The 258,187-nt window shown below is 39.7% G+C and overlaps 2 protein-coding genes and 1 long non-coding RNA gene across 5 annotated transcripts; 1 reads left to right on the forward strand and 2 right to left on the reverse strand.

Moving 5' to 3' along the window:
• The first annotated feature begins 48,298 nt into the window (after positions 1–48,298).
• On the forward strand, positions 48,299–219,093 carry WWC2 (WW and C2 domain containing 2). 3 transcript variants are annotated; one of them, XM_020803006.3, is made up of 23 exons: positions 48,299–48,657; positions 114,798–114,907; positions 132,338–132,541; positions 133,903–133,979; positions 139,434–139,513; positions 145,691–145,820; positions 146,384–146,530; positions 147,799–147,872; positions 151,760–151,999; positions 166,892–166,981; positions 168,732–169,348; positions 175,223–175,346; positions 177,480–177,560; positions 177,654–177,740; positions 181,250–181,442; positions 183,234–183,401; positions 185,424–185,548; positions 188,465–188,669; positions 192,880–193,041; positions 203,558–203,650; positions 205,612–205,854; positions 211,489–211,616; positions 215,582–219,093. In XM_020803006.3, exons 1-23 carry the CDS (start codon positions 48,527–48,529, stop codon positions 215,646–215,648), a joined length of 3,576 nt encoding a protein of 1,191 aa, XP_020658665.2. In that variant the 5' UTR covers positions 48,299–48,526; the 3' UTR covers positions 215,649–219,093. The 3 variants fall into 3 exon arrangements, with proteins under 3 accessions (XP_020658665.2, XP_072857520.2, XP_072857519.2); XM_073001419.2 differs by having other exon boundaries at positions 168,732–168,865; XM_073001418.2 differs by lacking the exon at positions 48,299–48,657 and adding an exon at positions 83,407–84,535.
• LOC110083552 (claudin-24-like) lies at positions 218,552–223,892 on the reverse strand. Its single transcript, XM_078393892.1, has one exon. The coding sequence runs from the start codon at positions 222,237–222,239 to the stop codon at positions 221,547–221,549; it is 693 nt and encodes a 230-aa protein (XP_078250018.1). The 5' UTR covers positions 222,240–223,892; the 3' UTR covers positions 218,552–221,546.
• Positions 223,893–239,799: 15,907 nt separating this feature from the next.
• Positions 239,800–249,708, reverse strand: LOC140707768 (uncharacterized). Its single transcript, XR_012087942.2, has 2 exons — positions 249,579–249,708; positions 239,800–240,485 (listed from the first exon to the last, which is right to left on the reverse strand). It is a non-coding gene; the product is annotated as an uncharacterized LOC140707768 (long non-coding RNA).
• Between the last annotated feature and the right edge of the window lie 8,479 nt (positions 249,709–258,187).

Genomic DNA, 258,187 nt, shown 5'->3' on the forward strand with positions numbered 1-258,187 from the left:
AACTCCCAACTTCTGGCTCTGCAGTCAAACCTAAACCACTTATCTATCCAGCCAACTGTCAATTGTGAAAACAAGGACTATTCTTTGGTGGGAAGAAGATTAAATTGATTTTAAGCCTTAATTCTAACTGCTCTACATTTATGTTTAAAGCTTGGGACCTCTGGAAGGCATCTTCACTATCTTAAATGCTGTTTTAGCTGAACAATACTATGAAAACCTGAAATTATCTAGTGCACTGGAATCAATATCAAGCAATATTTCTCTCTAAGAAAAATTTAGTCTGACAGAAAGGAGTAAGAGCAGTGTAAAGGAACTGGGACCCTAGCTAAAGAGCTGGATATAGAAATTCCCTGTAAAGCAGTACAAATTAGTTGATGTCACTAGAGCAGCAAAACCATAGTGACAGAATAAAATGGTATCTAGGTTCCAGAATACTTTATTATCTCCACTTGTGAAGTTTAGTAGGTTACTAAACTTCACAAGCTATATCCATCAAGTTTGATAGCAATTTATAACCTAACAATAGGAGCTGGAAACTGAGGTGTTCTAATGTACCAGCCATTTCCTGAGACACCTGGGTTCAAACATGGTTTAGGACATAAATGAAATAGGATTGCTAATCTCAGCCTGCTCTCTAGTGGACAGTGAAAACATAAAGCTACTGAAGAAATAAAAATATACAGGCAGAAGAATGCCAAGACTGTGAAACTAGTTTTGGAGGGACAGCACCTGTGATATAAAACCTTTCTTAGACGCTGTAAGAATTTTACTTCATGTTTCCATGTTATACTGCTTCAAAAGGAATGCTTGTGGAATTTGATTTGGGGGCTTATCTGGTGAAATAATGGATGACATAGGAGGCTTAACTCATGGGTTCTGGTATTCAAGGAGAGATTCCTCTGTGGTGGCACCATTCCTAATCATCCCTCACAGAAAATGGCAGATTGGACTGAAAGCTTCCTCTCTCGCTGTATAAAAAGTAGACAGAGTCTAAATTTAGAGAGTGACAGAAATGAAAACCTAAACAGGGCTTGTAACAAGGTTAATTACCCCCTATAAAATATTTATGTATTTGTTTGAAATATTTTTATCCCTCCTTTCTCCTTAGAAAAGGACCCAATGTGACTTATATAATCAAAAAGACAATATTTAAAAGCTAAAATAGTAAGTATAAAAATATTTAAAGATTTAAGTAAGAATTCAACAAGCATTATGTTTGAAACAGTAAGTAAAATCAGTACTAAAACACATTTAAAACAGACCCAAACAGTTTGTTCAAAAACCTCAGACCACCAGTCATGAAGGAAATACCTGCTTGGAGAGAAAGGTCTTTGCCTGCTTGCGGAAGGACAACAAAGATGGGGCCGGACTGGCTTCCCGTGGGAGGGAGTTCCAGAGTCCGGGAGCAGCAACAGAGAAGGCCCTCTCTCATGTCCCCACCAAGCACAACTGTGAGGATGGTGGGACAAAGACCTCTCCTGATAATATTAAAGTCTGGGCAGGGTCATAGAGAGATATATGGTCTTTTGGATAGCTTGGACCCAAACTGTTTAGGGTTTCATAGGTGAAAAACAGCACTTTGAATTGTGTCCGGAAACAGATCGGCAGCCAGTGGAGCTGCTGTAACAGGGGAGTTATATGTACCCTATGATCAGCCTCAGTTAGCAATCTGGCTGAGGCATTTTGGACCCTATGGCGTTTCCAAACACTTTCCAAAGGCAGCCCCCTTGTGGAGCACGTTACATTAATCCAGCCGAGATGTAACTAGGGCATGTGCCGATGTGGCCAAATCAGATCTCTCAAGAAACAGGCCCAGCTGGCGCACTAGTTTTAACTGTGCAAAGGCACTCCTGGCCACTGCTGAAACCTGGGCATCCAGGCTCAGAGATGATTCCAGGAGAACCACCAAGCTGCACATTTATAGAACCTAAAATCACATTTTGAAGTCAGGACATCTTGAACACATTTGCTCCTTTGAAGCCCGTGAAAATAAATGAGTCTTGCTACTGGAAATCTGTAAATTTACCTCACTTGTATTGCTTGTCTTTGTTTTCACTGTGCTATTCCCTTGCACCTGTTAACTACCTTAAAATCAGTATTGCAAGCTATATGAGTCATCTTTGTGCATAATTAAGATAAGTTGCTGAGAAGAAAGCTGGTATGAATCTGGGCTGGAGGGACACCCCCACTCTGTGTTTCACTGGTATAAGTGGCTCAGCTGCACAATCTAAGTAGAGGATATCACCAGCTGAATATTTTTATATTTTTCCTCTGCTCTTTCTGTTTTCTTTAAGCAAACCAGGGGAATACATATTATGAAGGCAGATAATGGTTTGTGTTACTTAGGTAAACCCAGGGGAATGATAAGAGCCCTTTTCACACGTCATGGTTATAGAAAGATTGAAGTATATTGGTTTAATACGAGAGTGATCCCAGTAAGACATAGATGCCAAGCTAGCTCTAATTTCTGTCTTTGATCATTCTAATAAGAATTTGCTTTGTAAAGATCAGATTACAGTAAGTCCCCATATCCACAGGATGAGTATCCGCTGATTCCATGGTGTGAAAATATTAAAAATAGAGAAAAACCTTAGAAATATATATTTCTAAATATGAAGTTACCAGAGCTGTCCACTAGAGGGAGCTAGAGACCATGCTATGCATAGTTTTCTCTAAGAAAAATATATTTCTATGATGCCAGAATTGGCCACTAGAGGAAGACAGAGACCATGCTAAGTATAATGTTTGCTATTACAATAGTATTCACTATAATCCACGTTTTTTCAGCGTCACTGGGAGGCTTGGAACCAATGCCCTGAAGATAGTTGGTCCTAGTGTACATTTTTTTTACCGAAACACAGCAAAACAGTGGAACACAACTATTGATGTATGGCATGAGCAACCTTAGGATATTGCATTTTCAAAGAAAAGGAGGTCCTTTTGTCTACAGCAGTGGTCCCAACTTTGGGTAAGTTTGGGTAACTGCAATTCTCAGAAGCCTTCAGTACCATGTGTGCTGACTGAGATTTCTGGGAGTTGCAATCCAAGCACACCTGGGTTACCTGAAGCTGGAAACCACTGATCTACAGGAAAAGCAGAGGCACCTGGTAGTGTTTTACTTAATTTCCTTTCCTGACCAGAAGAGGACTTGTCTGAGGCTACGACTCTCTGATGGCCTACCACGGGAAGAAACTTTAATTTAATATGAATGGACTGGAACCCTTTGGAGAAATTATTTATAAGCTTATGTTGTCAGTTACAGTGATGAACTATGTCCTGCTTCAATAAATGTTGTATTATTTGTTTATTTTATTCATAAAATATGGGTGGGTTAACCTTTTTCAAAAAAGAAATGGTCCATTGAAAGAGTAGAAGTGACAAAACAAATGTTGAGGGGAAAAAGAGAGGGCATAATTATATCTGTGAATCTAATGCTTCAATGATGCAATTCTGTTTCTAGATAATTGAAGCTTGGGCTGCCCCCAGCAACACATATATTTACAAATAGACCCTAAAGAACCACAGCCACGTGTATGTGTCACTCTGTTCTACCCAGTGTTGCTAAACTTGTACAATGCTTTGGTGTAGCTTAAACCACTGGTGTAAGGTAGACATGGGAAAAAGTACTACCACTACCAGTCCAATATAGTGATTTCCCCCATCTCTGGTGTGGCAATTAACTACAGTATTCTCTGGTATGGCAGTAATCTCCCATCCAAACCACAAAAGAATATGAAACATGCTTTTAAATTTCAACCTGTGATATTGACTGAGGCAATTTACCAAGAAAGTATCCGTTTTTGCAGCTTGTCAGTTTCTGACCTGACGATGAAAGATTATATATCTGGAAATGAGATACAGATTATATGAGAACAACTATGGCTCATGTGAGCTCATACTTTTAGCCTTGAAGCCTGAAGCTGAAAAGAATATTAATAAAGCCATATGTCTTTTCGCTAATTGTCCAATAAAAAAAGATCTGCTAATGTAAGACAATTTTTGATGGATGTCACGTTCTATTGCCAGCTGGCACCAACCGTAATCCTTTAAAAATATTTTCTTCCTCTTTTCTTTTGAAACTTCCCCAGCAATAATGATCTACAACAAGAGAGAAAAAAGATGGATGTGCTGCTACATAAGGAAATGAATGAGAGAAGAGGAAAGTATTTGATTTGTGTAAAATAAGTTCTTCGGATCAGAATTTTAAAGATGCCTTATAAAGTAGAAAGTTGCAGCATAATATTTTTTAAAAGTACAATTCATACTAAATATAAGCACTTGACAAAATCTGGTATATGAGAAGAAACTTTAAAAAAGTAAAACTTTATAATAACAAGTACTCTGGACACTTTAAATATGATTGTAAGAAATCTTTTTCTCCAACACAGGTAGAATGTAGCAGAGCTAATTGTTACAAGTCCACAAAACTGTCTGTTCTCTTCAACAAACCAACCTTAATCTCAAAGGTTAGAGACAAATGATAAATGGATACAAACTGAGTTAGTGAGCTTCAACCAATAATACTGCCAAGAGCTGCTAATATCAACTGCAACCAGTAGAGAATGTGGAAAAGAAAAGAAAGATATGAGCTACCTGCAAAGTATCCTGGGGTTCTTCTGACATACATTTGGTGGATCTACATTAATCACTGGGATTAGAGTTCAAGATTGTGGGAGTTCTGTGAAACCATGTAATCTATTTTCATCACTGTAGCTAATAGGCAGGCTATACAGCCAGGTGAACAGGTTGCTGGATGTTATAAAGCTAAAACATCTGGTCGGCATGAAGAAAGATTAAGGAAACTGAAGACCTAGAATCTGGAAACTGGATTTGAAGAGATTGCATGACTTTTTTAAAAGAGGAAAGGAAATAATGTACAGTATTTGTACATTTTGCAATAGTAGAAGCAAAATTCAGAATTTTGACTTGTCTGTGTAACACAGCCATTCTCAGCTTGGATTGTCAATGACAGATAGCCTGCTATAATGTTCTCCCCACATTAAACTGACTGCCTAAAGAAAGCTGATATGTCAAGAGTTTCAACAACCAGAATCATAATTGAAAAGAATGACTCACACAAACATACTGAGAAATGCTGTGTGTAGTACAAGCTAGATATTTCTGACAGTGTTGGCCTTCTTGAGCCTGGCAAAGTAGACTCATCCAGACCTACAGCAGATATCTATAGCATGTGGCTCTCCGGATGCTGGACTGCAATATCTATCAGCCATTATAGCCACTGGTGAGGGATGATGGAAGTAACAGTTCAAAAACATTGGAAAGATACAATTTACATGTCCCTCATTACTTAACCTGATTGTTGATTATAGGTTGAGTGCCATGATTATATTATTTAATGCAGACGGTTAAGACTGTTATGGATAGTTCAGTGGTTTTGGAATCTGGCTTCAGATCCAGAGATTGGGAGTTCCTCACTGTGCCTCCTGTGAGTAGAGCCAGCCTGTGTGGCTTTGGGCAAGCTGCACAATCGCATGATGTCCTTAGAAGAAAGGAATGGTAAATAACTTCTGAGTATTTTCTACTTGGAAGACCCTGAAAAGGATTGCCATGTATGGTAACTGTTAAAGCACTACCCACTTTATGAGGCAACTTAGTCAAGGCTACCATATGGATTTTAAGGGGCAAATGTAGATTTAAGACCAATTGTCCTATGTATTAGGCAGTGGTCCCCAACCTTGGGCCTCCAGATGTTCTTGGACTTCAACTCCCAGAAATCCTGGCCAGCAAAGATGGTAGTGAAGGTTTCTGGGGGTTTTAGTCCAAGAACATCTGGAGGCCCAAGGTTGGGGACCCCTGTATTAGAGGATGAACTGCTTTGCTAAATGACATAATTTAAAACCATAAAAGTCTCATGACACATTGGCTGTCATGGACTGGAATTTAGGAGATTGTGGTTTCCAACCCCCATGATCGTGAGGCTTGCTGAGTGAGCTTGGGCCAGTCATATTCTCTCAGTATGCCTACCTCAAAGGGTTGTGATGAAGATGGTGGGGAAAAGGAGAGCCAATTAGGACATCACAAACTATGCAGCATATGCCTCAACTACCGTGAATCCAAAATCTGGTGCATGAGAAAACCAATATCATGGAAATTACAAGGGGGCCACATGCTAATCTTACCTATGTAGCAGGAAAAAAATTTAAGGTCAGTGTGAGGAATGGCCTGTTAGAATATTAGACTGTACATATCTAATAACTTGTCTTTAAAAGTGGAAGGTGGTTTTGGAGATTTGAATATAGCTTTTCATTTTGTTAATTCTACAGATAATCTGTTTCATGCCCTAAAACCATACTGGGTTAAAAAAAAAACGCTTCAGCTGTGATGTCTGCAATAAAAATGAATACAATTTAAAATAACATCTGACAATATTTTTGTTTTTCTGAATGGGGAAAAAATAAAAAAATCTTGAGAGGCAATCAACCATTAAAAAACAAATTGTGTATAAACATACATGCTGTTTCAGTGGGTTATAATGCTACATTGTAAAAGATGAGAATTTGGTGTAGCAGCCTTAGGCGTCCGTTGTAGAAACATAGGGCAAAAACGCAGATCAAATTGTGCTATTATGGTGACAGAATGAAAATGTTTAACATGTCATATCTTCCTGCTGTTCTTGTTACATCAAACTTTGAGACAATGGCTGCTGGTTCAGTCTCTCAAGTGATGCAGTGGTGTAGTTCAACTTTGTCCCTGCGCTTGTATATTCCATGAACTCCTTGCTAGTAACACCTTTTACTGAAAGAGAAACTCTATTCTGTTCTGTTTCCAGTAGTCAGCAGGGCTCAACTAGGTTATCACTGTGGAAGAAGTGGAAATCTTTAAGCAAGGAATTCAAATGACAAGCTGAATGCCCTTCCATGTAAAGCATCAATGGTCCATTTGGCCTTTCGAGTGATATATCTCAAAATTACAGAGCCACCACTACAAAATAGATCTTTGGTGTAGGTAGATAGTGTAAGTGTATATTATTAAGGACCAAGCTAGACATTACATCAATTGTATAAATGCACTTCATATGCATTTTCAGTTCTACTAACAACAGCTGTAGGAAGCCTGACCAGATTCAGGATCATGATTGTGGGAAAATGCAAAGAATATGTCTTTTCCTCCCCAGCCAAGGTCAAATAAAACCATAAATTCTTGGCAAACTGCTGCATTGACAAGAGATGCATAGAGATTCCAAACTCTAGGATCTCCAAAATGCATTTCTCAAACTACAATGCCCATAAAATATGGTTAAAGAACCAATTAACTTGGCACAAAGAATGTATCCAGAAACAACCTAGTGCAAGACAGACTCAGAAGAGAAAACTATTGAACACCAGTCCTCTTTATTTTCAGGCCACAATCGAGACCACTCACATGCACCATAAGTGATCTCCAACCCATCCTTGACAGGAATACTTCACTCTCCCAAGGTCTGTACTTACAAACAACCCTACATTCTCAAGCAACTATTGACACACAATGAGTTACACAACACTGCTACAACAATGGGGACTATACCCTGCTACAAACCTTGACGCCAGCTCTGCCGCCACATTTACTCTGGCAATAGATCATAGGAGCCAACAATGTCACACAGAACTTCAAGGCCACCTTTATGTGTGTCCTCAGCTAATGTGAAATATGCCATGTTTTTGCCAACAGTGCCCTCTACGTAGGGCAAACAAGACAATATTAATGCAAAAGAATTAATGAATATAAATCAGACATCAGAAATCACAATACACAGAAGCCTGTCTAAAAGTGTCAGTCTACCAGGACGCTCTTCACAAGATATGAACATTGCTATTCTGGGGAAGAAAAACTACAGAATAAGAAGCCAGTGGAAGCAGCTGAGATAAAATATATACATATGCTAGAACCCATATCAATGGATTAAATATAAGTACAGTAAAGGTTTCTTAAATCTGTACCAAATTATGCTGTTATCCACTGTTATTTTCCTTCACAACTACCAGATCCATCTTTTCATAACAAGTCTTAAAAGTAAAGTCTGTATTCTCTATATTACCACATGTTGTTCCTCTGTTGTTTCCTTAATTCATATTACTGGTTACAGTTAGTCTTTAAAGTGCCACAGTGTCTTTTTTTGCTTTTGTGTTTCTTGTTGAAATGCTTGTACAGATTAATAAGGCTGCAACTCTGAAAACATATTACCCTGTTTCCCTAAAAATAAGGCCTAACCTGAAAATAAACCCTAGCGTGATTTTTCAGGATGCTCCTAATATAAGCCCTACCCCCAAAATAAGCCCCAGTTAAGTGAAACCCCACCTTCCACCACTGTGCAGCAACCAGAAGAAGATGACATGACCGTATTTAAATAAATGTAGATGGTTGTAGATGAAAAAAAAATAAAGCATCCCCTGAAAAGAAGCCCTAATGAGTTTTTTTGGAGCAAAAATTAATATAAGACCCTGTCTTATTTTCGGAGAAATATTTATTTATTTATTTATTTATTTATTTATTTATTTATTTATTTATTTATTTATTTATTTATTTATTTGATTTATACCCCGCCTATCTGGTCCAAAAGGGTATATATGTGAGTGTTAAAAGACATGCTTAATCCTGAATGGAATGATGTGGGGATCTGAGAATGCTAGCTAAAACATGCAAAGAAACCTGTGGAAATGGACTCCAGGTGATAAGTCAATGGAATGATTCTAACTGACAACTTTACAATTTCCAGAGGGAAAACAAAAACAAGGAGGAGTTTTTGGCACCTTAAAGATTAAGATGCTCTATAGGGCATAAGCTTTTGTGCATTGCAAGTTACATCTGGTGCATGAACTGTAGCCCCAATAGACAAATGTTTATATAAACATGAGGAGGAAGGAAATGTGAAATACAATAGGAATGCAAATTGTCTGTGTTGATTACCTTATCAGGCTTTGCTAAGGGTCACTAACAGACCTTGGGGTTACAGATAAAGATCTTAATGGCAACCATTAAAAGTAATTCAAGCTCAAGCATAAATAAACAGCTAAATATATAAAGCATCATTGTTACTATCTACACTTGGTCCAGGGTTAAAATCACAGAAGATTAAAGGTATATACTGTATTAAAAAGTTGTTCCTATTTTCTGTCAAATCGCTTACCATGTATAGTGACTCCTATGGATTAGTGATGTCCAAAAGCAGGTGGTTGTATAGAAAGGCAGCAGCAGAGGAAGTAAGAAATCTATATCTGGTAATAGCTGCAGTGCTCATTCCATGAAATCGGTGTTTAAGGGATTTAGGCCCTGACAGAGGCAGTAAGTAAGCTGCAGTGCTAAGAGGAGGTTGGAGAAACTGTGTGTGTGCGTGGGAGGGAGGGAGATTCTAATTTCATGTGACTATGCATTATGTGTTGTCCAGTCACTTTAGAATTAAATCAACCCTATTAACTAATGAGCTCCAAAAAGCCATAGCATCAATAGCCCTACTCTGGTCTTGTGTATTAAAGAGCATGATTTTATTCATTGAGTTAATCCATGTTATATTTGCTCTTCCCCTTTTCCTCCTGTCTTCAATTTTATCCAGCATTATCCTTTTTTTCCAGTGAGTCTTGTCTTCTCAAGTAGTACCGAAAGTACAGCCTCAGGTCAGCCATTTTATTTACAGAGAGAGATCAGGTCTGGTTTGCTCTAGTACCCACTTAGCCTATTTATCTTTCTCATGGTCCTGTAAAGCTCTCCTCCAACAACATATTTCAAATGAATTACTCCCCTCCCCCTCAAATCAGGCTTTTTTACTGTCCAGCTTTCACATCTCTAACATATTAATTGGGAGTACTATAATATGGATGATTTTGGCTTTGTTCTCCTACGACACATCCTTACACCGGGGGGAACCTTCCTACCAAGAAAAAGGAGACTTTACCAAGTCTCAGTCTTCGTCTTCTTTCTTGGCTGCAGTCTCCATTTTGATTGATGATTGTCCCAAAGTATTAAAAAAAATAACATTTTCAGTTTCTTACCTGCCAGTATTAAAATTATATAATTCCTCTGTTTTCATGATTTTTCTCCTCTTTATGTTCAGCCACCTGGTAAAATTACAAGTAGATAAAACTGTCATGAAACATGCAACAGTTGGGTGGTAAAACTTGCAGAATGAGCTGATTAACATATGGAATGAGTGAAATCCTCTTTCGCCATTCAAAAGTAGGAGAAGTAGATTTGAACCTCTTGATGCATTCTTGCTCAGCTGTTTCCCTATTGAAGTTTTTTTGTTCAAGGATGGCCAAGTAAAGTGGTGTCCCACTGTTTTTTCAATATGACTTTATAATGTCAAATTTGTATAGATTTATTCTTTTGCATAGTATTGGCCTGTTTATCTGATGCAAAATCCAGTGACTTAAGGTTGCCAAAAAAAAAAAGATATTGTAGGTTACATTATTAGGTCCTTTCATCATGTTTCCCACGTAGACATGAAGACAGAGTCACAGCTGGATCGGCAGCAAGGTGTGGTTCCTCTGTTTTTATTTCTGTTATGAGATCACCAATGATCGTTAGTGGTAGGAAACTATTCTTTTTGAGCACACTCCTATTACTCAAAGCCCTTAAAAGACAAGTCGCAGTACAAAGGTAATAGGTTGTGTATGATACATTTGAGTGCTTTTCATTGATATAGCATTAGAATTGAATACTCTAGGATTGAGAAACACCAGTTAAAAGGAATTGTTAGGAATGCACCCATGTCAGGCAGTCACATATCCTCAAAATGTTGCATAGGCAGGTGTAAAGGATCTTGTCCTGAGGCAATACTTCATTCCTATTCTGGATTAAATCATATTAGGTCAAGATATCTGTCTTGATTAGAACTATCTTCTGCCTTGGTGGTGTGCTATGCCCTGTTTTGTATGCTTTGTTTAAAGACGTCAGCCAGTTCATATTTCTTTTCATGCTCAGTGATTCCCCCTGCCTCTCGACAGCTATTTTCCCTGTCCCTTGAGCTGTTGATTGTGCCCATCATACCATAAAAACACTATGAAACACCATTAAAAAAGACCAGGCTTCGGTTGCCCAGTTCTGTTGTTTTTGTTCTGCCCAAGGTCCTAACATGCCGTCAGATCAATAATTGGATTAAACACTCCTGCTGTCATTGCTAGTTTTTAGTTCCAATAACATTATGATGATTAACACAAATTACTTTACTGTATGACCTGGAGCTTTATCAGAGAACTTGTTAGCCAGCTCCCCCTGAGTTCTGCTTTTCCAAAGTCTTCTTTTTCTGGAGTGCTCTAAACATAATCTTTTTCAAGACTTCTTTCTTCACAACAGCCTGAAGAATATCCTCAAACTCCAGTATTTTTTTAAAATCCAGCTATAAAAAAGCAAAAAAGCAAAATGTGCTGCTTATATACTGTCCCATAGCACTTCAAGCACACTCTGGGCGGTTTACAAGTTAATTATGCTAGCTACACATTGTAGCCACCCCCGCGAGCTGGGTACTCATTTTACCTACCTCGGAAGTATAGACGGCTAAGTCAACCTTCAGCCGGCTACCTGGGATTGAATCCCCAGTCATGAGCACAGTTTTGGCTGCAGTACAGCAGTTTAACCACTGCACCACGAGGCTCTTGTGGTCATTTTTAAACAATACAAAATTGTAGAAGAATGTGACACATTTATTAGACCACTAAAATCAAACAATTAACACAGGCGTTCATGAAATAAAAATCCCAGTTCTTCAGGCGTACATCAGTGACTTGTGAGTAGTACAGAAAAATTATAATGTTCCAAAATGTTTGCCAAGCAAATCTTCTTAAGGTGTCCCAGGAAAAGTGTATTTCAGAATCCTGTTGTATGTCCTTTCCTGTTGCACTAGCAAAATGAATTGTGACCCAGCTCCTTTCTCAAAAGGCATATTTTCCTATCAGGCAAACTATGCTCTCTGTTCCCCATATCTTGCCAAATAAGCTGGAAGAGCTTGTTAAGAGAACAAAATGTACTTTGAGTAGCATAGCGTTGCTGTGGCTATGGAAACCAAGATTACCTTGATAGGTTTGCACACCTTCGAGCCCTGACTCTGTTTGGTTAATCCCACATACTAACATACCTGTTCCTCTGACCACCCATTTTTAATCCAGCATCCCTACTAAGCAAGCAGCTACCAACAGTCTAGTTGTTTTGGCTTCTATAGCAAACACCCTCAAAACCAACTTTCACATGCACAATAAAGCCCACATTTAAGGATTTCTTTTTAATTCATTTAATTCTTAACTTTATTTGCATAGCATGTTTAGGATTTTTTTTTGTCATCCATGAGCTAACTAATTCCTTATCAGACTTCATATAGTTATGTTTCAGGGGAATATTTCTTTGTTGTTAATTTGTTTGCAATATTTTTATGCCCCTTACTCCTTAAAAAGAACCCAAGGAGGCTTACAACATTGAAAGACAATATTTAAAACTGAAAACAATGAATATACAGCGGTGATTTACATCATTAAAATACAATATTTAAAGCTAAGAACAATGAGTATAAAGAGGCATCTTAAATCATTAAAAGGCAATATTAAAGCTAAGTACAATAAGTATACAAATATTAAAAAGGGGGGAGGAAAGCAAATGCAAGAAAACACAAAAATTTAAGTAGTATAAAAATCCAGTCAAAGCATCTAGTGTTAAAGTATCTAGCCCTGGCCATATGCATTAATCAAGATTAGAGATGGGGGTATTCATATTTGTATATGGATAGTAATACCCCCGCACAGGTGGTGTTAATGAGGGTCCAGCCCCATGGGGGCGGAATGGTCCACTCACCAATCTGACGCAGATGTGGACGGTGTGATTCTATGAATGGCTTCACAGCACTCAATCCTTTCGCCACTCTTCGACCTTGCAGCGAGGCCCATTCTCCTGCCTCCTGCCAGAAGTGGCGGGCAGATCGTGTGTTGCAGAGCCATTCATAGAATTGCGCCGTCTGCATCCGCAGTGGATCCGTGAGTGGACAGTCTAGCCCCATGGGGTTGGACCCTTGTTAATGCCACCTGTGTGTGCATATTCAAATTCATAAATAAATACAAATACCCCCATCTCTAATCAAGATCCCAGCGCATATGGAAACACCCCATGGAAGTACCCCCTCCCACTTCTCCAGGATTCTTTTGCTGATGTGGAGAATCTTCATGTAAGCAGGACCCTTCCCTCTTTAGACTTCTTGCGGAAAGAAATGGGGTCAGGGCAGGCCTAGACATTCCTCTGTAAGTCTAATGACAAAGCATAGCTCTCTAATGCCTGGGTGGGGCTTGGGTCCTGGATAAATCTGCTTAGATTTTCTACTGGCAAGGTTTAAAGTTCCCTTGCATACGTTTACCTCAGAACATATGAGATTTCATAATATGTCTGGAAAGAATTAGAGGTGCCATTTAGAAGCGTAGGTGCTCACCATGAAAGTCCTCCTATCCAGCCTCCCATAAGAATTGTCCAAAAATACAGGCAGCTGTATTGGACCATATCAACAAATGAGGATTAAGTCTTTTGTATAGGCTCTTAATTGCCCATTCTCTGATCAAACCACCCTGAAATACTTTGCATTGCAGAACAGAACAGGGAGGCTTAAGTGTGATGGCAGATGAAGTCATAATCCCTATTAATTAGAAAGTCATGTGGTATTGACATTGTAAATGCACACACACAGATTAGCTGCAATTAACTGTGAAGTTTTTATGTCTCCCTTCTACTGTCTCCACACAATAAATGCCTTTCTGTTACCTGTTTGTCTATCTGTATGTATGTTAATTTCTTTGCTGCAGTAGTTGAGTACTGCAACAATGTTACTTGGCTGTTCATGAGATGCACTTACATATACAGTAGTACCATCAGAACAAAATACCCCTAGGAAGAGACAGTGGAATTTGAACTGTTACACCAGTTTGTATGGCCGGTTTCCAAAGGATAAAAGTGGGAAGCCCTCTTTCCATAATTATACAAGACACTCTTTCTCCCTTATATTGTCCACCTTATTGAAGTCTTTGTTTCAAGCAAAATATACAAAAGTTGTTTGAGCAAAACATATGGAAGATCAATAATATGGCAAATATTGCTTTTGTATGCAAACTTTTGAAAAAGGAATAATAAATCTGATGTTGGTATCTTCAAGAGTAGAGCCAGCTGGGCATGTGCCAAGTTCCGGAGGAAATATGTATAAACCGATTTACCTGCAGAAGAACTTCTGCAGAACTGAGAAGGGGTTAATAGAATTATGGAGAATGAGGAAGCAAGAAATAGAGGAAAGAACATTAACAAAGTAGGAAGAATCAAATATATTTTCCACACTTGTGATTTCTTCCCTTCTCCATCATTGCTTGACAGAAATACAGCCGTCTTCTTTTTAGTTACTAGTTGGTTGGTTGGTTATCTCTGCTCAACCCTTTGTTCCTGTATAGGTCAGACTAAAACAATTTTTAGAAGAGGTGCTTCCTCAAGAGGTGAAATATGTGTTTGTCATAACACATACTTTTTCTTACTTATGTGGGGCTAACTCTCTCACTAAACCCAGCGAGTCTGTTGCCACACTTGGCACGGTGCAGAGGGTGAAAAAGTTTGTCACTCCTTCATTGCCCCCACATCAGTTGTCCTCTGCCATCTAGTCCAGGAAATGCTACACTCCTTGCCATCTTCAGATCAAAAAGAGGACTGAGATGAAAAATTGCCAGTTCTACGTTGTTGTAGACTCCACTCCCTTTGTACCTTTGCTTTGAGCAATGGTCAAAGCATTATCAAATACAGAGCGCAGGAAGACATTGTGGGCCCTCCTCATCCTGTTCACACTTAACTAATTTACTATGTATATATCCTGTTTTTCAGTGAAAAACTGTACTGGAAGATACATTCAAAACCAGACTTCTCTGCTTTCAGGCTTTCCTGCTTTTCCTCAATTCAGTGTCTCTGCTTTAGGGCTCAGTTAAAAGTAAACATTATGGAGATTTGCAGGAAAAGAGAAGTGGGCATTGTAAAAGGGTTTGCAGAAATAACATAAAAACCCAACACTTGTGACTATCCCTGGCCAAGGGATCTTTGTTTCAGATTCTCCCTCTTCCCTAACAGATGAAAAATGTAACTAGCATTTGTGTTAGGTCACCTAGGTACTGTTGTTACACATTATTGAAGACTTAAATTAATCATATATAGTACGATTTACTCCTAGGTATAGTTTTTTGTACAAGGTACCAAAGGACTCCATTCACAGGTTTGGGACTCATAATTGTAATAACATGGTGTCATTGCCAGTGCTCCTGGCAGGTCATCTACCTTTGCCTCACACTGCCTCAAGAGCATGGGCCAAACCTCCACTCTGGGCTCATGGGATAGCAGGAATGAAGATAGCCCAGATGTGCAGTGGGATAAGAGGGAACAGCTGGTCAAAGGGGAGGAGGATGCAGTTTTAAAGGAGCACGGGGTGAAACACCTGGGTCTTCCAGGTCTATGACTCCAGGTGATGAGTTGGTTAAGGACGAGACCTGGGGGTCCAAACCTAGAGACTGTCCTCTGTGTGTTCAGAGAGTTGGCCTAGAAGAAGGATAATGGCCCTTGGTAGGAGCATCTGAACTGCTTCCCAATGGGTAGGAGCAGAAGCCAGGAAAAAGCCCCCCCCCCACTACCTCATTCCCAGAAGAGGCATTAGTCCCACCAACCTATGGTAACTCAGATGGCCAATGGATCCTGCCCCCACTTATTTGAGGTGCAGGCAGTGCAAGCAGTGTAAATGCTAGTGCAAGAGAAGGAGGTGGCTTGCCGAAGAACAGGAGGACAGTCAACATCTACCAGCCTCCTCTACCAGCCCCTCACTGAAAGTCCAAGCCCAACCTGAAGAGGGTTTGTTCATTGCAAGATCTGCCCCAGTGATGGGAACTGAGGCCAGTACAGAACGTACTGTTTCCAGGGACTAGTGTGGAAAACTCAGTCCCCTGGGGTGTGGGAGGGTGGTGATGGGGAACTGCTGTGCAAAGCACCCTGTTCAATAAAGAGCAGCCTGGAGCTGATGGAATTATTGACAGGAAACCCCAAGGCTGCCAGCTTTGCCGAGGGTGAGGGCAACAGCGCTCATATATGGGAATAGTATGATACATCCCTCCCACACCCATCTTGAGATACAAGCTCTACATCACCTCGATGGAGCTTGATTAGATAATAATATTTGGTATTTATGCAAAACACAAGAGAGGGCAAAATAACTGGGCTGACATGTCTGTCTGTCTATGACTTCCTGCCAACCCACATGCCTTAGTGCTTTGACTTTCAACAGGATGCTTCTAACGCTATATCATTATTAGATCTGGAGTGTACTGGGATCTCTCTTCTGGGATCTCTGTTGACTAGCTCAGTTGAAATTTGTCAGACCATCTCTTTTTATACTGCTAGTAGCATTATGCCACCACAAAGTGTCCACTATCGCATTGTAACGTCCTTCTCCATGCAGTACAATTTGGGGTTGAGCAGGGAGAGGTCTGTTCGGCAGGTTAACAGTTTTGCTGACATCACATTTCTCTCCTCTCCCCACCCTTTTCAATTTTAATTGGTAGGACATTTACATGAAACCAGGATCCTATTTCTTAGGAGCAAATCTGCTGCTGAACTTGTCACAAGCAGAATGTTATATTTTCAGGTGAACAATAAGAAGGAACAGATGTGCTCTTAAGAAATGAAGATCTTTTTGAATGCAAATCTCCTAATAAAAGCAGGTAAAGATAAAGACAAAAAATGTATGCTACAGAAAGTAATGACATTTTTAAAAGGAGAGAGTGAGAGGAAGGGAGAGAAAGAAAGCAGCGTCTCACTAGAGCAATCACAATTCAAAGTGTTAAAATTTAAAACAGAAAAATAAAACAGAGAACCACAATATCAAGATGAAAGACACACGAGACTCTGGAGAGAGATGAAATAGGTAAGATGATGGCTTTTATTGGACCAATTCCCACTGGTGAGAATACTTTTTTTGATTTTTAAAAAAACCACCACAAAGGTAGAACCGAAAGAAGAATTCTGTGAAGTTTCAAAAACTGTACAGATGTTAGCTCAATAAAGTCATTCTCTATAGAGGATTAGATTAAAAGACATGGGAGAAATATATTGAAGCATATTACGGGTAGCCAGAATTTTCTAATCGTTGAGATACGCTCCTCTAATGACAATAAGGTAGACTCTGGTGGTAGTCATTCACAAGCAGAGTGAGAGATTGTATGTTACACATAGCTTATCATTGGAATTCCTTCAAGCAGAATGCTTATGTTGCTGCATTTAAGCACAGCTTTGTAAATCTTATAGCTCAGACATGAAAGTCTGCCTGTCTGGAGTATTAATCTGACTGTTTGCAATGTATAATTGTGTCCACAAACTGTTGGACGAGGAGTCAAAGTTGAGACTACTAGTGATCTATGCAGCTCGCTGATTAGCCGGAGCTACTCTTTCTTTCTGTCTATCTAGTTCTCCCACCAAGAGGATAAAATGGTAAAGGGTATAAACACATACATATCACCAAGGACTTCTTGGAGAGGTATGTATGCTCTGTGCCGTCAAGTTGAAACTGACTTATAGCGACTCTGATATGGCTTTCAAGGTAAATATTTAAAGAGTGGTTTTACTAGTCCCACTCTCCCAGTGTGTTTCCATGGCCAAGTGCGGATTTGAACCTGTTCTCCAGAGTCCTAGCCTGTCACTCTATTCACTACACCATACTGAGAATCACCTTCTCTTGGAGGAGGAGTGGGATGGAAATGTATAATCTTGTTTTAACTCTGGCTGCGGAGCCAGAGGTTGGGAGTTCGATTCCCCACTGTGCCTCATTGACAGGGGCTGGACTCAATGATCAATAGCAGAGGTGTCAAATTCAATTTCATATTGGGCCGCATCGACATTATGGTTGCCCTCAAAGGGCCGGTTGTATCTGTAAGACTATATAAATGTATCTACTCTTTATCATATTAAATAGTGAAGACTACATTTCCCAAGGTGCTGTACATCGCCCAAGCAGCTGCACTTTCTGACTCTTCGTGGCTTGGAATGCTGGGATTAGAAGTCCCTTTGGGCAGATTGCAAGCATCCTTGCAGAGCAATATGGGCGACCCAGTAAACGACTGTGTATTGCATGTTGCACAGTAGCAGGCAACACTGAGAGGGCCACATGAAACGGCCCGGCGGGCCAGATTCAGCTCACAGGCCTTGAGTTTGATACATGTGAGCCATAGGATCCCTTCCAGCTGCGCAAATTTTAAGATTATTATAGATTATTACCATATAAACCTCACTCCAGGCAAACAGAAATTGAATTTATTAAGTATACACTTAAAAAATGGGGATTTGGTGTATATTCATTCAGTAGGCCTACTCTAGACATGACTTGCTATTGGACTCCAGGCATCATGTGAGGTAGATACAAAGGTTGGTAAGATGATGCTCTGAGACCCACAGCATCATTGTCCTATTATCTTAATGATGGCTTCAGAAAGGCATTTGTTTCATTCTTTTCAAAAGCTCTGCCATTAATAGCAGCAATAATCCATGAAATAAATCCTTGGATTTCCATGTAAGAAATTCTTACATGGATTATAGCTGCTATTCAGGGCAGAGGTTGAAAAAGAATGAAATAAATGACATTCTGAAGTCATCCATAAGAGAGCAATAGAAGAATGATGCTGTGGGTCCCAGAGCATTATCCTACCAAGCTCTGCATCTACTTCACATGACGGATGAAATCCAGCAGTAGGTCACATCTAGCGTTGGCATGTTGAATCAATATACATCAAATCCCCATCATACTCAATGGACTTACTCTGATTGAGATTTTCTACTCGATTTCAGTATCTTAAGAACCCTTTTAGGGTTGCTGTAAGTTAGATACAACTTGACACAGCATATAACAACAAAAACAATTCTTCCTCAGCTAACTTGTAACACAAGTTCCCAGAGCTACTACCTGCTGATAGAGTAGGTCCAGATAACCAGTCAGGCTGCAAATAAGCCTCATAGTCTGAAGGTAGACTTTATTAATACTGGGTCCAGCTGTATCCATATACCTGGATGTGAATCAAAAGTGTACTGCCTGGAGGTCCATGGGAAGTAGGAAATATAATAAATAAAGTAATAAACAGAAAATAAGTGGTGTAGGTCAGACATATCCTCCCAGCTCTACAGTTATGGGTTCTACATAGTGGGGCTGGTTCCTAGTTTGTGGGGACCTATTGCTTGAGGGACTTAACTGCCAGCATTGGGCTATTGTAGAATTATTTTAAGAACCGGACGATGGCAAGAGATAATTCATCACTCCGTTTGCTTTCACAGGTGAAAATGCATTTCAGGACTTTTTGTGAGAACTTTACATGAATGTGACCAAAAAATCTTGCATTTACACAAAATAGATTTCTTATGTAAACTAAACTATTTTTTTTTTTACAAAATACAAGTTATTTTTGCTAATGCAGAGGAAAAATAAGTCTCTTCACTCTTGGGCAAGAGCAAAAAATGTCCTAATAGTTAACAATTTCTTGAGACACCCTGTCTTCATTCCTTCATTCCTTCATTCACTCATTTCTTCATTCATTCATTTTGTATACGACCCTTCTGGCCAATGGCCACTTATTTTTGTTAAGGATGCAAACATTTGTGAGTTTTTATTACATTACTGGGCAGTAGGTATGTGGGAGCTACTATTTTAATTTGTAGCACTACTCCAGGGCATGACAGTATATTAAAATGTCAACTGTTAGATCCAGCTGCCCAGAACTCATTAAAACATGCTCTCTCTCTCTCTCTCTTTCTCTCTGTGTGTGTAAAGAGGGCATTTTTTAAAAAAGCCAGGCACTAGTGAATTCTATTTGTATGCTGGACTCCATTAGCTACATGCCTCATGTTGATACTGTGCTTACTATGAGGCATCCTCATACAGAATGGAATGGTTCAAATATGATTCCATAAATATCCTTTGGATCCCACAGACACACCACCTCCCCCTCAATATCAGAAGCAATAGCACCCAGCTGCACTTACTTCTACCTGGCAAAGATCCATGGGAAAGTGCCACAAGAGCACATTGTGGCCACATGAAGAGCAGGGCTCATCCTAGACACTTCACTGCCCAAAGCAAAGGACAAAATAGAGCCCTCCATTGCATATCGTACCAAAATGGGCCAGAGTAGATCCAGATGAATCTTATTACTGACACAGGTGATGAAACAATGTCCTTCTCAGGACATCTGGTTAGCTCAGCTGCCTGAGGTGGCTACCTCATCCCACTTAATGATAGCACTGTCCATGGTTGAAACCAACACTAGAAGTTTTGTAGGACCAGAATAATCCTGGGGTTTAGAGACAGATCTGACTGAAATATGTGAATTAGCCTACCTTCTACTACATACATTATTGTATTCACAACTTTCAAATGGATCTTTTTTCTGGGCTTAATTACCAATTCATTCACACCTATGATATCAACACTAATAAAAGCAGAAACCGGTGTCCCATTTGGCATGGCTTTGTTCTGTGGAAAAGGCAAACATTTGCACATGGCAAGCCACAAATGGATAAAAGCCCCAGTGAGAACTTCGTAAGCCATCTGCTAGTTGCCTAATGAGGCCAGTAACTATCATTGTTTACAGTCGAACACTGGGGGTCATGGATTTTTCCTGTAATGAAAGAGTAAATGCATCATTGCAAAAGCGAAAAGAGTTCTCAGTCTTACAGAAGGCTAATTGTAAATACAATAAAAGAATAAATTACTCCAAAAATCTGTTTAGGTCTACAGAGAAATTGAATTTGGAAGGCAAGATGCAAAATCATAAAGCATTGATGGTTGTTGTGGGTTTTTCGAGCTCTTTGGCTATGTTCTGAAGATTGTTCTTCCTAATGTTTCGCCAGTCTCTGTGGCCAGCATTTTCAGAGGACAGGAGTCAGAACTCTGTCTGTGCTCTGGTGCAGTTTGTTTGGATAGTTGAGTATTATAGGTGTGGGAACAGCTTTTGCCCTTTTCAGGAGAGGGGTGATTGGGGTGATCAGTGTGTTTTTTGTTGTGGGTATTTTTCTGATAAGAGGGAGAGATTATCTGTCACTGTGATTGATGGGTGTCATTAGTTGGTTTTTTGTGTTCAGTGATCACCGGTCCTTGTAGCTGCGTAGAGTTCGTTGACCTTATGCAGGCTGTATTTTTCAGTGCTAGGAGCCAGGCTTTGTTGAGTTTTAAACTTTCATCTTTTTTGTTGAAGCTCTGCTGGTGTTTGTGGATTTCAATGGCTTCCCTGTGCAGTCTAACATAATGATTGCTGGTGTCGTCCAGTACTTTTGTGTTTTGAAATAGAATTTCATGTCCAACTTGTTTTAGGGCATGTTCAGCTACTGCCGATTTTTCAGGTTGTTTTAGTCTGCAGTGTCTCTCATGTTCTTTGATTCTGGTGTGGATGATGCGTTTTGTGGTTCCAATATATACCTGTCCACAACTGCAAGGTATCCGATATACTCCTGCAGTGGTGAGGGGGTCCATTTTCTCCTTTGCTGACTGTAACATTTGTTGTATTTTTGTGGTGGGCTTGAATACTGTTTGTAGGTTGGGGTTTTTTTCCAAAGGTTTCTGCATGCGGTCCGTGACCCCTTTCATGTATGGCAGAAATACTTTATTTGTGGCTGGCTGTTTTTCCTCTTCAGTTTGGTGTTGTTTTCTTGGTTTGATGGCTCTTGTGATTTCATTTTTGGAGTAGCCATTTGCCTGTAGGGCCCAATTCAGATGGTTAAGTTCAGTGCTGAGAAATTGAGCTTCACAGTTCCGATTTGCACAGTCTACCAATGTTTTTATTATACCTCTTTTTTCCTGTGGGTGGTGATGGGAGTTGGCCCTCTATTTCTTTTTCTATGGTGAATTGTATATTTGGATGGATGCTGTCATACTTCACTGTGGTTCCAAATTGAAAAGGTGTCGTCCACATATCAGAACCAAACTGTGGGTGCGAAGGGTGCAGAAGCCAGGGCCTGTTTCTTGAAATATTCAATGTAGAAGTTTGCTATAACTGGGCTGAGGGGGCTCCCCATGAAGCATGAAGCATTGTTTTGTTTTCCATTGGTCTCCAGTCTAGTTCTGGTGACACAAAGGAAACTGCATTGTTTTGCCCTGATTACAAAATAGCCAGGATTATTGACTCTAAATCTCTTAACTTCTTATGTCATTTGAATACATTGTGTTTCAAATCTAGATCCTTCTTATACATACTAGAGCTCTAAGCAGTATATATGGTTTCTGTTTAAAGGACAGGCATCACCTGTGAGTTCTATTTGAATGCGCAAAGCTGTCCTACTTCATTGCAGTGACAAGGATAACTCCATTTATGTGAACTGGTATTGACAGGGTAGTGAATGATGCTTTGTACTTTCCAGAAGCGCCACGTGAACATTAGAATGTACACAGAACTCTGGACCTAGGCACAGATTTGTTATCTTTCCACTCCATTTCTTGTGTCTTGATTGTTCTACAGACACAAGCAGCTGTGGATAAGTGAAAAATATATGATATACGAATAATGTTTCTTTTTAAAAATAAAGATGATTGGTAGGTGCTAGATAAAAATAAAAAGCATAATGTAAAGACTGATAAAAGAGGTGGAATGCTGAAGGAAATAACACTCCATCTGACTAATTGCAGATTATCTACAGTTACTTATTACAGTATGGAATATAATTACAACAAAGCACTGTTGTGGGATTGGTGGTTGGGCAAAATGATCTTTTCAATACTTTCCCAAAAATAGTAATTTGTGACTCTACAGTTTATGCAAATAGATTTTTATCAATGTACTGCATATTGCCTGAGCCCATATTTGGCCAGTGCCTTACATCTATGAAGAATTCAAACAGAGATGCTAATTGGCTTCCTGTGTTACTGATTTTGCCTGTGGCATTCGATAGCTAGATTCAACAACTCAAGAGAGAGATTGTTCTGAGCAGGGACAACCATTGTGGAGAAGGGGCATGACTTCTTTGTACCCAACTTTTTCCTTCTTTAATTTGATTATTTGTAAATAAATGCAAATATTACAAAATACTATCAGCCTCATAGGATGCATTGTACATGACACTAAACTTGGAGAATCATTGAACTCCTGAACCTTCTAACTGGATATTTGCAGCATGTGACTTAGAGATAAATAAATATTGCTCAGATGACATATGGGAAGGAGTAATCATTCTATAGCAATGGTCCCCAACCTTTTTTTGGACCGTGGACAGGCTGAGCCTCCGAGGAAAGCAGGGCCCCCCTGAAGGTGCTTGCGGGTGCGTGCGTGCTCTCAGGCGCATGCGTGAAGCGATGGGGGAGTGCCCACCTGCCCGTGCACCCGCCCACCTCTTCGCATGGGCACTCAGGCACATGCGTGAAGGGGTGGGGGAGCGCTCACGCCGGCGCTGGCACATGTGCATGTGTGCAAAGTAGCTGTGGGGAGGGGAGTGCATGCGGGGTGGTGGTGGTAGGTCTGTCTTTGTGGCCCGGCCCGGCTGAGGCCACGGACTGGTACTGGACTGCGGACCGGGGGTTCACTACCTCTGTTCTATGGGCCATAATTTCAAAATAGTTCTTTTCTTGCCATAGCAAGCTTTGCTAAATAGCTGGTCCTGTTAGCTGGGGGATTATGGGAATTGTTGTCTGAAAAAGTAAATGTTTCAGGCTGTATTACACACTGGATTCTGGATATCAGAGCATTCAGGCCAATGGGATTCTAACAGATGGTAAGATTTTATCTCATTTGCACAACTTGTATTGATTTGCATTGATGAAGAACCATGCATTGTGTCTGAATTAAGCATACTACAAACTCTAGTTTTGCAAGAATAAGTAACAAAAGCATTAACACATTCCTGACCAGGAAAGATGACATATAGGCCAAGGGAAATCTGGCTTTTTTAAAATTTAAAAATCCCCCCCCCCGAAAACCTAGCACCATCTATTATTGTTTAACCCAAATTTTCATAATTCAATAGCTGCTATTCTGCATTGAATAACATTGTCTACATTACACTGTACAAATTCAGAAACCTGAAGCTCACAACTAGTTAGTAACATGGAGTAACAGTCTTAGTTCTTCAGCCAGAAAGTTCTCCTTCCTGAACTTACTTTCTTATTTATTTTTCCTTGAATAACTAGCCATAAAATTCTAAATTTGTTGTTTCTCCCTATATTATCTAAGTATTCTAGGTTTCTGCATTTTATATGCTTTATATTTGTTGTTCTTGATTCATTCACCTTAGTGCTTCTTGGGTTTTTTTTAAATTTAGGACATTGCTAGCATCCTGCAATAAATCCACATTTCACATATTTCTGTCTTTTCTATAATAATTTATATTAAAGTCCATTTTCCATGCCATACTGTGGAACTGAGAAAACACAAACCATTCAGTGTTTATTTTGAGATCCAGTTTTATTTTTTTGTTTTTGTTTTCTATGACATTCTACATCTTAATGAAGCTGATTCATGTATTTGTATTCTGACTTTTATAGCATCACTATGCCCACTGTGCCTCCTAGGAGAAAAGCCAACCTCTATAGCCATGGGTAAACTGCACAGTCCTAGAGTGCCATTGTGGCATTTGCCCTTGTGGACCCTTGCTTGTCTTTCCCTCACAAAGGCTGACATCATGTTTTCTCTTCGCTGCCACCAGTGGATTACCTCAATCCACAATATAAATGATGTTTGGCCAAACACTTGACTTGTGAACAGATACAGAACTTATTTATTGAAGTGAAGCAGACTGAATAATAACAGAGGTTTCTCAGATACACATTATGCATGAGCAAATAATCAACAGTCCTCTCAGTACATACTTCTTTTTTCTTGCTATATCATTACCACCTTCTCTACCTATTTTCCTAACCAGTTCTATGTCTCTCAGTATCTGCTCCCTCTCTCTCTGACTAACCAGCCCTATCTGACTCCTCCTTCTCCTGCCAAGCCTCATGTAGCTGCTGACTCCATCTCTCCAACCCTCTCATAAGGTAAGGTAAATGTTCCCCTTGACATTTAGTCAGTCGTGTCCGACTCTAGGGGGCAGTGCTCATTCCTTTTTCCAAGCCGTAGAGCCAGTGTTCATCCAAAGACAGTTTCTGTTGTCACGTGGCCAGCACGACATAGACCCAAAACGCCCTCTCATAGGTTCATGCAAATCAGCTCATGAATATGAATGGCAGGAGTGATGTGGGTGATCGTCAGAGGCATCAGAAGAGAGGGAGTAGTAAACCACTTAGTAGTACTTCATATGCAGGAAACCCTGACATAAGTCAAAATCAACTTGTCAGCACATAATTATAATTTTTAGGATGGTGCTATTTTTCAGCATGCTCCACCTTTTCATGTTGGGTCTTTGCATTCCTTTGGCTGCTTGCTTTTGATTCATTACTGCGGACATGATATTTTACACTCATTTTAGGCCATGTCCATTACTGAGTTCATAAACTTCATTGTATAACATTTTCAGAGTCTTTAAATTAGCTGATCGTAGAATAATAGAATAATGGAGGTAGAAGGGGTCTATAAGGCCATCAAGTCCAACCCCCAGCTTAAAGCAGGAATCCAAATCAAAGTATATCTGACAGATGGTTGTCTAATTTTCTCATTGCATCTATAGCATTCCCACTGTCTACCAGGGAGGTTATGACATAAAAAAATTCGATAAGATTAGTGTGACATAATTTGTTTTTGACAAATCCATGTTTGCTTCTAGTTATTACTACATTATTTTCAAGGTGATTGCAGAGTTATACTTTATCATCTGCATAATATCTTTTATTTTAAAGACAGTCTTAAGGAACTGGCTCATTAAGCTTTGACATTTTCCTTATCAGTAATCTCAAAAAGACCAAAACTGTTCCCGAAAATCAAAAAAAGTCAGGTGTTAATACGGGGATGTAATCAAGATAAATAGCATGGATTGGTGTACCTTCTAATCTGACAATCATTGGTTTATATAGTTAAATTAATTTATATAGCATCAGAAGAACTAGGCTACATAGTTAATGTGTAGAAAGACACAATGCCCCTGTTTTGATTACCAAAGTAGAAGCGAATCCACAATCATACTCCCATTTTTGCTACATATACTGTGTTAGTTGGTTAGTTGTCTGTTTCTGTTTCTCTCACACACTCCTACTCCCTTCTTCCCACTCTCGCCTTCTTTGTGCCTATTCTTTTCTCTATAAAATGCAAGAGAAAATGCTTATTTACCTAAATTACAAAGAAATGTGTGAGCCTGTGCTTACTTACCTAAATTATAGGAGTCATTCAAGGATTAATTAGTTAATTAATGTTTGCAAACCGCTCTAAATAGGGGAAATGTAGTCAGTAAGTGGCAGTTATTAAATCACAGGTTTATCTCACTTTACAAATGAACCCCTAATAAAGTAAGTTACATAATAGTTACAGGTTTGAAAAGCTACTCTTACTGTCTACAAGATGTAGAGGTTTTAATTAGCAACAGTCTAGAAACTGTTTTTGCAGAAGGAAAAATACCACTAAATATTATTAAAGGTTTTCTCTAATGAAAACAATAAGAAAATATAAACTCCTGTATACAACAATTACTTCGAGTTCTATTACCTAGGGGATTATCCAGTGGGAATATTAACTGTAGTTGACAAGCTTTTTCTGAAAATAATTATATTTGTCAGATAAATGGGGAAAACAAAAAGCTATATGCAGCATAAATGCTATAATTTTAGGCAACATGCAGTAGCAACCGCAGATTAAAGAGCCATTCTTATTCAAGAAAAATTAAATCTACCGTACCTTAAGACATTCAGCATAATATTATGAAAAGAAAATTTCAGCATATATTTTTAAGGCACTTAAATGTCTGGCAATGGCTGCATATTTAAGCCTACAGTGGGGGCTTGATCCAGTCCCTTAGGGGCACGACCAATTCATGGAAGTCTCCTATAGGCTCAACAAAACCTCTTTATGCTAATCCTTATAGAGATCAGAATAAAGACATTTTTAATGACAGTTCCCAGAATCTGCTAGCCTGCATCACTATAAACAGCTAAAGATTCTGCGAGTCTAAACCTTAAAAAAAACCAATACCAAACTTTTTACAGTTCTTCTCATATTTATGGCCAAAATCTTGTCACTTATCAGGTAAACCACACTTATGTAGTCCCATTGAATCAATGAGGATTTAGTGAATGAACTGCTCCATAAATTCCATTGATTCAAATGGGCCTACTTTAACAGCTAAAGTAAGTTGCAGTTAGAGTAGACCTATCTGACTCAATGGAACTAATGGAAGAGATCCCTATTGATTTAGTGGGACTACTCTAGTGCAATGTACTCCTCTGAGCAACAGGGTTTTGGCCATTGTTTGCACGCAGGTGCATTTGCGGGGAGACTTGTGGAGTTTGACTGTGAATGAGTGGTCCTGCGTGCCTCTCCAGTCTTTTTTCTCACTCTCAGCAGGAGTAACTTGTGGTGAGAATAGGAGGAGGTGTAGATTTTCATATGGGAAGCCTACACAGATCTCTATTATCTCTAAAGTTCCTTGGTTTAGTATTTTAATTATGTGAGGTGGTAGAGATGGGAACTGGTCCACTTACCCTTTCTCAGAGACTCTTCCTTATACATTTTAGAAAGTTACAAAGGGAGGGACATTAATAGGTTATATTTGGGGAGCTAGGACATATGATTTGTGGATTTCATTAAGATCACTCTCTTTCCCTAATAACTTATAGAAAGTCCTACATGCTGAAGCTCATGTGTGCATGTGCACATGATGTGAAGGAGAAAAAGAATCCTTAATATGTGGTTTGTGTATTCCAAGTGCTTAGATGGGAGGGGTTGGGGAAGGATACTGTCACGCCGAATCTAGACCTTTATTTTATGTGGATTATGTCAGGAAACTACAAGGATTGTAACAGAAGAAATTGACATCTTAAACAGAATATATAAAGGAAGTTGTTAATCAGCCATATTGTGCAGCTGTGCATAAAGCTCAGTCATGCTGACTAGGCAGAAGGCTGATGTAATTCTTATGAGATCACCTAAGAGGAGGTAATGTTACCTGATTGGTTATATGTACTATATATTGTACAGAGGTACACACATGTGGTGCGGAGATTTGCTAGAGGATATGCTGTTGAAGTATCTTGTGAAGGCTGTACATATGTAATATAAGCTTTAAGGAAAAAGCTGTTGTCTCATGTTTTTACTTCTCTGTAAAGACCTTGGAGGCTGGTTGTAACCTACTTTGCTCAGTTCACCCCAACTTAATACTTGACAAAGGTTATGAGCCCAGTACTCTCTAGTTAGAACAGATTTATTCAATTTTACCAGAGGAGTTGTGTTATCTTGTCAAGAACAAGGATCCTAAAAATGTGCAAAAGGCGTCTGAATATGCTGATTCTATTAGTGGGACCAAAGATCCTCGATTCTCCGAGGTAAAAATTGATAGAAAAGTTCGGGATGACAGTAAAAGAGCATCCCAATCCAGTAAAAAAATACCTCAGTCATACAGTGGTGCCCCGCATAGCGAAGATAATCCGTTCCGAAAAAATCATTGCTATGTGAATTCGTCACTATGCGGGGCAAAAAAGCCCATAGGAATGCATTAAAACACGTTTAATGCATTCCTATGGGCAAAAATCTCACCTTAATGCGAAGATCCTCCATGTAGCCGCCATTTTCGCTGCCTGGTAAGCGAGGAAAGGGCGCGAAAACACAGCAGGTGGCCATTTCCTTTACCTGGTGGCCATTTTGGAACCACTGATCAGCTGTAAAAAAACATCGCTATGCGAAAATCGGTAAGCGAAGCGCTTACCGATCATCGCAAAGTGATTTTTTGCCATTAGAAACATCGCAATGTGATTGCTTTTGCGATCGCTTAAAACACATCGCTATGTGGATTCATTGTTAACCGCGCTCGTTATGCAAGGCACCACTGTCCTTAAGTTAAGGAATGCCACTTTAAAGCAAGACCTTCATTCTCAGAACAAAGTCTACTGAGATCAAATATCCTTAGGGAAAAACTACTAAATCCCTTTACTCTGCACATACGGCAAATAAGCAATGTTATGCTTGTGATAAAGAAGGACATTTTTGATCCGAATGTGAAACTCAGAAAAATACAGCTTAAAAAAGTATTTTGCCTTCAGCCATCGGCAGTTGAAGCCTTTAACAGCTGCACTATTGCTAGGGGAATGGACTTGGCAGAGAGCCCAGAGCTTCCCGAGGGCAGAGTGAAACAATGATATTTAATCAAGTGTGATCAAAACTTACTGCAAAGCTCTGGAGAAATGATTTTTATCAATGGTAAAAAGTATCTAGGTATTAGGGACTCATGTTCCTAGTAACTATCTGTCACCTGGACATAATTCCTAAAGAAAACATGATGGAACAGCAGAGAATTACCATCAAAGGGATAGGTTCTGATTCTGTAGTATTGTCAATAGCTAGAGTAGCATTGAATTACCATGGATGGTCTGGTATATGGAAAGTAGCTGTGTCAGATCAAATCCCAGCTTGTTGTCTGATTGGTTTGGATCTCTCAAAGCATGTGCAGAGTATTTGCATGGTAACCTGCTCTCAGGGGAGGCAGATTGTAGCCGCTGAGGAAAGCATGGGAATTCCAACCACTGAAACTCTTGTGTAAAGACCCGGTCTAGAAGAACATCCTGAAATATGGGAGACTGCTGATTTGGTGCTGATGAAAAATCCTAATAGTTCTTCCTTTATAAGGAACAAAAGGAAGATAGCACCTTAAATAATTGCTTTGAAGAAGTTAAGGAGAATCCCATTCCACTGTCCTCTGAATATCCTGAGTGATATTGTCTAGACCAAGACCTATTGTATAGGGAGGTTTTAATGGCACCTTGTAGGGGGGGAAGAAGGGCCCCACAAACAGCTAATTGTCCCTGTTAAATAACAAGAAAGGATTCTGGAAAGAGCACATAATGATTTATTTGGAACACACATGGGCATCTCTCGCACATACAGAATTTTTATTGGCCAGAGATGGGGCAGCAAATTAAGCAATATTGCCAAACCTCTGATACTTGCCAAAAGCGAAGAACTGGAAATGACAAAACTAGAGCTAAGCTATGCCCATTGCCTGTTATCTTGACCCCTTTCCAATGGTTAGGTCTGGACCTGATGGGACCCCTACCCAGGGTGACTAGATGAGGAAATAAGTCTATTCAATCCATTATTGATTTTGCCACCAGATACCCAGAAGCAGTCCCCCTAAGAAACATAGAGATGGAAACTGTGGTAGATGCATTAATTAGTTATATGTGCCGAATGGGTTTGTGTCAGAAATAATAACAGATTTAGGAACTTCCTTTGCTTACAAACTAATGAAGAGACTATGGCAGGTCTGTGGAATTTCCCATGTGATGTCTCCTTACCACCCCCAAATGAATGGGTTAGTGGAAAAATTTAACAGAACATTAATGAGAATGATACGTGCATATGTGGCAGAGATCCCAAATGATTGGGGTAATAAATTACAGTCACTGCTATATGCTTATCGAGATATTCTCAAAGAAAGCACAGATTTTAGTCCTTTTGATCTTTCGTTTGGTTGTAAAGTAAGAGGGTCTTTAGATTTGTTACGATGGAACGGGGAAGATTATAAAGAAAGGGACCCTAAGTTGATTGTAGAATACATGGATAATTTAATGAACACCTTACAAAGATCCCTAGAGATAGCTGAGGAAAACTTAAAGGGGGCCCAAGGTAGACAGAAAAGTTGGTATGAGCCACCTAGAGTGGTCTTATAGGCCAGATGGGTGGGGTATCAATCAATCAATCAATCAATCAATCAATCAATCAATCAAACAAACAAACAAACAAACAAACAAACAAACAAATAAATAAATAAATAAATAAATAAATAAATAAATAAATAAATAAATAAATAAGTATGACAAAAAAGCCCAAGAAAGAACAATCAGTCCTGGAGAAGTATTAATGTTGAGACCCACAAAAGGAAATAAGTTGCAGTTAGCGTGGATCAGACTGTACACAGTGGTCTCCAAAATGAATGATGTCAATTATATTCTCCAAAGGGAGGATGAAAGCTGTAAAGTAGTCCATGTCAACATGTTAAAACCCTATTATAGAAAAGAAAACTAGGTTCTACATACTATCAAGGAAAACCCAGAAGAGAAGCAAAACTTGCTATGCTGGGAAGGCAGGGGGGAACTTTAAAATAACCCTGAAGACATGGTCCTTAGCCCAGCTCTATCATTAAGACAGAAAGAAAAGGTGTGTACTCTCCTCCAGAAATATGGGTTGGGGTTTTTGCACAAACCCAGAATTGCAAAAGGAGTAGTGCATAGAATAGACACTGGGGATGCCTAGCCCATAGCAATCACTCCTTTCAGAGTAACAGGTCCCTATATAGAAAAGATTCACACAGAGCTGAGTGAGATGCTAAAAGCTAATATTATTATACCTTCCATGAGTCCTTGGGCTGCTCCTATAGTCTTAATGGATAAACCACATGGGAGCATCAGGTTCTGTGTGGATTATTGAAAACTAAATCATATGACCAAGGCAGATGCCTACACAATGCCTTGCCTGGACGACCTTATTGAAACCATAGGGAAATGTCCATACATCTCTAGTTTGGATCTGACTAAAGGGTTTTGGCACGTGCCCATGAATCCTAAAGACCAAGAGAAAACAGCCTTTTGTAGTCCTTTGGGATTATACAAATTTTGAGTTATGGCCTAAAAAATGCACCAGCTACATTTCAAAGGCTGGTAGATTAAACCCTATATGGCCTGAGAGAGAGTGAGTTCATTATGGCATACATGGATGACATTGGTATTTTTAGCCAGACCTGGTAGGAACATAAATCCCATCTAGAGGTCATGTTGCAAAAGTTACGTGATGCCGGTTTGACAGTGAAAGTGGCTAAATGTCAAATTCAGAACTTTGAAATAAAGTGCCTAGGGCATCTAGTTGGAGAGGAGGATGATCAAACCCCCAGATGCAAAGATAGAAGCTATTGATACTTGGCCCACCCCAACTTCTAAAAAGAAAATCCAAGCGTTCCTTGGGTTAGCCGGATATTATAGATATTTTGTCCCAAAGTTTAATGAGATAGCTGCTCCGTTAACAAACTTAACCTGAAAGAAGCAAGCTGAAAACATCCAGGGGACGTCAGAGTATCAGGTAGCCTTCGATCATCTGAAGAGGGCACTGACTTCAAAACCTGTCCTTATTGCACCGGACTTCAACCATGAGTTCATAATTTACATGGATGCATCAAACATGGGACTTGGAGCATTTTGTGCCAAACAAATGACAGTGGGAGTCTACAACCAGTGACTTACATAAGCAAGAAACTCTAACCTGGTGAGAGACATTTATCCACTATCAAAAAAAAGAGTGTCTAGCAATTGTATGGATACTGCAAAAGCTGAAGCCCTACATTTGGGGAAGGAAATTCATCCTCTGCACCGACTATTCCCCTTTGGTATGGCTAAGAACTATGAAGTCTAATAGCAAACTTACGAGATGGGCCCTGATTTTGCAAGACTTTGATTTTGAAATCCACAGTGTAAAAGGATCTCAGAATGTGGTCGCAGACACTTTGTCTAGAAGACCAGATGACTAGAGAAATTTCTTTTTCTTTTTAACTGTTCTGTTTGTGTAATAGTTATGGGACATACTTAAAGTGCAAAATTTGCTTGGATGTTAATAAACTAAGAGGTATGTACAGTGATATTAAAATAATAGTATGTATCCTTAGTAATGTAAGAGGGTAATATTTGCATTCTTCCATTAACCTTCATTTGTTTATGAGGGCAAACCGTTATGTTTTCCCTCCTAAAACAAAAAAACAAAAACAAAGGGGGGAAGGATGTAGTGTTCGCCCTGCTCATAAATACTTATGTTGAGATTTGCGTGCACCAACAGGAGTTGGTGGGGGTGGAGTTAAGTGAGATAAAAAAGGAAAGGAGAGAGAGAGAAAAAGGGAGGGAGATTAGAAGAAAGGAAGGTTTTGGGAGTTAACGACATTGACTGGAATTTTATCACTTGCAGCAATAAACAATTTCTAATTGGTTTTTAAATGATACATTGCCTGGACCTCTGTCAATAATAGTGAACAAAGTTGATGTAATCAACTGGTGGTAGCTGAACAACATGTAGCGTGCACCTTTGCTTGGTGAAATAACCAAGGGCCATGTGGGAATGTGACAATGGCTGTAAGAAAAGGAAGAGAAGGTGACTAGTTGACTCCATGGGGGTCCAACCTCACGAGGAAGCACAGCCTCAGCAGAGCCCCCACTGAGGAGAAAAAGGGAAAGGGGTGTGTGACGTTCTCACTATGGCCCTGCTTGTTTCACCAGACACAGAGCTCACACAAGTATCCCAACACGTTGAAGACTCACAGTACCACACTGCCACCAGTTGATCTCTTTACTAAGTATAAGATGGAAGTCCATTCAATACTTAACTCTGAAATAAAAACAGGTTTATTGGTTACAAGTTGTTTCATGAATAATTCTTAAGCACATACTTAAAAGTTACATAAAGCATTCAGTATTTCTCTTTAATTTCTTCTATCTTAACTAATACTGATAACGCTCTCACTATTCACTCTTTAAACTTTCTTTTTGCCTCAAACCTTCTCTTCAAACCTCTCTCTTCTGTATCTCTTCTTTATCTGCCTCCTATCTGGTACCACCCCCCTTCTGGCTCCAACAACTCCCATTGGTGCAGGCTAATACCATTACATATATGGGAAGGCAAGGTGTCGCTACAGGGGATTATCTCCTTTCCCTCTCCCCAACCTTCACCATACATTTTCCTTTATGCAGCAGTAACACTGGGGAGGAAGAGGTGCGTCTGCAAACTTGCCCCATCTCTTCCTACTCCTTACTTGTGAGTAAACCAGGTAAACTTAATTGTGAGTAAAGCAGGTAAACCTTACTCATTATTAAAATGAGTACAATTCCACATGAGTAAGCCAGCAATTCAAAGACTTGTGTGTATAAACATCTCCAGTGTGAATGGAAGGATCGCTCAAGTGATAGATAAAATAGATTATACTGAAGATAAGAACCTTTCAAGTGCTCCAAATTCCCCTGTCTGGAAAGGCCCTCAATTACCCTGCTCTTTATCTCCCTGTCTGGTGACCCAGAGGACTCTAGCAGCCTCCTGAGACTTCAGCAAGCACCGTGGCAACACTAAGCCATGCAGTCCATTTTCACCAACATTCAAGATATGGGTTGCATAATCTGCCAAAATACTTTTGGAATTTCCATAGCTGCTCCTTCCATTCTTCCTTTGGCAAACATTAACTTCCCTATTCTCCCTCTCACTATAACCTTGTGTACTCTTAAAACACACACACACACACACACACACACACACACACACACACACACACACACACACACACACACACACACACACACACACAAATCCATCCTGGTATGCTAAACAAGATGGCTGTTTTTGTTTTGTTTTGCAATATGTATATCTGTTAAAATAAAAACCTTTAATTTTAATAGCTGCATGTGCTACTCCTACCCCCATGTGAGAATAACTAATATCCACTTTGCTGAAACACAATGCACACCACACAACGTACGTACGTTTGAGGTAACCTGAAGGCACATAATGGCGACAACAACATATGAAGCAGGAGATTACTTGATCTGCATATGTAAGTTACGTATGCCCAGATGATCCTATTTACCAGGAACTGTCCTTATATATAGGGACTGTTCCTGATAAATAGGAAAAGCTATCTATCTAGATAGATATCAGGGGGAACAGATATCACAGATCACAGATGGAAAAGCACTGTACTGGTGTTAGATTTAATGTGTTTCTCCCAATAACAACAAAAAGCCCTTGGAGTTAAGTTATTATTTGCTTCCCCGTGACATGGAGCATGTTTCCCAGAGCTGCTCCATGCCCACAATTCCATCTTCTAGTTCCTAGATTCTGTAGATGTTCTTCTAAATGATTCTGGCTTGATTATTGGCTAATTGTAATATACTCCTTTGGCCTGTTGACCTGTATGGATTGAGTCCTCTGGCACAGTTTTCTCTCTCCTTCAACTTTGATTACGCTGACTAACACTAAAACTTAATTCTGCAATAGTATCCTGCGGCCAGCAACAGATGAATGAGCATAATGTTGACTGCAGCTAATAAATCAATACAGATATTTCAATTTCTTATATTTCTTATAGCATTTAAACCAATTTTCTTTCAAGTGAATATGAAAAAAAAGCCTATCAGCAAAGTAGAGACCTCATACATGTGCTGCACGATCATTTATTTAATGATGCATATTATCGATACAACGGTGGTTTTGTGACAGAAACTATACATCTAGCTTGAATTTACTAATAATGTAAGTCTGCTAAAGGAATTAACTTTCCTTGAGTTCTTATATGCTATATTTTACATTAACCTCTAGATAGCCAGATTCCTCAGATTCATGTCAGTCTTTAGACAAAGTCAGTGTTAAGTTTCAACAAGCTCTGGGTGAGAGGATAACTGAAATCCTCCTCTGCTACTCCTGTATTTATACTTAACATTCTCAGCTCATTCCAAGACTGGTCTTGTACTGTATTTGTTGTTTACATTTTATTGGTGATGTATTTTTGTTTGCAAATAGTTAAGGAAAGGGGAAATGCCTCCAGCCTAGAGCATTTGTTGAAGGTCTACTTTACTTCCCATGAAGCTAGCAGTGGTCATACATGGCTTTGGGTTTCATCATATCCAGCTTTATCTCTACTTTTCAACAGATGCCAAGAAGGCTGTGAAAGTCCTGATCCACTGTCCTAATACAATGAGGTAGATATAGGCAAAAAAGTGGCATTCAGTCCAGACATAGCTGAGCTTCTATGAGTCAGTAGACAAGTCAAGTGAATCATAGAATTGTAGAGCTGGAAAGAATCCTAAGAATCTTCGGGTTCAATCCTTTGTCAAGGCAGGAAATCCACAAATGAAGCATGAATGAATAAAGACTGAGAATGCAAACAGTTCTGAATAAGTAACATACCAATTAAAACAATGTGTATAGAACTTGGAGATGCTTTTGCATCCAGCTCAGCTCTTGGACAGTCTGGTGGTAGTGGTGGTCAGGAATACTTTTATGCAGCTTTGGCAGGTACACTATTAGATCACTTCCTGGGAAATGTAGTTTTGGCCACAATAACCAATGCCTTGATTATCTTAGATTACTGTAACTTTGTTTTCTGTGGAGCTGCCTTTGAAGACTGTGCAAGTGCAAAACATGGTGGCCGGACAGTTTTGTGGCCTGTGTTTTACAGAACAGTTGAATAAGTTGGGTAAGTTTAGCATGGAGAAAGGAAGATGATAAAGCAATATGACAGCCGTCTTCTAATGTTTGAAGGCTGTCATGTAAATGATATAAAATAAGTTTTGATTAAGCACGTTGCAGGAGGTGAGAAGGAAAGAAAACAAAGTGAAATGCAAGGTATATAAAAAAGGGAAATGTTAAGCTCATAAATTCTCAAACAGATGATACTCTACATGATCTTCATTAAAAGTGCACATTTCTGTCAGACAACAGCAGTAACAATGTAAGACTATGAGTACAAAACATAGTAACTATGTTCTTAGTGTTGATCTTCACTTATCCATCTTCACGGAAACAATACAACAATCAACTGTATTTTTATGCTACTAAATGAACCTCTAGAATAAAAACATAAGATTTTGAGCTGTTTTCCTTTCTTTACATTTGGATTCAGTGATATCACACAAACTATGTATGAAACCTTCAATGGAGTATAAAACATACCAGACAATATGCTAGACAATAACATTCTCTATAGTATATAATATGAAAACTATCACTATCTACTCTTCATTAATACACTTTCTTAGAACTGTGTGGGCCTCTCCAGCTTCAGAAGCCTCGACCAGGTTCCCACCTTCCATTCCTGGATTCATACAGCTAATAAACAATGGATAAAACTCAATGGGGTTTATTGGAACTTGGGTCAGGGAGAAGGATAATAAAAAATTATATGTAGATTCAGTACTCCCAGTTTCTTGCACTACTCCTACATTCTCTTCATGGATCCAGAGAATGTAGATCCATTCTCTGGATCTATTTTATTTACCTGGATGTGAAAAATCTCTGGGGGTAACTCAGGTCCTTTCACTGAGCCCCCAATTCATCAACTAGTTAAATCTGTCCTCCAATGTTTCTTCCTTTCAGGGGTATTCCCCAGAGCGAGGGGCAGTATGCCCACACTGAGGACAGATATGTTGGGACTCATGTGTTGCAGGTTTCCTTGTCTCTTGGTGTTGTTGGTCACTTTTCTACCGGTATCTATTTGTAGAAGGGATGGAACCACCTTTTCCCCTTTACTCCTCTCTTCTTTCCTCTCCCTTTCTCCCCAATATGAGGGCCTAGGAGTGGCTTATACTTGGAGACCTCTCTCCTGGGCACCCAAAACTGGTTCTGGACTCCTTACCAGGAATCCTCTTTATACATGTGGCCACACTCACTAGGAACTTCTCAGGGGACTCCTTGGCCCAATAGTTACCCAATCACTCCTCCTAAGTGTCCCCCCAGATTTTGTCTCCTGCAGAACTTTCTTCTCCCTCTGGTCCTCCTGCTGCCTGAGCTCCTGGCTTTCCCCCTCCTCAGCAGGAAAGTCAGTTACTCCCTTTGTAACTTCATGCAGTGAACGAAAAGGGTCTTTACCCCTTTCTGGTGCAAGAAAATGTCTCCCTTTGACATAGGGGAACCTTTCTTCTAGCCATAAGGACTGCTTTCTCTCCCTTTCAGATGTCTGTCTCTCTTTCCTTGGGAGGTAGCTCCTCCACTCCTTTGACAGCCTTCTTTCTTTTGCTCAGTCTCTCCTTGTATTTCTGCCTCCTTTGGTGCCAAAGCCATTTTCATATCCCTCATCCTCCAGGTAAATATCTGTGTTTTAAGTCTTCAAGCAAACTCAATACAGGTATCGGCCATCAATGTTTAGACTTTTATCTATATTTTTGTTTCTGCTCTACCAATGAAGTGGTGGTACTTAGCCTGTTGCAGTGGAATCTTCTCCACAAAGCTTGCAATTTGTTTGATTTTTTTAAAGTGGTCCAATAAAAGGTATCACTCACTTTTACATTTGTGTTCTTTGCATTGTTGCAAAGTACTAAATGAAGTGTGATAAAATCAATAATTCATTTTAATAAAGGAGTTTTACCCTCAGGAGAAAAATGTTTATTGAGTTTCATATCTTTCACTTCAAAAGAATTTCAGTTTCTTGCTAAAATATGCCATTTCAAACAGGCCTGAGGAGGCTGCTGACTTAGCACCTTAAGTCTAAGATAGTGATCTCTGAAAATGTGTGATGGGGAGAGAAGGAGGAGGATAGCTCAAAGGTACAATATATGTTTTGTATGCTGATGGTCCCTATTTCAATCCCTGGCATTTCTAGTTGAAAAAATCTAGAATGTAGATGACTTACATTGTCCTCTTCTTCTCTTATGACTGTATGATTCTAATTAGAGATGGGGCTATTCGTATTTGTATATGAATACTGTAGCGAAATGCCAACAAGTGACATCATTCCTGCCTGTCCATCACAGAAACTCAAAAAGGGAGGAGCCAAGGATAGGGCAGGAGGGGCGGAGTCAGGGAGACAGTTGGGGATGTGGAATGGCAGTTAGGATTTAGGAGAGAGAAAGAGAGAATTGAGCTGAGAGTGTTAGGAGAGGGAAATGAGAAGGTAAAAAACAATATTGAACAAGCAGGAATGAAATTATAAGCACTATAAGAGAGATAATGATTATAAGTATATAGTAGTTTGGAATAAAAGTGATTGCATACATGACTCAATGCTTGTTAATACCTGATACAGTTCATAGTGATTTACCTTTATGATTTACTTGACAATAAAAGAATATTTGTTAATTAAATCTCTGATTCCTGGTACAGTATAACTTAATTTGTATTAGGAGAATACCTGGTGGCAGCTAGAAGAGAAAAAGGGTGTGGTCCTTTGTGAGGACCAAATAAACAGGGGCCACAAGGTTGATCGCCACAAATACGAATACCCCCGCACAGGTGGATATAACGAGGGCCCGACCCCCTGGGATCAGAATCTCCACTCACCTTTCCACTGCTGCCGCAGGCTGGTGCTCCCTTCCTATTGCTCCGGAGCTAGCGTTCGACTAGCCACTCCTGGCAGGAGGCTGGACAATGAGCCTCCCTGCCAGGTCAAAGAGTGGCTAGTCGACCACAAGCTCTGGAGCAATAGGGTGTACGGAACCCATGGCAGCAGCAGAAGGGTGAATGCATTATCTTCACCTGTGTGGGAGTATTCATATTCGTATTCAAATACCCCATCTGTAATTCCATTTAATCTAGACTCAGGGAGCAACCATACTGGTGAGCTGAATTGGACCAATTCAGCTTTGCTGCAGGTTGATTTGCAGTTCTGTTTATGGTTGTATTCAGTTTAAGTGATCATGTGAAGGTCTCAGATTGGCCCTGAAACAATATCCATATTGTCCCTCAACCTGGTGTGACTGGATATGAACCCATAGGCCATGCCCCCTTCTTTCAACAATGCCCACCTGGTGATCCCTCACTGTCCTTTCTTATTTTTTTTCTGTGCAGAAGTGATTGAGTGCCAAATTTAGTAGCTTTTTAAAAAAAACACCTTCAAGTCGATTAAAGAGAAAGTTTGTGGGGGGTGAGGTGATCCCACTGTCCCAAAACATCATGCCCTAGCTTAACACATCACCATAACACTACCTAGAGTCACGCTCCCCCCATCCTTTTGTAGAGCAAAACAAATTACCACTCAGGGAAAACACTATTTGAATCATTCCAGCTTAAAAAAGGTAGAAGCCCCCAGTGGCAGGAGAAAAAACTCCAAGTCGGAAGCAAAAAGGGCCGGGTTGATTCATGTTGGCCTTTGTGTCATGTGATTGTGAAAAAATACCTTGAATTCACCCATGCTAATTGTGAAACAAATACCAAAGTATTTGTCTATGTAGTCACAGCCTCAACTTCAACTTTAATATATACTAATACTGATAAAACTGACTGGTATTGAAATATACAGTTTTGGCTGAGATTTATATTTGTATGTGGGTGGATTTCTGAACCATAAAGCCACATATCCATAAACACATAGAAGAAATCAGGAAAAGGCTGCATGATCATGGAAGCAATACAAATACAGGAACAGGTGATACCTGATACTCCTGGGCATTCTTTCCTCCCCTAGCCAAAAGTAAATTCTTTGAGTTTCAAAAAGGCAGAGAAGGGGGAGTGGGGGGGGGACAGATTGCCTGCCTGTCATCTGTTTTAAAAGATAGGCCATAAATTTCAAACTGCTAGCTGGGGAGAAGCTTGAAAACAACTTGCATACCACACTAGCTCCATCTAAAAAGCAAACCTGGCTTCAACATCATCAGCCATGTGAATCTGGGACATTAATAACAGCATGTAAGTTGAAACTACCTACAAAAACTTGACGCACAGCCTTGAAGAAGATGATTTATCAACAAAAGTTCTCCATATGTTTTTGTTTTGTTTTGTATTCTTAATGGTTGATTAATGATATAGTATGTTCCTGTATTTGTACCAAGAAAAAATAATAATTATCCAGTCACATGGACTGTTGATCCACATCCATGCTACCAGGCTCCTTAACAAAGACAAATCAGGTTTTTATGTTTATTGGTTAACTAGTAGCCAAAGTAGTGTTTATCACTTTTCAGATTCATACAGAACTTTTCCACTGCCAGATGTGTTCAACGCGAGTCAAATGGCTCTGCATTTCTCCTTTCCTCCTGTTTTATAAGTTGTGCTATCAGCTGTCTCCCCTTCCAAGATGCCTACCATTACCCTTCAAGTTCTTTCTCTTTGCCTCAGCAGATGGCACCCTCACTACCTCCTTTTGACCCCTTCTTTTATTATTGACAGCCTCCAAACACAGACCTGTCTCCTTGATGCCTTCCATAAAATCAATGCACAGAAGAAATGCTGCATATATCCAACAGATGAGTCCAGATGTGTGGCACTTAACTGTGTAATGAGGCTCCACTCAAAATATTTTCCTGCCTGAAGCAGAGCAGGAAATGTTTTTTTTCTTTCCACAATTCTGGCAATTTGCTACCCTTTTGCGATATCCAATATTTGCTACTTGAGTCAGCTGCCTCTCTGTAGGGCCTACTCTACTTGTAACTGGAGAATGAAGCTGTACTATATATAGTATAGTAATTTGAAAGCTCTTGCCTTCAAGGTGTTTCAAGTGTCAACTGAATTCCTGACCATTCACTGCACTGGCTTTGGCAGCTGAAATACAAAACACCTGGAGGACCAAAGTATGAAAACCACTGGTATAGTCAGCAGCACCTTTATTATTCTATACAGGTCAGACCTTATTTCGTTACTGTAGGAGAGCAGTGGCTCTGTTCTCATGTGTGAATAAACAGTGTTGTCTGTTCTGTTTATTGGGTGGGTGGGGAATCAGAAAAAAATGACTCAAGATGGTAGGTTGGGACTACAGCCTTTTCATAGATATAAATGTCTTTTAACAAATACAGAGAGAGAATAGCCATGGGATGGGGAGAGAGGTCACAGAAAGACTTGAGTGTGTGTGTGTGTGTGTGTGTGTGTGTGTGTGTGTGTGTGTGTGTGTGTGTGTGTGTGTGTGTTTGTGTGTTTGTGTGTTTGTGTGTGTTTGTGTGTTTGTGTGTGTAGGTTTCTGGGAATGGCAGTTCAAGAACACCTGGGTTATACAAGGTTTGGAATCACTGTCCGATAATAAATATGTTCATTATCCTGGGGAGATTTCTGGATGATAAATCTTAAACTATACAGTTTGAATAAATAAATGGGAGGCAGCCAATGGCCATGTTGGTTGGGGGATTTTAGGAGTTGTACTCCCTGAAATGAACTTTTTCAAGCTCTGCACAAAACTGAAAATAAGAGTAACTGTGTTGTGTTTATCTACATTGACTGGATGTTCTTTTTGCATGCTGGTGAGACATAGTTGATTTTCCACATACATATATATATGTACAGGAGTGTAAAATAAATAAAGAAGCCATTTTCCACTTCTGGCTTAAGTTCCAGCTGAACAGAAATCCTTCTGGAAAACATTACTTGAACTTCCATCGTGTTATATATTTCCTTTGGGAATGTCACAGCCAAATCTATTTTTCATCACAAATAGACCAAATGGTACAAAATATAACCATAACCTGTTAGGCTATCTTTCAATCTGTTACATTACACATGGATTTTATTACTACAGTAAGTAATGTAAACATTTTTTTTGCATAAAGGGTGGAAGTTGTTGTCTCTCATAGGACATAAATAATTAATTGCAGGGAAAGAAACTAATTTAGATAGGGCATCTCTACTAACTCGGTCTGCACAGCAGCTTTCACAAATAATGCCAAAAGTTGAAGGGTTATTTAGACTAAGATACTTAGCAACTGAAGGTCTACATTGTAGCAAAATCAATATGTCAGTGCAAAAGACAGGAGCTCATTACATTTTCAAATATATATACATCTGAGACTTATTAATAAAAAAGGTGTTGTCATAGAATTCTAACATGTTTGTCAAGTGGTCCCATAACAATATTCGTTTTACTACTATACAAAACCTGTGTCGTTGCATGCAATAGGAACAGGAACCTCTGGCCTGTAGCTGAAACGTGGACTTCAGCATCTCCATATACAGTATATATATATATACCAGTATGAAAACCACTGGTGTGTATGTATGTATATATATACACACAAGAGGTTTTCATACTTTGGTCCTCCAGGTGTTTTGTATATATACTTTCCTTCCATTACCTTTGTAGCTGGGAGAAACCACTGGAAAAAGTAAATGACCATATAAATGGAAGGAAAGTACCTGGGTGCAAATATTTCTTCCCTGCCCCCATGGCACATTCGGAAAACAAAAGTAGGAGTTACATCCTCAACCTTGCCACTTTCAATTTTGGCTCAGCTCACTTTGGCTCTGGTAGCACCACTGCTGGAATGAGGACAAGTATGAATTGAAGAACTTTGGTGCCGACAGAAAAAAGTTTTTCTACCCTTAATCTAAGAAAACTGATGTAAATATGTCCCTGAGAAAGATCCGTATTTACACAAAAAATGATCTCCCACCCCCACAGTACCTTTAAGAAACAAATTTGATGGAAGTCATATCTAAACAAACTAGGTGACAAATTCACATTATGACATCTTTGAACAGGCTTAGTATATGTTCTCATGTAGCAAAAATAACCCTGAAAAACAGCCACAACACCTTTGATAAAATAGTGGTTGCAAAAATTTTGGAGAACAAAATGTTTTCTACCAATAAAAGAGTATGGGGGAAATTTGGTATTGTATAAGTTTGAAAAGAGAAGTAGGAACCATTTATTTTTGGACATGGTAATTCTTATGTAAAAATCTTCAGCTGTTTATTGTCACCACTAGCTTATTGGCACGTGTTGAACTTCCTTTGTATTTCATCAAATTTTCTTAAAATTTATTGTACAATGACAGAGTACAATGGTGCCTCCACTTACGACCCTAATCTGTTCCAGAAGATGGATGTAACTCGAAATGGTCGTAAGTCGAAACACCATTTCCCATAGGAATGCATTGAAATGCGATTAATCCGTTTCGGCTGAAGAAAAAAAATGACCAAAAAAAAACCCACTGCAAGACTCATTGGAAATGTGATTAATTTTTTTCGGCCGAAGGGGGGGGGGAGAAAGAAAAACAAGGAAGCATGCAAGACCCATTGGAAATGCACAGAAAACAAACAGAGCAGATTGGAAATGCACAGAGAACAAAGGGGGCAGGTCGGAAATGCTAAGAAAACAAAGGAAAAAGCAAGGGAAGCATGCAGGACCCACCAGAAATGGGGAACCCCCCAACCAACCCCCCAAGACCCATCCGAAATGGGGAAAAACACCCCAAAAAGCAACAAAACCCACCAAGACCCATAGGAAATGGGGGAAAAACACAACAAACAAACCCCCCAAGAACCATCACAGCACAGAAACATAACCCCCCAGCTCAAAACCACGCTGCAAAAACACCCACAACAGTTTTTTAAAAGCAGAAAACAGCTCCTTACCTTACCAGGCAGCCCAAAGCCTCCCTGCAAACACACACACACACTCTCAGAAGTAGAAGAAGGCAGTCCAAAGCGTCCAAAGCGTCCAACAATCTCTAACTGCTGGGGTGAAAGAGCTACAAAGAAGCAGCCTCGTTGACACCTACAGTTAGAAATTTGAATTTCCTGTCATTTTCTATTCGTAATTGGAAGCACCGGTTGCACGTAGAAGCAAAATTTTGTGGCTGGACCTGGTCGTAACTCGAAATGGTCATAAGTAGGGACGTTCATAAGTCAAGGCACCACTGTATATCTAAAAAGATAAATACCCAAGACCATTGGATATTATTATTGCTCTAGGCACTTTTTATTTATTTTCCATTGCTCACTCTTTTCTGTTTCTTCAATGCACACATACAGTGGTACCTCACATTACGACATTAATTCGTTCCACGAAATCGCTGTAGAACGAAAACGTCATAAAGCGAAAATAAAAAAGCCATTGAAACGCATTAAAACCTGGTTAATGCATTCCAATAGGCTAAGAACTCACCTTCCAGCGAAGATCCACCATAGGGGTGGTCATTTTTGGGTGCCTGTGCAGCGAAAAATGGCTCCTAAACACAGAGCACCCGGTGGCCATTTTGAAAACCCGACGATCAGCTGTTTTGATCATCGGGAAGCGGAAATCGGTTCCCAAAACAGGGAACCGATCATCGTGCAGCGAAATTCCCCCATTCAAAACATCGTTTTGCAATCACTTTGACGATCACAAAAACCTCGTCATAATGCGGATTCGTCGTTAAACGGAGCGCCCGTCTTGCAAGGTACCACTGTATTTCAGTTATCAGTGAATGGCTATTTTTTTCTTTTGCTGGAGAAGATGAGAGGTTCATCAGAAAAATATGGGAGAAATAAAGGAGAACTGGTAGACTCTGACAAAGTGGGGGGAAATCCTCCGCTTCTTAAACACTCTGTTTAAAAAGGAACAACCATAAATACCCTCATCATATTAATAACCTGCTTTCCTGGGGCTGCTGGCTCCCAAATAGGTGGGGACTAAAATCCTGTTACACTCTTATGCAAACAGCATAATTTTAAGAAATTTCTGTAGACACTATTTGTTGCATTCTGGGTTATGGGACTCAGCATGCAACAGATAATGTCTATAGATGTTCGTAATTTACAGTAATTTGCTTCCAAATGTTATGTCATTTGTATAACTATACAAAAGGATTTCACCCAGGGACTCCTAGGATTGCCAACTTCAGTAATTGATGTGACTTTTTGGAAAGCAAGAGAATTTTAGCAGATGCAAGTTGACATGTAACAGCCTGGTTCATTTGCTTGGTGGATCATCACCACTTGTGGGAGTAAGTGGGACTGTTAACAACTTGTAGTCCAGATCAATTTGTCTTTATGGATTCCACAGTTTATCTGGTATAAAAGTTGTCTTTCACTATTTTCCGTTGATAGCAAATTTGGGTAATTTCATCCCTATTCGATTGTAAGCAAAATGGCATCCCCCCCCCCTCAAAGGAGCAACTTTTGGATATTTGATGGACTTCCAGTTGCAGATTTTTGAATTTCTGGTGAAATTCTTTTTTTTTGCTACATAGTAGAAGTACATTGATACAGAGAAGGAGAATAGCTTCAAGTTCCCCAGATCCCACCACTTTCTTATTAAATGGCACTGAGCATCTCATTAATTCACTCTGAGACATTTATAGAAGAAAGAATTAAAAGTGTTTCTTTCCTTGCTTGAAAATGAAGACTTGTGTATCCTGCTTTCTTTACCGCACACATACTAGTAACCAACTGAACCAATCAACAGCAAAATAATAATAATAATAATAATAATAATAATAATAATAATAATAATAATAATAATAATAATAATAATAATAATAATAATAATAATAATAATAATAATCGTCGTCGTCGTCGTCGTCGTCGTCGTCGTCGTCGTCGTCGTCGTCGTCGTCGTCGTCGTCGTCGTCGTCGTCGTCGTCGTCGTCGTCGTCGTCGTCATCATCATCATCATCATCATAAATAAAAAAACTTCCACCAACAGGCAAAAGAGAGGGATAGAACACTTAGAAGAGGCAGGACTCTCTTTGAATTTCAAAAGCTGGAAGGAACAATAGGTTAGTGCTGGATAGACATATAATTACCCCAGCCTAGAAAAGTCTCTCCCCGTCACTCAAACTACAGAAGGCACACAATCTTGTAAATGAAATGCTACACATCCCAGGTAATTATAATAGTTTGTAACTTATAATAACTTTTAAAGTAAATCCACCAGACTCAAAAAATGATCAAATTTATATATATTATATAATTTATAGAATATGGCAGATAATTGGGTTACCAAATGTTCCCTTTAGCCAATCCTTTAACTGCATGGAACATAAGAAGAATCCTATTGGGTCAGACTAAGGGCTTATGTAATCAGTTATACTGTCCTGTTCCCACACTGGCCATAAGCAGGACAAGAAGGCTATAATGTTCTCTTTCTCCAGCAAATCTTCTTTATTTATTTGTATCAGAGTGTTCTGCAATTTAAAATTAAGGACATATAAAAATATAGGTAAAACAAATTAAAATAGTAAGAATTGTATTTATTTTATTTTTATTTATTAAATGTATACCCCACCCATCTAGACACATGTAGACAATTTTTGAATAGAGCAGGCTACATCAACTGCCCTCCAGAAGACTGGATAGCCTGGCGTGCTCTGGTCCATGGGGTCATGAAGAGTTGGCCATGAGTTAATGACTAAACAACAACAACACTTCAACTGTGTTCTCTTAGCCATTTGATAGATTTTCTTTTGTACACATGGTGGGGAACAAATTGCATGTACTGCATTGATTTATCAATCACAGAAAAATTGTCCTGTTTTCCTACTCAAGTTGTCCCATTTTACTTGATCATTCTTTGATCTTCCTACTTTGCTTCATAATCTATTGACTTTCAGATGGTCCAGCTAGCATCTTGTCCTTGTGGGAGACAGTCTTTGGCACTCCATTGAACAAGGTGTGTTGTTTTTGTTCTCCATAGGTTTAGCCCAACCACTTTTGTTTTGATATTTAGACCTTGAGATGTGTGCAGAAAACTCTTCCTTGATTTTAGCCATCGTGGGGATACACGTCCATTAAGTGGATGGGTTTGCTGCTGTATTCCCTTACTTTGTTCATTATTCACTAGCAAATCCAACAATTGATTCTGAGAGACTTACTGCTTCTGATAGTGAAAATAACACTGGATTGTAATTGGCGAGAAATCACTTCTTTTGAGATTAAAAATGGCTGCATCTTTCCACTTCCTGTTTTGTGAAAGTGTTTCACATTATAATCTGACACGGAAAAAAGTAACATATGAAACAGGTGATGTGTAGTTTGTTACAGTATTTCACCAGGGAGTTCAGGTCAGTTTCTCCCGATCAAAAAGGAAACAGGAAACAGGTGAAGGAGGGTAGCATTCACATGGTCAAGGGATACACTGTGATTTCAGCAATAGTTTGCAACAACTCCCAGGTTTTTTGTGAAGAGAGCATATGGGCTCCATGGCCTTCCATGCTGAAATGACTTTTGAGAGTACTTACACGACTTGAAAGTGTGACGTTCGAATCAGTCTTTGGACCGGAGGACTATTGCCTCCATTCATAGCTGCAAACCTACAGGAGTCCATCAAGCTGCTTGCGAGTGCTTCACTTTGTGGATTGTGGCCTTCTTCTTCTAAGTTACTTTTTCACTTTGGGAGTGGTCAGACTGAACCTCCCCTCCAGTTTCCTTTTGGCATTTGTAGAAGTGCTTCAACCCCCCTTGTTTCTGGTTTTCTTCTTCATCTCTTCTGTTCTTTTGAGTTATTACTCTTCATCAACTTTACTTTTCCTTCACTCTTTCCCTCCCTCGCTCTCCTGGCCTCCCACGTAACGGGGCGCATTCCCCGACGCTTGTGACGGCTCTTTTCACTCTTCCTTTCTGACAACAGCAGCCGCAGCAGAGCCGGCAGAGGCAGGGTTAACTCTCAGGAATGTACCAGCGAGGAATGTGCATGCAGATGAGATGGATGCTAATCTCATGCTAATGAGTGGCTGCCGCCGCCGCCGTTCGGGGCTGAGCCGTGTCTCTCTCTCTCCCCCCCCCCCGCTCGCCCCAAACTCCAGCCCGCCACCAGCCTCGGACCCCCAACCTAAGCAGCGCCTCGCGTTAGCCTGGACCCCCTGACCTGCTGTGGCCGCAGAAGAGGGGCGGAAGGCGAAGGCCCCAATTCAGATATGGTGGACTGAAATTCCGGCGAGTTAGCCTGGCGGACTGGGGGATTTTGCCGCCTCCACCCGGCCAAGGCTCCTAGGAAAGGAGCGCGCGTGTGGGGAGGGGGCTCCGTCTTTCTTTCCCGCTTTCCTCTTTTCGTCCTCGTTTTCCGTCCCCTATGGAACTGACGCCCCCCGCGCTCGACCATGCCTAGAAAAGTGGGGAACGGGCAGCTCCCCTTGCCCGATGGCTGGGAGGAGGCGAGGGATTACGATGGGAAAGTCTTCTACATCGACCACAACACCAAGCAGACCAGCTGGATCGACCCTAGAGACAGGTGGGTCGAAGACCGAAAAGGGTGTGGGTGTGTTGGGGGGACGGGACCCGATCATGTGGGGGGGGAGGGAGACCCGTGGAGTCGGCCACACTTGTTGCCCGAAGTTCAACAGGAGTTTCTTTGCGCCTCTCTGGCCGCCCCACCTCCGCCCCTGGGGGCGTTAAGGGAAGAGCCCCATATAGTTATATAATAATCTGCCAGGAATAAAAAGGTGGGGCGGGGGGGAAGAAAGAGAGGAGGCTCCCGGGATTGCCGTGAAAGGCAGCGCGGCTAGTGGAGATAGGCGTTTGTGCCGTTTTCGGCGTGTGTTTTGTGGCGAGGGGTGTGCGCTGGAGACAAGAGAGTGAAAGTGATTCTCCAAGCTGGAAGGGTGCAAATGGGCGAGGCGAAAACTCTGGGGCATGTAGTGTATGTTTGTTGTGACGGAGACAAGAACGCTCTCCCACCCCCCGGGACATTCATCTCGCCCTGGCAGTGGGGCTTGGAAGGCCCGCCACCCCCATCGTCTCTTGCCTTAAGGACTCAAATCAGCTGGAGTTCCCTTTCAAAGCAACCCTCTGCTCACAACTTTATAATAATTTTCCCAGATGACTTTTCCTTTAAAACAAACCCCAACCAGCGTCCCAGTTCTAGTGGACCTTTGTAGCTTTTCAGTATCATTGTAGGAGGTTTGCGTTTCTCTTTTCAAAATCAACCCAGTAAAAAAAGAAAGAAAGAAAAAAAGAAAGAAAGAAAAAGAAAAAGCAGCTGGAAGTTCAAGAGGTTCTGAGACTGGCCTTTCGAAAGGTGAAGGCTAGATTGCATTCCCCGCATGGGCCACAACAAAACATTTTTCCAACCGTCTTTCTCAGGAGTGAGCCAAGTTGAGCGAAGGAAGGGCCAAAACCCAACAGAGGAGAGTGTTTGTTTTTGGAAGATTTAGTAGGTTGCATGATTCTTTCTTCTGAAATCTTGGATTATGAAAACCAACAAGCAACTGTATTCCTTTCTCTATACCTCCCATCTCCAAAGTGCAGTCCTTAGTGGAGGAACCTGAGGGAAGTCTTAAGAGGCCTCATTATTTTTAAAAGAAATAGGCCTCAACTGTTTTCTTCTTTCCCTCCCACTTCAAATTGTGGGATGCTACTTACTTTTCTAACCCTTTTAGACCTCACCAATAAATCTTGAAAATAGTAATGGGAAAGCTTTCATCAGTTTTAGGAAGATTCGCTTAGCTAATTACTGTTTTGGAGGACACCTGCATTTCTGTTTGAGTTGTTTCTCTGACATTGGCAACCTGATCTTTTATCTCTATAGTTAATGAAAAACAGTTTGCCTAATACAGACTTCTCTTTTTTGTTTGTTTGGATAAAGATTATATAGTTCTCTTTTCTTTACTTTTTGGACTTCAGTGTTGTTCATCTTTATTAAGCCCAATGGAAGCCAGTTATCTCTAATAAGAGGCATTAGAAATTTATGGCACAACTGTGTTAAATTATTCATAAAGTTCTTGGCTAGTATTTCCTGATGGAGAGAAGAAAGAGTAGCTGCCATGTCTCCTGCTAGTGTCAGAGCTATGGTGCTGCCACACTCAAAAGTTTTGACATGCCACGTGGAAAGTGTCAGACCTGTTTCAGGGCTAGCCATGCTACTGCAGTGTAATTCTATTTAAATTGTTAACATACTTTCCTCATTTGATATTTCTTCCCCTCACCCAGAATGTAAATGTTAATAAAGTGATGGACTTCATAGGAGTGGGTAACATCTTGCATATGTTTGGCATTTTACTTAAAATGGCACTATTATGAAAATTAAATTGTTTTCAGTTGCTTAGACATTTTAAATTATGTTTACAAATAACTTAGTCATGTGTTGTTTCATGAAATAAATTATACATTAGCACATCCTGACAGTGTGTATCCAGATCACTGTCAAATATTGTATTTTTGTTGTATTGTTAAATAACATGGATTTGCTATGTTTTTCATCTCAAAATGTAGCTAATGTTCGTCCACATTTTTCTTCTTCTACTAACCAAAGTTGCAGATATAACTTCAAAACAAGTTTCCTCCCAGTGTACTAAGAAAATGAGCTGTAGTTTGTCTCTTTCATCATGTGAAATTTGCAATAGCTACTGGCTTTCAGTTCTCATTAATTTCTTAATTTATGAAGTAGGAGAAGACTTATACTGTACTCACTTCTGAGCTTGACTGTATTTTCTTTTACAAGAGGTAATGAAGTCTTTGTTTAATAGTGCAGGAAACAGTGTTTAGAGTAACTCTGTTAATGCTTGTCAATCTCTTTACTCACTGTTACAAAACAAACAGAAAGGAGTATGTTGCACTTGGTACTTGAGATAATCCATAACTAATGTGTGAGTCTCAGCTATGAGACAGAATTATGTGCACAAAGGGGAAAAGTTAGGCTATGCAATGCCTGCTATTTGAAGTTAATCTCCATCCAGGATTTGATTCTTGATATCATGCAGTGCATGATCCACCTTGTAAAGAAGAATACTATGGCTTGATTCTATGTAGATTTACTTGTGATTGAATTTTAGTGAATTCCGTTTGTGGCCTACTCCCCCCGAATGTGCATAGGGTAACAGCCATGCAGTTGCAACAGTTCTGTGCGTATTTATTTAGAAATAAGTAGCACTGCCTTTCATGGGTCTTACACAGAGGTTTGTTTGTGATTGTAGCTTTAGTTCTAGTTATTTCATTATAATTTATTCCCATGTAAAAGTGATTCAGAATGTAGTTCTATGGCTTGATCATATTGACTGCTGTTCTGCCACAAGAACATATGGAAAGCAAACATAACAGCACAATAATGACGTTTTAAAAGGTCTGGGTAGCACCGTTGAGAAGAACCTTTGTCTCATGGCCACATTAGACATTACCAGAGAAATGCTTAGCCCCAGCCCTTCTTTGGGGGAGGCCTACAGCTCAGTACTTGATCATACATTCAGTCATTGGCCTCTCCAGGCAGGTCTGGGAAATATGTGTATTCAAAATGAAGATGTGTGGGCAAGACTTTGTACACAGTATGGAGTTTGGTAAAGAATGCTTTGACTATGTCACACATTTGGCAAGATGATGAAGAGTGCTGGGGGTGGGTGAGATATGAATTTGAGAGGTATGTAATTGTTTCTCTGCAAAGTACCTAACTTAAAAAAAAAATTTAGACACTTCATTCATTTCAAAACTTGAAATGCGTTTGTCTAAAGGGAAAAATGTCTGGGTTGGAGAAGCACCGTTCCCACCAGCCAAACCTTGCACCTTCCTAATCAGCTGGAAAATCTGGGTTTGGGATCGTATATAGGCTGAGATAATGTTGCATATCCTTTTGAGGCTTGGAGAGTTTTCCCACTCTTGGATAGTGGGTTAGGTGTCCAGTGATTTGTGTGAGGGAACTTCATACCTTTCTAATATCAGGACTTTCAATAGTGTCCACAGTCAATTCAGCTGCTCCTGGTTCTGATGCAGGCAGTTCTACAAAATTTAATTATTTTTATCTTACTGTGATATTATTATTCCTTGTTTTAAGGCTGCAAGATTCTAAAGACTATGGAATATGATATGTGATTACTTGGAAGTAGTTTCTGTTGTGTCCAGTGAGGTTTACTGCCTGATAACTATAGTGATACAGAACATTATTTTACCTCCCCCCTCATGTCCCCACAGAACTGCATCAAACTGTGTTGCATGTTCCTGCAGAACAGACACTGCAAACAGAATGGAGGCCCCCCTGCTCCAGCAATACTTGACTGTCTTTCACATTTGTCCCAGAGGATTGCATAGAAGAGGAGAGAAAAGGGAAATCCTGTTGCACAAAATTGAAATACACTCATTGTATGTACGAGTGTCTTGGGCCTAGTTCACACAATCAGTAGGTGGAATGTTAATACTGTATTATTTTAAGCTACAGCTAGTAGATTACTTGGCTAAATGCTTCCCATGAAAAAAGAGAACGATCTAAAGACGTAGGCATAACCTAATAATCTAGAATTCTGCTTCAGCCTTCAGTAAGAAGAGGGGGGTTGTGGGGATGAACTGCCATTCATAGTTCCTATACAGGAGCCAGAAGAGCCCATGATATTTTTCTGCCTGGCACCCCCTCTAAACAAGATACATCAGCATAATGTTCAAAACTAGTCTAGTTACTTTGGCACCTAGGACAGAGAATGTCACAAACCTTTTTCATCCATGGCAGTAAAAACTGTAACAATTTGCTGCACTTTCACAACACTCAGAATCGGCTGCTTAAGATAGCTGTCTCTCTTTGCCTGATGGTAGAGCCAGGCTTGGAAGCCAATCTGAAGATAACTGTCCTGGACTTATTCCGGAAGTCACATTTGAAGGCACTTCCACTCAAGCTACCATTTCGGTGAGAGAAAGCTGCATGTAGTCCATGGACACAGTCCATGTGAAATCAGTAGCTTCAGGTTTGCTTTAGTCTGTGCCAAGACAGTATTCCCTGTGCATATTTTATATAAGTACAAACATTACCTATTTTCTGCGATATGCAAATATGATGAGAGGATCCTCGTATCTACTGGTAATGAAGCAAATACAAGAACCAGTGCTTGTATGGTTCACAGATACAGAAACAGTCTTTTGAAGCTTCCCTCTGAAGGTGTTGTATTAGAGTCCTGGTTTGAAGATGTTTTTTCTGAAATTTCAGGGTTAATTTTCAAGTCAACTTAAAATAGGATACATTGCACTCTCTCTCTCTCTCTGTCTGTCTCTCTCTCTCTCTCTCTCTCTCTCTCTCTGTGTGTGTGTGTGTGTGTGTGTGTGTGTGTGTGTGAGAGAGAGAGAGAGAGAAAGCTATGAAGAAGACCTTGTAGCACCCTAAAGACACATTTATTTCAATGTGTACTTTTCATGGATTACAATTATTCACTTGGAATTTGTGATTGTTGTCAAAATGGAAAGACAATCATGTAATATGGTGATTAAAGGTAAAGGTAAAGGTTCCCCTTGACAATTTTTGTCCAGTCGTGTTTGACTCTAGGGGGCGGTGCTCATCCCCGTTTCCAAGCCACAGAGCCAGCGGTTGTCCGGAGACAATCTTCCGTGGTCACATGGCCAGTGTGACTTAGACACGGAACGCTGTTACCTTCCCACCGAGGTGGTCCCTATTTATCTACTTGCATTTGCATGCTTTCGAACCGCTAGGTTGGCGGGAGCTGGGACAAGCAACGGGAGCTCACTCCGTTGCGTGGATTCGATCTTACGACTGCTGGTCTTCTGACCCTGCAGCACAGGCTTCTGCGGTTTAGCCCACAATGCCACCACATCCCAATGTAATCACCCCATATGGTGATTACATTGATGATATGCCATCCTCTGGTCAGATTTATACATAATCTAAAGTGGACAATTTCAGGGTGCCTACTGATTTTGACTGGCAAATATAAGTAAACTGTGGCCACAGGAAAAGTCATTGGCAAAGTCTTGTACTTGAAGTGAATTGGCAAATGCATCTGCTTCTCAGATACAAAAGCTATCATCTCTAATCCAAAATTAGGCCATCCATAGATTCAAATTTGTATGCACAGTTATCCCAGTGCATAACGCATGGGATACACTTAGTACTTGGTTCTGCCGTCTGAGACATTGTTTTCCATCAGGTTTGGACTTTCATTCCCCCTTCAATGCTATTTTGCACCTGGTTCCACGTGCTTGCTGTCAGACATCTGATCAAAGGTATAGTAGATTCTGCAAAGATGATGTCAGCTTATACCTGATACAAAATGTCTGCATGTTGTCCCATACTATTCACTTATTCCTGGTATAATAAAAACAATGGACCACAACCAGTGTGGCAATGTGCAGTACAGTATTCCAGAACATTTATCAGAAATGCTGGCTTTTAGCTGGAATGTCCATGAAGCTACTTTCATGGTTCTGAAGGAAAATCAGGAGTCAAAATTGGCAATAAAAATGATGAGATCAATAACAGAATTCACAAGAGGCTGTTAACTGACCCATGGCCTTTAAAGCTGCGCTCCTACATGAATCAGTTTGGTAGTAAATTCTGTCAAAGCAACAGGGCATTCATTGTGGATACTGGACTACACATCTTTAGGATGTACTATATCGCTTTTTTTTCAAATTCTGTGTATGACTTTGAGAGTTAATTAAAACTTCAGTTTTTTCGGATATCTGGCTCCTTCTGATCTTTAGGGGATAGTGAGATTTTTGTCTGAACATTGTTCATTCTTGGCTTAATTAATTGTCAGTTTGCTTCTTTCATACTTCTTGCAGTGCAGAGTGCTGTTTGTAATAGACTTCACTTATGTTTGAAGAAAAAGAGTGAAGTATTTTTATAACTAGTGCCAGCCATGGAATGCAATCCTGAAGAGGGAGTGTTCTGTTTTTCACTTGAGATAGTTATGGTATGAAACTTCCTTGTTGAAAACAAATATGCCATTAAGTAGTAGCGATCCATCACTGTTAAAATGGAACTATTGTGTATTGTATATATTCATTAGGGCTAGGCTAATTCACATACTAATTAACCCTGAGTGCTCACTGGAAGGACAGATCCTGAAGCTGAGGCTCCAGTACTTTGGCCATCTCATGAGAAGAGAAGACTCCTTGGAAAAGACCTTAATGTTAGAAAGTGTGACGGCAAGCGGAGATGGGGATGACAGAAGACGAGATGGTTAGACATGTCATTGAAGCTACCAACATGAATTTGACCCAACTCTGGGAGGCAGTGGAAGCTAGGAGGGCCTGGCGTGCTCTGGTCCCTGGGGTCACGAAGAGTTGGACACAACTAAACAACAACAACGACAACAATTCACATAGAGAATTATATATATACTTATGTGATTAAAAATCTGGCATAGTGCTACACTGTAAATCATGTCGTTTTAGTAAAAAAAAATCATAATGTGTTGCTGCTATTTCTATTCCTTAAGTATTGATCAATATTTCGTGAGCATCTGAACACTGGTGGGATTTTCTAGTGAGGATTTCAGACTGAGGTGGAGATCTCTGGTCTTGAGGAATGGAACTATAGTATCACATGCGGTTCTTTGTCCTTCGCTGTGGCAAGCAAATTAAATTGGGAAAATGAAAAATAGGAATTTGTATAATTTATGCAAACATTTAAGCCAGCTTGAGGTGACTTGAAGTGTTGACTTATTTTGGAACACTGCTGCTGCTGTATGAATATTAGATATGTACAGCTTAAACTATTTTTTAGGGATGCATGAGCATTCATGTTCTCTGCTTGTGTACCTCATCCCAATTTGGGGCTTACTTAGATGATACAGTGATTCTGAAATAACCCATCATCACCTATGACATAATTTAAGTCATTCCAGAGACTATAGTTTGAAATTTAGAAAAGAGTTCTAAAATAATTGTGAACACTTTCTTTATCTTGATTTAGCTTTCGATACCTGTTTTTTGCAACTGGAAGAACTTAGCAATTTACAGGTTGCAAGATTTGATATAACAAAGGTGCATGGCTAACCTAACCTTGAAAACTTTCCCATCATAAAAAAGCTTGAGAAGAAATGATTTAAGAACAAAAAAAAAATTATCCACAGGTATTCCTGTTGATGTAAACAGATTCACGGTTAATAATATACTTAAATGGCTAGTCTGAGTCTCTTCAGTGCAGTTGCCTTTTTATAGTGGTGTATTGAGAAGGAATCCCTGGAAAAGCCCCTGATGTTGGGAAAGTGTGAGGGCAAGAGAAGAAGGGGACGATGGAAGACGAGATGGTTCAACAGTGTTATCGACGCTACCAACATGAATTTGACCAAACTCCGGGAGGCAGTGGAAGACAGGAGGACCTGGCGTGCTCTGGTCCATGGGGTCACAAAGAGTCAGACACGACTAAACGATTAAACAACAAAATTGAGAAGAACAAAGATATTACAGGTATAATTGTTGGCTTCCTTTGTACGTAGATTAAACTGTAATGCTGAGGAAGAACTTCTTCCCCTTCTGCTGTGTAAAGGATAATCCATTAGTACAGCCACGGCTGTTAAAAGTGAACAAAGGAATGCTATGGAGATTAATAATCATCTGACATATTTTGTAGAAGATTCCTCAAATAGTATTCAGATGATTAAAGAGTTTATGAGGCACAACAAAAAGAAATTAAGTATTTAACCTTAATTAAGTATCCTTAACCTTTCTGGTTAGGATTCTGTAATTTACTGTTGTAGCAGTTTTAACTAGTTACAGTTTATATGAAGGATTTGTTAAAGTTACAAAGGTTTTTTTCTTGAAAGTTAGATTTTATTTATTCTTTGAAACTATACTTCTGTTCTTTTTGTTTGTCTTTTTTTCTGGCAAGAAGAAAGTACTGAACATTTGTGTAGCTGTTACTAAAATATTTCATTTTCATTTTTTTTAATCCCATGATGATTGTCAAGAGATAGTGAGTGGCTCAGAATTGCTCATCTAGTTGGACTAAGCAAGGATTTTAGTTCAGTTTTCTTCAGGACTGGTTCGACATAGGTTAATTTGTGTTCACTCACCCCTGCATGTTCATGCTCTGTGTCACACACATGCATACATATATGATAATATCTTGTGCTATGCAGGATAATATGTCTTAAAGCCTCTCCTTCCCTGCTAGAAATATCTGATGTTGAGGTTTAGGCTGCAAAGAAGAGTCATTGGGAAGCAGCTATACCATAATACTTGACCTCATGCCTTTAATGAAGCCTCAGCAAGCTATTACTTAGCTTTCTTCCACTGTTCTTAACCTGTTGAATAATTATTGAAATAACTATTGCATAGTTTAATTTTCTAAAGCTCTTAATGAACTGACAATTGTACGTATATACAATTGTGTATAATACATTAATGGATTTACTGCAGTTTACATTATATGAGTCTGTATGAACTTTCTCAAAGTTTGGCCACTTTTTGAGAACTGAACTTTTATGACAGTGTAGATTCAAAGATGCTTGCTGCTTTCTAAGACAGTGTTCTTTATTTCTTAATATCACAGTATCCTAGGGCACAAATGAGAGTGTTTCACAGTTGTGGAACATAGAATGATTTCTGTTCATCAAAGACTTGACCGTTGCTCATCCAATTTACCATTGTGAAGCCCTGTATTAAAAATTCATTCAGGAATGAAGGAAGCTGCTAGTTCTACGTTTACTATGTAATCTAAATTTGTCTGTAAGAACTGTCCCTCCTTTTGTAGGGGACACTACTGGTTCCATCAACTTTAACAATGGTTGCATGTCTACACCTAGATATTTCTACTAATTTTTGTTCAGTGGCACCCCTCCAGTATTCTCTAACAGGAGTTACATATGGACTGACATATGTGGAAAATCATTTGAACTACGATACAGTTTAAGATGTGTAGAACGACGGTTTAAATGGGAAAAATCTGCTTCACGATGATCGGTTCCCTGCCTCGGGAACCGATTTTCGCATTACGACAGTCTAAAAACAGCTGATCGGTGGGTTTCAAAATGGCCACCAGGTGTACAAAATGGCCCCCCACTGTTTTCTAGGATGGATTCCTCGCTTTACAGGCAGCGAAAACGGCCGCCCCTATGGAGGACCTTTGTTGGATGGTGAGTTTTCAGCCCATTGGAACACAATGAAGGGTTTTCAGTGTGTTTCAATGGGCTTTTTTATTTCGTTTCATGAGAATTTCGTTCTACAGCGATTTCGCTGAAACGGATTATCCTCATTAAGCGAGGCACCACTGTACCTAATTCAATTTTCTAATTACAGTTTATTATATAACTATTGGTGCTGGTTTCTATCCCTGTCCAAGCTGTTCTTTGAAGTAGAAATTCTATTTCTCCATTAGTATTACATTACTTTCCACAGTGACCGACTGACTTATAATAACAGTAGCTTTGAACTGCAGAGCTGGAAGGGACCCTATGGATCACTGAGTCCAGCCCTTGTCAAGGAGCCATGGTGGAGAACACCCAACCTTTGGCTTTGCAGCCAGATGTTTAAGCCACTGAGCTGAAGTAATTTGCAACTAGAATGGGCCCATTGGAATCAGTAGAATCTACAAAGTTGGTTATAATCTTCCATCTTCCAAAATAAATAAATAAATAACCCCCTCTAACTTTAGCATCCGACGTTATAAAAAGGCTTTTTGTGTGTGTTAAGCATCTCAGAAAATCCTTTTGCCTTGTACTTAGTTAGGTTCTTGGGCAAGTTATTTGTCTTTCTCTCTCAGCAATTCACTTTACTTAGAAGTATTTTGCAAGGTGTGAGTGGTCATATACCTCATTACAACAATTTTGTGGTGACACAACACTTTGCCAAAATTCGGAGTGTGCCCATAGTTCTAAAATGATCATGGGTCCCTTGTTTACATTTATATTTTCCTATCCAGATTGCATGTGATAGTGTCAGCTTTTTGCATTGAAACAGAGAATATGATTATAATGCATGTGGTAGAAAACATGTGAACAGAGAATGTTATCATAATCTCTGGCAGCATCAAGAGGATTTAAAGCATCTAGTATCAGATCTTCCATAGTACATACTGAGGGGCATAGAGTACATTGCCACAGGTGTGATGTTGCCTGTTCTTTGCGCTCACAAAAAAACTGTCATTGCAAAAGCCCCATTTTCTTATGTTCACCTTAGTTGTGCCAACTCCCACCTGTAACCTATTAAGTGACCTTCAAGTAACCCAGTTCTCTGTGTGACTGGGGTTGACTTTTCTGGAATTCCATCCATTTTAAGAGATGGGTTGGTCTTTCCACATTATACACCTGACATTCTCTGCTCTTTCCTCAGGATTCACAGATTTCTGAGGAAAGAAAGAACTTTGTTTTTAGCCTGGGAAGAGTGGGATGGTAGCTGAAGAGTGGATGTGCATTTGATATAAACGTTTTCAGTCTTTCCATATTAGCTGCTACCTCTCTCTGTATGTCACTGAATGCAGTACCTACAAGATAATTTATTTTATCAATAGGGTTGGCTTCAGGCATCCAGTAATGATGCTTCAGCATCCAGTAACATTTCTACAGCTTTCATTGAATACTATGTCTACCTGTTTGGTAACAGCTAGGTATTTGGAGCAAAACCATGATTTTAGTTGGCTCCTTCCAAGTAGCCTAAAGTCTGAAAGCTGCCTGCGTATTTCTCATATTGAACAGGGTTGGGTTTAAGATTGTTTCTATGATAATATGTACCAGGTTCTTCTAATGTATATGTTAAGAGATGTTCCACTGTCTGAAATGTCCATTTCAGCAGCTAGTGCAAGATCATCAGCATAAATAAAATGTGGGGACATGGAGGGAGCATCCCTGAGGAAAAGGTTGCAGCAACAGCACTCTGGTGGCTGATCCTTCCACTCCAGAATCACCTACATGAGTCATGAGTCATATAGATTAGTGGCTATATAACTTTGACAAGGCATGCATTGGCCATCAATAAAACAAGGGTTCTTGTCAGGTTGAAAGTTAACTATAATCTCTAACATAGAGAGTTTGTTAGCAATAAAGGGAGAGCTACTGTGTCAGTTCTGTCAGACACATAATTGTTGTACATCTTGTATTCAAGAAATGCATGGAAACAACCATCAGCAACACCCCAAATACCCAGAATGAGATCCACAGCTCAGAGACCTCAGAGACAGTATGGAAGTGCTAGATTAGTTGAGCCTGACCTGATATTGTCTACTGCAGTGGTCCTCAACCTTGAGCCTCCAGATGTTCTTGGACTTCAACTCCCAGAAATCCTGGCCAGCAGAAGTGGTGGTGAAAGCTTCTGGGAGTTGTAGTCCAAGAACATCTGGAGGCCCAAGGTTGGGGACCACTGGTCTACTGCTGTTGCAGAATAGGATGGTGTGGTGATAATAACAGTGGAGCCAAGGAACTGCACATAATTCTGTTTATAAACTGTCTAATGCAGCCTTTTCTTTTAAAACCACTGACAATTTTCATAAACAACAAATAAATACTGTATTCTGAAACTTCAGTAGCCAGAGTAGTGTATGGGTTATACTTGATGATGGCAACAGAGAAGCAGTTCTAAATTGGGCAGAAATCTTCTAACTAGCCTTTATTTATGAGAGCAAACTTCTCTTATTTTTCAATAGCAGAAGACAACAATGTGGTTATAACCTGAACTCAATATTTGCTATAGTCCAACAGTGCATGAAGTCCGTCCGTACCCCAATTCTGAATATGTGGCACCAGCCCATAATATGCCAACTCATAGTGTCTAAAAGCCACTCCCAGTAGAGTTGTGATTAAGAGAATTACACCATACCCAGGATCGTAATGCATCACAACTAAAGTTTATCAAGGAAAGGAGGGTGGGTGGGATGAGCTGACACAGCAATTTCTGCCAGTTACATCTTCAATTACTGCTTTGCCAGAGCTATCCTTCACTAATTTTGCCTCCACCAACATTGGTACCGTCAGGTTTCTGCTACTGATGTGATTGTGAATTCCTGAAGAGGATAGGTACATTTTAATCTTGTATCTCAACTTTGATCTTTCCTCTTTGTGTGACCCTGCTAAAAATCTAGACTCGTAACAGAGCCTGGTTTACTTGCGTTATTGCGCTCTATTTTTCTGATGTATTCAGACCCTTAATCACAGTATGGTATACACTCAGAAATGGATTTAGACATGCTAACTAGTTCTCCATGGTTAATTTGACCTTAATGTGATATTAACAGCTTCTGGAATGTCCCAGGAGCCTAGGAGGGGGTGTAACAATAGATTCAGAAGCTAAGGAGCTGGTGGAATACCCTGACCCAGATCCCACCAGGTTTGTAAAATTTAATAGTTAAAGAAGAATGCTGACAAACTGGAACATATTAACAGGAGGATAACAAGGATGATCAGTGGACTGGAAATCAAATCCTATGAGGAAGGACTGAAAGAACTGGGCATGTTTAGCTGCAAGATAAGACTGAGGGGAGATATGACAGCTCTTTTCAAATACTTGAAAGATTGTTATACAAAGGAGGGGCAGGATTTGTTCTCGATCATCCCAGAGTTCAGGACACATCATAATTGGATCAGGCTATCAGGAAAAACATCCTGTTAGAGCAGTATGACAATGGAACCAATTACCTCAAGAGGTGGCAAGAGCTCTAACACAGGAAGCATTCAAGAAAAAAAAAATTCGACTACTATCTGTCAGATATACTTTGATTTGGATTCCTGCATTGAGCAGGGGGGTTGGACTCAATGGCCTTATAGACTCCTTCCATTATTCGATAATTCTGTGATGACATCTGTGATCCAGCCAGGACTGACACTCCAAAGCTGTTGGTGCTGGACATCTGGAGTCAGCCAGACACAACATTCCTAAACTTGAGGCTTCCATATCCCCCAACAACCTTGGGACTTTCTGGGCCTGGCCCCATGCTACCCTTCTTTAGGAACGCCATGATCTGGAAGCTAATAGACCAGCACAAGCAGCATGCCCTGCAGGAACTCCTAGAGGTATGATAGGTTTCAGGCCAGGAGGTTACTCATGGAAGGCTTTGCACTTGGTTGGAAAGGGTGGCGCCTGGAGGGAGTAGTCCAAGAGCAGCAGTGTGAGAGGTTGTAGCTTAGCTCCAGCTATCATTAGAGCACTGGGAGCTATCCTTGGTGCTGCATCTTCTGATTATGTTTCAGCTTCATGTCTGTGTGGATGAGCCACAGCACAACTGTAGCTGTGTTCACTGTGATGCTTTCTCTGGTGGCATAAAGACAAGTGAGGCGTTAGGCTGAATCACACAATAAATACTGCAAAAAGGCATTGGCTTCACTGGCATGCTAAAATGAGTATTGAAAAAGGTCCAGTATTGGTACAGGATGACATTCACCTCCTATACAAAACATTTGTAAGATTTAACAGTTATTCTGTTTTTAGTTGTAGATGACACCTATCACATGTTCAATGTTGACTGTTGCATGAAAGTTTCACAAATAAGGTTTTTACTAAATGAGTCAACAGAGTAATAAAACAGATTCATTAACTGAGTGTGAGTGTTATTAAATGTAAGAATCTGGTTGCATTTCCTTGATTTTTGAATTAGGAATATATTTCTTTACATATAAAACATACTGTATATAGCTTCGTAAGCATATTGTATATTCATAATCTTGATTTTTTTAAAAAATCTTGTGAATATCCCCCCCTCTTTTTTAAGGCATCCCTTCTTTGGGTGTGTCTGATGTTGTCTTTTTCCTCCCCTTTCACTAAGATAATTATGACAGAAAATATACTGCTTCCTCTAACTCCACTAGATATTTTGTTATTCATTATTTCCCCCCTACTTTTTGCACTTAAATTTTCTTTAATTTTCCCTTTATAAAGCAGCTGATCAAGTCTTATGAGTTTGGTCAATTTTCATAACACAACAGACTAGAGACCTGTGAGAATCTTGACTTACTATGTACAAAGGGTCTGGGTGGCACATGCTGCTCAGTTGTTTCTACTTGTAGAAAAAGCTTTGGAGCTCTGCTTATCATGTTTTGTGTCTTAAAATATGTGAAGCAAAACTGTGTTCAAAGGAACCTTTGGGGTGTGTGTCTGTGACAGACTGATAGGTAGCCAGGTAGGGTTAGGATTCTTGTCCATATTTATCTTTGTCACTGATCTCTACTTTCTTAGTTTATTTCACCACCGCACCTCAAAACACATCTTACTATTTATTCTTTTATCATCTTGGATGGAGAGATAGCCATGAGTGTGCCTCGGTATTGACCTTCAGTATTTCTTACATGCATAAAAGCTAGCCCTAGAGGCCTCTGTACTCATGTCTGGGCTTTATCCTGTGGACTTCCTGGAACAATAACTGTAAGCATCCTGAATGACTATTCCTAATTCAGAGCCATAAGCTCATATTCATAGTGTGCTCTGCTCTGCTAATGTAGTTACCACAAATTTGTTGGATTTGAACGTGGGACAGTTCTCTTCCTGTGGTTTGTTTCTTTCTCAAGAAACCAGAGAAACAGACCTTAGATTCTTCCTCTGGTTTCCTGGAGGAGAAGGGTAGGTGCCTGCATTTGCGTTACATAGTAAACAAACCACAGAGTGAAACAGTTCACCAGAGTAAAGCAGGGTGAACCCTGTATCAAATGGTCCCTCATAGGGGAAATTTCTAATGTTATACAGGCCTTTTATTCTTTCTAGAGGTAAAGGCTTCCTCTGACCTGATTTTTCTGCTATCTTGAGAGATTTGATCCTGCATTGTTTTTTCTCCTCTTTGTACTATTTCTTTTGTGCCATCCTCCTTCAAGCTTTTACTCATCCCTTTTCTGCAATTAAAGAGTGATCCTTAGCATTTAGTTGATCGTTATTAAAGTTGATTATCAGTGTGTTTGGAGACTCATCTGCCAAGTGTAGATTGGATGTGAGTTTATTGCGGGATATAAATACAGGCTAGCCTATGTTGAGATCTCAACACCCCCTTCTTCTGGGGGCACACTGGCACTGTGCAGCAAGCCCAAATCTATAAAGATGGGATGGACTTCCGGCAGACGCATTGGGAAATTGAACTCCCAACCTTGGGCTTTGCAGCCAGATAACTAATTCACTGAGATGTCCAGCCAGCTTTGATGATGACAATTCTATCTAAATTAGTTAAACGCTGGGCCAAAGCCCGTTATATACCATGGCTTGGTTTTCACTCCTCAGACATCTAATTTGACTTCCTTGACTACTACATCTTTTAATTTTTATTATTTATTTATTTATTGTCCTTTCAATAGTAGCATTGCAGATTTCTTAAGTTAACAGTCTGTCTTTGTGGGTTAAAAAATAGAAATGGTTTCTTTAATGTGATTATTCAAAAGATCAGTGATCTGAAGGGGATTTTCTTTCTCTGACAGAGGCTTTTAATATATTTTCTCATGAGTCTTGTAACACTTTCTATAGGAAAGAAAATTGATTCAAGGTGGTGTATTTTTTTTTCCTAGAAGCTCAGTACTTTAAAAAAAGATACATGAAAGACTGTAGTGGTTGTGATATGAAGAAATAGTTCTGTGACATTCATTTGTATCTCTTGAGTTTGTGTGATAAATTACAAGTTCAGCATAAATTGAGTTCCACAGACCAAATGTTGCATATTTCATTTGTGAGGAATCTGCCTTGAAAGTAGAACGCCTTTCAGTTGTGGTTATCTAGTGGTATGTTAGAATCATATAAACACACCGCACACGCACACATGCACACATACACATTCTACATAGTTAAGGGTGCAATGAGTAGCCTAATAGATCTTGTTACCATTTCAAGGTACAATGTTGGTGTTCTAGAAAAACATCCATAAAAGAATTTCACCTTGTACTTCTCCAGCTATAACACTGTGTTTACAGTACATTAAGGGAGTATTTTCTGTGTGGCAGCAGACTTAATATTTAATCGACATTAGTGTCCATTGTAATATTTGTTCTGTGACTAGTTTAGTGTCTTTGTATGATTTAGTAGTTAATTAGGGGAATGGAACATAGTCAGGAAAGAATTATCTTTAACATTCTGTGTTTCAGAGGGCATGTTGATTGAGGTTTTCCAGCTGAAAATGCAAGACTATCTCTTGTAATCCTTTATTTCTCTTCCGTTGTCTATCCTGTTCATTGGCAGCAATGCCTGGTCCTTTATTGTTTATATAATAAGATTTTATTTTACTAATCCATCAAAAATATCAATTAAAATATATAATGAGAATTCTGTACTAGAGAGACTGTAACAATAATTACTGGCTTAACAGCAAGCACAATCTAGTATCGTCTACTTAAAAATAATTTCTACTGAATTTAGTTGGCTTTGGTGCCACATAACTTGGTACATGATTGCAGTCCCCCCAAAAAGTCTAGGTTTGCCCATCATAATTTAATTTTTCAGTTTTGAACCGTGTGATATAGTGGTGGAGTACTGTATGGTGTAGCAAGTTTACGTTATAGCAGGACTGTGCAAAATGCAGCCTAGGGGCTACATGCAACTCCCTGGAGGCCCATGTGTGATCCCCTGGCACCCTTATACCCAAACATTCCCCATGTTAATTTTTTTAAAATTGCATTGTTCACAAAATGTTATTTTTAGAAGATTAATTTGTCCTCTTGTTTAATGCAGAAGTCATTTTTCCAAGAAGGTAAAATAGAGTGCACCAAAAATGTAGTTCAGGATTTTTTAAAAGAGCCAAAAGCAAATTTGGACTTCCTAATATTACGCTTTTTGTATAGACACCAAGCTGGTTGCAGTTTTGCAAGCTTCCCCCCCCCCCCCCATTCTGTCTGGTGGAATGTTTGATTGTCAGAGACACTGCTTCATGAGAACTCGTCACTGTGAGATGCTGACCCTTCACAGATACTGGTGCATAAATGCAGTGAATATAAGACTCTACTATAGGGAGGAGTTCAGTTGATAATGAATGGCCAGACAATTAGGCAGTGTGACACTGTTGAAATTGGGTCATTTGGTGTAAGAGAGGCAGATGAATTCAGAGCTGTCTGTGGCTTCAGAACCTTGTTTTGGGGATATTTGGGAGCAGAATTGCTAGTCCCTGGCATCAAGAAAAGGTCCTCCCCCCTGCCATGCTTGCCAGGCCTGTGCTTAATCCGCACTGGCATGCAAACTTTACTGAGATCACCCTCCTGCAGGGCATTTGTAAGAAAAATGCCAGCATTTTGAACTTTTATTGGACTCAATTAATTTGCCTGTCAGCGTGCCAGCTCTGGGGCAAGGACTGCTTTTCAGCTTGTGGAAAGGGGTTATTTCCCTCTCTGTTCTGCTTCCTTGTCTCAGCTGTATCTGCTTTATGTTCCCGTTTAACTGGGCAATGTAAACCAAAAAGAAGAAGAAGTAGTAGTAGTTGCTGCTGCTGCTGCTGTTGTTCATATGAGTGCCGTTCCTTAATTAATTTAGAGCTCTGGCTCTTAACTGGGTGGTATAGAATACTAAGTTATATTTTCTTTAAACTTTTCTTTCTGCAGCAAGGCAAGATGGCACAAAAGAGAAGGATGTGTCAAAGGTCTGTAATGTGGTGTCCAGTGCAATAAAAGGCAGAACAAGCATCAGTAAAGCACAACTGATTGATTAAAAGGGGGAAAGCTGTTGAATTGTAGGTCTGTAACTGGTTAGTTAGACCTCCTAAAACATTTTGTGTCTAGTTGCTCATAAGGCAACAGTAATTTGGTTTGAATATGATGTATTTTCCATAAACAGCAGAAAGTTTCGTGGGACTTACAAGATAAAAAAGTTTTACATTATATAAGATTTTGTGAAATGGCTTGAAATCCTTTGAACCTTATGCTAAATAAGATGTTTTAAGCCAGGATTATTTGGACCTTCTGCTAAATGGTAATTTATTTCTGTGTAGTAATGCAGGATCATGCCTTTGATGCAAGAGTTGCCATTCTACCAAGGATTATATCCATGAAGAAAACTTGCCTTTGCACAAAAGCAGTGCTTAGGAAAACAGCAAGATCCCACATGACTATACTGGAAGGACCTCTTGGACAATAGTCTTTAAGATGCAACAGGACTCTGTTCTTGCTACAACTACCGCTCAATAGTAATAGCAATCTGCTGAATGTATTGGGTATGTCTTCATAAGTGTTATTGCTTCAATATAATGTAAGACGCCAGTTGGGCTTAGATACAGTGCTAAAGTATGGCTTAATATCACCGTTACCACAATTTAGCATTATGTTCAGAAAGCTTCCTCTCGCCCAACACTTGACTTCTTCTGATTTCCACCTTGTGGCTGCACTAGAACAAAGTAGAGGGAAGACATGGCAAGGCTAAGGCTCATGCACGTAATGTTGAAACAATGGTTTTCCATTATTTACCAGATATTTGTGGACGTTGTGACTTCTTTGTCTTCAGAGGGATCAGTAGAACCCCTTTCTTGTTCCACCTGCATCTCTGCTGTGTGAGAGTTCACTCAGGTATAGGTACTTTTTGGCCTAACTTGCGCAACTAATCTTTTCTATTATATCTAATACAGTTGAAATCTGAAAGGGACAACTTCTTGCAAGTATGGATTGCTTCACATTATCAGCACCGTTGATGAAGCCATTGGTCAAAGTTGGACATCTGTCCTAATAAATGATGCATGTGCCGGAGACAACAAATTGTGGTGGAGAACAAATTCCTACAGCTGTTCCCTACTATCCTATATGTTGTGGAGACTTTTTAGCAGTGTTTATTGCTAAAAAGGGGGGTGTTTCTGCAATGAAATATTAAAGGTTTTAATGTTTTATTATTGCTTTTATGTGGTTCAGTTCGAATTCCATTTTATTATTCTATTCTTGTTTTATTGTGCATTGCTTTGGTGGCTTTTTGACAAGAAGACAGCATAGTAATATTCATTATAGCCTTCTCCTTTTCTTGTCACCTCCTCATCTCCGCAGTGTGTCCACTTCTTGCCCATTTATCTGGATAATGCCTGGCCTTGGACATGGAGTCATATATTAAACAGAGTTAAACAAGGAGCAGATGTGCTTTGAGTAGCTGACACCAAGGGGAAGAGGTCACACTTTTAGGTTGGGGAAGGTGGCTAGGAGGAGGAAGGTGCTGCCATCGGCCCCTCAGTCATTGTAGTCATGAGTACGAGTGTAGTATTGAAGTACTGCAGGGTGGGAGCCAGGCAGCAGCAGTGGGTCTCTTCCGGTGCCCAGCAACAGGAAGGCTTATAGTGGCACTGCTCACAATATTTTTTCCTTAGCATGCAACTCTTGATTTTGGAAGTAGAATAAAACTGTCCTGACTTGTAGCTAGTGATAATTTTAGAACTCTTTGTACAGTGGTGCCTCGACTTACAAACGTCCATACTTATGACCATTTCGACTTACGACTAGCTCCGGCCGCAAAATTTTGCTTCTACTTGAAATTGGAGCTTCCACTTACGAACAGAAAAAGGGCGGGAAAATCAAATTTCTAACTGTAGGTGGCGATGAGGCTGCTTCTTTGTAGTTCTTTCACCCCAGCAGTTAGAGAGGCTTCGGAACTGCCTCCTTCTGCTTCGGAGTGGGCGTGTGTGTGTTTGCAGGGAGGTAAGGTGCTGTTTTCTGCTTTTAAAAAACTGTTCTGGATGTTTTTGCAGCGTGGCTTTGAGCTGGGGTTGGTTATGTTTCTGTGCTCTGATGGGTCTTGCAGTGTGGATTTAAAATGTGAAAAGTAGACTGAAATATTAAATTAAAATTAAATGTAAAAATTAGACTGTAATTTTAAAATATTTATTTATTTATTTTTGCATTCTGTGGCTCCTAGGGTTTGTGTACTGTGACCTCTCTTTTGCTTTAAAATGTGTGGGTTTAAAATGTGACTCCAAAGTCTTTTTGTTTTAAAATCATGGTGTAAAATGGGGTTTAGACTTAAGTCTCCCCCCCCCATTGTTTTCTCTCTGTGTGTGCTCTCTTTTTGTGCTGAGGGGGTCTGTTTGCTGGAACAAGGTGTTGGTGGGTGGGTTTAAAATGTGTTTGGTTTTAAATGATGTTAGTTTTAAAACGTGTTTTGTTTAAAAGGTGCTTGGTTTGGTTTAAAATATATTTTGTTCAAAAGGTGCTTGGTTTGGTTTAAAAGGTGTTTTGTTTAAAAGGTGCTGGTTTAAAACAGTGGTCCCCAACCTTGGGCCTCCAGATGTTCTTGGACTATAACTCCCAGAAGCCTTCTCCACCACCTCTGCTGGCCAGGATTTCTGGGAGTTGAAGTCCAAAAACATCTGGAGGCCCAAGGTTGGGGACCACTGGTTTAAAAGGTGCTTGGTTTGGTTTAAAAGGTGTTTTGTTTAAAAGATTTAAAAACTCTCCCCCCGCCCCCATTGTCTTCTCTCTGTCTTCTCTCTTTTTGTGCTTAACAGCACAAACCTTTGTCTGAGGGGTCTGTGTGCCCCAGTGATGACCGTCTTTCCTCTTTTCCCCATTGTTCCTTCCCTCCTGCCCACTTTTCCTGCCCTTTTTAAAACCTAAGTCATCTTAGGCTAAAAGAAGAAAAAAATTCCCCCTAGTGGTAGAGGACAGATTAATTGCTTTTGCATTAGTTCCTATGGGAACGAATGCTTCGACTTGCAACCAGCGCCTCTACACAGAAGATGGACTTACGACCATCTTCTGGAATGGATTATGGTTGTAAGTTAAGGCACCACTGTAAATTTCTATAATCCTCCTTCAAAGCCATCTGCTCTGGTGGCTGTCACATATTCAGGAAGTAAATTCCATAAGCAGTGTAATGGAATATTTCCTTTGATCTCTCTGGAATCTCCCACAGATCAGTTTCGTTGAGTGACCCAAAATTCTAATGCTGTGAGAGAGGAAGAAAATTTCTTCTGTGTAGTTTTCCCATACCTTGCAGAATTTTGCACACCTCTGTTATGTCCTTTATTAACCAGTTCCTTAACATAAAAATCCTTAAATTCTGCAACCTTTCCTCATAGGGAGTTACTTTGATGCCTTGATTTTGCTGGGTGCCTTCTTTGTACTCTGTTTAGCTGTCCCAAATCTTTACTCAAGATGTGGTATCTAGAACTATGTACAGTATTTCAGGAGTGGTTGCATCATCAATTGTATAGAAAAATTACAGCAAATTATTTGTAACCTCTTTCCTAATTATCCCTATCACTGCATTTGTCCCTTTTCACTGCTGCTATGCACTGGGTTGACATAATCATTGTAGATGTATGTCATTTCCTGCTCAGTCAGTCCTGTCAAGAGAAAAAAGAATTGGGGGGAGGCATTTCTAATACAGAATAGAGGAATGAGTTCTGCACAAGGTATGCATTAACACCACCACCACCACCACCACCACCACCACCACCACCACCACAACAACAACAACAACAACAACAACAACAACAATAATAATTTTGTGCCATCAAGTCAATTCTGACTTATGGCAACCACTTTCAGAGTTTTCTAGGTGGAGGATACTCAGAAGTGGTTTATCATTTCCTTCTTCTGGGGGGCATACTGGGACTATATGACTTGCCTAAGGCCACACAGGCTGGCTTTTTTGGGATGGACAGTGAGGAACTGAACTCCTAACCTCTGGCTCTGCAGCTACAGACCTCCCTCACTGAGCTATCCAGCCAGCAATTGATTGGCATAGCATTGAATAATCATTATAGGGGGAAAAACCTTGTCAGGACTGAGGAGCAATTTGGCAAGAGACCACAAAATTCCTGAACCAATGACACAAAAGGACCAAGTTGCTAAAAAGAAAAGAGTCCTGTTTCCTTTCTTTCTAACTATTGGTGGAATTTGGATCAGGATTACCTACTTGGTCAGGAGTTAGGTTCGCAAGGAAAAAAAATCTTTCTCTGAACAAAATTAAACCTGGAGGTCATGGGACATAAAGCAGTAATATCCTGGGAGAAGTCTGCCTAATCCAGTGGGCGCAACCTTATGAGGTCTCTGGGGTCCTGTAGCACTCTGTTTAAGCTGCTGTTTTGATGAAGGTATATGAGGAGAGTTCAACAATCATAGTTTTCCCAAATTGCTTCAGACCAAACTAGACAGCAGCCTGGCAAAGGAGCTGATTGTCACAGCATCGTGATTAATGATTTATTGTCTTCATTAATTGTTTGAGTAAACTTTGGCGATGTATTTCTATACACATAATATGGGACGGGAGGTGGGGATTTCCCAGAGAAAATAAATAGTGCAGAAAATTTGAATCTGTACAGACAGAACAATTTAACACTCTCGTTTTGCAAAATAAGAAACACATTTCTCTCTTTATTAAAAAAAAAAAAAAAAAGCTGGCAGGGCCCTCTTTGCCCCAAAAGCATTTCTTTTTGTGTGGAGAACTGAGAAATGTCAGAGGCCACTGAGAGAAATCTCACTTTGCATAGATGATTCTTGCTGGTTCAAGGGGACCCAGGCTTGAACTTCCCTCTCTCTCCTGAAAGGCTAGCATTTGAAAGCTAGAAACATGGCAAAGATAACTTTCCATGCATGGTCGGTCGGTCGGTAGGTTAGTCTCTCTGTTTCTCTCTCATAGCAGAACCGCCTAGAGTGGACGAGTATTGCAGATAGGCGGGGTATAAATCAGATAAATAAATAAATAAATAAATAAATAAATAAATAAATAAATAAATAAATAAATAAATAAATAAACAAACAAACAAACAAACAAACAAACAAACAAACAAACCTTGAGGGGCATTGTTCCTTTCAGGGTTTTTTTTTTACTCACTTGTCACATTGTAACTTTCTTGCCTTCCTAAACAGAATCTAGAAAATATGAGTTGCAACATAAAATGGCTCTCCTTGAAGTCATCAGAAGAATCCATACTCTTCAGTTAATACTGAATTTTCAGTACTCACAGGCTAGCATTTTGATACTTGTTTCCTGAAAATATGTAAGACCTCTATTCCTAAGTGTCTGAGCAACTTGATCTTAATGATGAATCTTTTTGCTTTTTCAAAGTAACAAGAGAAATACTAGTAGTTTTACAAATGTAGTGCATTGAATTTTGCAAATGTAATGCATCTTTTCTTAGCCCATAATAAAGAATAGTTTATATTACCAAGATTAAAACTATGCATCTTGCTCTTTACTAATGCACCTCAGACAAGATACAGCATTCTAGGAATAGATAGGTGCATTTGTATGCACCTGTATTATCAGGAGGGACATGGTGGCACTGTGGGTTAAAGCGCAAAAGCCTCTGTGCTGCAAGGTCAGAAGACTAGCAGTCGTAAGATCGAATCCATGTGACGGAGTGAGCTCCCGTTGCTTGTCCCAGCTCCTACCAACCTAACAGTTTGAAAGCACATAAAAATGCAAGTAGATAAATAGGGACCACCTCGGTGAGAAGGTAACGCGTTCCGTGTCTAGTCACGCTGGCCACATGACCATGGAAACTGTCTATGGACAAATGCTGGTTCTGCGGCTTGGAAACGGGGATGAGCACCGCACCTTAGAGAGGGACACAAGTGGACTAAATGTCAAGGGGAACCTTTATCTTTATTCATTTTTTTATTTTTAAATTTTATTTGTACCCCGCCTATATGGTCAATACGACCACTCTAGGTGGCTTCCAGACAGACAAAAATACAAATATATATACAGTGGTGCCTCGCTTAGCGATTGCTTTGTTTAACGAAGAATTCACTTAACGATGTATTTCTTGGAGGAATTTTCCTCATCGTTTAACAATGTTCTCTATGGGGGATTTTCACTTAACGATGTCCGTTTTCGCTCATTTTTAAGTGTCTTAAAATGTTTGAAACCTGTTTTAAATGCTTGGAATCGGTAGTCCACCTTGTGAAACATGTGCAAACTTAATTTGGCTCTGTTCTGAGTCTTTGTTAATGTTTGGTGATTTTTTGTTTTTCCCCTTTAAATGCATTGAACGGACAGTTCAATGGATTTAAATGGGGAAAACAAAAAATCACCAAAAATTAACAAAGACTCAGAACAGAGCCAAATTAAGTTTGCATAGGTTTCACAAGGTGCACTACCAAATCCAAGTGTTTAAAACAGGTTTCAAACATTTAAAGACACTTAAAAATGAGCAAAAACGGACTTCGGAAAGCCATTCAAAAGCATTGGAGCCGGCTCCAATCCTTTTGAATGGCTTTCTGTTGGGGGAAACATTCTTTCACTTAGCGATGTTTCCTATGGCGATTTTTGCTTAAGGACGGTAATCCGTTCCCATTGGAACGGATTAACCGGTTTTCAGTGCATTCCTATGGGAAATGGTGTTTCGTTTAACAATGTTTTCCCATAGCAATGGGTTTTTTTTGAACCAATTAACATCGTTAAGCGAGGCACCACTGTACATATAGCAAAATGAAAGTATCCAGCAATAGACAGTCAACAGTAATGAACAATAAGCAATAAACAATAAGCAGATTCTTCAAGATGGAAAGATGACAAAGGATAGATAAAGAAAGAAAAATTATTATCTGGAGGGAAGGCCTGCTAAAACGTCCAAGTTTTTAGATGGGTCTTAAAAATACCCAGCGACGGGGCCGCACGAATCTCTGGAGGCAGGTTGTTCCAGAGGCGAGGAGCCACCACCGAGAAGGACCGATTTCTTATTTTTTCCTTTAGGGCCTCCCTCAGCATCAAGCTCCTCAGCCTCACCTCCTGACTCGATCGAGTGATACGGGTAGATCTTGGTGGGAGAAGGGTAGATCTTTACCTTATGTTATCAGTTCAGAATATAACCTGCTTCATTTTAGGCTGGTTGTACTTGCTAAACATGATTACTGTAATAAAAATATATAAACAAACCACAGTTCTGTATACTTGAGCATACTTATGTCTTGCTACTATGACATAGTTTATCAAGCTCATTTTAAGATGCTGTCAGACAGTTGTGTTTTGTTTCTTTCAGCCAAACTTTTCTTGAAATAAATGTTTCTTTTATTTATATCTGCATCATCATTATAATTTATTAAAATATTTACTGAGTATGTCAATGCGCTTTTAAAAAGAAGAGTTTCAGTAAGCAATTCCTAGGTTTCTAGAAGAGCAAGTGAAACAGAACCTTTGCTATATCTATGGGAATTCCTAAAAGAATGGAGAGAGGGGGGTGTATTGAACATAGCAACTTTTGCTGTTAGTTAAGAGAATCTCTGGCTTAATTGCAAATCATCTTTGGCGTTCAAAGCATAGTCTGTCTTAATAGGAGCAAAGATGAAGCCCAATTAGTAATTGTCATTATTAAGCTAAGGAAGTGAGATTTGATTCACTTTAGAATTATTTGTCTAGCCAAATAGGCTGAACTTTTGTTAACTACATGTTACAGTGCTAGCTTTGTTATAATAGTTGAACTGCTTGACAGAGATTTTCAGAAGGTGTGTGTTTCCTATTACATAAATATTATATAAATGCTATATGCTGGTAAGTCTTTTAAGGCTCACTGTGAGTGGGAGCGGAGTTAATGTTGCAGCTCCAACGCTAAGTTCCAGAGGTTCTATAAGGAAAGAAACAAAATAATGTGATCTACTATATACAGATCACTTAATTCAGTTCATTAGAACATGCTAAATATATTATTTTTCACAGAATTATTTGCACCAGGTGAGATTTTCGAACCTTCTGTGTGTTCTTCACCCACTAATTTTTGTACCATCATGCCTGATGAGGAGCTCTAGAGACCTTTGAATCTCACACCATTTTTATGATAGTTCACTGGTCCCAGTAAAAGGTATTACACCCAACAATGCGTTTTGTTTTCACTCATGAACCACACAGCTATTTTGTTTTTCAATTTATGTTAGGGTTTTCCACAGTGGAATGCCTGATCCCCGCAGTTATTGGTGAAGCCGTTTAGTGGAGAGTGCCGGTTCTGGAATTTCACAGTAGCTTAACTTTCATGTGCCTAAACACTGGACACTGTTGATGCCTATTAATGATTCTTCTCAGGGGTTTTTTGGAAAGTATTAGAAAAATTCAGAAGGTCACTCATGTATTTCAGCACGTGAAATGCCTGTGGTCAATAACCATTTATTACCCTGATTCCTAATGATTTATCAATCAGTACTGCTGTTTGAAAGAAAGACTAGAATGAATGCAGATTCAAGCCTTGTATCTTAGTTTCAAATCTAATGATGAACTTTAAGAATTTTCAGAAATTGTCGGTTGTGCCTAATAACTTAATAGCTGGTAAAATAACTTGGATTATTCTGCATAAATACTCCAAAGTAGCCTTTATATCCCAATTTCTAATAAATGTACTTTTTGTATCTACTCTTGCTCAGATTCCTACCTGTTAACCAAGTTCCCCTGATAGTTTTCACCTTTTTTAAAGGAGTGGTTCCCAGATAACTCATGCTTGAAATACAGTGGACCCTCTACTGACGGAATTAATCCGTATTGGAATGGTGGCTGCAGGTCAAAAAGTCTGTAGGTTGAGTCTCCATTGACCTACAATGCATTGAAAACCAATTAATCCTGTAACTGGCCATTTTTGTTCCATTTTCTTTTTTTTCTGGTTTGTAGGTTGATTCTCTGGCTGCGTCAAACCTAAGTTTTGTGGCCAGAGAAGTCTGTAACTCGAAAAGTCTGTAAGTTGAGGATCCAATGCAATTGATAGAGATTGCAGGCTTGATAAGTGCAGTGGAAACTTTCTCTCTGTTCAGCAGGGCTCACCACTTAGTAGCGAGCTTAAGCCTGATGCTAAATGTATGTTTAACCAGAAGTGCACCTCACCATGATCAGCATTATTATTCCCAGTTAAGTATACACAGTCCAAACCTATATGTCTCTAGTCCTTAGAAGTGAATGACCAAGTTTAGTAGTACTTGTCCCAGAGCAATGGTGCTAAGAAAGCAACTTACTTGCTATCAACCTGCTTCAGTGAATATCTCACAACAAAGGCCACTTTTACCCTCCCTTTAATGCCTCTAGTGTGTGTGTGTGTGTGTGTGTGTGTGTGTGTTGTGATACCAGCAAAGAGTGGAGGTACAGAAAAACTGTATAACTGGGAGAGAATTATACTCCAGTTCCAATGCAATGATCTGGATCTCAACATCTTCCCCAGCCTGGCTGGGGGTAATCATACTAAAATATAAATGTCTTGATTAAACATTCAGGAGTAATCATGTATTTGTATAAAGATGATTCATTACTTAATTGTAATAAATAAAATTGGGACTGTAGGAATGTAGTTTGATCCAAGTACTTCTTAACTGTGGGCCTGTTTGAAATGTGAATAATTTAAAAAAGGATGGGCCTGTAGTGGAGTCATGATGGTTGCCACTGCCAGTGTCTTCATCGTTGGTGTTCAAAGTTAGTTTTAAAGTTTACCTATCAAATCCAGGAAGTCGAACAGCAAATTCGAGAAGAAAGACAAAAGTATATCCATTTGAAAGTCAAAATTTTATCAGATCTCTTCATCACTTAAAGGACAATGAGATCCCTTTTTAAAACTTATTCTTCATTTTGAATGGTACCATTCCAAAGGGTAGCAAATCATCTTGAATGAGATGCAGCCAAGATGCTTCATCCTAAGAGGAAAGAAGGGCAAAGAGGGCAAAAACCTGTTTTTCACCCAGGACAGCTGGTCATTTCATTTCAGCTTTAATTCAGGCAAGCAATTGAGCCTCCACCGTCAGATTAAATTGAGGGTGGGACATTCTTTCAGCATAGACTGAAGTTCCAAAGGTGTTGTGGGTTTATGTAGGAGTGGCTTGTGGTCTGGAGAGGTTTGTGCTAAAACAGGTTGAACTGAGTTCTGCTTGTAAGTGCACCTGTTCCTGATCAAGGATGGTTGTCCTTTCCACAGTCCACTCTGTCAGTCTTTAAAGTGAACCTGCCTGAAGTAAAAAAAAAAAAACTGACATTAGGTATGGAAATCCATGAATGAAAGTAAAGGAGATATGGAGGAACATTTTTGTCATGTGAGACCTGACTCACTATCATAATCTGCTGTGAAATGTCGCTGCACCCCTTCAGGGAGGTACGTACGTACGTACGTATGTATGTATTATTTGTTTATTTGTTTATTTGTTTATTTGTTTATTTGTTTATTTGTTTATTTATTTATTTTTATTACACAAGTAATACAATAGGTATTCGGGGTCCATATATGCAATAAAAACAATAAAAAACAAATAAACAGCAACATAAGGCAAGACAAGAATTGAAGTCATCCTATTAAAATAGAACATATCATTAATTGATCAGTTAAACAAATCTTGCCAGTACTTGAGTACTTGGAGGGGATGACACATAAGCATTAGTGTTTCTGTAACTGATAAATGGGTACTGTATTTTATAAAAATCAGAAGTTTATTTCCCCTCTCTAAGTGAGTACACCTGCTCACTTAGTTTATCAATTAGTACTGTGTGCCAAACATTAGCATTCTAAATTAACAATGATAAGCTAGATAAGATTTTCCATTTCAAGACAGTTACCATTCTAGCTGATTGTCAAGACATGATAAAAAGGGATTTGTGCAGCATACTCACATTTTCATTATAAAACCATGACAATGAACTTAATGATGGGTATAAAATAGTATTCCTTCATGGATTGCTTCTTCTTCATGGATTGCTGCTCTTTCATGGATTGCTCCCTTTTTGTGGCGAAGGGGCTTGAGTAATTCAGAGAAACTATGGGCTATGCCGTGCAGGACACCCAAGATGGACAGGTCATAGTGGAGAGTTCCGACTAAATGCGATTCACCTGGAGCAGGAACTTGCAAGCCACTCCAGTATCTTTGCCAAGAAAACTCCATGTACAGAAACAAAAGGCTAAAAGTTATGATGGTTTGGCCTTGCAAAGCAGGGCAAACAAAGCAGGGCAAAGGCTAATAGAGCTTTGTCAAGAGAACAAGCTGGTCATCACAAACACTCTTTTCCAACAACACAAGAGGCAATTCTACACATGGACGTCACCAGATGGGCAATACTGAAATCAGATTGATTATATTCTCTGCAGCCAAAGACGGAGAAGCTCTATACAGTCAGCAAAAACAAGATTTGGAGCTGATTGTGGCTCTGATCATCAGCTTCTTACAGCAAAACTCAAGCTTAAACTGAAGAAAGTAGGAAAAAACACTGGGCTAGTTAGGTATAATCTAAACCAAATCCCTTATGAATACACAGTGGAAGTGAAAAACAGATTTAAGGAAGTAGATTTGGTTACAGAGTATCTGAAGAACTATGGATGTAGGGTCGTAACATTGTACAGGAGGCAGCAACAAAAACCATCCCAAAGAAAAGGAAATGCAAGAAAGCAAAATGGCTGTCCAACGAGGCCTTAGAAATAGCAGAGAAGAGAAGGGAAACAAAATGCAAGGGAGATAGGGAAAGTTACAGAAAATTGACTGCAGACTTCCAAAGAATAGCAAGGAGAGACAAGAGGGCCTTCTTAAATGAACAATGCAGAGATATAGAGGAAAAGAATAGAAAAGGAAAAACCAGAGATCTGTTCAAGAAAATTGGAGATATTAAAGGAACATTCTGTGCAGAGGTGGACATGATAAAGGACAAAAGTGGTAGGGACTTTACAGAAGCAGAAGACATCAAGAAGAGGTAGCAAGAATACACAGAGGAATTATACCAGGAAGATCTGGATGTCCCGGACAACCCAAATAGTGTGGTCGCTGACCTTGAGCCAGACATCCTGGAGAGTGAAGTCAAGGAGGCCTTAGAAAGTATGGCTAACAACACGGCCAGTGGAGGTGATGACATATGAGTTGAACTATTTAAAATCTTAAAAGATGATTTTTATTTTATTTTATTTTATTTTATTTTATTTTATTTATTTATTTATTTATTTATTTATTTATTTATTTATTTATTTATTTATTTATTTATTTATTTATTTATTTATTGTATTTATACGCCGCCTATCTAGTCATTTCGACCACTCTAGGCAGCTAGAGTGATGATGTTGTTAAAGTGCTACACTCAATATACTAGTGAGTTTGGAAAACTCAGCAGTGGCAGATGATTGGAAAAGATCAGTGTACATCCCAATCCCAAAGAAGGGCAGTGCCAAAGAATGCTCCAACTACCGTACAATTGCACTCATTTCATACGCTAGCAAAGTTATGTTGAAAATCCTCCAAGACAGGCTTCAACAGTATGTGACCCGAGAACTCCCAGAAGTACAAGCTGGATTTTGAAGGGGCAGAGGAACTAGAGACCAAATTGCTAACTTGCGCTGGATTATGGAGAACGCCAGAGAGTTCCAGAAAAACATTTACTTCTGCTTCATTGACTACGCAAAAGCCTTTGACTGCGTGGACTACAGCAAACTATCGCAAGTTCTTAAAGAAATGGGAGTGCCCGACCACCTTATCTACCTCCTGAGAAATCTATATTTGGAAGAGGAAGCAACAGTTAGAACTGGATATGGAACAACTGATTGGTTCAAAATTGGGGAAGGAGTAAGACAAGGCTGTATATTGTCTCCCTGCTTATTTAACTTATATGAAGAATATGTCACACGAAAGGCAGGACTGGATGAATCCCAAATCGGAATTAAGATTGCCGGAAGAAATATCAACAACCTCAGATATGCAGATGATACCACTCTGATGGTAGAAAGTGAAAAGGAATTAACCTCTTAATGAGGATGAAAGAGGAGAGTGCAAAAAATAGAACGAAGCTCAACATCAAAAACTAAGATCATGGCCATTGGCCCCACCACCTCCTGGCAAATAGAAGTGACAGAGTTTATTTTCTTGGGCTCCATGATCACTGCAGATGGTGACAACAGTCACTAAATTAAAAGATACCTGCTCCTTGGGAGGAAAGCAATGACAAACCTTGACAGCATCTTAAAAAGCAGAGGCATCATCTTGCCGAAAAAGGTCTGCATAGTCAAAGCTATGGTTTTTCCAGTAGCGATGTATGGAAGTGAGAGCTGGACTATAAAGAAGACTGACCGCTGAAGAATTGATGCTTTTGAATTGTGGTGCTGGAGGAGACTCTTGAGAGTCCCCTGGACTGCATAGAGAACAAATCTATCCATTTTCAAGGAAATCAACCCTGAGTGCTCACTGGGAGGGCAGATCCTGAAGCTGTGGCTCCAGTACTTTGGCCATTTCATGAGAATACTTCCTGGAAAAGATCTTGATGTTGGGAAAGTGTGAAGGCAAGAGGAGAAGGGAATGACAGAGGATGAGATGTTTGGACAGTGTCATCTAAGCCAGTGGTTCTTAACCTTGGGTTACTCAGGTGTTTTTGAACTGCAACTCCCAGAAACCCCAGCCAGCACAGCTGGTGGTGAAGGCTTCTGGGAGTTGCAGTCCAAAACACCTGAGTAACCCAAAGTTAAGAACCACTGATCTAAGCCACTGGTTCTTAACCTTGGGTTACTCAGGAGTTTTGGACTGCAACTCCCAGAAGCCTTCACCACCAACTGTGCTGGCTGGGTTTTCTGGGAGTTGCAGTTCAAAAACATCCGAGTAACAAAAGTTAAGAACCACTGATCTAAGCTACCAACATGAATTTGACCCAACTCTGGGAGGCAGTGGAAGACAGGAGGGCCTGGCGTGCTCTGGTCCATGGGGTCACCAAGAGTTGGACACAACTTAACGACTAAACAACAACATAAAATAGTGTTTCAAATTTATTATTTTGCCAGTTTATCTGTAAATCATTTCCTTAAAAGTATGTATCTTAATATTTGGCCACTTTATGTCAAAATATAAACCAATTTTCCTATATCCCCTCCGATATTTAGAACTAGAAATATGATTGGTTAAATGTTGTCATGTGGGGCTTTTGGAGGTTTCAAGTTTTAATTTGTAAATCGCTTTGAGTGGTGCTTGTACTAATGGATATACAGGGGTGCCCTGCTTGACGATTATCCCATTAGATGATGAAATTGCTTCACGATGAGTATTTTGCGATCGCTGTAGCGATCGCAAAACGATGTTTGTATGGGTTTTTTTCGCTTCACAACGATTGGTTCCCTGCTTCGGGGACCAATTTTTCACTTAATGACGATTTTAAAACAGCTGGTCAGTGGCTCTCAAAATGGCTCCCCACTGTTTTGCTTACCTCATTTCGCAAGACAGGGAGCGGAAAATGGCTGACCTATGGAGGATCTTCAATGCACAATCAGGTATTTCCCCCATTGGAATGCATTGACCAGTTTTCAATGCATTTCAATGGGTTTTTTTTCGCTTGACGGCGATTTCGCTGTAGAGCGATTTTGCTGGAACGCATTATCGTCGTCAGGCGGGGCACTACTGTACATCAATCAATCAGTAAAACAAACAAACCCCTGTTGGTAAGGGATCAAACTGCTGTGTAGAGCTGTGTGTTCCATTATTTTATTTTATTTTATTGTACACATGTCCCATAGGACTCTGATTTAAAAGAGTATTTGACCCATTGGAAGGACAAGATGTCATCAGGTCTTTCAGTCATGCCTGTTTTGTACCTTGAGAATGGTGGAATGTGGGGTCATTCCATGTCAAATCAACCAGTGCATGGAACCTTGATGTCATTGATTTGTTTCACTTTTGGTACATTTGTACTTTACCTTGAGATGTTTTAAAAATAGTTTTTTTCAGTTTTTTTGGTCCACCTGTTTCCGAGATATTGCATTTTCATAATTGCAAAAAAAGCCACAATTCACTAGCCATCATTATTTAAAATGTCATTTAATAGATACCTATGAAAGCTACAGACCTGGGACATGTGTCATTTTAAAGCCTATGAATAGGGCTTTCAATTGATATACAACATGATGCAATTGTAAATTTTAAAAAATGTTAAAATTTGAGGTTTTGTGAAAATGGATTTTTTTTTAAGTTTTCAAAAAATTCACATTTAAAGATACATGTCTTGTAGCCAGTCAATCCAAATTTCAGGCTGGTTTCTCAATGGTATCATACAAAACTTAAATTTTCTTGTTGGCAGTGACAAGGATTTAAATTGATTTAGCCGTGAAAATAGACCAAAAATTCTATAGCTAGTGATTAAGAACCTTTTTTTCTTGGCTAGCATGTTGGATACTTTTTTCATATCCTGTGGGGTTAGCTGATATGTTCTCCCTGTAGCTGTAATTCAGACCTGGGCAAAGTGCGGCCCTCCAGATGTTCCTGAACTGCAAATCCCAACATTCCTCACTGTGTGAGCTAGGCCCAAATCTCCTCACTATTGGCTGTGCATGCTAGGAATTATGGGAATTGCAGTTCAGCAACATCTGGAGGGCCGCATTTTGCCCACCCCTGCTGTGTAATTGGATCTAGTTTGCAAAGCATGAAGGTTCCTCGTACTGTAAGAACATCCAGTTTCCTAGGATAAGAGAATGATGTTGCTGGTCAAGCTGGATGTAAGAATGATAGCTTGCCTTCACATTCTGCAGCATCTATTGAAAGAACATCCCATCCACCATGAGTTGTCATAGGCACGTGCCATAAAAGCAATTCAAATGATCAAAGTCTACATCTTGAATTTCGGGAATGACTTTAATACAATGTAAAACAGAATCATGAGAAGCTGGAAATACTTTGGTTTCTAATTTTTCAGTTGATACTGGGAGGAAGGCATGACACTTCTGCGTTCCTGTAAAAGGAACTGCTTCATCAAATTGTACTTTTAAAAATCTCTCCTCTTTGTGCAAATCTGTGTAACCCCCACACTGATTTCCAAGTCATTGAAGCAGAGTGGCATTTTTATGCCACTGCACATGGCAAAGGAGTTTGTGATGGTGTTATATTACAAATGATGAATACCTGGAAGAGGAGAGATTTTTCCAAGTATTCTTTACCTAGAAGATCCTGGAAAAGGGTTGCCATAAGTCACAATCGACTTGATGGCCCAGTTTATCATTGACAGTTAACCATACCTGTAGTTGAAGATGGAAAGCCAAGTAGTAAATCCAGAGGAGAAGGATGTTGAGACTGCCCGATCTTGAAAGGTGAAAAAGAATAGAATTAAAAATTCTTGAGTGCTTACCGTTATGAACAAATGTCATAATCAGTTTTTGCTGTCATGTGAAAAATTATTCAGAAATTGGGACCAGAAGGGTTTATAAAAGATTGGTAATTTGAGAGAGGGTAATAATTTAAATCAGTTTGGTCAAACCATTAAAGGTTAAATTAGAAAGTGCTTGTGGCTAGTCCTGAGACTTTATTGAAAAGAATGCTCAAATGGAGTTAAATAGTTCTTGATAAATTATTGGCAATATCACCCCAAAACATTTGTCTGAATTTCTGCTTGAGCATGTTGCAATAATCCAAACGGGATATAACTAAGGCATGTGCCACTATGGCCAGATCAGACATTTCAAGGAATGGGTGTAGCTGTGAACCAGTTTTAACTTTGCAAATGCACTCCCGGCCACAGCTGTACATCTATGCATCCAAGCACATGGTTGTGTCCAGGATCACAGCTAAGCTGCAAACCTAATTTTTCAGGGGGCATGTTACCCCAACCACTACAGGTTGAATTCCTATCTCCTGGTTTGCCTTTTGACTCACCAGGAACACTTCTGTCTTGTCTGGATTAAGTTTCACTTTGTTAGCCCTCATCCAGTCAATTACTGGCAACAGTCAAAGCAGAATATAACTTCCTTGGAATCTAAAACCTTGTCCAAAAATGGAATATTGGGGACTGGCTCTTAATTATCTAATACAGTGGGATTTGAGGATTGATGTGGGATTGATGCCTTACTACTGTCTCTTTTAGACATTATGGTACCTTTCCTTGTTGCAAGGAGGCATTCACCCTTCCCCTGTGAGTGTCTTTCAACACTCTTTTTCCCACTCACACAATCTCCCTCTGGCTGCTAAGCAAAGTAAGAGCAAAGTTCCAGCACGGATGTCACCTCTCCAAAGATCCTGTGAAAGAAAAGTGCAAGTGAAAGAATAAAGTGCCAAAGAAGGACTGCAGTTGAAAGTTAAAAAGACAAAAAATCACTAGTGGAGCTCTCAAATAGTTAATACGTATTTGTCAGGCTTTTTTCAATTAAACTAGGGTATAGGCTGGTCTGAAACCTGAGAAGTAGGATCGCCTAGCTACTTTAAATCATAGGATTTAGAAAAATCAAGAATACAGAGTTATATATGTAGGTTTCACACATATTTATTTTGCAGTGCCTACCTTTGGCCCTCTGCTGTAGCTATATGGTGGAGTTCTGTAAAACCAAAACGATTCAAGAACAAAATTTCCCAAGGACAAGTTTCTTAAAATTAGGGCTAATCCACTCAATCTGAATGAGTAGTAAGAGAATGGATTGTAACCTGGTTTTTTTTTCTATATTTATTTCCATTTTGCCTGTTTTAATCAGCAGAAGGACTGAAAAGTCAGATTTCAATTTGGACTGAGGGACTCCCAAAATGTCAGGAGAATGAAGAAGACAGATCTTATAGAACTGGGGTTTAAGGACATCATTATGAATTGTGAGATACACTGGTATTCATTCATCTCTCTTCTTTCCTCATCCTTCATTTCACTTTCTGTCTCCACGTGCAAGAATCGGACCTTTCATCCAGAGGCGAGGAAGATGATGTTTACCAAAGTAATTAATGACTCCTATTAAATATGTGAGTGAGCGTTTCTGAATTATAAGTAGCCATATGTAACTTTCCTTTAGTATGTTTTTAAATTGGTGTTCGTTTTTAAAATGTTTCTAGAAATATTTATTTATTTTACTTATCAAAGAAAGAAAGCAATCTGGCATTTTTCCAAAAAAAAATATTTTTTTTGGCCTGCAAAATGCATCATGTGTCTCATTAATACAGTTTCTTTGCAGGTAATTGACTGAAATGTGGAATAAACCATATTTTAAGCATTATGACACATGAAGATTAATCATGTTGTAATTGGTTAGTTTTCTGCATAGTTGCATCTTAATAAGGATAGTAATTAAGTCCCTTTGTCATGCTTGCGTTTTTGGTACATTTCTTAAATTCATAAAAGTGATGTGGTCACAAGTTATTTTTATGATCAAAGTATTTTTTAAAAAGCAGGTATTCTACTTTAAACAACAGTCCTATAGATCTCTGCTAGGAAGTACCATCAGAGACTTTGTTGAGCATATTTTTTTAAGGAAATGTTTTTAAGAGTAAAAATGCTAATTAAAAACACAGTCATGTATAAATTTAAATGTTTCATTACAGTGGGACTGATAATTGTATAACTCTTAAAATTTACTTGGTTTCTTTTCTTTTTTTAAAAAAAAAAACTTTTGGGCCATTTCATGAATCGTGAAACTGCATGTTGAACATCTCCCACCAGAATGGTTTCTGAATAATTCTAATGCTTCACAGTTTCCTCTAGAAAGCTCAAAGGTCAGATCATCTGGTTTCTAGTAGTGGAATGAGCCCTACATACAGTATTGCTATCAGAAATTCCTGACATTCCATTTGTGTAATATTTAGCCTCATGTACTTGGTGCTCTGTCAAAGAAACAAAGTAGTAAAACTGTCATGGCAAGAGCTAAAAAGAACCTGATGCCCAGCAAAACGTTTTCTCCACTTTGAACTGAGTACTTTAGTTTAACATTAATCATTTTTGTGGTTTTGCAGTTTCCGGAATTTCAGTTTGACTTCTCTATATATACCTCTAATTAACTTCTAGTTATGCCAGCAGGCAGAAACACGTAGCAGAAAGTTTAGTAATATCGAACATGCTTTCTCTAGGGAAGATGGTTGTAAATGGAATGGAACAGAAGCAAAAAGCTTTGAGTTGCTTACTTTTTTCTGTATGTCTGACTTGTCAATACTGTACTTAGTCCTGCTTGTTGTTGTTGTTGTTTAGTCATTTAGTCGTGTCCGACTTTTCGTGACCCCATGGACCAGAGCACGCCAGGCCCTCCTGCCTTCCACTGCCTCCCGGAGTTGGGTCAAATTCATGTTGGTAGCTTTAATGACACTGTCCAACCATCTTGTCCTCTGTCGTCCCCTTCTCCTCTTGCCTTCACACTTTCCCAACATCAGGGTCTTTTCCATGGAGTCTTCCCATTAGGTGGCCAAAGTATTGGAGCCTCAGCTTCAGGATCTGTCCTTCCAGTGAGCACTCAGGGTTGATTTCCTTTAGAACGGATAGGTTTGTTCTCCTTGCAGTCCAGGGGACTCTCAAGAGCCTCCTCCAGCACCACAATTCAAAAACATCAATTCTTCAGCAGTCAGCTTTCTTTATGGTCCAGCTCTCACTTCCATACATCATTACAGGAAAAACCATAGCTTTGACTATGCGGACTTTTGTTGGCAAGGTGATGTCTCTGCTTTTTAATATGCTGTCGAGGTTTGTCATTGCTTTCCTCACAAGAAGCAGGCGTCTTTTAATTTTGTGGCTGCTGTCACCATCTACAGTAATCATGGAGCCCAAGAAAGTAAACTCTGTCACTGCCTACATATATTCCCCTTCTATTTGCGAGGAGGTGATGGGACCAGTGGCCATGATCTTAGTTTTTTTGAGCTTCAGACTGTTTTTTGCACTCTCCTTTTTCACTCTCATTATGAGGTTCTTTAATTCCTCTTCTGTTTCTGCCATCAGGGTGGTATCATCTGCGTATCTGAGGTTGTCGATATTTCTTCTGGCAATCTTAATTCTGGCTTGGGATTCATCCAGTCCTGCCTTTCACATGATGTATTTTGCATATAAGTCAGGGGGACAATATGCAGACTTGTCATACTGCTTTCCCAATTTTGAACCAATTAGTTGTTCCGTATCCAGTTCTAACTGTTGCTTCCTGTTCCACGTATAGGTTTCTCAGGAGATAGATAAGGTGGTCAGGCACTTGCCATAGTTTGCTGTGGTCCACACAGTCAAAGGCTTTTACATAGTCAGTGAAGCAGAAGTACATGTTTTTCTAGAACTCTTTGGCTTTCTCCATAATCCAGTGCATGCTAGCAATTTAGTCTAGTTCCTCTCTGCCCCTTCGAAATCCAGTTCATTTTGAACTCCAAGGCCAAACTTTCCTGTTGTTCCTTTTATCTCTTGGCTCCCTACTTTAGCATTCTAATCCCCTATAATGAGAAGAACATCTTTCTTTGGTGTCAGTTCTAGAAGGTGTTGTAAGTCTTCATAAAAATGGTCCATTTCAGTCTCCTCAGCATTGGTGGTTGGTGCATAAACTTGGATTATTGTGATGTTGAAAGGTCTGCCTTGTATTCATATTGAAATCATATCATTTTTTAGATTATATCCCATTACAGCTTTTCCCACTCCTTTGTTGACTATGAGGGCTACTCCATTCCTTCTGCAGGATTCTTGCCCACAATAGTAGATATGATAATCATCTGAATTGAATTTGCCCATTCCTGTCCATTTTAGTTTACTGATGCCCAGGGTGTCAATGTTTATTCTTGCCATCTCCTGTTTGACCACATCCAAGGTTCATAGATCCTACATTCCAGGTTCCTATGCAGTATTTTTCTTTGCCGCATCGGATTTTCCTTTCACTGCCAGGCATGTCCACAGCTGAGTGTCCTTTCGGCTTTGGCCCAACCACTTCATTAGCTCTTGGAGCTACTTGTACTTGTCCTCCACTCTTCCTCAGTAACATGTTCGATGCCTTCCGACCTGAGGGGCCCATCTTCCTGTGTCATATCTTTTAGCCTTTTGTTTCTGTTCATGGCATATTCTTGGCAAAGATACTGGAGTGGCTTGCCAGTTCCTGCTCCAGGTGGATTGCGTTTAGTCAGAACTCTCCAATATGACCTGTCCGTCTTGTGTGTCCCTGCATAGCATAGCCCATAACTTCTCTGAGTTACTCAAGCCCATTCGCCACAACAAGACAGCAATCCATGAAGGGGTAGTCTTGCTTAGCACCTGCATAAGAGCAAAAATGAAGATACACTGGGTTAATGGCTTCATTTAAAAAGAAACACTTCATTTTATTATTGAAATATAAAGGAACAAAAGAATTAACCCTTTTAACTTTGAACTGAGAAGGATGTTAGCATTATATTGCACAAATAAAGAATTGTGATTAATGTTTATGGCAAGCTTAGGCCAAATTGGACAAAATGCAATAGAATGATTGGCCTGGATAACTCAGAGAGATGTACAGTAAATGTAAATACGAATGTAAAAGCAAATGAACCTACTGAATAACTTCACCAATTTCCTTGTTTCTTTCCTTCCTGCATGGCTACTTAGTATTTATCATTGCTGTGCATATTTACAAAAAAATTAAATACACTGTGTCCTATATAGCTTGTTCCTAGTTAAATACATGTCTTCCAGAAACTCCTGGATCAGGAAAGCAGATGGGAAGTTTGGAAGCGTTCCTCTTGATCTTCAGCATCCTTACCACTAAGTGTATTATTTCTGTTCACATTCAGCTTAGAAGAAGCAGAGAATAGCTAGTAGTAAAAAGCTCCAATTTGCAAGTGCAAGTATGTTTACATCAAAAGTAAAGATGGGGGCATTTGTATATGAATACAATTACCCCCACAGAGGTGGAGATAATGAGGGTCCGGCCCCCTGGTGCCAGACGGTCCACTCACCTATCCGCTGTTGCAGTGGGCTCCGCGCTCCAGTCCTATAGCTCCGGAGCTTGTGATCGGCAAGCCAATCTTCAGCCTGACAGAGAGACTTGTCATCCTGCCTCCTGCCAGGAGTGGCGAATCCATCACGAGCTCCGGAATGATAGGAAGGGATTGCGGCGGATCAGTGACACCACTAATACCCCCATCTCTAATTGAAAGATCAGACATTAACTGAAGCATTTAAACAGTACGTTTTGCTACTTTCTCTTTTATCCCAAAATGACAAGAATGAAATATTAGCAACAAACCTATAATTATTAAAATTATCCATTGCTGAGGGCCTGTTCACACTGTGACATTTGGTGTGACCCAGCCCTTTCTTTAAAAGTCCTTCTTTTCAGTGCAGTCTGTTTTAACTGTCTCTTAAGCAATCCTGCCTACACTGGAGATCATGCTGTGGGTCCTCTTCCCCTATCCTGCCTTGCAGCACTACCACACTCCTCTCCTTTCACCACCCCAGGTGATGGTCGTAGACACTATTGTTAGCACCCAGCAAATCTTGAGGCTCACAGGAAGCTGGCTGCAGTGTCAGAAAGGTTCGGTGCCTCCCTGCTGCTCCTCTTTGTTTCCCAGCTGATCGTGCAGCCGCACTCCACTTCCCAGTCAATGGATGAGGGTGGGAAGCCAGCTGTGGTGTTATAGAGGCTCGCTGCCTTTCAGCGGCTCCTCTTGGCTTCTGTGCTGATTGTGTGGCCACTCTCTGCTCGACAGCTCATCAATGGAGGCGGGAAGCCAGCCATAGGCCCAGGAGGCTTGCAGCTTTGCAGCTGAGACATGCCAGGTATCAGCTGCTGTTGCTGGCTCCACAGCTGATTGCCACTACTGCTGCTGGTACTCTGGGAGCAAAATTACGGTGATCTTGAGCTGCAGAGGTGATGCCAGCCTTCAGGACACAGCACAGCTACCACAAGGTGGTTAGTCCTTGTGCAGTGTTTGCTTCCAAGTGAGTAGTTGCTGATGAGCTTTTGCTGGTCTTGTCCAATCTCCTGGACTGCTGTTCACAACCTGCCCCTTCCCAATCCCTGGCCTGTGTTACTGCCATTCCCCTGAGCCCGCTGGCTGCCCCCATTGCAGTTCCAGGTGGGTGGCCATAAATTCACTGTGTCAGCATGACTGCCAGCACCAAAACAGGGCTGCTGAATGGGGTCCTTATTCCTGGAAGTTGTTGCTTTCCCAATCCTAAAAAATCAGGGTTTGCAGTGGAAATAAAACAGTGATTTGTAGTCCCACTGAATTATGCCGAAAAGAATGGATGCAATAGCCCTGTGTCAGAAAGATATGTGGCAGTTCTTAAAGGGAAAGGATGGATTGTTCTAAGTAGAAGCCCTTGCAGATGAGTTGTATGTGTTTTTCCCCAATCCAAACAGTGTTATTAGCAATCCATGTACCATAGCTGTACCCCAGTATGGACACCTCTAAATTTGGCTTCTTTGGAAGTGGCTTTATAGTGGTCTCCTTTAAGTGGGAACGTAAATAGAGACATGCTAATGATGTTTCCTGTTAATAATACTTTTAACATTGCAGTGTGACAAGGTGATTTATGTATTTTATTTATTTATTTGCTTTTAGCTCTTTTGTGGTTTTTAGTTGGATTTATCTTTTGTTTTGTGTAACATCAATTTTTCTTTTATATTGGTTAGGATATCTTTTTGCTTATCTTTATCAGTGAAAAGAAAGTAAACGCTACTTTATTGTTGGTCAACAGAAGCCACAACTATAGTTATTTGATTGTGTGGTGAGAAACAGCAACAGACTCTCTAAACTATTGGTTCTTATAATAAATAACTTCCTTTTCCCGTGTGAAGCACGATCTTTGAAATCTACTGCATAATGAATTATAGTATTTACTTAGGAGCCAATTCTATATAATGTTAGGAAAAGACATTCATGATAACCCCATGCTCACACGCATAGTTACCCTTTAAAAAATTTAAATTATATGCTTTCATTTTTTTCCTGGACAAAGGACGATTTCTGAAATTAAGCAAAAAATGGTGGTAAAGAATACTTTTGTTAACGAGGATGAAATACTTTGTCTTGAGTGAGTGTCCTCCTTGCAAATTGGTCCAGTGGGGCCAATTTGCTGCAAAATGTTTTGATCAATTGGGTCATACTTTCCTTATTAGATTTAAAATATTTTTCTGGTGTTAATCAGAGCTATCCTCCATGGTATATAAACTGTGGATAGGGAGCTAAGACTGTACCTCTCTCTGCCTCTTTACCTGACCCTTGCAATTTCAACCAGATACCTGTTAATTGCCAACACTTTTGTTCTCTGATCCCAGCTACGTTCTGGTGAAAGGCTTTGGAAGGCTTGCAGAGTAAGGTGAAAAAGTCACACCAGAAATAAGGAGTGTTTCATCTTCTGTTTCTCACAGCAGTATCCTTTGGAGAAAAGTTTGAAAGCCTCAGTCTAATTCATGCTGAAGAAAAGGTGGAGAAAGAGTGTATATTTGTGAATATACACATGCTGTGAAAAACATTCATTTATTTCTTACTAAAGGTATGTGCTCTGGTAACATATAATCTACCAGTAAAGGCATTCTTTTGAAAGTTTGTTTGTTGTTATGTGCCTTCAAGTCGCCTCTGACTTACGGTGACCCTATGAATGAGAAATCTCCAAAATGTTCTATGCTCAACAGCCCTGTTCAGCAATGGTGTGGCTTTTGGCTGTGGCTTCTTTTAGGGAGTCCATCCATCTCGCATTTAGTCTTTTTCTTTTCCTGCTGCCTTCAACCTTTCCCAGCATTATTGTCTTTTCTAGACAATCCTGTCTTCTCATGATGTCCCCAAAATATGACAACCTCAATTTCATCATTTCTGCCTTCAGAAATAGTTCAGACTTAATGTTCTCTGGGACCCACTTTTTCATCTTTCTAGCAGTCCAGGAAATCTGCAAAGCTTTATTCCAGCACCATATTTAAAATAAATTGGGTTTTCCCTGTCAGATTCCTTTACTGTCCATCTTTCACACCTCTACATTTACATTCTGCCTTATCTCCATCCTGGAACTCAAGGTAGTTGACGTGGGGTTGCAGATTGTCTCCTATTCAGGCACTGACTTAGTTTCACAAAGAGCAGCAATATCTCCTATTCAGTGGGAACACAGAGTTTCCTGGAGACATCCAAGATCCAAGCATTGGCATCAGCTCGATTTGATCCTCACTAGACGTTCTAGCCTTCCTAGTGTTACGATCACACACAGCTACCAGAGTGCTGATTGCGATACTGATCACTCCCTGGTGTGTAGTAGAGTAAAACTGCGAACAAAGAAATTGTATCACATGAAAAAGGAAGGAAGACCACGTATTGACATCAACAAGACTCGCGATCAAAGAAAAGTGAAGGAATTTGCCCAAGCACTCGAGGAAACCCTTCCAGGTCCAGCTAATGTAAATGCACCTGAACGATGGGAACACTTCAAGAACACTGTCTACAACACCGCCTTGTCCACCTTCGGCAAGAAGACCAGAAAGATGGCTGACTGGTTCGAAGCCCACTCGGAGGAGTTAATGCCAGCCATTGAGGATAAGAGAAGAGCTCTAGCAGCATACAAAGCCTGTCCTAGCGAGTACAACCTGCAAGCTCTTCGAGCCGCTCGTAGCCAAGTCCAACAGGCTGCCAGGAGATGCTCCAATGACTACTGGCTTCAGCTTTGCTCTCAGATACAGATAGCAGTGGACACAGGTAACATCAAAGGAATGTATGATGGTATCAAGCAGGCCTTAGGTCCATTACAGAAGAAATCTGCTCCCTTGAAGTCTACTACAGGTGTGATCATCCAGGACCGAGCACAGCAGATGGAACGCTGGGTGCAGCACTACTCCGAGCTATATTCCAGAAAGAATGTAGTAACCGAAGAAGCATTAAATAACATTGAGTGCCTGCCTGTCTTGGAAGAGCTGGACAGTGAACCAACCCTAGCAGAAATAAATGCGGCCTTGGATTCCCTCACCTCTGGCAAGGCACCTGGAAGGGACAACATCCCTGTTGAAGTGCTGAAATGCGGTAAGGAGATCATCATCACCGAACTGTATGAAATCTTTTGTCTCTGCTGGAGGGAAGGTGGAGTACCACAGGACATGAAGGATGCAAACATTGTCACGTTGTACAAGAACAAAGGTGACAGGGGTGACTGCAATAACTACCGTGGTATCTCTCTTCTTAGCGTTGTAGGGAAGCTGCTTGCCCGTGTTGTGCTGAAGAGGCTCCAGGTGCTTGCAGACAGAGTCTATCCGGAATCACAGTGTGGATTTCGAGCAAATAGATCCACCACTGACATGGTATTCTCCCTCCGACAGTTGCAGGAGAAATGCAGGGAACAACAACAGCCACTCTTAGTGGCCTTCATAGACCTTACAAAAGCATTTGACTTGGTTAGCAGGGATGGCCTTTTCAAAATACTTCCCAAGATTGGATGTCCACCTCGTCTCCTTAACATCATCAGGTCCTTCCACGATGGAATGAAAGGCACTGTAGTTTTTGACGGCTCAACATCAGATCCCTTTGACATCCGAAGCGGAGTGAAACAGGGCTGTGTCCTCGCACCAACACTTTTTGGGATCTTTTTTGCTGTCATGCTGAAGCATGCCTTTGGAACTGCAACAGAAGGTGTCTATCTCCGGACTAGATCAGATGGAAAGCTCTTTAATCTCTCTAGATTGAGAGCAAAGACCAAAGTCCAGCTGAAATGCATGAGGGACTTCCTCTTTGCAGACGATGCAGCCATTGTTGCCCACTCTGCTGAAGACCTCCAACAATTCATGAACCGTTTCAGCAAGGCCTGCCAAGACTTTGGACTAACAATCAGCCTGAAGAAAACACAAGTCATGGGCCAGGGTGTGGACTCACCTCCCTCTATTACCATCTCCACACAAGAATTGGAGGTTGTTCACGACTTTGTGTACCTTGGCTCAACCATCTCTGACACCCTCTCTCTAGATGTCGAGCTGGATAAACGCATTGGGAAAGCAGCCACCATGTTCTCTAGACTCACAAAGAGAGTATGGCTCAATAAGAAACTGACAACACATACCAAGATCCAGGTCTATAGAGCCTGTGTCCTGAGCACACTCCTGTACTGCAGCGAGTCCTGGACCCTTTGTGCCCGGCAGGAGAGGAAGCTGAACACCTTCCATATGCGTTGCCTACGATGGATTTTTGGTATCACCTGGCAGGACAGAGTTCCAAATAGAGTAGTCCTAGAACGAGCTGGAATTTTCAGCATGCATACATTACTGAAACAGCGACGTCTACGCTGGCTTGGGCACGTTGTGAGAATGGCTGATGGTCGGATTCCAAAGGATCTCCTATATGGAGAATTAGTGCAGGGAAATCGCCCCAGAGGGAGACCACAGCTGCGATACAAGGATATCTGCAAGCGGGATCTGAAGGCCTTAGGAATAGACCTCAACAGATGGGAAACTCTGACATCTGATCGTTCAGCCTGGAGGCAGGCAGTGCATCACGGCCTCTCCCAATTTGAAGAGACCCTTGTCCAGCAGGCTGAGGCAAAGAGGAAGTCACAAAGGAAGCAAAACCAGGGAGCTGGACAGGGGACAGATTGGATTTGTCTCCAGTGTGGAAGGGATTGTCACTCTCGAATTGGCCTCCTCAGCCACACTAGACGCTGTTCCAAGTCCTCCATACAGAGCACGATACCATAGTCTTTCGAGACTGAAGGATGCCTACACTATACACTAGTGGGAAATGGTGTAATGGAAGATGATGAATGCACACACCAGTGTGTTAAAAAAGATGCTTATGGGCAATATGGCCTCCTTGCAACTGTTGAAAATGGCTTGTGTGTTGTTTAATTATGCTTGTTTACTTGAAAAGGCTTGAAGATAAAGCATGCCCTGAATTATAATTGGTTTTCTTCTTAATCCATCTTGTTTATAAATTCTTAACTGGTTGGTAATTATACTTCCTGGTGCCACAATGGAATGTGGTATTACAATTCTGCTGCTGTTTAGGGATACAAAACTGTAGGAGGCAATAGTGTTGTTTTTCACAGAAATTATCACTGAATTTCCAACAGTGTCCTGTAACTGAGAAGTAAAACCAAATTCTTATGTCAGCCTTCACCACTGAGGTGCCATGCTAGTTAGGGATGATGTAGATTATAATCCATCACCTCTAGTGTCTATTTATTTATTTTATTTAAAATATTTATACCCAGCCTTTTTCCTTGAAAAGGACCCAAGGCAGCTTACAACACTGAAAGACAATATTTGAATTTCGAAACAATGAGTAAACAATAGTGGTTAACAACAGTAAAAGATAATATTTAAAGCGAAGAACAATGAGTAAAGAGGCATCTTACATCATTAAAAGGCAATATGAGAGCTAAGACTGGAGAAAACTGACATACCATATATGTACTGTTACCGTAGTCTCGAGACTGAAGGATGCCTACATATATGTACTTCTCATGGACAGCTGCATATTCCGTTTTGTAAAAAGGTGTAAGAAGACTGTGTATGCTCATGATTAATTTATGTGTACAGTGGACATTGATTTGCAATGAATTATTTGGTCTGCATGATGCTGTCTGACCATTTTGGTAGAAGAGGTTGGAAGGGAATGTGAGAAAGTAGGTAGTAAATAGCCTAGCTCCTGCAATCAAATGCCAAATGTGGAAGCCACTTCTTGTAAGCCTTGCCTAGGTAGAAGACAATAAACAGTCCATTAAGGCCTCCAGATGTTCTTGAACTGCAACTCCCAGAAGCCTTCACCACCACCTCTGCTGGCCAGGATTTCTGGGAATTGAAGTCCAAGAACATCTGGAGGCCCAAGGTTGGGGGCCACTGCATTAAGGGACCACCTAGTGTTCATTCCTTGCTAAGAATTTTTTAAGAATACTGTGAGGTAGGTTAAACTGAGGCCTGTAATCACTAAAGATGTAGTGGGAATGTCCCTGAGTCTGCCTGGATTGAGTCTGACAATTATACCACACTGGCTATTTATATCTTAAACTTTTAAAAGCAAAAGCAAAGCATGTTGCTTATATAACACCCCATAGCACTTAAAGCACCCTCTGGGGAGTTTATAGTTTAATGATGCAAACTACACATTGCCCCCCCCTCCAAGCTGGGTACTCATTTTACCGACCTCGGAAGGATAGAAGGCTGAGTCTACCTTGAGCCGGCTACCTGGGATTGAACCTGGGTCGTGAGCATAGTTTTGGCTGCAGTACAGTAGTTTAACCACTGCGCCATGAAGCTCCTGAAAGACTTGTGTTATACAGTCCTACTTTGCAAATGTAAAATGGGTGAAAAGACTTTGTGTCTATCCGAAAACTGAACATAGAGTACAAAACACAGAAAGATGTCCATTCCTACCTTATTAGGTATACTTAGTTAAATAATTGGATAGTACCTTAATAGTGTTGTTGCTCAAAGTGTCATAGCCAGTGCTGCATGTCTGTCTACTCAGTGTCTCCCCATCCCTTCCCCTACAGTATTCTATTCCCTTTTCTACCCAACTATGCATATCTGGTAACCTCCCCTTTGTAACACATGCACATGGAAGTCTAAATCTGCAACTCCTGTCTCTAAAAATGATTAGCAAATCATTTTTTTCTGTTTTAAAATGTTTTGCTTCTCTAAAACTGTTAATAAGACAGTGTGCGTAGTTTTACCTGACTGACTTTGCAGGGTAAAATAATCACACCTCTCCAAGAACTATATGGTACTTTAAAGACTTAACAAGTTTTCTTTGTCATGTGTGAACAGCCTTTATGTAACCCATGACCCGTAAGCCAGGGTGACCTCCTTTATCACAGCATAATGTGCAGTGTTTGTAAAACCTTCTTTCAAATACCAAATCTTGTTGCACATTAGAAAGAGTTCAGACCCTTGGCAGGAGATAAGCCAAGTGAGCTAGAAAGAATTCTGCTAGAGGTATTCAGTTATATTCTGCCTCCCAGGGCCCCTGTCTCTAGGCTTTAATCTGTATATTGAGACTAAATAGTGCCAGCAGTGAATGGTGTACATGGAAGATTAGTTCTGCTTAGGAAGAATTGCAACAGGTATATGGCTCTGGTTGGAGTATAGTAGGGATATCTGAGCCCCTCACTCATTTGATAGCCCCATATGGTGCAAGCATTATGTATGTAATATTTGAAGATTTATGAAGATGTTTGTGAGACCTCTAGACCTCTATCCTGGGGTTTGATTGATTGTTCTATAAATATTTGTATTAATATGTGGAGTAGAAAGAAACATTATGGTCTTGTGTCTTGCCTCCATTGAAAAGCTAGGATGACACAGAAATCAGAGGTCCTATGTCCGACTTGCGTACACTTTGCATTAAAGCTTTAACACTTTTTTCTCAAAGGGAAATAACAAATTTTGCTATTTGTAGGTTTCACCAGATATCGTATCTAAGCCTATGTTGATAACAATGAGGACTAGAAAATTACTTATAAAAAGGTTTTGTGCCATGTGTTTACTTTTTCTCTTTTAGCATACAAATACAGTCTTTAAGCAGGTGAAGGGTAAAGGTAAAGGTTCCCCTTGACATTTTCAGTTCAGTCGTGTCCGACTCTAGGGGTCGGTGCTCATCCTGTTTTCAAGCCGTAGAGCCAGCGCTTGTCTGAAGACAGTTACCGTTGTCACATGGCCAGCATGACTAGGGAACGCCGTTTTACTTTCCCACCGAGGTGGTACCTATTTATCTACTCGCATTTGCGTGCTTTTGAACTGCTAGGTTGGCGAAGAGCTGGGACAAAGCGACGGGAGCTCACTCTGTCGCGTGGATTCGATCTTACGACTGCTGGTCTTCTGACCCTGCAGCACAGGCTTCTGCAGTTTAGCCCACAGCGCCACCGCTTAATACATCAAATAGCAACATTTGAATATTTTAAATTTAAGAATCTCTCTTCTTTTTTCATGTATAATGCGATGTATTTGTATCTTAATATAGCCTGGGGTTGTGCATCACTTGAACAAACAAGTTCATTGCTTTGCTCTTGGCTGCTTTAGTGCGTCCAGGCAACCTATTGATCACATTTAGACTAGTCTACCAGATTTGACTATACAGTGGTGCCTCGCTTGACGACGTTAATTCGTTCCAGCGAAATCGCTGTAGAGCGAAAATGTCGTAAAGCGAAATTAAAAAGTCCATTGAAATGCATTGAAAACCGTTCAATGCGTTCCAATGGGCTGAATAACTCACCGTCCAGTGAAGACCCTCCATAGGGGCAGCCATTTTCAGTGCCTGTATAGCGAGGAATCCATCCAAAAACACAGCGGGGAGCCATTTTGAGCAGCTGGTGGCCATTTTGAAACCCTGACGATCAGCTATTTTGATCGCCGTAATGCGAAGAATCGGTTCCCGAAACAGGGAACCGATCATTGCAAAGCAAAGAACCCCATTAAAACAATTACAATCGTAAAAACATTGTCATGAAGCGGATTCGTCATACGGGGTAATCGTTAAGCGGGGCACCACTGTAGTTACTCTAAAACTTTACTCCTGGCTAGCCAAGAAAGACAAACAGAGGAGCTTACTGGTATGTAACCTTGCATTAGTAATTGCCACACATACCCCATCCAAGGTTAAGAAAGCCTATTTGCCCAACCAATGGCTTGATTTCAGTTGTAAGATCTGTCTTCTTCCCTGCCTTCAGGAAATATATTCTAAACTTAAAGGTGTACTTTCCCCTTCCTTAATTGAGGAACCTCTGGTACTTGAACTAAGCAGAGGGATTGTGTAGTTTTTTCCTGTCTTAAGGAAAAGAGTCACAACACATTCACAGCAAAATGTTGTTGCAAGATAGAAGAATCAGAGACATGTCTCTGGGCAGAAAACTTTAATATTACAAAAACAGCACAAGAAACCAGAAAATGCATGCAAGTGTTTTTTGATAACCAGTGCAGTCATAATTGTAATCCCTGATGCAAACTAGCTAATTACTGCCCTGATTCTGCTCGCCATGTCTAGTTGTTTATCATCCTCCATTATCCTGGGATCAGCTTTCCTATATGGCTAACCAGACTAAGAGACATAGAGGAAGCTTTTGCTGTTAATTTTAAAATCCCTCAATGAACCTGATTGTCTGGTACTTGGGAAGCATCAGCGAATACCTTTCTCTGAGAGTTTCCAACATTTCCAGCTGTGCATGTTGCTGCATGGTGACACAATGAATCCACTGTCATAACAGTTAGCTACATCTAGTCTTTGGAAATTTATGGTGGTTCAGAATTGGACAGTTATTGACTGGAACCACCTTTGTTGAGTCTGTTACCCTTATGTTGCACTAACTGCGTTCAATTTCGAGACACAACTCGCTTGTTATAAGCTATAAAGCTGCAAATGGCAAATGTCTATTTGAATAACTGTTTCACCCCACCCATGTTTATCACAACCTGTCTTGATCTGTCTTCATTTGCAGTTGTAAGAGGCTCCCTTGGTCAGCTTTCTTAGTGAGTAGGGCCAAGATTATGGAAATTGCTTAGGTTCCCATTTCACTTTTTGAATTCAGGTAAATAGTGTAAATGTTCCGGTTTCACCAGGCATTTTTCTTTGTTACTGTATTTTAGTTTTCTCCTGTTGCTAAGGTCTGTGTTTCAGGGATTGTTGCATCCATTTTTAGCTATGGATAGTTTTGCTTTATTTGTATGTTTTCTGTTTGTACCAAAGTTTTTCATAAGTTTTAAACCAGAAACTGTTTCTAATTATATTGCTGGACAATTACATAGATCCCCCTTTTCCCCCATTTTAATGGTAATTGCATGCTGTCAAGTTTATTCTGATTTATGGTGACCCTTTACAGGGTTAGCCTATGTAGAGAGAGTACTCAGAAGCAGTGTACCATTCCTTCTTCTGGGAATATTCTGGGATTATAAAGTTTAAGGCTACAGAGGCTGACTCTTATCCTGGGAGGCACTATGGGAAATCACCCTTTGGTTCTGCAGCCAGTTACTTAACTCACTGAGCTCTCAGGGCAGTTTTTGCAATTTCATAACTAGTGATAAATAACATATACCAATAACTCTTTATTCTGCCTCACTCTCTCCTTGCATCTTGGGCACAAGTGATTTTAAGTAAGTAAATGTTATTTTCAAACTACACTAAACGTCTAGAGCAGTGGTTCCAAACCTTGTTTGCCTTGGTCGCGTGTGTACTTCCATGCCAGATTCAATGTGTTGATGATGACATACAAAGTCCTGGACAGTTTGGGACCTCATTATCTATTGGAGTGTCTCTCCCTGAAATGTACCACCTGCTCCTTCCAAGCTTTGATGCTGTGGGTGGCCACCCCAAGAGAGGAAGTCTATGACTAGGAACCAGGCCTTCTCAGAGGTGGCCACCTTCTTGTGGAATGCATTACCAGTGGAGATCTCTTCCATTCCAATGAGAGTGCTAGAGAGGCGGAGTCATGAGATATAAGAGTTTCTGCAGGGGGAGGAGAGATTTAGATTGGAGGATTTGGATATGGGAGTTTGGAGTAGAGAGGGTTGGCAGTTGAGAGTGTATGAAGAAGGATGTTTTGTTAAGAGTTAATGACATTGATTATACCTTCATCACCTGTAATAATAAAAAAATTCTATTTAGCTGTTTTTAAAATGGCACATTGCCTGGACCTCTGTGATTAATAATAAACAATGTTGATGTAATCAACTTGTGGCAGCGACATGACACATAGCTTGTGCCCTGTGATTGATGAAAAACAAGGGACAGGAGGAAATGTGACACCTCCCCCAATTGTTTTTTATTTTTGTTATATATTGATTGTGTTCTGGGGCCCATCATCACTGTTGTAGGTTCTTTGAGGAGTTGTTATATTTTGTTTGGGATTAGTGGATTCTTATGCTTGTGCTTATTATGTTGGAAACTGCTGAGAATAGCAGCATGCCACCAGATGGGTGGTGTAAAAATTTAATAAACAAACTAATAACCTTGGGTCCCCAGATGTTCTTGGACCCCAGTTCCCAGAAATCCTGGCCAACTGAAGGCTTCTGAGAGTTCTAGTCCAAGAACATCTGGGGACACATTGTTGGGAACCACTGTTTTAGCATTTGTAGCTTATCTGTATGAATTTGCCTGTCATGTTGACCAACTGATCTTTAACTGGCTTAGTCTATTTCAGCAACGACAAAAGTATTGTGGCATGAATAGGTTTCCTTATGAACTTTCATAGATACAATCCATTTCAGCTACAAGTTGCTCTTAAACATGTCACCATATTGGCAGGTACTGTACTTAGAAAATGTCTCTTTCTGGCAACATTCATATAAACAAATATTTCATGAGCTGTGAGATCCAGGACTACATGTTTCTGAAATTGTTCTGTATTGCCTGTGTTGCAACTTCTGGGAGGAGCTTTTTTAAAATAAATACAAAAGGTCAAAAACTTAACATTTAATTGTAAAAATAATTAGCTAACATAATTATTTTAATGGCAGTTGTAGCTGTGGGAGAATACTCAGTGTGGTATAGTGGATGGAGTGATGGACTAGGGCTCTGGAGGCCTACATTTGAATGCCTGCTCAGCCATGGAAATTCACTGAGGTTGTGGAATTGATAAAGCCTTGAAGGCCCTATTAGGGTTGCTTAAGTTGGTTCGGGCCTGATGGCACATAACAACAAAACAGTTGTGGGAACTGATAGAGGGTGACCATTTCATCCACTTCTCCTAACCAATGTTATAGAGCATGCATCACTACAGTGTTATTGGGAAAACATTTGGTTGCAATAATTGGTTGCTAAGCAAATATAATTTTAAAAGAACTTATTTGCCTTTTATGAATCTCTTTTTCTGTTGCTTAGATTCATACTTTGGTTATCTGTGTAGCCTTTTATGATATGCATAGTGTAAACTGGCATGCACCAGAGGCAGAAGTGTCGTTGCATCTAATGTTCAGATTCTTACAGCATAGCTCTTTCCATATCGGTTGAGAAGCACATCAGTGGGGCTGTTTCTCTGTAAGTGCACATTACGACTGCAGCCTTAATGCTCAATAGAGGTGACTTCAAAAGAAAACTCAAGCTTAAAAAGACTAAAATTGCTTGCCAGATTTTGCCAGCTGGACACCTTTGGAACTGCAGTCAGTTAATGATAATGTTCCTTCTCTGTTGACTCTGATAATTGGGTGCCTCTTCGACTATCCTCTGATAGTCCATATATATTACTTTAGTATATGGAGTTTATTTTTGTGCCATGGCTAACAGAAATGGAAATAATGCCTTTTAAAGCCAGAGTGGCCCAGAGCTAGCAAGGTTGAGTGAGTAGAGTGGCAGATTGGGGTTCAGCAGACCTCAGTTCAAATCCTCACTCTGCCATGGAAACTCACTGTGAGTGGTGGGTGGGGCTGATAAAATCACTCCTTAAATATCTCACATATCTTGAAAACCTTAGAGTCTCTGTAGGTTGCATGCGACTTAATGACATGTATCAATAATATACATTTGTTTAAAAGAGTTGTAAACAAGTACAGTGTCACGGATTTGGCGACAGTAGAAACACGCAGAGTTATTGAAGACACAAGTTCTTCTTTGTTGCAAGATGGTTGTATTTACAAGTATTTACAGATATTTACAGGCAGGCATCTCAACAGCATGGCAGGAACTCTTTATACAATCGGGCATAATGCATGGCAGCAAGTGGTAGAGGAGGAAGAGAAAGACACAAAGACACAGTCCACTTATATACATGTACATGGCATTTTTAGTCCAATCAGAAGACAGATGACTTCATCCTTTGCACCTGGTCTTCTTCTGGTTTCAAGACATTGGATCATCTCCAGAGTGATTCAGCATTCTAACATCTGTGCACAATGGCAGCTCGTTAATGGAACACTTATACATGTTCAGGCCTATAAAATTTCTATATTCTGACATACAGGACTGTGTACCATGTGATGATGTATCTGTTGTTTTAGCACTCAGTTTACTGCTGATCCATTTCACTTGACATTATGTAGGAGGAAGGGAGCAAGATGTGTCCCCACCCTGAAGTGTATTGAAAAGTTAATTCACAGCCATGTCTTTCATTAAAGCAACAGGCAATTTTGTTCTGTTAGTTGTGTTGCAGATTTTAGTTCACCTTTTGCACCATGCTGTTTGGTAGCATCTTTTCTGATATATCTTACTTTGAAGGTGATACCTTCACAGAACAAATTAACATCAGAAATAAGAAGAGCATATGAACAATAATCTAAGATTTCATATTAAAATCGTATACCAGACACTTGCCTGAATTGTCAGCCATATGTTTTCCTTTTTTTTTTTTTAATGCAACCTGTTTAAACCCACATGAATTTTGTGACCAGAGAGTAACTGGTCATTAGATGACTGTTAACTAGATATTTTAATTCGTTTGTTCTTCCCAATTAATGGGCCAGACTTCAACCAAATAGACTTACCCTACTTGGGCTATTAGCCATGCTGTTCTCTGACCTGTTTGGACTATCAGGCATGCTGTTCTTTGACCTCCTAACTGCAGTAATAATTGGGAATAAAGGAAGGATTTAACATTTTAGAGCTTCTTTCTGCAAACCAAGGTGAGGAAATGGCTGAAGCTGATCACATATTTCTTCTCAGAGTGTTCATCCTAATTAAAGTTGCTTCACACTGTTACAGAGCACACTAGGAGGTAAAACAAAACTACCTTATGACTACCTGCTTTTATTTGGAATAGTTCTGAGTGAGTCTGCATTCTTCGTACATAATCTTTATCTAGCCTTTTGGTGTGGCAAATATATTCAAATGAGTTGAATCCCAGATAGGTGGTCTTGTGCTTATATATTTTTGTTAAATAGATCCTGATAATGAGTTCATTATTGACTTGCTCAATTTATTATATCTCCATATGCAACCAAGCCCAGTGTTTTCACCATAAGATTTATTTGTTTTCCATTAATTAACATGGTGCTTTGTAGAGTAGGATGAACAAAAGGGCAGATCCCTGTGTTGAAAAACTTGCTGTTTGCATTTCATGAGTGGGGCGTCTTAGGGGGCTAATGTTGGCCCAGTACTGGCCACCAGGTGGTCCATGTACTGTACTGTGGATTTAATATATCTGGTATATGGAAGTATATTAACATATTTTGAGAAAAGAAGAGAGGTGGGAGAGTTCTTAGGGACCTTACCCACCCACATTTCCGCTGCCCCAGAAATTGACAATTCTCAATTATTAGAATCCTTGTTACAGGTTGGGCATGACAAAACACTTAAGTTCACATTATGCCTTACATAAACATACACCCAGCAAAATCAAAGCACAAATATTTTGGGTTGAATTCTCCAGAAATGCCTTCAAAGATGATGATGTTTTTATGTGAACAAATCCCACAGTTTGTGGCAAAATTGTAACCCTACATGATCTTTCAGCTGTATCTACAGAGCACTCAGATGTGTGTATTTTTTGTGGGGCACTGGATGTCATATCTTGCAACCCCAGTCCCTGGGCTACCATAAGCATGCAACATAATATTATGCATACCAACTCAAAAGCTTATTTGGCCTCTGCTAGTCTTAATGGATCTGTTGAAACTGAACACCAAGTGTTAGAAAGCTGTATCACAGTAATATTGACTATCCACCTAATAGTGGATCTAGAAGGTGTAATAAAAATGATAATAGTCCATCAGTAACCCTTCTGTGTAGAGTCCAGATATGTTGAAGCTGAACACCAAATGTTAGAAAGCTGCATCACAGTAATTGCTGTCGTTAATGTGTTACATGGTCTTTTATAGAAGTGCTGCATTTTGCTGTTACTCCTTATGGTCAGCAGTATGTTGTAAGGATTGGAAAATAATAAGGAAGAAACAACAGGAAAACCTAAATAGAGGATACACTTGCCATGTGGAAATATTAAAGCATTGCAGTTTTTTTGTTCATAAACTCCTTACAAAATTCCAACATAATACAATGGCAACAAAATAAATTCACATGCAACCCTACAATAAAGTCAGATTAAATCTTAACTGAATTAGCAAAGTCGTCACCCTTGGATAAAAACTGTTTTTAAATCAATTTGTCCTTATTTTAATAGATCTGTATCATCTTCCTGTTGGCAGTAGTTCAAGCAAAGAGTGTCCAGGATGGGAGGTGCCCTTTACAGTATTTTGTGCTTTTTTAAGACAACGGGACCTGTACAGTTCCTCCAGTGTGGTGAGGGAACACCCAACAATATTCTGTGCTGTATTAATCAACCTCTGGAATAATTTTCTCTGAGCCACTGTACAACCTGAATACCATGTGCACATACGGTATGACAAGAATCTCAACTCCAAATCATGTTCTCCTCACAGAAAGTTTGATCTCTGTTGAGCCTTTTTCAGTACCTCTGAGGTATTTATGCTCCAAGTCATGTTCTCCTCAAGGTGGACACCCAAAACCAAAAAACCCACAAAAAGCAGCTGTACAGAGTTCCCCTACTGCTCCACATGTGACAATGCAGTATGAAGGACTATAGCTACAGCACCCACCGTTGATCTATTTGCTCCACATACAAGCTGGTGGGTATCAACGTTCTGAGGGAGAGATGATGTAATATAAATCTGAAACAGTTTTTCAAAACATTTCATCACTGCATCACTATTAGCCTGTGGAATTTGAGAAGCTGCCAAAACCTTAACAAGCGAGTGCTGGCTCTTACTTTTATGAGTGCCACTTGGTTAAAGCTAGCCTATGTAGCCTTTTGCTTTGCTTTACATGTGCAATTGTTGGAGTTTCACTTATACTAGATGTGAATCTGTAAAGAAATAAATCCTCCTTTTCCCCTTTCTGTGTTGCAGGAAAATGGACTAACTATGCTGGACAGGCAGGACATGACCAGCAATCTCAACACTTTTGACTTTCTTAACACTTTTTCCAACACTGAGAATTTTGGTTAGTCAAATATTGAAGCTGAGTACAATTAGCTCTCCCTCACAATTCTCTCTGGAGCCCAATTTGGCAGTTTGATTTTGGACCTATTTGGTCCTGAGCTGACCTGTTTGTAATTTGCAGAATGATCAACAGAGGTTGAAAATTGGTTAAGGTAATGATGTAGAACTATTACTTGATAAATCTTCAAAAATCTTTGCGCACCCATCAGTGTGGAATCAATATAATACAAGTGGAAATACAACTTAACACTCTCTAAAAGCACTGATGCTTTTGATAGTGGCACATTGTCTTTAAGTTGCAAGCTTTTTTCAAAAGTCTGTAGGCCTTATGACAGCTTTCTATTTTGTTGATTATTATTAAGATCTGATCAACCTCTATCTGAAGAATATTGCTTAAAACTCTATGGGGTGATTCCTGGAAAATCAAAATGGGTTTTAACACACACACACACATTGTAGGAAAAGGCTTTGGGTATAAAAATGTGGATTTTTTTTTATTTTGGATAGTATTAAATCAATTTTACTAAAATATCGGGTTTTTGTACTGTTCAACTTATTCTTCCTTTCTTCTTCAAACCTACTTATTAAACCTAATATCAAAATTAGTTCAAGAAATTAGCAGAAAATTAGCACAAGAATTGCGTTCAGAAATGAAACTGAGTACGATTAGCTCTCCCTCACAATTCTCTCTGGAACCCAATTTGGCAGTTTGCTTTTGGACCTATTTGGTCCTGATCTGACCTGATTCTGATGTGAGTTCAAACATCTGAAATCTCAGTGATCATGCTGACCACTGATTTTCACTGGGAAACAGTGAATCTGTGCTGAATCCCTGTGATAAATAATTTGATTTAACCTATTATAAATGTATACTGCTGATTGGGTGTTTTATTTTAGTAATTTGGAGAATGAGCAACAGAGTTTAAAAACTGGTTAAGGTGATGATATAGAAATATTACTTGGTAAATCTTCAGTATCTTTGAGCACACAGCAGTGTGGAATCAAATATAATACAAGGTGGAGATACAACTTAACACTCTCTAAAAGCACTGACGCTTTTGATAGTGGCACATTGTCTTTAAGTTGCAATCTTTGTTGCAACTGCACATTCTCAAGTGATAGCCAAGGGAAATATTTGAGCTGCTGCAATGAGAAAGCCTAGTTTCTCTATATAACATAAGATTGAACTGAAAAGTGATTGTATAAGGTTTATACATCTATATCATAACAGAAGAGGTTTTTTTAACCATTGCTTTAAAATGTCTCCTATTTAGAAGGTATAATTAATTAATTTATTGTTACAGTATACAACAACAGCCACAAATAATGTTGGTGGAATATTCTTAAGCTCAAGGTCCTCCTCATCACCCCACATCAGGGTGCAGGCCAGCTTTCTTGTGCTTTTCGGCTTCTGCTTTGGCTTTGCAGTAAATACAAATATGTCTTCTGCAGACCTACATTTGCTTCTTAGATTTTCTCGGTCTTCAGGCAGCACCCCCCTGAGACTTGCAGGGGGTCCTAAGGGCCACAGGGGCTTGGAAAAACACACAAGCCCTGGTAGTAACCTTGGGGCTGCAAGCGCCTTTTGGCTTTCACCGGGGCCTTTTGGCTTGTCTCAGGGAGCTGGTTTTCCTGGTCCTCCATCTTCTCCAAGCTGCACCGGTCTCTGCAAAGAGCAGCAAGCACACACAGAAGACCCCCAAAATCACTGCTGTGGCGTTTCAGCCCCAGGTGGCCACCCCTTTTCTAGCCAAACCCCTCCAACCTCTCCCCATTGGCCTACAGGTGACACGTCTCTTCGGGAGCCAATCCTGAGGCCGCACTCTTGTCACGGGGAACCCCGACATCTATGAACCACTCCTATAGGCCCATGGCTGCCTCACCAACCCCCTACATCACCCTAAAGTCCTGCCCACCCGGGAGGAGGGCCCTGGGTCGATTTTTGATCCTTTGTCCTGCCTTGCAGGGGCGGTGCACCTGTCAAAAGTGATTTTGATGAATGCTAGGTAGTATTACTACTTAGGGTAGCCTCAGTTTACTCATTTTTGCTCTAGTGAGAGTTCAGACTTGTCTAGACTGAGCACCCACTTTTCTGTCTTTCTGGCTGTCTGTTGTATACGTATAGCTCTCCTCCACCACCACATTTCAAATGAGTTGTTTTTTGTTCCTGTCTTTCTTCATTATCTTTCACATAGGATGGATGATTTTGATCTTGGTTTCCAGCGACAGTCTTTACTAACTCCCAGCTCTCTCTCCTTTTTTTTATTTGAAAAGGTAAGGAGACGTCTTTTTGAAAACATGCACACAGCATGTCCATAGAGCTTTGGGCCCAACACAACTTTTCTTCCTCAAGTTGCCTACCCCAAGAAAAGGCTTTGGAAATTGAAAGAAAGCTTTCTAGTCTGCATTCTGTGGAGTGGGCATGGCAATATTAGCTTACCCTGAGAAGTCAGAGTGTGTGTGTTTCTTTGTGGTAAGCTTTGCACTTAGTCACATATTTGCTTCACCATTTCATTAAGTCCAAAAAAAGACCTTCAAAGAAGATACCTTCTTGTGCTCACTACCATTCACACTTGTTGAAAAACAGCCATGACAGTTGCTTTTGTGTGAGAAGTAATCAACTGATGAAAACAGGAGTTAGCTTCTGGGATTTTTCCTCGTTTGGTTTAACTATATGAATGACTGTGAGCAGAAGAGGATATCCTTTAGACCAGGAGTCCCCAACCCCCGGTTTGTGACCTGGAAGTGGTCTGCGGCCTAGACAGGACCAGGCTGCGGACACAGATCTCCTGCCCCCGTGAGTGCCCCCCATGTGTGTCGATGGGCGCAAGCATGCTTCGCCCCTGCTAGCACACTGTGCGCATGCGCCTCCTGCTAGCGCCACCATGCACATGTGTGTGAGCATGCTTCACCCTTGCGAGTATGCTGTGCACATGCGCGCGAGCGGCCCCCCGCAAGTGCTGCCACATGCATGAACGCAAGCACATTTGGGCCCCCTGCGGGCGTACCATGCTCCCTGTGCAAGCGTGCCGTGCCCCCCCAGCCAGTCCGCAGTTGGGAAAAGGTTGAGGACCCCTGCTTTAGACCATCCTGGCTGTTGCCACTTGTGTTGTCAACATTCAGGCTGCTCATTGCTATACAGTATAAAGTTTAGCATCCTTTTTCCTGATGGCCGTGTAGGCCTGATATTGTGCAGCAATATTGGACCATTTCCTGGTGTTTTGAATCATGGATGCAGAACCACAATATTCTGTGTTCATAAACTGGAGGTTTTTGGAATACAGTGGTGCCCCGCTAGACGCTTACCCTGGTAAGTGACGAAATCACTTGACGATGACTTTTTTGCGATCGCTATTGCGATCGCAAAATGATGGTTCCTATGGGGGAAATCCGTTTTACGTTGATTAGGTCCCTGCTTCGTGAACTGTTTGTTCGCTAAACGATGATTTTTCCTTCTCAAAATGGCTTCCCTCTCTTCCCAAAATGGCTGTTTTCTGGACAGAAGCTTCAGAAGACACGATTTTAAACAGCCGATCGGCGGTTCTCTGTGAGCGATCTTCGCTGGACGATGAGGTATTTCCCCATTGGAACGCATTAACCAGTTTTCAGTGCATCCCAATGGGGATTTTTTTTCCCCGCATGATGACGATTTCGCTGTACAGCGATTTTCCTGGAATGGATTGTCGGCGTCATGTGGGGCACCACTGTAATTGAATTGCATCATGATACATTGTAAAATAGCATGAGACTTTTTGCACCAATATCGGATGCAACAAAACTTATTCCAGTGGCAAAAGGCAGTAGTTGGTTGGACTGTTTTAATACCAGCTATTTTGAGCAATGGCTGTTTTGTTTTAGCTTTTCGAGTAGATGAAATGTGGGGAAATTGTTTCGCCTGTTCAGGTGACAGTACTGTAGAATGCATACATGATAGTTAAAAACATAAAAATGAATTGATCAGCTACACGTAGTGGTAAGTGTCAACTTGGATAATTTTGAAAGGGGCTTGTGTAAATTCATGGAGGTTAACAGCGTCAGCAATTACTGGTCAGGATATGTATTATGTTCACCTGCAGTATCATATAGTCAATGCTGAGGAATGTGGGGTGAGTAGTGCAGATGTACCCATGGTCTGCTAGTGAGTTTTCCAATAGCAACTGCTTGGCTAATATGTGAACAGAATATTGGACCTAGATAGAAAATTTTGCTAATCCAGCAAGACTCTCCTGATGTTCTTGTGGTCTTAAAATTCTTGCCTAAGCATCTAAATTAGAAGGGGTTAAAGCACTGCTGGTAAATCAGTGAGTGGCAATGTAGATGCTTGATCCTGGTTCAGGATCCTGAATCAGATGGTGATTTGAGACTGACTAAAAATTTCATACTCAGTAAAAAACAAATCATTTATAAACTATTATTTATGAAAGTGATATGTTTCATGCTGTTCAGCCTACTGTGTCTCCATGAATAATGTGCAATAAAACAGATAAAATTCCACACTCAAGAAACCATCACAGAGAAAGCTCTATCTTTGTAAAAAGATCATACTTCAAGTTCCTTTATAAGGACTAGAACTTGTTCCTTTCTCAAAAAACCGTTTGCTTTAGTGAGTTCTTTCAAGTCTTCAGTTGTATTGGGGACGTCTATAGAGTCTATACCTCTCTCTCAGAGGGGAATTCTGAATGAGGTGGGAATCTGGCACATAGTTCCATAATGTCATCCCCTCTCCACCACCTTAGATCAGAGCATGCTGAGACTATTATCCTGGATTTCCAGGAAACAGAGGATGCAGAAAAGTTGGCTTCTTGGAAACCCAGGATATTTTCCTTATAGTAAGCTAGTGAAATATTTACAGGCTACTAATCTTTATGGGTTTATTTAAAAGGTTGCCATATACATCACGTAAATTTTCCAATGTCTGGAGAGTAGGAAGCAGCATTTCTGTAGAAGAAATTATTTGGAATGAATTACATCTAGCTGTAAACATCTAGTGTGCAGGCTGAAGTTTATCCAGATTCAGTGCTGTGAGTCTGTGTGCTTCAGATCACAAAATGTATTTCTTTGGAAAAGCAGCCATTCTGACTCTGTAATCAAAATCCTAAATATATACTGTACATTGACTCTGTATCAGCATAGCGGTTGATCAGCTTTGTATCAGTGGTTTCTCAGCATGACCCTATCTCCTTTCTAATATGTCTCTTGATTGGAACAGGAAGCAAAGGCTCCCCTGTCTCAGTGAACATGCACTATGAAAACCGGTGTAGCTTTCCCTTTGTAATTTATTGTCTCTCTTGGTTTGTCAGTAAGACAGTGCTTACTCTCTGTGCCTTCTTTTTACTTTTGTATGCAAGCACTTAGAGGTGCAACAAGTTTTAAGCATGGTCGTCTATCTGTCTTTAATTAAGTCATCACTGTTTTGCCCTTTTGAAGAAACAAATTGCATAGATCATGGGTGAGCACACACTAGTGTGGGCAATTGTAAATAGACAGGTAGTGGAGTTTTGTGGGTCATGGACAATAGCAGGAATGTCTTCAAAACCAGCTATTGTATTCATTTAGGTCAGCACTCCTGCCTGCTTATCCAACTCATTGTATTGGATGTTAAACCATGTTAGAGTATAGGGATAAGATACATTTAATGTACAGGGTTTAGTAAAGAAATAGTGGATCTTTCTCTCTCCCTGCTCCACCGCTTACGCTCCAAAATCAACATTGAAAAAGACATTGGGGAATCAAAGGTGACCAACATAACAAGGAAGGAATGTAACAAAAAACAGTTACCAGTGTGGCACTGTCTGATCATACTTTGAACTTGACTTACTTGCCCAAAATATTGGCTGCCCCAGATTCTCAATATTGTGAATATTCTCAGATTTCCTCTTCAGTGCTCTGTACAGAGAAAAGTGAATGATATTGTTAGAGTCTCCAAATGGAGACTGGTGCCAAGAAACCAGAAGAAGACAGACTGGGAAAGGCAATGAAGGAATTAGAAAATATCATGCACTATAAGGATGTGTCACTGGAGACCAAGTGCAAGATCATTTGTGTTCTTGTACAGTAGACCCTAGACTTACAGATGGCTTGACTTACAGACTTTTCGAGTTACAGACTTCTCTGGCTGCAAAATTTAGGTTCGACTTGCAGCCGGAGAATCGACCTACAGACCAGAAAAAAGCCAAAATGGAACAAAAATGGAACAAAAATGGCCGGTTACAGGATTAATCGGTTTTCAATGCATTGTAGGTCAATGGAGACTCGACCTACAGACTTTTCGACCTGCAGCCACTGTTCCAATACGGATTAATTCCGTAAGTAGAGAGTCCACTGTATTCCAGATCATCACTATGCACGGGTGTCAAAGCTGCGCAGTGAAGGAGGCTGACAGGAGAAAAATAGATTCATTTCATTTATGGTGCTGGGGAAGGGTTTTGTGGCTACCCTGGACTTCCAGAAGGACAAACAAGCGGGTCCTAGAGCAAATCAAGCCTGAACTATCTCCAGAGATAAAAATAATAAAACTGAGGCTGTTATACTTTGAGCACATCATGAGAAGCCAAGATTCCCTGGAAAAGGCAGTAATGCTAGGAAAAGAGGAAGACCTTTAGAGGAAGAGGAAATATGAGATGGAATGACTCCCTAAGGAACCACAAGCTTGAGTCTACAAGAGCTGAACAGGACTGTTGAGAACAAGACATTTTGGAGATTTATAGGGTTGCCATAAGTTGGAGACAACTTGATAGCATGTAACAACAATACACATTGCTTTTAGCATTTAGTACTGTTTATTTTAATATTATAAGCTGCCTTGGTCCTCTTAAGAAAAAGGTGGGATAGAATTTTTTAAAAGTACAGTGGTGCCTCGCACAACGAGCGCCTCGTAGAGCAATGAATTCGCTCTACGAGGACGCTTTCTCGATCGCTAGTGCGATCGCACAGCGATGGCCCCAATGGGCGAAAATCGCAGAGCGAAGGTCGGTAAGCGGTTCGCTTACCGACCTTCGCTTTGCGACTCGCCGATCAGCTGTTCCGTGGCTTCAAAATGGCCGCCGGAACAGCAGAAAGGGCCGGGTGCAGCGTTTTCGCGCCCTTGGTAAGCAAGGGGAGGGCGCGAAAACGCTGCCGGAACAGCCGAAATGGCTGCGTGCAGCGTTTTCGCGCTCTCCCCTTGCTTACCAAGGGCGCGAAAACGCTGCGCCCGGCCCTTTCGGCTGTTCCGGCGGCCATTTTGAAGCCGCGGAACAGCTGATCGCAGCCATTTTCGTGCCCTCGTTCAGCGAGGGGAGGGTGCGAAAATGGCTGCCAGACCCCGGAAGCATCGCTGAACGGTGAGTTTTCAGCCGATTTGGAACACATTAAACGATGTTTAATGCGTTCCAATGGGCTTTTCTGCCCCGCTCAGCGATGTTTCACACAGCGAGGGTTAATCCGGGACGGATTAACCTCGCTGTGCGAGGCACCACTGTATTTATATATTTGCATAATATATGTGCAGAATTGATGACAAAGTTGTCAGGCAGAAGGAGTTGGCCATAATGTTGATGTTGATTGTCAGGTACATTTCACACACTGATCAACCACTGCAGTGCAAAAGCAGAACATTTGAGAAAAAATAGGGAAAAAAGGGAAATATGATGCAGTAAAATAGGTAGGTAGGTCGAAATTGCAAGGCTTTTGGATAGTCTGACAGTAAGAGTATTATCATCTTAGAACTGCAAAGCTGGAAGGGACCTTATGTGTCATCGAGTCCAGGCCCTGTCAAGGAGGGATAGTGAAAAATCGAACTCTCAACCTCTGGCTCCATAGCCAGATGCCTAAACTACTGAGCTGTCCTATATTATGGACAGATGGTGGATGTGGGTGAAAAGAGGAGAGGAGAGAGAATTGGGTGGAGTTGGGGCAGAGAAGGTGGGCAAGAGGAGAGGGTTGGAAGCAAAATGTCAATGAATAATTTAAAGTGTGTCAGATGTGTCAGTATATACAGCAGTAATTGTCATCACACAAATATTGGACACAAATATTGGGATGTTCATTTCAAAAACAGTTCAGAACAGCAACAACAACACACATACGCCGGAACACTCTGAAACAACCAGCACTAAACCATTGCGTGGACAAGCTCTGCTACTGAAGGAACTACTACTTAATTGCTGCTAATGGAATTAAACAAATGAAATGACTCACATAGTTTGTTGAGAATTTTGATTATAACGTGTATTCTCATAACATAAGCAGAGTAAGGATATATTGGTTAGCAGAGATACTTATGACACTAGAGATACTTATTTACACTGAAAGAGTAAAACCAACAATTTAGTCTATTTGCATATATACATAGGGGATAGACATTCCTCTGGCAGCATAACATGACAAGCAACACACACCATAGGAAAAAGTGATCTGACTTACAGCAGATAAAGACATTCATTTTACACATGACTTATGTACAGTTTTGTGACCGAAAAGAAAATACATTACTTCATTTTCTGTTACACAATGTTTCATCATGTACACAGCTGTACAACATTAAGTCTTAATCTTTGATACCTACACCTCAATACAATCAGTACAGTGACTCAGGTAAAATCAGCCATTTTACATGTAACTATACAACGCCTGGGACGTGGTGGCGCTGTGGGCTAAACGACAGAAGCCTGTGCAGCAGGGTCAGGAGACCAAGCAGTCGTAAGATCGAATCCATGTGACAGAGTGAGCGTCCGTCACTTGTCCCAGCTCCCGCCAGCCTAGCGGTTCGAAAGCATGCAAATGCAAGTAGTTAAATAGGGACCACCTCGGTGGGAAGGTAACAGCGTTCCGTGTCTAAGTCGCACTGGCCATGTGACCACGGAAAGATTGTCTTCGGACAAAAACACTGGCCCTATGGCTTGGAAATGGGGATGAGCACTGCCCCCTAGAGTCAAACACGACTGGACAAAAATTGTCAAGGGGAACCTTTACCTTACCATACAACATTAATATTTAATACATTTTCATATCAAAATCTCAACATATTTATATCCATGCATATTGGTGTTGGAGCACCGCTGAAAACCAGTGTGACAGGAATAGATGCAGATTGATGGACTGTGGGAAGGGAAAAGGTTGATTTCCTTATATTTCATTTATCAAAGTAAAAAACTGTTTGGGATTGGCTAGATGAAATTATAGTCATAATTGTCGCTGCCCAGAGTAGTCTATTGACTAGATGGGCAGGATATAAATTTAATATATAAATAAAATAAATAAAAGTATCTCTGTTGGCTGTAAGAAACCTTTTTGCAGTATGTTCAGAAAACTCAAGTGTTTTTTTTAAATTCTTTTAGCTTTTTTTAAAGAAATCATTTCTTGCTTACTCTTTGAACAGGATAATGCCTAAAGTGGTATTTCTGAATTAATTAGTGTAACTTTCCGCATGTGTATGTCAAGGAAAAATTCCATAATCTTACTCAGTTACTTTCTGGTTTTGTTTTCAGGTTAACAAAGCCATTATCCTTTGCAGACTGTGTTGGAGATGAGCTACCATGGGGATGGGAAGCTGCATACGATCCTCAGATTGGTGTCTACTATATCGACCACATAAACCGTAAGTGTTTTCTCTAAGTGCTGTATTGATTATATAAGAAGGCTTAGCCAGATTAGACTCTATTGTTAGACACTTAACAAGCACTTGAAGAGGAAAAATTCCTTATGAAACAATTGAAACTCCCCACAGCCATTCTCTTAGGGGTTTTTTTTTTCAAAGATACTGACATGGACTGCTCCTTCTCTTCTCACCCACCCTTCATTTTTTAATGCTCTTATATCTTTCTCTCTATCAAGCATACTTAAAACCAACATTTATAAAACAGAGTTGGAATTACACTGGAGTGTCTGTTAAAAGCCATGTTACTAGTTAAAACAATATTTCCTTTGTGTGCAAAATTAAAGAGTAACTCCATACATTTCTGAAAAGTTATTCTAATTGGACTTAAGATTCTGGGTTTTTTTTTCATGCTTTTTTCTGCTTACTTCATCTCAATTTTACTAGCTATGGGATTTTACCCACAGTGGTGTGGTGGAGCCAGGGCTCATAGGGCTGAAGTGCCTAGAACTTTTTTACAACTTGAGACCACATAATAGTTCAGGAAGGACTTTCTCAGGGACAGTATATTGTTGCAGGCTGTCCCTGTTGCAGTGTGAGGTATCAGAAGATGGGTTTATCCTGAAGGAGCAATTAGGAGCCATTCGCTTCATGACGGACCTGTTCTGATGAAAACAAAAGGTGCCAGTACTAATTTGTTTATGTTGACAGTTCTGCTGCTTACATTTTTAGGCTTTCCTGTGAAGGGCACAAGCTATAGGTACTATCATGATGAATATATGTGTAGTTATCATCCTGCCTTTGCATATGTATGAGGGTATTTGCATGTACCAATGGGAGTTATTGGGAGGTGGAGGCAGGGAAACTAGAAGGGAGAGGTGAGACAGATAAGAGCAGTTAGTCCCTTAGTCAGAGAGAGTCTAAAGTGAGAAGTCAGTTAGAGCAGGGGTCCCCAACCCCAGGTCTGCAGCCCGGTGCCGGTCCATGGCCTTGGCAGGACCGGGCTGCGGAGACAGATCTCCTGCCTCCCCCGCATGCTCACATACATGGCTCACCCATCCATGCGTAAGCAAGCACCCCTGCCATCCGCGTATGCACACGAGCACGCCCCGCTCATCTGCGAGCATGCCGTGCCCATCCACGCGAGTTATACCATCACCAGAACAGAATCCATCATCAGTAAGAGAATAATGGAACACAATTCACATAACCCATCTTCCATTTCTACTTTCCCAAACTCCTCCTTTCTCCATGGTCCATCTGGCGGTTAACCAATTAAGAGGTTGTACCACCTCTCTCTGCCCCCATTCCCACGAGAGAGCAGGTGTTGTTATCTCTTCTCCAATTAGCTAGGAATGTTGAGTCTTCCAGGGCCTCTTGGTTTGGCTTTCAAGTTATCTCGTTCCTGGCTGTAACGGTCCTTAGGAAAACACACTCATGGGATTAAGAAAAACACATTCCAAAGTCTCTGAAATCATCTTCACACAGAACCTATCTGACTCCATTTTACATTTCTCTGACTACATCTCCCATCATCGTGACATGCTTATAACCACATATCCCATGGTCATGATAGTTGTAATTTACATGCAGTATGGACCTCAATCTTTCTAAGTAAATATTGTTGACAGAGATCAACTGGTGGCAGCGTAAAAAGGGAACATGGTGTTGGCCTTAGGTTAGTGAAATAATCTGGGGACACGCAAGAGGCAAGTCACAACATGCACTACAGAAATTACCACTACAATACTGCTCACCCACAATTTCCTTACACCCATTGAAACCGGCTTTGTCAAAGTCTAAAGTGCATATTATTCTGCTGTCAGTATTCTCTGTCCTCAGTATAACAAATTAGAAGAGGGCACAGAGACTTCCACCCCAAATTCCTAGTGTTCTGTCCTTGTGGACCAGTTTTTCCCTGTGGATAAGGGCTAGCTGATGCTTGTTGCTTCTCCCACCTTTTGGATGATAAAACTGTCAGCAAGGGAAGTGAGGAATTTGTTGGGCCATGTATTTTTTGGTTATATTGGACTTCCATGAGTTATTAGGGTAGCTGAAATCTCCCATAAATATCATAACTTTTCTCTTTGAATGTTTGAGCATCATCCCACTCTTCATGCGGGCTAGAATGTCTGTAGCAGATCTCCATAGGGTTATCACTGTTATTTGCCGGTACAGTGGTGCCCCGCATAGCGAGGTTAATCCGTTCCGGATTAACCGTCGCTATGGGGAAACATCGCTAAACGGAACGGAAAATGCCATTGGAATGGCTTCTGTACTCACTGTTTAGCGAAGTTTCCCCCATCCGGCAGCCATTTTCGTGCCCCCGGTAAGCGAGGGCAGGGCGCGAAAACGCTGCGTGTGGCCATTTTGGGGCACGCGGTGGCCATTTTGGAGCCGCCGATCCGCTGATTTCCCGACATCACAATGCGAAGATCGGTAAGCGAAACGCTTACCGATCTTTGCAATGCGAATTTTGCCCATTGGGGCTGCCGGTATGCCTTCGCATTAGCGATCCCAAAAAAGGGATCGCTATGCGAATTCGTCATTGTACGGTGCGCTTGTTATGCAAGGCACCACTGTATTTTGTCTGGTTTTTACCCAAATGGCCCACCACTGCTCCCTGTTCCAGCTCATGGAGCAAAGGAAATAACGCTGACTGTGAAAAAGATTCCCTGAATAGAATGGCTTTAAAAATATTGATTTAATGACAAGTTTCTGGTTATAATAGATATTTCACATAATCAGTTCCAGAGAAGAAAATATAATGATAAACAGCCATCTGGTTCCAGGACTGAACAGTTTGGACAGGGTTTTTCCATTTAAAACAGTATATAATATAACTTAAAAATCATCATGTAATATAGAAATAAAAATGAAGTGATTCAGAGGGCTACCCCTTGGAAAAGTGCATAAACTTGATCAAGTGGACACTTTTGACTTTACACATGCATATATTTGTGCATACCATTCAGGTAATTGCTTACTACTTCTCCATCATTTTAAGCACTTCTGTTTTTTGCGTTGCTAGGATACTGCTTATTTAAAAAACAGGATCAGCTCAATGTTCTTGGAACGATCTGAAACATATACTTCAATTTTTTTAAAATGTCATTTTAAGAATACCAATTGCAGAAGTGTACCCATAATAGTTTCTAGTAGCAAAAGAGGGGGTGAGGGTGAGGAGGAAAGACTTGCGAATATTTTACATTACACACCCTGGTTTCAGAGGAAATGAAACTATGTCCATCAGCTCCGTACAAGTCCATGTATTAATCATAACTGTGTAAGATCCTCTATGTGTATGGGCATAGGATATTTCACAAGTAATTAGGAGGAGGGTATTTACAAGCACAATCCTCTTTTTCTTGCATATACTGTACCTTGACCATAATCCAGTCCACAGTGTGTATAGTCCCATAAAGTCAATTTTCTCATCAGATACTACGTTGGATGTCACTTGTTAGCTTACTGCATTAATGTTAAGTGAGTATTGTGGTTTAATTAAATAAGAGGGCAAGCAAACATATACACCTTTTATTCTAAAAATAAGGTTAAATGCTAACTTTAAAAGGTTACTATCAACATATTATTTTTAGAAGATTAGCTGTATCAGTTTATGAGCCTTCTGCTCAACACAGAAATAATGGTTTTAATGTTAACACATTAATGCTTACATATTATCTCCATGTTCTGTGAATGCTCAAATAAAAATGAAATCTCTCTCCAAGGGGCCACAGCAATTCTTGTCTTTGAAATAATGTAGCAGTAGAAAAAGATTAAACACTTAATTGATTCTGGTATTGGAAGGTGGCTTACTAAGCAGTAATGTTTTATCTATAAGAGAATGTGTATAGAACAGATTGCCATGGACTATTGTTATTCCAGAGTCATGGATCAAGACTGACCCTGAAAATAAGATTAGAGTTGTTTTGAAACCAGAGTTTATAAAATGATTTGCTTTTTATGGTGCTAAAAACAGGACCAGAATCACAGACTTTGAGGATGAACAAACAAATATGATACAGGTTGTGTCTATAGTAAACCTGAAGGACCTTATTTGAAATTGGTTACACTGAAGATTTTTTACTGGGTAAGCTCCAACAGAAAGCAGTGAGATACAGATATTTGTGAGGAACTTGCCACTTTAAACACCTTATGTTTGTTTTTAATCCTCTGTATGCAGGTAGAAGTTAATAGCAAAGTTCTATATTATATATAGCTTTAGCTTTATAATAAACCTGGCTGATAGCATATGTTTTTTTTTTAATTGAGTTAAACTGTTTTTTCCTCTTTGTTTGAAAGTAAACTGAGAAATCAGGGACTTACTTCTTTCTTGGATATGTATTAATTTATGCTGATGTAACAGTTTTGGTGAAAAATAATTTTGAAGTGGCGTAGTAGACGTTGTAAATGTTGGGTTACAAGATTGGCTATTTTCAAGAGAGCATTCTTCGAGTTCCTGAAAGGTGAACTACCTGTGATAAGGGTCAGAGACAGGTCACTTGTCTTATATGAGAAAGCTGAGATTATAGACTTTTAATTCACATAATTGAAAAGTAACCATCTGATAGCTATGAATTATAGCACACAAGAATTTACTAATTTTTTTGTTAATTTTTAATTGTAAAAGTGTCCATTGAGGCATTAATATACATTATTGAGTATACAGAAATGTAGATTGTACGTTAACAACTGCGCCCCTTGTGCAAGTGTGAGTTTTTGTATTTCACATAATGATCCCCTTCCTGTTGTGTCCACGAGCATTTTGCTGGTGAAAACAAATGGAATACTTTGCAACCTGACAATGTCAGATTCTGCTTTATGGATCAAGGAAGAGAATAATGCACCCTTGTTTGTTTGTTTTAGTGGTCCAAGGTTTTTGTGAGAGCTGATATGGGGTTGTGGCTAAGATTGTGAACTGTGACCAATGGAGGTTCACATGGTGACTCAATCATGAACTCACTAAGAGGCCGTAGTCTTATGTATTTTTTCAGTCGCAGTCTTTCTCTTCAATGGGAGACAGCATACTGATTTTCCTTATTTGGAGATAATATAGATTACTAAAGTTGTTTCTATGATGAAAATTGATTGCCCTAAAGCACTGTACAATTAAAGACTAAATGTTTTTGATTCAGTTGTACAGTCCAGGATCCATTTGAGTATTTTCTCTGACAGAGGAAATCCTGTCAGGCAGTTGAAGTATTCCCCTACAAGTACAGCAACAATTAAGTCTTTCTCCTTTTTTCTTTTCTTTGCTATTCCATCTTGGTAATCCTCTCTTTAAATTAATTGTTTTAAATTGAAATTGTAATTGTAATTTTTTGATTTTATATATTTTTATACTGTTCTGTTTTATTTTGTAAGCCGCCCCGAGTAGACATGGTCTAAAGGGGCGGGGTAAAAATCAAATCAAATCAAATCAAATCAAATCAATCAATCAATCAATCAATCAATCAATAAGTTCTCTTTTTGTTTCCCACCCTCAGCTGACTGTGCCACCCCAAACCCTAGTCTGAATGATTTCCCAGCCATCTGGGGCAGATTCTGAAGGCTGCGTAGGAATTACATGGTTGGGTGGATGTTGTTACTTTTTCTCTGACTGACTTCCGTTGCTCGAAATATCAAATTGTACCTTGGCCAAGAATTCCAAACCGTTGTTTTTAAAATCTTATTTTCTAAACTTGGTAAATAGTTGGTTTTCAAGGTGTGATGACAGTTGGTCAAGTTCCCTGGTGTGGGTCCCCCCCCCTTTAGATATGGCTTTTCATTGCAGTTCAATAAATAGGAATTGGTGTCAGCCAACATTCCCTCAAATTTTCCAGAGTGCTGCGCAGGGGCTCTGCTCCGTGCACACGGAGTTCTGGCTATGACCGGAAGTAACACTGGTTTGGTTGTGTGTGTCTGATGTAGTGCTGCACACGCTGCACACCCACTTAACTTAGAGGGAACGTTTATGTCAGCAGTGTTTCTTGGACAGTGCACAGTATGTTTCGTGAGATTAGGGTTGTAGACCATTGTTCAGGGTTTTTCACATTTGGAGGTACTCTACCAGAATAATAACAGAATGAGAGAAGCATGTCTTCTAACTGTACATTTCTTCCATATTTGATTCTTTCCCTTACCCCTCACCTACTGTCCAGTTTTGCTGATACAAAGATGGCTATGTTATGGCTGTCCTCTGAAGATGCCGGCCACAGAGACTGGCGAAATGTTAGGAAGAACAACCTTCAGAACACGGCCAAAGAGCCCGAAAAACCCACAACAACCATTAGATCCCAGCCGTGAAAGCCTTTGCGAATACATGGCTATGTTACTTTGTGCCTGTACTCTGTGCTAACTCAGCAGCCAATATGCTTTGACCAAGGCAAGGAACAGATCTCTTAATAGCCAGCCTTAGAAGTGGAAAGCAGTCATTAACTGTACCTTCCAGAAGATAACATCAAATTTTAAGACATGCTTTTTACACCTCTCTTCTTCACTGAATCTAGAATCTATGTATTGGGAGGTGCTGTAGCAGATTTTTTTTTTTTTGGCTTTTTAATTCTTCTCCATCTTTATTTTTATACCATTTATCATGAAGCATTCTAGAGAACTTGAAAAGCTTCCACATTTTTCTGACAATTTGATAGGCCTAATACTCATTTCTAAAATTTGTTATTTTGGCTCTTATCCAGATGGTGAGGTACTGTGTGCATTCTTAAACATATGTGAGAGGTGGCATAGTCACTATCGCAGTGTATTATGTAAAAAACAAAATTGGGTTGGTTGGTTCGTTGGTTTGGAAGGTGAGTGAAATCTGAGACTGCTAAAATCTCACAAATGATCTAGCTTTTGGGTCCTTTAATATTTTATTTTATTTTATTTATACCCCACCCATCTGGACTAAAAGACCACTCTAGGCGGCTGCTCTTCATCAAGCTGCACATTACAAGGGTTGCAGGAGGGTTAAAACAGAAGAGTCCCAAAAATCATCATGACCAGAAGTTGAAGCCAGACTTTGGTTAAGAATTAGTTCCAAAATGGAGCCTGTTTTTTTTTTAATCAGTTCGAGGTATTAGGTTTCACGTTTAGGGATGGTGGTTTAATTGACATTTCCAGTCTCTGTAGACAAAGAGTTGCTAGTCACTAGACATTTTTCCCGTTGTCTTATATCAGAACAACAACTTTGGTTTGGCTCGGAAGAGAGCCGCCCAGAGTGGTATAATATACCAGATGGGCGGGATATAAATCAAATAAATAAATAAATAAATAAATAAATAAATAAATAAATAAATAAATAAATAAATAAATAAATAAATAAAGTAATAAATAAATAAATAAAGTAATAAATAAAGTAATATATAAATAAAGTAATAAATAAAGTAATAAATAAAGTAATAAATAAAGTAATAAATTAATAAAGTAATAAAGTAATAAAGTAATAAATAAATAAATAAGGACTCAGGAGACTTGGGTTCAAATCCTATGGGAACTCACTTGGGAGTGGAAATGGTGGATCATAACTTAAGTTCCTGACATATCTCAAACATCCTACAGGGCCCCCATAACTCAGAGGTTACAAGCCAAGGAGCATCACAGCTAAGCAAGAGCTATCTCCTAGAGTTGTTGCATTAGCACTGAGAACTTCTTATGAATTGCCTGTTGCCTCTTCCTGGAGTTGCTCTGAGTCATGATTTGCAGCATGTCAGGGGTGCTTCTTCCTCCTCTTCCATAGAGCTGATAAATGGAATCCAGAACCACTCAGTGTTCAGGCATTAATTTCCTGGATTTGATCTTTGACTTAGGCTCATTGTTGCCATAGCTGTTGATTCCTGGGGTGGTGGGGTACATTTATTTATTTATTTATTTATTTATTTGATTTGATTTGTATCCCACCCATCTGGTCTAGTCGACCACTCTAATGCTTGGATGGGGTCCCAAGAAGGAATAATGCTGTTCCTAGCATTATAGTTGCTTTTGGCAGGGTATTTCATGTGGAAGCAGTCTGGCTATACTTCAAGGATTGTGGATGCTTCTCCAGTATTTACTGTATTTTTCGCACCATAAGACACACTTTCCCCCCACAAAACAGGGGGGTGGAAAGTCTGTGCGTCTTATGGAGCGAAGAAAACAGATTATATTTTCCTGTTTTCTTCTCCTAAAAAATTGGTGCGTCTTATGGAAAGGTGCGTCTTATGGAGCGAAAAATACGGTATTCTATGGGGCACAGTAGTTTCTCTTCTAATCAAAAGAGACTTGCCTTCAGGTGGTGGGGGTTGACGTGCATGAATGTAGCTGTGGGGAATTGATCGAGATGAGGAATGGATACAAACCAGGAAGTGTGAGAAGAACCATTTTCAAATCTGCTTCCACAGACTTGGGAGAGGCTCAAGGTGGGAACAAGGGCCAGGAAAAGCTGAAAGGCTGGAAGGTACGAACTTTAGCAAGGGAATGAGACAAGATCACATCCATTTCCCAACTCTTATATCTTTCATCATTTGATGGTTTGACATCCCCATACCCGGGGGGGGGGGAATCACACAGATGGGGGATCACACAGGTGGGGGATCACACAGATGAGTAATAGAGGTAGCACTATGTATATAGAATTCTTTATTTGGGATCTTTTCACATTAAAAATGATTCATCTGCAAGGTACATCAAACGCAAAATTAAAATATCACTGTCTAACAAAAGTCTGAAATTGACCAATTCTATGAAGACTTACAACACCTTCTAGAACTGACACCAAAGAAAGATGTTCTTGTCATTATAGGGCAGTGGTCCCCAACTTTTTTGGGACCGTGGACTGGCTGAGCTTCCGAGGAAGACATCAGCTTCTTTTAGCAAAACCGGCAACAAAAACAGAGTAGACTTCCGTCTAGATGGGCGGGGTATAAATCAGATAGATAGATAGATAGACAGACAGACAGACAGACAGACAGACAGACAGACAGACAGACACATACATACATGCATGCATGCATGCATGCATACATACATGCATGCATGCATGCATGCATGCATACATGCATGCATACATACATACATACATACATACATACATACATACATACATACATACATACATACATACATACATACATACATACATACATACATACATACATACATACATACATACATACATATATAGTGTATGTATACACATGAATGAATACACAGTGGAAGTGAAGAACATATTTAAGGAACTCGATTTGGTGGACAGAATGCCTGAAGAACTATGGATGGAGGCTTGTAACATTGTACAAGAGGCAGCAACAAAAACCATCCCAGAGAAAAGGAAATGTAAGAAAGCAAAGTAGCTGTCCAACAAGGCCTTACAAATAGAAGAGAAGAGAAGGGAAACAAAATGCAAGGGAGATAGGGAAAGTTACAGAAAATTGACTGCTGATTTCCAAAGAATAGCAAGGAGAGGTAAGAGAGCCTTCTTAAATGAACAGTGCAAAGAAATAGTGGAAAATAATAGAAAAGGAAAAACCAGAGATCTTTTCAAGAAAATTGGAGATATTAAAGGAACATTTTGTACAAAGAACATGATAAAGGACAAAAATGGAACAGACCTAACAAAAGCAGAAGACATCAAGAAGAGGGGGCAAGAATACACAAAGGAATTATACCAGAAAGATTTGGATATCCCGGACAACCCAGATAGTGTGGCTGCCGACCTTGAGCCAGACATCCTGGAGAGTGAACTCAAGTGGGCCTTAGAAAGCTTGGTAACAACAAGGCCAGTGGAGGTGATGGCTTTCCAGTGGAACTATTTAAAATCTTAAAAGATGACGCTGTTAAGGTGCTACATTCAATATGCCTCAAGTTTGGAAAACTCAACAGTGGCCAGAGGACTGGAAAAGATCAGTCTATATCCCAATCCCAAAGAAGGGCAGTGCCAAAGAATGCTTCAACTACTGTACAATTGTACTCATTTCACACGCTAGCAAGTTTATGCTCAAAATCCTCCAAGACAGGCTTCAACAGAATGTGGACCTAGAACTCCCAGAAGTACAAGCTGGATTTTGAAGGGGCAGAGGAACTAGAGACCAAATTGCTAATATGCACTGAATTATGGAGAAAGCCAGAGAGTTCCAGAAAAACATCTACTTCTGCTTCATTGACTATGCAAAAGCCTTTGACTGTGTGGACCACAGCAAACTATCGCAAGTTCTTAAAGAAATGGGAGTGCCTGACCACCTTATCTATCTCCTGATAAATCTATAACTGGGACAGGAAGTGACAGTTAGAACTGGATATGGAACAACTGATTGGTTCGAAATTGGGAAAGGAATATGACAAGGCTGTATATTGTCTCCCTGCTTATTTGACTTATATGCAGAATACATCATGCAAAAGACTGGACTGGATGAAGCTCAAGCCGGAATTAAGATTGCCGGAAGAAATATCAACAACCTCAGATATTCAGATGATACCACTCTGATGGCAGAAAGTGAGGCGGAATTAAAGGAAGCTCAACATCAAAAAAACTAAGATCATGGCCACTGGTCCCATCACTTCCTGGCAAATAGAAGGGGAAGATATAGAGGTAGTGACATATTTTACTTTTCTGGGCTCCATGCAGATAGTGACAGCAGCCACAAAATTAAGATGCCTGCTTCTTGGGAGGAAAGCAATGACAAATATAGACCACATCTTAAAAAGCAGAGACATCACCTTGCCAACAAAGGTCTGCATAGTCAAAGCTATGGTTTTTCCAGTAGCGGTCTATGGAAGTGAGAATTGGACTGTAAAGAAGGCTTACCACCAAAGAATTGATGCTTTTGAATTGTGGTGCTGGAGGAGACTCTTGAGAGTGCTCACTTGAAGGACAGATCCTGAAGCTGAGGCTCCAATACTTTGCCCATCTCATGAGAAGAAAAGACACCCTGGAAAATACCCTGATGTCAGGAAAATGTGAAGGCAAGAGGAGAAGAGGACGACAGAGGATGAGATGGTTGGACAGTGTCATCGAAGCTACCAACATGAATTTGACCCAACTCCGAGAGGCAGTGGAAGACAGGAGGGTCTGGTGTGCTCTGGTCCATGGGGTCACAAAGAGTCGGACACAACTTAACAACTAAACAATAACAAACGTCTTTCACTGCTCTGTAAATGTTCGTGATTTCTAACCTGATCAACAATTTCCATTGTTGTTGATGATGATCGTTATGAATAATTTCCTTGTAGACATCTCAGAGGTAATAGAACAAAAATAGATTTTTCATATTTCACTCTGAATCTAAGGATCATTTTGTTCTCGTACTTAAGAGACTCAAGTGAAGTAGAATTTGGTAGTGTGTATGTTTTGGCATTGAGATTATGCTTTGCCTATTGGTCGTTGCCTGCTCAGTATCTCTGTGTTGTCTGTACTGTTGAACGTGGAAGTCCTGGCTAGACTGGAATGGGATCCTGGAACAAGTATCCCATGCCTGGGAACATTTAACAATTAAAAAATCAAGTGGTTTTCCTGGGATGCACAGAAAGGTGGAGTCATACTGAGGCCTGGAAAGATAATACTGTTGGGATTCTCTCCTCTGTCTATAGTGGAAGTTTCAAGAAACACCCATATACTGAAGCATATCTTGAATTTGTGTCGGAAGAAATAGGCTGATTCGGGATTCATATTGTTCTCCTATATACTGATGATCCATTGCAGAAAAGTCTGAACTTCTAAAGCAGCTCTTTTTGGCTTAGTTCTTAAGGTGTCTTCCTGTATTGACAGGTTAATAGCTCTCTTATAAAATATGCTGATGGATGTATACACAACTCCTGTCACTGAGCTCAGCCAGTTTTTTGAAAGGACACCTGAAGACTCCCAACTGTTCTCATGAAATGTCAGCTTCAGTAGCCAGGTGATGTGCAGATCACTTGGCAGGAGTTGCATATGGCACAGGAATTCTCTGGTGTTGTCAGAATTTGAGTGAAGGGTGATGGAGTCCTGACCCTTTGACACCATGCTTGGCTAAGCAAGTAACCTTTTAGGGCCAATTGCTATGTTCTCACATAGCAATGCCAACTTGGGAATACAAGAGCAAGTATTCTAAAATGAGAGAACCTCTTTTGCATGTTGTTGGTAGTAGAAGTGATAATTAGCAGATTCCTAGTGAGAGCTTCTGGTGCTTTAGTAAAGTTATGATGCCCTCGACTTCACAGTATGAACCGTGCTATAATGGCAGCAAGTCAGAAGCCTATTGTAGAAAGGATACATAGATCCAGTCTTCAGTGCTGATGAGGAATGTCTTCTTTTAACACGTTGTTGGTTAAATGGTTGAATATGTTATGAGTTAATCCTGGTTCATGCACTCAGATCGACACACCCAGTCTAGGTTTTGCATGTTATTTTCACCGTGATTTTTCAGCAATATATTGGAAGAGGCAGCATCCTTCTTCAAGCAAAGGTAGCTATTTAAGTCAGCTACGACCTCTGATTTGAGATGGAGCACCATTAAATATAGTGGCTCTTAGTCCTGAGCAAACATGCGAAAGTGTTATAAATCCAATACACAGGAACACAATAGAGAAGAAGAAAATAGCACCCTATTGTGGACTTCCTAACTGATGATCTCGGCTATAATGATAACCCTTCAAATAGAGCTGTGAATAGTCTTAGTCATCCAGGTGAGGTTATCTGGAAGTTTAGTCATGGCAACTGGACTTCTTTCTTAAGTGTACATTAAACCTAACATTAACCCTCACCCTGGAATTCTCATTGGCATCAGAAAATACTCCCCACAAAAGGTTATTTTATTCTAGAGCATGAGGATTAATTAAATTCACCTGAGCTTAAGTAAGATCCTTTAATCACTACATTTTAAAACTTTTTTATATGATAAAACATACATTTCCACAGGATGATCATTAATGCTAAATTTATCATTATGAATAAATTATTTTAGCAGTGGACTGTGGGCTTTTTGTACTACAGTCTATATATCAAGCAATGCCATAAAAGAGATATTGTTGAAAATTACCTTCATCGTGCAGTGTCGAATATACCCAAGGTATATGTCTCAGCAAAATTGTTACATCACTTTGCTCAGTTTTTCTCTATGCTTTGTTTTCATACCATTTGCTAATTATCTCCAAATGTAGTTGTAATAATTATCCACTGTATTGAGAGATTTAGGTCCTTTTTTAATTGGGGGAAATTAACTGAGACTCCATTAATTTCCCCATATCATAACAAAATCCCACATAGTGGGCAAAATCCTGGTGGCGTAAGATTGCTAGGTATAATTTTGATCACACGCTGGAAGCACTTGATTTAACATGATTAAAAGCTTCCAGTTCCCCCTCCTTTTATGTTCCAGAGCTTTCAGGGGCTCCCTTTTGCTGTGGGGAAGCTGTTGGGAGCTTTGGGACAAAGGGAAAGAGCCTTTAATAGTAAAATTTGCCACCATATCATTGCTGCTGGGAACAGGCCACCAAAAGCAAATCAGTGGTCCTATTCCTCTATTAAAGCCCCTCCTATCCCAAAGGCTTCTCCAGATCAAAATGGGGTTCTAGGGAGCCTTTGAACCTGAAAAGAGGAGGAATAGGCAGCTTTCATTTACATTAAATTAATTGCTTCCAGGTTATGGCAGTGCAAAGTTACATAACAAAATTTCGCCCACTGTTTTGCAGTGAGATTTCAACTTGTTAACATTTCTCACAGCATGCAATAATCCGGACATAATATTAATTTTTAAAACTACCAGTGTTATAAGAGTGAGTACAGCTCTCTCAATTTTCATCTGAGGAAGTGGCCTGTGTTCCATGAAAGTTTATGTCAAATAACACTAAATCTTTTGATCCATTTCCAACAAAGGCTACCAAAAAAGACAGTGAATGGCAACAGAACTCCATTCTTTTACATTATTCTGAGTCTCATCATTGTCACTCAGTTTTTTAATAGATGAAAACCTGCTGTCTACTACAGAGAGAATATAAAACTGTAGCTCCCCAACTCTTACTATAAGTGCATAATAATTTTATTTAATCCAGACGTTGAGATGAGCAAATGGATTCAAAAGTATAAATCTCTTCCCCCAATCAATTCCCAATTTCTGTCAGTTTCCCTTGGTTTCAGTTTCAATGCAGCCAGAAATTGCTTACTGTTTTCTACTATCAGACATGTTTGTGATCCACAGAAAGGCCGTTCGCGTTATACAAAAGGGCATTTAAAATAAGTATCAGTTCCATGGTATGATGTTGCGATGAAACCTGATGGAGGCAGGAGAAATACTTCTCATCATGGCATCCCAATTGCACTGAAATTGTTCAGGCAGATTGTTGTGTGCCCTTGTATTGTGTGGACCTGATCTTTGCCTGTTTTCTTTGAGAAGAATTTGCTTTTTTTAAATGGGAAAAAAAAGTGGATATGTATGGTTTTAATCCATGAATCTTTGTTTAAGTGCCTTTCGGTAGAAAACAAATACTGCAGAATGAGACATTTTCCTCTTATCATTCATCCCAGTGTGCTCCAAATAATAGCAGTTCCAAAACAGTGCTCTCTTGCTGCCCTGTCACCCAAGGAAAAGCCGAGTTATGTCTGACCTATTCCAATTGCTCTTATTTGAGGAAAGCCAGGTGGCAGGAAATGTTCTGCAGATGCTTGCAGGGTGGTATATCCAACTTTGACTTCACTCCCTTGAAGTAGAAGTGTGACCTTTTTCTTTAATGTGAGCAGAATTGGCTCTCATCCTGCTTCCTTGTGGATATAAAAGTACAAAAGCCTGCTGTTAGGAATAGATGGCCTGTGAAACCTCCAGTGGGCTGAAATTTACCCATGTAGCCTTAATTTATATACCTGTTGGTGACCTATCATACAGTGAATCTTGTTTCTCTTAACAGCCATAGAGTGAAAGCCTGTTTTTAAAAAGAAACTGTATGTTTTAGAAATCATTCATTGAAATGATTCTATTTTTTTTCCTGGAACAGATACATTTCAGAAAGTGTATTGTTAGCTTTTCAGGATTCAGATGGTCATATCTCATTTTGTTTTTGTTTTCATATCCAGATATGAACATTGTGGCTGTACGAGGTTTCTCTGAGAGGTGAAAATAAATAGCATTGCTCAATTTTGAGTCTGTAAGTGCTTTTTTAAAGAAAAGCTACACTGAAACTGCTTTGTCCTTGTCCTGCAGTCACAAGGACGGTGTTGATGTGGGCCACGTTTTAGGACTCTGCAGGCTACTCCTGCAGTTTGGGCCACACATTGAGCAATCCTGACTTAAACCTACTGAGCAATTACCTGAAATGTGTTTGTAGATATGACTTTCCTCTCTTGTGAGATTATTTTCCATTACAACTAGTGCTGCTCTTAAATTACAACCACAACCATTACATCCATCCCCTGCTTTTATCCTTTCTGACTGTTGATTCATTATGAAACCTATTTCATGCTTTGTGTTTGCTTTTATGACTACTTCTCCTCCAAAAAAAACACATGAATTTTATTTTTGCATAAGTAGATGTGGATTCAAATGTAAATGGGAAAGGAATAGAAAAGGTCCCCTTCTTTTGTTGACTAAAAATTTTCCAAAAGCTAAAGTTTTGTTCTCCTTCTCAAGATGTTTAGTGCCCTTTCTGGTGAATCTTACACAGGAAAGATGCCATTCTGGCAGGAGTTGTAACAATCCTGCACAACATGGTGCCACTCGTATTCTTTCTGGTGATTTCCATGAGGAAAAACACCAGTCTCTATGGGACCTGTAATCTGTTGAGCCTAGCACTTTCAGAAAAAACATGACCACAAGATTGGTGAGATTTCTTGGGGGAGAGGAATATTGCACAGAGAAATCATGCTGCAAAGAAAAAAAACATTATTTTTTAAAGTGCCCTTTGGGAGTGAGAAGCTGTGAGATTTTCTTATCCAACCATTACTTCTTTTGATTTGAACCCTATTTATCAATTGATGCCCATATTCCCCACCCCACACCCCAGCACCACACTGTTAACTCATGTTTAACGTGCTTCTCTAAGACTACTGGATCCTTTTCACACAATAATGCCAAGCTCTGTCTCACCTATCCAGAATTTGTGCATCTGATTTTTCCTTCCTAAACACAGAATGTCCATTTTCTTTCTTTTGGCCCAGTTCTTCAATCTGCCAAGATCATTTTAATCCTAATTTTGTCTCTTGAGGTATTAGCTTCCTCTCCCAATTTAGTGTCATGTGCCCTTACATGGGCATTTCCCTATATTCTTTCATCTATATAACTTATAAAGATGTTGAACAACACCAGACCCTGGGAAAAACGCTGCAGTACCCCTGGATAGTTGTTTATAGAATGGCAAGGTATCACTGGTGAGCAGTCTTTGGGCACAGCCTTTTATAGCTTTTCATAGTGCTCACAGACCAACTGGTTTATTGATTTACTTTAGAACAATTCCTACCATCAACATCAAACTCACTGGTCAACAGCTGTGCAAGGACTCTCTTTCTTGCTTTTGAAGATGATCTTTGGCCACCTCCAATGTCCTGTAACCATGCTTGCTGTTCAAGAAGTCTCAACAACTATAATCAGAGGTGTTGAGAATATATATATATACATACATACATACATACATACATACATACATACATACATACATACATACATACATACATACATACATACATACATACATACACATACACATACATTCATACATACATACATACATACATACATATATATATATATATATATATACACACACACACATACACATATACATACACATACACATACACATATACATATACATATACATATATATATATACATATACATATACATATATGTGTGTGTGTGTGTGTGTGTGTGTGTGTGTGTGTGTGTGTGTGTGTGTGTGTGTGTGTATATCTTCAACTTTCTTCATCTACTTCATCTAGACTTGAAGATTCAACTTTTTAAAAAGTAGGTATGTGTCTCTGTTGCCTCTTAAAATACCTTGGATTACACTCGCCTGCTTGCATTAGCCATTCTGTTCCTGCCAAGTGGAACAGTTAAATACATACTCATTGAATTATATCATAATTGTCTCTCATTACAACATACCACATATGAAAACTACCTCTTCTCTAAGAAATTTTCAAATCCTTTCAGTAATATATTTTAGGACAGCAGCAAGACTGCTCCCTCAGACACTTTCTGCAGACTGGATGATATAAGGAGACCTCTACCATAAGGACGTGCACTTACACTGAACCCTCCCTGGATATCATCCCAGTTTTCTGAGACGCTGCTAAAAGAAGAGGTTGTCAGGCTATCCCCTCAGTTGGACATTGGTGAAAGCCTATGTGTGGTTCTGAATGTACTGTGGTGCTGGTTTATATTATCCTTCATGTTATCTTTAATGCTGCAACTGACATATCCAGCTGGCCTTCCTTCTTCCAGATTGCTTTGCTTTTTATACAAGCAGAGAAGGTGCTTTAACTAAATGAACACTTTTGCAACTGTGTTTCTGCAGAAACCACACAGATAGAGGATCCCAGAAAACAATGGAGGCAAGAACAAGAGAAAATGCTAAAAGATTACCTTACAGTAGCACAAGATGCACTTAATACTCAAAAAGAATTGTACCATGTGAAAGAACAGAGACTGGCACTTGCCTTAGATGAATATGTGAAGTTGAATGATGCTTATAAGGAGAAATCTAGCTCTCGAACAAGCTGTAAGTATCTGACAAGAATGCTGTTTGTAACATAATACTCTGCCTCTGTTTTGTGTTTTTGTTTCCATTTTTCCAGTTCAAGAGAGAGGAAGACTTAGACTGACTGCTGGTACAGTAGTTAAATCGTCTTCTGATTCTGTGAGCCACAGCAGTCGGTTGGGAATATGGTAGTTCATTTGTTTGCCAGGGTAAATGGGGGTGGGGTAGTAAATGAATCATATGCTAGTCTCTTTAAAGTTCAGTTTTGCAGAAAAGAAAAGGAGCGTCCCTAAGACGTAAACTTTCTCTCACATATCTAGAGCCAAATTAAGAGGCTAATGATACAGCATTTACAATACAGCCAACATTTGTCAGCAGACAATGTGGATCGCAATCCTCTAGTATTCTGAATGATGTATCAGAAACATATGGAGCCTCAAACATTAAAAAAGGGAGATGATTTCAACTGAGTAGTACTGTAGTGTCTGTATGCAGGAATAATAGATCTTTACAGTGGACCCTTGACTTACAGACGGCTTGACTTACAGACTTTTTGAGTTACAGACTTCTCTGGCCACAAAATTTAGGTTTGACTTGCAGACTGAGATTTGACTTACAGAATGGAACAAAAACGGCCTGTTACGGGATTAATCGGTTTTCAATGCACTGTAGGTCAATGGAGACTTGATTTACAGACTTTTTGACTTGAGAACCGCCTTCCAATACGGATTAAGTTCTCAAGTCAAGACCCCACTGTATAAAGAATTCCAATGTAGTGGGATCTAGTCCATGAAAGCAAATACCAGCAGGACTTTTAATATTTATGTAATCATAATTCCGTAAGACTAGCATTGTAAGTATGAGTTGGAACAAAGGTTGGACTTCCCCTTGCCTGTCCTCCACATGGCGGAGAGTACTATTCCAGTGAATATTGCACAAAAGCTGGCTTGTGGTTTAAAGCAAGTGCTGTTGTGTTTCAAAACGAGTCAACTTTAAACATTAGATGATGTTAGCCATTTGGCCAGAGACAAGTACATTTAATACTATAACCTCTGCTTCAAATGTAACAAGCCAACTTTCATGAAAAGTGAAAGTTAAACTTAGCAAGAGTTCTTTTTCCACCGAGCTTCAGAGGATGAGAGGCAGGGGGATGTCTTAATGAAAGGCTTTGATTGGGCTCATTCCAGTTAGTGCATCTAGTGCTGAAGTCTGTCTTAGTATTATGTGCAAATCCCTCCTTAATCTCAAGAGGTGAGGGGTTAATGTTATTGAGCAAAGTTATAAAAATATTAGGTCCTTAAGGATGGAACAGTAGAACGATCTTCCAACTGGTTATCTCGCTCTCACTCTCTTTCTCCCCCTCCTTTTCCCCCCTTAATAAGTGTTCTCAAGCTCATCATCCAGCACTAAGTATGATCCTGATATCCTGAAGGCAGAAATCTCCACTACAAGACTAAGGGTAAGAATGCTTAATTTGAGAGTTACTGTAAAATGTTACATATGGTGGTTTTTTTGCAGATTTTTTTTGATCCAGATACTGAAATGCTCAGATATTCAAACCGAACATTTGCTCACAATGAACACATGTACCTATGTGAAGCCAGGTTTTGTAAACAGCAACTGTGTTAATAACATAACCATCACTTCTCAAATGTATGGCTAAGGTCAAGCATAAAACCATAGCCTTTGGCTTAGGGGTTTCATGTTCATTGGTAGTATGCAGAGATGCACATTTCAGATGTGATTTTGGTACCTGATCAGAAATTTTAATTTTCCAGTGCAGTTCATATTGTAGTATATATAGTCTGGACTGCCAGATGGGAAATTTCTTGGATCCTGAGTTAGCAAAGTGTAGATTCTGCTGTACTGCCAACTTTTCTCTCCCAGCCCCTCTGCCCCAAAGTGGCCTTTGGGAATCCTTCCCACTTAACTCTGTGCTCCCTCTTTCTCTGTCAGCCTGTGTCACCAGGTGCTGTCTCTCTAAAATATGAACAGGTGGCATGCACACATAACCAGTGACAAATTAACTTAGCAAGTAAATGTGAATTTCAGGTTTAATTACTGTAACAAGGTTATCCAAATAAAGAAGTGTCTTTTGATCTGGCATGTCTTTTACATTAGTTGCTTGTTTGTGAACATCAAGAGGAAGATAGGATTCCTTTGAGTTTGACAAATAGTAACGAGGGCTTATTTATGTGTGATACTGAAGCTGATACTGTTGAAACGAAGAGGGTCTGCTAGCACACATAGCTGAACACTGTTATAAATACTGTACACATCTAGGAACAGTTAGTCCTTTCTTGAACAGTTAGTTCTCACCATAAATATTAATATATCCAAAAGTGGAACTTGCAAAAGCTGATGGATTTCTAGTATGTGAATGCTAATAATGTTAATAGTGACTGACAATACTAAAAATAGAATACAACCGTAGGGCCTGGTTTATACATGGTTTGGAGCACAGGAAAGATACTTGCCTACTTACCTCCATATGTATTCCACTTGCTATGCCATCCTATTTATTAGGGACCTGACATGGACACTAGTTAATTCATATGTAACCGCCTGGCGGTTTTAAGTTCAGTGGTCCATTCTGCACATTTCCACCTTCGGCGGATTGCCCAGCTGCGTCCCTATCTTGATATGGGGGCACTCACCACTTTGGTCCATGCACTTGTAGTCTCACGATTAGGCTACTGTAATGTGCTCTACGTGGAGCTGCCTTTGAGACTGGTGCGGAAACTTCAGATGGTATAGAATGTGGTGGCCAGATTTCTTACTGGAGTGAAAAGGTACCATCATATTTCCCCCACTCTGGCTGCCTTGCATTGGCTGCCCATTCATTTCCGTGCTAATTTCAAAGTTCTTACAATTACATATAAAGCCCTAAACAGTTTAGGACCTCGATATCTGGCAGAGTGCCTTCTCCCACCCAGTTTTGCCAGAGTCACTCATTCCAGCCAGGCCAGATTGCTGAGGGGCCTAACGCTGAGGGAGGTCTGGAAGGAAAGAACGAGGAACCGACCCTTCTCAGCAGTGGCCCGTCACCTTTGGAACAACTTGCCAGTGGAGATCCACCTGTCTCCCTCTCTAGGTGTTTTCAGGAATAAACTTAAAACCTGGCTATTTGGGCAGGCTTTCCCTCCTGTTGTTTAGTTATTAAGTCGTGTCCGACTCTTTGTGACCCCATGGACCAGAGCACGCCAGGCCCTCCTATCTTCCACTGCCTCCCGGAGTGGAAGACATTTCCACCTTCGGCAGATTTCCCTCTTGCCGTATCTTAATTTCTTATACTTTCGCCACCTTGGATCTATAATATATATTTATTGGTTTTATTGTTTTTAAATTTGTACGACACCCATTGTAGACCGGAGGGAGGGAGGGAGGGAGGGAGGGAGGATGGATGGGTGGATGGATGGATGGAATAGCACAATTCGAAAATGCATTTGAATGTGGTGGGTATATGAGGCATGCAATACATGCATAAACAAGTGCTTTCTTTGTATATATGCGGTGTGTGTGTACATGTCAAGAAGAAAAATGTATGTGGCTGTTTTTTAGAGATATGTTTCATTTTTGCCCCGCATTAGAAACCATCACCCAGCATATGAAAAGCTGGTCTATCACAAAGAAGAAGGCTTGGTTTATTCTATTCCATGAAATTTCAGCTTTCCGCATGCAGAGATATTTTAACATAGAAAATTGAATTTATTTTTGAATTTATTTATTACGGTTGGGTGACCAGCTCATAAAACATATTTATGGCTAAATATATATAAAATGCAGTTTTAAAAGTGTACAACAGATACAATAATTTTAAAAGTGTATGAACAGATACGATAATTGTGTACTGGTTATAAAATACGGGGAGAATCAAATACAGCATTCTTATAGCTATCCTTTGAACCATTAGATTGTCTAGGGCAAACTGGTTTGGACAGAGTCTTTGGGTTATAGGGAGTCCTTCCTACATATTTGTAAAGATTTGTAAACATTTCCTCCCTTCGGTTGGGACCACAACCTTTCTCTGTGCTCGACAATAAACCACCCTCCTGCTAAAACTAGTCAACCTGTGAACTCAGGTGACTATAAGGGAGTGCTGTGCCATTGCTGCTGCACAAAATTTTGCCGCAGAGCATGTAATAAGGGAGTCTTGATTGGAAAGAAGTTACTTGATGTAAAATTCATCAGGTCTCCCTGGATATCTGAGAATGATTGGGCTCAGGAGGTTGGTGCATAGATCTCTATAGAAAAGACAGTACAGTAGGACATGTTTCCACTTGGCCATCATTACACGGACACAGGCAATCCAAGATAGGTATACAGTATGTTGAAATTTTCCCTCCATGAGCTTAGAAGGTAAAACATTAAGTCTTGCTAATGTGAAGGCTCTTCTGGTCTTTGTTGACATTGTACTCGTCAAATATGAAGATAGGCATTATTAGCAACAACACTGTATTTGCCTGACTGGCTCATATGCTCTTGAAGTTCTATGTACCAGGTTCTTTGTTTGAGTGGTACTTTAGCTTTTGCCTCATTGCCAAAAGAACATTGGCGGAAAAACCCATTTGCCTTATTTCTTTTGTAAGTTGTAGTTTCCATTCTGATTGAAAGGAGTCAAAAAGTAACATCTGTGCCAAGCCTTCTGAAGAGAAGAGACACTTTAGCCAGTAATTAAACATATGGCACGTGCTCTTATGGCAATTAGGCCAGCTTCCAAACAAAGGGCTACATTAGGTGTACAGGGGGGTATGATCAGAATAGATCTCAAATATTTTGGTTTGAACTACCTCAAGAAGACATGTTAATGCCGCTGCACTTTTATGAGCATTCAGTGCTGCATGCTTCATGTGGGGGCCCCAGGAACCCAAGGTGTGAAAAATTATGCCCAAGTATTTGTAGCTATAAACCTGCTCTATGGGATGACCAATGATAGCCCAATTGTGCTTCACTGTTCTTCTACTCACCACAAGAACTTTGGTCTTCTGGTAATTAATTACTAACTGCTCTCGATTACAGTAGGAAGAAAGCCCCCTCAAGAGTCTTCTCAGTCCCACACATGTTAATGAGAGTAGAACCGCATCATCTGCATAAAGCAGCATTGATACATGATGTGAGTGCAGTTTGGGGGGGGGGGGATGAAATTCAGGCTTAGATAAATCTTAATATAGAAGTTAAACAAGTTGGGAGCCATTATACAACACTGTTTAACCCCATTGAAAACTGGGATTGGATTGGATAGAACTCCAGCTGGATTAGAGAGGACTCTCAGGTGGGTATTTTCATATAGCCATCTTATTAGCAGAAGCTGCCGTTTCTCTATATTCGTAGATTCAAATTTGGCCCAAAGTTTATTTCTTGGGATAAGATCAAAGGCGGACTTAAAATCAATAAAGGCTGTATACAAGGTGCCTCTTTGGTGGAGGGGAGTATTTATGAGCTACTGTATATATTGTTGAATAAAGCCCTGATCCAAGATAGACTTTCCTGGCCTAAGTGCCGCCTACACATCGGTCAATATATTTTCTGCTTGAAGCCAGTCCGAAAGCCTCCCCAGTAGATATCTTGCATATAACTTACTCATTGTACTAAGTAGGCTTAAAAAAAGGTAAAGGTTCCCCTTGACAATTTTTGTCCAGTCGTGTTCGACTCTAGGGGGTGGTGCTCATCCCCGTTTCCAAGCCATAGAGCCAGCGGTTGTCCGGAGACAATCTTCCGTGGTCACCTGGCCAGTGCGACTTAGACACGGAATGCTGTTTACCTTCCCACCGAGGTGGTCCCTATTTATCTACTTGCATTTGCATGCTTTCGAAACGCTAGGTTGGCGAGAGCTGGGATAAGTGACGGGCGCTCACTCCGTCACGTGGATTCGATCTTACGACTGCTTGGTCTTCTGACACTGCAGCGCAGGCTTCTGCGGTTTAGCCCATAGTGTCACCACGTCCCCTTGACTAAGTAGGCTTATCAGACAGTAATTAGCAGGTTCTCTTCTATTGCCTCATTTAAATATTGGCACTATAATGGCTATTTTAACATAGAAAAGCATTCAGTGAATCTGTGCTGCCTCTCCCCCCCCCCCCATTAACCTATACTATCCTCTTCCTATTAATTGAATAAACTCTGTGGCAGCTGGAGAAATATCCTTTCACATTTGTGCCTTCAGGGGCAGCCAGTGTTTCACTAAATTTGACCAAAACTTGTAGATTGGGACATGTATGGGGCAGGTCTTGCAGAGCTGGAATAGGGGACCTGGGGCCTTCTCAGTCTTGTCTTCTTCGAAGTATCCCCCCCATTAGGCAGGCTGTTTAGGAATGGCAGGAATTTAATCAACAGCATCTGGAGAGTTACATATTCCCTGCTGGAGAGTTCTAATATAAACTTTGCTTTGTTTGCTGTTGCACCAGTCCTACTGCTACTCTGCTGTGCCAACATAGCCAAGCAACTTGTGAGGCCTCCCTGCCTTTCCTAAGATATAGATAGGCAGATATAGGAAGCAGGCTTTTATTTAATAAATCGCTGGTAGCAATGGATGAACACAACTTCCATTTAGGCAAGAGGAAGGGCCGGTGAAGGAAGACCACTCCCTCCCTTCCATGACAAGCTGCTTGTTTCTGTGCTAGCCACAGAGGAAGAAACAGAGCATTGAAACCTTAGTTTTAGACCCAATGAGTTAGCATTAAATAGTTAAAGAGTTTTAATTCATTAATGTTAAACTGTTAAAGATTTTTTTTGTTATAATTAAGTTACTAAATTATCAAATTGTAAAACTTGTGGGGGGAACAAGACATATCTGAGATGCCACAACTAACCAAGAATTAGATAGAGTGAATTAGTTATTAACATGTCTCTGTGCTAATTGTTCTGCAGCACATGCCCTGCTGTCTTAAAAGAATCTATTATTTTTGCATCAAAGGTTAAAAAACTAAAGAGGGAACTCTCACAGATGAAGCAAGAATTACTGTATAAGGAGCAAGGCTATGAAACACTGCAACAGTGAGTATAAGAAAATAATTGAAATTGACTTAAATAATTAAATATGCTGCACAGGCCAAACAGAAATATTGCATCCATTTATAGAGAAGCTTTGGAATAAGGAGACAGTTGAGAAAATTTGTCTGCTGACTATGGAAAAAGCTAACCACTCTAAAATATGAATCTTTTTTTAAAAGGGTTGATAGAAAATCAAGTAGTGTAGAAAGGTAACGCTGTTTCTGAAGTTTTGAAGGAGGTTAACTTTGCTGTCTGTGTGCTGTGGAAGAGTGAAGAAGTTTGGGTGGGGAGAAGAAACCCAAAGTATTTATTTTCTGTGTTTCATGAGCCTTTAATTGTGATTGGACCTGAATTGCATTCACTGATGTCATGGAGAAAGATGTGTTATAACAAAAAGATTAAAAACTACAAGAAAGGCAGATCATGCAAATCATGGAAATCCCATGATGCTTAGTCATATTTGCATTTCGTAATGCAAATTCTCATTGCGTTGGGCTGTGCTGAGTAAACTGTGAATGGAAATAGTATGAACTCCTATATCAAGACCATCACAAAAGGAGAAAGTTAGTAGTTTACATGGACTAGGTGGCAAAATAATATTACTTGTGAAGATGCATGTGTATTATTACAGAATTTGCAGTCCATAGCTAAAATACTTTGTTGGAGGAAAGTTGAACAGATAAAGTTTAAGAGACTGAGTATTCAGTCATTTGTTGGCCTGTAGATCATCAGCCTTTACAGTGGTGCCTTGCTTAACGACGATAATCCGTTCCAGGAAAATCGCCGTTAAGCGAAAACATCGTAAAGCAATAAAGAAAGAAACGCATTGAAACTCGTTCAATGCATTCCTATGGGGTAAAAACTCACCATCCAGCGAAGATCCTCCATATGGCAGCCATTTTCGCTGCCTGTATAGCGAGGAATCCATCCCAAAACACAGCCATTTTAATTACTCGGTGGCCATTTTGAAAGCGCCGATCAGCTGTTCTAAAAACGTCATTTTGCAAAGAATTGGTTCCTAAAGCGAAAGTAAAATTCCCCCATTTAGACTATCGTTTTGCTATTGCTATTGCGATCGAAAAAAGATTGTCGTTAAGCAGATTCGTCGTAATGCGTGACAATCGTAAAGCGAGGCGCCACTGTATAATTTTATATGTATTTGTGATTCACTGCAGTAAGGGTATTGGAAAGACTACACCACATTTCTACCCCTGTATGTTGGCTGCCTGTGAAGCTAAGTGAAATTAAAGTTTACATACAGGTCACAGAAGGAAACATTGTAAATTTAAATAAGTATCAGGGAGAGCGTAGCAACATTTCGATGGTTTCTATTTAACCATAACTTAGTATCTACTTCAAGTATACCATTAAGAAAACAGAAACTCGGATCTGAAGCTTAAAAACTTATGCTACAATCCCAAGATTAAAGGTTAGCCAAACATACTGGTTGTATTACATTAAAGTAACAATGAAGTATTGTTTTAAAGCAACTTGGTTGCAAGCAATTCTGATAGGAATCTAAAGCACGTTTGGGAAACTTTCAGTGGCATACCACAGGGAAACAATGGACATTTGTTGTAAAAAATTAGACAGTCAGTTTTTGGCTAGCACTGTTTCCATTTATTGAAACCAGTGACTCTGAATATACTTGTCAGTCTATTTATTTCTACCATATAAAGTTTTATATAGTTGCTGCTTAAAATATGAGACATCATGCTGTGAAGTAGGAGACATGCTGAGTGCTATAAGACTTCTTGTTCAATCACTTGTTTTTATGCATACTCTAGCAAAAGACAAGGTGTCAAAAATTAACCATGATCGGAGAGTCAGTGTTCTGCTGGCTGTAGAAGAAACACATGTTAAATAGGATCCTAGCATTTTCTTTGGCTGGGTTAAGGCTGTTTGGCTAGGTTGAGAAATAATGACAAACTGTAGCTGGCTGAAAATGTGAAGCCAAAGCTTCTGACCCTCTCCAAAACCAGAGAAGAGGCAGAGCTCACAACGCACAAAGCTCATTCAATTAATGTGAACCCATACAGTAGCATTATGGCCAAACAACACCGTTGTAAACCTAAAGATAGGAGTAAGGATGGCAATGATATTAATTGTGCCTCCTCTTTCTCTGGCTGAAGTCTGTTTTGTGCCATGTTAACTTAGCTTAGTTGGCTTACAGCATAGATGGCTATGTGCATAATTCATGCATCTTGGTGAAGTGGTATGACTTACAAGAATGCTCCTGTGTGTCACAAGATAACCTGAGAAGCCGCCCCAAAGGGTGGGGCACGGGGTGTTTAGAACAGAATCACAGTATGTATGTACACATATGAGCCTCATTATAATAATCTTAGAACTGCAGAGCTGGAAGAGACCCTATGGATCATGGACTCCAGCCCCTATCAAGGACGCACAGTGGGGAATCAAGTTCCCAGTGTCTGGCTGCACAGCCACATACCTAAACGACTGAAATATTGGAAACCTGATCATGAAAAATTATGCTAGGCATTATAAATCTTTTCAAATGGGCAGTTCACGTTTTGTTTTCAAAAGAAAAAGTAAACAGCACTTTTGAAAAGATTCAAAGCTGCACATGTGGATTTACCTGTGCAGTAGCCATTGCTCTTTATATTGTAATGGAGTAATAGTTTTTGTTGTCATGATTGTCTCAATCAAAGGGGCCTCTGGCAGTGATTGACTGAGTAGCTCTGATCCCACTTGCTTGGAAACTAATTGGAGATGAAGGATAGAGAAGTAAGGGCATATAAAAACAACATTGGAAGAGGCAGCGTTCCAGAAAAATGAGGAGAATACGAAATGTCAGGAGACAGGAGTCTAGGGCTGAAAGGAAAAACAGCAGGAAAAAATGGCAGGGAATAAAGGTACTCATGGCCAGTAGATGTGAGCAGATTTAAATTCACATAGCCTACAAATTATATACCTGTAAGGTATACCTTACCTTTACCTGTAGGGTTTTGCTTCGCTTTGGTGTGTTGTCATAGGTGGTACACCTAGACTGCAGTAGTGCTCATTAAAGCCAGTGGGAGATTTGTGGCAAATCCATGTGCATAAACTTGGGGCTCCCTTTGCAAGAAAAAAAATTCTGTCATCTCTAACGGCTATGTTTACATTCCTATGTCAAGTAGTTATCTGTCTAATAGTGGTGCAGAGGCACTTTTCTTTAGAAGCACAACAGATTATGTTATTTTTAGAGGGTTTTTTTTAAATTTAGAAGTGATGTGCACATATCCTGTGTATTATTCTGTGTGTGCATTTGGTGCAAGAGATTGCTTCCTATCTTTGCAGTATTTCGCCATTCCTCCCTTGGAGGACATTAACTTGTAACAGAAGCTTATCAGTATTTCTTAATTGTCAACATTTTTTATAGATGGTGCCCTTTGAAGATGCCACGCCCTCCTTTTAGTTTGCTCTATTACATCATTTTAATTACCTGTATGATTTCGATTTTTTTGCTTTAGCTGATTTAGTTATTGTTGACTTTAAATGGTGGTTTTAATTCTGATTTTTAGATGAGTCAGAATCATACTGTATATTTGGGCAGAAGATAACTAGTGGAAGTTCATGTGGTTAGGGATGACAAGGTGTTGGGTGTGTGCTTGAAAGCACAACCAGGGGCGAGACTGACATATGAGTCGCAACTCACCAATTAGCTACAACAACACCTGCAATTCTTCTTATGCATATATTCAACATCTGTTAGGATTCTGGCGATTATGGTTGTATTTAATGTTTTATATTAACTGCTTTGAGTTTCCTGGCTGGACAGTGAGATATTTATAGCAAATAAATAATTTTATACTAATTTTCTTTTATGGCTTTCTTAATTTTTTCCTTTGGAAGATGGAGATGAATTTGGAGATAAATATATAAAAATGATTTTTCCCCAGCACTCCTGCTGTGTTAAGTTCTTTATAATACAGTGGTGCCCCGCTTAACAATTACCCCGCTCCATGACGAATCTGCTTAACGATGAGGTTTTTGTGATCGCTTTTGCGATCACAAATCAATGTTTAAATGGGGAAAATCCGCTTTACAATGGTTGGTTCCCTGCTTTGGGAACCAATTCTAAGCATTACGATGGTTTTAAAAGAGCTGATCGGCAAAGTGGCCGCCCGCTGTGCAAAATGGCTCCCCGCTGTGTTTTAGGACTGATTGCTCGCTTTACAGGCACCAGAAAATGGCCGCCCAATGGAGGATCTTCGCTGGACTGTGAGGTATTTCACCCATTGGAACGTATTGAACGGTTTTCAATGCATTTCAATGGACTTTTTACTTTCACTTGACAACGATTTCGTTCTACAGCGATTTTGCTGGAATGGATTATCATCGTCAAGCGAGGCACCACTGTACTTTCTCCAAGGACTCCTGTAAGAAGATACGTTACAGATCTGGCACTAACGTTAGATATACAGCTATGTGTGTGTATCTGGGAAAAATACACATATGAGTGATAGCGTTTCAGCCATAGTTTCACTTTAAGCTTAGTCACTTCAATCTACATCTCACAAAATCTGCTGCTTATTTTAGAAGGAGTTTATCATGTACATGAGTTGCACCATGATATGCTATGATATTTGTCCTGACTTGCATCAGGGGCAAATGAGATCTCACATGTTCACCTGTGGAAGCAGAACAGCTATTGTGTCTAGAGAAAGACGGGACTAGAAAAAAATGAATGCTATTTTCTTTTGTCTGTATTTTCCCTCCAAGACTTATAGCTCAGAGCACTTCTTAATTAATAGGAAATCATATAGTTTGAAGAACAGAGGAAAATCCAAAAGAAGGGAGGAAATTAAGAAGCAAACAATAATAAAAGTCATTCTTTCCTTCAATAGTGTTGATACTAAATTGTAACCTTGGCATTTGGGAAGTTATCAAGAAAGAAAATAAAGTGTCTGATTCTCCTTTGATACAGTTGGGTCTCGACCTACGGAATTAATCCGTATTGGAATGGGGTCTGTAGGTCGAAAAATGCTCAAGTCAAAAATGCATTCCCCGTAGGAATGTATTGAAAACCAATTAATTTGTAACCGAGAAACACCCCCACACACACACATACAAAATTAAAATAAATGTGAAAAGAAGGCATCCAGAGGCAGATCTGTGGCCTATGGACTGGAAAGGGGAGGCAGGGAAAGCGCCAAATTTGAATTTGACGATTTCCCCGCCTCCCTCTTCTGGTCCATAGGTCGATTTCGCAGCCAGAAGTCGAAGTGAAAATTTGCGGCCGGAGAAGTATGGATCTCAAAAAGTTCGTAAGTGGAGACGACCGTAAGTCGAGACTCCACTGTATTTCAAAAAACAGTGCAACCTTTTTCATGTACTAAGATGTAAAAACCACTTGCCAGGTCCTGTTCATTGCAGGAGGAATGTAGAAGCTTCTTCAATCTCCTGTTGCTATTCTACAAGCTGGAGCGAACCCTGTTATTTTCAGTGGGGTTTATGCTCATGGATAGAGGCGGTAGATACAGTAGGATCCTGTACCTACTACCTCTATCCATGAGTATCCAATTCCACAATCTACCATAGATGTCAGAAACCACAGATATGAGGGAACCCTTTATACAACATACTAGGGATGGCACAAAGGCCACAAGGGGGCACCCTTATATGTTGTATATATGGCTGCAGCAAACCACGGATAAGTGAAATCATGAATACCAATCCACGAATACAGGGGTCCTACTGCATCTTTTTTGTGGAATCTTCCAGAGGATTGCAGTGCAGATAACAATGCAACTTTGAATGCACAGTACAAAGCAATAGGATACTATTCACTGTGTTCGCTGGGTCTTACTCCCCCATAAATTTACATAATGATTGCATTTTTAATTTCCAGATTACTTTGCCAAGACAGTTTAACATTTGTTAAAGTGTCTCAGACTGTTGAATTACTGCAGCAAAATCTATAGGGCTTTCCAAACTATCTTGCTTTGAAAGAGAGACGTCATTGAAGAAATCGGTGTCAGCTATATGAGTGTGTTTGAGACAGTATATTGCTGGCAAGATTAAGGAGCTTCAGTCTCCTTTTCTATTCTTCTTGTAGGTAACTACTTTGATGCTGGAGATAGTATTTTGAGAATTACCTCAATACTGTTTTCTCATAAATTTCGGGAATCGCATTCTTTAGTACGTACTGTTACCATCAATGTCTCTGTTTAACAGAATTGACCAAAAAATGTCTGGAGGCCAGAGTGGGTATGAACTAAGTGAAGCCAAAGCCATTGTGAATGAATTGAAGTCTATCAGAAAGGCCATAATTTCTGGAGAGAAAGAGAAGCAAGATTTAATTCAGGTATTTTAATACCATTTGTACCTTGTCTTTGTTAGGTAATCATGATTCATTCCTTTGCCCTCCTTGAAATAGTTTATTTTTGTGATATGTGCATAGTTTTTTGTTTTGAAAATATGTTGTTTTTAAATGAAACATTGACCTTGAATTTGTTTGATTTCCTATGTGGATTGAGAAAGCACTGAGCCAGAAACAGGCATTGTAGATAGAGCTGGAAGCCTGTTCGTGTTGTTTATAAGTGTTTGAGGTGGATTCTCCAGGTCTGTGAAATCAAATTTCAAAGGAATCCTGTGAAGACCAGTCACAGAACAAAGCAAATGAATCTGCATAATTCAGGGGTTAGAGGTGAGAATGCTGTGACACTTAGATGCTTTTGTTAATTAAGAATTTCCCTTTCCCACTCAGAGTCTACTTCTGAGGTCTGCTTCTGGCCTTGATATACTGTACATCTTTGGCTGCCTCTTCATATAGTAGACACACTTTCCATTCCACCTGTAGATTCTTTGCTGGGTGTTTATCTTTTATAATGAAATATAATCCTGACTTCTTTTTGTTTTTTATTTCAGAGTCTTGCAAAATTGAGAGAGAGGTTCTTTCTTGACCACACTATTGACAGATCAGACACAGATCTGAGGTGCAGCCCAACAAACTCTCAGCTCTCTCTCTCCAGACAGACTTTGGAAGCAGGATCTCAGACAGACATTTCTGGTGATGTAAGTTTTTCATCTCTTTTTAAGGTGGTGAAGGGAAAATTTAGCAGCAGAATATTCTTGAAGGGATTTGAATCAAATGACCAGCAGCTGTGTGTTGCTAGGCATCTTGCTAGTCAAGATGGCTAGAGTATTATGTACATAAATGTTTTTCTTCTGAGCATATTGTCCCATGCACTTGGTACTTTTGTAATTTTGAAGGCTAGATTTCAGAGGCATACTGTTTGTAATTATAAGAATAAATGTTGTTCCTAGAATTTTCTTATGGTTGCCTGATTGCCAAAAAGCAATGTCAGAAGTAATGGGGATGAAGTAGTAGAAAACAGGATGAGACAAATGATTAGGGAATCTAATATTCTGTTAGAGTATTTAGAATGTGGTACGTCTTCAAAAAAAGTAATATTGTCCTTTGGTTAATAACAAATATTCATGGAGGAAGTACGTTTTAAATATCTTTGTCAGGGGCAATTTTCTGTAAAAATTGTGGAAGTCTTTTATAAGCTATTTTGGCTTGAAGGTTTATGTAAGAATGAAGTGGTTAGGAAAGCCCTCCTCAGTAGTACACAAGAGTTCAATTATTATTTTGTATTTTTTCACTCAATAAACTGTTTTCCCCCTGAAAGATTATACTGATAAACTCATGGAAAATTGAAGTGTAAATCATTTTCCCATGAGTTTGTTATTATAAAAACTGGTCAGCACAGATTTCATCAAAAATGTTTTTGTACATCTGAAACTGACTGATGGAATTAACATTTTAGCTTAACAATCTTTGGGATCTCATTGACCGATATACCAGCCATAGGTTTGTATCCACAAATGTTTTCCAAATGCTGGCATATTTCTTTTAGGTAGCATGATGAAAGGCTGTAGAAGTGATTGTACTAGGATTTTCTGAGAAGAAGTCCAAACTTGAATGTGGTTTTTAGCAATCTCAGTTCCATTGAAGTCCTACTTTGAACTTCATTGATCTCCACCAAAGTTCTGAGTTCAAAGTAGTAAGTAACAACCTGGGATGTATTAAACATTGCTTCAAAGTAAGCCTTAAACAGAATTGTACCTGCTTGTGCTTAATGCTGTCCCTGAGTGATTTAGGAGTAAAAATGTAGGTTCCATTTGAAAATATGTGAGTAATTATGAGTGTTTGTGCTGAAGAGCCAATGATTACTGTTTAGAAAGGTGTTGCTACTGATTTAGAGAATGTTGAGTAATTAGATCACTTTTTTTCTTTTAATTGATTTGTGCAATAAGTTTGGTGATTCTGCCAACAGGCTGGTGTCAGGAACATGTCCAATTTAGCGGAGAAGGTCAGACTGAGCCTTCAGTACCAAGATGCCAAAAGAAGGTAATGATGACAACATTCATTTCTTTGTTAAGATGTGAGATTGTATCTGAGTTTCTGAAGTTCCTTAGTCAAGCTAATGCTTGCAGTGACATCTACTGGATGTCTCTAGAAGAAACATTTATATGTGGGTTTGGGATCCGTTGTTTGTATTCTTTCTATCCTGCACAGTCTTAATTATTTGCGTGTTAGGAGATCTGGGTGGGAAAGTTATATAAATATTTGTCAAGTGTGAGAACAGCAGAAACAAAAAAAAACTGCAGCTTCTTATAAGAAAGAGAATGTAGACCATATTGAACGTGCAAATTCAGGAGACTAGAATTTTTCTTACAATATCTATTGAGCTTCCTGGACTGTGTATTAATAGTAAAATAAATACTAACATTACAGTTCAGACATTGCCATATGACTGAGAGATTCTAATGACAAGAAAATGTAATATGTGAATTAAGTGCCCTAAAAGGAGACTTTAATACTTTAGAACACTTGAGGCTCCATCCACAAACTACTTAATCAGAACTGAAGAATACAGAATTAACTTGACATAGCCAGTAAAGTGCTGGACATTAAAATACAAACATAGACACAACAAACAATAACTTCCCACCTGGCATGGGAAGCCATTTTAGAAAATTAGGAGAATTTCAGAAATATCAGTCATTGCAAAGTAGAGACAACTGCTACGGCATTTTTAGAACTCCTTGTCAACATCTTGTAATGATTGGTTGCATATAAAGAATTCTCACTAATGGTAGCTTGTGAACACAATCCAGTTTCAGGTTTGTTCTGTCTCTGTTATTTAATAGCTGTGGATCATAAGGACACCCTCCCAGCCTGTAGCTAAATAATGGAGATTTCATGTATAAAAGTGCAAGTAAGGCAGAGAAAGCAAAGATAGGCTTGTTGCAGACTATGTTAAGGAAGCTGTACAAGGTAGACTAGGAAAGAGTGACATCACATCCGAATGGACAGGGACAAATCAGAGGGTGATGGTCCAAGAAAGTACTTGCAAGATGTATGGAATTTGGAGATAGGCTTAGAAGCAGACCGGTCAAGGCCTAGTTAAAGCATGCAGCACTGTGGGAAGTATTATTTCGGCTAGCTGGCTCCCTTCCTTCCTCAGCATTTTAAGAAGGCAGGAGTATACTTTCTGGAACACTTCCAAAGACCTCAAACAAATCTTTCAGCATATTATAAAATCTGTCTTTTAAAATGAAGGCAAGTGTTGACAAATTGTGCTCGTCAAGGTGGCTAAAATTGTAATTCACAGAGAAGTACAGTATTAAAGTATGTTAAGTGTCTTGACAGTGGTAAAAAGATGTTGTCTCAAAGCCTAAGAGGACATTTTAGTGTTAGCGTAGGCTCTTTTAAATAAAATGGCTAATTGAAAGGATGTCAGTTGCAATAGCAAACAACAGCATTGAAAAGTGGGGAGAAGCCCCTGTGAGACTACCACTTCATCTTATAAATCATTGCACACCTGTCAGAAACCATTATTTTCAGGTAATACGAAGGTTGGCTATATTTGAACTAGTGACCAAGAGAATAAATCTATGGCATTCCATGATCAACCCTGAGCCTCCAAGCTCACTTTTCTCCACAATGGCCTTTGTGCACATACACACAAAGTTTTAAATCCAAAGTGATGATTTCCCCCCCTCAAAAATTATGTTTCTACTGTAGATAATGATCTCTAAAACAATGAGTCCCCAGATATTCTTAGACTGCAACTCCCAGAAATCCTAACCAGCAGAACTAGTGGTGAAGGCTTCTGGGAGTTTTAGTCCAAGTACACCTGGGTACCCAAGGTTGAGAACCACTGATCTAAAAGAAATCAAAAGGAAATTACAGTGCAAAAGATTGCAAACTGAATTTTAGAAGGATTTTAAAACAGCTAGTTGGATAAAAGAAAAAAAGAAAAAGATAACAGAACTCATAAGGCTAATCAAAGATCTTGCTAAAGGGAAACCAAAATAGAAATTTCAGGAAAAACAAAATTAGACATAGAATTTCTCTGTATGATGCCATTCTACTCTGTATATCACACCACTCATTCCTGTTAAGTCATAATTATTGATCGGGGTCTATGATGTAGACTTTGTGCATGGACCTATATAATATGGTTGACTCATTAGATTAAGAATAGGTATCATATATGTGACTTCAGCCTATACATTTTGGATTTACATGTGTAGGCCCCACTCTAGTGGGCTTTTGAATGAGCATCTAATGACATTGCAATTGAGGCAGGCAAGTCAGCTGGAGTGGAGTGAAGTTGAATTGTGCTCCTGCATTTGCTTCCCACCATGCAGAGGTTAGTGCATGAATCTGTGTCATCTGGTCTAACACAACATATGTTACAAAAAGCCACAAGGTTCGGTTTTGTCTCCTATGCTATTTAACGTCTACATGAAACCAGTAAGAGAGGTTGTCTGCAGTTTTGGGGTTCAGTGTCACCAGTATGCAGATGATACCCAACTCTCTCCCTGTGTCCTTAACCATCTAAATCCAAGGATGTTGTTTCAGCTCTAAAACAATATGTAGTGTCAGTAATGCACTGGAAGAAGGTGAATAAACTGAAGCTGAAGCCAGATAAAACAGAGGTACTCCTAGCTGCCTGAAAAACTGATCAAGGAACAGGCATGTAGCCAGTGCCGGATGGGGTTACACTCTGAAAACACAGGTGTGCATCTTGAGGGTGCTCGTGGACTTTTCTCTGAGCCTGAATGCCTACGTCTCGGTGGTGCCCAGGAGTGCCTTTGCACAGCTTGTTCCTGGAGAGGTCTGATCTGACCACAGTGACACATGCCTTAGTTACATCATGGCTGAACTACTTTAATGAACTCTTTGCTGGGTTACATCTGGAAAGTGTTTGGAAACTTCAGGAGCCTTGTGGCGCAGTGGTTAAACCATTGTACTGCAGCCAAAACTGTGCTCATGACCTGGGGTTCAGTCCCAGGTAGCGGCTCAAGGTTGACTCAACCTTCTATCCTTCCAAGGTTGGTCAAATGAGTACCCAGCTCGCTGGGGGGCGAGCAATGTGTAGCCTGCATAATTAACTTGTAAACTGCCCAGAGAGTGCTTGAAATGCTATGGGGCGGTATATAAGCAGCACGCTTTTGCTTTTAGTTCCAAAACACAGCTGTCAGATTACTAACTTGGACTTGTCAAGGGATCATATAACCCCCATTACAGCATCTCCACTGGCTGCCGATCTGCTTCTGGGCACAATTCAAAGTGTTGGTTCTGACCTATAAAACCCTAAATAGGTTGGGTTCAAGCTGTTTCAGTGACTGCATCTTCCTTTATTGGCCTGCCCATCTGTTAAGATAATCAGGAGAGACCTTTCTCTTGGTTCCACCTTCCTCACAGGTGCATTTAGTGAGGACATGTTGCTGCTCCCAGACTTTGAAACTCTTTCCCACAGAAGGCCAGGCTGGCCCCATTTTTCCATCCTTCTGCTAGCAGGCAAAGACCTTTCTCTTCAGGCAAACATTCTCTTAATGACTGGCTGCCTGAGAGGGGTTGTTAAATGGATGGTTGTACCTTAATACTTTTTGTGGTACTTTTGTTTACTGTCTTTTTGTGTAGTTTTAGTATATGCATGCTTACTATTTTTAGCTTTAAATATTATCTTCTAATGATGTAAGCTGCCTTGGGTCCTTTGTAAGGAGAAAGACATGGTAACAGAATTTTAAATAAATAAATTAAAGTATCACAACGACATACTTGCTACAACGTGCTTCAAGTTTCTGATGCTGATACTTACATCATATTGATTTGCCCTGTCTAAACATATGTTTCTGTTAAACCACGGATTCTTGGACTGATTAAGGTGCCTATTGCTCATCCTTTCTCTCCCTCAATGTGTCTACCTCTATATATATTAGGATGGCAAACATAAAGATTGAACTGTCTAAGATAGATAGTGAAGCTTGGCCTGGGGCACTGGATATTGAAAAGGAAAAACTGATGCTGATTAATGAAAAGGAAGAACTGCTGAAGGAGCTTCAATTTGTCACCCCACGTAAACGTACTCAAGATGAATTGGAGCATCTGGAAACAGAAAGAAAAAGACTGGAAGAGGAGCTGTCTGGGAAAAGCATTCCTAGTGAAGAATTTACAGAGAGGTAATTTCCCTTTCCTTCTAACACCAAGCATTTCTTTCTTTAGTTTAACCTTTATACTCATTGTAGAGGATGGGCTTACTTCCCTTTGGTAGTAGTTCTGTGTAGATTTTAATTAAATTTATTATTAGTCTGCTGGGCAGTAACACAAGGTGATCTTCACACTGTGACACCACTCACTGAGTTCATATTCTTTCAAGCTCTGTTTTGTTCTGCATTTGTGACCAGCATGAAAATACTTAGGTCTGATGTTAAGTAGTTGAAAAAAGCTAGCAGAGTGTAATACATCATTGGAAGATTGTGTAGTATTAGCTGCAACCTGCATGAACTCTTCATTGCTAATGTTATCCTCACTGTTCCAGTATTGGAATCTCTTATGCTTGATAGAACTAATATATCACACATGTGCTAGCAATCAAAAATTTAAAAACATAACGGTTTCAATTCAAACCTGCAATTGCCAGGCTCTTCTTATTTGCACTACAATCCACAGCGCATGTTCTCAGTATACAGTGGACCCTCGACTTACGGAATTAACCCGTATTGGAACGGTGGCCACAGGTCGAAAAATTCCATAGGTTGAGGGTCCATTTCCCATAGGAATGCATTGAAAACCATTTAATCTGTTCCAGGCAAAGGAAAAAAAATCCTGGGCTTCCAAAGCTGCACCCGCTGCCCTCTGTCTCCCGTCCCCGGTGCCCTCTGCCTTCTGTCCCTGTGTGGACAGAAGGCAGAGGGCATCACGGATGGGAGACAGAGGACAGTGGGTGCAGTTTTGGAAGCCCGGGAAGCCGAAAGCCGCTCTGCCCCTGCTGCTGGCTTTCTGAGCCGCTCTGCCCCTGCTGCCAGCTCTTGGCTTCACAACTCCCTTCACTGTCCCTGTCTCCCGTCCCTGGTGCCTTCTGCCTTCTGTCCCGCTGCTGGCTTTCTGAGCACTCCTGCTGCCAGCTTTCAGCTTCCCAAGCTTCACAACCGCCTCCACTGCCCACTGTCTCCCATCCCTGGTGCCCTCTGCTTTCTGTCCCTGTGGGGGCAGAAGGCAGAGGGCAGCAGGGATGGTAGGCAGAGGGCAGTGGGGGCGGCTTTGAATTTCCCACCCTTTTCCCCGCCTTTCATAGGTCGAAGCTCCGGCCGCAAATCGAACTAAAACTTTATGGCCAGAGCTTTTTGTACCTCAAAATTTTCGTAAGTAGGGACCTTCGTAAGTCGAGGGTCCACTGTACATACTTAAAAAGAGAATGGAAACATCTTGTAGTAAAAATATAATTTATATGTAGTCACATCATGGTTTATTAATCCAAGTGTCTTGGCATATTGTTATGTGCCAACACAGCCAGTAGTAATTATAAGTAACCTTTCTTTCAGATGATCAGTGATGTTGTTATGTCGGCCAAATGATTCTGGATCACTTTGCATCTCATGAGCTGGCTGGATAGCTCAGTGAGTTAGGTATCTGGCTGCGGAGCCAGAGGTTGGGAGTTCAATTCCTCAGTGAGCCTCCTGTGAACAGAGCCAACCTGTGTGGCCAGGGGCAAGCTACAGAGTCCCCCAAGGCCCCCAGAAGAAGGGAATAGTATACCACCTCTGTGTTCACTATATCTAGAAAACCCTGAAAAGGGTCACCATAAGTCAGAATTGACTTCATGGCATGTTATGATGATGATGATGATGATGATGATGATGATGATGATGATGATGATGATGATGATGATGATGATGATGATGATGATGATGATGATGATGATGTAGTATACAGTATCATGACAACCTAAATCTCCAGAGGAACCTTGTTTTACCATTTAGGAATAGAATGCTTATACCACCTGATAGTATTTGCTGGTCTTCTTTTGCCTGCTTGAACAGATGAGCAAACTGCAGACTCTCTGTATGCGATTTGTTTATCTTGATATCTGAACTGGATATTTTGCATGATTTCTTCCCAGTCTATGGTGTATAACTCTGCTGAGAGGCAAGCCAAAATCCCATATTTGGATGTCAAAATAAACAAATGGTGGACAGTGATTATATGATACGCTTATCTGTTCTCACTGGCAGTATGAACCAATGTCTTGGTGAGCATGAGTGTTCCCCTCTCCCATCCTAAGGCTGGCATTTCTTTAAATTAACACTGGTAAAACTACGAACAGGTCAGCAATCCATAGGTATCATTTATCAATTTTGTCCCACCTCCAACTCTCACAATTATTTCTGCGGACACCCTTATTGGTAAGTGTCGCGATCCCCCCAGGCCTTCACAAGGTTCTCGTTCTTCTTTCTTCTTCGCTGCCACCAGATATTAATACTTTAATATCAATTGAGTATTGAGACACATGCGTTAACAAAACATAAGTCCTTTATTTAACTAGGGAAGTTGATAATCAATAAATCTTTGTGGGGTAAATCACAGGTTGCAGATCACTTTCAATTGAATCAGTTTGGATACTATTTCAAAACTCTCTTAACCCTCTACTTTAATCTATTCTCTTACAATCCTCTAACTCACTCTTCTCTCACCTTTTAAGCCACACACAGTCTCTCTTCCTCTCTCAGACTCCATCCACCAGTCTTTTTATCCAGCTCCCTCCCCCCTTGGCTTCGCCTTCCGTTCACTCATTGGCTTCTGCTTCAATGTTCTGCGGTGACGGATAGGTGAGAGGGGTGTTCGCTACAGTAAGTGATTTTGTAGTTTAAATATTCAAATAATGATAATTGTGACCATTTGTGAGTGGCCCCACCCCACCCCTCCATGACGAAATGGAGAGCAGCTGCTGGGATAGGCTCTTTATTGGAGCAACAGGCCAAACTATAAAACTTAGCTTGGGGTGCCAGAGAGCTAACTTCACTCCCATAGTCCTTGGGAACATGCCCCTCAAAGGTCTTTTACTGGGAGGAGCCTTGTCTTGTCTCGCCTCCTCTACTAGCTCCAGGACACCCCATAGGTATGCCAGGCTCCATGTGCTATATGCAGGTGGGCAGCAGTCCTTGGAAGCACATGGCAAAGGCCCCGTCCCCCACTAGGCCCACTGGCAGCTACCATTCCATAAGTATGGTAGTCCTCTTGGAAGGCATGGCCAAACTCTACATGGAGCTGGCTGGTCTCTCCCAGGTGGCAGGGTGTGGAGTGAGGGGCAACCAGAGGGTGTCCTTTAGGATGCTCGTAGGGAGGAGATGTGGTGGGCTTTCTGTGGTAGGGCCACTTGCCCCTGCTGCCTCCTCTGTCAGCAGTGGGCTCATCACTGGTTCTCCAGCCTCCTGGTGGCACTAGCAGTTTGACCCAGCAGCTCAGGATTGCAGAAGCAGACTGTCTCCCATCCAGCCTTCAACTTCTCCAGTACCGATAGTACCTCCTGCACCTCGCACACCTCCCAGTCCACAGCATCCACCCAACAGTCCTCCTGTACTGTGTTTCTTAAATCACAGTCCTGCCAAGGCTACACTTGTGACCTCAAAGACATTGCCCGCCTCTTCTTCTCTGAGTCCACAAGTAACCTGCTGGTTGAAAATCTCACCATTACTCTTGGGGAGGTGGAGAGCCACTCATGCAAGCAGGGGGACTCTCGCCAGTCCTACATCATCAGATGAAAAAAAAAATTGGTAATACACATGTAGTATAGTAAGTGAAAGTCCAATTGACAAAGGAAAACATTTAGTACAATCAGAAATATCTGTCTTCCTTCTTGCCTGCCATGGACTTGAAGCATTAATAGATTAAGTAGAATAGATTTTCTGGGGAAATAGTGTGAATTTCCCATACAGAGCTCTGCTTACAGAGACATAGTTCTCTGAGACCATTAAAAATGATTAGAAAAATCCTTGTTGGTCTCAAAAGAAGAAGACTGAGTGATCCCTAAATGGTTGTTGAAAATCAAGGAGATAAAAACCAGCAATTCTATGTTCTTCTAAACTTAAGTATGGATCTATTGTACTCACTAGACCTTTTGAATTTCTAAACCTAAAGGTTTTGGTGTATTCAGGTATCCATAGTTGCAGATGAACAGATCCTTTTCCATAAGAAAAAGTATTTTTCATAAGTTTGTAACTTTTTGTCCTGATGTGCACATCTGCTTATAAGAGAGAGTTTTAATTTAATGCTTTTCAGATATGAACCCTTTGTCTGCTTTGTGCAGTTCTGCCTCTAGCAAGTTATTGTCATCGCTACAGAGGAAGAGAAAGCCTGTCTTTAAAGTATATGCTATTAGATTTTTCACAAGTTAGCAGTGTGTTACAGTGCAGTAGGGAACAGGCAGGACCCATTCAGACAACAAAGAGTATAATATCTGAAATCGTACCACAACTGCTTGGATTAGAATACTGCAAAATCTTGCAGATTGAAGCTATCCTATAGAATGCTAGTTTTAGTAGTCATGGGGCAGTTGGGCAGTGGTTGGGACAGCTAGCATATTTTCCATTCCTTCCTGCTTGAGTTCTCCATAGGCAGCTTCAAATCTTATAGGTCTTTCCCCAACCACTTGGGAATGATGGAGGAGAATGACTGAAATCCAGTATTAACTCTCAACTAGAGTAGGCTGTTTGAATGAATGGAATTTATGGAGGAGTTGAATCTCCAAATCTCCACTAACTCAATTGGTCTACTCTACTTCTGCCTTACTACTGGGTTTTTCACCCATATTTCACCCATATAAAACGCTGTACTGCAGCTAAAACTGTGCTCACGACCTGGGGTTCAAATCCCAGGTAGCCGGCTCAAGGTTGACTCAGCCTTCCATCCTTCCGAGGTCGGTAAAATGAGTACCCAGCTTGCTGGGGGGGCAATGTGTAGCCTTTATAATTAAAATTGTAAACCGCCCGGAGAGTGCTTGTAGCGCTAGGGGGCGGTATATAAGTCCAATAAATAAATAAATAAATAAATAAATAAATAAATAAATAAATATTACTTTTCCTTCATCAGACAGATGACATTTTTTGTTTTTCTATTTTTGCACTTTTGTGGACTTCAATTTTCATATTGGCTTGCATTCTTAGTCTTCTGGTTTAGCTTTTCTTGTCTCCTCTCTCTTTTGTTGCTCTAATCTTTTTAATCATAGTCCCACTAATTTTGTTGACCACAATTTGGACCTGGTTATTGTTTATGATGCTTTGCCTCTCATCTCAATTCTCACTCTCCTTAATAAATCAGTGTGATGTTTACCCCGTGGCCCCTGCTTGTTTCACCGAACAAAGAGCTCACGTGAGTATCCCAACATATCCTTTACCTCGCTGCCGTTGATCTCTTTACCAACTATATTTCCTATGAAAGACTGAGGTCCATTCAGTACTTAACTTTGAAATAAAAACAGGTTTATTGGTTACAAGCTGTTTCAGGAGTAGTTCTTAAGCACATTCTTAAAGTTACACAAAGTTTCACTATTTTCCTTTAACTTCTTCTGTCTTAACTAATACAGATAACACTCTGACTATTCACTCCTTAAATTCTCTCTTTGCCTTAAACCCAAACTATCTTCCTTTCTCTTCAAACCTTTCTCTCTATCTCAAAAACCCTACCTATGTCCATCTAAATTCCTCCTCCTCCTGCTGAGTCTCTTATACCTTGTGACTCCGCCCCTCCAGCACTCCCATTGGTCTATGCAAATAGCATATGCATTTTCATGACCTGAGTGAACGCCACAATCAGCAATCAAGTTTCATTAATTCAGTGGCATTACTCAAGTCATTATTTACAACTAAATATGCAGGACAAGGAGTGCAACTGCATCATGAGGGAAATGCGAGTTAACGTGCATTATTTTGCTGCAAAGTTGTACTGGGGCCACAGAAACAGAGCAGGAAAAAAAGCCTTCCAGTCGCAGTTTCATTTGAAGCACCTCTAGGGTGGCACAGTGCAAAGGAATTGCTTTAGGAAGGCTTTCCTTCCTCTCAGTCACTTATTTTGATGTCTTATCTTGCTAGCAGAAATAGTTAAAAGTTAAATAAATAAATAAATAAATAAATAAATAAATAAATAAATAAATAAATAAATAAATAAATAAAGAAGACTGTGCTGGTGGGGAACTTTTTTTTAAGAGTTTACTTGGAGAGGCTTTGTGGAGGGAGGTGAGTGCTGGTTCTGCTTGTGTGTACATGCATGTGCAGTTCTTTGTCCTCTCTCAGGAGGCAAGAGGAAAAGTGATTTGTCAAAACACTGCTTTGTGTATGTGCACGCTTATGCTTGCTTGGTCTCAGAAAGGCAGTAGTTTGACAGCAAACCATAATCATGATGGTTTGGTTTTGCATGTCTGCCCCATACCCCCCAACAGCCTACATCGCTGAAAGACCACCTACAGACATGCTCTACAACTGTTCCCCTCCCCCTTACAAGAATGTATCAGCTAGTCGCATGGGCAGAACCCTGTTTGAATAATTTTGGTTAGAAAAAAGTAGAAGCCCTCCAGTGGTAGAAGGGGGGGAAAGTCACTTTGGAAGCAAAAAAGGCTGGACCATTTCAATTCAGCCTTTGTGTCATGCAATCAGTAAAAAATACTTCAAATTCACCTACTTTATAAGCAGAGCAAATCCCACAGTAAATGACCATGTAGTCACACTCTGACTTTCTCTCCGCTTCTCCAGACCTTTGTTTTCCCTCTCTCTCTTGTTTTAATTTGAGCCTGCTACTCTTCACTCTGCTCAGAAATTTAGGACATTAACTTTTGATCCGGCTTGCAGAATTGCTCTACCCAAAGTTCTCCATTCTCTCTCATATTTTTAACATTGCTCCTTTCAAGCTGTTGATTTTACTAAAACCCCTTTTCAGGTCCACATTCTGTCTTATGTTGATTCCTAAAATGTGTTGTTCGTTGTTCTTCCTGTTTCTCCTTTTAAATCAATTCTCTTTCTTTGCTCCTTTTCTCATTTTTTATTTCTCTGCACTTTAATCGTATTATAGTCCTATGTGTTTCCCTTCAGTAGCTGATTCTACTGTTTTGTGTTAGATTTAGTACTCTTCTTCTAACCTCTAAAGTCTCTTTGTGGCCTTGTCCCTTCTTATCAAACCATTTGTCTGTCTTAGTTTTCTTGCTGCTTACCTCCTTGGTGTACCAATTCATCAAACACCAATCTTCTTAAACTTCACTTCCATTGTGCTATTTCTTGTCCCCGTATATGTCGAACTTTCTGCTGAATATACTGCTCAGCTTCTCTTGTTTGCATTTTACAATATCATTAAAACCCTATTTTCTCTCCATTTCGCATTTGTTGTTTTGTTTTAATTTTTTTAAAATCTTGCTTGCTTCCAAGTTATTTTTAAATTTAATTTTAGACTATTTCCCTATCAGCTACTCTCAGTCCCAGCTAGGGCATTGGGACCCCCCTCAACCCTATTCTTCTTTTATCTCTCCGTCCCTCCCTCTCTTAAGATTTTGAGCCTGTAGACATAGGACTGTGTTTCATTTTAGTAAATCACATAGTGCTTTTTAGGTAGTTTTGTATGATGATGAAGATTTCAGCAGAAAGAAGGGAATTAGAGCTGAGGTCACATGGATAAGAAGACTACAAAGAAGACAAAAAAATTGGGGCTACAGGAACCAAATAGGTGGGAAGCTGAGACTTTGTGGGCATGCTGTTGGAGTATTTGGGGATTGATTCATAAGAATGTTAAAATGTTCGGAAAGAAAACATTTCTGTCCCTGTCCCCTGCCCCCAGATCCCAAAGTTCCATGGAATCCCTTTAGTCATTGGGAAGTGAGGCCATGGGACAAGGAGAAGTTTCTAATTATTGAAATTGCCACTGCCAGTAAACTCCACCTGCTAGTGGTGATTTTCAGTAGTTAAAGACTTCCCTATACTGTAGCCCCCAGTGACTTCCCAACAATGAAATGGGTTCAATGGGAGCCTTGAGTTGTTTCTAAAAAAATCACTACCACTGATGACATCATTAGCCTTATGTAGCATAATTTATCAAATAGGATTTCAGCCAATGATGACAGGAAAGCTGTTAGCTTTTGCTCCCTACCAGAACAAAAGAAGACTTTTCTGAATGCAGTTGTGGCACTTGTTTAATTTTTTTAAATAGAAGGACTAAAGCATTGTCTAAGTAAATATTGAATATACATCAGGATTTTAGATTATTCAAATAATCTAAAATTGAATTGCTTCTGTTTATTTCCAAGACATATGACAAAACAAATCAGCAAATATATTTTGTGTGTACAAAATTTTAAAGAAATCTAATCTGCCCTAGAGCAATGGTTTTTTTTTTAATTCATTAGGACAACTATAGGGGTAAATATAGAGGAGTAGCAAATACACCAGACACAAAGAGCATATTAACCTGAATTCAATTGTGAGATCCTGCTGGATTAGAACCAATGAATCAATGAAACTTACAAAGTTCCTATTGATTAATTTTGTCTGTCCTAATCTACTCTAGTTGGAACTAACAGCTGGATTTTGATTACTGAATTCCATTAAATAAATCTAGACCTTTCAGAGTATCTGACACCTAACAAGCAAAATTGCCAAGTGCTGTGCCTTCACTCCTAAGCAAAATTGTTCACAGTGTCCTGATAATCAATTGTTCTCACTACCACATAGGTACTACCACATACCACATACTTTCCATGGACCAACAAGGAATTTATGCTCACATTAGGCCCGTGTATATTTGACTTGTATAAATCAGTTGAAATAGATTCTCCACTAAACAGCCAGTAATCAAAGACAATTTTTTTCTATTTAACAACTTTGTTTTAAATGCTGTGGATTTCAAAAGAACAACATGGTAAAAAAGCATTAGCATAAGAGACGAGTCTGCTTCCACAGTCCTGATTCCCAACAACATACAGCAGTTACATAGGGCACCTGAAGTTTCTTTCATTCTGTCAAATGGAGAAGTTGTCTAATCAGATATACTGTAGATCAAGCATCATCCTCAGCAGTTCTGAGAAAGTCACCAGTTTATTTTTTCTTTCAGCTCCTTAAAAACCTTGTCTTCCACTACTGTGTGTTTTCTCCAGATATGTGAATGAATTCTTACAACTCTTGACCATATAAAGTAATAATAATTTTTAAAGTTTGGTAGTATTGCCTTTGTGCAGGTTGGTTCCAGTAAATGACATTCACAGAGAGTTGTTTCTCAGGATATGGCGTCGTAAATACATAGGGGCCATAATATGCACAAGAGTTGAATTGAATATTAACAGATATTTTTGCAAAGCTTATAACAGGGAATGAAGCCACTCACAATGACAAAGAGTCCAAGCAAATGAAACAAATAACTGAATGAATTAGCTAGAGTTCTGTGAAGCAGGCTTTGAAAAAAGTTATAACCACATGCTGTGCTGATCCCATGTTTAAATAGCAAAATGAGGTCATTTTACAGGAATAGCAGGATAGAAATGGTTTTAATAAATAAATTAGAGTCTTTTGCTCTCAAGGAAACAAGTCCATTCAAAGGAAGATTGTCCTTTGTGAACGTATTTAGCTCACTCAGACAAAGCATATCCCATTCCTAATAACCTCAGGAGTAATTGAAGACATTATTTGCTTTGAAAATGCTATCTTGAAAGAGTAAGTAAATAAATTAATATATTGAAAGAGCCATGGTAAAGGGTCCTCAGCTACCAATAATTTGGTGCTAAAAACAAATCCAGACTTCTCTGTTGTTTACAGACTTTAGTAACGTAGACACCACAAGGGAGAATTAAAACCCTTAAATCAGTACAATATATACTGAAATATGTCCCTGCTCAAAAGAGTGCTTATAATTCCAGCTCTGAGGATTTCTCAGTGAAATCCATAACACTAGAAAGATTTTTTTTTCTTTTTAAGTGTGATAACAGCATTTTCAGGTTTTACTAACTTTAAGTAAGATTAATCACAGCTTGGGCAGGTTCAGAGGGCATGACAGGGTACAGCTGATCTAAGACAGAACTGAAGGTTTCAGGACTCCTCTGCGTGAGCAAGATGGAACAGGGAGGAGGAACACAGTAGCTGGCGAAAAACAATCCTCATATTCATACTGCTACACTGAAGAGAGGCAGCAGGATGTTCTGGTTAGGAGTGTTGGCCTGGGAGTTGGAAGATCCAGGCTATAGCCCCCAGTGACCTTGGAACAGTCACTGTCTCTCTCTGATCTTTTTTGCTGGGTAGTTGTGAAGATAAAGTGGGAAGAAGAGGAGCCATGTACTGTATTTTTCCGTTTATAAGACACTACTTTTTCCCTAAAATCATTACATTAAAAATTGAGGGGCGTCTTTTACACGGAAGTAAGCTGAGATAGCTGAGGAGAGAACAAAATGGCACATACCTTGCCTCTGTAAACAAGTTTCAGTCATGAGGCTTAGCTTCCTACAGTCGGGAGACTTCGTTTCCTCCAATCACGAGCCTTATGGAACCGATGTCAGCTGATCCTGAACAAACCAATTGGAACACACCTCCTTGGAGGTGGAGTCAGTAGGTTCAGATTCGACAGAGACTCAAAATATCAGATGTTCTGAGACCAAAGGCTGAATCCTCAAAGCCAAGTTTTCTTAATTTGGGGATTAGAAAATTAGGGGGGGTGTCTTATAAATGAGGGCATGTTATAAGCGGAAGAATGTGGTATATTACCTTGAGCTCACTGGGAAAATGGTAGAATGTTGATATTGATGTAACTAATGAATAATTTATGGTGTAGTGTTACATCTAAATACACCCACTGTATTCTAACTGTTCAACTCTAGTTTAGTGTGAGCAGTGTGCTAAGCAGTGTATGGAACATAATAGAGGCCTGTAGTCATGGGGGAATCAGCTTGACTAAGAATAAACCACCATTTCTCATAATCTTCAAATTGTAATCTTTACCCAGGCCTGAGACTTTTGTCAAAAACATATATTATTGATATTAATCTTGATCACTGAGATATAATGGAGGGGGGGTTGTGCTCTGCAAAGAAAACCAGGTGACCCCTTCCCAACCTGATTGTCATGATAGATGGTTTATTCATTGGGATGGCAGAAAGCAATGCCCAGTCAGCTGCAGGAAATCAGGCCATATCCCAGCTGTTTATGATGCATGCGTGTTTTCTGTCACTTCTCTAGATATGTTCATCCTTGTTTCTTACAGTTGTACAATTTTATTTGTAAGTTGAGGTATTTGTTCCGGCTCACTGACTTAGTCAAAACCCAAATGACTCTAGAAAATTCCAGTTCATCCTTTTTGACTGTTGGATAGTTGGAATGTTTGTCATAATTTCAGGGAAACATAATATTTAAGACTTGATGCAAATGTTTGTGCCCATGTTGGAATTTTAAAATGGAAGTGGTTGCAGTATCTGGACTTTAAATTGTTTGTCCCATTTTAAACACATGTTGTTTATCAATTCGCAGAGTGAACATTAAAAAAAATGAAAACTGAATTAAACTAACAAAGAAAAAGCAAAACAAAAACAGAGCAAAAAATTGTAAATATAGTAATGCTAGCACTCACTATTGTTTCTGTCCATGAAGTTTTCTTGGCAAAGATACTGGAGTGGCTTGCCATTTCCTGCTCCAGGTGGACCACGTTTAGTCAGAACTCTCCACTATGACCTGTCTGTCTTGGGTGTCCCTGCACTAGCCCATAGCTTCTCTGAATTGATGAGATGGATGGACAGTGTCTGTGGCGTCCACCCTCATGCCCCTTTGCTTGACCTTCAAGCCCCAGAGCACACGAAGGCAAACACTCTCTTCTTTTACACTTGCTGCCACCAGGGTGATCTCTAAATCACCATTTGCTTCAGAAAGATTCAGGGTCACACTTCAAGCTCTTTTAAATAAAACTTTGGTTTATTGATTACATAGATTCATAAATATCTTCAGTAGCTAATCACATCTAAATTTCCCAAACTACACACTCTATTACTCTGTCTGGCTTTTCTCTCCTGCCAGACTCTTACATTTCTCTCACTGACGCTATCTGACTTAAACTGCCCCCTGACTCTCTGACCCCGCCTCTTATAGCATCTCTTGGCTCCGCCTCTCAGCAACATGAATATTCATAAACAATTACATAATACAACAAGAACCATAGATCTAATAAATGGAGAACGCTACAGTGTCATTGATGCTATCAACATGAATTTGACCCAACTCCAGGAGGCAGTGGAAGACAGGAGGGCCTGGTGTGCTCTGGTCCATGGGGTCACGAAGAGTCGGACAAGACCTAACGACTAAACAACAACAACAGTAGTACTCACTATAAACCATGATTATAAATTTATGATATAGTTTTGCAACATATTACACATATAAATCAGTGTAGGCCTTCCAGATGTCTAGACAAATGTCCTCATAAAATTGACATCTACATGATCCTTCTTCAAATGCAGCTAGTGTTAACAGATCCTGTAACCATTAGCTGATTATGAATGTTTCTCCTTCCAGGCTTGAAATATAAGGTTCTTAGCCCCCATAAGGACTTATAAAGTCCAGTTTCATTGATCTGAGTACAGGAATATAATTTAAGAGAACATGAATATCCAGAAATACCAAAGATTTCCCAAATACTGCATTAATATTAGTGACAACTTCAATCCAAATAAATATGTTACTGGACAAGCCCAGATCAATGATGCATTTCCAATATTATATCTTCAGCTTCTGTCAGAACTTGACAGTCCTTTTCTAAACAACTGCTGTGGAGTCTAGTAGGCTCTAAATGCTATTTTTTGTTGAGCAATCTCAATTTCAAATCTAAAGAAACATCCTGTAAAGATTCTAATGCAGTACACTTTTCCATTGCTTAGATTGTATTTTACCTTCTAATTCCGCATTCTATATTTTAAGCTTTTGAATAGCTATCTGGGATTGGACTTGATAGCCTTACAGGCCCCTTCCAATTCAATTATTCTATGAAAGATCCATTAAGCATTTATATATACGGTTACTGGCTAGAATTTCTACCTGCACTGTTCTAGAAATTGTGTTGCCACCTTCTGTTTGCTATAATAGGGGGAGTATGATAAAAGTATCTGAACCGTGTTTGTAGTTCTCCACCGCCCACAAAAAAAAATCACCCCTATGTCTGAATGCAAGTTACATCGAGGAGATGGGAGGGCAGAATAAAGTGTCTTCACCCACTGCACTGGTTCCCAGACAAAATCAGTAGCCACATCAAAATAAAACATGTGGTAAAAGTGATGGTTGTAAATTAGAAGATTTCTCATAGTTCTTCTAGTATAATACACATTTTGCCCAATGAGAAATTATTAGTATGGTCAAATAGCTATCCAGGCTGATACTCATGCTTGTAATAAAAAATGAACGTTCTCTGGAGACACAAGCAAAGAAAAGTGAAAATCTAGTATTTTAAGGATCCTCAGTGCTCTTAACTGAAGTATTTCCTCCTTTCAACTGTGGCCTGTACTAAAGGAGCATTTAGAGTATTAGGCTGAACATGAACAGTTTTCAACATGTATTTAAATGCTATACTAAAATGCTATATTGAAAGGGGGGCTTCACCCGTCCATTAAGATGTCTACATCACAAAGAAAATAAACCTTAGTGCTAAGCCCCTGGGGCTTACATGTCTGTCTTCCATGCAAAGAAGTACCTTTGATAGGGTCTATCCATTTGAAACCTTGTCTTCTACTACTGTTTCAGACACAAGACTCCCAAAGGAAAAGTTTTCTAAAAGAAGTTTAAACTCTTTCTTAAGAATAGTGTAATTTTTATTCAGACAGCATTTAAATATTCCATGGCAAAGGAGCAACTTAAGAACAATGAAGTTTCAGATAAATTCAAAATAGTTAAAAAGAGCACTAGAGAAATAGTTCAGTGTGACATAGAATGTATGCAAGAGCACTGCTATAACAGAACTGTAAAAAATTTAGCTTAGATTTCATCATACTTAAAAAGCATGATGCCATTAGAAGGCCCAGTGTCTTGTTTTTTTCTTTCTGGCCCTCCCTCAGCATTAGGCTCCTCGGTCGCCCCTCCTGGCTAGATCGGGTGATACGAGTAGATCTAGGGGGAAGGAGGCATTCCACCAAGTATCGAGGTCCGAAACCATTTAGGGCTTTGTATGTAATCATTAAAACTTTGAAATCGATGCAGAATTGAACGGGCAGGCAATGCAAAGTGGGAGAGAGATGTTGGTGTTTCCTCACCCCACTGAGAAGTCTGGCTGCCGCATTCTGCACCATTTGAAGTTTCTCCATCAATCTCAAATGTAGCCCCACGTAGAGCGCATTACAGTGGTCTAATCTCAACATTACGAGTGCATGGACCAGAGTGGTGAGCGTCCCGACATCAAGATAAAGACGCAGCTGGGCAATCCGCCAAAGATGGAAATTGGTGGAGTGGGCCACTGACACTACTTCGGTTTCCATGGTGAGCGCCAGGTCCAGATGGATCCCCAAACTGCGAAACTCACTCTTTGCAGTGAGAGTCATCCCCCCAAAGGAGAGAGAGTTTCCTAAACTGCTGATGGTGGGTCCACCTACCCTCAGGACCTCCATCTTGTCCCAGTTCAGCCTCAGCCCATTTTCCTGCATCCATTGCAGTACAGACTCCAAGCAGCACTGAAGAGACAGAACAGCATCCACTGTAGTTGGGAAAAAAGGAGATGTAGAGCTGGAAACTCCTCTCACTGGAGTTTCCGCATTAGCATTTATTTGCTTTTATACCAATATGATACAGCAAATCATAAAGTGTATTATAATTGAAATACCAGTGCAGATTGATAGATATTGCTTTATCATGTGTAATGTAATGTTATTGTGATAAAAGAGCAATGCAAATGTCTGGTCTAATTCATCAGTTCTGTTGGTTACCATCACTTAGTTAAAGTGCATGACTTTGCCATTGTCGTTTGTTCCCTGGCATATAAATTGTGTTAATGCTCCCAGAGCTTTTAAAGATGTGTTCTGTCTGTAATGCGTGTTGACATATTATGACGTCCAAAGAGTTTTGAAATGTAACTATGGTTCTTGTTTTTTCTAGGTTAAAATTGGAAGAAAAAAAGAATACATTAGTTCAAAAGCTTGAAGAGACAAGTAAGGAAACAACTAAGTTGCATTTGCAGCTGAAAAGGTGAGACTACAATGTAATTTTTGCAAAAGAAGGATAGTGATTTCTCCAGCATAATTATGAATATTAACTTGGTTTGACCAGTATTGTTTTGTTTATGCTAGAAATGTGTTAACTGGAAGGATTTACTTTTCATTTCACAAAAATATTGTATAACTCCTATTTGACTCCTTGCAGCCTAAGTCTCAAAGCCCTGATTCTGCATATAACAAAGCTGGACCAAGAGTAACAGCTGTCAACAGCGATGTCTATGGAAGTGGGCAATAGGAAGAGTTGAACATACTAGCAAATACGTTTTAGTGAGAACAAAATGTTGTACATGCAGTAGTTGACCCAATCATAGCCTGTTACTTATTTTCTGACTGCATTTGGTCTTAGATTCCAAATATTATCAGAATCTTGTTCTGCAGGTATAGCTATCCAGAACATGAATAGCTTCTGAGACTGGCTTTTCTTGTTGATCTTAGCTGTTCTTTGGAATGAGCAATTCTTCATTCACCTTTATAGGAATTCACTTTAATGTGAATCGATTCATTCATAGAGTATTCCAATCAACATCTGCTGAAATAAAAGAAACTATAATCCAACTAACACAAACCTAACTCCCCTTGCAACCAGCAGGATTTACAAAACATTTGCTCCACACACTTGAAAAGAGTGTGAAGCAGCATGCAGGTAATGTCAATGTGTGGTGGAACTGTGGGAAAATACAAGATTGTAGAAATCCAGGAGTATAGTAAAATTAATACAGATACCTTATTTGATCCTAAATAGCCTTACTATCCATTAGTTATACTTAAATGTCAAGTGAGAAAATGCATAGCACCCTTTTCAGGATGGACAGACAAATTAGAACAAAAAATTGGAAAACAAATGGCATTTTGGTATTAGTATGTTTGAATATAATCATTGCAGATAAACTATGCAGATTAGAGCTAAGAAATGGGAACTGGAATGGATTATTAATCTTTTGGTACCAGTTTGTTCAATAAATTATCAAATTAAGTAACTTATCAGAGACAAAGAAAATACGAGATCTCTGAATTCACATGGCAAACTATGGAAACGCACACACTCAGACAATCTTTAAGAAGCAGCTAATTTATAGTTTAAAAATTGACTAATGGACTAATTTGTTCTATAATAACAAAAATGTCATATATAAAAATGGGTTGTACAGGGTTTTTTTTTAAAGGCCATGTATCTAAAAAAAATTATGACTATTGTCACTCTTCATCTTTGGTTACACATAATGCTTTATGTGTTCATGTTCTAAATCTTTCACCAGCAGAAAGGAACAAGTACCACAAGGACAAGAATAGCCCCCCTAAAATTAATAGATTAAAAGTGAAAGGGAATCCTCACAATGTTGCAAACTAGTAAATATCATGTGAAAGACTATTTTGTAAAAAAAAAAACATTTTTGTTGACAAAAATATGGACAAAATAATCTAGAAATGAAGCCAGTTATTCTATAATTGCTAGTAAATATTTGGTACATCCTTACTCAATGGTCATAAATTTGCTATAGTTATTAGTAAACTGGCCTCCAAAATTCTGTCAAGATGCTATGAACAGGCTGTTTTGCAAAATTAGTGCAGCTTTATTTTTTACAGATGTCGTTGTATTACATCTACTTGATAATGAAATGAGATTACATCTTCATGTATTGTCTTTTATTGTAGTCTGAGACTAATTGGATATATATGTATTCGATTTATCTGAGCTGAATGCTGGATCTTTTTCTCCCCAGTCTCTCCGCCAGTACATTATCTGTGTCTTCAGGGAGCAGCTTGGGGTCCCTGGCGTCCAGTCGAGGGTCTCTGAACACATCCAGTAGGGGATCACTGAATTCCCTTAGCTCTACGGATATGTACTATAACCAAGGTGATCAACCTACAGACTTGGATTATCAGTATAAACTGGAGTTTTTATTACAAGAAAAATGTGGTTACATTCCTTCAGGCCCTATTACCACAATTCATGAAAATGAAGTAGTCAGTTCCCATGGGAAAGTGAGATGTAGTGATTCTTCTGCCTCTTCGTGTACAAGTCATGTACCCAAATTAACTGAACCCCCAAAATCTGTGGCATCACTGTCTTCAAGGTCCTCCCTTTCTTCCCTATCCCCTCCTGGATCACCTTTGGTTTTAGAAGGAGCATTCTCAGTGCCTTCACAAAACTCTACATTGCACCACCTTACCACAGACTTTGAGGACTGTGATTTATCCAATGACTTTGCCAGCATTAATCTTTGTGGCAACCAAATGCTGTTGGACTCTGAAGCTAGAGTATCTTCTCAGTCACTTGTGGATGACAAAGACGTTAATGAAAACATTAGCCAGACTGTGTCTCCTTCAAGAAATACAGGTAAAAATTTTGTAAGGTCAAGCCTATATGTTGTAGTTAAGTATGGATATATCTCACTTTTTATACTTACAAACTGTTTTTTCTGTGTCTGCATGGATTTTACTTTTACATCCCCAGTACAAATAAATATTGCTAGGAATGACACGCAGTATTTTAAGAGATGATCTGCTACTGCCAGCAAAGGATTGCAAGCAGCTGAGCACAATTCCTGGCAGGATTGGACTATGAGTTCAGATGGAATGCTGAGGCAAATCTTGTAGAAAAAGGAGGCTGCAGAGTTGGTGTACAGAGTTGGTGCGGAGACAGAGTCTGCTGCAGGCTAGGAAGAAGAGCTGATTCTTAAGAACAGAGGTGGCCAAAATGTGGCCTCCACCTCTTTTCGGACTGCAAATCTCAGTATTCCTTACAGTTGCCTGTGTAGGCTAAGATTAATTGGAATTACAGTCCAACAGTATCTTAGAGGACCACTGTTTGCTGCCCTTGCTTAAGAGTTTGAAGAAGGCGTGTAGGGTGGCAACCATAAGGAATGCTGAGATTTGCAATATGTGGCAATAATGACAGAGACAGTTGGGAGGAAAGATGGGAGGGGATACCAGAAGACAAGTGGATAAGCTGACCCACAGAGGCAGGCAGGGCAGTGGCCCAGACCTGAGCTTACAAGTATTTACAGCCAGGGCATGTTAGCAAAACCAGGAGGTTGCCCTGGGCAGAAGGGAACTGCTGGGAACTAAGTTGATGACCACACCTCCTTACCCTCCAGTCTTCAGCAATTTGCTAAAAGCTTCACCAGGACATAGATAGGGAGGTTTAAGGATCATCTGAAATTATTTATAGTGTCACATGTGTGGTATACTCATTCTTAAGAAAGAACGTAAAATTTCTCACATCTTTATATTTTGCTTAGTTTTCCTGGTTATCCAAGTGGGGGTTTTCAGACCTCTGTGCAACCTCACCTATTCATGTTGTCTTCCCTGGATCCATGGGTCTTTGGGCCAAGACCTTTTTTTTTCAGTGCTTCGAAAAAGCTATCCTGATGCCTACTTGCTTGCTTGAGACAAAGCTAAAACTGCTCGGAAGCAATTCCCTGATGTTGTTTGTTAAACTGACTGAACAAACAAGCCGTCTGAAATTTCCATGCAGCCAACCATTCAGATCTTAACTGCCATCCATTTGCTGCAAATAGGACTGTATTTATGTTTAAAAGACCAAAATGATTTGTCACTTTTGAATCCACAGAGAAGGTGTTTCTTTTTGAAATCCTGCCTCCTAGAGATGAAGAAAGAGTGAGAAAAGAACAATTATTGGTACAATTAGTGCATCACCTACTAAGATATAGGCTGTTTGATGACTCCTATTGCTACCTCCTTGTGCTTCACCTGTACTTTTCTGTAAGAACCTTGATTCTCTCAAATCTCTGCTGAAGTTACTTGTTCAAAGCCTTCCTTTCCCCTACTCATAGCTTTCCTACATACAGTACCGCTGCCATCTTCTGGTTAAGATGTTCAATTTCACACTCATTTTCATTCTGGTTAGAAACCATAGAGATTGTCTAAATAGATGTAATGCTGACTGACCTTCAGCCCAGCCCAGGACAGTTACCATACAGTGCCTTTCATTTCAACCCAAGGAAACTGATGAAAGGATGATGACGACGACGACGACGACGACGACGACGACGACGACGACGACGACGACGACGATGATGATAATAATAATAATAATAATAATAATAATAATAATAATAATAATAATAATAATAATAATAATAATAATAATAATAATAATAATAATAACCAAGCACAAACAGTACTGACCAGCGATTAAAACAGATTAAGGAACGCTAAATGTGAAAAGTCTGGTGCCTAACTGATAGCTTAATAGGCATCAGGAAAGTCTTTCTGGGACAATATTTCCAGAAATATAGTGCTAACGTTAGGACAGCTCTCCCTTCACTTTCATTCTGTCTTCAGTTTTGGTCACTAAAGCATGCATAGCAGGATCTCCCTGAATAATCTAAACACCTGGGTAAACTGAGAAGAGAGGTTCTTTCAGGTACCCAAGTCCTAAGCTATGCTTTGATGGTAAGCATCAATATCTTTAATTGTGCCGTGAAATGGAACTTAGTAAAGACAAGGAGAGTTGCTATCTAGAGTAGGTTGATTTCGCCAGGTACTGGATTAACGTGGTAACTTAAGCACAGCTCTTGGCATAGCCATTTGTTTAAAAGAATGCTGGTTGCAGACAAAGTGGATTTGTGACATGCAATATCGATAGCCAGCTGTCATTGCCCAAGCCGGGCTCCCAAAGCTGCCTGTCTACCATCTGCTCGGTTGCCCGAGTTAAGGGGAAAAAATTCTATTTGTAATACAGCTGACAGTATGTTGGTGCTTAACTCAGGCTTAACACACTTGGCTGAGCTCACTTGATATGAAATAGTACATTCTCTAGCTTATCTCAAACTTGCCAAAAGTGTAAGGGCTGCAGATGGTCAAAGGAAAATACTTTCAAGATAAACTGAGAAGCTTTTTATTTTAATTTGTCCTGCTGATGGGTAGGGGGAGTGGGTCGTATGCAACTGCTATGCATAATATGAGACATTTCTTGGCAAGCTCTAATAGCTCGTTTCCAGGACTAAAGGTATCTAACAATCTTCCTTTTGTGTGTGTGTGCACGTGCATGTGCGCAAGGGAAGTTTGAAATCTGCACAGCTTCAATCCTGTCTCAGATGTGGTAATCTGATGTATTTGTCAGAACCAGAATAACCTTTATATTTTAAACATGAAAAACTTTCCACTTTAGTAGTGGAGGAATCCTTTAGAGGGGGGTAAGATTGTCTCTAGTCATTGCATGAAAGCCAAATGTAACCTTAATGAGGTGAGGAAAACTTTAACCTCAATATCCCCTTGTTCTTCTCTGTTTGTGCTCTAGAATATGCTATTTGCTTGCCAATATTCCAGAATGTTATTCCTCCCTTTCCCAGTTCCCAGAATCATCCAGCCTTTCCTTCAAATCCTATTTCCGTGCAAATATGCAAACAAAGTTGATAAATGTTATAGCCCAGTGAGTAGCGAACCAGAAGCTGAGAGTTCAGATCCCCACTGTTCCTCCTGGGAGAAGAAACAGCCTTTATAATCTTGAGCAGACTGCAGAGCACCAAAGCTCTCCCAGAAAAAAGGACTGGCCAACCACTTCTGAGTACACTCTACCCAGAAAACTGGCAACAGAGAAGCATACTGTGCACCACATCCCATTAGTGGACAGGGCCCCCTACTGCTGTGGCCGACTTGATTGTCCATGTATCTATCTATCTATCTATCTATCTATCTAATCTATCTACTGTATGTATGTATCTATGTATCTATGTATGTGAATGGACAATCAATATATATGAGAGAGATCCCCCTTCTACAGACTGTAGTTTGCTAGATGGAAGGCCCCCATTTCTCATATACTTCCTCTATTGCATCTAGTCTGATCATTAGAATTCATGTTTGAATCCACTGTATGCAGCCCCTTAGTACTGTATTCTTAAACTTCAGTCCTCCACCTGTGTTGCAGCAATTCTAAGAAATTCCAAGCAACCTATTCAGTGGTCAGGGTTTCCAGAGTTGAAGCCCAAAACGTCTGGATTCCACAGGTTGGGAATCACTTCCTTAGTCCTGTATCATTGCATCATTCAAATGTGCTGATTCTTTGGGACATTCTTGCAAATGTTTGGATTCTCCTCAATTTTAGATTTCTCTACTTTCAATCCCATTGATTTCAATAGGAAAGTGAAGCATGTGGTTAACTTCCCCCCCCCTGAAATCAATGAGAACTAATGTGCTACATTTTAGTTTGTGTAAAGAGTTGAAGATATTTGCGTGCGGATTTTCGTTTCTTTTGTTCTGTTTTGATTATATATGTACCTGTATTCCTTTGCATTTGCATCTGTATTTGCAGAGTGGTAGGGATTTATTCCCACTTACTGGTTTCCTTGTACAGAAGTATCTTTGGGAATAACAGAGTTAGAATAACCGTGAAGTTCCTCCACAGACAGTCTCTGTCATTGTCAAAGTCGATTTCAGACTGCTGCAGTTATTCCTGGGGGTAATCAATAAATTATGTCATCACCTTCACCCCTCTCAAAGTGGAGGAAGAAAAAGTACTTCATCATCAAGGAAAAAGCATCCCCACTGCTACAAATGAAAGGAGAAATGCAGCAATCAATCCTCTAATCTGAAGCCTTAAAATTTAAACATCTTAACAAGATGTAAAGTCATGACTCAGGAGGGGGGCGTAATGCATACCAATACACTAGGCTCCTTGGCAGATGAAAGGACTCCACAGGCTTGCAACTTATTACATTACAGTGTGCTGCTTACAGTGAATGTTTCTTGCTCTCTGCAGGAAAATCTAGCCCATGAATACGAGTTGAAGATTAACACAAAGTAATAGATTCTGAAGATTCTCTTAAGTTTTTACGGTAGTCACCCCAGAACACACTTGTGTTGAACCCACAGCTAAATTAGTATCTGTTTCTTACAGAGATTTCAGAAGGGAGAATTATATTTGCTACCTCTGGGAACTAATCTACTTGTTTGTAAAACTGAGTGAGGCCTTTGGCTTGACTTGTTCCTTGGGCATTCCGTGTGTAAGGCATCTTGGTCACTGTGCTTTATAGCATGTGAGTTTTTAAAAAGATGCAATTGGGGTTATATATTTGACTGGTGGGAAATAATGCGGGTGAAAATGAACAAAGGACAAGTGACGATAGAAGAGTGTTTTACGGAAGGCAATCACTGTGCCATGCAGGGTGGATTTGATTTGAATCAAATTGATTTAAATCCTGATTTAATTTTTTAATCAGATTTTTTGATGATTTATATTTTAAAAATTGATTTAAAAAAAATTAAATCTTGATTTACATTATTTTTATTTGCCCTGATGCCATGCTTCAAAGCTCATCATTTTTGCACAAAAGCAAGTAAGGATATGTAATACATTGATCTTACAGCAGTGAGTTGTGACTAGAGATGGGGGTATTCTTATTTGTATACGAAAACAAATATCCCCGCACAGGTGGCGATAATGAGGGTCCAGCTCCATGGGGCTGGATGGTCCACTCACCAATCTGCCGCTGCTGCGGATGCCGTGATTCTTCCAATGGCTCTGTAGATCACGATCTGCTAGCTACTCTTCAACTTTGCAGCGATGCTTGTCCTCCCGCCTCCTGCCAGGAATGTCTAGCCAATTGAGATCTACAAAGCTGTTGGAAGAATCGCGGCATCCGTGGCAGCGACGGATCGGTGAACGGACCATCCCACCCCATGGGGCTGGACCCTTGTTATCGCCACCTGTGCAGGGATATTCGTATACAAATGCCCCCCTCTCTAGTTGTGACCCAACCTGAGAAGAGTCACACCAGGGTTACCCCAAGATGGTTTGCTCCCTAAGGTGGGAAATACAAAGATATCACTTCCATCTGCATAGTGGTAGGGGTAGTCCTGGCCACATTTTTCATTTGTTTGTTTTTGAGAAGGATTTAAAAAGAGAGAGAATGGCCTTGACATCATTGGAGAAAAATGGAAATGTGTCTGATACATAAATTAGAGGCAAGCAGCGCATCCTTTACATTTAATAGTTGTATAAGAATTTTACTCTGTACAAAAAGCTGTTGATAACAATTTTACTTACATATAGCGGCAGGATGGTGTTAGAGACAGATCCTGCAAGGTTGAATACCATTACCACACAGTAGCCTGTAATTTTGAAGCATTGAAGGGGTATTGTTTCTTGTGCTTCCCATAATGTTCTTTTCAACTTGATCATGATTGAAGAGTTTCCAATCAATATAATGTAAAACAAAGGTTCTCTTTCTTTTTCTTTACTTAGGTGTTGACTTGCCAAGAAGAACAGTAAGTCACCTACTTCAGGAGAAGACAGGGGGTGTATCTGCTGCAGTTTCTGATGAGTCTGTGGCTGGAGATAGTGGTGTATATGAAGCTTCTGTAAAACAGTAGGTTTAAGGCAGAAATAATTCTGTTTATCCAAAGTAAATTTCAAAAATCTGATTTCAGCCAAATTGTAACTAATGGTCCATCCCTCCCTGGTAAACAAAGCATCCTGGTCATGATTTTATCATATCTTTTGTTACTTTTTAACAAACATCTGAAAATAACTATTTTCAGTTATTTGGATAATTGTGAAACTCATTCTCTCTTGGCAGTTAAATTATCTTTCTGATTTACAGCTATCAGTCCTTAGTTTAATTTATGCATAGTGTTGTTTAACTTTATTGTGTACATGAATATTCCCATACGATTTTGTGAATAATATTGCAGAGCTTAAAATAAATTAATTAGTTTTAATTAATTGGACTAATTTAGTAATTTTAACTCTGAATCAAGTACCATTAATATGGTGATTTAACTTAATTAGCTCCTAATTGGTTTAACATTTGCCCACATCTTTAACAGTTTTAATAGTTCTCATTGATCCATTTTGCAAGGATTGTAGCCAGCAGTGAAGACAAGGAAAGAGAGAGAAGGGGAGCTGATCCTGGCAGCAGTAGGTAGTCTGGAGAAAGCATTTGTTTTACATTTTCTGGTTGCAGTGTAAAACTCACACTGCCATGTGGCAGTACGTAGAAACAGAGCAAGGCAAACAGCGGCCAAAATCCTGTTGCTTATCATAGTAAATTGTAGTAGAGTGTGCCGATTGAATCAATGGTTATTTAATGAATCAACTCCATTGTAAGTTCTGTTAATTCAAATGGACCTACTGTAACTGTGACTTGCATACTTTAGCATAGTGAGCTTCATTTAGAGTAGGCCCATTTGAATCAATGTAACTTAAAAAGGAGTTGAGTCACCAAATCACCATTGATTCATTGGGCCTACTCTAACTCAATTTATTATGCTAAGGATTTTGGCCAAAGTGCGAGGTGTGTGTGTGTGTGTGTGTGAGAGAGAGAGAGAGAGAGAGAGAGAGAGAGGATATCACAATTGTCTTTACAGAGATGATGGGACAAAGGAGTTAGAGGACAGCCAAGAGTCCTCCTTTTGTGTGGAGAAATTTGAAGCAGTTATTACTCACGTTTTACAAGCTGGGCCTACTAATGTAAGGGATGCAAGTCACTCTCCCTCTCTGTATGGGATGGCATCCAATTTCTACTTCTCACCACGCTTCTTGATGAACAACACTAATGTTGCTGGGGAGAAAGGAAGAGGGATGCATATCTCACAACCTGTTTAGCTAAGATTTATTTGAAATTGAGGAGGCTGACAGATCTGTGCCTTAGAGCAACATCCTCCAGCTCCTACTTTCCAGCTTTATGTTTTACTGCAAATCCTACTGTCCTCAACCATCAATTGAACCCTGTAGTTTGCAGTCCAATATCCAAAGCATCTGCAAAGTGTGAAGGTATAGAAACCAACTTAAACTTCAAAAAGAGCCCATTTGAATGAGAACACAGCAAAATGCCACTACAGGGAACAGTGTCAATCGCAGTAACATATGCCATTTTCCCTAGGATTTTCTTTGAAGGGTTGGAAGACAGTGTTTTAGAAAATGTGTGACTAAGGCAAAGTTTGAAAGGGGGATTTTTTCTCATTTTAATATTGATGTATTCTTACTTTGCTTGTACAGGCATTTACAAATGCTGATTCCCATTTAAAAGTAGATCTTCAGATAACTAGTCTTTTCAGAATAACCCATAATATTTTTAAGTCCTTAAGAAAGTAGCTATTTTCTTGGACAGATTCAGATAAAAAAATCCTTCAAAACATAATTGATTTAGTGTTCAAATATATCTTCTTGTTTTGCTTTATTCTGTTAGGTTTAAATGTTGGCCTTTCTCAGCCTTTTATATTCTAGGATTGTGGGGAAATCCCCATCATTCCTACCAGAAGGCTGGAGGTGATGAGAGTTGTAGTCAGTAAACTTTTTGGGACGAATGGTGGAAAGGATGCCCAATGTGGTGTAGTAGATAAAGTGATGCACTCAGACTCAGGATACCTGGGTTGCAGTTCTCTCCCCACCCCCCACCCCAAGCTATGGAAACTCACTGGGAAAACCACTCTTTTCATATCTCACTTATCTTGAAAACCCTACATGTTGCTCTCTTCAACTTTTTGTTTCCATTTTCCAGACCAAATGATAGTGAAGATGCTGCATATAGTGAAGATGATACTACGGTTCTAGAGGCAGCTCAAGTACAGATAGGTTTGAGGTAAGTAGTTGTGGGTAAAAGAGAGAAGCTGGCAGTTTACAAGTGCAATTGTGTAATAAATGTATGATTTAAATTTTTCACTCTTCTGAACAGGTATGACACAAAGAGCTCGAGTTTTGTGATAATTGTGATGCAGCTGCAAAATTTCCATGCCCTTTCGGTACACCCTGGCTCCAAAGTGTAAGTAAATAGTGTTAGCATTGAGGACTGGGGATTTAACAGTAGAAATTCACTTTTCAGGAAATCAAAGTACATTTATAACCCTTTGCTTTCATGGAATATAGATGTCTTCCAGATGAAACCACTGTTGTTGAGAAACTTCCATTGCATTCCCCCATTTCCTTCTTCTCTGTCTCTGACTGCTGCAGATGTTGGCTGCTGCCAATGCTTCTTCTTTCCATCTTCCTCTAAGATTACCAGTGCTCTTGTAAGCTATTGTTATAGGCACCTTCTGAATAGCAGTTGCTGGAGACTCAATCCTCCTTTCTCAGAGACTCCAAGGCATTCGTACTAGGAAGATTATATATGGTATTAAATGCCTCTTTGTCAATGAGAAGAATAGAAGCTCATTAAGTTAAAGGATACTTTTCTCCGTCTTTGTATTTCCAGGCCTTCTGTGTATTTTTTTAAAACTGCTTTTGATTTTGATATTCTGTAGAGACAGACTACTTTTTGGACAACACAAATGCTCCTTACATGTCCTTAAATGAGGGGGAGAAACCTGAATAGAGGAAAGGTTATACTCCCCTTCCTTACAAAGCCCTGTCATGTGACACCAGCCAGAGTTTGGAAAACTGGCATTTTTTGGACTGCCATCCCCCAGAATCCCCCACTAGCTATGTTTGTTGAATGATTTGAGGAGCTTTAAGCTAAGCATATTCTTAAATTATTTCTGATATCTATTCACCACTTGGGGAGTTTTAAACATTTGCTGAAATGTGGGGTGCATTTTCTTTAAAAGTAATGGCAATTTCGCCTTCTCATTTAATCAGCCTTGTTACCAGAGCAAGAAATGCATCTCTTAATTGGGTGTGTTTGCTTCAATCATGATTGTTTAATTTCTGGAAATATTTTGATACCACAAGATAAGGATGGAAAAAAATGCAATCCTCCAAATGTTATTCAGCTAGAAAGCTGGAAGTAAAGTTCAAGCAAATCCTAGTTTCAAAGATCTACTTCAAAGAGTAGTCAGTTGACTAGATGGGCGGGATATAAAATAAATAAATTTTCATTCTGAGGGTTTATGTAACTTTTGTTGGCCCTGTAGCAGGAGATTTGCCTCTTTGCTTCCAGACCTTGCCCACCTGGTACATAAACATTGATGAGCCACCTCTATTGTCTGGCACACTTTTTACTTTGCGGGGGGGATGAGAGAAAAATGTGCAAGAAATCCCCACAATATGGATAAAAGGAGACTTACAACCAATGGTTTAGGAGATCTGGGCAAGGGACCTCTGAGATCATGAACATTGCTGGACTCTATAAATGGTTTATTTACTCTAAGCCATTTACTCTTAACTCTGTGTGTGAGAGAAAGAGTATATTCTGTTTTTGATTCTTCAAGTTTAGTTTAGCTTATTTAATGACATGATATTTTATTTACTCTTTAAACCCTTCAACTTTCCTATTCTATCTTTTTTCATTCTTCAAAATACTATTTCCTTCTCTTAGTGTCTCCACTAGGAGAAGATCAAGCATTCTAATATATCCAGAAGGATTTCCATTAGGATAGAACAAGCCCCCATCATCAATTACCTCCTTTCATTGTTTTCCTGAGAAACCAAGATGCTTAAAAGCAGGGAGAGCTGGGCAGAAGATTGCAATTGACGATTAACTTTAAGAGCTGCTGCTTTTTCACTTTTGTCGACTTCTCCATTTCAGTATTTCCATTTAGTGGTGCTGACTATTTTCAGTTTGTTTTTAAAGTGCTTGTAAATAGTAAAAGTAACCAAACCAAGGTTCACCATTAACTGGTTTTAGTTACTTTTATGGACTCATTTATAGCTGGAAGAGCACAAAGCATTGAATCCTCTTCAACAGAATGTGAGAATTAAGCAAGGATTATTCATTTGTTGTTTAGTCGTTAAGTCATGTCCGACTCTTCGTGACCCCATGGACCAGAGCACACCAGGCCCTCCTGTCTTCCACTGCCTCCCGGAGTTGGGTCAAATTCATGTTTGTAGCTTCGGTGACACTGTCCAACCATCTCATCCTCTATCGTGCCCTTCTCCTCTTTCCTTCACACTTTCCTAACATCAGGGGCTTTTCCAGGGAGTCTTCTCATGAGATGGTCAAAGTATTGGAGCCTCAGCTTCAGGATCTGTCCTTCCAGTGAGCACTCAGGGTTGATTTCCTTTAGAATGGATAGGTTTGTTCTCCTTGCAGTCGAGGGGACTCTCAAGAGCTTCCTCTAGCACCACAATTCAAAAGCATCAATTCTTCGGCGGTCAGCTTTCTTTATGGTCCAGCTCTCACTTCCATACATCACTACAGGAAAAACCATAGCTTTGACTATGCGGACTTTTGTTGGCAAGGTGATGTCTCTACTTTTTAAGTTGCTGTCTAGGTTTGTCATCGTTTTCCTCCCAAGAAGCAAGCATCTTTTAATTTTGTGGCTGCTGTCACCATCTGCAGTGATCATGGAGTCCAAGAAAGTAAAATATGTCACTACCTCTATATCTTCTCCTTCTATTTGCCAGGAAGTGATGGGACCAGTGGCCGTGATCTTAGAATTTTTTGATGTTGAGCTTCAGACTATTTTTTGCACTCTCCTCTTTTACCCTCATTAAGAACTTCTTTAATTCCTCCTCACTTTCTGCCATCAGAGTGGTATCATCTGCATATCAGAGGTTGTTGATATTTCTTCCAGCAATCTTAATTCCAGTTTGGGATTCCTCCAGTTCTGCCTTTCGCATGATATATTCTGCATATAAGTTAAATAAGCCGGGGGACAATATACAGCCTTGTCGTACTCCTTTCCCAATTTTGAACCAATCAGTTGTTCCATATCCAGTTCTAACTGTTGCTTCCTGTCCCACATATAGGTTTCTCAGGAGATAGATAAGGTGGTCAGGCACTCCCATTTCTTTAAGGACTTGCCCTAGTTTGCTGTGGTCCACACAGTCAAAGGCTTTTGCATAGTCAATGAAGCAGAAGTAGATGTTTTTTGGAACTCTCTGGCTTTCTCCATAATCCAGCGCATGTTAGCAATTTGGTCTCTAGTTCCTCTGCCCCTTTGGAATCCAGCTTGTACTCTTGGGAGTTCTCGGTCCACATACTGCTGAAGCCTCCCTTGTAGGATTTTGAGCATAACCTTGCTAGCGTGTGAAATGAGTGCAATTGCACGGTAGTGGGAGCATTCTTTGGCACTGCCCTTCTTTGGGGTTGGGATGTAGACTGATCTTTTCCAATCCTCTGGCCACTGTTGAGTTTTCCAAACTTCCTGGCATATTGAGTGTAGCACCTTAACAGCCTCATCTTTTAAGATTTTAAATAGTTCAACTGGAATGCCATCACCTCCACTGGCCTTGTTGTTAGCCAAGGTTTCTAAAGCCCACTTGACTTCACTCTCCAGATGTCATACAAGTAGTTTATTCTATGGGTGTGCCATTATGTAATGCTATATGAATAGGTATTTTGTGGTGCAAATTGAAATCATTTTAAAAAATGTTTTCTTTTCCCCCTTCTAGGTATTTTAGAGTTGCCGTTCTTCCATCCTCAGTTGACATCAGCTGCCTGTTCCGCACAAAAGTCTATTTTGCCGCTGAGACTCTTTTATTTAGTGAGATGTTCAGAGTCACCATTTCCCAGACAGCTTTGCGTCAGAAAACTTTGAGAGTAGATGCCTGCACTGTCGGTAAAACGTATCGGGAAGAATGTCTAGTAAGTGTTCTTCATTATTAACTATGTTTGATGTTCTGTTGTTTTTCCTTGTCATGCTGATGGGCAGCTTCTGGATCATGCATTAGCAACCTGCAGATAATGAAATATATTCATATATGAAATGGGATGAGTGTGAAGTTTAGACCATCTTTTGTTCACAGTATTACAGAGGTAGACAATTTGTTCAACACTAAGGGTTTCATTGAGCCTGAGGGCTGCAGTTAATGTGCATATTTTAGATGTACATAATAAAGTAATTTGCATACTTTTTGCATACCACAAAGCCCTTGTGTCACATGCTTTGTGACAAATTTGTTTTTTGGTGTATGTTCTACATTGTAGAAGAATACTACTTTGGAAAAATGCTCTTAAATACAGTTTTTTATGATCAGGTAGCATCCTGGGATGCCTTTTATGTTAGTATTTGTTGTGGTGAAATGTTTTGGATAGTGACACAGAAATGATATGCAGCCATATCATTTCTTTGAACTGGAAAGCTACTTACTTACTTCCATTCAGCACTGAAGGGAATATAGAAAGTTACTTAATGCCAAGCCATTCCATAAAGTTCAGTGCTGCCTACTGTGAGAAAAGTTGTTTCTCTGAAACATCAGTCAGACGTCTTCCTGAGGCCATGCTGGGAACTCCTGTGCTCATGGATCAGACGCAGGGTTGAGCAAATTTGCCACATTTCTCCTATGTGACAATGTTGTGGCAAAAGCCTGGCTGAATTATTTTCCTTTTACATTTTCTAATATATATTTCTATATCTAACTGCTGTTGCTCCACTGGCTTTCTAGCTGATGACAGTGTAACAGAAACATATTGATTAATAATCCTGGACACAGACAGAGTGTAAAGTGATGATGCCTGAGGCATGTTGCACAATAGGGTTCTCAAAGCCTCCAGATATGAGCTTGAATTTTCTCTTCTTGCATATAAAACCACTTTCTTCCTCATGAAGAAGATGGACTGAGGCCAACTGTATTTTGCCTGAGGCCTCAACTTAGCCAGTACTCTCTCTTGCATGGATCTATTACACGTGATTAGATGTATAAAATACAAACCACATTTTTTTCCTTATAGGCCTGTATTGTCTTTCTCTGTTCTTTAATGTTTCCAGATTACTCATTCTTTGAAAACATACTCATTAAATCGTGTCTTTATACTTAAGAATCTGTTGCAACTAAAATCTGCTGTCAAACAGTTAAACCAGAACACATGGACTGTAAATTTCTGCTTACTCTTTTGTTTCTCTCTCTCTTACCTTTTAGGCTTTCTGTCCTGCCACTTTGTGTCTTGAATTCCTTTGCTCTTTCTCTCTTACAAACTTAGGTACCTTAAAATCTGTCTTGCACCAATTGATCCAGATAGACACTCACTGGATTTATCATCTCTTTTGTGGGCTCTTCTTCTCCACCATACATAACAAATGCCACACAAAGGAATCTACACATGTAAAAAAAAACAGGTGCAATTGCCCATATACTTCTGTACATAACCTTTTGGAGAGGCAAAAAAAAATGTGCAAACTGTGTGCCTCAACATGGCGTGTTCACTCAAAACATTATAGAGTCAACAGACACAGATGTGCTTCTCTAAAGGCTTGCTGGCCTAGTTACTGTATGAGTTTGACCATAGACTTTGTTTCACTTCCATCTGAATACCAGCTTTGAGTACAGCTTCTCTTGTACTTTGACTGAAAAGTTGTTCATCTGTAGTTGTTTAATTTTTGTGAGTACCTAAAGCAATTTCTGATGAAATAAAGTAGCCTTTCATATTTCTCTGCAGGCTGGAACTCAGATAAGTCTGGCCGACTTGCCATTTTCAGACGAGATGTCTACTTCGTGGTACAACTTACTGGCTTACAAGAAGATTCCTGATGGAAAGAAGCAAAAGGAGCAAAAGGAGGGGCTTGTTTTTGTAGCAGACAGTCAGACACCTGGCTCTTTGGACTTGGTGAGCAATGTTTGTGTGCTTTTGAAGATGATAATAGTACTGGTACTAGTGAAGTCATTGTATTGCCTGTTTACTAAACCCCCACTGTTTGTCAAAGCTGACTGATGTACAATTTGAAAATGACCACATTGAACATTTTCTGTGTGCGAATAGCTATCTAATGATGTTAGGGATATGTTATAACTCCAGTTCCTAAAGTGCAGGCTTTCTTCAAGCAGGAGAGGTCTCCTCCTTGGCCTTCTCCTTGTCCTCCTCCTCCTCTTCCTTCTGCTTCTTCTGCTGCTGCTGCTGCTTCTGATTGAAGAACATTCAGGCATATAGTTCTCTCCACTCACATTCTGCTTTGGGGCACCTATTTCAAAATATTGAATATGACTAGTGAGTTAGAGCTGATAACAATCTTTGCTTTTGTCTTTTTCCCTGTGCATGATACAGAGTGAGAACATATCCTCACTTGGCGTAGCTGTCCTTCCTGCAACATTCATATGAATCTAATGTTCCCAGTGACATACGTACATAGGTTTAATCTCATAGTTGAGTCTTCTGTTATAGCTGGAATATATGCTGTAAGCTCTTGGCCTTTATGCATCAGATTTCATACACATGTACCCTTAAGAACATCATACCCATGTGCTAGTGTTCAAAGGATTTGAAATTAAGATGTTGCCTAGATAGGAGAGATATGTCAGCCTTGGTCTTCACCATGTGTCATAGCTGTCATATAGTAGAGATCTTAAACTGATATCTACTAGGTATTAGTAGAAAGTACAGTGGTGCCCAACTTGATGATGACCCCGCTTGATGATAAAATCGCTTAACGATGAGTTTTTTGCAATCGCTATTGCAATTGCAAAACAATGGTTCCTATGGGTTTTTTTTTGCCTGACGTTGATTAGGACCCTGCTTCGCGAACCGTTTGTTCGCAAAACGATGTTTTTTCCTGCTCCACAAAATGGCTTCCCTTTGCAAAATAGCTGGCTTCCCTTTGCAAAATGGCTGTTTTCCGGACCCCTGCTTCGGAAGACAGTGATTTCAAACAGCTGATTGTCGGTTCTCTATGGGCGATCTTCGCTGGACGATGAGGTATTTCCCCATTGGAACGCATTAACCGGTTTTCAATGCATTCCAATTGGGTTTTTCCCCCACTTGATGACGATTTCGTTTAACAGCGATTTTCCTGGAACGGATTATCGTCGTCAAGCGGGGCACCACTGTATTGCTGTAACTATCAATACATTAATTGAAATCTTGCCTTTATTGGGCTGCAGTCTGTAAGTCTGCTAATTGTGTAAATTTTTTAAAACCACGTGACAGTTTGTTGTAAAGTTTGCTTCAGGTAACCTAGTGGAGGTCTCTTTTTGAAGTTTTGAAATGAGGTGTGAGTTTCACAAAGTATACATGAACTCTCAAAGTGAGAGTGTAAAATCAAAGACCCCCCCATATCCATAGGGAGGGAGGTTTCAAGCTCCCCCCTCCCCATGTTTGCTGGAAACCACAGATAGTAGTGAACACTGCCTTCTGAATGCAAATAACAAATGAGCAGAAGACAAGAAGGGAGATGCTGAGGAGGGCTTGACCTGCTGGTAACCTTCCCCTGTTGCATTCCCTGAGACAGCTTCAAGGAGGATGCCCCATGTTCCCTGGCCTAAAGAGGCAGACAGAGGAGATGATGAAGGGGCTGCCCTTCATTTCAGATAATGGTCAGCCACAGTTAAGTGAAACTGTGGTAACTGAAACAGCAGATGTAGGTGCCCCTACTGTATGCCACTTCAGCAACTATAAGATTTCAGTCAGCCATGAATATTTCATGGTGTTGCCCAGTTTATATAAATGTGCTCCTTTCGGTATTTTCAACCTCATTGAATTTAATCAGAAAAGTTGGCTCAGTATAAAGGACTATTGAGTGTAGTCTTTGTTCACCTAGCCTTTGATGATATCTGCAACTATTGATGGGAACATATTTTATGAACAGTATGACCCCTATATTGTAATATGGAGCTCTGCTTTCAATGTTTTGCGTAGGATGCTGTGTCAGCTTTACTGGAAAGGACATCGGCTGAACTGGAAGCAGTAGAACAAGAGCTTGCAGAGGAGGGGGAAGAGGAAGGAAAGGACATACAGGATCCACAGAATGCTGAGGAAGACTGGTCAGCTGTGTCTTGCTATTGCTTTTATTATAATTTAATTTTTGAAAACATTGTTTAAAACTATAGAGCATAAAACAAAGCAGATCAATGAAGAAAGCTGCTTCTCGCCATCTGCTACTTGTCCAAACAAAAGGAGTTTCTTATCCCTTTGGGCACACTGGAGAATAATCACACATGCTTTACTTAATGTTCTCCCAACAGCAGTTTCCTATTACAGTGGTGCCTCACACAACGATGTTAATTGGTTCCAAAAAAATCAACGTTGTGTGAAACATCGTTCTGTGAAACACCATTTCTCATAGGAATGCATTGAAAACCGGTTAATCCATTCCAATTGGAACGGATTGCCATCGCTGAGTGAAAATCCCCATAGGAAACATCGCTGTGTGAAACAATGTTTCCTTCATTGGAATGTATTGAAGCCGACTCAATACATTCCAATGGCTTTGCGAAGTCCTTTTTCGCTCCTGTAAAAGTGTCTTACAATGTTTGGAAGCTGTTTTAAATGATTGCAATGGTTAGTCCACCTCCTGAAACCTATGCAAACTGATTTTGGTGTTGTTCTGACACTTCGTTAATTTATGATGATTTTTTGAATTTTCTCCATTGGAAACCATTGGATGGTCTGTCTAATGGTTTCCAATGGAAAAAACAAAAAATCATGATAAATTAACGAAGTGTCAGAACAACACCAAAATCAGTTTGCATAGGTTTCAGGAGGTGGACTAACCATTGCAATCATTTAAAACAGCTTCCAAACATTGTAAGACACTTTTACAGGAGCGAAAAGGGAGATCGGGAAGAACTTTAAAAGGCAAACGGAGATCAAAGAGCCCTTTCCCGATCTCCCTTTTCACTACTGTAAAAGTGTCTTACAATGTTTGGAAGCTGTTTTAAATGATTGCAATGGTTAGTCCACCTCCTGAAACCTATGCAAACTGATTTTGGGGTTGTTCTGACACTTCGCTAATTTATCATGATTTTTTGTTTTTTCCATTGGAAACCATTAGGCAGACCATCCAATGGTTTCCAATGGAGAAAATTCAAAAAATCATCATAAATTAACGAAGTGTCAGAACAACACCAAAATCAGTTTGCATAGGTTTCAGGAGGTGGACTAACCATTGCAATCATTTAAAACAGCTTCCAAACATTGTAAGACACTTTTACAGGAGCGAAAAGGGAGATCATTTTGTGAAAATCCCCCATAGGAAACATCGCTGTGTGAGGCAGCAAATTTGACAGAAAAAGGCATCGTTGTGTGAATTCATTGTTGTGCGAGGCACCACTGTACTGAAGAAAAGAGTTGCCTTTTGGAAAGGAAATTACTATTTGTTTCTTTGGTGTAGTTGCAGCAAGGAGAGTAATGAATATATCTCATGCACATCTTCACACTCAGCCCCTCCTCAGTCGTTAGTCTTCAAGCAGTTTAAGATGGCATGGTGAGTTTGAGCTAAGCTGTTCCTGCCAGCCCTGGCCCTGAGTTTGGAAACATTGCTTTTTTGGATTACAGCTCTGAGAATCCCCAGGTCACCATAGACCTGGCCTTGCTAGTTAGGGGAATCTGGGAATTTGGAAAAGCAGTACTCCCCTCACCACCACACACACAAAAAAAATGTTATTTCCAAACTCTGGCCTTTGCAGATGCTGCCTGTGCATTTGGACTAAGTCAGCAATGGGGAAGCATACAGAATATGCATAGGCACTCCAGCTGGAATCCTTGTGCTTCTTTTCTAATGCATAAGAATCTGGCTCAGACCAAAGGTCCATCTAGTCCAGCATCTTTTTCCTTTAAAGTGGCCAACCAAGTGTCTCTAGGAAGTCCATAAGCAGAATCTACACGCAATATCCCTGTCCCTGACTATCTATTTCCCACCATATGCTTAACATGTGCAGTTCTTTGGATGTCTTGTCTTTTCCACAATACATTTGATGTTCCATTAGATATCTGGTCTATTATGAATTAATTGCTTTGTATTAAGATATATGTAAAAAAAATTCTTAATGCAGGTGGTGATAAGGCAAAACATGTTTCATCTTTATCTACTGAAAGCATAAAATGAATTAGCCTTCATTTGCTAATAATCTGGAGTGCAAAATGTAGAATCTTGTATCTCTTATTGGTGGAATCATTGCTTGCTTGCTTGATTGATTGATTGGTTGGTTGGTTGGTTGGTTGATTTTATACCACACATCTGGCAGCCAAGGCCACTCTGGGTGGTTTACAACAATTAAACAACAATAACATAATGACAGGGAGCTCAACAACATCCATTAAAATATAAAAGGTGCAAAACAAATTGCAAGAAAAATACACAGTAAAATATAATAAATAAAATAAAGTGAGAGGCATGGTGATAGGTTAGATGTTAAGATATTCCTAATACAGTATCTTAATATCAAGGTGTTTTTAGATCCGAGAAGGCCTGTCTAAATAACCAGGCTTTTAATAGTTTTTTAAAGGTTCCCAATGAAGGGCCCAGGTGAATTTCAGGCAGGAGACTGTTTTATAATTGTGGATCCACTGCCAAGAAGGCCTGATTTCTGGTGGTCATTTTTTGGGCCTCTCTTGGAGTCAGAACTCTCAACCGCCATGCCTGAGGCGATCTTACAGGACAGGAAGACCTGATCAGAAGGAGGTGCTCGGCCAGATATCAATGTCAGATAAGCTATACTCTCTGTGGGGAGAAGCAATTTCTAAGAGACTTTTTCCCCCTGGGAACAAATTATTCACAGAAAGCATTCTATATGTTAGATTGTGAAAGCATTTAAGTGAAATTCTGATCTGCTTGTAGCCAAGATCCTGTGCTGATGATAATATTTCTTTTATATAGGTTTTATATCCACAGAATGCCACTGTTTCCTCTCTGCAGGCTTTGTCAAATAAAGTAAACTTGGTTTGCTTTGTTCTCATAGGTTAGGAACTCTGACAGAAGCACCGGCATCCAGTGATATTGTAGCAGAAGAGGACGACAATTTTGAAAGAGCGCAGGAAAGTGGACGCGCAGATGGCAGTGAACTCTGCTTAAATCTAGTAGAGACAGATGAAGTCAAAGATGGGGAAGACAGCAATAGGACAGATGTGTGTCACAATGAGCAGACAGCATTATCATCCACACTGGTGAGTATTTTAGGTTATGCTTCCCTATAGCACCATGACAATGTTCTGGCATCCTGGAGGTGTTTCTGACCTTAAAGCGGTGAGGCATTTTAGCTTAAAGGCAGAAACATTTTTCAGTTTGCCACCTGAATGATTTAAAGTTTAAGCACTATTTTAAATACATGAAGTGCATTCAGTATTTATGTTGCAGCATTAAGAGAAACAGATTAAGATTTTTTGATACACAAACTGTTACTGACATCTTGGAAAGAGTTCATTTTCCAGAATCTGTTTGCTGTACCTTTGTCATTTATGGGTTGAATGTGTTCTATTTTTAACAATTCTATATGGTGAATAGGAAGATAAATAAAAGAAAAATAGAGGACTTTTCCATAGAACAGAGAAGTGTTAAAGTTTAGGCAGCCATTTCTAATTAGTTTTGTCTGTAAATTATAGGGGGGGGCATTATTGTTGTTTGTGAACAGGACTGCTGTTCAGTGGTAAAACATATACCTTGGATTTAAACGGTTCCAAGTTCAGTCTCCAAGTAGGCTGGGAAGAACACCTGCTTGATATCTGGAGAGGGACTTCCAGTCTCTGCAGAATACTGAGCTGGAGGGGGCAGTGGGCTGCCTCTGTAGGTGGCAGTATCTAAAGTTCCTGCGTTTCTATATAGCTAATAAATGTTTCCTGCAGTCCTTCTTTCATCAGGACCAGGAGTATTCTTTGAAGATCTAGAATAGGTTTTAGCCAGCAAAGTGAATAATTAGGTAGAATCATTTTAAATATAGAGTGGGATTTTTATTTACCTAGAAAAAATTTTCAGCATTTCATTTCACTTCATTTCACATGAAATGAGGAAGAAGGAATGGTTAATGGTTTTTAATGAGATAACTGAAATACTGGGTAGGGATATACAAATGTATCCAAAGATCGCTTTGTTGAATATGGTTAATTGCAATCGATTAAAGTGGGAAGAAAAATAATTGATTATTATTATGGTATCTGCAGCAAGGTTAAGTCTTGCAAATAGGTGGAAAAATAATAATCAACTTAATATGGACGAATGTTATAAAGAAATGTGGAATATGGCTATTAGTGATAAATTAATGAGTGAAAACTAAGATGAGAAAAGGAATATTGAATACTAATGATTGTAAAGAAACATGGAACTCATTTTTGACATGTATGTTTGAGAAGGGGAAAGGATTTACCCCAGAAGAATAATTTTTTGAAAGAAATGGGGTGACACAAAGTATGAAAAATAAATAATATAAATAAAGAAGTAAATAAGGAAACAGTCCCAAGGTGGGGAGGGGAGGGGACCACAGTATTGTAGGTAATTTGTTATAAATGTATGGTGTGTTCTTTTTTATTATTTGTGTTATTTGTAAGTGTTTATGTAGTGGTATTTATTTGTTTGTTTTTATATTATATTTTTGAAAAATTGTTCAAAAATACTGAAAAAAAGAAATCCTAGAAATTTGATTTTCCTATTAGGAAAACCAGAAATGTCTAATTTGAAGTTAGTTGTTCTTTTTGATTATTATAGTTTCATCATAAACCTTTAGTACCATAATGGAAGTATGGCAGCTTTTATCCATTAATAGCAACATACTCCTAAGGCTTGTGCTAGGATTGATGTTTTGACCAGTGACATGTTTTCTTATTATATTCCATCAAGTCGGCACAACAGGGACCCCTATGGATGAGTGATCTCCAGAATGTCCTGTTGTTAACAGCCCAGCTCAGCTCTTGCAAACCCAAGGCTGCGGCTTCCCTTATTCTGCCACTCCACCTCAGAGCTGAGCTTCTTCTCCTGCTGCCTTCAGTTGTTCCCAACATTATTTTTTCTCATAATGTACAATAGTCTAATTTTAATCATTTTTTTTCTTCTAGAGAGAGTTCAGGTTTGATTTGATCTAAGACTCACTTGTTTGTCTTTTTGGTGGTCCATGGTATTCATATAGCAATCATCCAGTACCATATTTAGAAGGAATTGAGGGGTTTTTTCCTGTTAGCCTTCTTCACTGTCCAGCTTTCATATCTGCCATAGCAATCGCGTGGATAATTGTGGCTTTTGTCTCCAGTGGCACATCTTCATACTTCATTATCTTTTCTAGTTCTTTCATACAGTAGGTGCTTTCCCAAGTCTCAGTCTTCTGATTTCTTGGTTGCAGTCTCCATTTAGTTTGACTATTGAACTGAACTATACAAAATGTTTAACAATTTCCTTTCTTCGTTGTCATCATTCAAATTATGTAGTTCTTCTGCATTGGTTGTTGTGGGTTTTTCGGGCTCTTTGGCCGTGTTCTGAAGGTTGTTCTTTCTAACGTTTTGCCAGTCTCTGTGGCCGAAAGAACAGCCTTCAAAGAGCCCAAAAAACCCACAACAACCATTAGATCCCGGCTGTGAAAGCCTTCGTGAATACATTTGTCTGCATTCCTGATTTTTTTTAATCCTAACATTCAACAGCAGTCTTGCTTTTGCACTTTCTTTTTTTCTCTTCATCAGGAGTGGTTTCAAGTCATTTTCTGCCAGTAAAATGGTGTATTGCAAATTAATTGATTTTCTTCTATCAATTTGTACTTCTTCTTCACCTGAATCTAATCCAGCTTTCTGTGTGATATATTCTGCATATGGATTGGACAAATAGGGAGATAAAATTCACTCTTGTCTGACACCCTTTCTTTATTTTATTTTTATTAACATTTTATTAGTTTTCAATATATCAATATATATATATATCTACATTCAATTCATGCTTGTTAAACATCGTGTTACATGAGTTACTTATAATTATTTGTTTTTTGCATCTTGGTGTCTTCTTAGTTGTCCCTTCAAAATCTATACATTTTTAAAACATTTAAACCATTCATGTGTGTATTTTAGTGTACAATATTGGCTACTATCATAATATTCCTCTCATAGTATACAATATTCTCAAAATCTTCTAATAACATGCCGAATAAAAAGTAATTCTGATTTCAAATCTATATGATTTTGAGGTGATTTAACCAACCAACTTTGCATTTTATACCAATAATAACTAAATAGGTTCCTAATACATACAGTCATGGCCAAAAATATTGGCACCCTTGCAATTCTGTCAGAAAATGCAACCCTTCTCTCAGAAAATTGTTGCAGTTGCAAATGTTTTGGTACTCACATGTTCATTTCTTTGGTTTGCGTTGGAACAACACCAAAAAAAAAAAAAAAAAAAAGACCAGAGAAGAAAAGTCCAATCTGATACAATCCCACACAGAAACCCCCCCCAAAATGCACATGTTCGGTGCCATAATCTGCTCTTGGTCTTGTTTGGCTGACAGAACACAGTTTCTTCTATTAATTCCAGTGCTATATCTATTTGATTTCTGTCTCGGCCATCTAATGATGTCTATTTGCTCCGTTGCCTGAAACTTGTGTTTGCAATAAATACATTGTTAGCATTACAGAATTCTGTGAATTAAATTATTTTCCTGCTTTATTTCTGACTCTTAAGGCAAATTCTGCAACAATCTGTGGTTCTTTGTTTCTTACATTTGAAATCCAATTACATATAATTATCAGCACATAAAATTGGTCTGATGTCAATTTTGGACACTCTTGGAACTTGCATAAAATTTTTCTTCTTCTTCTCCACTACTTGTAGAATTAAATTATGTTTGTGTTGTCAATGTTAGGAAGTCTGGTAGTATTATTCAGTAAAACTTTGCTTTATAGCCCTTAATTTATTGTACTTCACCTTGTTTCAGTATTTACACTGTAATTGTCTGACTCAAAATGCTCTAGTCTAATCCACTATTGCTGATGCCCAAGAGCTGCTCTTTAGGTGTTTCTCCACTCCCACTGATGGAGGTGACCATGAATCCTGAAGAGGGTAGATGCATCTTAGTCTTGTGTCTCAGCTTTGACCATCCTGCTTTGGGTGATCCTTTTAATATTCCAGACTTACAGCAGAGTTTTGCCTTCTGATGGCATTGCTCTCCGTGTTCTTGAGACACTCAGATTGCTTCACCACATTAAGATGTGGAAGGAAGAACCAAGATTTATAGGTGTCCCAAATTAAAAGACTGCCATGCCCTTGAGGAGAACACCCCTGTTAGTTTTTACCACATTAAAAGGCTAGTGCATTAGAATTCATTGTTTGATTTGAGCAAAGTTAAGTATGAAAAATAAGAAATAAATGTCAGTTTTAAAGTTTAAAAACAATGCGTACTATGCTCCACAGGTTGATAAGGAAACTAATACAGAAGACAGGACAGAAAATGTGGCTGTACGACCCAAGGACAGAAACAGCCTGAAGTCTCAACAGCATCCCTTTGTCAGGAACAGCATGATAGTGCGCTCACAAACCTTCTCTCCAGGGGAGCGGAACCAGTACATCTGTAGGGTAAGATAAAGAGTGTTGTCCATGAGTTACTATTAACTGAAGAGTCATTTAATTTATTTGGCAGTTGCACTTTGCTGGCAATGAGCCATCGTTTGAGAATTTGATGTCCAGCTGTCAGTTGCTAAATTGTAGGTGACACTTCCCTTGTGGGATACATGTGGACACTCTAATTTCTTTCACTAAATGCTATTTGGACATTGAAACTTCGTTACAATTGACATTTTCTCTTTTCGCCCTGCCGCTGGCTGTGTGACAACTATCTGTCACATATTTAATTTTGCACAGGCCATTTGCGCACAAATACTACTGTGTAAGTATAGTTCATCTAAGACTTTCTACTGAAGGCATGCATATGATTACTCTATAGTTCTTTAAAATAATCAGCTCCATTCACTGTAGAATCCTTGTCTTGCATAATTGTATACTCCATACTGCTTCTGTGAGATTTCTAGCATTAAATCACTTGAGCAAAGCACAGAATGAAATTATTATATGGAACTGGCAATTATTCTGGAATCTGGCAGAGCAGTTACCACACAATTCCTATATTTCAAAGGCAGATGTGTACTGTACAAGGATCACAGGACATTTCATACTGGGACTCTTTCAAATCAACTACCTCTGCTTGTGTAAAAACTGAGATACTGTAGGGAGAGTATATATGAATAATTAACTTCTCCCCTGGTGTTTTGAACATTGCTTCCTGGCATGCCCTCCAGTAGGAGCACATTGAAGCACTGTCTTCTGTCTTATTTATCACACATTCTGAATATCTGAAATTTAGAGGTTAAACTTTTCAATAAACAAAGCTCACATTTTCTGGCTTTTCAGCCTTCGGATGATAGTGTCCTTGTAATTTTTTTCCTACAAACGGAGTCCTACTAATGTTTATGGAAGGTTCGTGTAAGTTGCTGCAGCTAATCACAGCTAATTGATGAAGTTGCAGTGCATATTTTGGCCATGTGTGTAGTCAAGCATCTGATCAAACAACTAAGATGCATGTTGGTACCTCCTTAATTGGCATTAATTTGCCACAAGTCATATAAATCTATATAAACACCAGGAAAATTCTAGCCAGTATCTGAAATCCAGATGATATATTTGCAATAATCTCATTTTTCAGCCTTTATATAAACTTATCCTTGTAAACTTTACTCCAAAACATGGTGGCCAATGGCAAGTGATTCTCGAAATTAACTTTCAAAACAATTGGAGAACCACAGAGTTCTTATTTTTAAGGCTAAACCCCTATTTTAGGGCTTTCTGAATAGGATCTTATTTGGGCTAAGTCAAAAGCCTACACTTCCAAATTTTACCAAACAGGATAACAAGATTTATCCGGCACAAATTGTTAAATTTGTCTTAGCTGCAGTGACTTACTCTGTTTGGACCAGACATAATCAAATTATTTGTTATTCTATGTTATTTTTGTGCAATAGTACAATGGGAAGCTTTTTCCCATTTCCATTCAAGTGCATGAATGACATTTCAGCACTCACATATGCCCATTATCATTGATGATCACTTAACAGCTCGCTTCCTATAGTGGGGAAGCTAATGTCTCTTTAGGGACAGAAAAAACTAGACCACATTGCTATTTTTCAAATACTACCTATGTCAGCATGTTTTAAGGCTCAGAGCTTGTTAATTATTATCTGGTATAATTCTTGTAAATAATGTGCCTTATAGAATATTTGGGAAGCTATTTTTTTAAAAAAAAACATGTTCTTATTGTGACATTTTTCTTCACTGAACAATACAATCAGTCCCTCAACAGTACTCTGTCCTGGAATATCTCTCCCTCTCCCAGAATTGTAATGTGTTTAGCACATACAAGATAAAAAGCGAAATTTTTCAGAAGGAAAGAAAAGGAGGAGAGAGATGAGGGCATTGCAAGCAGCAGTCACTGAACAGAAGCAGAATTATGATTTAAGCAGCTTTGGAAAGACAAGAGTATGTTAAATTAATTGTTGTTTTTACACAGAATGAAAAAACAACAAACACTTTCCTGTGGGACTAAATGCCATTTTGGGTTTATAGGACCTATGAGTTATGGTTGAATATGACACTTAATCATGGCTTGATGTTAAGGCCTATGCTTCCTTCCTTTTCTGAGTGAGGGAAAGAGGTTACATACTTCTGGAGCTGATTGGAATTAAACCACCATTTGCCATCTCTTAAGACCTCAGGAAAAACTAATATCAGAAAAATGGTGGCTGCTAAGTCTGTGGTAAATATACCGTATTTTTTGCTCCCTAAGACGCACCTGACCTTAAGACGCACCTAATTTTTAAAGGAGGAACACAGGGAAAATATATTCTGAACCAAATAGTGTAATAAAATATTTAATAAACTATAACAGAATAACATTTGAACCATGTAAAGTGAACAGCAGTCAACAGTGGCATTAATATAGACCATTATCAGCCAGTGATAAGACCTATACCAATCTACCTATATTTTACATTTCCTTTCATCCACCTCCTCCCCATGCTTATAGAAATGTCTCAATGACAGGTGAGATTGTTGTGCAACTCTGCCCAGCTACAGCTCAAGCCTATATTAAGTTAGAAATGGTTTGTCTGATTTGGCACTGCATTGAGAGGTCCCTTGTAGTTGTGTGGAGGATAAATAGTGGAATTAAACTATTTAACAGCTGGTTTTCCTTATTTACTTTAGGTTATGCAAAAGAACAGCAACACAGAGCTTAACCTGATCCCATTCACCAGCAGTAGCACATGCTAAGCATAAGACCAAATCTCCATTTTCTGACATAATTAAACATTTATAGCATGCAAGGCACAACAGGTTAGGCCACACAAAGCCATGAACAATGTTCTTGATGAGCCAAAAAAACTGAATAGAAGCTATAGTAGCTGAAATCAGGAAGCAGATACTGTAATCCAGTTAGAAATCACGAGGCACAGTTAGTTTCCTTGCTGCAACATCCTTTGGAAATACATTCTCTATTAGATGCCCAGAACTAGTTGAAAAGTTTGCAAGTTGAATCCAAATTTCCCATAGAAATGCATTGAAAATTAATTAATGCATTTTTATGGGGGGGAAAGGTCAGAAACTTTTAAAAACTTAAAAGAAAGTCACTTACCGGGTACTGTAGACTGAGCCTTGCTCTTCACAGTGCCTTGGTAGACCCCAGAACAGCCAAAAAAGAGCCCCAAACAGCTAAAAGCCAGCTGGCAGATGGCAGCCATTTTGTGCTCTTCTGCGCTCATGCTCCTGCTCCTGCTCCTTTCCCCTCCCCTCTCCCCACCTAACAGCTGATCAGCGCTGGTCTGAACACTTCCTAGGCAGCTTTTAAAGAAAGTATGCACATTTGTACACAAGCAGGTTTCAACTCAAACGGAGCACCTTTTCACCCAAGCACTAACCCCAAACAAAGAACTTTTAAACTAAATTTTACATTTTAAAACGACAATACCAGGCAGTCCCAGGTCTCTCTCCCAGCTCTCTAACTGCTTGGACTAGCAAGGAAGCAGACAAGCAGCCTCTTCACTAATTGAAAGTTTGAAATTCCCCGCTTTCCCTGCCTTCCCCGCATATTAGGTATGCTAATATCTGTGCACTGGAGGATTGTGGGAGGAATATCCAGCCCCTGATGGGGGTCCTGTGGGGCACCTAAAACACTGGGTACCTCTCTTTGCCTCTTTCGGGACTGGGGCTGTGCAGCCCTGTTCTGATCAGGAGGTGCAGCCGGGGGGTCACCATGCCTTTGGGGGACAGGGCACAGAAAGGGGCAGGAGGTTCAGAGGCCATTCCAACTCAGACCTGGCAGGGGAGATACCATGATCATCAAAGTGGTTTTCCCAGGGTGAGGCTCATCTATTGCACTTTGGATGTGCTTGTGACAAACCCAGACCTACCGGGATATGTCACACAGTTACACTAAGCTGCCACCAACCATTCCCTTGAAGAAGTCACACAGACCAGGGATGGATTTTCAAACAAACAAGGAATAAGGTTTATTTTAAATACACACAGGGAAAAATAAACAATCAGGTGAATAGGATAAAGTAACGTGGCTTCTTCTCACTCATACAAGCATATAGTTTGGTTCACCCAGAACCCTTAACTTGAAGCACAGACCCTGAACCTATCAGTTCTGGCTAACCAACAGACACCTGAACCTATCAGGTTGGTACTCTGACACACAGAAGTACCCTGTCTGACACACAGACTCCCACAACAGCTTCTTCTTCCCAGCTGCTGCTTCGTCACAACCCAGTGTCTCTCAGCATCTCAGCATCTCATAAACTCTCCACACACGCTTCACATATTTATACAGTACAGCCCCTCCTCCTGATGTCCCGCCTTCCACTCCCCATAGGATGGAACTTTCCCTCCAAACCCATGACAGACAGGTAACATCAGTGCTGTTATGTAACACCTCCCCTCTTTATAAGTTGTTTTGTAGGGGGAAAGCTAAGGTGCTTTTCACCAAAAAACAACCTGTATAAAATACACAACAACAGTTATACATTCAATATTATACTCACTTATACTTACTCTAAGTTAACCATAGCAATTAGGCATTTTAAACATTTACCATATACATTACATCAATTTACCTTTATTCATACAAACCAATTTCAAAACCAGGTACATTTAACTTTTTGTCATCATTATATACACATAGTCCATGTTCTTTCGCCGTCTTCAATCTTCAGGTCTTCTTGACAAGGCGTCAGCAACACAGTTCACTGACCCTCTGACCACCTTCACTTCAAAGTCATAGTCCTGTAGGTTTAAAGCCCACCTCATAAGTTTGCTATTGTGGGTTTTCATTGTCTTTAACCATTGCAATGGTGAATGGTCAGTACACAGAATAAAATGTCTTCCCCAGATGTAAGGCTTGGCCTTCTGGATCGCGTAGACTATGGCCAAACACTCCTTCTCCACGGTTGCCAAATGTCTCTCACCTTTTTGAAGTTTCCTACTCAGGTAGGACACTGGATGCTGGTCACCATTCTCATCCTCCTGGCACAGAACTGCTCCTACCCCGCTGTTAGACGCATCGGTGTAGATGATGAACTCCCGGTCGAAGTCTGGAGCACGCAGGACAGGATAGTTGATGAGCGCCTGCTTCAACCTCTGGAACGCCGCCTCACAGTCGCTGGTCCACGGGATGCGGTCATCAGCCTTCTTCCTCGTCAGATCGGTCAGCGGAGCCGCAATCTCGCTAAACCTCGGGATGAACTTTCTGTAGTAGCCCACCAACCCAAGAAATGATTTGACTTTTTTCTTGGTGTTGGGTCTAGGCCAATCACGAACAGCTTCTATTTTGGCCTCCAGGGGTTTTATCACTCCTCCCCCTACCATGTGACCCAAGTATTTTATTTCTGGGCTACCCAGCTGACACTTGCTGGCTTTTACGGTTAGCCCTGCTGCACTTAACCTCTGCAACACTAACTCCAGGTGTATCAGGTGATCTTCCCAGGTATTACTGAAGATCCCTATGTCGTCAATGTAGGCCACTGTAAAGTCACTGAGCCCTGCCAAGGTCTGGTCCATCAGCCTTTGGAATGTGGCTGGTGCATTTCTGAGACCAAAGCTCAGGACTCGAAACTCATAGAGACCAAAAGGGCTGCAAAAGGCAGTCTTTTCTTGATCCCTGGGATCAATTCTTAATTGCCAATATCCCTTTACCAGGTCCAATGATGAGATGAACCGACAACCCCCTATGGTTTCAATCAGGTTGTCTAGCCTGGGCATTGGGTAGGCATCAGGAGTGGTTACACGGTTTAATTTCCTGTAATCGACACAAAACCTAATGCTCCCATCCGGCTTGTCCACAAGGACTATCGGAGAGGACCAAGGACTAGAAGAGGGGACGATTATGTTCTCCCTAAGCATCTCGTCCAGCTCCTTCCGCACCTTGTCCCTATAGGGTCCCGTTACTCGGTATGGGGATACTGCCTGCGGGGGTGCATCCCCTGTGTGGATCCGATGCATCACTCCCTTCACTATCCCCGGCTTGTTGGAAAACACCTGCTGATATTTACTAAGCAGCATTTTTAGTTCTTGCTGCTGGTCTTGGGTGAGTGCAGGACTGATCTTTACCTCCTCTGGGTTGTATTTTACTTCCCCTCTACCCTCCCAGAAGGGTAATTCAGCTTCCTCACTCTCAGCTGCTTTTATCGCGAATAAAACCCTCTGTTCCCCTCGGTAGTAGGGTTTTAGGGCATTCACATGAACCACCCTCCTTGCTTGGTTCTCCTCCTGCTCTATAAGGTAGTTCAGGTCTGACATCTTGGAAATGACCCTATATGGTCCTGCCCATTTGAGCTGCAGTTTATTCTCTCTGCAGGGCCTAAGCCAAAGCACTTCCTCCCCTGGGTCAAAGTGCCTCTCTCTAGCTTTGTGGTCATACCATGTTTTCTGTCTGACCTTCTGAGCTTGCAGGTTTTCTGCTGCCAGCTCTAGATTTCTCCTTAGGTCATTCATCAAGGTGTCTATGTATGTCACAACGTCTTGTGGGTCATCCTGGGTGATCTGCTCCCAATTTTGTTGGATCAAATCAAGGGGCCCTTTCACCCTTCTCTGCTGTGTTTTGTTCACCCCTAAGTGTGCAGCAAACATGTCAGAGTGCCCCCTTTGTAAGATCATGGGGCGAAACTTTTCAGGTACCACCAGCTGACTTCTGATCCCATCTCCCCCTTTTGAGATATTCCTCAGGGTTTCTCTATATAAAATCCCCTTTTTCTCCAGAAATCTCACTGGGGTTTCAGGTGTTAGCTGAGCGTCAGTCACCTGTTCAAAACACTTTTGGAGAGTGGCGTCTGCCTTTTGCTCCTGTCCAAATCTGCTGTCTGTGGTTAAGGTTTCCACCACAGCTTCTGAACTCCCCTCTGCTTCCGTCTCTGGCTCATCATTACCCCCCTGAACTGTCCCTGTGGTGGCTTGTGAGCGTGTAATCACTAGCACCCGTTTCACATGTTCAGCCAGGTCATTTCCCACGAGCACGGCTGCTGGCAGAGTCGATGAAATCGCTAGCCGCCAAACTCCCCTCCAGCCTTGAAAGTTGACAGGTACCTCCGCGACTGGGAGTGAGATTATCTGCCCCTCAATCCCTGCTACCTTTATGCTCTCATTCGGGATTATAAACTCCCTAGGGATGATATCTGGATGGCACAGGGTTACCTGGGAACAAGTGTCCCGCAGCCCCCTATACTGACGGTCAAGTATTCCTACGTCCACCCCTGCTGTCTCAAACAACTGAGAATCTGTTTTTATCAGCAAGCAGCGCTTTACCTCTATAAGAGGACCATTTTCCTCAGCCTGATCAGCAGAGGTAGCTGTTCCAGACTGAGTAGTCATGGCAACCGGCTCCCTCTGTGACACTGAGCCTTGCTCTTTCTGGACACAGAACACAGCTTTTGGCTTGGTCCCACTAGAATTCTGAGGCACCATTCCTTTTAGCTGCTTTAATTTCTCACACTCTGAGATTAGATGACCCTTTCCCTGACAGAAATAGCATTTTCTGGTGTATTTTGATTCTCTCTCATCTTGTTTTGGTTTTCCCTCCAAAATCTGAGGTCTTGGTTTCATGTCTGAGGGCTTCCCTTCACCATGGGCCCCTCCCCCTTGCTGGCTTTTCCCTGGTCCCTGAGAGTACTTGTTGTAGGTTTCTTTGGGTTTACCTACAGATTTCCCCTCACCCAAGGGCTTTCTTATTTGGGAAATAAAATCTGCGATCTCAGCGGCTGCTGCCACAGATTTCGGTTTCCTTTCCCTCACCTGGAATTTCAATTCCCCATGCAGGACTGAATAGAACTGTTCCAGCGCTATCAAATCTTTAAGCTGCTCATAGGTCTCTATTCCCTCCTGCGATAGCCATTTCTCAAGCAGCCTCACCAATTGGGCCCCCACTTGGGTAAAAGTCTGTTCTGGTTTTTTTGTGAGGGACCTGAATCTTTGTCTCAGCTGCTCCGCATTTATCCCATGTCTGGCAAACACCAGTTTTTTAAACTCTGCAAAATCTTTCATCAGTTCCTCAGGCATCTCGGCATAGACCTCAGCTAGGCTACCACTGATTAAAGATCGCATGATGGTCATCTTCTCAGTTTCCCTCACTGAGAAGTCCACAAACGCTCTTTCCACTAAGGAAAAGAACACCTCAGGACAATCTCCCTTGTGGTACACAGGGAATTTCTTCAGGTCAGCTTTAGACAGTTGGCCTCCCTCAGAATCCCTATTATTATTATTGTTCTGATTCATCAGTTCCAATTTTTTTAATTCAAACGCCATTTTCTCTCTCTGCAATTCCCTCTCCATTTCCATTCTCTCTCTCTCTAATTCAAATTGCCGCTGTTTCTCTCTTTCCCTTTCCTCCATTTTTTCTCTCTCTAATCTTTCCTCCATTTCCCTAACCCTCAGTTCATGCTGTTGGGCTAGGAGTATTTTTCTGAGTTCTGGGTCCTGCTCTCCTGTGCTGTCACCTTGCACTGAGCCAAATTCATCCTCAGAACCTTGGTCAATCTGGGGGTCTTTCACTCCACTCATTTCTGCCATCTGGCTTCGAGTCAAGGGCATAATCCCCCCTCAGAACAGGCTGCTTTAAAAAGTCAAGCCTCAAAATAAAACGACCACTTTTTTCCTTTCCCTCAGAACCAGCTCTCCCTAGAGATTGCTGCTGTTCTTCAGCACTAAATTTGCAACAGTATCGAGTCAGAGCCTACCCCCCTCTGCTGGGCCTCTCAGCTGGCAAGCTAGCTCGCTGTTGCTACGCAGTTTTGCCTCAGCGTTTTCCCGCCAAAACTAGGCTGCCTCAGAGCACCTTAATCTAAGTCTCCCCAGTTGGCACGTTCTTCTACTAGCGCACCTCCCCGTGAGGTACACCTAGAAGATTACCTACGCGCCTCAGACTGTCCCTGACTAGACCCCCCTTGCTCTGGGCACACTTGCCAAGGCTTTGCTGGACCACTGGACAACTGGACCAGTCGTATCCCACACGCTGGACACCAATCAATGTGACAAACCCAGACCTACCGGGATATGTCACACAGTTACACTAAGCTGCCACCAACCATTCCCTTTAAGAAGTCACACAGACCAGGGATGGATTTTCAAACAAACAAGGAATAAGGTTTATTTTAAATACACACAGGGAAAAATAAACAATCAGGTGAATAGGATAAAGTAACGTGGCTTCTTCTCACTCATACAAGCATATAGTTTGGTTCACCCAGAACCCTTAACTTGAAGCACAGACCCTGAACCTATCAGTTCTGGCTAACCAACAGACACCTGAACCTATCAGGTTGGTACTCTGACACACAGAAGTACCCTGTCTGACACACAGACTCCCACAACAGCTTCTTCTTCCCAGCTGCTGCTTCGTCACAACCCAGTGTCTCTCAGCATCTCAGCATCTCATAAACTCTCCACACACGCTTCACATATTTATACAGTACAGCCCCTCCTCCTGATGTCCCGCCTTCCACTCCCCATAGGATGGAACTTTCCCTCCAAACCCATGACAGACAGGTAACATCAGTGCTGTTATGTAACAGTGCTGACCCCTGTGATTTCCCCAAATATGGGGAAATCAACTGCCTAAGTGGGGGACTGTGTTTGTGGTTTCCCCTGGTTTTTCTAGAATTACTCTTTCCCCTTTTGTCCTTGGCTGTTTTCACTGCCTACTACCATAGGCCTGTTGGCCTTGCTGGTTTTCTAGGTGGGCTCCAGGAAGCAGATCCTAGAAAGCCAGCAGTGCAGAATGGTGAGGTCCAAACAGCAAGCAGTATCTGTTGCTAGTTCAGAGGCCTCCCAGCATGGCAGTGGGGGGCTTCTGGGTGGTGGTGGTTGAATCCCTTTTTTACTGTATTCATTCCATAAGACGCACATACTTTCTCCCCCACTATTTGGGAAGGGTAGTGTGTCTTATGGAGCAAAAAATACAGTAATGTTATCCCAGCATTTGATTTACTCAGTAATTCATCGAGTAAAAGACCCATATTGGTGCAGAGAAAGGAGTTGGTGTACCTTTGTAAGCTTTTCTACTGTTTTTTTTAAAGTTGTTTCTTCACCGAGTGTATATTTTTCTTTTACAAATTGTTGTCCTAGCTCTGTAGTTTGGTTATAATATAACCTGAAAAGGCTACAGAAGGGCAGCGCCTGTGTGTCTTAGAATAATTCAGTTCAGGAACAGGTACTTTGTGAACCACTGATAGAAGCAGAGCTCCCTTTGTTCAGACACGAGCTTGTCTTAAGCAAGTCAATGGAAGCTTATGCTTTGAAATGAATAGTCAGGGAGGCACACAGTGATGGCTTCTGCATACAAACCATTAACATCATGTAGTCCCAGTGGTTTTTTTCCTGTATAGGTTATGGATTATTGTTTCATGATATTGTAACAATTTTGCCTGGATTAATGGCACTTTTGCAAGAGTATAAACCATTTTCAGTAGTACATTTAGTAGTTTTAATATTAGGAGCTCCTCTATTTCACATCCATCCACTTTATATTATAAATCTTTTGTGTTCCTTGTTCTGACAGTTGAATCGAAGTGATAGTGACAGCTCAACACTGGCCAAAAAGTCTCTGTTTGTGAGAAATGCCACAGAACGGCGAAGCTTGAGAGTTAAAAGGGTATGTACTGTGTGACCATTTGCTCACTTTCATTTTTCTGTTATTCTTTGGCAGATAAAAATTTGAAACAAACTGAACATTCAGAAATATACTTCTCCCTGAAACATTCTGTTTGAGATGCTAGACTTCTAAATGTAGTTTTTGTATCAAAAGGAATATAAGCTCCATATTATTGCCTATGCGGTATTTCTAAGCATGGAAATCAGGTATCCATTACAACTGCTTTAAAAGCAGGTCCTGTTTGTGTGTTTTACGTGCAAAAGAAATTTTTCACAATTCTTGAAAAAAAATAGGGTGTTTACTGTTTGTTTTTTGTGGCCTAAGGTTTAGTTCCAGTCTAACTGAAAACTATGATTTCCTGCTATCAGAAAAAGCAAACTTCTGGCCAGCACATTCTACTTTTCCCTCTCCTTTGCATACCACAAGAGAACCTGGCCCTTTTTTCATGTTAAACTAATCACAGTCTAAGACTGGTGAGCATCCAAAGGTCTAGCTTTGCCTTGCATCTCATTAGAAGTCTGATATTGTTTACCTTAGATCTTGCATTCCTCAAAAATGAAAGGTCCCTCTAAAATATGAGGCAAGTGTGTCTAGGTGTCAGGTATATACATAATTAATATTCACAGCATGTGTTTTCTGGAATAGACAATGAGAAAAGTTGTATTTGTGCCCTATATCTGTAGTAGGAATATTGTCAGATTTGATCGTAAAGTGTAATGACATTTGTCTACAACACACGCGTTGGCCAGAATCTTGTTAGTGATTGCTTGGGATCTGCATAATGTGCTGCAGCACTTGTGGCTGGTGGTTGGGGTGGGAGGACACATCTTAGTTGTGTGCGTTGTCAACATGCACTTGCCCAATTGTGATGCACCCTAATGTAACATGCAAATTAGTCATCGTATGTTGTGTACATTGCAACATGAACACCAGTACGGTTCCAGGTGCTGATTTCTGTTTACCTTGTGAAGCTTTAGAAGAGTCTAATTCCAGAAAGAATGGCACAGTATAGTAGTAGTCTTACAATACAGTCGGACCCCCATATCCACTGGAGATTGACTTTTTCGTTCTACCATGCTATGTACACTATACTGTGGTAAAAGGAAAAACTAGAAAACATTATTTTCACATGGTTGTAGTGGGTTTTTCGGGCTCTGGCTGTGTTCTGAAGGTTGTTCTTCCTGACGTTTCACCAGTCTCTTGTATACATGCATTATCGGAAATGGCCACTCGAGCATGCCAGAGACCATACTATGTATTCTTCACTAGCAAGTATTTATAGCACAGTCTCTGGCTCCCCCCTAGTGGCCAGTTCTAGTAATACGTGTGAAAATGGGGGGTTGGATTTTTTTTCTTTTAATATTTTCAGATTGTGGATACTGATCCTGAAGATACAGGAGTCCTATATTTAATCTGATCATAACTATATATGTAAATATATTGGACTACTTTGGCCAAAATTCTGTTGCTTAGCATAGTAAATTGCACTAGAGTACACCTATTAAATCAAATGGGATTTCATGAGTCATGTCCTTGGTATGTTTTATTGAGTCAAATGGGCCTAATCTTACTGAGACTTATTATATAAAAGTAAACCACAGTTAGAGTGGGCCTGTTTGAATCAATGAAATATAGGGAACAGTTGACTTACCAAATCCTCATTGATTTGGTGGGCCTCTCCTAGTGCAGTTTATTATGCTAAGCAACAACATATTGGCAATTGAATCAGTGGCAGTTAGAATAGCCCATTAAATTAGTGGGAATTAAATGTTGGACTTATCAAAATTCCATTGATTCAATGAGTCGAGTCTAGCTGGGAACTGACTATTGTATTTAGGCCAATAGATATACACAGTGTATTTTTAAAAAGCTGCAGATGCTTTATGTAACATAATTCTGTAATGTTCCATACACAGACTGTAGTATTTTATATTCTTATTTTCTGAATTCCTGAAAACTAGCCTGCTTGCCAGATTGGTATGCGAAGAGCAACACAAGAGCACCCTGTACGCACCTCTCTTGACTTGGAGCTGGATCTCCAGGCATCTCGGACCCGACAGAGTCGCCTGAATGATGAACTGCAGGCACTCCGCAATCTTAAACAAAGGCTAGAGGAGATGAAGGCAAGAAGGGAAACAGAACTTCCTTCATGTGTGTTAGAGGATGAAAGATTCAGAAAGCTCTTGAAACAAGCTGGAAAACAGGTATAAGCCTATTAGACCATCATTCTTTAAACTGGAATCAACCTTTGGAAATAGATAATTTTTTTAGAATAGACTCAGTAGTGGCGACAAAAAAGAATCTACCAAGGATATTGTAGTTACATTTTACAGGAGTGTACACTAAAAATAAAATCTTACAGGAAGATTATATTATAAAACTAGAAATAGGAGGAAATGAAGTGAAAATATCTAAGGATATTCTATCTCAAGTATTAAAAGCAAGAAGAGATTACTATTTTTTAACAAAAATATTACAAAAGAATAAAATAAAGTATAAATGGGAAATGTTTGAGGGACTATCACTGCAGTTCAGAGGAAAATGGCTTAGAATTAATTCCACTCTAAAGGCAGAGGAATTTTTGAGGAAATATGGGACAGATTTGGATAAGACAGAAGAAGGGCAAGAAGGGGGAAATAGGGAGAAAGAAAAATGAAAGTTTCTAGAGTCACAAGAGCTTAAAGAAGCAGGATCAGAAGTAGAAAAAAGAGACTTCGCAAATTTAGGAGCAACAGAACAAGAGGAAGGAATAGACTCAGAGGAATCAGGAAAGGAAGAAGAGGAAGGTGAAAAAGAGATTTAAAAGCAAAGAAAGTAGACAACTAAAATAGTAAATAAAATTTTGACTTGGAATGTCCAGGGACTGAACTCCACAAGTGTTCCATTTCTTGGGAACCGAAAGAAACCAAATAATCTGCTTACAAGAAACCCATATTGTAATGGGTTGTAAAATATCTAAAGTGTGGGAAAATAGGGAATTGCTATACTTCAGCCTTCTCAAAAAAAAAAAAGAGGGGGGTAGCTATCTATGTGCTAGAACACTGTCTATCAAAAGAAATATTAAATGATGAGGAAGGATGATATATAGGAGTAGAAATTCAAATAGAAGGAAAAACAATAAATGTCATTTCAGTATATGCACCAATAGAAGGAAAAGCAAATTTATTTCAAAAATTAACACAAAAATTACTAGAATTAGAAAGAGATGAATTGATTATAGTAGGGGATATGAATGGAGTAATAAATCCTAAAGCTGATTGGAAATCAGAAAATAAAATAAAAGAATCAGGGGAAACTACTAAAAAGTTTTTTTGACATGTTGGATGTTTTCACATTAGAGGATATTTGAAGATTAAAACATGGAGATACCTGAGAATACACTTTTTATTCAGGTAGACATAAATCATTATCAAGAATTGATCTGATTCTAACAAATAAAACTTTTCTTAATTGGATCCAAGAAATAGAAATCCTACCAAAACCATGCAAAGATCATAATCCTATAAGATCCGTTATGAAAAAGGAAAGAGTACTTATGGAGATTGAATGAAAACTTACTAAAAGAGAATTTTAGAATGGTTGAGGATCAAACTGAAGGAATACTTTAAACAAAATATGAACAAGGAGGCAAAAATAAAAACAGTTTGGGAGGCACAAAAATCAGTCCTACATGGATTAATAATGAAAAAAAACTGGGGAGTAATTAAAAGAGAAAACAAAGGCAAGAAAAACTTTTAGAAAAAAATTAGAAGAACTAGAGATTACTAAAAATTCCATGAAAAAAGAAATTTTAAAAGAGATTTAAAAAACCTATAGAATCAGTTGTCGGACCTCATGCTAGGAGAGATAGAGAAAAAAATAAACTTTACTAAACAAAAATTCTATGAACAAGGAAATAAACCAAGTAAATGGTTAGCTTACTAAGTTTGGAGAAAAGAGAACAAAATATAATAAGAGAAATCAGAACGGGAGAGGAAATATTTTCCAACCCAAAGATTATAAGAGATACATTTGAAAAATATTGTGAGGAACTTTGTAAAGAAATAATTTAAGGAAAAAAGAAGATAACCAAATATACTTGAAAAGTCAAGACCTACCTAAACTAAATGATGACCGGAGAATTAGATTAAATGCACCAATATTGACAATGGAAGTACAAGAGGCAATTTTAAAAAAAGCTAAAACAGGGAACAACACCAGGCCCAGATGGCTTTTCCACACTATATTATAAAAAATTATCAGAGGAACTGATGTCTCCCTTAAAAGAAACAATAAATCAGATGTTATTGGAAGGATACCCAGAAACATGGAGAGAAGCTAACATCATAGTTATCCCCAAAGAAAATAGAGATCCAAAAGATACAAAAATTAGAGACCTATATCACAGTTAAATGCAGATAACAAAATATTTGCTCAAATATTAGCAAAGAGATTCAAGAGAGTATTAAAGGAATACCTTTAATTTCGCTCCTGTAAAAGTGTCTTAAACTGTTTGGAGCCTGTTTTAAATGCTTGCAATCGGTAGCCCACCTCCTGAAACCTATGCAAAGTTAATTTGGTGTTGTTCTAAGTCTTCGTTAATTTTTGGTGATTTTTTGTTTTCTCTCTCATTGAAATGCATTGGACGGACAGTTCAATAGAGTTCAATGAGGGAAAAACAAAAAATCACCAAAAATTAACAACGACTCAGAAATTCCCCCATAGAGAACATCGTTAAACGATGGGGGAAATTCCTCAAAGAAACCCATCGCTGTATGAATTCATCGTTGTATGAAGCAATCGTTGTGCAGGCACCACTGTACTAAGGAAAGTAAGAAAAGAGGAACAAATTAAAGGTTTAAAAATTGAGAAGAAATGCTTTAAAGTAACAGCCTTCACGGATGACATGGTAATCTTTCTGGAAGACCCATCATGTAGTATTATGAACCTTAAAGAAATAATCAGCGACTTTGGATAACGAGCAGGTTTAATTATAAATGAAGGAAAAACTAATACATGGATAAAAATATGACAGGAAAAGAAGAGAAAGAATTAGAAATTAAGACAGTTTATAAAGTAGTGAATAAAGATACCTGGGTATAACAATAACTAAAAAGACAAAGGACTTATTTGAACAAAATTGTGAGAAACAAGGGAAAGAAATTAAAAATTTAGAGAGATGGAAACACTTAAAAATCTCATTGATGGGCAGAAATTAAGAAAAATTTGGAGAGATGGAAACACTTAAAAATCTCATTGATGGGCAGAAATTAAAAAAAATTGGAGAGATGGAAACACTTAAAAATCTCATTGATGGGCAGAATAGCAGTTATCAAAATGATGGTATTATCTATATTCATATTCCGATTTCAGAATATCCCAATAATAATAAGTAACAAACCATTTCATTTGTGGACAAAACAACTCTCAAATTTTATATGGCAGGGGAGAAAACCAAGAATAAAACTGAAATACTTGCAAGATGACAAGAAGAGAGGAGGATGGGGTCTCCCGAACCTCTAATTATATTATGAGGTGGCAGCACTACAATGGTTAAGAGAGTGGATAAGACTGGAGGATGAAAAAATATTAATACTAGAAAGCAAAAATTTAAAATATGGATTTCATGCATACTTATGGTATGGAAAAAAGAAAGTGAACAAAGCTTTTGATAATATAATAAGAAAAGCATTAATAAGCGTATGGGAGAAATATAAAGGGAAATTTTATCATGGGATTCCAATGTGGATGTCCCCCCATGAAGCTCTCTCAAAGGAAGTTGATATAACGAATGATAAATGGTTAACATATAAAGATCTACTCATAAAGGAATTAAGAAGATTAAGAACAAGACAAGAAATGAATCAAGTAGGAATAATATGCCAGTGGTTTCCACACAAGCTATCAGAAAGAATGAAAATGGATAATAAATTAAGGATTGGTTAAAGAACCTACGGAACTAGATAAGATAATATGGGGAAAAGGAAATCCCAAAATCGCAATGTTGTTTAAACTATTATTGGAAAGAAATATGGAACGGGAAGTAATTAAAGAAAATATGATAAAATGGATGCAGGAATTAGGTAGAACATTTCAAACAGAAGATTGGTTTAGAGCATGGAATGATAACCAAAAACTATTAATAAGTACAGATTTGAATGAAAATTATATGAAAATATTATATAGATGATATATGACACCTGAGAAATTGGCAAAGGTGAAGAAAAATGAGAAAGATAAATGTTGGAGATGTGAGACAATAAAAGGAACACTATATTGTATTTGGTGGGGTTGTAAATTTATTAGGAAATTTTGGAAAGAAATAGAAAAAATAATCATCATAGATTTAAAAATAAAAATGGAGATGAAACCTGAAACTTATTTGTTCAATATGGTAAAGCTAAACTCAAGACAAGAGACCAAAAGTTGCTTATACATATTGGGCCCAGCCAGAATTCAAGTGGCAAAACAATGGAAAGACAAGGAGGAACCTTTGGTGGAGGATTGTTTAATAAAATTAAAGGAATGAATATTAATGGGAAACTAACAGACTCATTGAATGGAAAGAGTAGAATGGAGCATGAACCTCAATGGGGGAAAGTAAAGAATTATCTTAAAGAGAAATGGAAGAAAGATTACAAACCTGTACCAAGTGATTTAGGCTTAAATTAGAAGCAGAACTGCTCTCAACGGAAATAAAAACAAAGTAAAGCAGATTGTTAATATCAATATAAAATAAGAATTAAGAAAGGTATTATTAGGATTGCGAAGAAAATAAATGTCTGGTGGAAAATAAGGAAGTAAAAATGTTAAAAGATTTGCTGTTTTGCGAAAGAGATAATAGAAAGTTATTTTGGTTATGTGCTAATCTTGTGATATTTATTTATTTTTATAATTTCTTTTTTAAAATCAATAAAGATTAAAAGTTAAAAAAGAAGAAGAAACATTTAAAGGAGTGGCTTTACCCATACCACCTGCACCTCCCATGAGTTTTCATGCTGAGCAGGGATTTGAACTCACATCTCCTGAGTCCTAGTCTGTCACTGTGTCTATTGTACCAGACTGGTTGGCAGTGTTTTACATACTTCCTTGGAATAATTTCCATTAAGCAGAATGGGACTCCTGAGAATTCAGTGTGCTCTGAATTTTCAAAATCTTTCATATGTTGGCCTCTGGAGTGTGCATACTCCATATTGCAGGCTGTAAGAAATATTGTTCCTCTTAAAATTCCAAAGTCAACAGGCACTTTAGGGCTTTTAGTACTAAGATAAAAAGTTCAGACACACTGAGATGGCAGAATACTTTATTAACACAACAGGAAGGCTTTTAATGAAACTAATCAACATCACAGGCAGTAGATAAATGAAAGATAATTTAGGTTGTTTGAGGTATTAGACACTCTTAATTGCCACAAGGGTTTTCAAGCACATGGCTGAACACTGTCTGATTATGAAATCCAAGCCATAGCTGTTACTTAACTCATCCTAAGGACCAATTAAATTAGATACTGGGTTGGGGAAAAACCATTTGGGCAAGCCGGACTTCCGTTGACCTGGCTTGAAGGTATCATAATTCCTCTGCCAACCTCTGGCACATTGTCTTTTTATGCCTGTACAGCTGGAGTGCAAAGACTGGCACATTGATTTAAATCTAGCCATGCCAGTAATAATGTAGTCAGATTCATGCACCCAACATCTGGTTTATATGAGGCTGAGGTCATCTTAGTTGCTGTGCTAGTGTGCTTTTTAAAAAAAAACACATATCTTTGCTGAAGGGATTTTGCAAGGTGCACTTTCTCAATTTTCTTTAAATCTTTTCTCAGTTGTTATATGTTTGTTGCAATTTTGTTGGCTCCCCAGGCTGAACAATCAAAGGAAGAAAAGAAAAGGGGCTTAAGTGCAGAGAAACTGATGAGGAAAGCTTCGAAAGATGTGTGCCGGTTGCGAGAACAGAGCCAGAAAGTGCCGCTACAGGTGCAGTCGTTCAGGTAAGGAGAATTCATCTCTTTTGGTGCTCTATAAACATCACTGGCAATCTCTGAATTAACCTTTTCCTCTAAGAATATATCTTTCAAGAGTTAACCAATGTTGTTGGATTAAATCCTTGAGAAATGGAAATCCATTTATGGCGTATTCTTTTTAAAATACGTTTTCGTTTTGGTTCGCTTTGGTTTTTACAATATAGTGCTTTTTGCAGAAGTAGAAATATAAAAAGGGAGTCAAGCTGTTGAATGTAATCACCTATGGACTCCAGCTGCTGATGGCTGTGGGAAAAAGCAGTAATGGTCTACAGTGAATTTTCACCCCAGGGTCAGCCATTTGAGAAGAAAGGAACAGTTGTGCTGGATGTAACCTGTGTAATCCCACAGTGGCCAAAAGGTAGTAGCAGGCCATCCTAGTTCTGATGATATCTCTCAGGTCATCCCAAAACAAGAGGAACTAGTATATCCATGGAGGTCCAGATTAGAGATTAGGACAGATGTAAAAACAGATCGGTTTTTCTGATGTATATAGCTAATTTGTTAAATATCCATCGATCCATATTTGTGGATCCACGAATATGAAAGGACAAATATTAACCCGTATTTATTCATACTTCGTTTAAAAAAAACATTCTGCCTACCGGACGCCAATCAGCTGATCAGCGGCAGAAAGGCAGCCACCACCGCACACAGCCACCCGATACCATACCCACCCCCTTCCTTTCCCTACCTGAGCCCACCCCTACCAACAGCCCCTTACCTTAATTGCACCTGCCAAGATCTCTTGGCCTAGTCTGAGCCACCGCACATAAAAAGGGAGACTGGTTGCCCTTTGCAAAGATGATGGCTGCAGCTTCATTTAGGGTAGGAAAGCTGCAGCTGCCATATTTGCAAAGGGTAGCCTGGATTTCCTTAGCCTGCCTTAAGGGAATCCAGACTGCCCTTTAAAAAGATGGCAGCTGCAGCTTCCCTACCCTAAATGAAGCCACAGCCGCCATCTCTGCAGTTTCCCTTTTTACACTCCGTGGCACCAGAGGCCTGATGGAGACCTTGGTAGCAGCTATTAAGGTAAGGGGGTGTTGGTGGGAGTGCAATGGGGGCTAATGTAGGGAAAGGAAGGGGATAGGTAGGCTGTTGGGGTGGCTCGCTGTGGGGGTTGCAGCTGCCTATCGGCTTCTATGCAGTGTGGTAAATTCTCCAATTTGTGGGTGAATAACTCAGATGTCTGATATCCAATCTTCACCAAAGTTGGCAGGCATGTTGGGGAAAGACAGGGGAAACTTTCCAGGGGGGTCCTCTTTGTGAGTATATAATGCAGGGGTCCATGATCCAATGTTCACCAAACTTTCAGACCTTGTAGGAAAGTGTCTGAGGAAGCTTCCCCACACATTTGGTGTCTCTAGGTGGTTGGGGTCCAGTTTTATAGCCATTTAAAGCAAAGACAGATCAATTTGTCGAAGAATATTCGTATATTCATATCCATTGATCCATTAACCTTGACAGATCACGAATCAAAATGGATCACCATTTTTTTTTTATTTGTCCCCATCTCTCGTCCAGATTATAAATGAGAGGCAAAGTCTTAGGTTATAGAAACTAGAATCAAGTTCTTTATTCTGTATTCTTTAAATGGATAGTTAAGAAGCTCTGGCTCAATGCGTTTCAGCGAAGCCTTCTTCAGGAGTGAGCTTCTTTATATTCTCTGCACCTTTCTTTGGTCTATACCAGCCCCAAAACTGATTATTGCTCCTGAAGAAGGCTTCGCCGAACATGTCGAGCCAAAGCTTCTTAACTACCCATTTAAAGAATACAGAATAAAGAACTTGATTCTAGTTTCTGCATCCTGAGACTTTTGTCTCTCATTTATAATCAGGTCATCCCAAGCAAGCTGGGTATGTCTCTAGTAGAAGCTCAGAGCTTGATCATCTCTGGACTTTGATCAGCTAGGAAGAGAAATCTTTGAGGTCTTCACATAAACATTGGTTCTTCAGCTTCCAAATGATACAGGCATTTAAACAGCCACTGCCTCCTATATGGGGGAAGAACTGGGCACAGTTTAGTTGTGTATTTGCTATAGCAAAACAGACATATGGGGCAGCATACAAACACCAGGGATCTCTAATGCATTATGTCTATGGGGTGGGGTTTGTGTGTGTGTGTGTGTGTGTGTGTGTGTGTGTGTGTGTGTGTGTGTGTGTGTGTGTGTGTGTGTGTGTGTGTGCTTTGCTCTGTCTCAGTCATTCTAATAGGGGTAGAATTGATCCCCAAATCCACAATATAGAAAAAATAAATTCTGCACTAAATTTAGAGTGGAGAGCTTTCAGACATCTATTCATACCTTATCATGTTTGAGAACCACATGGGACATGGAGTTATGAAAGGTTAATAGATGAAATCCTGCTGTGCAGCTCTGCATATGCAACAAGGATGCCTTCTGCTGCACTGGCAAAAATTGCACAAACTGACAAATTTCTCTGCACACTGAAATCTCCCAAGGAAGCCTTTGACCAGCAGTGATTTGCCATTGGTGATGATGTCATTCCCATTGTGCACGTGGAGCTGCACAGTCGGATTTTGTATCAAGCAAAAATAAAGAAAGAAGACAAAAACTTTGTGGCACCTTAAGGACACCTTAAAGATTAACTGCTGTATTTTAATGTGAGCCTTTGTGAGAAAGTCCATATCCTCAGACATAAAAGTGGGACACAGTAGGGTTTCAGCCAGTGAATTGTTTTAGTGCTGTCAGGATACGTTTAACACACTTGTTCACAACAGATTAAATGGCCTGTTTGGTGCACCTTTTCTCCTATTATATTTGGCTACGCAGTGGGAGATTTCCCCCCCCCCATGCTCAGATCTCTGTAGGGACTGGGTATGTCCTTGGGGGCTGGGGTGTGTGTGATTGCCCTCTCTGGAATCCTAAGTTTAGATTATAATATTCACAAAGACACGGTGTGTTGTAGTAATGGCATGCTATATGTATGAATTACGGCACCAAAGCAAAATATAGCTTGCTCTCCCCCTAAAGAACTCTTACAAAATGACCTTGATTGGAGCAATGGACATTGAGACCTTTCCAGTACATACTTTTAGTGTGCTACTCAGATTAGAGAGTGGTAAGAAATATTTCTAATGAAATCTGAAGTCCTGCCCTGACATTTCCTGCACCAGTTTTTTTCCCAGTTGTGTTTCTGAACACTGGTTAAGGGGCTGTCACAAAAAGTAAGGGGTCAGGGCATCTTTCTCTCTGCCTGTATTTGAGTGCTGCATCAGAGTTTCTGGAAGTAAAGAGACAAAAGCCACTCCTCTGTGGTTTTTAATGGGTATTTCTGTTAGATTGTCCTCAGACAGCTCTTGCTAGTTCCCTGTTGGCTTTCAGACATCTGCTATACAGAGCAGAAATGGACTCTCTCTCTCTCTCTCTCTCTCTCTCTCTCTCTCTCTGTACATTTATTGTTTCTGGCCAAAGGCCTTTACAGAGGCAGACTTACATAAAAAGGGTTAAAACAAAAGGCTGCCCCAGGGGTCAGTTGTGGACACAGTGTGGACTGTATGCCACATATGGTCCCACAGGGCCATTTTTGCACCTCCCAAGACCACCCCAAGCAGTAAGGAAAAAATGCTAATTGTAGGACCTGCTTCTATACCTGGAGGCTTCCAAGTATGCTGCTTTTCACCTTAGGGGCTTTAAGTAGTACCAATCTCCCCACTGTACCCCAAACCCAATATAAAAACTGGAAATGCCCGTGTAGCTCCCCTTCCAGTGTGACCTATAAAAAGATGCAAGGACAAGAATTGATTCCCAGGCCCACAGATGTCACCAGTCCTCAGACAGATATGTTGGCTTGGAGAGAAACATGCCACTCAGCCCTCTCATTCTTTTATATTGTATTTTACTGTGTATGTTGGAATTCGTTGTGCTGCCTTAACTAATTAAAATGTATTTCTTCTTTCCCATTATTTGTTTAAAGGGAGAAGATTGCATACTTCACAAGAGCAAAAATCAGCATACCATCCCTACCAGCTGATGACGTTTAACTATTTTGAACAAAATTCTTCTACAGCTTTTTTAAAATGTCATTTTTGTAGTTTCAAAGGCTGCTTTATATCCAATCTAGATATTCTTTGTAAAAAAAATAGCTCAATATGCTATGTTCTGATTTTTTTTCCATAATAGCACACACGCATTGTAAAGGCAAGAAAGAGCTCTACGTGTCCTCCCCTATCTAAAGCCACACACACTAGGAAACCAAAGTAGAATCCTTCTGATACACTGGTCCTAATTTTGTATAGTTTGTAATCATTGCAGATATGCTACTATTTTGTAAAAATGGATTTAAAGAACAAAGGCAAAGTGTGAATATCCTGTTGAACAACACTGTGTTGAGAAATATTACATTCAACAGAAAGTTTGTTTCTCTGTTTTTTCACAAGAGCAGACTGTGAAGATGGCTGTTAGGCCGAGCAATATTTTTTTACAAGGTGTTTTTTTTAAATTTGTCTTTCTGTCTGTTTTGGTAGCTAGCAACAAACACAAGTCTTCTTCAAAACAGCAAGACTGCCTCATACAAACAGGTGCTGTTTGGTTTTCTGTCGTCTGTTGGACTTTTGAACTTGCAAGCCACGTTTCCCCCCCCCCCTGCCTTCAGCCTTTTCCATTGTGAAAGAAGAAACATGGAATTACTGGGCTGCAGGAGTATAATTTCATGAATGTACTGAACTTTGGGCCATGTTGGGGGTTTTAAGTCTCTCTGCATCTAAGTGCTAGGAGAGGTGATATAGGGCAAGCCTGTAATCCTGCAATATGCTTAAACTGAATCTACCCAGAGGGCAGCTGTTTTGTGAAGGTGGGCTCAGGCTCACACACAGAGTATTTAAACCTGAGTAGTCAGATACTGAAAGATAAAATTAACACTTAAACATGACATTGTATTCCAATGCCACAACTGGTAGCCCATAGGAATATTGAAGTTTATAGATACGTGCAATTTTCAAAGCAATAGTACTTAGATCAGCGAATTTCTGAAGAACCAAATATAGATGTATTGTTGGTATAGAAATTCTTTCTGAGAAAACCCCATTATACGGAGCACTTAAAATGATGTGTTGGTAGGATAAAGGTTAATATACCATGTAGTTAATACTTAAATGCATTGTGGCACAATAAAGAATAAGCATGATCAAGGTGTCTAATGTAATTAGAACCTAAGCTTGTTTAAACTGAACTTATATTTGTGAAATGTAAAAGACGATATGAATGTGTTTGTCAGAATTTGAATTGGAAACAAAAATTTCTGGTTATTCTTCAAAATAGTATATTTCTGCAAGTATGCATATGTGTATACTTAGCATTTTCAGTGAAGAGTTATGGTTCTGAGTGTCCTCTGACAGCAAGTGGTTGTTTAGGTTTGAGGTCATCATAGTGGGACAAAAGATTCTGCTACTACTTTGGCTGCTGCTGTTACATTACAGGAGGACCTCAGAAACACAGAGGTAGGCACTTGAGAGGCTAGGAGACCTAGCAGTTCTGAGTGACATTTGCTAAATTAAGGCTGCACTCAATAGGACTTAGGAGTATTCATTTATAGGATCTGGCTGTAAGCCACATGCATGCCACTTATAGACCTTGGAGTTCCAGATAGCAGTGTGAAAATGGCTGAATAGATTTGAATCTCTTTGATGAGCACAAGGAAGTGGCATTTTCTTCTCATATATGTGATAAATACGTGCAAGCACAGATTGGCCACAATCCTGCCAGTGCAGCTCCATGTGTGTACAGCTGATGTTATCATCAGCCATGGCATTTTATCTTTACACAAACATTTCCTATTCCCCTGCCCCCCAGGTTCTGAGGGGGATCCCCTTCAACCTGATGAAGCTTTGGGGGTCTTGAGGTGCGGAAAAGCCTTTAATGTCTGAAAATCACCTCTGCCAGTCCCAGTAGCAGCAATTTCCAGACATTAGAGGCTTTCTTCCTGTCCTGAGGCTGCCAAAGCTTCATCATGTGGAAAGGGGTTCCTATTTCAGAACCTGGAAATATAAAAATCTTTTAATTTAAGATAAAAGGCTGCAGTCAATGACGTTGTCAGTTATATGCATGTGGAGTTCTGCCAACAGGATTGTAGCCAGTACGTATGAAATCCACTGAAGAAATGAAAAATAAGTATTTTAACACTGTCCATATTGTGGCATATATGATACATAGACATGTTGCATTTAATTGTCTCAGAATGTAATGTCTTGCTGTCAGATTAGAAATACATAATAGCAATATGTTTGTTGCCATCTTTAGAATTGTGCCTTAATTTATTTTTATAAACCTCCCCAAGATTGTTCTTATTATACACAAATCTGTATTTTTCAGATCCTGTAAATATTACTTCAAGCCTGGAGGTAGTCAGGAAAACTTAATTATCTGATACTTTCATAGATGCCCATTTTTGTTTTACCTGGGTTTTAGAAGTGATCTAAACACAGACTTGCCATTAATTCTGCTAAGGTCAATCTTTAAAAGCAAACATTTAGAATTATTTAATTTAGAAATGAAGGTTGTTTCAGATTCTCAGTTTGACAATATAATGTATGTGTAGAACAATGTATAGAGATGTACCTTGTGATTTATTTATTTTCAGTTTTATTTATGTACTGCTTCATACAGTTCAGTCCTGTCCATTTAAAGTTTGTGGAAAGTACTATGAGAAATGCATTCACCTTTCTAGTAAGGGTTTATACACATACTGTATAAAACACATTTTTTAATATACTGAAGTGTGGATCAAAATGGGTTCTCTTTGATAGGTCATTGATATTAGTATAGCTCCTTTTATTAATTGTTTGCAAATGTCTGTTATTTATAAAGCAAGATTTTCCATTAATGCTTTCTCTCATATCTTAAGACCACAGTAATATCAGTTTATTTTTAGAAATGTGTCTGGCTTTGGTTTTGTTTTGTTGGTAGTAAGTGAGTTTACTTGTGGTAATGAAACAATATGCAATGATGAAACAACTTTGAAAAATTTGGACATTGGCAATTTTTTAAAGAAAAGTTTGAAAATGGATTAGTCAGGTGTCATATATTCGTATATGACTTTTATCATAAGATTTGCAATAAAGAGAAGTTCAAAAGATACAACAAATATAACAAATGTAATAGTCCTCATATTCCAATTATCAACATGCTAGTACAAGTCCATATATCAAAATCAAAGTATTACAGTTAGAAAACAATATTACTGTTTAGCCAAATGAACAAAGTTTAAGAAATCATTTATAGGTTGAAAATCAAATTTCTTTTTACCTAATTATTGCATTTTAAATATAAATGTTCAGGACTGAACTAAACATTTAATCAGGTTATCACAATGTTTTTCTGTCTTAATATTGTCTGTAAATGTACACATGTACATCACATAGATTAACTTTTGTCTCTGCACTTTTCATTTGTGTCAGTGATTTTGAAAAAAATACAGTTTTTTTAACAAAACTTGTTTTTTCATGGGTATTCTGTTTTTCACAAATTATTGGCCAAACAAAAACAACCCTCTGTGTGGTTTCTGTAATGTAAAGATTTGTACATAGAAAAGACTTACCTGTATTAACAATGCCATTTTCATGGCTAATTAATCTGTATTATCAACAATGGTTTCAAAAGTATTTTTATATTAACATAAATATAAGCACCTGGTCAGACAATAATCTGAGGCATTCTGTTGATCACAACTGAATACTGAGTGTAATAACATCCTACTTTTAGATACAGCTAAAAATTGGGATGTAATACAAAAGCACATAATCTGGCCCTGGAATCTCAGAATGTAGTACATAATGTTTGTGTCACTTGTTCTTAGTACACAATCAAACAGAGAAAAGAATTACTTCATGAATGAATAGTTTTATTATACAGTACTTCAAAAGGTAGGGCCCAAATAAACAGGCAACTATTTTTATGAGGCATACTATCACTGAGTTGTAGATAACCCAATAAACAAACATAGTTATTTACATTTGTATTTCATTTTCACTCAAAATAAAAAAAACTTTTTAGGTTTGACAGAAAGCATTTCAGATTTGAAGTGAAGTAAGCATTTTTAAAATCCTTGAATGTGGACATATTTTTATAATATTGTATTATTTACGTCAGCATTGTCAATTTCAAGGCTCTTGTATTTATGCCATGATTTAACTGACTAAATAATTATGAGCAATAAGCATCAGATTAACAGACTGGGCAGAGATGCAGAAATCTACTAAAAGAACCAATAAGTGGCATATTCTAGTATTCTCATCTGGCAGCAATCTCTTGAGTAACCTTGTGTCAAATTCCTGTAAATCGTTTCCATAAGGGAAGTGGAGGAGAATAAACTTTTATCGGTGAGGCACAGTTATACTTCTGTTGCTTGTGCCTTTTGTTGCCTCAGCAGGAGGCAGTTATTCATTTGTTAAAATACTAAAATTCTCTCAATGTTGATTTTCTTAATCAAAATTAGAAAAATAATGAAAATTCGTATAGAATATGTCTTCAATTCTTTGCTGTAGTATTTGTGTACTTTCAGTGGTACCTTTCTCTGTGTCATGTAAGACTAAGGATGTTCCACTCTTAGCCACTTTAATAACTCATCAGCTATAATTTCACAGTAAATACTATGAAAGGTTAGTAAAACATATAGCTAGAACTGTAAAAGTTGTAGCATTGATTTCTGACCTTATCTCCTGGTAGACATTTTATTGGGAGGTGAGCGTATTATTGCCTGCAAATAGATACTAATATTCTCACATTGAAATTCTGTTTCATTCTCAGAAACTACATCAACTCATTTAGAAACATTTTGCATATAGGAAAAAAGGTGGCAAGTATTTTTTTTTCTAAAGAATCAACTCTTTTCTACTAAAGTTAACACACAAATGTTAATGTTTGACTCTATAAAGGCAATACTACTCATCCCACACTTGGATAGCTTTTAATTGTGCAGAGGTGAGTCCTATTTAGTTCCATTGGGCTTGCTCTCAGGTGGTAGGTAGGTATAGGGTTACAATTTTACAGTATATTCCAGTGTGGTAAAGAGACTGAGTTACTTTACATGAAGCTGTTTAATTAAGGACATCATAAACTGCATATTAACAGCATACAAGAGTAATCCATTTCTTTCAATCAGCAAACTAAAAAGGAGGCTGCCTTTGTACTTAAGAAATACATTATGATCATTCATACTTAAAATTCAAATGCATATAGAAGAACAGCATTGATTCTTTACACAAGCAACATTTAACATGCATTTCATACAATAGCTTTTGTTGGCTATACTCTACATACATATATATCTGTGTGCATATATATAAAATATGTGTATGTATGTATATATAATATATACAAATAGACAAAAACAATAAGGAAGAGTAATTTTATATTTTCTCTTTCTTTAAATGAGTTGTGTAGGCAATACTAATGAAGTCTTTAATATATTCCATCATTCTTGTGTGGTACTTGATAGCTAATATTAAAGATGGGTGGGTTTGGTTTTCTTTGCTTAATTATATATGTAGTACAATCCTAAAGCCAAGATATTGCTCATACCTTCATTGAAGAAGTGCAGTGGCCCATAGAAATCAATTACTATATTTAGTAATGTGTAGTTGTGTAACATTAAGAGTCATGTTGCATTCTCGTTTGTCTTACTTGAACTTCAGATGGTTTGGTTTTGACATTTTTGCTGAATCAGACAAACCTGCATGGTGATGACTTTCCACAGTCATTTCAATATCCCTCTGTTGCGAAGCCAGCATTTCAACTTTGTAATAAGGAGGGTAAAATCCTGATCAAATAAAACATATGACGAGGAAGATGTAGAAACCCAGATATAAATAAATCAGTTAAGGAACAAATAGTCCCTTGAGTCTTAATTGGAACAAGGTTCTTTCTGCCTTGTGTATGTACGAGATTCAAAAGAAAAAGAAGTCTATTCTGTCTCTCTTAGACTCGGGGGGTCTGTTGCCACTTTCCATGTGTTGACAGGTATCTTGTACTTTTGCCACTGTATAATGGACAGATGATGATTGAACATCAGTAGAACAGGCAGTGCAATTTAACAGTGAACCTCCTAAAATGAGACAAAATCCAGCAAACCAGCCTATAAACAATGCTTCCCCAAAATCCCACCTGGGAACGATGTCTGGAATAGTCTCATCCCAGAATTCCTGCACTGTGCTGTGAGCAACCCAAGAGACTGGGATTATAGCTGTAATTCCTGATATCCAGAAGAATACTCCTCCCAAGAACAGTAACCTCTTCTTTAGATCCTGTTGTTGCTCACCAACCTTCAAGCAGTCCAATCCAAAACCTGAGAGCAAGACACCTGAAAGTCCTAATCCATTGGATGCAAACATCAGAATCCTAGAAATTTTGAGCTCAGGGGGTAAAGCCAAGAAAGAATCAAATTCCTTGCATTGCATTCCCCCTTCTTCTTGAACCACACAGGCTTGCCACAGTCCCATTGTCCAGATCTCCAGTTCATTCAGTTCTAAATTGAGATTTTTCCACTGAGGCAGGTAGGTAGTGAGGCAGGATAACACCCATCCCAACAAACATAATAAAATTCCAGCTAACTGCATCAAGGTTCTGTATGTCAGTGCCATTCTAAAGGATGGAATTGCCTGGCTGAAAGGTCTTTTGGCCAACTCTATAAGAGTCGCTACCTTATATGGTGACTGCAGCTCTAATGATCTTTAGCTCTTTGCTGCCCTGGATATAAGCTTTTGATGTTAACCCTTTCAGGGGTCTGAAATGTGTTTTTGTTCTGCCTGCATATAATGTTTCTTGTACAGGACGAAGGACTCTGCTTAACCATGAGTTGGGTTCTGTGATAAGGATTTGATCTGTTACCTTCCAATTTGCTTGGTAAAATTATATCCCAATGCCTGATGATTACAAGTCTGAGGATGAACAAAGAACACTCTATGACCCCTCACCCTAAAAAACACAACAGAAATCTTTGTACTTCTATACAGATTAATTAGATTTTAAGTGGTGATAAAAAAAACCCAGCTCTGTCTACAACAGGACTTCATTGTAATAGCTAAATTTGAGATTTCAGGGTTGCAAATCAAGGCCTTGTAAAGAAAGGTATACTGTTTTCCCATAATCTGTATGATTAGACTACCTTGATATATGTACATGTATACCCAAAGGCTTACTATTCAACCTCTTTGTCTTTCAACACTGTAAGAAAGAATGCAAACGACTGCAAAAGATTGTTTCCTTGTGTTTTATAGAAAAACTAGTTTTAAATTGGTTTTGTCATATGGGTGACCTTTGTAGAGCACAGGGGAGCAACAGAGTATTCTGAAGCAACAGTCGTGAAGCATTCACCGCTGATCACAAGGCGTCGTTCATTTTAAATAATGCATTTTTGATCTTGTTTTGTTTAACAGCTATGCTTTATTTATCCCATATGTAATTTGTGACTTCCTGCTAACAAGTTTCCATAGAAGTTCTGATTAAAGTGTGTTGGGGGGAGGAGTAATTAGCAATACAAATCAGTTTCTGCATAGGGAGCATATGCAAGCTGCTAGCACTCAAGGAAACAGCTCCGCCACAATCAGGAAAATGCATCCATGGTTCTTTGCCTTGAACATACTATAATTGCCTTGTTGGGGTCAAGCTGTCAAGGATTCTGTTTCCATTCCAAAAGCAGCTACAAAAGATTTTGGCCTAAGGCTACCAATTATGCCATTTTGAAGGGAAAAGTTGTGCTCTATTACAACAAAAATCAGTCTTGTGGCACCTTGGAGACTAACTGCATTTTACATAAGCCTCATGTTACGTAAGTAACAAAGCATCTTCCTGCCTCTGATGAAGTGGGCCACGTTTGAAACAAATCCTGTTAGTCTTTAAGAAACTCTATTATACATTTCATATATTATACAGCATAATAATTGACACAAAGCACTTAGATTTAAATATTGCATCAGAATATTGTTTTTAGATGTGTGAGATTCTTATAAAAATAAGAAATATTGAATAAGAAATATTTTTCAATTAATTTACAAATTCCAAAATATAGACAATATAGATGTGGGGACCATTATTAGTTAATTAGATTCAGATAAATTAACTATATCAGTTTGATCACAAAAGACAAGCTGCCAGATAATGTTCTGCTCCTACAATCTAAATTTGTTCTTGGGGTCTTGCAATTTATTTGATATAAATAAACCATTATAAAAACCAGCAAGAAATAAAGCCTATTTTAAAAAAATCTTTAAAAACAAAACATGCAACAGTAAAAAAATAAACCCCTATACATTAAATGTCAATCAATAAAAACCAAATGGTCAGCAGAAATTGACACAATCAAATGCTAAAAAGTTTAAGGTCCTATATTCATTGAATGATAGGTGAGCATTTATTTTTCCAGTTTTCCAGTGTAAGTCGTTTAGACATCAAAGGGCTTGAAGGGTTTTCAAGTAGAATTTTGCTTTGAAGGTGACAGGATTCCACATATAAACAACAGGCTGATGATAATGTGCAGGGGGAGGGGGAACCAGTATGTTCAAAAAATCCATTCAGAATAAAGCAGACAACAACTAGACTAAGTATAGAAAGCTCTAAAGCAGACTTCTGTGCAGGTATGCTTAATGTTGAAATGGTGGCCCTCCATTGCAAAAGGAGAAGAGTGAACAAAATCTGTTTCCTCGAAGAAGGCAGAATGACCTGAGCGATGACCAAGATCAAGATGAACAGATATCAATGCTCATCTGGCTACTTATTGGTCCATTCACGCACCCCATTACCTTATATGCAGTGTTGCTGCACTTATTCTAATATTTACTGAGTCACGAAGTAAGCTAGGTGACACTCTGGTCAGAACAGTATTTTTCCCCCCTTTCTTGCTCAGCTGTGTCTTTGGCAAGGGTGATAATCTGTCTGGTTTTACCTTGTATGCGTACCTGGTGTATGTCTAAGTTGGGCAATCCTGTCGGGGCTGGTGGTGTTCTTCAATTCTTTTTATACACCAGGTGATGCCTTCTGTCTCTTAATAATACTGGGACTACTACTGGCAAGCAACATCATGATCTGCAGATGGCTGAAGAATTCACTAGCCATACCCATGGGTACTGGGTAGCACAGTTCCGCTGTTACTGTGACATCATCTTCCCTGTTGGATGAACATAGAATGGTAACTGTGCTCTACTGGCATAAACTGGCATAGTTTTGAGTACCTTAACACAGGGGTCCCCAATCCCCGGTCCGCAGCCGGGTGCTGGTTAGTGGGCTTCCTGGAACTGAGCTGCGGAGACAGATCTCCGCCCACCCGCAGGGCGTGTTGCTTTGCAGGTGGGCATGTGTTACAGGCCCACCCGCGAGCATGACACGCCCACCCAGAAATGCAGGGGTGCCCCCATGGACGGAGCCCAAACCCAACCCCCCCAACTGGTCCATGGTCCCAAAATGGTTGGGGACCGCTGTCATAACAGGACTATAGAATAACCTCCTTCCTTCAAGGACTGTAATTCACAACTGGGGGGAAACCTCCTTTTATAATAAAAGGCAACATGATCCTTTACAGCACTGGTTCTTAACCTTGGGTTACTCAGGAGTTTTGGACTGCAACTCCCAGAAGCCTTCACCACCAACTGTGCTGACTGGGGTTTCTGGGAGTTGCAGTTCAAAAGCATCCGAGTAACAAAGGTTAAGAACCACTGCTTTACAGCATATTAAGTACCCCTGAAATGTTGTAACAAAATCTAGTTAATCATAATCATCATCATCAATGTGCTATTACATTAATTTTGACTTGTGGCAACCCTTTTCAGGATTTTCCAGGTAGAGAATGCTCAGAAGTGGTTTACCATTCTGTTCTTCTGGGGATACCATGCAGCTTGCGTAAGGCTACATAGGCTGGCTCTTCTTCCAAGAGGCACAACAGGGAATCAAACCTACAACCTCTGGCTCCACAACCAGGTACCTGAACCACTGACCTATCCAACCAGCAGAGCCAATTAAGGAAAAAATACCTTGGAAAGAAAAATTAATGAATATGTCAAGGGATGAAAATTTTGAGTTAAAATTCTAATAATTTCAGGAATGATGCTTGTGCTTTGCATTAACTTCAACATATAAAATTCCCTTTCACTAGTAGACTAGCACTTAAGAGACGTTGCTCCTTGCATAGAAGTTGCTTATACAGTGGTGCCTCACTTAGCGATTGCCTCGTTTAACAATGTATTCGCTTAGCGATGAGGTTTTTGGAGCAATCTTGCCCTCCGTCTAGCGATGTTTCCTATGGGGAAATTTCGCATAGCGATGTTTGGGACCTTGCTTCGCATAGTGATGACAGTTTAGGTCCCCCTGTTTCGCTTAGCGATGTCCGTTTTCGCTATTTTTAAAGTGTCTTAAAATGTTCAAAAACTGTTTAAAATGCTTGGAATCATTAGTGCACCTTGTAAAACCTTTGCAAACTTAATGTGGCTTTGTTCTGAGTCTTCGTTAATTTTTGGTGAATTTTTCTCCCCCATTGGAATGCATTGAGTTCAATGCATTCCAATGGGGGAGAAAAAATTCACCAAAAATTAATAAAGACTCAGAACAAAGCCACATTAAGTTTGCAAAGGTTTTACAAGGTGCACTAATGATTCCAAGCATTTTAAACAGTTTTTGAACATTTTAAGACACTTTAAAAATAGCGAAAACAGTCCTGTCAAAACCATTGAAATGCATTGAAGCCTATTCAATGCATTTCCAATGGGGGAACCGCGTTTCGCTTAGCGATGTTTCCTATGGCGATTTTCGCTTAAGGATGGTAATCCGTTCCCATTGGAATGGATTATCCGGTTTTCAATGCATTCCTATGGGAAATGGTGTTTCGCTTAGCGATGTTTTCCCATAGTGATGTTTTTTGGGAACCAATTAACATTGTTAAGCGAGGCACCACTGTACAAGTATAGTGGTGCCCCGCTTGACAACGACCCCGCTTGACAACAAAATCACTTAACAATGAGTTTTGCAATTGCAAAACGATGGTTCCTATGGGGTTTTTTTCGCTTGATGTTGATTAGGACCCTGCTTCGCAAACCGTTTGTTCACAAAATTGTTTTTTCCGGCTCTGCAAAATGGCTTCCCTTTGCAACATGGCTGGCTTCCCTTCGCAAAATGGCTGTTTTCCAGACCCCTGCTTCGGAAGACAGCAATTTTAAACACCTCTATGGGTTCTCTGTGGGCGAGCTTCGCTGGATGATGAGGTATTTCCCCATTGGAACACATTAACCAGTTTTCAGTGCACTCCAATGTTTTTTTTTCACTTTATGACGATTTTGTTTAACAGCGATTTTCCGGGAACGGATTATCGTCGTCAAGCGGGGCACCATTGTACAAAATTGAGTTTCATTTAAGACGACCACCAGTGTAATCGTTTTCTTAATTACTGATTTATTTGAAATCCTGGGTGCAACAATAAGCAGCTGTCATAGATCACATGGACTCAAATATTCACTTACAGTAAATACAAAATGTTACCCAAAAGTGCACTGAAGGTAATGCTTAACTAATATCTCACAGGATCATATTTGTAATTCAGGGAATTCAGGCCAACATGGCCCCCATTTCTGCATAGTGCAGGGATAGAGAACATTTTTCATCCAATAAACTGAATACCAATGCGACAAAAGTGTCAAAGCCATATTCTGAAGTGACTTTTGCCTAGAGAGCCTAGAAATAATACATTAATTTTAACCTAATAGCATTATGTTCATTACTTAAAAAAAAAAAATCAAACTGGAGACAGCAGATAAATGGCAGGAATAAGTTGTATGCAAGTACTGAATTCTTACTAGGGTCTTCCATAGCTGGGACTAGCAACAGGTCAATGTAAGTAAATAATTCTATTTCAGCTACATTATAGGCCTCAACAGAGAGCTCAAAATAAGGTATATAAAAGATCTCCGTGAGCCACACTCTCCTCTCCAGAGCCCTCTGTTTGTACCCATTCTTTCTTTCAGTAAATCCCTGTTTAACTGATTCCTTATCTGCCAAAGGCATGCATGGCCACTCGTTACCCTTGATCACTATTTGTAGTGAAAAATATTAGCAACTTGAATAAAACACAGACTTTCTCCCCTAAAAGAAGTTAGAACTCTTGAGAAATCAGTTCCTTAGTTTACTTTACAGCCTGAGGGATCTAAGCTTAAAGATTTTTTTATTAGCCTCAGGAGACACCAGTATTTCTTGCTACTCCTAGGTAGGTCTCAAGCCCAAGATGGAAGCAGTTTGGTTCTCCATTGTACGTGCACTTTCAAGACACTCTGAGTTTGTGATGTGTGTGTGAGAGAGATCTCTCTCTGGAATTAAGATGTTGGTGTAATGCATTTGTTTTTTTAATATGGTGTTATATTGAAATAATTCTTTGTATTTTGTGCCATATACTCACTGATGGATATTCTATAAGCAGAATGTATCACTTAGTTTCATCGTATATGTATCAACTCCCCCTGTTGGCAGCACAAAAGGAAATACTGTTTCTTTAGCACAGAACAATCAAAAATAAATTCCTCATTGTTTTAAGAGCCTCATAGCACAGTGGTTAAACTGCAGTACTGCAGTAAAGACTCTGTTCATGACCTGAGGCTCAGGTAGCCACCTTGAGATTGACTCAGCCTTCCATCCTTCCAAGGATGATAAACCAAGTACCCAGCTCAAGGTGGGGTTTGGGTAATCTGCATATGGGCATCATGCTTTTATGCAATCCAGTCTGTTGTGTTAGCTGGGCTACACAATACAATGATGTGAATGGAAACAGGAAGTCCATGGAAAACATTCAACAAATTTACATGTGGAAGTATTAAATGCAAGGCTATTGCAGCTAAAAAAGGGAAGCCTTGATACATTTGAACCTTGATAAAAGGAAAACATGAAAGGCTTGGTAGCAGGACTAACATTGTAAGCACTTTATTCAAACTAGGATTATTTGAAAAATTCAAATGATGAAAGACAGTTGAAAGATTCACTAAAGAGGAAGGAGGCAGCCATTTTGTGTGCAAGCAAGGCAGTACCTTAAGATTTCTGGAATAGCTCAAAGAAAGCATTTTAGGGTTTAAAAGATAATGCTGAAAGACATCAGCCCCAAGTCCAGCCACAGCAAAAATATACAAATCTCACCTTATAGTCTGTTGGGCAAATGAAAGTTGGAATAAGGGTGGTTTCTTTTGAGGATGTGCCTTGCAGAAACGTTGCAAATTGAAACACAAAAAAGACCCTTTGAAATGCTAGATATAGTTTGTGTTAGATAATTAATACTGTATTCTTGAGATACTGTATGGCCTGGGGCATCACATAGGAAATATATAATTTTAATAGAAAATATTTAATTTATAAGGACAGTGCGAAAATCTTTTAAAGGAAAAAAGAGAATTTCTGATCACAAAGGAAAGATGAATTCTATTGTCTTATGACTTTACATAAGTAGCACCACAGAAGCACTATGGGAATAAAAGTTTGACTTTTTGGAATCTTAGAATTTCTAAACCTATCTCGATCATTGGGAGTATGGTATTTTTACCAGGGCATTATCTTGTCTCTACCTCCTTCAAAAGTAGTGAGTGGAGGCTATCACAGCAAAACTATAATGGACCTACTGAAACATTTGAACAAGTCTCCTTGTTCACCTTTTTTTTACACAATTTAAAGCAAACTTAAAGTACTCTATTTGGAAAAATATTAGGTTTCATATTACACTTTAGCTTTAAAACTGGGTTCTTGTTTCAAATGAAATGATAGCCATCAGTTAAGCACAATCCATTCCAACATGAATAGAGATATTAAATTGTAATGACATAAAATTAACAGGCTAGCTCAGAGACTCGTTTACAGACATCCAAGAACTCTGTAGAGTAGACTCTTAGAAAATGATACCTCCCACCACCAAACTAAGTACTGTACCAATATCGTGCCACAAGAAAGGAAAGGTTTAAATTCAAAATAATCAGATAATCTCTTCAGCCCACAATTATCAATTCCAAATATTGAGACCTGCTTTATTGGGCTTGTTTGGTTTCTTGTGCTTTATAGAGTTTCAGACCCCTCCATACATACAGTAAAACATTTCATATATCCATGAGGGTGATGAGTAGCAGTTCCACTCCTATTCATGTCTCTTAACAAGGCCTCTTTCACTGTAATGGGAAGGGGGCCCGTTTGCGCCAGAGCTTTGGAATTAACATATAAATAGTAAATACATTACTTTTTGGGACCAACATATGAAAAACGCTCTTAAAATGAAAAGGTCAGAAAATAAAAGCAATGTTAAAAAACATTAGGCATTATTTCTCCACAGGCCTTACAGTTAGGTTTTCAAAATGAAAGAGGCCTATTCCTCCCTTAAATTAAACTTTATACTGGGTAGCTTGAACTTACATGCTCAGTGTGGTGTGGTGGATAGAGTAATATCCTAGGACTCAGGAAGCCTGGGTTCAAATCCCCACTGAGCAATGGAAACTCACTGGGGGTGTGGAACAGGTAAAACCACTCCTTAAATATCTCACCTTGAAAGACCTGTTAGGATCACTATAAGTTCAAACTTGAAAGCACATAACAAGAAAATGGCTTTTGCCCTATAAATACATTTAGATTACAAGAGCCAATAATCTTTACCTAGAATTCTTAGGCGTTCTTGGAATTTCTTGGGGCTTCTGGAAATACATATTTGTTTTTGGAAGTAAGACAAGGATCCAATTCCTTAGGAGCAGGTAGAATTACATGTCCCTTCTGTGGGGGCCGGGATTTTAACATTTTTATTACACATTTGTAACAGTAAATGAACAACTCAAAGATTTTCTTTTTAATATTAATAGCAGTAAGTTAATTTTCCAATATGTAATGCTTCATGTTAGCACATTAATTTTTAAAGCTAATGTTCCAAGCTATGATTTGGTTACCACTGTAGGAACAAGGGTTGTAGGTACACAGAATCCCATCACGTGTGCTTCTGCTTGTAATTTAAAATAAGCTAGTATAGTATGCTATCATAAACCATTAACTAGTACTCAGTACTTAGAATGTGTTACTTGTTACTCATTTGGTACTCAGGTCACCAGTCTTTTAGGAGCTACCTTGATCAATATCAGGAAGATTTATGGTGTACTTGAGGAACCACAGAAGAAAATGCAGGTTTGGCAACGACAGCTTCCTCCAAACTGTTGTTCTCCACAGGTTTCAACGTCCAGCTCCCACAATTCCTAGCTATTCCTCGTGCTGTCTAAGGCTGATGGGACCTTATGTCCAACACATTTGTAGAATATCCAGGCTAAGGCATACAGTCAACAAAGCCACTGTTTCCAGCGCTGTGGTGTTGCTGCCTCTGGAGACCTTAGTAGACCAGAGGCAAAGCCATCACAATACTAAATTTTTATCCTGTACTATCTTATACATTGGGCTTTATCACATCTGCTGCAACAGTTTGCCACCACTGAAATAACAAATAATGCATCGCTGTCCCTTTGCTTTGTGTCAATGACAACAGATTCCAATAAAGTGACAAATAATTTGTGCATGAAATTAATAATTGTTTTATATTATAATCTGCTTTTTATGGTGTTGAAAAATACGTAAGCCACTCTGTAACACTACTAACCCCAAATAGAAGATGATACATTATGGCTTATGGTCTATTTCCAATATAGAGATTGCAAAGAAGTATGTCTCCAAAATGAGTCTTTTAATGAATGCAAAGTAAAGTAAATTATGACCCAAATATCTCTAAACGTGTGGGAAGAAATAAGCTATTTACAAGGATAGCCACATCATTTTGGATAATACTTCTAGCAGCTTCTAGATGCTTCAAACAGCATCTCTCTCTCTCTCTCTCTCTCTCTCTCTCTCTCTCTTCAACTCCCACCCTCCGCACTGAGCTCAGTTCCTTTAAAAAATTTCAAGGAACCATAACAGCCAGCCCTTCTGAACTAGAGTCATACTTTTACTGTGAACCACTTTGCCTCCTGTGGTGCTACATAATAAATTGCTTTGGCAAACTCGACATTTTTCTATCTGAACATTAATGTTGGCTTTAATGAATCCTGTATTACTGGAACAAGTTTTCTTTTATTTTTTTTTTTTTAATTTCATTTGAAAAATAGCTGTACAATTGCACACAAAGGCTTGTGATTCTGTTCCAAAACGATTTGGCTGAAATCCTGTTGCTTAGGGTGGTAAGCTGCGACTAGAACAAGCTCATTTGAATCAGTCCAACTTATAGAGGAGTTGACTCACCAGATCCCCACTGGATGTACTGTAGTTGCCACAACAACAGAATTTTAGCCACTGAGTGAAAGAGATTGCATACATGAAGCACTTGGCTTTTTTTCCCCCAAAGGACATTATATAGTACATTTATTTGTTCAACATTCACATTTTGTGCATTTCTATTGCTTCTCATTAGGTTTGCATTTAAAAAAAGAAGATATACTTATCTGAGAGACCAGTTACATTGCTGAAATACCTAGGAATATGCCATGGTATTATTGAAATCAATTTAAAGTCATGTGGCATTTGAATCGCTGTTTGCATTCCCTTGGAATAATTTTTAAGATGTTGCTTTTTAAAGTTCTGTTCTAATGTATTGTGCTTTTTAAAACCACTATATTTCCACGATAGCCACATACAACCACATTTTTTTAAATGAAGTTTTTGTTTGTTTGTTTATATACACACTGCCCATCTGGCAGCAAAGACCACTCTGGGTGGTTTACAACAAGTAAACAGAGGAACAATAGAGTAACGAAATATGACAACATCAATAAAAGATCTATGTCAAGGACACCATTTTTTTTAAGCTACTACTTTCCTTCCTGTTACCTCCCTTTGTGTTCTAGGCAGCTCACTGTGAAAAACAAATAAAACTATATTTTGTACTCAGCATAAATGGAACTGAAATTAAGTTTTATAGGCAAGCAATTGCTATCATGGGGCAGAGCGTGCTTCACTTGTATTGCATCCACTCGTGGAAATGAGTTGTGTCCATATTAGGGCATATCGGGGTGATAGGTGCCTATATTTCCATCTTGTATTTGCAATCCACTGGACTTGCAGGAGACATCCCTGCAAAGGAAGGTAAAGAAGGGCTAGAACTCATTGACATCTCTAATTAAAGACCTCTGTGGCTACTATTAATTCTTTAAAGAAAACAATGGATATAGTTACTAGTTTATTGCCATGTCTACTTGGACTGTGATATAAAAAGTGTAGCCAATAACCTTTTGTCTCAGACATCAGAAGAGTGTAACACTGGGGGATTTTGCTGTGCAGTGTTTTGTTTCTATGTTTGTTCCCTGACTGCCATGTATGTGCTAGGAGGAAAGTGGCCCATATTGTGGAAACGGCAGTGAGGTGCTTCATTCCACAGTAAGGGAACATGGCAGCTGTAGCATGTATCAGTCGTTTTTAAATGCATACAGTGCAACTGCTCATCCTGTATAAACAGAACTTAAAGCATGCTTATCTTATTGGGTGCTTCTTTTTAATTATTATCTGTAAGCTTTCTAAGGGACAAACTCAATAAGACAAAGGCTTCACAATTACAAGATGACTGTACTATTTTTTTCCAGGTGCACAGTTCCTTGAAAGTTTTGTGCCTGAGAAGTCAGACTTGCAAATGATGCCCCTATTTACCTCCCAGTGATCAATGAAAAATTAAAAGCAGGCAAATTTGCAATGTGTGGGGGTGAATAAAATTTCTGCTAGAAAAAAAAGACATCTTTTATCTCCTAGGGGAGCTATGTTTCTAATTATATGTCACCTATATTATCTGTTTTCATCTCAAGACATGTATTCATGTATTCACAGGATTTTAAAAAATGGAATTCCTGCTTAGAGGCAGACTATTTCAGATTCTCTAAACACACCACAGCTCAGAAGATGTACAAGTCCCAGAATCCTTCAGAAAGCATGGACTTGGGAGTCTGAGAATTGTAGTCCAAAAAAACTACATTTTGCATGCTCCAACAGATATTGGAAGCAAGCAACACAGGATGCTTGTTCTGCCCCAACCCTCACCAATGCAGGGGGGGGTAGGGGTAGACCTGGACCATCATCTTTGGTAGACTACAGTCTTAGCAGTACAGGTCCTTCACTCCCAAATCTTCTTGGAGCACAAGCTGCCCCATTTCTCATAGTACTGTAGTAAGTAACCTATTGAGCACAGCATAACAGTGATGAGTAGGATCAGAATATCACCTTTTTATTCTGCAGTGCCTTACCTCAGTCTTTCTATCTCCCTTTTTGTTACCACCTTCCCTATGGTTCGTGTTATGTGTGTTTTTTTTTCACCTGCAGGTTGCGAAGGAGGGAAATATCACTTTTACCAAAGGACTGAATTGACAATTTGGAGAAGTCTTTTAAAATTAGTCCAAGCGCCAGGGTTTCACACTCCAGGTCTGTTTAAACGTATATGTGGTTAGTACTTGGAACGCTATGTTCCCCAGAGGAAAGGTAGACATGGGTTACTGTTGTGTGGACCAACAAGCAGCTTGGAATCTTACAGATGGTGAAATAGGAAGTCACAACAGCACTGAATTGTCAGGATCACACCAGGGACACCTGTTATATTTTGCAAATTTCTATAAAAGGGAAACTTTATGCTGATCCAAATTCTTCTATCATCACTCTATTATAGTAGAAAGGCTGTTCTTAAAAAATTCTCTTATCAGGGAGCTTGGACTAGAATGTCCAACAGATGGCAGGAGGGCTGAATTTCAGAACCAGTTTGAGCCACTCCTGGGCCTTGTGTTTCTATTAAGACCCACAATGCACTTTGAATCCAAACCATGTTTGCCATACTAAATTGTATAATGTACTGCTTTCAAAATGTCAGAGAGATGCAAAGCAGACGTTGGAGGAAGAAATGACACAAGATTGGGTTGTGGGTGTTTTTTAAAGGTCTCTTCCCTCCCCATATTGATATGACATTTGTTTTACTTTGAATAGGGGAAAGGGGCATTTCTTTGGTAAAGTGTATCTAGAAATAATGAATCTGACAAAGTTAGTATTCTGGTGGGAAATGGAGTCCTGAGGGTTGATACATCTTGTGACTTTGGAAGAAATGATAGCAGAAAAATGTACTTTGATGTTTTATTTAAAAATTTGTTCAATAATTCAATAAAGAGATCCATTATAATCATGAAACAGTAAAAATATGCTGTGAATACAATAAAAATAAAAAGTGAAAATTAATGGTACATGTTTAATAACTGTTTACACTTCAGGAACTGTTTTCCCTCGCTTGCAAAGAGTATGGCTTGGTTTACATCTTCTGTTGTGTGGGAGGTGTATTATGTGGTGCAATGTCTTCTCTCAGTACCCCAGTGTTTTGTAATTGATTCCTGTTGTTAGCAGTTCTGAAGAAGAGTTTGCATGGCAAAGCAGGATCCCTACAAACATGCCCCCTAGCCATTGGGTATCTGCAGTGGAAGCCATACCCCAGCTGAAAAGGGGGAAGATGTACAGCACACTAGCGGATTCCCTCCCCTTGTCCAGTTGCAAGGTCTGTGCATGCCTAAGAAACAGAACGTAGACATGGGGGTGCAGTGAATCTAGTCAACCTGTATTCTTCTCCCCACTGAAGAGCAGCTTAATGCAATCATTAATTTTGAGAGGGTGACTAAGCACTTGCCTACGCCGAGATGCACAAAGGTAACTGAGCTGGCCTGAAGAATTTTATAAACTGCATTTTCTCCCAATGAGCCCCACCCAGATTCTTCTCTAAGATACATCAGTTATCAGGTCTGGAATCCTAGTTTTTTACAAGAACAGAAAATATTTTAAAATATTTTAAAACATTTAAATGTAGGACTGTTTGTTTATAACATTTTAGAAAGTTATTACTCCATCAGCTTATAGGAAGGTGTTACAAGTACTTTCCAAAGTATAAAACTAGATCTATCCATTCAGTCACACAGAATTGAATGCATTAATTGCAAATGTGTTAAATGATTAATCCATTGAGTCTACAATAATTTGCATATGATTAGAACAAATGTTCTGAACAATTCTGAAGAGAAAAATGTACTTTCCTGTTTGGAAGAAATGGTTGCTATTTCAGTGCCAGAGTTTGTGTTTAACATGCAGAAGCTCCAAGATTCAACTGCTGAAACATGGAGCACATTAAAGACTAATACAATCACATAGGGGATTGTAAAAGTGTTTCCTTTCTGGCAGGCTCTCATTTGCTCACATGGTTGTGAACTGGTTGCAAAACTGGGTATACAGCCAGTCATGTGAGAAATAGCATGCTGAAAATCAAAATAACTGCATGATTCCTATTACATGCACAGTTTGTCTCAACTGAATTTGAGCCAATACCCTTCGTCTGGAATAAGTTTGTGTATGCAGCTAGCCATGGGATTTTTTTTGGGGGGGGGGTTGGACTACATGTCCCATAATCCTCCATTTTGGGAGACAGATACTTTACAGACACCTAAATGTGGCTCACCTGGGAGTCCCACTTAGCTTAAGGTAAAGGTAAAGGTTCCCCTTGACAATTTGTCCAGTCGTGCCTGACTCTAGGGGGCGATGCTCATCTTCGTTTCCAACCCATAGAGCTAGTGTTTGTCCGAAGACAATCTTCCGTGGTCACGTGGCCAGCGTGACTAGACACAGAACGCCGTTAACTTCCCACCTTGGTGGTACTTATTTAACTACTCACATTTTTTGCATTTTGCATGCTTTCGAACGACTAGGTTGGCGGGAGCTGGGACAAGCGATGGGAGCTCACTCCGATGCATGGATTCGATCTTACGGCTGCAGGTCTTCTGACCTTGCAGCACAGAGGCTTCTGTGGTTTAACCCGCAGCGCCACCATGTCCCACCCAAACTTCTTGTTCCTAACCCCCAGTGCCAGCTGGAGCATTCTGAACAGGACGCTAGAGAACTAGGCCTATTTAGGCATGTCTTGCAATTTAGCCACTTCTAGGTGTTTGTAAGGGATCTGTCTGTCAGGGAGAACTCCCAGAAAGGAGAATTATGAGATTTGTAGTTCATAAATTAGAAAACCCTGTCTTCATAACAATGCAGCTCATGTCTTGAGATGCATACAGTAGAGCCTCCGTGAGCAGACATTTATACATACGTGAGGAGAAGGGGAATTGTCAAAGTTCCCTTTGACATTTCCCGTGTTTGCAAAATATCAGTTGTAGATTGGAGATGGCATTTTGATTTGAGGCCCTGAAGAAGCAAAACCTATCAGAGAAAACCATATTGGGCTAAATGGGCTAATGGGCTGACTCGATCAGAGCATGCAGACATCTGACAGGCATGCAAATGCACAATTGTGTTTATTTTGACATGGTCAGCACTGAGCTAAGGTCTGAGGGAGGGGAAGGATTGTTGTCTAAGAGCTCTGTTACAGGCCTAGTATCTGCAAATAGAATAGCCTGTTGGTTGTTAGTTTCCAGGGCTGAGTATTTTACAGTTGTCCTACAATCCAATGTTGCAGACACACTGTCTTCCAGAATTAACGCTGCTTTCAAAATGTATCACTCTATTATCCATTGCACGCCTTTCCAGAAGCAGCGGGTTTTTTTTCCTCCCACAAACTACTGTCATATGACTTCGCAGCTGCTTCTTAGAAAGTAGCTGTATTGAGTCATTAGAAAGCACAGCTGGGCATTACACCAGGTCCATTTACATGAAAAGAGGATCTTACTTTAATTAATCTCCTGCTGCTCTACCCGCCTGATCTGAAGTCAAGTGCCGGTGGGTGGATGGGTCACCAGTGGAAATGTATGCTTTCAGGTGCAGAACAAGAAGGCCTTATTTCATTATTATCCTAACAGAGCTGTGAGAAATCAATCATGTTATATTAAAAAGTAATTTTTCCTGAAAGAAAATGTTGGCTAAGAACAGGATCTGAGAATAGCACACAGTTGCCTTTTATAGTCTGAATTCAGGCAGAACAATTGAAAAATGACAAGAAACTGGGTGATGATGAGGCAGCCCACCTCTGTTTCAAATGTTAATTCTGAGAGGAAAATATGAGGAAAGACGTTTTTCCCATCAAAAGAAAAGCAATAGGCTGTGGCAAGTTTTCTGAAAACAAGACCTCTTTCCTCAGGGGGCCTCCTTTGTTTCATTTTTCAGATTTCAAAAACAGTGGTTGATCATTGTCCTTTTGGTGGTTCTTATTACAGGGCATACATATTCACATTTTCAAAGTTTTTGTAAAGAAACAAAAAAAAATAGATATGAAGCATTCTGTTGTTTACCCACAAGTTGACAGCAAACAGCAAGTATTGGACTGGTGGCTTAAACCAGTGGTTCTTAACCTGGGCAATATCGGCCCCCTAGGGGGCAATTTTGTTTTGGGGGGGCAATGGAACAAAAAGGGGCAACGCGGGGGTGAAGGAACAGAAGGGGCGATAGGGGGCGATGGAGCCGCTGTGCTGCCACCGCCATTGAGGAAGCTATCATTGCCCCCTGCCCGTGACGGTGACATGCCATGGCCGCGCCACCACCGCAGCACCAGGGGTGATGATAATTTCCTCAATGGCTCAAGGGGGAGTTTCTTTCAAAAAGGTTAAGAACCACTGGCTTAAATGACAGATCGGTAGATAAGTAATGTTAAATAATGGTCAGCAACAAAGATATTTCATACAGTTTGATATATGCATGTACATTTACCATCAGTTTACTCAAGAACTGATTGCATCGTCAAAAACAGTGACACAGCACAGATGGATGATTTGAGATGACCAGGCAGCAAATCTTTGCTATTTGGTTTGCAGGGTAGTTGTGTGGCCCCTGGGCATAGCATGCCAGGGGCCTTAGAAAAGTTCAGAAACATAAGAATTAGGACTATAAGCCAAGAGGAGGCTCCACTCTCTTAGCTGCCCTCCCTCCTTGCCATCCGGCCACATGGCTGATCCATTGAATGTCACACTGCCAATAGTCACAGTTCTAATATTGGAGAAGAGGAAAACAGGAAAGATCAAAGGTATGGCATGGGCTGAATAAGAGAGTAGCTGCCAGTCACATCCCAAGCTAGGTAGAGGACATTTAAACTGGCCCTGAAGCAATGGCAGTGAAATAGGGAGCCCAGAAATGAGTTGGATAAGTTTCATTCTACAAACACATAATGCACCAACATCAATGACAAGATTGCCCTATTTTGTTGTATTTCTGCTTGAAGTGCTAAAATAATTTTGCCATTCTTGGGAATTGTGACTTTGACCTGAGGGGAGAGAGTCATCTGCTGAACCTCATAGGCAATAATATGTCTTGTGTCAATCCTGTGTTTGGAAAAAGTATTATTTCTAAGTCAATTGTATTTTTATCATTTACTAGCAAGTGTACCTTATGAGTCCTACCTTTGCCCCACTGCACTCTCTCCTGCCCCCCCAATGCCTTTTTTCCAGTGCATTCTCTCTCCCTCTCTTTCCCACCCTACTCTGGTATTCATTCAGTTTGTGCCAGAGTTAGAAAGCTATTAGTCACACCCCAGTACTCCATATCTGTTACTCTCCAACCTCAACTTCAGTTTAGTTACAGGTTTAGGTTTGTACCTTTGTTTGACCATGGGCATCCAAAACCATCTTGGGGGTACTCTTGACTTGCAACACCCTAAAAAGCTTGCAGTCAAGATATTTGAGTGATACCAAGTAGCTCTCCCTGTATATTCTTGCCCTGTCATAATATCTGCTGGCGAGTCTTCTCCATGTTTCATCAATTAGAGCGGTACTTTTTGTGGAGATGCGGGAGAGGAATATCTCAGCCCTAATGCCCCAAATATGAGCTGTTGTCCTCTTGGAAGCCTAATTGGCATCAACACCACCTTTATTCTGGTGCGTAATCAAAAGCCAGCTGTTCACCTATGTATTTTGGTAGAGAGATTATGACTTGGTCGTCTGATCTTGCTTTAGCTGTTAAACCATTTGAAGAGGTTTGGAAATGTTTTAATTGTTCTGAAGTATTTAAATTGTATTGATTTCTTGCAATTTGGTTTTACGGATTGTATCCCACCCTGAGATCCAGTGATGTAGTGCAGGCTAAATAAAGAAGGATAAATAAAACTATAATCCTTTAAAAAAAATTAAATAACTTCTTTAAACTACAGTTTTTGTAATCTCCTAGCTAGCAAGGCCAGTTGAAGATTTTTTTTCCTCTTTTTTCTTTTAATCTTACTGAAAGAATATAGAAACAACAACAATAACAATAAAGTAATATTATAGTTCTTTCACCAGGAATGTTTAATCTGATATAGTACATTCACACCAATGTAATCAGATTAGAATATTGCAGTAAAGATTGACATGGGAGGCTGGTGGAAATATGTTTTGTCATTCTTCTTAACAAAAAAATGAAAATAAATCATTACCAAAGAGGCATTTTAGGAATGTGTTGTTTGTGTAATTTGGACTGGTGTGTTAATCCTTTAATTACGGCACCTTAAGGACTAACATATTTATTACAGTGTGAACTTCTGTGGATTGCAATCCATTTCCTCAGATGCTGTCTGACATTCACAAAAGCTCTTGGAGATGCCAAATAAGGCACAAACTGTTGTAGGTTGTGGAATTGTTAGATCCTGCTGGACAGACCTTGAAAAAAGACAGTATGGATATGTGGAGTGCCTGCTGATTCTCCCTGAGGCTAGAAAACTGTGTCCTGATAGTAGCAGACTGTGTGAACAGAGGTGCCCCCACCTCGGGTTCAGACAGGAGTAGCTTGCAAGCAAAAGTGCAATTTTCTATTTCCGCCTTCAGTAACCAATACTAATCGCTTGTAGACTGTGGCCATGAGCATAGAAGCAACTGTCTCTGTGAATGTGGCTCTTGAAATGGGTCCCAGCTTGGTCTTGTTTGTAAGTGCAGAAAAGACGTGTAAAATATTCACCTTCATAAAGCCTAAAGAAAATGCAAATAATATATTAATTAATTAATTAATTAATTAATTAATTAATTAATTATTTCTTGCATTTATATCCTGCCTTTCTTCCAATGAGCTTAAGGCACCTCTCATTGCCCTCTTTCTCTGCACATGATCGTCCCAACAACATGGTGAGGCAGGATCAGTCTGAGAGAGAGTCAGTTGCCCACGGTCACCCTGTGAATTTAAAGGCCCAGCAGGGACTGGCCTCTGGATAGCCAGGTCTCTCAGTCCAACACTTACTACACTGTACTGGTGCCCTGTTTATTTTGTGTAGCCAAATAAACATACTGATCTTCTACAAAAATGTCAAGGCAGTTTATCATAAAAGGCACAGAATTATAAAAATGTATTACGTAACAAAATAGGACTTTAAGAACATGCAGTCCCTGAGTTAGTGTCTCAAAGCAGGATTACCTCCCCTACCTTTTCTACTCAATTCTTTCATCTGTGGGGAGATGTTAAGGTGAACTGCCTGGTTGCATGTGAAAAAGGATGGCCTAGGATGCCATTCCTGAATAGCATGTTAAATCAGTGGGTGTGCAATTTAAGATGCATTAGAACCTGGCTGTGTCAAGAGAATAAAGTCTCCTTGCTGATTACAGAAATGGAAGTGTCTCACCACATGGGGTTACCACAGCTGATATTAGATCAAGCAGTGTTCAAAGTGAATAAAACAGTTTGGTCTAACTGTATATTGAGGAATATAGTCACACAGAGCTTTGAAGTGTGTCAGTATATAGTACAGTCAGTGAAGTTTTCCATTACTTCTTTCTGGCTAGTTCTTCTGCTTCAGCATGCAGACAATGACCAATGCGCGCCCTGTGTCCATGCACACCAAAAGCTTCATGCCCAAGTCCTTCCCTTTACCCTTGCTGCAAAAGAACATCGAGATAATGGATGGGCCTTAGAATTTTCCCGACTGCTCATCAATCCCAGCTCTGGCAGACCAAGACAGTAAGTCAATCGCCCTAAAATCACATGCCTTGTTTTCTAATCCAAGGAGAAAATCTACTTAAACCTCAGATGCTACTTGCATATCGCATTATGAGAAAGGCGAATGTGCTGTACAAATGCAACGTATTTTAAAAAGCTGTCACCCTAAGAGCTAAAGTCCTACTGTTTTTCTGTTCAGATGGGAAGACAAGAAGCAACGTTCATGGTCATAGGAAGAGAATTTTCCTTCCAAGAGTTCTTATTCTTATTTGTTGCAATTATTTGTTTGTGTAGTGCATACAATGACTGAACACCATTTATTTTATGATATAACACGTGAGACTTTTTAAAACTGATCTTCTGTTGAGCGTGGATTTCTTTTTCTCTGCACTGCTCTGTGAGCCAGATGATGTGAAGAGACAAGGCTTTATCCCTTCTCTCAAGAGCAAGGGGAATGCCCTTGATGCCTTTGGTTCCTCTGAAACCTTGGTTTCAGTCCACCTCCACCTTCCCTATGCAGGTGAGGGAGGAGCAACACTGGGCCTTCTCAGCAGGTGTATCAGAAGGTGTTTAATTCCAGGCTTCAGGACTGCTGCCTAAGGTAGCTGGGGAATATGTCCACACTCACTCCTTCCTCACCTTCCCAGCAGGAGGGAGTCAAAGGAAGAGTTATATATACTGAGCCAGAACTCCAGGGGCAGGTTCAATGTGCCCACTGTTGCTCCTCTCTCACCTTTCTCACACAATTGAGAGACTAAGCTATGGCCCCACAAGTCAGAAGGCCAGCCTGATGGGACAAATTCAGTCTACAGGCTGGCAGTTCTCATCCTCACAGTCTTGGTCCTCAGAAAAGCATTTCATGGCTCCAAATAGACTGGGCTGAAATGCCATATAATGACTTTTCTGTACCTTTAAGATCCTCGTCTCTTTGTTTTGTTTTTCCTTCCCATCTTTTTGTTTGATTTAAGCAATCACTCCGGATTTGTACAACAAGAATGAAAAGAGGAATTGTGTCACTTGTGTTTCTTGTGTTGCTAGTTGTTTGAATATCCAAGGCTACCTGTGAGATGTGCATCTGACTGGATGCCCTGCCACCCCCCTTGCCGGTGGAGTCAGCATTCTCTGTTAATAACTCCATGGATTCCAACTCAGCTCCTTGACTCATGTAAGTTTTTATTAGTTATGGCAACAGTTCCTTCTGCCTCTCCCCCTGCCCCCAGTCTCTTAGGATTGAGTTACAATCTCCAAACTACTTGTCAGCCTGGGGACCCAGCTGGTTTCACTGGAATTCCCTCAAAGTCCAGGTTTTGGAAGGCAGGAAGGAGGAGAGAACTTGGGTCCAGGATGCACCCCTTTCAGAGAAGGCTTGTACAACTGAGCACAAGAACTCAATCCGTGCAGCTCTTCTCTCCTGGTTCCTTCCCTCATTTGCCTCTCTGGAGCTGCAGTGGTGTCGAGGTTAACGTAGCCTTATCCAAGCACGTGGCTGGAGTCTCAGGTGCCTGGATCCCATTGTAAGCCAATAAACCCGGTGAAGGTAGACAGCTTCTGGCATCCTTCCACACATCCCCTTCTTCCCAGATGGACAGCACTCCCTTGCCTTCCCAGTTCTGTTCTTTCATTCCCCTTGACCCTGCCTATTTCAGCTGTCTCATCAGAACACGGTCTCTTTTGCAGCTGCAGGCACTCTCTCCAGCCATCCGGATCCTGAGGCAAACCTCCTCATGGCTGCTTGCTACCTGTGTGCTGGGGCCAAACAGCTGACAGAGGGTGCGTGCCTACAACCCCTCACATGGATTTATTATGTCTTATAGCTGACCTATTACAATAACCTTTGTCTACTTTGGCAGTAGTTTGGTACAATCAACACTGAGATTTGATGTTGGCAAGGAAAGTGCCATAGCTCAGTGCTCAATTATATATTTTGCTTGTATATATATTCAGTCCTCCACATTTCCACATGTGAATAAGAAAGGTTATGTAAGATTAAGCCAAATTATGTATACAAGACTGAACAAGATGAACAAATATTCTGCATACATTCTGAACATGAAAAGTTCCCTTAGTGACAAGAGAGATGAGCAGTGCGCAGCCAAAATGCTGCATGCAGGCCTCATCTCTTTGTGTAGTCTTTGGACACCTGGACTGCCCTGCTGAAGATACAGCAATTCTCCTTCAAAACAAGTCACAAACACTCCACACACTGTTTCACCTCATAAAGGATTTGCGTGCATAGAAATTAGGCTCTAGGCTCTCCAGCCTTGCTAATTTCCTCCTTAGAGTCAATTTAAACTCTGCGGTATTTCTCACACAGCTAACTGGCTCCTAGCTGTGATTTCCAGGAAGCCAAGCTTATCACAAATGTGAAACCAATAATTGTGGCCCCTCTCTGAGACCAAGGGGACACGTCTGTTGATGTTGCAGGGATAGGACACTGCATGGTCACAGGGACAAAGCACTGTGATGTCACCGAGGCAAGACAGGAAAAGACTGAGCGGTCAAAAACCTTTCGAGACCAATTGATGATGGTAATAGCTACAATGAGAATCTGAATAAATCAGCCTAAAATCAATTTTCAACTCAGTTAATGAGATACTATGGCAACCATGAGCAAGGAAGAAACCCCTGGGATATTTTTTTTGTGGCTGCAAAAGTGTCTAGCACCTGGAGCAATTGCTGCTATTTCTGCTAGTGCTTGCATCCTGCATGGTCTTACCAAAAGTACACACGACACATGAGGAAGTTTTCCAGGCTCTAGACTGCTGCTAGGTTTGTGGAAAGCTCAGTTCTGTGTTGCTGCTCCCAGGGCCTATTTAACAAGAAGGCCCATGTGTTACCATGCTGGTGCTGTATTCTCTGCTGTGATGTAGAGGCATAATGGGCCCAAGGGTATGCACCTGTCGGATCTCTCCACATTCCTTTTCCCTCATTCCTTGCTGTTTTGAGGATGCCAGAACTATGTACACAGGACACACATATGCACACCTTTACCAAGCTGCTGCTAGTTTGGAATGACTCCAGATGTTTGATGAGGCTTGAAAGCTACATCACATACAGTAAAAACAAAACACCTCCTCCAGCACCTCTTACCCGGACATTTGCATCCCTGTGTGGAGAATCAGAAAAGCAGTTCCCTGAAAGTCCAGCCAATACCCGGAGAGCTGGCAACTTGACACATTTCCAGCTTCAGCTGGTTCCTGTGGCCCGCCTGCCTAGCTCTCCCATTCTGTTTGTTTATATAGCAGCCTCAGTGCCTTGGAGAACTGATTGCCACAGCAGCCAGGTGCCAGATTCTTTGAACACAAACAGGAGATACTGAGTTATAAATTCATACAACAATTTATATGATCTTGCTTCAGTTTTTCTGTTGGAATGCTAAAGAAATATTTGCCACATCTGCTGTTTCATGTCACATTAAAGATAAACATGAATCTTGGTGCTACCACTGGCTTATACTATTACATTCGCTTATACTCCACAGTTTTATTGTTTGGTGTCTTTTTATTTTCAAGCCTATGATGCCATACTTTATAAATTCCTCCTTGGTTCTGTACACTTGTTCTGATCTACTTTTATAAGTACAGCAATACTCATCCATGTTTAAAATAATTATCTTGTTATTATTTCCAACACAAATTGTCTGGGAAATGTTTTAATTAATTTGAGTTTGAAATGGATGGGTTGAATACTTACAGGAGGTGGAATCAAGCTATTTCCTTGAAATATAATAAACGGAAAAGCTTGATAACACAAATGTTTAGAGAAAACCCTCAGAAAGCCTTTCTTATAAATGCAGTTCTGTTATTGTTGGATTGGTTTTAAAGGGGAAGTAATAGAGCTCTAGGCATCAACTTGAATAAATTCCAAAGTCCATGGCTGAGAAGGTAAACTGATATATACTGCACATCTATGGGAAATGTAATCTCTTCCTCTTCAAAATAACAGACTTCATTAACTGTACCCAGAAGAAATCTGCTTCCCTCCCCCCTCTTTTATACTTTCCTCTTGGGCGGGAGTGAATAGTCAGAGATTTAGATCAGCAAGGTGATATTGTGCAGTGGGACAGTAACTTCAGACTCTTCTCTGACTCATGAGTTGTAAAGCTGCAAACATCTCAGCCAGTGGTTGCAAGTGGTGATTCCAACTCTGATAGAAATAAAAAATCTTACCCTCAGATGCCTCCAGTAGGGCCTGTATTCTTACATAATAAACTATTTCGCAAGGTTTTCAATCCTCTATAAACAGTCCAGCCCAGTCCTCCTTTTTAGTCGAGAAATGCAGGTTGGATAGGAATTATGCTTAAGTGCCCTTCTGCTGGCAGAAAACCAGCACCAATTCTCAGCTTGAACTGACACAGCTAAATAACTTTGGACTAGTCTGGAAGTGATTGAAGTTGCTTACCTGCACTACAACTGCACCAGTTCATCTGCACAACACAAGCTCTTGCACACCCCATATAAGGGCACATGGGGGGGCATGAAATAACAGACAGATGTGGGTAGAATCAGCTCTACCGTTAGGCAAAATAATATTCCAACAGTCATTTCAGGTAGTTGATGCTTGGAGGCAGCAGCAAGATGATCACATTTCAGGGCTGAAGTCTCAGGGAATATGTTTCTCTGGGTCTCCCACTGGGAAGAGAAAGGTCAGGACAGGCAGTGCCGAAGGAAGGAAAAGTTTAATTTTAGTGTGTGTGTGACAGATGTAAAGTGTGGTGGCCATCTCTCCACTCCCAAATAGTGCCAGGGCTCATTCTAAATCCAACAGTATTGTATGAGTATTATATGCATAATACTGTTTTAGAAACAGTGTGGGAAATCCATAATGTCTGTCTCACCCTCTGGCCAGAATCCTATTGCTTACATATACCAGCATCAGTAGAACAACGTTAACTGCAACAGTAAGTTGCTGCTAATCAAGAAATCAGCGCTTGTGTTTCTCTTCACATACCAGCCGTGTGACTCAGTGCATGATGAGGGATACAAGCACTGACTTCTTAACTAGCAATGATTTACTGTTGCAGTTTATGCCACTTTATTTAGACTGCTGTACAAAAGTAATGGGACTCTGGCCATCTCTTCCCTCCCCTGCTACATATACATATTCCTTTGCAATTATAACACAATGGTCCATCTCTGTGACATCAGAAGGACCCACCTACTGTTTTCAGGTTTGAGCCCTATAAATCTTAGGAAGTGGGATGCTGCTCACCTGTCAACCCTAGTCATAGATTCCGCACGACTTGCGTTGTGCCACTTTAACCCATCCTGCTGTCTCCACTTGTGGTTAAGATGCTGTCCAGTTGCCAGTGCTAAATTAGAAAGAAACTTTCTACTGATGGTCCAGTTGCACACAAAACAGGAGAAGAACATTTCATTTTTCTGTCTCTCAGGCAACAGAATACCTTGAGTTAGCCCTAGACATGAGGCTAACAGTATCAGTTGATGTCTCAATCTACTTAGGCTCTACCTTTCAAAATACGTATTGCTTAACCAAAGGTTGTAACTAACCATCCAATATACAGTAAAATGTCACACACATCCAAATGCCAGCACATTTCTAAATACCAGCATTATTGCAAAAAGCAGATCTTTGGATCTACTTTCTTGTATTCAGGTGCAATAAAGGGAAGCAGACCCAAAGCAGTGAATTAGGTTATTTACATTATAAAAGAGGAAAATAAAAAAGGGTAGGTGGCAGATGTGTAGGTTTGCCAAGCAGAATTTTTTTAAAAAAAAAAATGGTGTACCAGAGGCAGGTCACTAGAACCACTAAAGAATGCAGGTCAATTGTTATATTCTGTGAAATAAGAGGCCTAGTTCTCATCTTGTTTCTTGCTGATCTGTATTTCCTTTGTAGCTTCAACAGTTTTCATTTGAAACAAATCAGTAAAGTCTGAACAATGCACATAAACTTCGAATTTTAAGGACAAAATGAAATGTGGAAAGGAGGTTAAGCCGAAAGAATTTCATTGTCCATCAGCCAAAATGCAAAAAAAGCAAAATAAAACAAAAAAGACAAAAACATGTGGCACCTTAAAGACTAACTGTTATATTTTAATGTGAGCTTTCATGGACAAAGTAGGGATGTGGTGGTGCTGCGGGTTGAACCGAAGAAGCCTCTGTGCTGCAAGTTCAGAAAACTAGCAGTCATAAGATTGAATCCATGTGACGGAGTGAGCTCCCATCACTTGTCCCAGCTCCTACCAACCTGGCAGTTCGAAAGCATGTAAATGTGAGTAAATAGGTACCACCACGGTGGGAAGGTAACAGCATTCCATGTCTAGTCATGCAGGCCACATGACCACGGAAACTTTCTACAGACAAACGCTGGCTCTATGGCTTGGAGACAGAGATGAGCACCGCGCCCTAGAGTCAGACACAACTGGACTAAATGTCAAGGGGAACCTTTACATTCATGGACAAGTCCACTTCATCAGACATATGGAAAAAATTGAAATGCTGGAAGAAATACCAATTACACAAGTAATCGTGTAGCTACTCACCCCTGTCCTATATAATTTAAAATGAGTGTTTATCCAAGCTGTCTAATAGCCAGACATATGCAATTCATCATCTACCAGGGGAAGATGTTAAATTAGGATGGTTTCTAATTCCAAATTCTACTGACCCCCCAACCTAAAACATTATAAAAGCAGAGATTGACTGCTTTAACCCAACCTATGTAGGCTTCTCTCATTCCTCTGTCTCCTTGAATTCTGTCTCTGAATTTTTGTCATTTAAAAACATCTGTTCCAATGAAGCATATTGCTGTATGCACTACAAGTTAGAAGTGAGAATTGAAAGTAATATTGTCTACTGAGATAAGGCTTTGAACTCATATTTTCAACTTAGCACTCTCCTGAAACATCTGAGCTGGCAGAATCAAAAAGTCTCCACACCATGTGTGAGTATTTCAGATCTGCAGTGGCACTGGAAATCCTATAGGCTTTCTGATTCAGCACCTGTAATCAGTATATGCTCTTTTCCCTAGTCCAGTGGTCCCCAACCTTGGGCCTCCAGTTGTTCCTGGACTACAACTCCCAGAAGCCTTCACCACCACCTCTGCTGGCCAGGATTTCTGGGAGTTGAAGTCCAGGAACATCTGGAGGCCCAAGGTTGGGGACCACTGCCCTAGTCCATACCTCTCCATCTTTTCCTTTGAACAGTTGTGAAGCAGCATAAATGTCACTGGAATTAATTCTGTTAGAAATATTTGTTGACTTCCAGAGCATGAGAAACAGAAAAGGATAAGTATACTTACCTGGCAAGAGAGATACCTTGATCAAGAAACAGAAAAGGAAGTTACGAATGTTATCAATTTTGGCAGTGACCTCACTGTACATTAAGAAAAGAGAAACCAAGGGCAGAGAAGAAAAACAGACCTTAATGTCTTAAAGGGAAGTTCCAGTCTAACCACTTAAAACCCATACGAGAACATAGGCATTCAACTGTTTGTGTGCATGTGAGCGTGCATACAGAAACACACACACACAGTCATAGTGTAGTGTAAAAGAAAAAGAAGAAAAAAACCACTTGAAGCACAAGGCCTAAATTATATATGCTACACCAAAGCTAAAATCTCTCCCCCCCCCCCCCGTGGTTAAGCCAAATGCTGTAGAGAGAGGCTGGAAAGGAATATACAGAAGCTGACCTCAGAGACCCTCCATAGGCATCTCTGCAATTACATTGAGCAGAAGAGGCCTTGGGCTTCACGAGGGGGTGGGTGGGTGTAAAGCTGTCTGCCTCCTTTTCTGCTGGCTTATAAGGAAGACTGTGTCAGATTGTACTATGTGCTATGAGCCCCCCCCTTGCCAAAGAAATCCATTCATTAAGTACTTCATGATCCATTTAGTACTTCAACACTGAAATGAATATAGTTTGCATTTCTAATTAACATATCCACATGTTTATCCATGTTTTTCATTTTGGTAATACTCGCAGTAGTTAAGATGAACAGATTTTCTTCACCAACATTTGTTCTGCCTTTTCCCCCCACCCAGATCATACCCATTGTGGTGTAGTGGATATCCTGACAGCCTGCAAGTCAGGAAATCTTGATCCAAATTCCTGCTCACCCATGAAAACTCACTGGGGGGTGAGGTGGGGCTGGTCATACTAAAAGATCTCACTTACTATGGAAGGATGGTATTCCACATCACAGGACTGGGCAATTTTTGCCCTCCAGGTGTTGCTGAACTACAGTTCTCATCAGCCCTTGCTGGTACAACCAAGAGTGCAATATGAATGGGAGTTGTAGTTCAGGAACACTCTGGAGGGGCACAAGGGACTCACCTCTGCCCTACATCATTTAAAAGGAATGTTTATCTAAGCTGTCTAGATAGCCAGGCATGTGCAGTTAATAAGCTGAACTCAAAATAGCATCATAGGAGATAACAGAGTAGGAAAATGACTTTGCATAAAATTTGCTTCACTGTCATCAAAAAAAGTAAGAACATTTCATTTTCTTGGAAGTCCGTTTTTGGCTTTCTCAGAAAATAAAGGAGACTGAAACAGAATCTCTCTTTCTTCTGACTTCATTAAACTTGAGGCTTGTGGTTGACAACCAAAAATTAACCAGCCATGATGTAATCTATATGACACAACTGATGTAACTTATACAATGTACTTGTTCATAATCAACTGGCCATACTTTTAATTGAAAAAGAAAAAAAGAGTCCTTGTAGGTTGTTATTAACAAAAATGAAAATGTCGTGGTTGAAGGTTTTTAGTCATCTTTGTTCAATTATTGCTGTCTGTCCCATCATAGATTTAAAACAGAAGGTGCCACTCTGAGAGCTTTCAAAGAATAGAATGCTGTCTTTATAGTCTCCTCACAGTGATTGAATATCCTTCGAAACCCCTTCTATCTGCAGTAATGCTGAAAGCACATTGGTTTTTGGTCCAGCGCCAGTCATCGGCAGAGAACTCCACACTCCTCCATCTTTGTCTTTTCATCAGTTGCTAACCAGGACAGACATAATGGCTGCTTCTTCCATCTTCCAGAGATCTTTGCCCTCCAAAAAACCATGCCACAGTGCTCATGTGTTGTGTGAGCATGTCCCAGTCCGGTTTCTGAAATATCCCACTGAATATGAAAGACTACTGTAGTAAGTGAGGTGGGCAAAATGTAGCAAATGGGCTTCCTGGGTCCAAGACTCTTTTAGTGATCCCAGGCCTCCACAGAAATCCCCAGTGGCAAATATTTAAAATATAGCAATGTTTACATAAAGGAGAAGAGGGACCACCCCTACCCCAATTTCTCCAATTCAAAATCTATCCAGACATCTCTGCTTTGATACTCCTAATTTTTTTTCTCTTGAACATTCTCAGAACTTCTGAAGCCACTGCAGGTCTTAATTATTTTATCCCAGGAACACTAAAGTTGCCCAACACAGCTCTGTAGCTCTGTTTCACAAGCTCATACATATACTTTCTCCTTACTGTATACTATAATTGTGTCAACTGTATGTTTCTCACATAGTAAGGTTTTTGTACTTTCTCTCATGTGCCTTTCTTTTTCTGATTTAATCAGCATTCCCTAAAGAGAGAAGGAAAGGTACTGCTCAAATGGGAAAGACCTAGATTTGGTCTGCTCTGCTCACATCATTGCAGTATGGACACAAACTTGATGAAAGAATTTTCCCACTGAGGCTGAAACCAGATATGCATAGCATGGTTTTAGAAGTGGTGCTCGTTCATGTGATGAAAGATATCTATTGGTCACAATGTGTGCTTCTCCTCCCCTCCATATAAGGCTTTCTGTGGGTTTTTTTTTTCTTTTCCAGCCTTATGATCAGATCACTCTTTGAAAGGAAAACAAAGGCTTGATCAGAATACTGATTGCTGATGTCTCTGGAAAATTTCTTTCCTGGAATAGAGAACAAATAAATTGCAGAGAATACACAATTAACATATTGTTTGCCTCAGGTGTGGGGGGGGCTGTCAATGCATGCTGTTTCTTCTTCCAACAAGGATTTGTTTGCCAAAGCATTTTTCTGATTACCAGTCTTGCTAGTTACCCCTAGTAATGTAGTGATCTTAGTTTTTCTTTTTAAGCTCTTCATCGTTACTTGATTGTATTATATTTCGGAAATTGGTTCTGAAGGCATGCATGCTTTTCGCATAAACACACAAAAAATGCTTTCCCCCCTGCTTCTTCTCAGAAGGTCCAGTGGAAATTCCACAAGTGCTTTGATGTAACATTTTTATTATTTCATTATAGAAATTATGCATATTTCTTTTTGAAAAGAAATTGGTACTTTTAAAATGCCAGAGTTAATTTCTTAGCAACCAAAGTTCCTTTTACCAATCATGTCATTTTTGTAAAGTATGAAGGATGGAATGCCTTAGGTATTTGCATCTTGGTTCTGGGATGGCCATCTTACATCCAATCTGTCTTGAATTGTGTGTTGTATATTCCATGCCTACACTGCGATTTGTTTTGAATTTTCTATTGAATATGCAGTAAAGTCTATTACATTCGGAAGTTCTGTGTGAACAGAGGGAATAGGAAATGTTTCTGTTTGCAAACCAAGACCTATTTTAACTTAATAAACCATAGTGTACATGTGGGGAATCTTCTCTGTGGCAAGAAACCACCTATATATTTATTTTATCATACTATTGCCATAATAGCAATGGCATTAAACTGTTTCTTCTCTACATTTTTATTATAACAAGGTACAGAACCAAATCTACCCCTCTAAGCAACTGCAGCCAGGATGCTATTCACTTTTTGCAGCTATTTTACATTTTGGGTTCATAGCTACAGCAATTAATTATCCACATGGTTTCCAGGCTTTTCCCACAGAACTATTTTCTAAACAACAGTGTCCCATTTTTGTATCAGTAATGATGATTATTTTTTCCCAAGTGTATTACCTTACATTTATCTATATTAAATCTTATTTAATTTACTTCCATCCATCTTACTCAAAGTTTGCCCTTAGTGCTATACTGTGAACAGAAGAGATTGTTATCCAGAACAGGCTTGCTTATGGAAGACATTGCTGGAAGGAGACACAAGAGCTAAATAAATTGTTTTTTTTTTAAGTTTTGATTTCCCTTTTCAAACAGAATTAACACTTAAGTTCCAACTGTGGTCCCTGTGAGTTTGGAGTTCCCTTTGTTGACCATGTACATGTGGTCATTTTGAAAAAAAGTTTCCCTTATTCTGTCCATTGTTATTTCACATTTGCTAAGCCGTTGTTTGGGTAGCATGTCATAGTCTACTCTCCAAACAGGTGGAAGGTGAAGATAAGGACATAATCTGTGTCAAGTGGCATCTGAAACTTGCAAAATGTCTTTCAACAGAATTCTCAACAGACTTTATGAACCCAAAGCAGGCTGCAGAACTCCAAATTTCCTGCTTGCTCTGCTTGGATTTATTGCAGACCAAATAATTTGTATGTATGCTTTTTAGTGCATTGATTGGAACACTTTTATTCCATTCTCTAGATTTTAAATGTAACATAGCAGTCTTTCCAATCAAGTAGAGCACTGTTTCCTGCATTGTTCTATCCTCATCATATTCACGAAAAGAAGCAGTTAGTAGTTTTGATTTGAGAAAACACGGACAACGGTCTTTGCTCTTTCAGGAGTTGCTTAAAATACAATATTGCCAATCAGAAAGAAACTGGAATGGAAAAAAATTGTAATTTTGTTTGGGGGAAGATATTTTGATCAAGCATTTACTCTCTCCTTTAAATATGTTTTTAAATCAGCCTACAGTTCTGCACAGCCTCCTTGCACAGCCACACCGAGGGCTGTTTCACATCCAAAAGTGGGACAAATTCCAAGCGCAGACAGGACCACAAGCCTGGCCACGTAAGTTACTTAGGGGAATAGCCAGCCATAGGGATGGAAGGGAGGCATTATAATTCATTCAAAAATGTCTAACGAGCAATGGGTCAGAAAAGAAGTGATCAGTGTTCAGCAGAACTATAATCAATTTGCTTTCAAATGTTTATTTAAAAATTAGTAAAATATAATGGTTTCAAATGTTTATATAAAAAATTAGTAAAATATAATTGCCTGTCTTGAAGACTCTACAATATTGAAACAAGCCATATATAAAAGCCTGAAATTAACCCAGCAAAGTCCAGCATTAAAATCTTTTGCAGATATATCACACACCACATCACACCATGATTCTTTTTATTTGTGCTATTCATGCTAGGTGGAATGCCGGCATTACATCCAATACCCTTACAAGATAAATATGGGCTTTATATTCATATCACATGCAAACTTAAGCTTTGATCAATATGTAATCCTCATGGGTAGATTTAGGTAAGGTTTATTTATGGGGAAGGTTTATGTATAGGCTGGCTGGATAGTTCAATGAATTCGGTACCTGGCTATGGAGCCAGAGACTGAGAGTTCCATGTCTCAATGTGCCTTGCAGAATAATATCCTGACTGTGGAGTCTCTGGCAACTTCCACAGTCCCAGGGCATCCCCCAAAGAAGGCGTGATCGTCCCCAACTCAGGCTTGTCAGTTTTTTAAAATATATATATATATATTTCCAGTAATGTGTTTAACATCAACCATTAACCACATGGGACATGGTGGCTAAAGAATGAAAACAATATATTTTTATTACATAGGAACATCAACTTGGGGGGACAGATCCAAGCTTCAGTTACGACAACCCAACAACCCTTTTCTTTAGTTACACTCTCCTTCTCTTCACATTCCAGCCCTCCAGCTCCCTCCTCCTTCAGGCTCCAGGATAGGCTGGCTACCTACAGCACCTGGCCAATCACCTTGCTTCCCTGTTAACAAGCAGATTGGTCAGGGTTCCCATCACGTCTGAGTACTCTGTATCTAGAAAATCCAGGAAAGGGTTGGCATAAGTTGAAATCAACTTGATGGCACATCATCATAACTGCCGTTAAAAGACTGCTCGCATATAAATATATTATAGCAGTTTTGAGGTATGTTTAAGGTTTTGAAAGCTTACAGAGAGAACTTCAAGAATAACCACCCAAAACACCTGTTTAGCTGATGCTGCAATGTTATACAGGTAATTGGTAACATTGTTGTACTGTGCTAACAGTTAGGAAGTTTTTCCTGATACTCAGCTGATTGAGTCCTGTAACTTCAGCCCATTATTTTGTATCCTGCACAATCCAAATGTATAGGAGTATTTCTCAAATGATTTTGTTTATGGCAGAAAGAAAGCCAGTGGTTTTCAGTTACATGATTGTCCCACTGAGGTACTTGATGTCATAAGAAATTGTCATCTGCGACCTGAAATAGCCATGCAGGAGAATTAATTTAAGTGTATGAGTACTTCTTCCTTCGGGGTAGGGATGTGCATGTATGTGTGCCCTTCCAAGATGGCAGGCAAATAAATAATGGTGTTAAATGGCTAAAAGCATAGCTTACACTACTTTTAAAATGTTAATTTAAAACCATTATGGCCAATATCTCATTGCTGACATGCTGTAAATTGCGTACTTTTCTGTGGTGAGTTGTTACAAAATCTACAAAATCAGTGTAGATGTTTTCTGTTGCATACCAAGTTGCTCAACTCTGCAAACAACAAATAATGTCTACTATGATTCCATAACTTGCAGCAAATCCCCATCAAAAGTTATGTCGTTTACATTATACCAGCAATAGAATTTTGCCCTACATTTATTGGTGGCACTTTGGCCCATCTGATCAAAAATATACAAATTTAGTGCAAGTCTTCTTCCCAGCTGCCTCCTGAGGTGGCTGCCTTACTTTATCAGCCCTGATCCCCTGCAAATACTGTCCGTAAACCAATGCATGAACACATTCTTCCACTCTGGTCAATCTACACAAATCAGTTCATGATATTCCACAAGCACAATGTGCTGCAAACATACTGCAGCATATTGCCTGCAAAAGAAATAGCTCCCTATAAGTGAGGCATTCATGACACAACACATGCACATTGTATGCAAGTCTCATCTACATACTAATTGGAGCATAGAAGGATCAAGGCTTTGAGGAAGACAATAGTTGTTGGGATATCGAAGTGTTATGAAACAGGCATCGTTGCTTCTGATGTGGTTCCTTCCTGTTCAGTTTCATCATGCCAGAATGGACAGACTTCATGAATATAATGGGGTTTTACAATTTCAGTCCTTAATGGGCCTCTTTAAGGTACATAATGTATTCATTGTAAGCAGAGGTAAGGCATATGGGCAATGTGTTTACAAGTCTGCTTGTAATATCCCTTTCGTTATGGCCAGGAACTGTGCATGCATACATTTTCCTGGCAGGTACAGTGGAAAATAGCTAACTGAAGAAAGACTGAAGAAAATAGATACAAAATATCAAATTTCAATTTCTCCACTATGCAACAGTTATTTAAAAGCTAAATAAAACCAGGAGCCATTCTTTTGTGAACAGCATTACTTCTGACATACACAGAGCAGTCAATTTACTGAGCATGAGAAACAACCATCTCAAAACCAGGAAGCTATTAATTTTCATTATTTTCATAATTTCACAGGTGTCAAACCTTAATCTGCTATGCCCAGGCATATTATGTTGCACAGCTCTACGCTGACTTGCCACAAGCTAATTATTGACGGTTCACTTCATTTTAATAAGCTCTCTATCTTGTCTGCCTATCAAAAGGAAGCAAAGGGTTGGAGACAAGCTGCCAGGAGGGCTACTTGAGTTCCTTTCAAAAACAATAAAGAAAGGAAAACTTTGTTGTTGTCCTCGCCCCTTCCACACAGCTCCTGCCATCAAACTGATGGAGCAAAGGGGATTGATTGGGAGGGAGCTCCCAGGGCTTTCAGGTAGAGGGAGGTATGTGGAAGTCAGCGACCCTCTTACATTCGTGCTTGTCTGGATGCAAGCCTATACAGTACGTGTATTGTTGTTTTAATTGTTATAAAGTGCCTTGGAATTGCTGGTTAGAACTGGTATACATCTGGAAGGTCTGTGGTTTCATCTGTGCATGTATTGCTCCTCAAATGGGAATTACAACTATTTTACATAATGACTTGGTTCACATGCACTAGTCATCAACTGGTGGCCAAGCATCTGGTGATGAATTTAAACCAGGCTGATTCTTGGGCTACATGCATGCAGACTGTTATCAGGGCCACATTCAAGGCCCTACCAGTTTGCCAAGTAAAACATTGCCTCAGTCATATCATCATCATCATCATCATCATCATCATCATCATCATCATCATCATCATCATCATCATCGTCATCGTCATCGTCATCGTCATCATCATCATCATCATGTGCCATCAAGTGAGTTCCGACTTATGGCAGCCCCTTTCAGAGTTTTCTAGGTAGAGAATACTCAGAAGTGGTTTACTGTTTCCTTCTTCTAGGGGCATTCCGGGACAGGGCAGCTTGCCCAAGGCTGCATAGGCTGGTTCTATTCTCTGGAGGCACAGCAAGGGAATTGAACTCCCAACCTTTGGCTCCATATCCAGATACAGTGGTGCCCCGCATGACGACGATAATCTGTTCCAGAAAAATTGACGTAAAGTGAAATCGTTGTCATGTGAAAGTAAAAAACCCATTGGAATGCATTAAAAAACGGTTAATGGGGGAAATACCTGCTCATTTTGCGAAGATCCTCCATAGGGGAACCCATTTTCGATTGCTGTCTTCCGGAAAACAGCAGGGAGCCATTTTGAAACCCCAACAATCAGCTGTTTCTAATCATCGTGCAGCAAAAAACGGTTCCTGAAGCAGGGAACTAGTCATCGTTAAGCGAAAAAAAACCATAGAAACATCATTTTGCAATCGCTATAGCGATCGCAGAAAAACCTCATCATTAAGTAATTTCGTCATGAAGCGGGGACATCGTCAAACGGGGCACCACTGTACCTAAACCACTGAGTTATCCAGCTAGCTCATACCTCCCTATCACAGTGAATTAGCAGAGCAAGACTTCATGAACAAAAAAGTAATTGATACATATTTCAAATAAACATATCTTGCCACCGTCCCCACTCAATAAAAGTACCTCCATTACATTTTTGGTAATGCTTTTTCCCTTGGACCCCCATGCCAGAGAGAGACCCAGTCAGGATGGTCCTTTGACTCTCAAGAACTTGGTGAAGTCACCTTCTGCCAACTTTTCCCACAGAATTTCTCTGGCTCCAAGCCACACAAAACAGCTAGCAGGAAAAGGTTCAGCATGTTAAAAACATTGCTCTAGAATTCACATCATATTTCTGTGAGCAGGACTATCATTATGGGATGTCCTGAGGCAATACTTGGCCATATTCTTGTACTTGACAAAAGGGTGTTTATTGCTGTGATGTCTGGCTGATGTGTTTCCATGAGAGCTAAAAAGGCTTGCTGAGGGTCAGAAGAGATTACAGTACTCATCTGGCTTCCCCCACCCCACTCTAGCTGGCGGGCAAAGACAACAGCAGAGATTGTCATTTCAAAGAAACAAAAAGGATAGAGACACTATTTCCAGTTCTGAAAACAAATAACATTTGAGGATACTGAGGTGTCTTCCTCTAGAGATTTGATGTAGGAGCAGTGGACTTTCTTGTCTGTTGGAGTGTTTAGTCATTTCTCTACATTTATTTCAACCTGTATGGCTATTTAAAAAGAAGAATGGACATTTTTTAGACATATAACTCAAAGCCCATGAAGCCTACACACTGAAACTTGGCATGTATACAAAGGAAATCCAGGGGTGTGGATATAGAAATTATTTTCCTTTTTAAATGTATCAATTAATTTTAATTAATTAAAATGTGTCTGTTTAAAGC

This window comes from Pogona vitticeps, chromosome 5 (assembly GCF_051106095.1).
Source record: "Pogona vitticeps strain Pit_001003342236 chromosome 5, PviZW2.1, whole genome shotgun sequence".
NCBI classification, from domain to species: Eukaryota; Metazoa; Chordata; class Lepidosauria; order Squamata; family Agamidae; genus Pogona; species Pogona vitticeps.

Excerpts from the sequence above, each read along its gene's own strand:
- WWC2 (XM_020803006.3), top strand. The coding sequence starts at position 48,527 with ATGCCTAGAAAAGTGGGGAACGGGCAGCTCCCCTTGCCCGATGGCTGG. Across the intron at positions 132,542-133,902 it reads ATCTAGCTCTCGAACAAGCT|TGTTCTCAAGCTCATCATCC; the intron begins GTAAGTATCTGA and ends CCCCTTAATAAG. Across the intron at positions 166,982-168,731 it reads TTGCATTTGCAGCTGAAAAG|TCTCTCCGCCAGTACATTAT; the intron begins GTGAGACTACAA and ends TTTTCTCCCCAG.
- LOC110083552 (XM_078393892.1), bottom strand. The coding sequence starts at position 222,239 with ATGGCACTGACATACAGAACCTTGATGCAGTTAGCTGGAATTTTATTA.